Genomic DNA, 243793 nt, shown 5'->3' with positions numbered 1-243793 from the left:
ATGCGTTAGGACGGAATTGAAACTCGTAGAACGAATTTAGAATCAAGAAGCAGTGTTAGATTTTAGACAATATCTCAACAATTTGTGACTCTTTATCAAATCCAACGGTACGTATGGAAAGGTGAATAAATTTGCAAGTCATTTTTGATAAAATATTCCATGTTTTGTTTAAACTCGTTCAGAAAAGAGAGGTAAAGCGCGGGTTTTGCTTAGTAGGACGGAAATTAGATCAAAAACCCTATCGACAATAAAACAACAGTAAACACTACAAGATAACTTTTTCACTGTTTTCTCAACACGAAATATGCTCCAAATAGACGATTATCGCAACGAACTGCACTTTTCACTAACAACCGGTACAATTTTGCTAGCCTACAGAACGAGAAAAACGAAGAACGATAGCCTGTGTGATAAAAAAAAAAAAAACATTAATTTAACAGCGCAAAATCACAACGATGTGAATAAGAACAATAATTCTTTATGCCAATTTATAATTTGGAATTATTCGACTTGGATCTATTTATATCCGTGGCCCAATAAACGCTCTCTAACAGAAGGCAAAATGCTGGGTTGAATGGGTCATTAAACTGAATTCGCATTACAGTTTTTTTTTTTCAATCATAGCACAGAGAACAGACGTTGAGATTAGAACAAAATTTCTCTAAAAACTTGTGTAAAGATTCCTATTTGACTTAAGCGCCACTAACGGCGACTTCCCCACTTAAAAACCCTCTTTTACAACATGATGGCGCTGGCGTTGCAAAACATACACTAGACACTAAGTGCGGGTTGCGCCATGTGGCAATTAATCATGTTTTGTTGTTTTTGACATCATCCACATCCAGAGGGCCAGTCACTTCGAATGTATGGGAATGGTATTAGGAAACCATTTGGAAATGCATGAAAATTTTCAGTTTTTATTCATTATCGTCTTTATGGGCAGTTTTAGGTGCACAATGTACACGAGTACATTACTATGGTAATAAGGTAAACACTCGTTTATTTGTTTCCTTCTGTGAAAGCATTTTTAGTCACAAATCGTGGATTTTCTGATATTCTCCATACTGCAAAAATGATTTTCCTACCACTGAAGGGGCGACATCTCTCGGATCTTCAGTATAGCTACTACTCAAATCATATAATTAATTTTCAACTGATAATTTATCGATATTCGCCTTTAAAATATTCCGCTTGAGTAAAAATGGTCTCAATAGCCATGGAATATTCATGTATCCTCCGGTTGAAAATATAAATATTTTCATTTAAATCGGAATTATTTGAGTCCGATTTTAGCTTTTTCAAGAAGATATTGCATGAAACTGCTGTATAATGTCTTTGGTAAAACAAATTTGCAGTGATAAAGAATATAAATATTTTTAATTACGCCCTTTTGCAAAATTCACAGACCATGTGCGCCACCTGTATGTGAAATTATGCGACATAACAAATTTTAGCCATCCCTCTCATAAATTTACCACTAGTCTTTGACGCTACTATTCTCCATCAGTGAACTGTCAACGAAGTTACCGACCAAAACACTTTCTGATTTTTTACGCAAAACGTTTCGGTGGTAGTGTTTTGTAATGAAAATTGTATAAAAACTGTGGAAAAACTAGTGTAAAAAGCAATAAAAGCACACCAAAATGCTACGGCTCGTAGCAAACAACAGTGAATCACTGATTCGCGGATTCTCCTCTCTCCATATTACGAGAACATTGTCCAAATCAACAACCACACCGAGCGCATGTTTTGCGAGCAACCATCAACCGGGCGAATCGTCATCGTCTAGTCGCAAGCTGCTTCAACCCACTCTTCCGACATTATATAACTCCAGGGGGACCAGTTTCTTCAACAAATGTAAGTTTTATCGTTGTAAAACGAGTAGTCACGCATTTACGAGTTATTCCTATTTCAGTGCCCGCGCAGCAAATTTGGAAGGGTATCATTTCGGTTAGTAATGCCGGCAAAAAGCGAGGACGAGGCAAGGGTTCCGGACGTATAACTCCTAAGGATTTGAACAAAGGACAGGTGATTGGTTTCGGTAAGGCCAACATTGTATGGCCAGGATTGTCAGCGCCGATTATTCGAGGTCGAGAGCTTGTCCAACAGCAGCAGCTTCCGGAAGATAAGGAGCGGGAAGCCAAGCTCAAGAAGATTCGCGATGAGATGGTGAACTTCAAACGGATGAAGCTCAGTCCCCTTGAGCGAGGGTGGTCTGGATCTAAAATGCCTGGTCGTAGTATCGGACCGCCGGATGCAATTGGAGAGGACGAGTTTGAAGGATTCGACACCAAATGTTTGGAACTGAAGACCGTTGTCAATATGAAGGGCAATCTTGGTCGGAAGAGACGCGTTTCAGCAATGACAGTGACGGGAAACGGCAACGGTTTGGCAGGATTCGGATTCGGCAAGGCCATCGATATTAAGGCAGCGTTACGACAGGCAAAAAATCGTGCCGGTCAGAAATTGATGTATTTCGAGCTGTGCAATGGTCACACTGTTTTCCACGACTTCTATTGTGCTTTTGGTGCGACAAAGATTTTCGTCGAGCGTAAACCGGAAGGCTACGGCTTGAAATGTCATCGAGCCATCAAGGCCGTTTGCGAAGTGATAGGAATCAAGGATCTTCGGGCAAAATGCGAGGGCTCAACTAATGTCCAACATGTGGTCAAGGCATTCTTCATTGGTTTGCTGCAACAGAGGAATCATCAGCAAATTGCAGAATCCAAGGGATTGCACGTCGTTGAGTTTCGTCCGGAGAATGGTAATTTTCCGAAAGTGGTCGCAAGTCCAACCGCTTGCCGAACGGAAGATGAATTGGAAAGCAATGAAATCCTTGACTATACGCAATTCTGCATGGATGGCAAGATTCAACTGAAAAAGAAGAAGTTCCCTCCGTTCTACACTAAGTACCGGTCCTACGAAATTTATCTGAAAAAGCGGGAGTATATGCGGAATCAAGATAAGGTGCGACTGAGAATGCTCGCTGAGACGGGAGAGATCCGCAGTTTCTTAACCGACAAGTACCCGGAGTGCAAGATGGGACCGGCACCGAAGGAAGAATAGAAATTATTGTTGTAACTAGAAGCACATGTGAATAAATGAGTGTTGGAGCCACTTTTACAATATTGGAAAAATCGTAAAAACTGGGGTTACTTAGTAACTGACTATTAGCGTGTATCAAACTTACAGCAGAATATAGAATTATTTGTCTATCGTTTTAGCATATTTCCAGCTCAGAATCATAAGAGTCTAAGATCGGTTCTCCTCTTCGTTGCTGTTTTGTTAATTATTAATCGTCTAGATTAAGATTTCCCTGCATCTGAAGTTCCTTTTGCTAGCTATTAATATCACTAACAGAAATGAGAGAATTTCCCTTGCCCGATGATGTTGTTGGTTGCGTAGACGTATTTCGGTTGGCGAGTAAAGGGCCTTACAACTTTTGTTTGCAAAAGCTGTTGTGCCTTTTCAATACAGTCCCGTTGGGCTTCAATGTCATTTATATAAAGTCCTGGCCAACAGGCTTCTATGGTGGTAAACTCCAACCGGTATTATCCAAGGATTAAATCCCGATCAAAAATCAAGCTCAACATATCCGCAGATCATCCAAACTGATCTGCTTCCTTCCACTGCTGGTGGTGGTCCGTCACCTTCGAAATTCGTCACAAGAATGCCTCAACGAGTAGTATTAAGTAGTAACATTATATTTATTTCTGTTGATTATGGTAGTACATTGATTCAACATTTTAATTGATTAGCCTATTTGGCTCTTCATCTTTGATTAATTTGATTTTCTAATTTAATATTTGCGTTTTTCAACTAGTTAACAGAATACCCCTTTGGAGGGTGTGTTTTGTTTGAATTGAAAAAAGTGAAAACCTACCTAACTACGAACATAACTTAACTTAACGTGCTAGATCACGTATGATCTGATGATTTGATCTCAGACATGTGTCTCTGAACCTTTCCAGGATGAAAAAATACTCTCCGTTCTTCTAATGTCTGAATTCCAGCTAGGAGGTGGATCTAAGAATTTCTAGTCCGCAGGGGACTGTTTAGGACCATCCTAAGGACCTTGTTCTGGATCCTTTGGAGTTTAAGATGATGGCATTTGGCGCAACTCTCCCAGATTGGCATCGCGTATTCTATTAAGGGAAGGATGATTTGTTTGTAGACAGCAAGCTTATTTTTCAGGGATAGAGTAGACCTCCTGTTGATAAGTGGATGCAGTGATCTTATCAAGATATTACACTTGGTTTTGTTTTTGTCCACGTGCTCCCTGAAAATCAGCTTGCTGTCTAGTGTTAAGCCGAGGTAGACTACCTTCTTTGACCATTCCACCACTGTGCCGTTCAGGCAGATCTCCATCACCAACGGAACAAGTCTGGGAGATTAAGAGTGTGGAAATATGATGACCTGGGTCTTTGCCGCGTTGATACTGATCTTCTAGCTGCTGAAATATTCAGACAGGACGTCCAGGCCTCTCTGAAGTTTGGCTCCGATGACCATACCTTTGTAGACGATGGATGTGTCATCTGTGAGTAGAGACAACGATCCACCATCAGGGAGAGCCGGCATATCGGAGGTGAACAGATTGAGTATAATAGGGCCAAGGATGCTTCCTTGTGGAACCCCGGCACCGATGTAGAAAGCATCCGATGTGATGCCATTCAGAGAAACTCAGAATCTCGCTCGGAATGTCCTGTTCGAAGGGTAGTTGTTAATTATCTTCACTAGGAAGATTGGAAGACCGTAATGCTGCAATTTGAACACCAAGCCATCATGCCAGACATTGTCAACGTCCAACAACGCCATGGCAGATGTTTTCGAAACAGACTTGTTCCGTCTGAGAATGTTTGTTACTCGAGTCAGCTGGTGGATGGTCGAACGACCTTTCCGAAAACCAAACTGTACCTCGAGTAACAAGGTGTTTTCTTCGGCAGATGTTAGCAGCCGGTGTTAGACTGCTCTTTCGAAAAATTTTGATAATCCTGAGAGAAGGCTAATTGGTCGATAACTTGAAGGAGAGGACGGTCCTTCCCAGGTTTCCAGATGGGTATGACTTTAGCCGACTTCCAGCACGACCAGCACGAGGGGAAGTAGCCAAGTCGGAGGCTCAGATTAAAAATCAGTGCCAGATGGTTGTAGAATGTGGATCTCAAGTGTTTGAGTTCCAGATTCAGGATGCTGTCGAAACCTGGGGCCTTCATGTTTTTAAATGATTTGATATAGGCCAACAGTTCGTCAGCCCTGTCCAAGGATGAGGGGCTTGATGATGATTTGTCAAGTGTCGCTATGATTTTTTTTTTTGCAATTTGATAAAATTATAGTTTTTCTCCAGTTCATTGATTTGAAAGGTTCATGCGAGTTAATTTCACGGAGCCGTAAATTGTAGTTTTATCATAATTTTAATATTTTGTAATGCTAAGGTAAATAGTTTGCTTTGAGTGTAAAATTAATTTATAAGAAAGTTCTAACAGTTTTTTTTTTGCACTTCGAAACTTGACGGGTCACACCTCTAACATAGTAGCAGTGACAGTGTCGCATTTCCTAACAACAACTGCCTGCGACTAGTGTTCGAGGGGCCGACAGGGCTGAATACGGGTCAATACTAACAAAACTCTAACACTAACATGACCCCGAAACTAACGTTCATCCATTGCACTAATAGTTATAATGTAGTTGTACTTTCCTAATAACCCATCTATCACAGACAAACAGACATAACACTCGGTTGGACAGGTTGTTCATCGAATACGCATTTGACGACGGTCAATTCGGGTGTTTTTGGTTGGTGGTGCCGCCACCTGTGGCGCACACGGTCGGTTCCCTTGCGTTTGACGTTTGCACACTAGCGCCATCTGTTCAGCGTACTATCCATCACATGATACTCAACAGATGGCGCTAGCGTTTTAGTGACTATGTTTTGTGGAGAAAAATATTAAATGTGTTATTTCTGTTTGTCTGTGCATCTATGTTTCTTTTTCGTTGTGTGTGTGTGTGGGGGGGGAGGGTGGTGAATGTAACCAATACTAATACCTTTCTTTCTGTTCTTTTATTCGTTTTCTATATCCCTTCATCATCACCCCATATCCCATCATTTTGACGAGAGATGACTTACTTGCATGGTGCATGCCCAAGTCGTACTACAGGATAATATGCTGAGCGTGGTTCTATCACAAATCGATAGAACTGAGGAATAATTAGGTAAATTATACACAGTATTTTAAAGGAGCCAACTCTAAGCAGGTAATAATAGCAATTAATAATCAAACAACCATAAAAAGGTAAGAATGAATTTATTTATTTTAAATATTTTCACCAACCTCGATCATTATTAACAGGTAAATATTCATTTTATTAAATTACTATATTATACTGTCATTACTGTTAACACTATCATTGCAACTAATTCAATTAGGCATATTCAATTGACCTGCATCGGGTTATTATTTTGCATGTAATGATATGGGAAAAGGGGGGACTCACGATTCAGCATGGAGAGTGTATGGGAGCCGTTCTAGGGGTTGGTTGGGGCATGTGGTTCATTTTAGACATTATAGTCTGACGTGAGAACCATGTTCCACTCAAGTTCTGGAATCTGGCCTTGAGACTTGAGATCTGGCCTTCATAAGACCCCCTTCTGTCTCGCAAAATCAAAATCAAAAATCAAATATAGGCCAACAGTTCGTCAGCCGTAATCTCGGATTCGGATTCCTCGTAAAAAATATTGGGAATCTGATGAAGGTTGGTTGCGTTTTCAGCAACCTCTTTCGACCATTCCACCACTGTGCCGTTCAGGCAGATCTTATTATTCACCGACGGAACAAGTCTGTTGTAGCTCTTTACTCCTATGAGAAAATCCATAAGCAAACGTCAGACTGTGCGTGAAACATGGCGGACTTTGTACTATCAACAATCAATACGAAACTAACGATTTTAAATTGGCTCACCACTTTAGTAGCCTATTGGTCCCAAGCAAACGATTAACGTACCCTATTCTAGTTGAAATTCTATTACTACACTATGTTTGTTTTGATTCGCTATGAAAGTTTGACAGATAACATCAGGGGTGTGTGGATTCATGCAGAACATGCAGGGGTGAGTGAAATAGCTTGGGACTGCTTGGGACCGTTGTTCTGGTACTGAGTGAGCCAAAAATAATAATGATTTTCTTCGGGACCCAGTGGTCTTAGAGTTACCTCTATGGTACTATCCTTTCACTCCACCGAAAATTCCCATAAGAAACTGTCTATATTTGGTGCAAGAGCAAATTTTTCGACGGTGCCGTCAACGCCCATTTTGATAAACCTGAGAGAAGGCTAGTTGGTCGATAACTTGAAGGAGAGGACGGTCCTTCCCAAGTTTCCGGATGGGTATGACTTCCAGGCTTCCAGCACGAGGGGAAGTAGCCAAGTCGGAGGCTCAGATTAAAAATCAGTGCCAGATGGTTGTAGAATGTGGATCTCAAGCGTTTGAGTTCCAGATTCAGGATGCTGTCGAAACCTGGGGCCTTCATGTTTTTAAATGATTTGATATAGGCCAACAGTTCGTCAGCCGTAATCTCGGATTCCTCGAAAAAAAAAATATTGAGAATCTGATGGAGGTTGGTTGCGTTTTCAGCAACCTCAGCTTCGTGAGAGCTGACGATGTTTTGTCCGAGGTTATAAGAGCTGACGAAGTGTTGACCTATCGCGGCAGCCTTCTCTTCAGGAGTTATCAGATGAACCACTGGGTCGCCGGGACTATCCAGTGGGGTCAGTGGTGGAATGGGTCTTGGCTTATTTTTAAGAATTTTGATAAGTTTCCAAAAAGGCTTTGCACAATCTGGGAGAGAGCGGATCCTGTAAGCAAAGTCCTGATTTCTGAGGTCCACCATCCTGGCTTGGATGGTTTTTGGGCGATTACAGTGGGTTTTAAGGACAGGTAGACCAGAGCGTTGGTACTGCCTTCGGATGGTGTTACGGAGTCTTATAAGGTCTTTGGTAGATCTGTCAAGGTTCAGAGTATTGCTCACCTGTCTGGATACTGGCACGTGTTGTACCCTGGCCCGGGATATCGCCTCCTCTATGGAATGCAGACACCGGTCAACGTCTACGGGCGTCTCCGGAAGGACAGTGACGCGATGGTAGTTCCGTCGGGAAGCTTGGAATCGGTTGACGGATGAGCCCACATCGGCCACCACCGGATAGTGGTCCGAACTTAGCTCCTGGTGGGTCACAGGTTGCGAGATGTTGTCTCCCATGTTACTGACGACGATGTCAATGGTCGAGTGAACGCCAGACCGGCTCAAGCGGGTGGGAGAGTCCGGCGCCATTATCTTGTAGTGAGTCGTTCACGATTGGTTGCTTCAACGAGCTCAGCTAGCCCGTATTTATACCCTACTTAATTTCCCCTTCTTTACCCAGTGTCACTAGCTGTGTCGGGATTTCCCCTCATGAAGTAATGGGATTTTCTTCTCATGCTCTTTTTTCTACTATTATTGTTTGTATCGTTGTTTGAGCAGACTAGAAGATCCCGAGAAGAAGGTCTAGAAGACTAGAAGGTCCCGAAATAACGTTCTCAACTTTTTGGCTCAGCTCTGGTACTCTCTTCGGTCCCAAAACCGTTTATTATCGTGTTTGTCATATTAGAAGCTAGATAATAGCTTATTCCATCGATCTATGGTGAAAATAGCTGGGAATGTTTTAACCGAGGTTTTAACATGGCCGTGAGGATGCAATAGGCTCTTTTTATGCACCATCAATGTAGAGTGCGCTAGCCGATTTTGAGAGGAAATATCATTCAGTCCATTTGTTTACATCATACACGGATGCGAATTTTGTTCATTTATATCAAAAATATAAATGTTTATACACGGAGAACAAATTATAGCAGACGTAATTATTTTTCCGGTCAAAATAACTATATTGTTCAATTGATTTAGAGATAACCCGAAACTATAGTTGATTTGACTATATATAGAGGGCAACAACTATAGTCCATAGTTGGCTCCTCGGTTGGCTCAACTATATTTTTAAGTAGCTGAACAAACGTTAAACTTCAAAATACAACTATGTTTTAGTTGATTCAAGAAAACTGTTGTTAGAAAAGCAAAATTTTACAATGTTTATTGAACGAACTGCTCTTCATTATCGACATATTAAGGAAGTTTGTTTTTCTTCTTTATCGATCTCAAAAACACAACTGCAAAATCATAAAAAAGTGTACAAGAATATTCAACTTAGATTCGAAGCGTGTTGATCTGCGTGAGAGCCAGCTATCTTATCGCCTGCTCTACGCATGACAAGCTAAAAGTGTGTGGATTTATGATGATCACTTGAAACCAAAAATATATAAATAAATTACATTTGACGGTTGTTATAATTGATCATAGCTATTGTTGAATTGAGTATAAGATGAACAGTTGAATCTATTAGGTAGATATGATTGAGTTGCCGTTAAAATTAATGTTGGAATAACTATAGGTTTCTTTCAAGCAAAAATATTTTTCCATGTGAAAGTAACTATTAGGATTGTTATCTTAACTTAACTAATTTGATCTCCGTGTACTCTAAACATATTGATTATTCAAAGTTAATTGAAAACATGTTTAAAACGAAAATATTTATGTTTGAATTAAATTCAAAGGCATGTTTATTTCAACAATATCAAAATCCATTGTATTTGACAGCTTTTGTCACCATGTCTGTGTTTGACTGACGATGATCGGTTTCTGTACGTGACGAATAAGAATGGAATCATTCTCATTCTGGTTGGCGGAGACAATAAAGGCGCAGAAGATGGCATTTCGCACGATCTGAAGTTTTTGGTAGTGACCGGATTATATCAAGAGCTGGACGAAGCGACAATGGAGCTGGTGAGACTCTGATTGGAAGAATTCCTATCAGTTATATTCCTGTACGAAAGATAGAACTGGCTCCTGGATGAGATGTTCTACGTGGAGACATTATACAGTCATCAAACGCCGGGTACCAGCATTGATGCCATGTCTCGAAAACGTTGCATTGTGGAAGAATTTTTGGTTTACAACTGTCTTCCCAGCTTGAGTGTGTCAGGTTGATCGGAATCGAACGTTTTATTTTATCGCGCATTGATAATTTATAATAATAAATAAATATATATTTTTTCTTAACATTAAATACGTTTAATACCCCGTTCACATTACAGCGTATATCACGTAATATAGGCTGTCTTGCAATGAGCACTCATACATAGGATTTCCAGTGAAAACTAGATGTATGAGTGCTCATTGCAAGACAGCGTATATTACGTGATATACGCTGTAATGTGAACGGGGTATAAGATAAACTCTAAAATCATGTTTAAAATAAAAATATTTATTTTTGTTTACAAAGCTGTCAAATCAAACAAAAATATTCACGTTTATTTTCAACTCGAATATTTTTAAAATAAACGTATATTTTACGATTTTTATTTTAAACATTGATATCACATGACTTTAAACATAACGTACGTTTGAATCAACCTATTTTATTTTTGTGGCCAGAACAAACTGAGTTTACGTTTATTTTTACCTCAAATATTTTTATTTCGATGATACTTTTTTCTGCGTGTAATTATGACTTTCAAAACTCAAAATAATGTACATTTTATCACCGACAAACCGACATGAATGACCATAGCAAAAACAATGAAATTCCGACCAAAGCACACTAATGCCATCTGGCTCCGGGTTCGCTGGAAATATTTAGCTAAGCCATGAACCTGCATGCAAAATTTATTAATTGGTTCGTGTCTGATCTATTCTGGACAAATTATTTTTGTCTAGATCAAAAAATTCTGTGCTTTTGCTAGAGTCGGTGTATAATGAGTCACGCCAAGAGAAAAACAGTTGAACTCGCATCACGGTTCTCGAAAGATTCCTTTTCTTTTAACTTGGCAACAGAGGACTTCTGCATCAACTTCAAATGACTTCTAGCGAGGAAAAAAATTAACGGCTGTAGTAAATCATTATATCAGTGATTTTGTCGAATTATCTTAAGGAAAAATAGTAGAAATTGTCATTACTGATCATTACAAAACGTATCGCATGACAAATGTAATGCTCACTGTGTGTATATGATCATTTCTTCGGTTATATTTAATTGCAATACCTTCCGTGGACCTTTCATAGCATCGTAATGCTTGTTTACTTTGCACGATAGGTAGCCGGTTTGACAGTTCAATAGGTAGACTTGGCTTCACTCTTGGCGTGACTCATTATACACCGACTCTAGCTTTTGCCAGTTCGGATCACTGCACATTTAAATCAACCGTTTACGATTTTCGGGCATAAGTCAGAATTAAGTGTCATGTCGGTTTGTCGGTGATTTTATTGCACAACTTGCCAATTTCCATCGGGAGTGGTCTTATTTTTCGATTAACTACAGATCTGAACTGATTTACAGCTGAAATAACCACACATTAAAAAACCGGAAGATCATTACCGCTGGGACAATTTTATAAATCTAAATTTTTCTCATCAAAAATATATGGAAGCATTAGCCGGATCACTGCAAACCCAAGAAAACAAAATATTCCACGTGGATGATGATTCAAGCACCTGCGGTGGATAAATAAATCAGGAAAGGTGAACATTGTTGTCCTCTTCCTACACGGCGAATGAGAACGACCCAAATTTGAGTTTAGTTTACTCATAATCGCCAAAAGTGCAGGAACTCAGCGATGAGTAAAATTTGTCTCATGTTTTCCCAGGTTTTTACAGGGAAAAATTCTCGAATTTGAGAAAAGTAAAGATTGGTACTACTCCGAGACTGAATAAAATTTTCGTCAATTTCCTCATTTTCCGGCAGATTTTTTTAGGTTTTCCACAGGAAATTATGAGACAAATTTACTCATTGCTGAGTTCCTGTACTTTTGGCGATTATGAGTGAACTAAACTCAAATTTGGGTCGTTCTCATTCGCCGTGCATGCTTCACGGTGAAAATTTCCACCCTCATCCCTCTTTTGAGGGTTCCCCTGTTAACCGCCAGAGGCTGAAACGATCGCTCAGTTTCTTTTGGATTCGCCTATGAGAATGTCGACGAAGAGAATCTCCCGCATAAAAAATGCAAACCATTACTTGACCTTACCCAGACCCCCTTCACTCTTTGGAATTTATAGATACAGATAACAGCGCCAATAGGTCTTTGGCGATACAACGTTGAACTGCAGCGTTGGAAGAAAACACGCACACCATCATCTATACATGTACGAACCCACACCACTGAGCGGAGGGTACAGCTACCGAAAATGGTTAAAAATTGTTTATAATTCCTGCTAAACTTTCACTGCAATGGTTAATGAACTTTACATGAACGTTTGTGTGATAAAGTTTTAACCTTATGTATTATGGTTCTTTGGAAGTGAACCTTACAAATAATGGGTTGTTAAGAACCATTACCATTCCAAATTTTGTTTTCTCCATACATATTCGGAGAGAGGACTATTTTAGAACCTTTTTACTTATGGTTTGAGAACATTAATGATAATGGTTATGGTAGCCAGTAAGGTCCATTAATGGTTTTGTATTATTGGTCAACATCACGTGAAATATATCGCGAATTGGTAATCTGTAATTTACAGGCAACCAATTCGCGATATATTCCACATAAAGTTGATCGATGTTACAAAACCATCTATGAAATTTACCGACTACTATAACCATTACTATTAAAGTTCTCAAATCGTAAATAAAATGGTTCCAACTAAGGGTTCCAATATAATTCCATTACCAAAAATGTATGGAGAAAACAAGAATTTGGAATGGAAATGGCAACAAAACATTATTTGTAAAATTCACTTCCAAAAATCCATAATCACACTTAGAAATTATCGCCGACTTCGGTAATTTTTACTGAAATCTGAACAGCTGAACTGTACGGTAAAATTTATGCAATTAAATTCAATTGCTTTTCAGCTACTTTGAAACTAAATCTCCACGAAAATGACAAGATTTGATCATTTAAGCAAGGTTAAACATGTTTTGAAATTATTTTCAAGTTCAATAGCCTTTAAAATGAAGGTCAAAGTTTTACCGAACGGTCAACTGTTCTGATTTCGGTAAAATTTACCGAACACGAAAACAAAATCTTAGTGTGATACATAAGGTGAAAACCGAGGGGCAGTCAACTTGAGTATTTTCGATTCATCTACCCGATTTGATAAGGTGTATTTTGTATTTTTAAGTTTTGTGTATTTTTGTATTAAAGTGTATTAAATTCATTATGAAATGTATTTTTCGTGATCAAAGTATTTTTGTGGTATTTTTGAGTATTAGGGTTCTGGTATTTTAGTTTCAGCGCGTACGCATTTACGTATTCTTTTTGTGTATTTTCCGAAGTGTGTATTTACAATTCAGCTGATATAATTATGAAGTTGATCGCCCTCGGTTAAAACTTTATCACACAAAAGTTCATGCGAGCGTTCATGTAAAGTTCCATAACCATTTCAGTCAAAGTTTAGCAAGGATTATACAATTTTTAACCATTCTCGGTAAGGTCAAGTAATGGTTCACATTTATGTGGGCTGTCAATGTGCATTGTTCAGCTTGAAATGTTCACAGTTCATACAAATTTTCAAAAAATATGTATGGTGATTGTCTACGAAAGGGGAGGGGGAGGTCTTAAACCTTTCAAAAACTAGTCGCGTGGTATATGGACGGCCCCTCTCGGTTTCGTCGGTTTGATGGTAAACAAAAAGAAAACACTCCACCGCGCCTCTTTCCCTTCTCGATTAGCTATCGAAAATCGACACACTCACACACCTGTGCAGCTCGAACAAAGCAAAAGATGGTCGTGGTACGGAACGGGTCGCGAATAAATCCGATACAATCCTTCTAAAAGTGGTCATTCCATACGTGAAATTGTGCGTGAAAGTTTACTGAAGATTGAAAGTACCAAGTGAATGTGAATTTTGGTGGTTTTTCGAAGTGATAAGTAGGTAAAATGGATTGTGCATTGTGTCATGTATTTACTGCGAAGCAAAAAAATGAAGCAAGCTGTCGGGGATTGAAAAAAGAAAAAACGATTAGCACTGTCAAATCCGACCGCGGCGTGGCGCTAGCTTTGGATCAAATTGTGTTTGTTTTTGTTTACTTGATATCGCGCAGCTGGGCGTGGTGGCTCTGTGTTGGTTCCACTGCTGGTTAAGACGGTGTGGCGAGCCGAGATTTTGTGCGATTTTCCTTAGCTGAATTCCGGTCGTGTGACCATTATTTACAAATCTTGTGCTTGAGCTTTCGAACCAGGGAAGCCAGGTATATCTAGAAAACCTATTAATCCACCTAAGGGGAGGTTTCATGTGTACCTGGAAGATGGTTCGAGGCGTTTTTATTAAATTTAGTTTTGCTTTTATTGGTGGTAAAAGATTGATTCACAACAACCCGAGCTATGGGACGCCGCGCAAAGCTTTGCTTGTAAACTGGCCCTCTCAGAGCTCGACTATGGCACTATGAGAAATGTGCATACAAGGAGGTAGGCAAAATGATTTTCTTGCCTATTCTGCATTATTTGACTAGTTTTGTATTAGTATATACCTACATTAATAATTAAACATGATTTTTAGATCCAGAAGCCGTCTAAGTTTTCCAAAATGTTCATCCTAACTTTCTAAAGTTTCATGATTATAAGCGAATCATAGAATGTTGAATTGTAGCACTGCAATCTTGTTCGCCAAGACGGTGATGATGGAATTTTTTACTTTGATTTAATATTAGTAGTTAACAGTTTCTTTTGAGTCTACAAAGGATTGAGCCTCGCAAGCGTATTATGGATTTAGAAAACTGAATTCAAAATTTGATAGAAAAAAATGAACTTTGAAGCTTATTTTGGAAGATGCCTTGAATTAGTAAAGGGTGTACCATTTAAAATCTGCACACATAAAATTAATTCTCAAAATTCGAGTTTTTATCCAATTATCACCAAATTTTCAGGGTTTTTACTAACTTTTTACAATTAAAGTTAGTTTTTGTATCGTTCATTTAATCTATTTCGCATTTATATCTGAATGCGCGAACCTTGGCCATAAGGTTTTGCACGACCTCATAATCGACAGTTTTTTGCATATTAACCCATGTTTTCTTCTACATTCTTCACCACTTTGGGTCGTTTTAGAAGGTGCTCCTTCATAATGGCCCAGTATTTTTCTATTGGGCACAGTTCCAGAGTGGGGGGTTCAGATCTTAATGCACGAAATCGACATCATTCGCCTTATACCACTCTAGTACGTCCCTCGTGTAGCATGATGCCAAATCCGGCCAGAAGATCGTCGGACCGTCGTGAGCCTTCAGGAGAGGGAGAAGCCGCTTTTGAAGACACTCTTCCAAATACACCTGTCCATTCATGGTGCTTGCGGTAACGAAAGGTGTACTCCGCATTCCGCAAGTACAAATCACTTGCCAAATTAAGAACTTCTTGGCGTACTTCGGCATCTTCTGTGTCCCGAGGTTCTCGGAAACATCACACTTATCCTTGGCAGTCACATACAGGTTTCCTGGAATCTGGTTGAAGTCCGCCTTCACATATGTCGCGTCATCCAGTGTGGTTTTGTTAACTTCTGGTCGTACAACTGTTATTATTCTGTTTCTCGTCACGGTTCGGGGACTTCTGAACCTTAAACGTACGTAGTTCAGCTCAAGTTTTGGTATTCTGCACGAAAGTCTTGCTCACATGCAACTTTTTAGCCACATCTCGAACTGAGGCATTCGGTTTCCGTTTAAAGGCCCCAACCACGCGTTTGTGATCGTCAGAGCTTAAAATTATTGACTGCCTAGGCTGAGTGTGAAAGCACTGCATTATTTAATCCATTGCTCTGTGCAGACCGTTTGTACCAAACGGTAAAGGACGAGGCAATGAAAGAGCCAACAAAAACATTCAGTCACTCACGAGCAGGCGACGCACACCGCTTGCATTCACTCACACAGCATGTAATTGAGTCATTTTTCCATAGAAAATGCACGCTCAGTCATTCAAAACAAGTATTGGGTACCATCACGGCAGAATAAACGTGTTGACTGAGCTACTGACAGGGTGCTCGGCTGCCAGTGACTCGTTTACCTCTGAATCATTCAGACTCTCACGAGGCAGTGAATGATGATGCAGATGGCAGTTCATATTCATATCAAAATGACTCAATGAACCTGACTGTTTTGCGCACTGGTGATCGTTCTCATTGACCTGACGGCTTTTTTTCAGGATCTTCGCTTCCGATCAACAGTCAGACGTTTTTCGAACCGTTTTATGATACCTGTTACGATACCACAGGGCAGGCTCATTGGTAGCGAGGTGAGTTCCGTACCACCCAAGATCTGGCAACCAGCAAACGTCAAACAGAGCATAGCCGGTGACGTGTCACTCAAACGTCACTTACAGCAAAAACAACAATGTGATCGTGAAAGTGGAGTAAATTCGAGAGTAAACTAAAAGTCAATAAAATCGAATATAATAATAAGTAAATCCTACCTAAAGCTTGTAAATCTAGACTTGGTGAGCTATTGTCAAGTGAATTTAATGAAATTATCAACCTAGGTAAAATTATATACATTTATTGCCTATTTACGCGCAAAGAAAATCCTAACCCTAAATTTATTATAGATAACTAGTTCTACTATTAGTACGGCTGGATTTATACCAATTGCTTAAAATTACAAACCTAAGAGTAAGTACTTAATTAAACTTATCCTAACATGCGAAATTTGTAAAACCTAATCAATATTTATAAAACCTAGGGCAATTTGTTGCTAGCGATAATTCACGTTCACATAGAGTTTCGGGTTTGAACAGGAAGAACAACACGAAAATGTAAGTGAAAACATTTTTTATTTAAAATCCATTAAAACTAAAACAAATATACAATTACAGCTTTGAAGCTGCTTATGCTGCTATCAAAACGTGTTTACGTCTGCCCGAAAATCTATCCGAACAATACCAGACACCGTGGAATTCGCGATTTCCATCTTTTTTTTCCGATGGCACGATGCGACAGATCCTTATTCTCAAAGTACTCGTGCAAAACTTTTTCGCGCACGCACTTTTCTTTCGTCGCCATTTTGAAAACTTTTGCGCACCTGATAAAATCAACTCACAGAGTGTAAACAATACACATTAAACTATGTCTACGCAAAAGGCCGTTGTTCAAGACTACATTGATCCTGTAGATCTGCATAATCTTAACTCCAAAATAGTTTGGAGAGCATTGAATATCTTATTGTTCTCATTCTATGATGCGCTTATAATCATGAAACTTTAGAAAGCTCGGATGATGTGTTGAATACGTCAAGATCGTGCGTATCAAGCCACATTGAGCCTTTAGAACATCAAGATCTTAACGACAGGATATTTTGGAAAACTTAGACGACTTCTGGATCTCAAAATCATGTTTCATGATCAATGTAGGTTACATTGTACATGCTAATGTAAAACTTGTCACATAATGCCGAATATGTAAGCAAATCGTTTTACCTACCTTTTCGTATGGAGATTCACATAGTGCCATGGTCAAGCACTGAGGGCCACTTTACAAGTAATGTTTTGCGTAGCGTTCCATAAGTGAATCGATTTGAAATCTTGTTCCACCAATAGAAGCGGAACTAAATTTACTAAACATGAACTATGTACATGCACGCGTGATACTCAAAAAAAATCCTCCTAATTTCCACTTTTCACTAAAGTTGCTTTAGCTCAGGCTGTGGTTAACCAATTCTGGAGTTTGTACCGCCATTCGACGTGGAATAACCCCTAGCCAAATGATCCGAAAAACCATATGCCGTATAGTGCAATAAGCGAGTCACCACGTCAAATTTTCGATAGGTGTGTAAGAAGCCAGCGCAGGTGAGCTGAAAAACATGACATGGAACATTATTTTTCACATAAGACCCATGTACTACGATTAGCGACCTATACCACAAGAAAAGGGCACAACTACCAGAGCTTAAAACCTGATAAAGGACATATCAAACTCACCTCGCCTCGCCTTGCCGATCACCTTTTCAAGATATCACAACCTTACCATAGTTGAGAGTGATGATAGGGGTACATTACTGTGTTAACATAATTGCAACTGAATGAACAGGGTAGCAACAGTTTATAAAGAATCATTTCGGGACTAGTTACATCATTGGTTGTTGGCTGTATCAATTCCTGGACTGATAACAATAAAAAAAAGTTGATGGGCTACGAGATTATTTTTGCTACTCCATCCAAACATATACTATTAACAAATTAAATAGTTTAGAGATTTAACTACAAATTGAACAATTGCTTATTCATTTTTTTTAATTGGGCAATTGTTGAATAAATCCTAAAATTATGATTAAATTTATGAAATTAAAAATTCAGTTTCTTCATCCAATTTTCGGAAGCTTACTAATGTTAGTCATGGCAAGACAACTTTAGAAATCAAAATACACCTGACATCAAAATCCTGAAAAATTGTTGCAAAACTGTGATAGACAAGTGGCTTTCAACTAAAACATATTTAAGTAACCTTAAATTCAGTTTATCTTGCTCAATTTAAAATCAATAAAATAGCTAACGTTTTAATTGAATAAATGGAATGGAACCTTTTGAAAATTTGGTTTCAAAAAACTTGCATTTCTGTGTTCAGTTTCAATTTTATGAATCTTTTCATTTCCATTGGAATGAATCGAGTGTGTTTCATTAATTCTATCAAATCAAGACCAACAATTGAAATGGCCTTAATTCCATTTTATAAACAAACCTTGTAAGGCCATTTTCTCGCGAACCGAAGTCCGCAAAGGCAAACCAACATAATGAAAAGGTAGGGGAAATTCTTCTCTACCCGATTGTGGTTAAGGTTTGATGATGAAGGTTTTGGTTCGCGAGAAAATGGCCTTACAAGGTTTGTTTACAAAATTGAGTTAGGGCCATTTCAATTGTTGGTCTTGAAATGTTCGATTCGTGAAATCGTCGATGATGCGAATTCTGGAACTTAGCTGAAGACATAATGACTGCGTTGAAACCGCAGATGAAGCAAGCTGGGACCAATTGTTCGATTGAAACAGAGTGCAGCCGGAACCCAAAAGCTGGACAAGCTATTCGATGATGGTGACAGCGATGATACCGTAGACGGTGCGAGCTCTAGAAACGTTAATTAACTTCATTAGGGGCGCAATATCTCTGGCTTCGGCCAGACTTATACCAGTATTTCTAGCGTTCAGAATCACTAGGCCTAACTAAGTTGATCGATACTCTTCATCGATTTTCTCTTCGCATTACTACAGTTAAGTGAACCAATTTTCCGAAATTGTTCCAGTACAGTGTACTAAAAGAATGTACTAGCTAGCAAATGCAACATCAAACGCACCGAAAAATGTTAAACCTACCGAGTTATTAAAAAAAGAGATAATCGATCATCGCAGTTACCTTACCTTTCCTTACCAATCAGGCTAAGGCCTTGTTTTCCTCTGCTGTCCGAAGAAGTCGTCTCCACTCTACTCGATCCATGGCCACACTTCGCCAGTCTCGTAGTCTGCGAAGGGTCCGCAGGGCCCTGGGTCGTCGTGCGGCATTCTTGCGACGTACCCAGCCCACTGTAGTCACCTAATTTTTGCAATATGGACAATGGATGGTTCTCCCAGCAGCTGGTGCAATTCGTGGTCCATTCGTCTTCTCCACGTTCCGTCCTCCATCTGCACTTCACCGTAGATGGTACGCAACACCTTCCGTTCGAAAACACCAAGGGCGCGTTGGTCCTCCACGAGCATAGTTCAAATCTGGTGGCCGTCGAGGGGGGCGACACATCTAATTCTCAATTCTAGATGCTCAACAAATCTCACACTAGCGAATCAATCTTCGAAAAATCATCTTTCATTTCTCGCAGCTTCTTGCATCGCATATCATCTTTTAACAGGAAATCTTCAGAATCGCCATCAATCTTCTTTCTATCTACTCAGCGTGCTCGTAGCTAACCACAGCAAAACACGATTTTTCCTGCATTGTAGATAGAGTCGCCCCCCTCGGTGGCCGTAGAGTACCACCGGTCTAATCAGCGTCTTGTAGATTTAGATAGTCTACTTCGTGCGGCGGCGAATTTTATCCGACCGGAGCGTCCTCTGGAGCCCAAAGTAGGCACGATTCCCTGCCATAATGCGTCGTTGAATTTCTCTGCTGGCGGTCACCAGTGAGCCCAAATACACAAACTTGTCGGCCGCCTCGATTTCGTCACCGTCCATCTGAACTCGGGGTAGGAGGCTAACATAATTTTCCCTAGAACCTTTTCTTCTCATGCATTTCGTCTTCGATGCATTGATGGCAAGTCCAATCCGCCTAGCTTCAGTCTTCAGTCTGATGTACGTTTCCGCCATCGTCTCAAAGTTCCGTGTCATGTTGTCGATGTCATCGGCGGATCCAAGATGCTGGATGGACTACCTGAAGATCGTAACACTCGTGTCTATCCCAGCTCTTCTGATCACACCTTCCAACGCGATGTTGAATAGCAGACACGAAAGTTCATCACCTCGAGATTCAAAGGGACTCGAGAGTGTCCCCGATACTCGAACAACGCACATCACTCGATCCATCGTCGTCTTGACCAATCGCGTCAGTTTATCCGGAAATCCGTACTCTTGCATAATCTGCCATAGCTGATCTCGATCGATTGTGTCGTATGTGGATTTGAAATCGATGAACAAATGATGTGTGGGCACGTTGTATTCGTGGCATTTCTGCAGAACCTGCCAAATTTCGGAAATTTTATCCGTGGTAGCGCGGGCACCCATGAATCCCGCCTGGTATTGCCCCACGAACTCTATTGCAAATGGTGACAGATGGCAGCATAGAATTTGGGAGAGTACCTTGTAGGCGGCGCTCAGCAGTGTGATCGCGCGGTAGTTGCTGCAATCCAACCTGTCGCCTTTTCTGTAGATTGGGCATACGACACCTTCCATCCACTCATCCGGTAATATCTTCTCCTCCCAAATCTTGCCAATAACCCAGTGCAGCGCTCTAGCCAGTGTTTCAGCACCGTATTTTAATAGCTCACTTGGTAGTTGATCTACACTAGTTGCTTTGTTGTTCTTCAGCCGACCGATGTCCTCCTCAACTTCTTGAAGATCAGGGGCTGGTAGCCTGTCGTCTTCTGCGCGTGCTCCAAGATCTGTTGCCGTGCCACCTTCGTTTTCTGCTGCATCACTGTTAAGATGCTCGTCATAGTACTGCTTCCACCTCTCAATCACCTCACACTCGTTCGTGAGATGGTTACCGTCCAAGTCCTTGTACATATCGGCTTGCGGCATGTAGCCTTTGCGCGAACTATTTAATTTCCGTGTGTCGTTTACGCGGTACAGATTTTCCATCGCCCCGTGATCTCGGTCTTCCTGCTGACACTTCTTCCTTCGGAAAACCAAGTTTTGTCTGTTCCGCGCTTGTCTGTATCGCTCCACATTCAATCTCGTGCGGTGTTGCAGCATTCTCGCCCGTGCTGCATTCTTCTCCTCTACTAACAGTTTGCATTCGCCGTCAAACCAGTCATTTCTTCGGTCCGGGATCGCAGTACCTAGTGCCGCTGCAGCAGTACTACCTATGGCGGAATGGATGTCCCTCCAACCATCTTAAAGAGTAGCTGCGCCAAAATGCTCTTCCGGGGTAGTGCAACTTCCAGCTTCTACGCGTAATCCTGTGCAACTTCGGCGTCCCGTAATTGCTCAATGTTGGGTCGTGGCGTTCGACTTCGATGGGTGTTATGCACCGTCGAAAGTTTTGAGCGCATGCATACTGCCACTAGGTAGTGGTTCGAATCTATGTTCGCACTGTGGTACGTGCGGACGTTGATAATGTCGGTAGAAGAATTTCCCGTCGATTATAACGTGATCGATTTGGTTTTCTGTGTGTTGGTCAGGTGGATATCCTGGCGGGGCGAAAGGGTACTTCGGACTACCATACCACGGGAGGCTGTAAAGTTCACGCATCGTTGGCCGTTGTCGTTCGATACGGCATGTAGACTGTTTGGTCCGATTGCCGGTCTGTACATTGCCTGCCGTCCTACCTGAGCGTTCATGTCGCCCGTAGTGAACAGCCGTCGTACATCTACTCCAGCTGCGCATAAAACGCTTCTTTCTCGTCGTCGGGTCTCCCTTTGTGTGGGCAGTGCACGTTGATGATGCTGTAGTTGATGAAACGGCCCTTAATCCTCAGCTTGCACATCCTCGCGTTGATTGGCTGCCAACCAATCACGCGTTGGCGCATCTTACCCAGCACTACAAAGCCGGTTCCCAGCTCGTTGGTGGTGCTACAGCTCTGGTAGAAAGTAGCCGCTCGATGCCCGCTTTTCCATACATTTTGTCCCGTCCAGCAAAGTTCCTGCAGTGCTACGACTTCGAAGTTGCGTGGTTGAAGTTTGTCATAGATTAACCTATCGCAACCCTATGTATCGTCGGGGGATCATGATGCACAGCTCTGTTTAGAGTCCCACGCTGGCACTAGGACGGTGACCAGCCGCTCTTAACATGGAGAACAGACGCCGTTTTGAGCCGCACTTTGCTATTGCCCAGGCTACGCCACTCAGCTGTGTCCATGTTTCAGCTGGTAGTCTTTTGTTATCATATGACATGGGGAAGCGTGAGGTAGGAACTTGTGAGGACCAGAGCTAGGTATTCCTCTCCTTCCAGGTTGTTGGCCCACTGCCAACATTGATGGAGACGAATGGCCACCAACACGTTAGCCCACTGCTAACCACTGCCTTTTCACAACTTTCACAATATGTTAGCTCATTGACAACATTAGTATCGATGGATGGCCAACCACATATCAGCCCACTGCTGGTCCGTGACGTGGCGATTGTGTTCACACACTGTCAACCACACGTGAAAATCACGAGGATTTTATTGGCTCACTGTCGACGTCGATGATGATGGTGCTGTGATGACTCACTGCCACCGCACGCACACTAACACTGATGTCGACAAGGCAATCAGCCTGCTGCCGACGCTGGATGGTCGAAACGAATTGGCGATAAAGCTGGGTTTAGACAGGGCAAGTCAATTGATCAAGTCAATTGAATTCAACTGACTTGAACGCGAATTGAACGTGTAAACCATGCCATTCAACTGGCTTGATCAACTCACTTGAATTGAAAAAAGTTGGACCTGGCTCAACTTTTCAAGCCAATTGAATTCAACTGAGTTGATCATTTGACTTGCCTAATCTAAACCCAGCTTAATGGTACACTACCACTACACGCCCGCTAACGAACGATTGCGATGATGCGACTCAGCAAAGCTAGCTTCCAATTCACCCAGCGAAAGCTTCGTCTGCCAAAAATTCTTGCTAATGAGCTCTGAAAAGAACTCAACTCTTTTGTAGGATATAGCGAGCTATTTACACCGAGTGAAAAGAAACCACGCTGTTTCCGAAGGTCGGAAACAAACACACAAAAGGACCGCGAGTGTTGTAAACGCTTCTTGCCGGAGAGTGGCGCGTTGACACGGCTGACGGTGGTGAACGTTAGGAAGTTTCGCTATTGCGAACACAGGTTGTCAAATCACTATTTTGTAGCCCATTGCCGTTAGGCCCTTATAATTCTGAACACTAGATTTGTTACCTGAACAAATAACTGGCATTTCTATCAAATAATCAGGCATTTCATTTGTTTTTTTCAGTCAACTGTAGAAATTCCAAGGGGTAGGTCACTACGCACACCAATCTTGGATCATCTTTTTTATCAGTGTGCCGCAGCTGTGCCGATTCTGCCGGTCACAGAACAAGCTGCGATTGTTTGAAAAATACCCATCCCGGCAACCCGATATTTCTGACACCTTTAATGTTTTGGTTTGAAATCGCAAGGATAAATCGGATTGAGGATGACGCGGAAAGTGGCTGGTGTTGGTGTTTTATGTTCATAGGATGATAAAAGTCCTGTGTTTTAGTCTTCTATAATGCCCTCAAAGGCAGACCAGAAACCTAGCCTTTAGTGATGTGAAAAGCATCGGTCTATCAGCGGCCGAAAAGATGGACTTCTTTAGTTTGTTTTGTGTGATTTGCAGCATTTTTTGAATTAAGGGTACAGATAGGGTCTGATTAACTGCCTCTTTCTCTTGAGCCCACTCTAGAACCTAGATTTCGTATTTAGATATTTTTTATAAGTGAACTGTGAATTTCCTCTGGTATATTCAATTTGAGAATGTTCCTGAATATACAGTCAAATTCCAGTAGTGCTCCCATTTTAATTACAACAATCCAATGCCTACGAGATTGTGTCGAAGGTGTACCCAAGGTATGCCGAAGGTGCGCCGATGGATGTGCCCAAGCTGTGTCGAATCTAATTTCGGCACAATGTGCTGAGTGACTTACCCCTTGAAAAATTCTCCTTGCTTTTCAATAGTATAGGGGCAGGAGGAGTATAGTGAAGCAAATTATGCATCCTGTACGTTAGCCCTAATTTTCTAATTGTTCAAATCAAATTCATTGGTAGATGGTTCAGTATCATGTTGTTATTTATTTGTTTTGAACAAATATACATTTTAGGCTTAAGAACAGGATGCTCATTAAGCCCAATCAGTTCACTATGCCCCTCCTTTCTCTACTATTATCACATTGTTCACCCCCGTCGAAGGGCAACTTGCATGACTCGTTGCAATATCGACATTCCAACCACATTGAAGGTAAGGCATTTAATGAAATATTCAAAACTTTAAATGCAACAATCCTTCTTTGTAAGCATAATTTCTTGCAAGCTTCTAGTTTTTCTGAAAATAAATACTAGCTTATACGCATGGATGCATTATTTTATTCTGTGTGGTTTTATCAAACCTCCGCATATCATTCTGCTTTTATATTGTTCTCTAAATTATATGGAGGAAACTAATGTCACGACATTTTTCCCCACAACATTTTCATGACATTTACCACCTCTGAGCTGGGAGCTAAAATGTAATTCTGAAAAAATCCAACACTGGAACCGTCGTCGTACCAAAACAAAGCAATCACAAAAAAATACACTGCTCTACCTTTGCCTGGTGCCGTGTGTGTGTGTCGCGTTGTGTTGTTATTATTATTGTATAAATACAATCTACATGCTTGCTAGCGGATGGTACACAAACAGGCGCAACGAAACGAGAAGAGCTGCTACTTGGATGGAACAAAGAAAGACTCGCTTCCTTCAGTCGTCCGTCGGCCAGCAAAGGTGGAAGTAGCTAGAAACTAGAAAATAAAAAGCCATACACCGTCCAGCAGCAGGAGGAGCAGAACCCTACTGGAGCCCCAAGACATTTGGATTTAAAATTTGAGTTTTCCATCCCCAGTTAGAGTGTGCTTCGACTGGGAGAACTTTTCTTTTCGATTTGTGCAGAATATACCTAGTGTGAGCAGTCATTTTCGGATCCGAGGGAAATGAGGAATTACACTCGAGTCAGTCACCACGAAGTAAACGCGTAGAAAGTGTTTGTGTGTTTTGATTGCGAAACAGTCTATGGTGCGTGATTTTCCGAGCTGAACGCTGAAAGGGGAAACCTCTGAAAATAGGCAAAGTGAGTGCGAGATTTTCCTGTTTGTTAGAAAAGGTTTCCAGCTAAGGGCGACCTAGGGGAAACCGAGTACGGATTGAGGGTAAAGCGCAGTGATCCGATTAATTTTTTTTGTAAAATATTATTCTAAAGTTATTTTTAAGTTTCTGTAAGTGATTCACTACTCGTCAGGAGGGAAAAGAAGTGATTTTCCTCGACGAAAGGGAGCCAATCATCGGTTGATGGTGTAAAATAAGAAAAGAATAGTAGAATCAAGTGCACAGTGTGTTGATCGTTTCTACGAACACAATCACACAGCCCAGACAATCAGTGTTGGGTTGGTGTTATTTTGCTTTACATTCATGCACACCGACCCGTGGAAAGAGCAAAGCGTGGAAAGTTTCTTCAATAAATAAATAAAAAAAACAAAACAAGTGAGCTAACGTGAAACAAAACCAGAGGCAGCTGAGTCGGGTTGGCCAGCAAAAAATCGAACAGCTGAGAAACCTTGAAATTAAATTCGTCGGTGTGTCCGGGTGGGTGAAGCACACAGAAGAAGAATCAGCGAAAAACAGACGGAAGAAGCGTGACAGAGAAGAAGAAAAAGAAGAAGACCCAACTGGACGAACGGGGTACCAGCAGCGATCAGATTAGCCGCAGCCATGCCGTGGTACGCTCCGTGGTCAAATGTGATCAAGAAGAAAGTGTGTCGCTTCCTGCTGCAGCGATACCTCGGCCAGTTCATCGAGGAAAAGCTCAGCTTGGACCAGCTGAATGTGGACTTCTACAATGGCACCGGGACGGTGTACGACGTGACGCTGTACTGCCAGGTGAGTGACAGTTTCTAGTTGTTTCGCCGATTATTTCATGACTGAGCTAGGGAGGAATCGGTGTTTCCCCTTGCTTCGGGAGTAAATCCATTTTATCATGGAAACCATGACCTGGGGTGCGTTGGACATTGTTGTACGTTATTTAAATGTTTTGTACAGAAATTATGTATGGTTAGTATGCTTAGTCTGTATATATATGGTCATGTCCAATTAAGATATGCTTTGAGAAACCAAATTAATGTTTTGTGTCAATGATTTCCAATGGGAACAGGTAGAAACAAAAAAAAATAGAGACATGTTTTAGGGGCACAAGAGTGATCTTGTCGTAAGACTATGAGAATTTCTTTCGCGCACTATAGAGACTTAGGCCGTGCATATCTTAAGTTCGATTTGTGGGTTGGTTTTGGTATCTGGAATTGTTATCCGCGTTAGAGTTATTGCTTCGACGAGAGAGCAGAGTTCCTACATATGCAATTGTTCAAACGTTAGGGTTAGTATCTCGGTATATGTAATTGATGCCTATGCAGATCCGCACGTGAGTTAGCAGAGTTACCAAAACTACAGATAAATCTGTAGTTCTACAGATTTTTCAGAGTTTTTAAAACCAGGATTCTGTATTTACAGATTACAGATTTCTAGGATTTTAACAGATTTCACAGATTTTTAAAAATATGATCAAAAATTTAATAAATTAAACTTGAGATGTTTAATAACAACACATTATTTTCACTTCAGTGTAATTTTATCGTCACAAACTTTTATATCTATGCATGCTTTTTTGCGGAATGAAAAAGGAGAAAGAGAACTGTCAGAGGTATTCCTTTTTTGCCAATTTATGATACATATATTTTTATCTATTTTTTGTCTTTGTCAGAAAAAATGCTCAATCACTTTTCAAATTACATTTTTTAAGGATTCAAATAATAAATTATCAACACAGATATCAGCACAGATTTTCTGGACAAAAGCTAAGATGAAAAGATTTTTTTGGACAAAAACACAGATTTCCTTTTGCAACCCTGTAGGTGAACTCAATTAATGAGATTTGAGAATGGTTTTCCGAACACTGGCCATCACTTTCAAAGTCGGGAAGAAAATCATATCATAATTAGGATCCCGGACCTTCTTCTAATTGCATGACGGATGTCTACTACATGAAAATACCTGGATAACCGGAAATCCTCAGGGAATTTAATTTTTCTTGAAAAAACCTGAAATTCTCAGGGAATTTCATCATTACTCAGCGAATTTTCTGATTTTCATGCTATGAAGATTTTTAATGAAATGATTGCATTCTATAATCTATAATGAACAATTTAATTTTTACAGATTTTGTACTTGATTTTTTTTATATTCTGGAGCCATGCTTGGAGAAATTTTCAGGAATATGTAACGATGATGTCAGACATTGAACGTTTTTCAAGTAGATAGATTTAAAAATAAAATCGACATTAAGCGGAAGCATACCGCACCGAAAAAAAAAAATGAGTTTCGATTTTTCTAAAATTATTGGAAAAAGATATAAAAAATCTAAAAATAATCACATATTTTTGTATTTTTTAAAGAAAATTCACGTGCAAAAATATTTTTTGTAATTTATCATGGCATAAAGTTTGACTTCATTGGAGAATACCATGTAAGATCTGAGTAAAATTCTGAGTAGAAAAAACGCTGAATAGGATATCAGGATATTAGATAAAATTTTAATGATAATTCATAAGAATTGTTGAGGTTAATTGCTAAGGAATTCTGAGCAAACTTGGAAGAGAATTCTGACGAGGACTCCAAGGCGATTCAAAGGAGAAATCCAAGGAAACTTGAAGGATAATTTCAAGAATTTTCTTGGAGTAATATAGTCCGCAGCATAGTTCCATGGGAATTTTCGGTGAAATCAATTAAATCTGAGAATAATTCATGGAGAACTTGAAAGGAATTCGAAGAAGAATTTCAAGAGAATTCTGACTTCAATGCCAAATATTTGTGAGGAGAACTGCAAGTAAATTTTTAGGAGAATTTCAAAGTTGTGACTAGAATTCCAAGGGAAGGAGCACAATTCTGAGAATAGTTCCAAAGATTTTCATATAAGTATTATAAATATTTCAAGAAGTTTCCAATGAGTATTCCGAGGATATTCCGGTGATAATGTTTAGAGAATTATAAGGAGAGTTCCACAGAAATTCTGAGGCGCATTTCAAAGAAGTTGAACAGAATTCAAAGGGATATTCCATGAAAATTTCGCGAGAACACTAAGTGAATGTTGCGGTGAACTCCAAGTGAATTTTCAGAAGAATTATTTGGGAAATTCTTAGGTAGAACTGCAAGAATTATAAAACACATTGAAGAGCATTGCAGAGTGTTGTGTTGTGTTGTGCTGAATATGGAGCAAATTTTAAGAGAATAGGATAGAGCGCTACTTTATCGTAGTCGCCCATTTCCGTTCTATCGAACAGAAAACTTCAATAATATCAATGATTCCACCGTGCAAAAATAATACGTTTGTTTCGATGCTATAGTTAACAAGTTACAACACAAAGCCTATTAGAGCGCATTGTATGAATATTTACACTCATTGTTCTCAAAACAAAAGAAGTGCTCCTAGCGAATCCACTTTTTCTACTTTCATTCGTAGGATGAAGACAATCTAATTGCGTTTCAATGCATTAGGAACTGCGAAATTGAAACTCGACACGAATTTGGAATCGAGATGCAGTGTTAGATATTTAACAATATCTCAATGCATAGTTGAAGATGCTAATTTCAAATAACAGACTAAAGTGGTAATTTTTATACGATAGATAAGGAGATGAAAGTATAGAGTTGATAGTTCTGTTAGAGTACGGCAGTGTGAAAATTGTATATAGAGAGTAGAAAGCGAGCAAGCACAGCAAGACAAGGATAGGAGCACATTCTGTGGTAGAGGTAACAATAGCTGCAATTTCCAAACCTACGACTGGATGCCTTCCTTCAGATCAGTGCTGAGATTTGTCATTGTCATTGACAGACTTTTGCGCGATATTGACAAAATTGTTCGTCACATAGTCACTGACAGACTTGATCCTCAAAAAAACCTTCGTCAAAATCTCATTAATTTTTTCGTCAATGACAAAGATTCCCCTGGTAACAAAAAGTGTAGTTTCGTACATTCTGTGTCACATTATTGTTATCCAAGTAGTTCAGGACGTAGATGCTTGTTCACATTAACGGCTCCATGTAATTATGTTGCTCAAGTTATTTTATTTCGTTACAAATTTAGTTGATATAAAAATCTAAACATGTTCGTCACTGACAGCATTGTCGTTGACAATTGACATGGTTTGCCTCAGTGGCGTCGCCCTAACCTCATTCTACCTGTTCAACAACTCTCAAAACGTAAACAAACAAAACAATATTGGTTCAAATGGATACAAATCAGTCAAACTAGAGGACCCTGTGTCCTTTGAAATTGATTTGAATGTAAACATGACCCTAAATAACGTTTTCAAAGTTGTTGAACAGGTAAAAAGTGAGGCTACGCGACGCCACTGGTTTGCCTTGACTATGACTGTTAGCTAATATGAGTGACCAAAGCAGAATTGTCAATATCATCGTGTATTGTCGAGATTTTGCAGCACTGCTTCAGATAACAACTTGAGTGCGGTAAAAATCGATAGAACTGTTTCAAACACATCGTCGGTACATGAGTGAGTCGGCGATCATCTCTTCTTGCCAGTGGTGGCGGGGGGAATACCCCTCACCATCCCTCTCCAACTGGGGAGTTTGGTAAAGAGAGATGATCTAACCGATTTGTACCTTCATTCATAAAAGTTGTCCTTGCTCGCTTTCTACTCTCTATATAAACAATTTCACACTGCCGTACCTTTCATCTCCTCATCTATCGTATAAAAAATACCACTTTAGTGTTTTATTGTTATTAGCATCTTCAACTATGTAAATCGTTGACTTCACGCAGAAGTAATACAAAACATATAGTCAAAGTAATATCTCAATAATTTGTGACCTCGTCGTAACGTGAATAAATTTAAAAGTCAATTTTAATTGAAACATTAATGAAAAGCGCGGTTTTTGCTTAGTACGACGGAAATTTGATCAAATCCCTACCAGAAAGAGGTCTAAGATGAACTCGGAGGATATCCTATGATCACAGACAAACGGACATAACACATTGAATATTTATCACAGTAAAACATCGTCGGTAAAACATTACTGCCATCTTTTGAGTACACTGTGGTTTGCACTACGCTGAACAGATGGCGGTAGTGTGTAAATGTCAAACGCAAGGGAATTGATTATGCGCGCCACAGGTGTTGGTTCTACCAACTACTATACTTTTAAATTGACCGTTAAATGCTTGTTCGATGAACAACTTGCGAGTGGCATGTCTGTTTGTCTGTCAATGGTTTCAAGATGAATCAAACATAGAAACATTTATGAGATCCTGGACACAAAAAATAAATCAAGATTCGGCCTTTAAAAAAAAAAATATGCGGCTTAGATTTTATTTTTTGAGATTTTATGCAAAATTGGAGGAATTTTACTATCAATTCAATATTTCGGAGACGAACCAGCCCAGGGCTGAAATTCACCTTAATAAAGATTTATATATAAAAAAAAAAAAAACGATATCCAGGGCATGGAAAAATTTCCTAAATTCTTGAACAATTGAAATGCCAAACTTCGATCATTAGAGCTTTGAAATGTTTTTAAGGTTGCGAACTTAAATTTATTGAATTATTTGTAAATGAGTCCCATACAAATTGGAATTCCACAGGACACAGATTGAAGGTCCTTGATCCAAAATGTTTGTGGTCGATCAAGTCCATAAGAGGCTCGTGATTATATCTCTGAAGATTATCTACGATGTTTTCGAATTCATGCCGTAGGCTATCTGAAGTAGATCGATAAGGCTTCTAGATTTAACTACATACTGACCTGCATAAACTTTTGTTTTGCTCCAAAAGATGTGTGATGCTCACTCTTAAGACCATTGAAGTTGAATATTAGTTCGCAAGGTAATCAAGTGCTTAAACAATTAACTATAAAGACATCTATACAAAGTCCGTATAGATGATGAATTGTTCATACTGATATAGAAGCCTGGCTGGCCAAATGTCATTTTCAATGAAAGATTTCACGCGATATTTACTGAGATACTTCTGTCATTATCATTGGATGAGAAAACGATGATAGAGATTTTCTTCAAAATCTCATCGATTTTTTTGTCATGACAGAACGTGACAGTGTTGTGATCATCGTAATTACTAGCTCATTTAATGCTATTAATGTTACTTGTACGGAGGAATTCTTAATAATGTATTCACTCTACCGATTACATACGGTTGTTTGCTTAAATTCATCTAAATCAGTTAGAAATTGATGTCAAAACCACATAAGAATTATTCTCATGAGTGCTTGATCATTGAAAAATGACAAGAAAGCTAATGATAGGTAGTTTAGTCTCGTGATAGTGAGAGGACCTGTTTTCTCATCGAATATAGCCCTGGTGTTTCCATTCCTCATATCTCAGAGATTCCCATTAGGGTTCACGTAATACCAAGTAATCTACAGCAACATTTGAGTTGTTCCCCTCGCATAAACGCTGGATTAAGTGGCAGTTACAAAAAAACAACACAACAACGGAGAGAATCTGACAATGTTGCTTAGGACCTAATGCAATATTCAGCTTGAATTCTCATTTATATCACAAGGCTAACTCTTTCGACTAAAGTGTAATGAAGAATATCCGTCAAACACTTCCGAAAACGTCTTTTGATATAAAACAGTGTCAAAATCTAGAGAAAATTCATGAAGTCCCCTTGGTAGCAAACTTGAATTAATCAACTTTTTATTCATCAGAACAACAATATCAGAATGAACCAGGGGAAGCTCATAAGTTTTGACAGGCGCACCGGCGCAACTATCGGTAATTGAGAGATTCACAACTGACAAGAGAGTGAGGGCAAGCTTTTGCGCCCTCTTTCTCCATTACTCTCTTTGTCTGCCATAAGATATCCAAGTGCACAGCGAGAAATGCACGCTTTAGGCACCCATACATCACAAATGTCTTCTAATTTAAACTCACAAATTCAAACCGGTCTGGGAGTATGATAACGTCCAAAGCGTACCAGACTGCTGTTTCCGTGTTGCTCCCGTTTGACGCGTGACTGCTGAAAGCTTCAATTACAACTAATGGTGCAAACCAGAGTTGCGACCTATCACAATCACCATCATCAAACAACTGATGGTTGTAACGCTTTGTACATTCCAATCAATGTGCTCGTCGAAGCTCTCTCCATGACCATCCATCAAGTTGACGAAAGAAGTAAAAAGCAATTGGCGAATCTCGTCTCCTGTTGTGAGTGATCCATCACCGATCTGGTCATTCCTGACAATCACGACACTCATCTGTGCTCGTTTTGAAGCAGTTGCTGCTTTGCTTGCTTATGTGAGTGTGTTGGTGAGTGAGCCCAACAGCTTCTGTTTAATGTTGCCTGCTTTGTTTGTAACTCACACACTCGCGCCTGCCGAGACGAACTTGGAATGCGAAGGCATTGTTTTCATTTTCTTCTGTCGTTTCGCTTTTTCTCATGATCGTACTGCAGAAGTCTTCACTGTTTTCGTTGTGCTTTTCATTATCAGCAGCGAGTGTAACGATTTGCTTGTGAGCAGCGACCATTACTGGTGATTGTTGTTTGCCATGGCTCTACCTCTCACTGCGTGACAAAACGATCTGTAAGCGATAGTCGGTTGATGCGAAGACGGGTGTCACGTGAGTGTCATGATATTTTGCATCACTGGTGCAAACCGCCATGTATTGTGGAAAATTGTGATATATGTTTCAAGAGGTGATAGAAGATCTGCTTGGCTTACATCAGGCATTTTACCTTTCAAAAACTTGCCACCCACCACCCAAAAAAGCTTGCTTTTAGGTGCACTATTTAACGAGTTTTGACATGGTAGTGTTATCGATATGCTTAGAAATCAATGCATTAGGGATTAGGCAGATCATCCGAACTGAATTTTAACCTTTTTGAAGCAAACCTAGGTCGAAGATTTAATTGAACCACACTATAAAATAGTGTATTCATGGTCACTTGTTGTCTGGAGTAAAGAAGTATAGCTATGGTGTTACCTTAAAATCTATGAAAATCTGAACGCATTTTTTTTTATTATTTACATCTGTGTCGTGCACAGGTTGCACATATGAACGCGACGCCACTGACGCTTACCACTACACCACCGGCGCCGTTTGCGTTTGTATTAGATTAGATTAGAATAGATTAGATAAGGCCTCTAGACACAATGCGTCAGGTCTCTGTAGTAACCCATAAAATCAAAATGTCAAGAGTACTGGCAGTCCTCTGTTCAAGTTAGGGTTTTAAAGGCTTGCCAGGGAAGTTTATCTTTGATTCTTTAGGTACTTTTGTTTTCTCTGATTCATCAGTTGATGGCCTTTAACCATAATGCCACTATTAGTTGCCAATTCCTTAAATAATATTGAAATCTATTGAGCTTTACATGGGAGTTTTCCTGGTTCTCTGGAGTCTTCCTTAACCAAAAAAGATCCTCGGCTGAAACCGGAGTTTAATTCGCCACTAGGGGCTGTTCATAAACTACGTAGACAATTTTTTGAGATGTTTAACCCCCCTCCCCTCCCCCTGCGTAGAAAATTGTCCATACAAAATTTTTTAAATTTGTATGGACCGTGGATAATTGTCAACCCCCCCCCCCTCTTTAAACTGTCTACGTAGTTTATGAACAGCCCCCTACCAGTATAACAGTATGCTAGTAGTATAACTTAATAACTACATCTTTCCTGAATCTACCAACAAAAGCTCAAAATTTTCAGTGTATATAATTGTAGTATTCAGTGTATATAATTGTAGTACTTTAATTCAAATATGGTGACGGACTCGGCGTAGTGTTTAGCATCCATGCCTCTCACGCTAAACGTTATGAATTCAAATCTCATCTCCGGAAAAGTCACAAATGACCTGAAATGTGTTATTGTGACTACGAAAAAAAATCAAATATAATTCATAATCATATAAGCAGTAAACAAAAGTAATATGTTTTCATCTAGCTAATTGATGGCCATTATCCTACTCAGATGCGTCACGAACGAATCTCGCGCAGTCCTGACCTGGACCAGCAGTTAATAAGTATGTTTACATTTAAACCCGGCCAAAACAGCACAAGGAAGCGTAGCGTAATTTTCTCTGACAATGAAAACAAACACGCGGTCAGTACCCATAGAGCAGTATTCTGCTCTAGTCTATACCATACTGTGGAATGCGTGTATTTATACTATCCGAAATAGGATTAACGAACCAGAACGTTAGCTTCGCTTCGTTTTATGGGGCGCGGGTAATTCGTTCTCGGTTGACCCAAGTGATTCCATTCCACGAACTAAAGGTCTATTTTTAACTCAATTTTCATCGACATTTCGCGGCCCATCTTGTACAGAGAGGTACAAGAAAGAATGAAGGTGAGGGTGGGTAAAGCGTCTTACTGACGGTATTAGCACAGGATGCTGCGCAGATTCTTTTCCGCAGCACGATCCTACGTCGAGTAAACATAAGTGTAATTGGTTTGCCCGTCCAGGTTGTATGTGTCATGATGTGCGAGTTTCAAATTCGGCGCCGTATTGTAACGAATAGTTATCTCACTTGATCGGTTGCCAAGTTCTGTTCCTAATTGAACCCCACCTAACTTCATGTGAACGATGAATGAAATTGTACATATACATTTAAACGGTAATAACCCCGTGGACTTTCTTAGACTGTCTTAAAGCTTTTGTCTAGGACGATCAGAGGAACTGAGATCAAAACAAACACATACTTCTAGCTTTGATTGATGTTTTGCAAATGGATGCCATGCACGTTGCACATGCTGTGGCCGTTCGGCATTTGTTTGGTAATTACAGGTACAAATCTAGATCAACATTTGAAATAGACGGAACAACCAAACGTAAACAAATTCTCGAGAATAAAAAAACATCCACGCAATCTAACACCAGATAGAGCAAACTCCCTTTATCAAATAACATTGTTAATTTGCGTGGGTGTGTTTTGATTCTCGAAAAATTTGCGTTTAAAGCCATTGTTTACGTTTGGTTGTTCCGTCTATTGCAGCTGTTGGTCTAGAAATCATCCGAGTGACTGCAGACTTTGTTTACGGTATATATTGCAAAGTGTACACTCTTGTTGATAAGTGTAATAATGATGCCCCACTGCACAGTGGTCCAGAATGTAGATTTAGGTGGAATTATATATTTTGAGCCTGACATTGAAACTTTAGAATAAAAGTCTCTTCTACAAAGTTGTTCCTTATAGTTAGGCCCTCATTTGTATGACAATGGATTCTAGGGTGGTTCTTATTATCATTAAAATCAAAAATCTAATATGTTTGTTTGAATAAATTAAGGTATACATTTTCGACAAAGTTATAGCTGAGCTAATTTCAAGCAACTTTCTATAATTTTTTTTATATATCTCTTAAATTGACCGATTTAGAGCTATTTTCTTGAATTGAGTTAGAGGTCTCTAAAAAACAGTTGTTTTGCTCTAGTTTTCTTATTTCAAATTTCTCAGCAAAGGTGTCTTCAAATAACTTTTAGATCTTTAGAAGGCGCAAATTTTTCCTGCACAAAGCTTGTCAATATCTTTCGCCGATCAAGAGTTATTGACGTTTTTCTACTAAAAATATGCCCTTTTCAAATGTTAATATCTCTGATTAGGGCAAACAAAAAAAAAGTTTTTTTAGGCATTCGAAAGAGCGTATATTATTCTCAAAAATATAAAAAAATGAAAGTATGTTATTTTTAAATTCGTATAAAATCAATTTGAATTTATTCATATTTTTTACTATATTTGGGTATATTTTTATTAGAAGAGATACAGACAACACATTTCGTTATAAAACATTCGTCTTAATAGTTTTAAAAGTCTCTAAAAGATGATTTTCATGAGAAATTTGAAATAAAAAAGTTAGTGCTAAAAACTATTTTTTATCCAGGAACACCCTAAGTCAACTCCGAATATGTTTTGTTCAATGATCTCTCATTTTACGTTCAATTTTTGATCTCTAAAGGTTATTTGAATGGTATGAATGGTATAGCATAAGTGTTCTACTACTACTTTTATTTCAAAATTTGGCCAACCCAATTCTGAGAAATCAGTCACGATTCTTCAGAGTAAATTTGGAAAAATATTGCAACTTTGGGTGAACTTTTAGCACACAAAATTTGAAAATTATATTGAACAATTTGCCTACGAGGAAAGTTCCATTCAATACCTTTCAAATGATCTAAAGAGAACGAAAATTGGACGTAACATGACAGAGATATGAACATAACAAATTTGTCATGTTTTTTTGGTGGTGTCCTTAAACTTATGATCGGGAGTGTATAAAAAAATACAAAGTTGCTTGAAATTAGCTTAACTATAACTTTGCCGAAGAATGTATATCTTAATTTATTCAAACAAAAAAGAAAGATTTTTGATTTTAAAGATAATAAGAACCACCCTAGAATTCATGTGATGTGATGTGATGTGATGTGATGTGAATAGAACCCACCATCAGTGCAAGGATTACCTATGACTGCAAATACTTCACTGGTTGTAAAGTTCTGCCTGATGGTTTGTTGCAGCAGGGTGAATCAACTATATTGAAGACCTTTGGAAGACAAACGACAAGATGTACGTCTATCAACACGTGACAAGGGACTGGCAAACCCACGAACCCTTGTCCAGTCTACAAATCCTTTGAAACCCTTAGGCTGCCCCCCCCCCCCCCCCCCAAACCCAGCATATAATAATGTTTGATTAATGAAATGTATTCACAAAAGGGTTATTTAGAGAGAACAATCTTCAACTGGAACGTACTCACCAAACCAATATATCCGGTAGCGAATCCAACCACACAATAACTGAAGAACCACCCTAGAATTCATTGTCATAAAAATGAGGGCCTAACTATAAGGAAAAACTTTGTAGAAGAGACTTTTAGTCTAAAGTTTCAATTTCAGGCTCAAAATATATAATTCCACCTAAATCTACATTCTGGACCACTGTGCTTTGACTGCGGGAAGTATTTTCGCTTATAGTACGAACAACATTTCACGCATCACTTTTCAAATAGATCAATCTACATTGATCGATTCTCTTCATCGACTCTCTTCCACTTGGCTGCATTCATTTTTCGTGCCAATTTTTCTACATAGTATGTTAAAAGAAAGCATTATTATGAGTATTGGACGATAAGAACAGCTGAACATGTTTTTGGTGCCAAACTATGAACGAAAGAAAATCGATCAATTTAGAATGGTCTATTTGAAAAGTGATGCGAGATTTGTTTACATTGTCGTTGTATAAAAAATTTCGGAAAGTTAAAAATTTTATCAATCGGAAGATATCACAGGGTCAAACATGTTTTGTCAGGGTCACAAATAATTCTTAATGTTGTGCAGATTTGCATATTTAAAAAATTAATTTTTTCTCAAAATCGTCAGAAAACAATTAATTTTTCTTACGATTTTGACTCCTTTGCACCAATAGTTGCGTTAGTGTTCCTATAATAGTAGCACCCATAAGAAGCTATGCGTTCCACTATTATAGGAATCCAAAGTTAGCAACTATCACTACTACTGAAACAGTGTTCCTATTAATAGAGGACGAGTTTTCGGAAAATGTATTCAATTTGATTACGATGTAATATTTTTCTAGCAAAATAGAGATTGAAAGCTATAGATTGAAATCTAAAAATTGTATGTATATCGTTTATTTATTTTTTTTAATAAATAACTTGTCTTAGTTCCTCCACTACTGGCTCACCCACCCTAATGGGTTCTGACTCGCGCCAAAATATTCAGATAATCCTTAGCAACTTGATTCTTAAAAGGATTAGTAAGACCCAAACTGAAATTATTGGAATTCTCGAATTTCTTAGCAAGTTTCTGGACTTTTTTTTTCCGAATTTGTGATCAAAATTTTACCACCTTCTGTAAGTCCTGAAATAGGCTATTGAGTGTGGAACTCGGGTCTGACGCTCGGGTCGGGTCGAAACATTATTTTCAAAAGTTTTGCTCCTCAGGGCAGAGAATCGCCTTTTAATTCGTTTTTGCAAATCCCGCCACATTACTTTCATGGCAGGATCGCGTGTTTTTTTGATATTGTCTCCTACGGACATTTTTAAGACGGATCAAGAGCTAAAGATCGTCGTCTATTATAATTGAATCGAATTTAACCTCACATTTTGGTACTGAGGCAGCTCTTGCTTCAACTATAGAAGTAGTCAGAGATTCAAGAGCATAATTAATTTCAACTTTGGTTTGCAAAGGAATGTTTGGATCGAAGTTATATTCCATAAATGTTGGATATTGCTCCCAATCAGCTCTATGGTAATTGAAAGTAGAGCTGTTGGGATTAGAAATTATTTCTTGGGATATTTCAGTAGTTACTGGAAGGTGATCAGAACCGAAGTCAGCATGGGTAACCAATTGGCTACAAAGTTGACATGAATCAGTTAAGACCAAATCAATAGTTGAGGGATTTCTTACAGAAGAAAAGCATGTTGGGGTGTTTGGATATTGAATAGTATAATAACCTGCAGAACAATCATCAAACAGAATAATACCATTGGAATTGCTTTGAGTATTATTCCATGAGCGGTGTTTTGCAATAAAATCACCAATAATGAAGAATTTAGACATTTGACGGGTAAGTTTCTGAAGGTCACCCTTGAGGAAATTCTTTTGCAAGCCTACGCATTGAAATGGCAAATAGGCAGCTGTAAACGTAAGTTGTCCAAATTTTGTTTCGACGGAAACTCCGAATGTTTCAAAAACTTTGGTTTCTAACGAAGAAAAAATTTGATGTTTGATACGTCTATGAACAATGATGGCAACGCCACCACAGGCTCCATCAAGACGATCATTTCGAGAAATAAAACAATGTGCGTCCCTTTAACCTTAAGCTGGTTTTAGACAGGGCAAGTCAATTGAACAAGTCAGTTGAATTTAACCGACTTGAACGCGAATTGCACGTGTTAATCGTGCCATTTAACTGACTTGATCAACTCACTTCAACTCAATTCAACTGAGTTGATCATTTGACTTGCCTAGTCTAACCCCAGCTTAATTCACATCGTTAATAAAACCTACACACGATCATTGAACTTGAGACACCTTCGTCTCAGCAGAGTGATGAATTTAGTGACGAGGGAGACAATCAACACAGTCCAAACCTTCCACAACAGACACCAACTACTTCCTCGATCACGCAATCGAGGTAGCAAAAAAATTACTTCATGGCAACCAGCGCTCTTTATTACAAATAACGCTATAACTAGTAGGCCATCTACTACGTCGCAACTTATTGAATATGTAAATGTGCTCGAACCCTAATGGAGAGTGTGTGTGTTCATTTTTTTTTACATTTAAATTCCGATTTGAGACTACCAACGCCAGATTGACGACAAACAGGAGATGTCAGGAGAAAAAAAAATGAGTTTCAGCAGAATTTCTAAACTTGCTTTTCTGATATCATTGTGCTTATCTTGCATTACCATCGAAATCTTTTACTTTTGTTGTAATTCGATCCTCGTCGATTCTCGAATGTGCGGAACGGTTAGCCACTGAAAGAGCGTTCAATTCACGTTATTAATCATCATAAAGACATAGGGTGCAGTATCAATTAGTCCTATAGGAAGGTTTTTTTTTCAACTCATCAAATCCTTATCTTATTAATAATCGGCGTGTTTTCAGCAGCACAATTCCTAAACATCCTAGATTTTTTAACGTCTGACGATAAATGGCGCTGATTAAGCCCAAGAAGCACATTACCCTTCATTCCACTCGTCCGTTCCAAAGAGCCCCTTTTATTGGGATCATATGGTGGAGCATGAAGCACAACCCGTTACCCATATACAGTAATGACCCGATTTTGTCAACCCCTCCGCGCATCTCACTTTTTCCTTTCAAGATTTTCACACACCCGTAATTCCAAATCTTTCTCATTCATCTTAAGATGGATGTTTAAGGTGCATGGGTTTCGTAGGACATTGGAAAACGATTTTCAAACGGGGGGCTTAACAAATCGGGTCAATACTGTATTTGTGATGATGATTCCTATATTCGCCTGCGTATGCGTGAGGGATACATGTTGGTTGGTTGGCTATGTTCGTTCCCCCAAAGGTGATCACCGAGAACAAAGACCAATAAAATCATCCAACTGGACGAACGGATGACCAAACCAGATCGTGCTTGGACAGGCTTGAACAGGATTGATTTTCAGTTTCACAGCCGTCCATAATGATCGAACAAAAAGACTGGATGTCAATCCAAGTACACTCCAAGTGTGTATGTACCGACTTAGCGAAACAAAATCCGCTCATACCAACAACATCCGTCGCCGGTTGTAACGTAAACAATAATAACGTTGATTAAACTCTCACTTGGAACAGCTGGAAATCGCGATACGATGTTTAAATAAATACCGCGTGCTTGGATCACAGCTCGAGCACGTGCCGCGTAATGAATTGAAAACGAACCGGGGAGTTTTGATTTCGGTTTACAAACTAAACTTTTCTGCGCTGTAGAACGAATACAGCAGTCGTAGTCGATGTTGTTGTGGGTGTCACTTTAACACCAGAGGAGCACGGAGGTTGTTTGAACAGCAAAGTAAATCATAGGAGATAGAAAAAAAGCACAAAAACTCTACTGTCTATTACAGGAATCACACTAATCAGTACTTAAAATTGATTGTTTGATTGATTGAACATCCTGGTGTCTTAGGGGAAATTATTGATTTTAGATATTGCGGATTTTCTTTCCATAAACTTCTGTAGATGTGTTCAGAATACTGACCCGGAGACCGTGAGGTAAGGTAAACGCTGAGTCTCCATGCACAACTATAGGAACCTAACGCTTCTAACGCACCGCAACTATAGGAGCGTTTCCCCTACGAATAAAAAAAAATAGTTTTACTCGAAAAATAAGAACGGAATCTGGGATTTTGATTTGAATTCACAACATGGAATGGTTCTTCGGAATATCCGAATCAAGTCTAATAGTGGTCAATTCTTGAAACTGACCCTAGAGCTAAGTGATTTATTTTAAAATACATCGTCTCCAGAATTATCTTCTTCTTCTAGACTTTTTACGCTTATTTTGCGCGTTTTCAACTTATAGCTAATTTGTTTACTATCCAGGTTGGAACCAGTTCTAACCTGTACGAACCCGAGCTTATTTGTCAGTGCGAACCTTAATCCGAGAAAGAATACAAAAACAAACGTTTACACTGACGTTTGACAGATAACAAGCCGATCCAATCTTGATCAGGGCTGGCAAATGTCATTTTCAATGAAAGAACTCTATATGAACATTTCAAATGGTCCTATCTGCTTTGATCGATTCTCTTCATCGACTTTCTCTTTTCATAACCACTGCTATGCAAACAGATTTCACGCTAATTCTACCACATCTATAATAATGAATTTCTGTCTGTCTGTCTGTCTGTCTGACCCTTATAGACTCGGAAACCACTGAACCGATTGGCGTGAAAATTTGTATACAGGGGTTTTTGGGGCCGTGGAAGGTTCTTATGATGGTTCGAGACCCCCCCCCCCTTCTGTAAGGGGGGGCTCCCATACAAATGAAAACAGAAATTTCTGCATAACTCGAGAACTAATCAAGCAAATGGAACCAAATTAGGCATGTGGGGGAGAGTGGGGGGGTATAAGGAGATAATCATAGGGGGTAGCCCCTTAGATAATAGGAGGGGGAGGCTACGTACAATATAGCATGCTTTTTTTTTAAATCGGCGCATAAACTCAAGCTAATATTGAATCCCGAGCAAGACCGGGCACACTCAGCTAGTAGTTTGATAAAGGAGGTTCTTATCTAGCATCCAAAACGTCAAATACAACAGGGAAAGGTTTTGCAGCTGAGTTATTGACGAAAGAGAAAGTCGAGGAAGAGAATCGATCAATGCAGATAGGACCTTTTGAAATGTTTATCTAGAACTCACGCGATATTTACAGAAATACTGCTGTCACTATCATTGGATGAGAAAACGATGATAGAGATTTTCTTCAAAATCTCATCGGTTTTTTTTGTCATGACAGAACGTGACAGTGTTGTGATCATCGTAATTACTAGCTCATTTAATGCTATTAATGTTACTTGTACCGAGGAATTCTTAATAATGTATTCATTCTACCGATTACATACGGTTGTTTGCTTAAATTCATCTAAATCAGTTAGAAATGTTGATGTCAAAACCGAAGAAGAATTATTCTCATGAGTGCTTGATCATTGAAAAATAACAAGAAAGCTAATGATAGGTAGTTTCGTCTCGTGATAGTGAGAGGTCCTGTTTTCTCATCGTCACATGACGACCGTGATATTTACCAGCTCTGATCTTGATACCCCATCCAGTTTGGAACTGAATCAATAACAAATTCGCTTTTAGTGTGCTAGATGTCACAATTCCACCGATATTAATTGAGAGCTTTCTATGCCAACAAATGCATTGCATTGTTCGTTTGTGGTAAGTACAGTGATGCCAAGGGGAATAAAAAAAAAAGAATTACCAACTCGAAAGATTTCCTCGACCGGATCGGGAATGAACCCGCCGCCTCCGACTTTTACTAACTAGACAATCTGAGGCCCAACAATTATGGAACAGCAAAAGAACAATTATGGACCTGTCAGTTTAGCGTGCTAATAAAATGTTCCATAATTGTTGAGTCAATCGAGCTTCTACGGTCGAAACAGCCTAACAATATAAAAAGGCCTAAACTATGCACATCCCCTATACTGTTGCGACGAAAATTCCAGGGCTGGTAGCGAGTCACTTTCAAGTCAATCACTAAAAATTCTCTTTTTTAAGGCCAAGTCACTTAAGTCACTTTTTCTTGTAATAAGTCACTATTTTCAACTTTTTTTAGCGTGAATTTATTTCAAGATTGTTTATTCTTTGCGTTGCAAAGTTTAATCGTCTTTCTCTATATACAGGATGTCTACTCATTTTTCTGGAAAAAAAAAATACCTGAGTTTTCCTAGTAAGTAAGTCCAAGATATAAAAATATTCAATGTTTTGAAGTTTCGTATTCCATGTACAAGTTCAAGATATTGAAAACATTCAAAGTGCCACAATTAAGTAAAAAAATAAATGATTTATTTCAAGTTCGTAATTAACTTTATGAAAGATTAGAGATCTTCAATGCAGTCCCATTAACTTTACAACAATTGTAGGAACTTCGGAGATGTTCTGAAGAATGAATGGAAATGCTGAGAATATCAGTGAAGCTCTATAAAGAAACTGGAAGTTAACACGCTGAAAATATGGGAAATCTACTGGAAGCTGTAAGAACCTCGAAGCGGTTCTTTCAGCATCCGGGACTTTTCATGAGCTTTTATGAAGTTCCTAGAATTCACAGATGTCAAGCGAACTTGAGAAATTTAGAAATTTTAAGGGGTATTGTGCAAATTTTTAAGAAGTTCTAAGAACCTCAGAAAAGCTAGATTGATTAAAATTCTATCATCGTAAATTTAGATACGTTCATGATAGTTGCATGATGTGCTGAAAAACAAATCGAGGACCCTTAAGATGTTCCGCGAATTTCAGGAAAGTACAGAGACCTTCAGAGAATTTATGAAAACTTCAGAAATATTTCAGACACTTTACAAAAGTCCAGAGAATTTCAGGGAAATTTAAAGGTATTTACGGGAATTCTATTTATTTCCGAGCAAAACCGAGATCTTCAATAGAACTAAGAGCTTTATGGAAGGTTCGAGAACATCAAGACAGGTCAGAAAATCAAAGGGCAGTTGAAATAATTTCCAGGAAATATTATAAACCTTAAAGAAGTTTCCGAGAGAATTCCTGGAAATTTTATGAACATCCGGAAAACGTGAGAATATTTTAAGGATGTTATATCATGAAGATTTCAAGAACTTAAAAAAATGCAAAAAATTAGCTAAGTTGATTAGAGAACATCAATGAAGTTCCATTAATAAAAAAAGCGAGAACTTTTAGCAAGCAGCAATGTCTTAAATTTAGATATTTTTAGATAGTTTAATGATATTCAGCGAAGTTCCGAGTGCTACGAGGACGATCAGATAGCTTCAGAATAATCCTTAAGCAACTTTGCAGCGACTTGCAAGGAGTTCCGTATTTCAAGAATTCTATGATTGATCCAAAAACGTCAGAAGCGTCAGGGAATTTTTAGTATTATATCAGAAAATTTGCTGGATTAATAAACAAATTTAGAGAACTTCAGGTAAACATAGATAAGTTCAGGGAAAAGCGAGGGTTAATATAATGGTTATAATACTTAAGGAACATTTTCGAAACTTCAAAATAAATTAATTAATTACAGTAAAGTTGCTGGTTCTAAAAAATACTGATCAATTCAGGGCAGTCTAGAGAACTTTAAAGAAATTCAATAATCGTTTAGGCACCAGGAAAGTCTAGACTATTGAAGAAGTTTTAAATTAGTGTCAATAATTTAAGGGAAGTTTTATGAACTTCAGAAAAACCTTGAGAACTTCAGTGAAAATCATAGAATTATAATAATTATTTCGCTCTAATTCCATGAAAATTGAGGGAGCACAAAAGTTCCATAAATTTAGAAAAAAAACTTCGGAAACTTCACAAAAGAATAGTAGTCTCCAGAAACAAAAAAAAAAATATTTTTTTAAATTTATTTCTTACTGAAGATTAATCCACTGTGAATCTTCAAAGTTCAAAATATGAATGAAAATAACGAGAAAAATTAAATGGTTGTATTTTAAAATTCATTATTTTCTTTAAAATATCCTTAGTAAGAACATTTTTAAATTCTTTAAGACTTCTAGGTATTTTAAGGAAACAAAAAATTTCTTGAGGATACCCGGTTTTCCAGATTTTTGAAGTTAGTAGACATCGTGACTAATACCGTGGGTTTGATTATAAACTTTCTATTGAATAAGTCTAAAACATCAAATATTTATTTGATGCGCCTTCTCTTAGGTCACTTTTTTTACAATTATAAGTCACTATTTGGTCACGTATTTATTCATCATGGTCAGTAAAATCATTATTTCTAACAGCAGTGATCGCTACCAGCCCTGCAATTCATCTCGTCGTGTTGTTCTTCAGACGAAGGACAGAAACAAGTTCTCATAGTGTTGCTTCCATCCACCCACTAAAAAAAGTAAATGGCTCTAATGTTGGCCTATGGATCTAAGATTAGGCCCATCGCTAAAAATCTGCTATTTATCAATTTTATCTACATGAACACGTTATTGGGACGATACTAATGGATAGTTTTGGTGACTAATTTAGTCGATTGTTGAATTTATGAATGGGCCCAAATTTGGGGCATTTAGGCCGACATTACATCCATTTCCCCTTAGTAAAATAAATCCATAGAGTCGTCAAAGTAAACATGCATCTAAGTCCTTAACTGCTTTTATAACAAACAATGCACAAAATTACACTTCTTGTTAACGGGTCACTTTGTCGCTGATAAAATATAAATGAGATTTGACAAAGGTCTAGGTGAGAGTTAATTCTTCCAGTGACAACGTCAAAAATAATTTTGTAAATATTGCGTGAAATCTGTCAGTGACAATGACCAAACTCAGCACTGGTTGTTGATTTGCATAGGTGATCATCGGTTTGCGCGAAAAGGAAATTATAAGTTTTGTTTACAAAAGCTGATAGGCCCTTCTCAATTGTTGATCAAGATTTAGTGTTTTCTCAAAAAATTCGTCCATGACTCGCCCCCATTTCATTGAGTCATTGTTCTACGCAGTAACATAAAAACATCCATCATCAATCACAAACAGTTCAATCAAGTAAAGTTTAGCAAGATTATTCCACCAATACCACCGAAGCGACAAGGATTATGACATTAATCTGCCGTCTGGTATGCCGTCTGGATAGGGAAAAGTCTCTGAACTCTAAATCCACCGTACTCCTGTAGTTTTAAGGTGTAGTCAGACCTGAGCGTGCATGAGTGGAGCAAGATTTGGATTGGTATGAGAGAGTCAACTAGTACTTTTCTCTTTCTCTTACCAACACAAATCCTGCCCGCGCGTGCAAAACTTGCTTAGGTCTGAAAACAGCTTTAATGTGTCTTCACACATGAGCGGAACGGGGTTTGTGTTGGTATGAGAAAGACAACTAGTACTTGTGCAGTTCCACGGCAAATGACGAATCGATCAGGCTCGACCTGCTCCGCTTTGCATGAAACTTTGCATAATTGGCTGCTAAATCATTCACATTTGTGCTTAAATTCGGCCATTTTGTATATGCAATTTTTTTTTCAAAATGACGCATTTGACATTTTTCAATAAATCGTAGCTCGAACACGTTAGTTCTATTACGGCTTTTTATTAGAAACTTAGCGATCAATTCAACCTCTGGTAGCAAATAGGAGAACGTCAAAACGAGTGTTGTAAGGAGAATTTTTTACCGTGAAAAACTTGTCGAGATTCAGCTAACAAACGGGAATTTTGCCGAGATCTCAGCTAACAAACATATTTTTTGCTGAATTTCCAGCAAAATAAAATGCCGAGCTGCTCGGTGGTGCCCATCTCGGCAAAAAATCTAAGTGTGTATGTTTGACACATAAAATCTGTCAATATTGCTTTCAGTGCGTCACTATCAGCGATTTTACGACTCGTGAGCGCTCACTCTGAGTGAAGGCTCAGGAATCATAAGATCGCTGATTGTGACGTTCTGAAAGCGAAATTGACAGGTTTTATGAGTCAAACACATACTTTACACCCTCTTCTTGTTACTTACTAGTACAACATATCATTATAACATCTAATAATTGCATAATTCCGAAAAATATTTTTTTTATAGCAAGTGAGTGGAAGCAACCCTGGATGATCTTTCGGTACTTCGTGGTACTTTTCTTGTGCGTGAATAGTTAAATTACAAATCAGTTCAGATCTGTAGAAACTTGTAAAATAAGACAATTATCGATGGAAATTAGCAAGATGTTCAATGAAAAATGCTTTAATTTGCGTTGTGAAAAATCCTTATTCTGGTTAACGTTTCCGCTCGAACTTGCCTGGCGCACTCTACATTGGTGGTGCATTGAAATAGTCTTTCGAAATGACACCAGAAACAAAGTTATAGAAAAAGTACTTTCTAAGAAAAATATACACGGTTATTTATTTTAAGTAATTTTACCCAAAATTTTTGAAAGTTTTAAATACTTTTTTGTAATAAAAATATCTTAAATCAATATTTATAATTTATTTTACATTGTATTAGTTAGGTAAAAAGTCTGCGTTTGACTAGTACTATTCAATTTTTATACTGCTGTACAGTACCGAAACTGTCTACCAACCCTCTTCAGACCTTTCTCTAGCTTATAAATTATCACACTAGATAGCATTTCTAACCAACTCTGAAAATCGTAAACTTCACGTATGACAAAAACACTTTGAATGCAACAAAAACGTCGCAAATCCCGCTCATGCCCGCTCCTGTCTGAGTTCATCCTTAGTTTCATGCTGTTTTTTTTTTGTGTCTAGTAAAATTCCAAAACAAACGGTGTTGAACAACAAACCCATCCCGAACCGAAGTCGGGTTTCTTCCACCGCTCTGCTGCCAGGATGTGTTGCAAAGAGAAAAGCCACGACGTCATTATCTGTAGAAGAGCCAAAGTTCATACGATGAGTTTCCTTTCTTCGCTCCTGCGTGTCTTCCAGGGTCGAGGTTGTGTTGTGTGCAGAAAATAGAAATGGGAAACCGGGAATAGTTAGGTATGGGGGATTTGGTTCTACTATACAAGCAAAAAAGCGACAGCCTAGCATGGAATAGTATGAAAGGACCGGAGACAGAAGACTGGCTACTGGGAGGAACAATCCCACACCACACTACAGCAGTGTCAAGGGTCGCTACGCTACAGAGCGAGGAAGGTGATTGAACGAATAAATGGTATTTTTGGTGTCATCATCGTTATCGTTTACGCCGGCGATGCTAAGAGTTACTTTGATAGAAAAAATAGATAGAAAGCACACTTATTACACATGAAATTACAATATAATGTACACACTAAGAAATAACTAATTTTACACGTGACGTAAACAAACATGTCATGTAATATTTAGTGCTCCGAAAATGAAAAGTTCGTTGCTCGACGAAAAGTACGTTTGATTGAGCTATATTTCGCGTCTGCTATGACTCAAATTTATGTCAAAAATTGACGCTCGAATACGTAAATTTGCATGTTTTTTTCTAAGTGTGTATGCCAACACCTTCAAATGATTCAAATGAGGGCAGAAGCAGAAGGCTGTGGTTAAAGAATAGTAAACTGAAGTAGTTCTACAAGCAGGTCTAAACAAAGGCTAGGGTAGGTACGTTCCTATTATGGTGTGTTCCAATTATGGTCTATCGAATTCCATAAGTCATAATTGGAACTCATTATAATGGGAACGCATAGTCATAACTGGCGCACCTATCCTATATTTTTCAAACTTCTTCTCTCAAGGACAAAAAAGACATTCGTCATGAACAGTGGTTGAAAATATCCTTTTCGTGAATATCTCAATCTACCTGTTAAACAACAACTGTTGAACAGGTAAAAGTGACGTTATGCGTCGCCACTGATTGCAGCGTTCAATTCTCTTTATAATTAGATAAGATTCAGATTAAGTTCTTAGTTTTACGATGTCAGTTGTTATAAAGATACGCAGATTCAGCAAACCTGTTTGAAATACTGAACTGCTAAGGCAAGACCAATATAATCACACTTTGATAAAGTTACAGGGCTGGTAGTGAGTCACTTTTTTCAAAACCAGTCACTAAAAAGGCCAAGTTCAAGCGGCGCCGGTGGTGTAGTGGTAAGCGTGATTGCCACTCACCCCAGCAGACCTGGGTTCAATCCCAGTCGGCGCCACCAGGATATTCTGAGGCATAACATCCCTGATCACACCTTCCTTCGGAAGAAAAGTTAAGCCGTTGGTCCCCGGTTCATGAGTTGATGAGTCGATAGGTAGGGTCCAGGTGTGGGAGCTGCCTCCTTGGCGTCGGTAGCATTGGTGCTCAGCACGGAACACAAGATAACCTCAAAGAAGTTCCTGAAATTCATCAAAGGTATCAAGAGAAAATATAGAGAACTTGAAGAAAATTGTGGAAACTTTTAACAAGTTTTAAGTATCTCAGAAAAGCTAGATCTAGGGATCTTTGGGGAATTTCAGATATCTTTAGGGCAGCTCCCGTAACTTTAGCCCGGGCTTTTGGAGCAGTTGAATGATCTATTAGTGTGAGTTAAGAAGAATTTAGGATAGTTCCATCACGTTCTGAAAGACTAATCGAAAACCCATTAGATGTTCCGAGAATTTTAGAGAAGTACAGACATTTTTTAAATTCTTCAGAAATATTTCAGGAATTTCACAGAAGTCCAGAGAATTTCAGGGAAGCTTAAAGATGTTTAAGAGATTTCCATTTATATCAGAGCAGTACCGATATCTTCAATATAATTTAGAGGTTCAGGGAAGCTCCTAGAACATCATGAAATATCAGGAAATCAATTAATTTTCGATATTGGTACCACGAAAGAGAAAAGTGGTTACACTACTCTAAACTCTTCTTCAGGCCGGTTAGCTAATCAAAATCTAGACGGCGTACTAGCAACCGATGGCCGGGAATGAAGTGAAGTGAAGTTCATGGAAAATAATAACTCAATCTCGGAACGTCAGTGTAAAAATTGTATTTTCTACTTAACGGTACAAAATGTATCTTATCCCTATTGCTACATACATACATTAATCTCGTCTCACAGGATATTTCCTTCATTACGCATGTCGCTGGAGGCCCCGTGATGCTGCTTCATCTGCATGCTGATGGCTCCGTTTCGTACGATCAGATCGTTTCCCTTCGTTGCACCGCAGAGCTACTGCATCATTGTTGCACTGATGCATTGTGACGAGTCACAGTTTTGTTGCACGGCGCACACGGTCGTCACACGCTACACTGGTTTATGTCGCACTACTGCACTGATGTCTGTCGTACAGACAACTTGCCGCACCTACGATGTCGCGCCACACCGTACTGTAGCACCGTCTGTGCCCGTCGAACCGTTGCACTTGACAGCCTTGACGACTTGCAATTCGATCACTCCTGGCGACCGAGGGGATGCGATGAGACGACGAGTCGTATTGGTCTTCAGGGATTGAGCCTGTAAATAAAGGCCCTCTGCAGAGGTGGCATAACGTTTGCCGGTCACTGATCGATTCTGTTGATGATTTATTCTACCCGTTGAAGGTCTTTGTATCCTGAGTTGATACTAGTTCAATCTTCGGTCTACGGATGACGTAGAGGATTAGCATTGCAAAATTTAGAAATTGCAAGGAATCCACGTGAACTAAGGTTACCTAATTTGAGACGCTGTTGTCGCCAATTGTTACTCGGCGATGGCTTTAATGTTATGTGACTCGGATCCAAAGTGCACGCATGAAACTGCAAATGAATTCGTCTGATTGTTGCACAGCATGTAAAAGTCGTTCGTTACCTGTTTGTCGGACTTTATGTGAACCTGGCATGCGCGTACTACACGGAAGATAGTGTATTTCCGTCTGATTCGTGTTGATCGATAGGACGAATCTATCATGCGACTATATCCACTATCACCAATTTTTAAAACTTTTATCCATTCCACAAATGTCTGTCACGGAAGCCACAGAACTACATTTCGACGCCAACCACACGCCAGCTATCCAATGGTTATCCTTCTCTTGTCTCCTCTTGGGCTATTTGGTCTGTTGATGCGACGGTGCGAGAGTGAGATGAATCCATTCCTTTGAATACATACCAGTGGTGTCGCCCTAACCTCAATCTACCTGTTCAGGAACTCTCAAAACGTAAACAAATAAAAAAATATTGGTTTCAATTAATACAAATCAGTGAAACTAGAAAATCCGGTGCCTTTTGAAACTGATTTGAATGTAAACATTACCAACGTCGTGTGGGAGAAAGGGTTAATGGTGCTGTGTTGTTGGCATTTATTTCGTTTATGGATTAACAAGGTAGCTTCGAGAATTCATGGTGCATAACTTCAAAAGTGTAACCATTTCCGGCATCTTCAGCAAAGCTCCAATAGAATTTCTGGAACGCAATAAAAATTATATGAACATCCGGAAACTGTGAGGGTATTTTAGAGGTATTAGTTATTTTTTTTTTTTTTGTAATTACTTTATTTGTACAGGCTCAATCGAATAAACTTTACAGAGCCGAGTTATCCTTTGCGTTATACATTGTTACTGTCTTATATTTAAAGTAAAAGGAACTGGACCGAGTACTCGCGGTCGTCTCGAGGTTAGTGGAGATTTACAATTTTTTGGATGGGAAAAGGGAAGAAGGAGGTTTTAAATGTGGTTTACGATATAACTATTTAATTAATCCTAAAGCATGAAATTATTTCTATTCATCTTGAAAACAAACATTGAAAAAAAAACCCCCAGACGTACAAAACACAAACTAAACACAGGTTAATCAAACTTACAATCTAAGGTTAATATCCTTAAAGTAAACATATATGAGTTTCATAAACTCCAGATCGCGTCTAGCCAAAATATCCCGAACTGGAACATTAGGTTGTCTACCTCGAGCCCGAAGGGAAAGGTATTAGTTATATCATGGTAATTTCAAGATCTTCCAAAAATTGAGCTAAATTGATTAGAGCACTTCAATGAACTTCCATTATTAAAAAATGCGAGAACTTTAAGCAAACACTGATATTTTCAAGAAATTCCAGAGAACTTCTAAGTAATTTAGATATTTTTTGACAATTTCATGATATTCAGCGAAGTTCCGAGACAATCCCATTAATTTAAGGGGGTATTCCCGATCTTTTTTTTCAAAAAATCAATTTTTTTTTTCACGTTTTTTTGTACTTTAGACTATATACTTTCATCCCCCCAAGCCGTTTTCCGATCAGCGAATTCGGTGTCCAGGCATAGCTGACTAATGGTAAGAACCCCCAAATGGTTTTAACTAAAGTCAAAACTTTAAACGCGTTTTTCTCGAAACCACATTTTTTTTATCGGGCGAAGATTTTTCTCCGAAACTATAAGAGATATTGACTTGAATCTTTGCGCATTTTGTTCCTTATTAAATTCTTTGGAGCTTCTCCCACTTTCAGCCAAAAATATTAACATTTAACATTGTTTGAAGCACCTTAAAGCTGCAAAAAAGCGGGCTAAAAATCGCCTGTTTTTTCATATGGCCGCCATTTTGTTAATTTGCAAGATTTTTTGCTGCCAACGGGAGAAGCTCCAGAGAATCTTATGCATATTATTAATTTCATCACGAAATCTGTTTCAGATGAAGCCGTTCCAGAGAAAAGTCTTCGCCCGTCCAGGCGCACACTGGGGCAGATCAGTGATTTTCTCGGAAAAAAATAATAACTTTTGAACAAAGCATCCAATCAGAATACTGTCTTCGGTAAAATTGTTTATATTAGTTAAGCGCTTCTTTTGAATAAATTAATTAGTTCGCAACTTGGTCGTAGAGATGGCGCGCGAATCTAACTTTTGAATAAAGCATCCTAGACGTATGGTGTTTTCAACAAAGTTTTTTATCTATTAAAATGAAGGAAAGTTGCAGAAGACATAAAACTTCCATAACCTTTAGTTTCGGAGATATAGGGTGTATTGAAAAATATGATGCCAAAATTCTTATTTCTAATTTTTTTTGTATATTTTCATATGTTTGCCCTGGTTTCTGCATTTATTCCAACGAAAACAAACTAGGTGCGTATTTTCGTTGAACTGTTTGTGGAATTTATAGTGGTTTTAGTGAAATATTCTCGAAAAACATGATATTTTGCCTCTATTTTAGGTGGGTGGGATTCTCGAAAGGGCAGCTAAGGGCAGCTGGACTTTCTCTCTTTAGCTAGCTCATGTCATTGTCTAACATATACCAGAAAACTGAAGACATGATATTCGATGATTTTTTTAAATTTCACTTTATATACACCGATAAAAACATCCTTTACATTGAAATGAACTGTTTCACATAATGAAAAACTTTATATAAATTTTTGACATGTCACCATTTGTAAATACTGTACTGAATTTTGAGATTGTTTACTTATTATGAGCTGCCAGCGAACCAGGGGCCTGGCTGGCGGCCATGTTTTTGGTGCTATCATCTGCTTTTGACTCTCTGCTTACTACACGATTATCCGTCCCTTTCCACCATGTATATGTAATCAGCTGCATTACCCAGGTAAAGTTGTATATGTGACATCATCGTACAAGCTGTGTGCTGCCGTGCCAACGTGATCGTGTACAACGTACAATTATCGATTACTTTTTCGAAGAGACGTATCAGCTTTTGTAAACAATGCATTTGATCGTCGGTTTGGTGTAACTGGTAGCTCATTCACGCATACTAACACCACTATCATGCAGGAGAAACTTTCCCCTATCTGATGGTAGTGTTAGTATACGTGAGCGAGCTACCAGTTACGCCAAACCGACGATCAAATGCATTGTTTACAAAGCTGATACATCTCTTCGAAAAAGTAATCGAGAATTATTAATGTGCGTCAATGTTTCAGTAGTTGGTATCCATAAGAGTGAATTTTTTTCTCGTCTCAGTTCAGTGATCAATTTCCGGTGTTGAGCAATAATCCACAAAGTTGCTATAATGGATTTACCTTCAATGTAAATTTTCAACAGTTGTTTATTCTATGCCATATGCTCAACATGCATTTCGTTTAGTGGTGTCGCAAAATTAATTTTAGTAAAGATAATAGATCACACAAGCACATCAAACTATTTTTACAACCAGATCCATTAATTACAAGTCTGCGAAAAAGAACGAAGAAAAATTCAGCCCAATCAATAAAAAAAAATAGCGAGGTATTGGCATTATTACAACCACCGGATTCATTTAACAAATAGTGACAATTAAGGACAACTGATTTCTAAATACTTCAACTAAAGTGATAGTTTAATCTCTAAACCATTACTGCTTCTGCAATTTAAAAAGTTTAACGAATAAAAATTATACATAACTGACAGGTTTCCTTATTAGTAGAGATACTTGTAACGGTTTACAAAAGGTGAAATTAAAAAAAATCATCGAATATCATGTCTTCAGTTTTCTGGTATATGTTAGACAATGACATGAGCTAGCAAAAGAGACAATGTCCAGCTGCCCTTAGCTGCCCCTACGAGAATCCCACTTACCTAAAATAGAGGCAAAATATCATGTTTTTCGAGAATATTTCACTAAAACCACTATAAATTCCACAAATAGTGCAATGAACATTTGCACCTAGTTTGTTTTCGTTGGAATAAATGCAGAAACCAGAGCAAACATATGAAAATATACAAAAAATTACAAATAAGAATTTTGGCATCATATTTTTCAATACACCCTATATCTCCGAAACTAAAGGTTATGGAAGTTTTATGTCTTCTGCAACTTTCCTTCATTTTAATAGATAAAAAACTTTGTTGAAAACACCATTCTTCTAGGATGCTTTATTCAAAAGTTAGATTCGCGCGCCATCTCTACGACCAAGTTGCGAACTAATTAATTTATTCAGAAGAAGCGCTTAACTAATACAAACAACTTTACCGAAGACAGTATTCTGATTGGATGCTTTGTTCAAAAGTTATTAATTTTTTCCGAGAAAATCACTGATCTGCCCCAGTGTGAGGCGTTTGCGGCGAACAGGGGTCTGTTTGCCGCCATTTTGTGACGTCAATAATGTCTTTTTTTTATGTCGAAAAAAATTTATTTGTAAACTTTAATGTTCAATAAACAAGAATCCCAAAGAGTTAGACGCATTACTATTCATTTTCCTTGAAAAAAAAAAATAATTGAAAAACAGGCCGAAAAAAGGCAAAAGATTGGGAATACCCCCTTAAGGAAACTTGCAGTGACTTACAAATAGTTCCGTGGAATTATGGGATATTATGATAAATCTATGATTGATCCGAAAACTTCAGAATCGTCGGGTGATTATGAATATATGTCAAAAAATTTGCCGGAACATTAAACAAGTTTATAGAACTTCAGGTAAGCATAGATAACTTCAGCGATGTCCTGATAAGTTCAGGAAAAATTAGTGATTTAAGGGAAAGTTCCATGAGCGGATATAATGTTTATAAAACTTAAGAAAAATTGTGGAAACTGCAAGGATATAATAGTTAATTCAAATAAATCAGTAAAATGTGTATTCCTTATAAAAATACTGAGAAATTCTGAATTCAGGGCAGTGATCTTTAAGCAGGTCCAGAAATATTTTGAGCAGTTTTAATAATATCAGGAAAGACTAGACTACTAAAGAAGAAATGGATTGAGAAAATTGCGGTAGCTTATGAAAGTTCCAGAAATTTCAGAAAAACCTCGAAAACTTCCCAGAAGTCCAGACATTTTCAAAAACATTTCGATAACTTCATTGAAGTCTATGGAACTTAAGGAAATATCCAAGAACTTCATAAACTTTTATGAACATTAGTGAAATGCGGGAACATTTCAAATGAGTTTAGTAAGCTCCAAAAACAGGGTGCATTTCAGAGGGAATTCAGTTCCATTAGTTTCAGAATATTAGTGGGAAATTTTCAGAAGTTCGTAGATTTTCAGAGAACTTCAGAGATTTTAAGAACATGATTGATTGAGGTCTTTATTATTATGATCAATTTTACCTGGTGTCTCACTTTCCGGCAGAAGCTGCTACCAAGCCCTTGCACATCAAGCTATCAGCCCTGGGTTGGCAAGTTAGTGTACTAGCAGAAGCACCTAGGCTAAAACATGAATGTACATTGATTTGAATTGGGAACAAATAAAGAGCATAATAACCACCCAAGCAGCCTACCTCTAGGGTTAGGAAACAAATAGCGCGGACTCTGAACTCATTAAAATTTATAGGTAACTTTCGATTGCTTCGGAGCGCCGATTGGTACCAGCCCCTCGCTAGCCGCACGTACCGACAACCGCCTTCAATTGGGTGCCGTATGCCCTCCTGACGTGGTTGGTGACCATAAACCCCGGAGCGTGATGACGATATCATGTGAGTGCGCGCGATTGATTGCCGTAAGAATTTGCCACCACAAATGCGCACGTAGCTAGCTATTTTGTTTGTATTCTTCTGCAGTTGATGATATGGTCAGTGGGTATCGTACACCAACTGGAAACCTATAGCAACAATGCGCGAAGTGGGGGCTTTGTGATGTAGAAGTTATTGTTGGTAAAGCGCCGTCGTCGTCGTCGTCGGTCTGACGGAACGATGATGTATAATGAAGAATTTCAATGCAGATCGATGCGCTCCTCAACACAAGAAGGAAGAACTGGATTTTTTTGCTGGCGGTAGTGCATTTACTTGCACTGACAGGGTATTTTTTTGCATGTGCAGTCGTTCTTTGTTAGAGAAACATTATTGACTGCTTCCTACATATCATGAGTCAACAGTCAACTACTTTGTATTTTGTATAGTATTTCGTTCATGCCATACCATTTTTTTAAAATAAGTATCCGGCATGATACATTGCCAAAAAATACATCTTAGTATTGTTATTTAAAAATTAAACTGAACTCAAAAGTGCGGCAACGCTAATAAAAGTGTAAATTGACATTATATAAACCAAGGAATAGCTGCGCCGAATACATCGAAACAATTTAGCTGATTAGGCGCACTTTTATTAGCCCTTCCGTAGTTGTAATCGCAATGTCATAAAAGTTCATCCTACGACTTCATGAGTTATAAGATATCTCTGCGGAAAGCTAATCCTTATTCTCTTGATTTCTTGCTTTGAGTCTGAAATTACCTTTTTTCTGTTCCTAGAACCGAACGATATGTCTTTAGTATATCCGAGGTACGTCGTAGCATGACCGATTTTTTCGCAACATTTAAAACTATGTTTCAGTTGATACATGATAATCAACTACTTTTATAAGTGTCCAAACATTGGACAGACATTCAATCCACCCAGCATTAAAAAAACAAGTCTTTATAATTCATTGTTTAGGTCCTGGAACCGTTGTGTTTCAGAAGGTAACCTAGCAAAGCCCCAATTCAGTGGCGCAGCCATGATTTTTGCCTGAGAAGTTTTTTTTTTGTAAAAATTACATAAATTAAACAATCTATTTTTTCATTGAAATACCATTGGCATCCTGGGGATTAATTTCCGCTAATTTCACTAAGCTTCCCAATTCTAGAGAAGCTAGTTCGATGTCCTGGGAAACAGCTAAAAAAAAAGGCATGTATTTTTTTTAAGATTTCGCACCGACAAGGAAACCATTTCCGAGAAATTTACTCTGAGTAGAATTATCAATAAAATAAGATAAATTAGCAGTGGAAACCTGTACAGAGATTGGGAAGAACTTCCACATAAGTCATTAAAAACTCCGGAAGAAAGTTTGAAAAAGCTTTCAGAAGACCGACTCTATCGGGAGATAAACATCCAGGAAAAGTCGGAAAAGCTATCAGAGAAAGTTTATTGAAACTTCCAGAGGAAGTCGGCATACAATACCGGGGCAAGTCCATAGGACTTCCAGGGGAATTCAGAAGAAGCATGCAGGAGAAATCGTAAGAATTTAAACTTTCAAAAATAAGTCTGGATAAAACTCCCAGATGATGTCGTTAAAAACTGCAGGAGGAAACCTGAAGCATTTGGGAAAACCGGAATAAACTTTCAGCAGAAGTTGCAGGAATCTTCCGACACCCAGGTTTAGACAAACTTCTTATCCAGAAAGTCATTTCTTGAAATTAAAAAAAAATAACATGATTCAAATGGCAGAAATCTATTCTCCATTCAGGGGCTAAGGTTACATGCAACATACATTTACCTTATTTTTTATTAGAATATGAAATTTGTATACAAATTTGAATCTTCGTTTAAAAAAATCTTAGAAATCGGTAATTAAACTACTTATCTAAACAGTTCTGCAAAATTTAGAACACTCCTTATGGCAGAAGTCCATATGGTAAAGATAAATTTAACGTCCATTTTATGAAATGTTGATTATGCCAAACTTCCATAATGTGAAACACCTTTTAACGAAATGTCCGCCACCAGCATAACTATATCAGGGCTGGTTGCGAGTCACTTTTTAGTGACTTGGTCACTTTTTTCAAGCAAGTTACTAAAAAGTCTCTTTTTTAAGGGTAAAATCACTAAAGTCACTTTTTCTTGTAATCAGTCACTATTTTAAACTTTTTTTAACGTGAATTTATTTCAAGATTGATCATTCTCTTGCAGTGTGTAGGACAGGCCTACATTTAGTTCTAATTTTTTAACAATTCGAAGTTGACTACTTTGTGTAGAGTTTTTTGATGTTTAATCGTCTTTCTCTATCTACAGGGTGTCCACTCATTTGGCTTAATAAAGTTCCATGTTTTTCCATAACTTTGGCGGATAATTTCCAGGTTTATAAGCTATTTATGAAATGCTTTAAAAATGTGATTTAATCACAACATCACAGAAATCCAGAGAATTCCAGGGAAGTTTAAAGGTGTTCACAAGAATTCCATTTATTTTAAAGCAGAACTGAGATCTGCATTAGAATTGAGAGTTTGAGGAAAGCTCCGAGAATATCAACACAGATCATAGAATTAAAGAGTAGCTTAAAAAAATTTCAAGGAAATTGCCGAAACCTTAAAAAAGTTTCAAGAAAATTTAAAGGAATTTTCGGAAACTTCGGTTTATGCAGAGAAAATTTCTGGAACGCAATAAAAATTATATGAACATCCGGATAATGTGAGAGTATTTCAAGGGTGTTATATCATGGAAATTTCAGATCTAAAAAAAAATCGGAAATTTAGCTAAGTTAATTAGAGAACATCAACAAACTTTCATTAATTAAAAAAAAATGCTAGAACTTTTAGCAAGCACCTGAATTTTCAAGAAATTCCAGAGAACTTCTAAGAAATTTAGATATTTTTAGATTGTTTCGTTATTCTCAGTGAAGTTCCAAGTACTTCGAGGTCGATCAGATAACATCACAAAAATCCCATTAATTTAAGGAAATTTGCAGTGACTTACAAAGAGTTCATTGAACTTATGGGATATTCCGAGAATTCTATGGTTGATCTGAAAAGTTTAGAAAATTCAGGGAATTATAAATATCTATCAGAAAATTTACCGGAACATTTGATCAATTACGAGAAATTATGGTAAGCATAGAAAACTTCAGGGCTGGACTTTCCAGGGAAAATTAGTGATTTAAGGCAAAGTTCCGTGAGCGTTTATTAACTTTATAAAACTCAAGGCAAATTGTATAACTTAAAGACAATTCAATCAATTCCAGTAAAATTGTGGCTTCTTTTAAAAAAATACTAAGATATTCAGGGCACTCTAGAAAATTTTATGGAAATTGAGAAATATTTTGAGCAGTTTTAAAATCATTAGAAAACTCTAGACTATTGAAGAAGCTATGCATTAGTTTTGAAAATTGACAAATCTTGAGAACTTCAGTGAAAATCATAGAACTATATTAATTATTTCGTTGCGGGAGCTTAAAGAAGTTCCTGAAATTTCAGAACAACTTCGAAAACTTTACAGAAGTACAGAGATCTTCAGAAACATTTCGAGAACTTCATAAAAGTCTATGGAGCTTAAGGGAAGATCCGAAAACTTCAGGAACTTATATAGACATTTTAGGAGCATTTCAAATAAATTTAGTAAAGCTAAAAACACAAGGGAAATTAGCGGAAAATTTCGAGAAGTTAAGAGATTTTCAGAAAACTTAAGAGATGTTAAGAAAATTATTTAGGTTTTGATATAATCCAGAAGTTCAGGGAAGCTTAATTTTTTTTTAGAAAAGTTCAATTAAATTCAAGGTAGTACAATAAGCTCATGAGAACTGCAAACACTTTAGAGAAGTTTCGATAACTCTAAGAAAGATATTGATCTCGCTAAAAATCTCAACAACAAAACTTCAAGAAAGAACAAATATCCTCAGAGCAGAGATATTCCAAAGCAGCGACATTACATAAATTTTATAAAAGTTTCGAGAAATTCAGTAAGTTTTTAAAGCTTTAGAGAAGATTCATGATCGTTAGGAAAATTTTGGAAACTTTAGGAAGTCCGAAAAAGTTAAGAGAACTTAAAAACAATGATGAGAAGTATTGCGAGCATCAGGCTAGTTTCTCAAACTACAAAAGAACTTCAAGGCAGTTTCATTAACTTCAGGAATATTTTGCGAACTTTCAAGTTGTTCTAAAGACCTCGGAGTAGTCCATTACATGTTCAACAGAGTTTGCTCATGTAAATTCGCTTGGAGTTTTCCTCATCATTCGCTCGTATTTTACCGAAACTCTCATGGAATTATTTCAGAAATTCACTTGGAACGCTTCTCTGAATTCTCTAAAAAATATCACAAGAATATAGTTAGAATACTTCTCGCAACTATCCTCTGAATCCAATTTTCGTTTAATTTTCCTAGGGATTGCCTTGAAATTCTCTTCAGTAAGAAATCCTATGGAAAGATTCTGAGAATTTTCATTGAATTCATTTCAGGTTTCCTTTTTTAATCTAACTCCTTTCCTTGGAATTCTACTCACATTGAAAGCCTCCTAAGAATTCATTTTCATTTCTCCTCACAAATTCCTTAGATTTCTCCCCTTAATTTGTTTGCCAATCTCTCCTGGAATTAGTGGAATTATTTTACAAATTTTTTTGAAGATCCCCTGGAGTTATTCTCAGATTTAACTGTAATCCTCCTTTGAGCATCCCCATTCACCCCCTAAGTATTCACCATAAAATTACGAGGACTTATGCTCCGATTTCAAATGTGTGAATGAAAATAACTAGGAATACTGAATGTTTTTATTTTAAAATGCATTCTTTTCTTTGGAATATCCTTAGTAAAAAAATATTTGATTTCCTGTGTACTGACGAGATTCCCTGAGACTTCCAGGTATTTTCAGGAGAAATCAAATTCCCCGAGAATTCCCGTTTTTTCAGGTTTTTCCAAGTAGTGGACACTTGGAGGTTTAGTCATACACTTTCTTTTGAATCTTTCGCTCTAAAGGTTCCTGTCGTGTACATTTAAGTGTTTATGAGATTCTAATTGTATAAATCTAAAACATCAGACATTTATTTGGTATGCCATCATAACGACTTATTTTCTTCCCTTAGGTCACTTTTTAGTCACTTTTTGCAACTATAAGTCACTATTTGGTCACTTATTTCTTCAACATGGTCATTAAAATCACTATTTTTGACAGCATTGATCGCTACCAGTCCTGCTATATTCTACACATTAACTCAGAGGATCACAAGAAAGTCAAATATGATCAAATTATTCTGTCCTAAACAGTCGTTTTTCACAGTGTATAACTGTATGTAGTCCGGCTATGCTGGTGTTAGATTAGATCAAATATCTCAATGCCTGAAATTTAGCTGTAGCTAGATAATCTAAGTAATACCAGTAAGTGCATATCGATGTAAGCTTTCCAAGCATAGGCATATCGTTGTAACTGTCACATGATTATCAACATAAATTATAGTTTGGATAGTAGCTCTTTCTGTCAAAAATATAATTATTTGTTAAACAAGGTTTTGGTAACCTAAAATGTTTATTGGAACGTCGTTAATCAATACGGACGAGCGTTAAGCAACACTAACAAAAGGCATAATTTTCATTAACAGAAACTCGTTCATTCACCTTTGAGCAATTTTAATGATTGTTAATAGCCTTTATTTGATTGTGCCAAGCGTAATATTATCGGCACTTAGTGACGCACATACGCCACGTTTATAATTTTCGAATCTATATTTCGTTTTTCTTTTCTTCCCGTATCAGCTTTATAATTACGTTATCCAAACCAAGTATTTCATCATCACAACAAAAGCAGAATCGCTTGTTTTTGTTTTGATCTGTTTTTTTAACTGCGACGCAGATAATTTCACCATCATTGCTTCTCTATCGCGTGAGTTATCGAGTTATGGATAAATATGTGCAAAAAATTCGAAAGCAAAATAAACGAATACTCATCTAATATTTCTCATGTGCGTAGTGTGTTGAATGAACGGTTGGAATAGCGGTATGACGTTGACATTGGCGAAAAACAACAACAACAACAACAACAACACGTCATTACGACATCTGACATTTGAAACCGTTTTGCGTGATAAGCGGGAGCAAAGCAGTCTGGCAGCTGAACAATGTCAACCGGTCCTGAACCCAACTCATACTCAGCTTACACAAGTAGCAGCACACACACAAAACTTGTTAAGCTCACGACAAGCAAGCAAACAGGATATGTTGTCTGCTTTGGCTTTTGGCTTACGGAGATTAATTGTAATTGTCGGAATGATTTGGCCTTGAGCGTTGAGGAAAAGTTTTGCAATTAACTTTGATTGTGCGGAGAAAATTGTCAGCAAGGTACATGGGTACAAAGCGTTATCAAACTGTAAATAAATGCAGCACACTCAATATTAGCATATTTACAGCTGTACGATTTGATCAATTTCCCCATGATCCTTTCCCTGATCGAGATGCAAAAGTGAATATGAAGAGAGCATGAATCAGCTGTTATTGTTAAAACCCGTTGTCATCGATTGAAACTAGCAGCTGATCGAAAGAAGTAATGGCGGCAACTTTCTTCCCCAGCACCTACATGCCTATATCCTCAAGCTTTCGGTTCGTTCCACAGCACAACCTACTAGTTTGGCTACTCACTAGACGAAAAAAAGGTAGATTGGAACCTATTAACTACCCAGCGAGAGTGTACAGCTCGCTTCCAAGTGACCTATTCTCCATCTCGCACTTTGAATGGAGCTTTGAAACACACGCCAACAACCTAATGGACAGTTATCAGCAGATTTGTTATGCTTGGAACCTTCTTGGCTTTTTTGCTTTGCCTTGGTTCGAATCGAACCAGTTTACTGTACTCGAGAGAGTTCGGTTGTAGTAGGAACCGGTTTCTTTATTCAATCCAGCCCGGAGGAGCAAGATGAGATCACGTCAGTTTACTTGAGGTAGGCAGAGTTATACGCCAGCGATCATCGTTGCCGGATTTGCTGATTTTTTTTCCTGCTTAGATAGGAGAAAGTGGGTAATAGTAAGCGATGGCTGGTTTTGCCAGGCGACTTGGTTTTAATTTTGATGTATTCGTAGAATATGATTAAATGGTTCTAACTGACTGAATTTCGATTTCTAAAGCAGAAATTAACAACACCCTTGTATTCGATTCCCATATGTCTAATGTACTGCTGACTTGCGCTGGAATGTACTTATTCACATGAAATCGACGACTGAAGTTTTCATAAAGCATACGCGTTGATTACTGCCTTAAATACGATAGCACAATCGAATTGTCTTCAAGCTCGAGCCTTCAAAATCACAGGGTTTTATACTCATCCTCCCCAATTATCTTTGAATATACACTAATTTTGGGTTTTCTTTTTCTTTTCTTCCAGGTATACACTTTTCGGTTAAGTATGTGATTTACTGAATCAAATACGGACTTTTGGCAAATTTATCTCTAGACAATCGTCATTTGTGGTAGGTTACTATTATTTTGTTTTGATTGTATACAATTACAGGCACTGAATTAACAACTATGGCAGTGCTCGAAGAACAATAAGTTGAGAGCAAAATTCAATCACCAGTTGGGTCGTAATAGTCATGAAGAAGAAACAGATATGAAAGTAAGAAGAGAATTGTTACGTTACCATTAATAGGGGAAATGGCACTAATGTTGGTCTATGGATCTAAAGATTGGGCCCATCGATAAACATCTCCTGTTCTTCAATCTGGACAATACATTCTGAATATTTTTGGTTGCCAGTCAAAATTTGTCGAAACATTTTTTCCTAAGAAATTTATGTCTAGGCCCAATTTAAACACATAGACCGACATTAGGGACATTAACCCTACATCGTTTGAAAAGAACATGTAAATTTCTGCGATATATAGCGCACACGTAATTAACGCTAGATATGGCGTAAATTTACACGTAATTACGTGATGGTTAAAATTCTGATTTTTTTTCTGTGCTCTGAGTACCGCGCATACAATGTAGTGAGTTATGTACGGATTTTGGTGCTGAAGACAGCATTTTTTGATCAAAATGCAATCTGGGTGATTTAAATAGTGTCGTTCAACTGGGAATTCTATCCCATATCTACGAAATTTTGCGAGGCTGGATTTTTGTTATGTTCAGTTAGATAAAACGTACACAGGTAGTTTCATATCCAGATGTATGCAGTTCCAATTCTACATCACACATAGTTCAGTTAAATAACCCAGTGAGTGCTTGAGTTGATTGAAACCAGTTCCCTGCCCTACAAACTCTCATTTTTGTGCCCCTGCTCTTTCATTTTTTCGATGCCCTTATCACATTCCGTAAGGGTAGCGGAAAAGAGAAAGATATATCGCCAAAAAATATCTCAATCATACCTGTTTTCGCCGAAATGGTATGGGAGTTGTTCCATCGACGATCTGCCAAGACAGTTCTTCAAACTTCCCTTCTTCAAAGTTCGCAATCTTCACAGCTGACTCCCACATACCGCCGACGTGTGGAGCTTTTGGTGGAGTGAGGTGCCAAGTGATTAATTCGGATGCACAAAAGGAATATATCTTCTCAAGTTTCTGCTCATTGGACAGCATCGAAAACAATTCAACGAGTTCGTTTTTCGCTCCTTCAAAGTTTTTTTTTCGTTGTCCGGATGGATGTAACTTGAACGACCACGACGGGAAAGAAATCGTCTAATTTTTGCCCTTGCGCGATCATCATGTTCACAGTACTTTCCTAATGTTATTAAATTTTTCTTAAAGTTTGCAGAACGTTCCTTACTTTTGAAAAACTTTTCTAATTTGGGTAGAACTGTCCTGGAGTTTGCACTGCTATATTGAAGTTTATATAGGGCAGTTCCACTACCCCAAATTATGAATCTTTCTGTCGTGATCTTCAAAAGTTCCAGGTGATTTAAGCGTATTTTTTCTAACATTGTCGAAATAGGAAGCTCGTGCCATTCTAGTGTTTTTTAATCTAGGCGGAGCATTTTGGAACTTTCGTCGCGTCGAAAATCTCAACTGGAATTGACTGGAACAAACTCCGTTGAGAATGCAGAAATATTAAACGGAACTTGGCAGCATCAGAAATCTCCCCCGAAATCGACAGGAAGCGCATCCGTCGACACTGTTAGAAAAATTCACCAAAATCGAGTGGAACCAGCCTCCTACATCCACAACGTCATAAAAATCCACCGGAACATTCAAAAATCAAAAATCTCCACTGGAATCGACTGGAACATCCTCCGTCGAGAATGCAGAAAAACCCAACAGATCTTCGTTGGTACCATCTAAAATCTCCACCGGAATTGACTGGAACCTGCTCGACCTAGAATTCAGAAAAATCCACCGGAACTTTCGTTGATAGCATCGATAACCTCCAGCTGAATCAACTGAAAACCTGCTGAAATCATTTTCGGACTTCGAAATACTATAAAACAATAATTTTAGATTTTTTTTATTTTGACACCACACCGTAAAAAATTCATCTAAATTTCTGCGAGATATAGCGCACATAAAATTAACGCTAGATTTGCCGTAAGCTTACACGATGTTTCGTGTAAATTTAAGCGCAATATCGCTTAAATTAGCAATATTGTATGCAAGCTTGTAAACGATTTCGTTGTTTATGCCAACTGTAGCTCAAAATTAAACGACGGGAGATTTTACGCGATAGTGAAAATTCATATTTTTTCTGTTCACGAGAAAAGAAGCCAAAAGTGGTGAATAAAATAGTAATTTATTGGTTCAGCAAGTCACGCTAAAGCTAAAACTGATTGACGTAGAAAAAATCCACCGGAACTTTCGTTGGCAGCATCGAAAATCTCCACCGAACTTGTTTCGTCGACAACTTCTGAAAATTCCACCGGAATCTACCGGCTCTTTCGCCAGCAGCATCCGAAATCGACTGGAAGCCCCTACGTTGAGAACGTGAGAAAAATTCACTGGAACTCCTGGAACACTTAAATCTCTACCAAAATTAATGGAACCTCCTTCGTCGACGTCAGAAAACTCCACTGAAATTCATCAGATCTTTCGTTGGCAGCATCCGAAATCTCTACCGGAATCGACTGAAACCTCCTCCGTTGAGAATTAATAATTTTGTCAAGATTCTGTATTCATGTTTCATCAGATGTCACTGCTGCTGTTTGCGGTGACATCTATTGGAAACTACACACAACTTGTTTTTCCTATAATTGTTTACAGAGGACACTGCAGTGCAAAACATGTCTGGTACCTCTATATATGCATTTAGATTATTATTCGAAGTCCCTCCTTTTTTACACATTCTGCATACAAAATAGCTCACCCCTCATAGAATTTCCCGCCGATTTTTTTAATGAATGGGGGGGGGGGGGGGCATAAAGTACCTGTTGCACAGAATATTAAAAAAAGGAGGAACTTCAAATGCTAAAGTAAATGCATTTATAGAGGTACCAGCCATGTTTTAACAGGTACTCTATTTTGTAATCTGTGAAAGGGAAATCACAAATCGAGTGTCATCATAATACATGGCATGTTGTGAGATTGAGGTCGTGAGAGCAAATTTTCTCTTTCAAACTTGAATTTTATTGGCTTTCTGGGGACTGGCAGTAAAGCAGGTAATACTGTATGGGGAAAAACAATTTTTAGTTAATTTTTGCTTGTTTAACAATAATTTCCGGGAAAAAACTAAACGACAAAGTCCCTGACTTATTTATTTAGGTTTGGAGGCGAACCAGCCCAAGGCTGAAAGCCTCCCTAATAAAGATAAATAATAATAATTTATTTAGGTTGTCGTTCACGTTTTTTGACCGGAATATGCATCGAAAGCGAATTATTCCCACTTCTTTAAAATTCTGTATGGGGATATTTATCACTTCCTACCAGCGGAACAGCGCCATCTCTGCGCGTTTCGCGCGCGGATATACCTTTTTGACGTTTAATCGTCTTTATCTATCTAGCACACAGGGATGAATGGACGGTTTGCTTTCCCACTAATTTGTTTCCCTTATGCTCACACTTCTTCAATCTATATGGTGCATTACTGTGGCCAATTAAACGTCAAAAAGCTCTGTTGAGTTTGACAGAATAGAACACTGAACATAGCAGAAACAACCCAGAAACCGAATCAGTAATAAGCTGTATTATTTTTTATAAACAACAGCAAGTATTATTTTTATAAAATTTTTAATGAAAATATTCTAAAAAATATTGAAAGCCATTCTGTTTTTTTTTTTTTTTTTTTTTTTTTTTTTTTTTTTTTTTTTTTTTTAACGCTGTTTTACCCAAAGTTACATTTTGGGTATTTTTAAAGTGTCTGTTTTTACTGAATATTGAATATATTTTTTAAATATTTTATCTTACCACTTCGTCTCAGACGTCCTTTGGGGCTGTTCATAAACTACGTAGACAGCTTAGGGGGGGTTGGCAATCATCCACGGCCCATACAAATTTAAATTTTTTCGTTTGGTCAATTGTCTACGCAGGGGGAGGGGGGTCAAAAATCCAGCCCCTTTCGGTTGAAAGTTACATTTTCGAGTTATTATTTCTTGAAAAATGTTGCACACGCCATTTTAATTTTTTTTTTGCGGGATTCAAAATGGTTGAATTTTAGCTCAAAAGTGAATGATTGATCATAACAAACAATTATGCAAAAATGCTATACAATGTTGCTTGAATTTACAGAACTTTAAGGACCCAAAAAGCATTGAAAGCTGAATCAGAGCTTATTCAGGCAATAATCTGCTAAAACATCGTTTATTTAGCATTTAATCAGCTCAAATTGTTTGTTGGAGAGGTCATTGAACTTCCCTGAAGTTTGCAAAACGTTCCTGAAATTCGCAGAATTTTACTGAAGTTCCTCTCTGAAGGTCTTAATATTTTTTCTGAAGTTTGCAGTACTTTTCCTAAAGTTTATTTATCTGTAATTCGAAGCGCGTCTTGAAGCTTGTAGAATTGATTGAGTTTGCAAGAATTTCCTGCGGTTCGCAGAACTTTTTTGAAGTTCATAACATTCTCCTTGGTTTCGGAGATCTTCGTTAATGATCGTAGAACTTACGTGTGTTTGCATCAGCTTTCTGAAATTTTCAGAATTTTATTGAAGTTTGCAGAACGCCTCTAAAATTTGCAGATCTTTACTGAAGTTCAGAGTTTCGCAGCACTTGCCAAAAAAAAAATGCAGAACACCTCCAAAGTTTGAAGCAATTCTCTAGAATTCTCAGATCCTCTTCAAGTCCACTAGAGTTTGCAATACTTCATTGAAGTTTGTAGAGTTTCCCTGAAGCTCGTAAAAAATTTCGGATGTTTACAAAATTTCCCTGAAGCTCGTAGATTTTACCTGAAATTCGCAATATTGCCTTAAATTCGAAAATCTTCACTGATGTTCACAAAATTGCACTGAAGTTTGCAGAACGTCTTTAATGTGTGCAGAACTTTCCTAAAGTTTCCTGAAGATTACTAAACTTCTCTATAGTTCGCAGAACTTTCCTGAAAACTTTTTTAGAAAAAAATACTGCATTGAAGCTCTGGCAACTCTGTAGTCACTCAAGGTGAGGGCTACCTTAACTCACTTGGCAAGAGTATTTGTTAAGCTCATGTGAGTTTGAGGAGTTGCATTAAGTCTGTGCTCCTGTATTATGTCGATTCGTCGGTAGTAATTCAGCTTCTTAGTGACAGTTCGAAAATCAAACTCGAACGAAGTTGCGACCATGCTAAATCACTGGGCGTTGCCATTATAATTTCCGCGTACAGAGAGATTAGTTGATTATACAAATAAACCTAGAAGGTGAGGACCTTTTTTTTCTTCCTTTGGTTTGTTTTCCGTCGATCTTGTTTTCCGTGCTAAGCACCAATGCTACCGACGCCAGGAAGGCAGCTCTAACACCTGGACCCTATATATCGACCTAACAACTCATGAACCGGGGACCAACGGCTTTACTTCCGCCTAGGAAGGCGTGATCAGAGATGTTATGCCTCAGAACATCCCGGTGGCGCCGACTGGGATTGAACCCAGGCCTGCTGGGGTGAGAGGTAATCACGCTTACCACTACACCACCGGCGCCGCTAAGGTGAGGACCTGTCCAACTAAATATTTTCAAATTTCGTCTCTACCTGTTCATTACTCGTTCCTAATCCCTTATTAATTTGGTGGAGTTTCTTCGGTGGTTGTTACAACCAAAACTACTGACGAATTGTTCAAATACATTTGGCAGTGGTATCGCTTTAACCTCAATCTACCTGTGCACCAACTCTCGAAACATAAACAATTATCGAAATATTGCTTGACATGAATAGTTATCAAGCAAACTAGAAGATTATGTGCGTTTTAAAACCGATTCAAGTAATAATTTAGCATTAAATCTGATTTTGAATGTTGGTTCACTGGTAAAAAGTAATGTTACGCGAAGCCACTAGCTTTATGATCAATTCGTTGAACAATGGATACTAGCGACGCTACTTTGAAGGTTCCAAGCTTATCAACAAATGAAGCAGATTTGATCAGCTATATTTACATTTAAGGACTAATTGAACGGGTCCGTATTTGGTGGCGTCATCGCTCAATGATTCCTTGACTCTTCGTGGATATTATTTTTCGTTCATCGAAGAAACTCAGGGACACAGCAAGGACAACGTTGCTGACTTTGTGATCCACTTGGAAAGCTTCCTGAGCAACAATCGAGGAATTTAACGATAAACAAGCCAAGGATACGCGTAAGAGAAACTTGATGTGAAATGGACTGAATTCGAGGAACTACAGAACGACATTTAGGGCATGGAGGAAAACGAGGAGAACATTAAGGAACACCAGCAGCTGAAGTCAGAATTCGAGGACCAGTACTTTGACGTAAGGGTAGGGTTGGCGAGTAAATTACCACAACAGCATGGAACACAAAACAGTTGTAAACTTCCGTGCGACTATCAATCTACCTGAGATCGATGGCAACTTTCAAAACTGGCTTCCATTCCACGACACGTTTTTCGCTTTGGTTGATCTCTCAACAGAGTTGAACAACATACAGAAGTTCCACTACCTGTGCGCATCTCTCAAGGATGCTCTGAAGCTCAATAATGAAGAAGGAACCAGTTGCTCATCGATTGTTTCGAACGGAACATGTCAATTCTGGACCATCTAGGACAGAAGTCAAACGATTGGAGAGCGATGCTAGTTCACCTAATGGTCTCGAAGCTCGACGAGGTGACTCGGAAGCAGTGGGAGGAGAATGTTACGGCTGAGGAGAAGCAATCATTTCCGTTGATGGTCCTGTTTCTCAAAAAGCAACTCGGCAACTTATCTTTGCTCCCATTGGTTCATCGTCCAACATTGGTCTCATATCTCGTCCTTCGAAGGTTTCGGTCAACTCGGCTACCGAAAGAGTTCCATCGGATTGCTTCGCATGCAGCGATAAACATTGGATCACTCAGTGTACAATTTTCGCGAAACTTTTGATAAAAGGCTGGAGCTTACCAACTCCAAGCGTCTCTGCAGTAACTGTCTAGTAAGAAATCATTTGGCTCGAAGAAACATCATTCACTGCTCCAGTCTGGTTTTCCTGGTTCTGGTTCTACTAATTCCCCAGCAGTGAATGGCAACGAGGATTCAACTGTTTCATCAACATCCGGTGGTGTTTTGAGCTCTGGCAGTTTGGTGACTAGTTCGGCGGCGTCACTTACATCTAATCTCGCCCGTGTTGGCCATAGTTTCCTATTTTGGCCATACTTAAGCAAAACGATTGAATCTCAATCTTCGTGCGTTTTTTGGGCGATATGTACATTTATGTCGAAAAATAAGAATTGAATCAACAATCTTAACATAACTTAAGATCTCAAACTTGTAAAAACGTGAAATATCTTCAAATCATGGCCAAAATAGGTGCGTTTCCCCAATATATTTTTTCTAGAAAAACTACCCTGATGTGAATATCGACAACTAAACCCATAATACGAGTTCGAGCAATTTTGCCTGATGAACTTTTTTTTTTCAGGATTCTTAGCCTGTATCGCCATTCCCATCATCATCCCATTTTGCAATCATGACCAACAGGCTGTGTGTTTTTGGTTTGATGGAGTACATTCTAGCTTACTGAGATATTAAAAAGAGATTTTTGAAACGTATTTCGGCCTACATGAACACAAAATGACTCAGTTTACGAGTTCAGCAACACCTCCACAGTTCTACGACCCACCTCAACCAACCACTCCCGCCTTTTAAATATTGTTGCTTCTCATTGTTGTTTGTTTACAAATCACGATGACTTCTTCATCGGACATCTAGCAGTACGACAGGTCGTTCTATCACCACCACGCAAATTTATGCCCCCGTCATTGAGGCTATGCAAATAGCAGTTGGTTTTAAATAATTTATAAACACGCGGGCCAACCTGCGAACTGTTCGACATACCTATTAGCTAACTAACACTGTATGTGTTGGGAGAAGAGGAAATCGCGCGATTAGAATACAAAAATTGGTACTCGTACGTTCGTTCGTCCATCTAGCAATGACCGGGCGCGCGGTGCTCGATCGTGCCCAGCCACAAGAATGACAAATTTTGCCGACAGCCTTCCTGTTTTGAGTCAGACCGCTTCTTGTTCCAATAGCAGCGCAGTGCTGATATGGATAACCGACTGTCCGTGCTAAACGGCGAGTCAAATTACTGCAAGGTTAATGTGTGTGAATATGCGGAATTGGTTCGCTGCCTGGTTTTAGAAAATAGCGCCGCGGTCAGTGTGTGGCTTGCCACCATACTTTTTTTTTAAAGGTGCGAACGTTCAAGGACAGATACGTGATTAGTCACAGCTCAATAGTTGGTTGGTTCACATGGAAGGCATGGTGAAACTGGTTGTTTACTTACAGTAGTCGCAGAAGTGGCGTAACCGAAATTTAATATTAATTAATTGAAAATCAAAAGAATTCAAGATGAGAGGCAACTATTGCCTGTGACAGGTTATGCTATTTGTTATACATCAAAATAGCTTCCCTACGCACGCCAGATAAATATAGCAAAACAATAATACGCAGTGACAATCAACCATCTAAATGGCACTCAATGATCAGCAGAGTAGTGTGGATCAAGCAAGTCGACGCTTAACTGTTTAATTAATTTATACACGCTCTGTCGCACTAGCACCCGGCTTGTTTCTAGTCTAGTCTAGTCTAGTCTACACATACACAGCCAGTACTTGAAAGAATCCTGGAAAATGATACATCTATCATTTTTCTTGTCATTATTAATGCCTGCTGCACATCAAGGATGTGAAACAAACAATAAAGCGGCCAGGCCTACTGTGTAGCGTTTAGTTAATTTTTGTGGAAGTGAATGTTTACCATGTCTACTTAATAAGTATAGACAGTGGTTAACATTTAATCCACAGGTAATCAAAGAGCGGGGACATACCGTACCAACCGCTCCGTATGCAGGATTTGAAAATAGGCTATATAAGTCGTTGGGAGTGACAGAGCTAAGAAAGTTAATGTACACTCCTTGGTTGTCCGATCTCCTGGGATGGAACACAGGTATTTACCCCTTGTGTTCGAGCGTACAGTCCTCCCTCCGTACAAGCGTGGACGGCACCGCCCACCCACTGCCATCCCTCAATCGATCCAGCCGACCTGAGTCGAAGGACAACAGAGAGCGGTGTGCGGACGTAACCTATACGGAGGGAATGCTGTATTCGCCTAGGTTATAGCGCCCTTGCTCGCTATTCGTTATTCGCTGTCTACAATGAGAAGAAACAATGCATGAAATTTATAGTGAGTAATTTTATAGAATATATATATATATATTTGACTTAAATTGATATATATATTAGTCGTCACGATTGAATGCGCATGTTTAAACAACGTTGATCCAGGTACCTATCATATAAATTTGCCTATAATCTAGTTATGATTATTGTCAATAATACTTACATTTCGATAAAGATGATGCTGCCTACTTTACCTGTTATGTGATATTTATCATCACAGAGTCCAACCTTGAATCGCAGACCAGGTCCACTAACAAAACAAGGGGTTTATGGTCTTCTTCTTCTTCTTCTTCAGGTTCGCTCACCACCCGGAATGAAGGCACGGTGCGGTTAGTAATATCAAACAGTGTTACATGCAAACGAAAAAACGAAAAAGAGATACAACCAGGATTAGTTTTTTAAAGTAATAGTTTCATCTGAATACCCGACTAACCATATCTCAGTGACATTGTACCACTCTGAACCCACACCTAAAGCTATTTTGTGATTATATGGTTACTTTGGTATTCACATGAAATGTTGTGCAAGTACCAGAGGTTCAACAACGCCCAACTATGGACAGCTCAATGTTAATACCATTTACTCTTTGAATCAGCTTACACCAACATGATAATCTACTAAGAAACATCTAAGAATGTATAGAGATAAAGTTCAAAAATACAGTTTTAACTGATGGTACTTTATAAACGTCAAACTGTTCAATATTGGACCCTGCCAACACACGGCGCCTGCACGGCAATGTGGGCCGTCAGAATGGTTCATCGGTTGCGAAGTGAAGTGCTTCTTAAACTGAAGCGATACATTTCTCAATATTTCAACGTTATCCTAACGTAAACGTAATATTATCACCCATATGCCTGTCCACGCCCAAAACCCATCCACCACACAAAATCAAATAAAAATGTTTCTGTATGGCAAACACGTCCAGACATAAACGAGAATATGGGTGTATATCTTCACTGTAACAACTACGGGTAATCATCGAAAATACTTGCATTTTACTCAGGCACTTTTGAGCAAACTGCAATCACTCTCTCATACTCGTAATGTGCCACGACCAAATTGGCACAACGACGCCCTATACGCTCTCTGACCAAAGCGCAGGGGCACTAGCACCCGGCTTGTTTCAAGACAAAAGTCGTCTTTCTACTGTAATAAACTGTTATAGAAGAAAAAGGCAAATCAGGCAAATAGAGTTCCACGCAGCAAACAGATGATTGTCATGACCAAGGGAATGGACTAGGTAGCCGCACACCCAGTGACATACAGAGATACTCTGAAGCGATATGTGCGGAGTATAAATACTAGTATGAACACAGGGCTAAAGCAGCACGCGTGTGCAATAAAGCGTCAAACGCGATCGTACCTAAATGGTTCAACAATTTATAGTCTCCGCAAGCAAGCGAGATGTGTATATTGAAGTTGAAATAGCTTCGACCCAAATGAGAGAGGCTTATTATGATATTATTAAATATGAAAGTACTGTAAATTTATTGTTCATGTCGTTATTTAAAAGCATAGCATCATGTGTTTCTTCTTCCATTATATCGCTGATGGAAAGAATGCTTAATGCTGAAAGAACGCTGATGGAAATAATTATTGTAACGATTTAGCTCAGCGGTTGCGAAGTGGAATGTTAATCAATGATTAATAAATCTGTCCCACGTAAACCAATGTACCAAACATTTCTAGTCCCACAATCTTGAACAGTTTTCTAAAACCTGAATTTTGATATTTTTTTCCTTGATTTGTTTTCCGTCGATCTTGTTTTCTGTGCTGAGCACCAATGCTACCGGCGCCAGGGAGGCAGCTCCCACACCTGGACCCTACATTCCGACCCATCAACTCATGAACCGGGGACCAACGGCTTTACTTCCCTTTCCATGGAAGGCGTGATCAGAGATGTTATGCCTCAGAACATCCCGGCGGCGCCGACTGGGATAGAACTCAGGCCTGCCGGCGTGAGAGATAATCACGCTTACCACTACACCACCGGTGCTGCTGGATAAATATTAAACAGGGTATTTTGACGTAGACTACATCTTACGGGAAAGTACTGGGGGTAAATCGAAAATCTAAAATTGCAACCGTCACAAAAAGGTGTAATGTTTTGAACGCTTATAACTTTGTCATTTATAGAGGAAATTAAAATCCAAATACACCAATCGATAGGAAATAACTCTCATAATCTGCTACAATAAACGCTTTTTCAATTTTCCTTAAAAAAACTATTGAAAATTTTCAAATAAAAAGTGATAATTTTATCACTGTTTTCATGCAATAAACGTTCTCCCCAAACACAGTCGTCATAATAGAGTACCATTTGATTGCACATCGTGCTGCTTGAATCTGAAAAGTTATAAAACAGCGCTGCTTTTGTGCCTCAACTCAGGTTTTCCTTCGAACGGCGGGTAAGCAGGTAGCAGCAGCAGCAGTAGGAATGCAGCGGTTCCTGTCAAGCGCACAACGTTCGCGTTTTGCACCTCGAACCTTGCGCGTCGTTCCCGTCGAGATCACTGGCTGCTGGTAGCACCGTCGCCTCGATGGCGCAAGCGCTCCGAAGTGGATCAACCTCCTTGCCTGAATGATAACGATCCCGCGTTCTTCAAATCTCGATTACTTTTTCGAAAGGACATATCAGTTTTGTAAACAACGCATTTTATCGTCGGTTTGGCGTAACTGATAGCTCGCCCACGCATACTAACACCACTGTATCAGGTAGGGGAAAATTTCCCCTATCTGATGGTTTGCATGTGTGGGTGAGCTACCAGTTACGCTAAATCGACGATCAAATGCGTTGTTTACAAAAGCTGATACGTCCCTTTGAAAAAGTAATCGAGAAATACTTTTTGGGCTGTGTCCCAATTCGTGGTTAAACGTGACATTTCGAAAGTTATTTTCAATGTTTGAAAATCCCGGACATTGATCGGTTTTCAAACAGAACTCAGCAACGGTTGCCAAAATTTGACTTCTAGTTGGTTCTGAAATCACCACGCTCGGAGAGCAGGGTTATTCGATAACTCATCTGTCACTTTTAACCCCGAGTTAAAATTAACTCGCCCACTGGGACACAACCCTAGAAGTAAAATTAGGGACCATCCATAAATGACGTAGAATTTGTTTGACCAATTAACCCCCTTCCTTCTCGTAGCTTGTTTTGCTTTACATAATACATGGCCGGTCACAATTTCTGAAACCCCTCTTCCCCCTCAACTACTACGTTATTTATGAAAGTTCCCTAAGCATTGGGCAACAGTGAAAATCAGCAGCACACACACAAAATGGGTTGGACATCTATGCGAAATTTCGGTTATTGATCGTGAATATCTCGCGATCAGAACTTTTCAGCTTGAAATCTCTCTATTCAATTCTCGGTGCATCTTTTATCTATTGATTAAATTTAAAAAATACAAAATATTGATTTTTTAAGCTTTCGTGTGTTTTGTGAACGCAAATCCATTGTTTTGCATAAGAAAACGGGGTGTTTCTGTGGTGGTAAAAAAAGGATTTCCCTACACAGATTACAGATTTCTGTACCAAGCACTGAAATTATCATTTCTAAAAAGCTGGAATTAGGGCGTAACAGCTTTTGTAAACAATGACTTCTCTCGCTGATTTCTAGAAACTCAAGGCTCGCCCAAGCAAATCAATATCACATCAGATAGGGGAAGTATTCCCCTTTTCCGATGTTTATGTTGGTTTGCGTGGGCGCACCTCGAATTTCTATATATCATCGAAAGAAGTCATTGTTTACAAAAGCTGTTAGGCCCTAATTCCAGTTCTATCTAGATTTATGCTTTTAGGTAAACTATGAAAGTTCATCTTACTTGGAAAATTATGCTATAGAACGGTTTATAAAATCCCAGATTTTTTGCTGATGGGGCCGAGGCATAGCAAGCCGTTTGGTTCCATAATTCTCCAAGTAGGAGGGACTTTCAATGCTTATCTCTTAGCATAAATAGAGGTACAGTCGAGTTTTTTTCAGTGCTAGGTACTGAAATTCGAAAGTGAGCGTTCAAAGGGCCTACTTGCAATGATCGATTCTCTTCATCTCTTAACATTGCTACAGCTAAGCGAAATAATTCATGCTGAACATTGCATTAGGTCCTAAGTAACAAGATTCTATTAGTTGACTTTCTCCTTGTATACCCTCGGCCATGTTCCCAGATCTTCCCAGGTTTTTTTTTCAGCATACAGAGCGATAAAAGAAGCATCTAATATGACAAACATAACAAGAAACGGTTATGTGCTCAAGTTATTAACGAAAGAGAAAGTCGATGAAGTGAATCAATCAATGTTGCTTAGGACCTAATTCAATGTTCAGCTTGAATATTATCTGATATAATTTCAATGAAGTGCTGTAGCAGGTTGTATTGGATATCATAAGCAACAGCAAACGCACCGAGAAATGTTAATTCAAGCGAGTTCTTAAAAAAAGAGAAAATCGATCATCGCGCTAACGTCCTTATATATGCTCACTAAACTGATGCAAAATTTGAAATTTTCGCTCCATAGTGCTCAAACGGTTCCAAATTGGGCCCTGATTAGCCTCCCAAAATTTGAACTCATTTAGTGAGAAACTGACTTGGCACAAACCATTTGAAGTTCATGTGGGAATTACTATGGAGAAACCATAATTTTGGTTCATATCGATCTCAAAATTCACCAGTTCATTCTACTTTGGAAAATTGTTAGCTACAACTTTGTTGAAGACCACTTTTCAATCAAATGTAAGGAACAAAAATTATTAATGATTCAAGTCACTAATGTCTTATGATTATGCTCAATCAACTGTTCAGCAGGCAACATTGGTGTTTATAGCACGTAGAATAGAGGACAAAAATCATGGCTACTATGTCACACTGCAGAATACAGTGTTGCCCACAAAACAGTTGCTTGATCATGCCATAAGATTATCAATCTCTTAAACAATTAATAACTATTTAATTTGATGTTTGGCTGAAAAACAATATTCCGCAAAGTTGTAGCTGATAAAAATTCCCATAAGAATAGCACAGTAGAACAGTACAATATGTAAAAAGGCTAGAAGACAATGAACAAAAAGTTTTGTTTTCCCATAGTAATTTCCATATAAACTTCAAATAGTTTGTGCCAAGTCAGTTTCTTATCAAATGAGTGTAAACTTTTGGAGGCTAATCAGGACCCGATTTGAAACTTTTTGAGCACTGTGGAGCGAAAATTTCAAATTTTGCATCAGTCTAATGCTCACTGTCGAATTTGTAGTCTGTTATAGATATGGAAGTCACTTTTTACCACCACAGAAACGCCCAGTGTTCTTATGCCAAATGATGAATGTGCGTCTACAAAACGCGAACGAAATCTTAAAAAAAACATCAATATTTATGAAGAGCTTTGAGTGGGTCGGTTTATTTCCTTTTAATTCCGTTATAATTGCTTATCTTTTGACAGATACGCGTATTTCGTCTACTACTTGTAGACTTCATCAGTGCCAAGTACTCAATATTTAGTAATTTTGTTTTGCTCAATCGGTAGATAACAGATGTACCGAGAACTTATTGGAGGGATCTATGGCTAATTGAGATATTCACGATCAACTACGAAATGTTGCATAACATGGTGCAAAATTGTACCCTCCGTTTTTGTGTGTGCATTTATTTTTAGCGTTTGAAGTAGAATCGATATGGAAACCTTATTTCTGATCAATCTCATTACCACATAAAAATTTCATGTTGGATTTTGAATTCGGACCTCCTTACAGAGTTCAGTTGTGCCGTATATCTTAAAGCTAAATTGTATTTTATTAATAAAGAGTGTATAAATTGAATTCATTCTCCTCACAATTTGGTCACCCTTCTACTGCTACATAAAATCCAACAAAATTCAATATCGCTCCGGTAGAAACACAACTAATGGTTTAATCGCCGGAAATAAACGGCCGATCCCTTCGCGGGTGAGATTATCAATTTAAAATAAATTTTACACTAATCAACTACAATTTTACTGCAAATTCACGTTTATAAGGGGTTTCTCTACTCTTTGGCAGATACTATGACTTTCGATTTTGCTCTTTTGACATTCGGCCGCTTGACATTGATGTTCGCGTGGACGTTTGCTGATCGCGGACACAGGCGGACTCCGATGTGGGGATACAGTTAGAGGTCTTCTCCGCAGTGCTGCCAGAGTTGGCAACATTTCAAGAGCACAAATATCAGCTCTCACAAAACTTATAACAAAGAAACTGGAACTACACGTTTGCTGCAGTACTGTACACAAGGAATTTCAATTTCATGAGTAATGTCACTACCGTCCAAGATTTGTGCCCTAGAAATCTTGAAGTGATAGGGAATATCAGCCATCATACGGTCGTTATTGGGCGCTTCAATGAATCATCTGAAGAAAACCTTACTCTGATTGTAATTTAGGAACCAAATGTAATAGAATATGTACACTGGAGTCGCTTTTTACGCGGGTGATACGTCCCGCGTAAAAAAAAACCGCGTAAAAAAAAACCGCGTAAATTCCGGAATCCGCGTAAAAAAAAACGCGTAAATTCCGAAATCCGCGTAAAAAAAAACCGAGTAAAAAAAGACCGTGTAAGAAAAAACGCGTAAAAAGCGATATACCGCGTAAATTCTGAAATCCGCGTAAAAAAAAACCAAAATCCGCGTAAAAAAAAACCGCGTAAATTCCGGAATCCGCGTAAAAAAAAACCGCGTAAATTCCGAAATCCGCGTAAAAAAAAACCGCGTAAAAAAAAACCATGTAAAAAAAAACCGCGTAAAAAGCGACTCCAGTGTATTTACATTTTTATGAGGTCCTAAATTTAACCAATTTTTACTAAGTAGGAAACCCAAAATATGTACATAGGACCGAAATCATAGGTTACTTCTACTGTATTTTAAATCAATATCTAGAAAATTCAACTACACAGCTTAACGTAGTCTACGTCAACAATTCGGTCGTGTCTTATACACAACACCACAATTTTTTTTTATTTAAGTTTCAAACATTGTCATTAAAATAATAGATTTAGATATACATAATAAATATGAGTAATATTTATATATGTTGGAGCCAGATGTATGTGAAAAGAAACTCAAATAACCCTATTAAGTGTGTGAATTGTAAACATTTTTCAATATTTTTGGTGCCTGTTTGTTGCAAGTGATTGTGTCATTAGTTTTCAATTTTAAATTTTGCAACTTTCATCCTCTGACTAGGGCGCTCATTTAGATTTACATTGCTGATCGGTAGGTAGTTGTAGTATTTTTCCAATCTGGATTTGAAAGACATTGCAGATTTAATTCATGCTTTCTTAGGGACTGTCCATATACTACGATATTTCAAATCCCACAACCCCCTCGACCTACTGCGTATACAGTCGTCAATGATAGGCCCTTATTACTGACTTACAAAATGAACAACATAATCTTCTAGTTTCACTAATATGTTATCCATTGCCAGTAATATTTTGAAATGTATGAACGTTTTGAGAGCTGGTGCTCCGGTAGATTGAGGTTAGGGCGACGCTACTGAACCAATTACTAATTTATCGTGACAAAAATATCCAATTTCTCAAACTAGAACCGAGTGCTGCGCAATCCCAAAAGCATGTGTCTCGACCTTTGATCTCCGCACCCCACGTAATACGCTTGTCTAAATCAATCTCTTGAAATACACCACCAAATACACCAACACATCACAACGTAGTATTTTTTACCTCATAACATATATTTATTTTTCGTAGTTTTCTCTAATAGCGCCTTCGCTTGCCATTGACAAAAATATCCGCATTTCGTCAACATAGCCCGCCGCGCTTTCAATCCTGCTTCTCCGCCTCCTTCAAACCCACCCCGAAGATGCGTCATTCGGTGCTAGGGGCCACCGCCGGTCACGGTAGGAGAGCTCCGCATGGCGTTCTGTCGTCGTCGTAAAACCATGTCTAACTGCGTTGTATTTTTACTACAAAGTGATTCTTTTTTGCTTACATTCTACCTAAATCTATTGAACACAACCGCGCGTTGATCTGACTGAAACATCGCCATGTCACGTGTTTTGGTTTTTTTTCTCTGTGTCCGTTACTTAGAACTACGACTGAGTGTGCTGTAGTAGTAGTTTTGATCAGTCAATAGACTTACCGCTCCCAGAACAAACACACCAGTCTCTACATCGCGGCAATAGTCGTAAGTGAGAGGGCAGTAGGAAATCGCGTAAAATTAGCGAGCATGAATGAAACAAAGAGTCTCACTACCATATACGTACTTCGCACCGCTTCTGCTTAACAAAAAAAAAAACCCGATCACAAGTTATTTACCTTTTTGAGAAGCTGGTGTTGCCTTCTTTGGTCGACTATGAGGAACAGCTGTGTAGAACTTCCCCGTGTGTGTGCCCGTCTGGTCGTTGAAGTGCGGTGCATGCTGAACTTCAGAGACCCCTAGCGGTAACAACATACGTTCCTATGGTGCATGCATTTATCTACCCTTGTTCCGTTCGATGGGCAAGGGACGACGTGATGATAGGCTTCACATGCACCGAGCAAAACTAACAAAAAAAAAATGGTTCGCAATTCTACTGTACGAGCATATGTATTCATACTTATCGCTATGCATCGGACCCGGCACTTGCGCGTTGCACTCGGCATATGTAATTGCTTCAAAGTTACCGTATTCGGGTTTCTCACATACCGTTGCTTCAGCAGTACTTATCTACCTTTGTTGACCTAGCAGAAGGATAGTTGCACACCGAGGGCACTCGAGTTGACACACACGTTGTTGGATTGGATTTTGAGCGAGGTGCTATCAATCCATTTCCGATATGTTGGAACCAGATCGGTAATCTCAATTCCAAAGTTACTAAGCATCAAATGCCAATTGTTTTTATTTTTATTGGACACTAGTCAGTTTTGTGTAAATCACGGCTGAAAGGCCTTCGGATTTTTTCGCCTTGATCTTTAAAAAAATTAAGATGGGATTTTTAAAAGATTATTTTGACTTGACTGTGTTGACACTTTTGAACAGTGAATGTCTTTCCTCTACGCCCCAGCTGTGTTCCACTCTGATTTTTTTTTATTCCTCAAGCACGTGTCACATTATCAAAACATGGACTTTCTAAGATGCAAATGGTTTATTTGGTCTCAACAAGTCCTAACTGTTTATTATTTTCAAGCATGTTTGAAACAGAAACTTACTTTAGCTTTGTTTAAACCATTTCATGGTGAAAATGTTTTTTTATTTTACTGTTTAAGTAATTACTCACTCTGCGTGATCGCTCATGAATCATAAAATCACAGATTGTGTCGCTTTGAATGCGAAATTGACAGGTCTAATAATTCCGGAAAACATTTTTTTATAGTAAGTGAGTGGAAGAGACCTTAATTCCAACTAATCTGATTCAAATTGTACTTTACAAATAATATTCTCTTTCCGATTAGCTTGGAAATAACCTTCAATTCTCCTTCAAATTTTGTCGAAAAAATTAAAATTATCTTGACATTCTTGTCGTGTTCTCCTTGAATTCTCTTCACAATTTCTTTAAATTTTTCAACTTCTTCAGAATCACCCTAAAAACGTATGGCATCCTCATCAAAATTATCTTGATTTTAATTGTCAGAATCCAAGAATTTTGTCCAAATCTAAGAACTAACATGACCTGTTATAAGACCTGTATCACATAACATATGTGGAACTTCATCACAGAACAGAAGGGGAAGTGCAAACAAATCGGTGAATCAAAAGGTGGTTCGGTTTTCTGCTCAACAAGCGACGTATTGTGGTAGCGTTCCACACGGTCTTTCTATGTGCACTCACACTACCATAGAATGCTGCCTATCTTAACTGCAGGCAGAAGATGCCTTCTACCGCTAGATGCGCTAGTGTTCGCAAATGACAAGTGGAGCCACTTTCTGATCCAAAGTTCCACTCCTGTGACTTCATGCAAAATAACTGATTAAAAGTTGACCCCTTTTTTGTGTTGCCTCAGTGGTACAAAAATTCAGATGGTACAACTGGCCATCGATCTGTCAAAACAAAATTTTTATGATATCGACACTGAGCGTTCACAAAGACCAAAGTCGAAAACTTAAACTATGGCTTCTTCCGTAAATTTCTCGTCGCTCAAAGTCAATCCATGTAAGCCACCAACTCTATCACTAAATAGTCAGTTTTTTCACCTAAAAGTCACTATAGTCACTATTTCTTAAAATTTAGTCACTAATGTCAGTTTTTTACGACTAATAATGTCAAGAGTAAATAATTTTCCTTTAAAAAATCACATCAAGTAACAGCTTGATTTGGTAACAAGTTTTTGTTAAAAAAGTTTCATTAAAAATCAGCATGTAAAGTTCGACAAAGAAGAGTTGTGAACAGTCCAGAACGTCCAATTGGTGCTGATGGAATCACTAATATTTTTATTTTTTTCATCTCCGTGATTTAGACATTCAGGTCCGTTATCTTCGGTTTTTTTTCAGACCAAATTATAAAATTTCTAACTTCTGCCTTGTGATTTCTAAATAGTAAAAAAAAATAATCGCAGATTTTCTGAGGTTTCGATATAAACAAAACTGATTCCAACATCCTGGCTTCTTTACTTCGTGATCTTGGAAGTTTTCCAAGTCTTAGATATTTCAAAAAATGGTCTAGGAAAATTTACTAATTTAAATTTTTCAAGGACTGTGAACTTACATTCCCTATATTCAAAATATGAAAAGTACAAGTACAAAGTACAAAATTGTCAACATTTGCCTTGTTATTATTATTTGATTACCTAATAAGATATAAGAATGATGCAAATAATATTTTAATTTTATGTTCGACATCACTCAAATAGGACGAGGAGGGGCAAACATTTAATAAAAAACAACAAATAAATTTACGTATAAGTAACTCATTTAATGATAAATTCATAAATCAATAATAAGATAATTGTGTACTTTGAGGATAAAGCGTAGAGTAGAAAATAATTTTAAAAAGAGCTAAATTTTCAAATTTTGGGTGACATAAAACAAAAATCAAATTAGCATTAGTCATAATCATGGTGACCAGCAAATCCCAATTTGTAATTTCCCAGGGTTTTCCCAAAATTTTGGTGAGTTTCCCGGTTGATTTGAGCCAGGGAAATTTCTGATTATTAAATTATAACCCATTTAGCTTAGTGATCTATTCGGCTCAATCGCATATATGCTTAATTTAAGTGTATTTTTCACAACAGGGAAATACCAAATTCTTTTTGTTTTTGAAAAAATCGTTAGCTTATTATCAAGAATTCATTAAGATTTTTCAATGTTTTAACTATATTGAAAAAAGTTCGCTCAAAACTCTTTACATGATTTTTATGAAATGATCTCAAATTTCCTTCAGAACCATTTCCTATCACAGAGTTATTTTCAGAGTTTCTCTAAAATTAATTTGAGATTCTCTCCGAGAGACATTTCAGAAAAAAAAAATCAATGAATGCATCCTAATATTCGCTTCGAAAAAACTTACTGAAACTTACTTACATACTCCTTACATTCTATTTAGAATTAAACTGAATATTCCTTATAATTTACATGCAATTATACTCAGAATTGTCAGACAATTTTGCTCATAACTACCTTGGAGCTCTCCACTAAATTCTTCTGAAAATTTACGTGGGATTCTCCTTCTGAAATTCTTCTCAGATGCTCTTGGAATTAAACTCGGAATTCTCATAAAACTCATATCAGAATTCCTTTGGAATTGTTCCCTCAAAATTCGACTTCCTTGGTTTTTATTCTGAGATCCATGAAACTCTCTTCAGAATTCGCTTGATATTATTCTAAAATTTTCTAAGATTTTCCTTTGAATTTCCTTCATCTAAGAACTTATTTTGAATAGTGATTTGAAATGGACCAGGAATCCGCTTCACAATCGTCATGAATTTTCCAAAAGAACTGCCTAAAGATTCTACTCTGAACGTCTGAAGTCCGAAGACAAATGACTTGGAGTTCTAGTGAAATCTCTCTTAGAGTCACATTGTTGTTATCTGCTAAATTCATCCTAAAATCTTTTCAAAATCTCATAATATTTAGTTCATCGATGATTTCGAATTCACGCCTTTTTCCCGGTTTTCCTGAATTCCTGGTTCACTGTATAATAAATAAATAATTATTTTTCGAGGCAAATTTATGGGATCGATAAACTATTATTTGTTTTATTTTAAACGAGCATGAAAAATGTTCAGGATGGGTTGTGATTGTGAGTTTATAAATTTTCTCGAAGTGGGTCGCAGTCAACGAAATATTGTAACCATTTTTTTTCCGATTAATAAATGTCACTATTAGTCACTTTTTTATTGGTTTGAAGTCACTATTTTCATCATTTTAGTCACTAAAGTCACTACTATTATGTTACATATCCACTATCAGCCCTGTCGTGGTGGTTTACTTGAGTGGTATTCCATTCTCGAGAAATTCGCGGAAAAAGTCATTGTTTACGTTTGCAACATTGACTCTTATGAAATGCTATGGTTGCGACTCTGCAACTCTTTACTCCTATTGTAAAATCCCAAAAGCATTTGACAATCTGTGCATGATATCTAGCGAACTTTGTCTTGTCTCTTCACTCCACCATGATATCAGTGAGGCACCGTCTCTTCACACAAAGCTTGACAGGATCTTATGAAATTTCCATAGGAGTGAAAGGATAAGGAAATTTTCACATGTTTCATGCACAGACAGACGTTTGCTGAGGGGGATTTACTATTTGCAAGTTTTAAGGTAATGCGGCTATTATTTTTTCGGCTTGCTCTACAAGGGGCTTATCAAAGGATTTTTAACTAGTATTTTCAAATCTGTCAGAAGCCAATCAAGAGCGTAATATTGTTCACTGTGCTTTTAGTAAGTCCACTTTTGAATGTTATGATTTCAGCACTAACTATTCTGTTGATGGATATTAACGTTTACCTTTAATTAAAACTTGATTTTTTTTCTAAAAAAGCTAGGAATAAAACTAGGGTAAGTATGCCAGTTTTAGGCCCCATTGGTCCTCGAATTGGCCCTATCTTAAATTGCCCCTTTTTACATTATTTCAGGCGTAATTATTCATTCGATGCATCTCATTTTGTAAACAATCACTTTAATCGACGATTTGTGGCAACTGCTAGCTCACTCACAGTAGGGGAAAGATTCCCCTACCTGATGATGGGATTTGTTTGCGTGGGTGAGTTAGCAGTTAAGACAAACCGTCGATTGAAGTGATTCTTTACAAAAGCAGATACGTCGATTTGAATAGTTACGCTTAATTTTCAATTTGTTTCGATACAATGTTCAAACATATCTTTTGCCATAAATCTACGCAAATAAAACCATGAAATTTTGGGGGCGACCCCGGCGTAGAGGTTAGCATCCATATCTCCTCATCAAAGTCACGAGTTCAAATCTCACCCCCGGACAAGTCACGAATGACCCAAAGGTGTTAAAGTGACAATAATAATAATAAAAAAAAACATGAAATTTTATTTCAAATCTGATTTAAGCCCTTGGGTCAAAGACTGTACCACTAGTGGCAAAACTGGTACACTTACCCTAAGTAAAATAGATCTAATCAATTACTTTCGTTTGTAAATAGTGCTTACGTTGAAAAAATAGCTGTTCCTGGTAACTTTGAGTCAGCTAGCTAGGAGTCCCAGCCTGGGACCTTAGCCATAGTGGTCGAAAAAAGTTTGTTAGGATCATGTTTAGCCCCTCCTTTGCCCTTTAGATCAATCTTTCTACGTTTTTGAGTACAAAGTAATTGGAGTAGATCTTTGTGTTGGGATTTGAGCAAAAAAAAAATACAATTTTCCGCAGTTGAGAAACATATGGAGGGTTGAATCATTGGGTATTACAGGTATTGAAGCGTTTGATTTGATTTATCGTCCTGCTTGCGAAATTCTTGCGAATGAAACGATGGTCACCTAAGAAACTGCATATTTTCCGCCTAAATTGGACCACTTGTTGCAAAATTTTGCTGCTTCGCTGTGGACTTCAAAATGTGTGTTGTAAACTCCTAATTTGCGCGGTCGTATTTTTCCTCCTATGAATCCAAATGAAATCAAAAGTTGATGCAATTGGTTCCAAACAATTTGAAAAAGTTTAGCGAAAAAATGGTACATACATTCTTCGTCTAAGTTTACAGAAATAAAATTGATAAACATACCTGCTCAAATTTATAATTAGAAAAATTAAACAAGTATTCGCGAGGGTTTCCCCACTTTTCTGCCATAACTACAGAAAATCAATACGTATCACTTTCAAAATTGAACTGTGAACAGTTATGCAAGCTTACAATGACATTTTAGGATTAACGTTGGTGGAAGGTCATTGCATGAAATATCGGCGAAAAATGTCTGCTTATTTAAATGCAAACATTAATATATTTTTGTTGTTTTGTGAGGCAAGGTAATGAATTTGTTAAATCCAGCTATATAGTTAAATAAAGGACGTAAATAACAAAGACAAAGACATAAGTTCAGAAGTGCTAAGAAGTCATAGAATTATAAACCACTCTATTATTATTTTAATAGAATTGACTACCCCCTTGATTCCCTTTCTCATTTTACAGCTGGTATAATCAATTTGACAGATCGATGCCTTTCTATACCACTTGAAATCACTGAAATGGGGTCGATTTTGGATGATCGATGTTATGTGCCTGTATATATGCTAAGATCTTTCTTAGAAAGTTCCAGGATTTTGTGGGTCACAGAAATGTTTGGGTTAATGAATCGCTTCGACTACCTAGCAATGGAAGTGTTCTTCCAGTTTTCTTTTAAAGATTCTCACGCTTTTAGCTCCATTCTAAGAGATGCAGCCGATAAGCCACAAAAGGGCTCTGGTCATATGAACTTTGAGAAGATCCGAGTATTGCTAGTGCATCAGTTCTTTCATTTCCGTCAGTCCCGCAATGACCAGGAACCCAATATAAGTTGACTTGATTATGACAAGACAATTTTTGAAGTGATTGAACACACTCCCAGACAAGCTTTGATGTACGTGTCGTCGATTTTAAAACATTTAGAGTAGCTTGACTGTTGGACATTATGTATATATTTGAACTCTTATAATTTCTACGCAAACATATAATAGAACACTCTAAAATTGCTTGGATTTCAGCTTGGAACATAGTTGGCCATCTGCCCTGTCCATAGGAACCGATGTGTCTATCCCTGGGCCAGATACTCCTGCTCCCACTTGATTGTTCAATCTTGAACCATCTGTGTCAAAAAAACAATCGGTCATAGACGAAGAATCGGACCACCAAATTGCCATGAATTACGCCCAGGGTCAAATACTTGAAAAAGTCGATTGAAATTGTATCTTTTCTCCATCCAGTCTTCGTTGTTCCTTTTTAGAGAGTTGATACTAACAGTTTTTAGAATCCTAAGATGCCCTCTAAGGTCTCCTTCAAAGAGTTTCACTGACCTTGTAATCCTTAATGCACACTTGTCGGCTTCTAATCGTACAAATTGATGCAATGGTAGCATATAAAGTAAAGCATCCAATGCCTTCGATGGTCTACTTCTCATTGCCCCTATTATTGAGAGAGTTGCTAACCTTTGGAGTTTTTCTAACTTTCTCTGGGCAACACTGAGATACCCCCTTAGCTCAGTCGGTTACGGCGCAGCTACAAAGCAAGCCCATGCTGGAGGTGGTTAGGATCGATTCCCGTCCGGCCTATTAATTTTTAGGGATGGAAAATTTCTCGACTTCCCTCGGCATAGGATGGTAGAGGCATAGAAAGCTCGCAAGTAAAATGTGGAAGTGCTTCAAAGAACTCAAAGTTGAGAACTCGCAAAAAGCTAAAGTGCCATGTAGTAGTAATACAATTGGTATTTTTAAGCAATGAATACAGTTTTTATTTGTCGTGGATTAGTATTTGAAGTCGCAGATTTCTTTTGAGATATCGTGGATTTCACGGATCAAATTTTGAAAACCTTGTATCAGCCCTCCAATTGAATAATCTATGTTTTTATAATAAATTGGCAAAATCTCAGCTCATTTGACTCTTTGTTCTTAAAAATAATCAGTTTAAAAAGAAGAGATTTTCTAAAATAGCTCAACCTTCCGATAGACTTTATCAATCAATCTTGAAGAGTGCAAAACCATACAGATAAACCTTGAATATGTGATCAATCAGCTATCACCATTTCAACAATTTTGATTCACACTCAGAAAAATCAGACCTCTTTGAATTTTTTTCTTACAAAATCTTAGAGTTATTGTTTTCAAAAATAAAATTGTATTGGTTCATTACACCATGTGAACTTTATATTTAATTGTAGTGCAAGTTAATTCCATGCTTGTTTTTGGTTGCCTTTATGAAAGGTTAAATTAACAACATTAGTAGTATGTACATAATTTATTATAAAGCATGATTCATATGTATACAATCTGGGAAGTAGGAAGTAATTATTGAGTGCTCTTATCAGTGGCGTTGCCCTAACCTCAATCGAACTGTTCAACAACTCTCAAAACTTAAAAAAAAATACATTGTTCCCATTGGATACAAATCAGTGAAACTAGTAGAACCTGTGCCATTTGAAACTGATTTGAATGATAACTCTAAAAAGTTGTGAACAGGTAAAAAGTGAGGTTATGCGACGCCACTGGCTCTTATAAAACGTGGGCTGTTTTTGTTTCACCATCATATAACAAGCTTTTCTTGGTCTCATTAAATCAGTTCATCTTCGCTTATGGCCACTACTTCAAGCCTTTCTACGTCAGGTGATCTTTCGCTGCCTGATAGTTCACCGTTCTCTCGTTCGGATCCTGGACAAGTTACTATTGACACGGCTTGCACCGAACCCTCTAGCGGTTTACGAGTCTATTATCAGAACACCAGGGGGCTCATGACTAAATTGGACGATGTTTATCTGGCTGCGCTTGACGGGGAATATGACGTTTATGTATTCACCGAAACTTGGCTCGATGGGAGGATCAATTCAGTGCAACTGTTTGGTGACTCTTTTACTGTCTACAGATTAGACCGTAATTCATCCAACAGCATTCGTACTCGCGGTGGTGGTATCCTCATCGCTGTTTCCAACGCATTCGCCTCCTGCGTAATCGCCAACGAACTATTTACTACAATTGAAGCGGTTTGGGTTAAGGTCAGCCTCACTTCGCGGAACATCCTCATTGGAGCGGTGTATATTCCCCCTGAACTTCGACATGACTGCAGCACAATGCAGCTTCATATGGATGCTACTGAATTTGCATCGTCAATGGCTGATATAACGGATGTGCTTCTTCTGCTTGGTGATTTTAATCAGCTTGGGCTTAGCTGGTCACCCTCAGGTCAGGGTTATGCGTTTCCAGATCCGATTGCATCTTCAACTACTCCTGCCAGCCGCTTGCTTGGACTGACCCAGATAAACCTTGTTCCCAATTTCCAGTCTCGTTTTCTTGACTTGGGTTTTGTTAGCGAAAGTGCACTTCTGGACTGTTTCGTCGCTGAAGCGCCTGACGTCATCGTTCCTCTTGAAATTTCAACCCTGCTTTGGATATATCTATCGCGAACGGATCTCAAATTCGTTTTGATGAAACCATGACTGCCACTCGGCTCAATTTCCGGAAGACCGATTTCCGTTTGCTGAGGCGTTCCTTGTCCCGGATCAACTGGAACGTGTTGAATGACCTTGATATCGATACAGCAGCCGCTCGCTATAATAGCCTTTTGCGCGACTGTGTTTGTGCTTCAGTACCGAAGTGCCTACCTCCAAGAAAACCGCCGCAGCCTGAAACGAGTGCGATCTAGAGCTCTCCGTGCTCTCACTCATCGACGATGTACCCTTACTAAGCGAAATTTTTCAATTGCCAGCAACGATTATCGCCACTAAAACAAGCTTCTTTAGAAGAGGTATGTAATTCGTACTCAACATAATCTGCAATGCCACCCCAAGGGATTCTGGTCGTTTATGAATACGAAGAGGAAGGAAACTGGGCTGCCGTCAAAAATGTTTCTCGGCAATGACGTAGCATTGACAACTGAGGACAAATGCAGCCTATTTGCTAGACACTTCTTAAGCGTCTTCTCGAATGACTCCCCATCGCAAGCAGAAATTGAGCGAGCCGTCCGTGATGTGCCAACCGACGTCGTAAACATGGATGTTTTTGCCGAAGATGTACAAATGGTTCTCTCTGTGATGAGTAAAACCAAATCATCATTTTCACCAGGTCCGAGTGTTATTCCATCTGCAGTCCTAAAAAATTGCTCTTCAACCTGTCACTTCGTCAACAGAAATTTTCCGCACTATGGAAACGCTCTACTATGTTCCCTGTTTTCAAGAAAAGAGACAAACGCAATGTGGAAAACTACCGTGGGATTACCTCGCTTGGGGTTGAATCTAAGGTGTTTGAGTCGCTGATAAATGCGAAATTGTTTGCTTCCTGCAAGCATTACATAAGTACATGTCAACATGGTTTCTTTCCTGGCCGCTCCGTGGAAACTAATCTCGTCAGCTTTACGTCGTTCTGTATGGAAAATGTATGCAAGAAACTTCAAGTGGATGCCATCTACACTGATCTTAAAGCTGCGTTTGATAGAGTTGTGCACGACGTTCTGCAAGGAATGCTTGAAAAAATTGGATGTTCTGTTTCCTTCTGCAGCTGGCTTAGATCGTACCTCGTGCAACGTGAAGTTACTGTATGCATTGGAAACTACTCATTGTACTGTTTCTCGAACAGCTCAGGTAGCCCTTTGGGACCACTGCTCTTCTATTTATTTGTGAACTATGTAACGTCTATTTTACTACGTCGAGGTAAATTGTTTTTTGCCGATGACTTGAAGATTTATCTAGTCGTTCGAGGCTATGCCGACTGTTTAGAACTACAAAACCTTCTTGAAATCTTTAATGATTGGTGTGAACGTAATTTTATGTTCCTGTGCGTCTCCAAGTGCTGCGTAATTAGTTTCCGTCGAACTAGGACTGCCGTTTTGTTTGATTATAACGTTGCTGGGACTGCACTTCAACGTGTCGATCACGTTCAAGAACTCGGTGTCATGTTGGATGAAAAGCTCACATACACTCGCCACTTCTCAACCACGATCGACAAAGCTAATCGTCAGCTTGGATTCATGTTCAAGATATCTAAGGAATTTCGTGATCCTCTGTGTTTCAAAGCCCTTTACTGTTCATTGGTACGCTCACTACTGGAATTCGCGTGTGTTGTCTGGAATCCCTATCAAGCAGTATGGAGTGGACGATTCGAAGCTGTTCAACGCAAATTCGTCAGATACGCACTCTCGCTATCTTCCATGGAGTGACCCGCTGAATTTACCACCGTATGCTGACCGCTGTCGTTTACTGGGTTTGGATACTCTTGCTAAGCGACGAAACTTATCGCAGGTCGTCTTCGTTGCTAAAGTTTTACTCGCAGAATATGATGTTCCTGAGCTACTGGCCAAAATTAATCTGTATGCTCCTGCCCAAACACTCCGTCCGAGAATCTTGCATGAAGTAGTACATGCAACCAACTATGCTGCAAACAGTTCCTTTGTCGCCACGATTCATCAATTCAACGAAGCCTCTGACCTATTTGACTTTGACATCAATGCCTCCAGGTTTCGTCATCGTTTGCTGTCGGCCAATTTTTAATTTTTAATGAGTGACTACATTTAGATTTAAGTGTTTAATTGAGACTATCAAGTCAGATGGACTATAATAATAATAAATAAATAAAACAATGTTTTGTGTGTTTCTTGGACACCACAATCATGTTGGGGAAACTTTACTCTACCACCCAAGTAACCAGAGGCACGTTATGTCGGCTTTTTGGTTATACCAGTGTTTGTATGTTCTGATGAGGTGGTGCTAATTTCTGCGAGCGAGTTAAGAGTTTCCGACAATTGACGTATGAATCTGTATTTACAAAAGTAGATACGTCCATTTGAAAATTCATTCTTGAATTATCATCACATACTAAAAAAAAATACTGAATTTAAACTTCTTCACTCAATTCGGTTCATGTGAAGAGATATCAAAAAACATACTAATATGCAAATATAATAATAATGATAAAAAATAGTCGAACTATTTCCCTTTAACCTTCAATTCAAAAAACACGTGTGAGCAGATAAACAAACATCGCGCCATGTCTCTCAATTTGCAATTTACTCGCTGTGTAGCTTCTTCGTAGTCGTTGTTAATATTAATTGCGTAAATTTTCCATACGCACACGCACTGTACCAAGGTGTGCGTATCACTAATATAAACGGTTTTTTTCCCGAATCATTTCCTGGCGAAGTTTTTTGAAAACTTATCACCTTGAACCATACCTATATAAATTAGCTTTTTAGTTAGCAACAGTACACCTACATCAATACAATTAGTAATGGTTGTTCTTTCGGTAGAGATAAGGAAGGACGGCTAGACGAGGGTAATCGGCTTTCAAGGTTGTTCCTCCGACACGAGCCGCGAACTATTGGCGCCAATGGGCGCCGAGTTCGTCATTCTTGGTACTGATGGTGGTTGAATCGGATTCTCCAGCTTGGCTTTGTAAAAGCATTGCCTTACTGTATCTGCTTCTTATACTCTCATCTTCGATGACGGCACGAAGAGTTATAATTGTGCTCAATTGATTCAATTATCACTAGACTGGTAATGTTTTTAACCTTTGGCGCATGGGGAATAATTGATACGGGAGCTATTGTTGCCATGTGCAAAATTAGTGAAATCGATTCATTGACTACTTATTCTAAATATCATCACGGCGGGATTCATCAATGTTTCTATTATTTGTCTTCCATTGCAGGCACTAAATGATATCTGTGAAGGACAAGGTTGGGGAATAGAGGTAATCTGCGGGCACATCGGTGCGGTAAGTGTCAACATTCCCTACGAAGCTCCGCTAGCCAAGGACAGCTCAATAGAGGTAACCAACTTGTCAATCAGCCTCCGGCCGATAGCCCGAGTTACCGATGGCACATCTATGTTCGAGTCAATGTGGTCCTCGATGTCCAGCTCGATGCAGCTGGCCCAGGAATGCCTGGAACGGGAAGGCGGCTGCGCTGAGTCTCCCACTGCCGCCCCCACCAACACAATCGAAGGACTGGAGAAGTTTGCACAAATCATCGACAACGGTAAGCACAAATATGCAATACATTGTTGCATATTATTGTTTTTGAAACGTTCTGAAAACGAAACGCGCAATAATACCTTGGAGCAATCGAAGCCGCCCAGTTGTAAACAAGCGAATGTCGCAGAATAGCTTGCAGACTTTGACTGACCGTCTACGGGTGACGTACAAACACATTCCCGTTGACCTAATTTCTTGTGACTAGCCGTAATCAGCAGAAGTGTAGGCGGGTAGCTAGGAACGTTTGTGTTTTTTCGACAAAACAATTTATTATTATTCAGATACCCATTCGTTAACCATGGGGAGAAAACAACGTTTCAAAGAAGAGAGAGAGCGTTTGTTTACCTGTTATGTTGCTTTCATTTTTTCTGGTGGATGGCAAGTGGTTTTTGTAATGATAACAAAATACACACATGGTTTAGCAGGGCTGGCAGCAGGCTACTTTTTAGTAACTTGGTCACTTTTTCCTAGCCGGTCCCTTTTTTTTAATAATTCGTTTATTTTTCCAGGCTCATTTGCTGTAGCTTTGCGGAGCCGATATTTATTGTTTGGATATCAAAATTACTTTAAACTAACGTTAGTAAAGCGGGGGCCGATTACTCGCGGCTATCTCGAGGTTAGGGGTAACAAATTGTAACAAATGGATGGCAGGGTAGGGATTGAGAATACAAGTTTTGGAGAGCAATGTGCTCTTGATCTCAAACTAAGCAACATAATGATGAAAAAGACAAACATGGGGGTACACCGATGGGAAGCTAACAACTTGGGCGAGATGACACTAACAGGGCTGGTAGCGAGTTACTTTTCAGTGACTTGGTCACTTTTTTCAAGCAAGTCACTAAAAAGTCTCCTTTTTTAAGGCCAAGTCACTAAAGTCACTTTTTCTTGTAATCAGTCACTATTTTAAACTTTTTTTTAGCGTGAATTTATTTCAAGATTGATCATTCTTCTTGCAGTGTGTAGAAAAGACCTACATTTGGTTCTAATTTTTGAACAGTTCGAAGTTGACGACCTTGTATAGAGTTTTTGACGTTTAATCGTTTTACTCTATCTACACTCATTTGGCTAAATAAAATTCCTTGAGTTTTCCAGGTTTTTCCATAACTTTGACGGATAATTACCAGGTTTATCATAAGAAAGCTATTTATCAAATGCGTTAAAAATATGATTTTTTTATTGTAAAACAACAACAACAACAATTAACGCAAACGTTTTTAAGACATCAGTTTAAAAAAACAGCTTTACTTCATTTTAGTAAGTCTAAGATCAAAACATTTGCAATGTCTTGAAGTTTCGTACATACTAGCAAAATTGTGGAAACTTTTGAAACGTTCTATTTATCTCAGAAAAAAATCTAGATCTAGAGATCTTTGGGAATTCCAGAGATCATGAGCGGAAGTCCCCGAAATTTTAGCCCAGTCTATTGGATTGGTTTAAAAATCTATAAGCGTGAGGTTAGACAAATTCAGGTTAATTCCATGATGTGCTGAAATAAAATCGAAAACCCTTAAGATGTTCCGAGAGATTCAGTACAGAGACCTTCAGAATATTTATGAAAACTTCAGAAATATTTCAGGAACTTCACCAGGTGTTCACCAGAATTCCATTTATTTTAAAACAGAACCGAGATCTTCATTATAATTGAAAGCTTTAGGGAAGATCCGAAAACATAAAGACAGATCATAGAATTAAAGGGCAGTTAAAAATTGTTCAAGGAAATTGCAGAAACCTTAAAGAAGTTTCAAGAAAATTTCCGGGAATTTCCGGAAACTTCGGTTTGCTCACAGAAAATTTCTGGAACACAATAAAAATTATATGAACATCCGGAAAATGTGAGAGTATTTCAAAGGTGTTATATCATGGAAATTTCAAAAACTTAAAAATTTCGAAAATTTAGCTAGGCTGATTAGAGAACATCAATTAATTTTCATTCCATTAATTTAAAAAAAAAATGCTTGAACTTTTTGCAAGCACCGATATTTTCAAGAAATTCCAGAGAACTTCAAAGAAATTTAGATATTTTTAGATTGTTTTGTTATATTCAGTAAAATTTCAGGTACTTCGAGGACGATCAGATAACATCAGAAAAATCCCATTATCTTAAGGAAATTTCTAGCGACTTACAAGGAGTTCCTTGGAATTATGGGATATTCCAAGAATTCTATGATTGATATGAAAACATTAGAAGATTCAGGGAATTATAGATGTATCAGAAAATTCACCGGAAGATTTGATCAGTTAAGAGAATTTCAGGTTAACATAAAAAAAAACTTCAGGACTGGACTTTCCAGGGAAAATTAGTAATTTAAGGCAAAGTTCCGTGAGCGTTTATAAACTTTATAAAACTTTAAAAAAATTGTATAACTTAAAGACAATTCACTCAATGCCAGTTAAATTGTGGGTTCTTTTAAAAAATACTAAGATATTCAGAAGCAGTCTAGAGAATTTTAAGGAAATTGAGAAATATTTTGGGCAGTTTTAAAAACTTCAGGAAGCTCATAGCTTTGAATTAGTTTCGAAAATCGACAAATCTTGAGAACTTCAGTGAAAATCATAGAACTTTATTAATCTTTTCGTTGCGGGAGCTAAAGAAGTTCCTGTATTTCAGAACAACTTCGAAAACTTCACAGAAGTACAGAGATCTTCTGAAACTTTTCGAGAACTTCATAAAAGTCTATGGACATTTCGGGAGAATTCAAATAAGTTTAGAAAACAAGGGGATTTTCAGGGGAGTTCAGTTCCATTAGTTTCACTCAATTAGCGGAAAATTTCAAGAAGTTCCCAGATTTTCAGAGGACTTTAGAGATTTTAAGAAAATTATTGAGGTTTTCACATAAGTCCAGAAGTACACGGAAGCTTTAACATTTTAAGAACAGTTCAATTAAATTCAGAGTAGTGCAACAAGCTTCATGAGAACTGCAAACACTTTAGAGAAGTTTCGAGAACTTCAGGAAGGATATTGATCTCGCTAGAAAGCTCAACAACAAAAACTCTAAGAAAGAACAGATATCCTCAGAGCAGAGATATTCCATATCAGAAAAATTACATAAATATTAAAAAAGTTTAGAAAAATTCATTGAATTGTTAAAACTCTAGAGAAGATTCATGATCGTTAGGAAAATTATGGAAACTTTAGGAAGTCCTGTGAACCATGTAGTGAAAAGCGGTCATTTTGTGTTGATGGAAATGGGATGGGAATGGAGAGTAATACCAAGCACTTCAAACCATTCCCATCAACACAAAATGGCCGCTTTTCACCCCATGGTTCACAGAATGCAAACTCTTCCTCTTAGCGATACAGGCAAATCAAAGGAAATAACTCACATTCTTGAAATCGCTAAACTTAATGGGTATCAAGAAAAAAAAAACAATTCAAGCAGTAATCGATAAAAGAACAAGGGATGATTTTAGGCGTATTTCGACAACTCTTACACCAGTAACTGTAATGTCATATTCATACTCGAATCGGTTGAAAAATACACTTCTAGTTAACTTGATATCTAACCATTGCAAGCAATATTTTGATAATTGTTTATGTTTTGAGAGTTGATGCACAGGTAGATTGAGATTAAGGCGACGCCACTGATAATGATGAAAAGTTTTGCAAGTATCAGGCTAGTTTCATTAACTTCAGGAATATTTTGGGAACTTTCAAGTTGTCCTGAAGACCTTAGAATAGTACAATAGTACATACAGATTCCTCATGAAAATTCGCTTGGAGTTCTTCTCATCATTCGCTCGTATTCTACCGAAATTCTCATGGAATTATTTCAGAAATTCACTTGGAACGCTTTTCTGAATTCTCTAATCAATATCACAAGAATATAGTTAGATTACTTCTCGCAACTATCCTCCGAATCCAATTTTCTTTTAATTTTCCTAGGAATTGCCTTGAAATTCTCTTCGGTAAGAATTCAGATTTCTTTTTAATCTCACTCTTTCCTTTGAAATTCTACTCACATTGAAAACCTCCTAAGAATTGATTTCATTTCCCAAAAAATTTCTTAGATTTCTCCCCTTGATTTGTTTGGCAATCTCTCCTGGACTTATTTTCCGAATTTCTTTGAAGATCTCCTGGAGTTTTTCTCATATGTAACTATCCTCCTTTCAGCATCCCCTTCACCTCTTAAGTATTCACCATAACATTACGAGGATTGATGCTCCGATTTCAAATGTGTGGATGAAAATATTGAATGTTTTTATTTTAAAATGCATTCTTTTCTTTGGAATATCCTTATTTCCTGAGTACTGATGAGATTCCCTGAGACTTGCAGGTATTTTAAGGAAAAATAAAATTCCTTGGGAATTCCCGTTTTTCAGGTTTTTTTCAGGCAGTAGACACTTGGAGGTTTTGTCATAAACTTTCTATTGAATCTTTCGCTCTAAAGGTTCCTCAAACATACTTAAGTGTTTATGAGATTATAATTAAATAAGTCTAAAACATCAAACATTTATTTGATGTGCCTTCTCTTAGGTCACTTTTTAGTCACTATTTTTACAATTATAAGTCACTATTTGGTTACTTTTTCATTCAACATGGTCAATTTTTCATTCAACATGGTCACTAAAATCACTATTTCTGACAGCAGTGATCGCTACCAGCCCTGTTATGGGAAAACCAAAATTTTGGTTCATATCATCTCAAAATTCACCAGTTTCCTCTGTTTAAGAAAATGATAGCTGCGCTTGATGAAAATTTTCTCAGCTACAACTTTGTTTAGGACCACTTTTCGATTAAATGTAAGGAACATAAGTTATTAATGATTCCAATCACTGATGTCTTATGATTATGCTCAATTAACTGTTCAGCAGGCAACATAGGTCACAATGATAGGTTACAAAAATCATGGCTACTATGTCACACATTGCAGAATACAGTGTTGCCCACAATACAGCTGCTTAATCATGTCATAAGATTATCAATCTCTTCATCAATTAAATCAGTGTTCACTCGGTTGTCGACAGAAGCAGACCACTCTCAATGTGTGTCACGCGATCGTCTGTTTACTCAGCAGCAACCATTGTGTGGTCCTCCTCATTGTTCTTCATCAGCAGTTCTTTCAGTCGATGCGTCGTCGACTTTGCAAAGCAACCGTTTCGTTATGAATGTGTGAGTGCTGACCACGTTTTGCGTCCATTGCTACAATGGAAGCGCTCTGACCCTCGTTGGCGAATCTGCCATACAAGTAAACCACTGCAAGCGGTTCCCGTTCTGGTAGAGGAGGCTTATTGGATAGAAAAAGACTAGAAGACAGTGAACAAAAAGTTTAAGTTTCCCATAGTAATTTCCATATAAACTTCAAATGGTTTGTGCCAAGTCAGTTTCTTACCAAATGAGTTTAAATTTTAAGAGGCTAATCAGGACCCGATTTGGAACCGTTTGAGCACTGTGGAGTGAACATTTCAAATTTTGCACGATGTATAACTTTTTCCTAATACATTAGGAAGGATAATCACAAGCAGCATCTCGCACTAACAATTGATTTCATTGGAGAAAATGAAGTTCACTGAAGCAAATTCAATTTTTGAAGACAAATAAAGTTTCCGTGAAATTGGGGATTCTCAGGAACTAAAATTGTGTTCCCGGGAATCCCGAGAATCGAAATACTAATTCAGAGACTTTCTAAAGCTGTCAGTGATCCTGAGGTTTTAAATTTTGGAGAGTGCTCAGCTTGAAATTTTCTTGGAAGTGCATAAGCTTAAATAATTAAGATTTAATACAAAAATGCAAAAAGACGTGATTAGGCTGTATTAATCCCTGAATGTCTGATGTCATTGAACCAAATACGTTGAAAACGAATGGTTACTTTTAATAATGACGCAATAATCGATTCATTGTAAAATTGTTCTAATTCTTACAAATCAAGCAGTAGACACCAGACATGTGTACTTTAATTATAAGCTAATTTAAAGTTTGTTACACTCGCTAATTGATTCCTCTTTCTTTCAGTGTTGAACCGAATAAAGGCCCGACTGGTCAATACGGAAATACGCCTGGAATACCTGCCACCAGACAGTGACTGCGGGGTCGCTCTTATAGTCAAAATCAAGAGGTAAGAAACATCGCCATCACGACATGGCTTCAAAATCCCCCTCAATAACGTGACGATTTGCGATAAGGAATCCGGGAGCACAAAATATGCCTCGAGGCCAAACGATAATCGAAAACATACGCTACAAATTGCGAACTGACCTATTTTCACAAACACTCTTTCGCCTTCCGGGTGTTTGTTTAATGCGAATTTTGTTTTCGCTTTCAATTTTGGTCCGCGTGACCAGAAGGCACACGAAATTGGCGGGATATCGCTAAAACAGATGTTCTGTATTGGCAGTGGCGCGCATTACTTTAACTTCAACAATAATAAAGACGACGGTGGGAACCTAATCCACACACACAACACCAAACCTGATGCTGACATTAGCCGGCGATAATGTCTGGTTGCAGCTTATGCATCTGTAATGTGTGAAAGGCGCTAAGTAATTTTGCAGTATAATTACAGGCTGAAGCCGGTTTAGGTTTTCCCTTGCTAAATGCGCTTTGAACAGTGGAACTCTTTAGGCCAATAGATGGGCTGTGCAATTTAAAATATTTATTGTATTGCCGGAAGAGTGGAAAAGATGCTTATTTCATTCCCATTATATTATCAAATCAAAGGTAAATGTAGTAGTCATTTGCACATTTTGCAAACACATCGTCAGACATTGACCGTTTCCTACTGGTAATTTGCTAATGTTCAAATCTTCGATTTGGCTCAACTGTATGCTTGCCGAATTAGCCTTTGAGCACTCGCGCTGTTGTGCTTTGCACAACACATGTGGATTTTCCGTTACCATTTTATTGCAAAATCACCTATCGATCCAACGTTGTGCATTAATTTATTTGATAAGGCTCAACCGAATTAACTTTACAGAGCCGAGGATTCTTGTTCGCTATACAATACATCTTAAAACTATAGTCAAAAGGTATGTGTGTGTGTGTGTGTGTGTGTATTCCCTCTAACCCCCCTGGCCAGCAGTGTTATTATGGAAGAACTCTCTCTACAATGTCGCATTTATGGTCATTGTAGACAACTTTAGTCCGGGAGTTAGACGGTGATAGCTCTATTGCAGATCCAGCAACCAATTTCAGAATGTCTGGAGAGTCACGCCCATTCCGAGGTTACTTTCACTTACAATAAGCCCCGCATGTATGTATTACCTCTATCAATTGGATATTCGTATTAAACACACACTTCCAGCTTCAAAATGTTCTTTTGAATCCTGGCACGTATTTAGTTTATGTTTTTTTTTTACTGTGAAAAGTATTTGGACTGGTCTCACCATATTAATTTGATCCCCCAATCCATGGGTTACGTAGTTCCGAACACAAATTTTCTTGCACTGCCATGCCTGGGAGGATGTTCGCATCTAGTGCTTTCCCTAGGAACCGTTCGCGGCCATCAGTTACACCCCGTCAATTCTTGAGCGAGGCATTTTTCAAATTAGTCGCAATCTCCGACACCGTCAAGAGACCAGCAGCCGAACACTTTTGCAAGCGGAAAACTTGCTGATTCACGACACATTATCAGCACTTTCCCGGGCTAATTCACCAATCGGACCGGATAAAAAATCTCGTCCACGGTGACGAATCTCTCAATAGAACTACGCGCCGAAAGTGTGGCATCCGAACTCGGAGAACCGGGCTCCCGGGAGGCAATTAAACTGACACCAAACAATTGAACTGAAGCTGCGACGTAGATTTTGGAGGTTAAATTCAAGGTCAACCGAAGCACTCAAGGCGGACCTTTTTTTCTTGCTTCTTTCTTTTGTCACTGTATGTTTCTATTTTTCACTTGCTACATTCTTCTCTTTTTTAATCCAATTTGGCTTCAAAACTGGACGCCTCAACACAGGAAAAAAAAAAACACGAAATATCACTAAATGATAACTTTATGATTAAATTTCAGCACACAAATTAACAAATTCAAGGCAAAAAAGCTTAATTCGCTGACGAAAAATACGCAGCAAAAGAAAAACACGTCAGCTTTCATGCGCGGCCTACTAAGATTTAAAACTATAGTCAAAAGATATAACACAATAAACATTTTATCTTCCGCTATCCAATAAGCCACCAGAAACGGGAGTCGCTTCCAGTGGTTTCATTGTATGGCAGAATCGCCAACGGGGGTCAGAGTGCTTCCATTGCAGCAATGGACGCAAAACGTGGTCAGCATTCACACATTAAACACGAAACGGTTGCTTTGCAAAGTCGACGACGCATCGACTGAAAGTACTGCTGATAAAGAACAATGATGAGGACCACACAATGGTTGTTGCCGAGTAAACAGAAGTTGGGTCACACACATTGAGAGTGGTCTGCTTCTGTCGACAGCCGAGTGAACACTGATCGATCCAACGTGTATTCCCGAAGAAACTTGTTTTGAATACCTTAGCATAATTTTTGTTTACAGTAATACCCTAAATAGCGCGGTAAAATCGAATGCGCGTAAATGGAACGCGTAGTATGCGAAATTTGACATAATTGGTTCCACGATGGAATATCTCCTGATCCTGTCCTGACCATATAGAAGGTTTCTGTTTTCAACAAACCTATTCAGTGAGTCAAGGAATTTTGGTTGGTTTACAGATGTTCAGAATTTTCTCACTACACGGCGCTAGTGTGCAAGTGAATTTCCTGAATATGGGATCCTGTCCATATAGAAGGTTTCAGCGAGAGGCGCACACTTCGTTGAGCGGCATTGAAATTCCTTGTTGGGATGAAAAGTAACCTCCTTGACCGCCAAAATGCGCTGGTACTGGTAGATTGTAGTCCGTTCATAAATAGGCAGACATGCCAAATTCCAGTGCGATACTGTCTTTAGTTTTGTTTTGACAGCTGATTGTTGAAAAAAAAAGAAAACTTGGATAAATATTATGGGGCTAATGCTCCATTAGATTACACCGTCAAATATTGGTTTCGAGAGCTTCGTGGTGGCCGCAACTCCACTACCGATCAAGTCCGCAGCGGCAGGCTTTCCGATGCGGTTACTGAGGAGCTAGCAGATACCGCAAAGATTAGTACTGAGCCCACACGCCATATTTTGGGCAAGATTCTGCATATGAAAAAGTTATCCTGCCGCTGGGTACCGCGCAAGCTCACTCCTGACCAAAAACACGAACGCGAGAGCACTTCGAAAGAGTGTTTGGATTTGCTGATGCGGAATCGGGCGGCCTTTGGCGTCGATTGGTAACTGTTGATGAAACCTCGAGTATTGCACCCCAGAGAACAGAATGAGTGGCCGGCAATGGACTGAAGCCGGCACGAGTGCTCCGAAGCGGCCGAGGGAAGGTTATGGCGTCGGTTTTCTGGGATTGTCATGGCATACTCTTCGTGGACTACCTCGAAAAAGGAAAAACCATCAACAGCGAGTATTACTGTGCATTATTGGAGCGATTGAAGGCCGAAGTCGCTGCAAAACGGCCTCATATGAAGCGAAAAAAAAATTGTTTTTGCAAGACAATGCGCCGGCGCACAAGAGCATCGCAACTATGGCTAAAATCGATGACTTACGGCTCCAATTACTTCCGCATCCACCGTATTCGCCTGATTTGGCTCCCTCAGACTAGTATCTCTTCCTAAACCTTAAAAGATGGCACATCAATAAAAAAAATCAGCTCACGTGAGGAAATCATTTTGCAGACCTTCCGCGGAGGAGTATTTTGCAGACCTTCCGAAAAATTACTTTTCGGACTGGATTCCTGTTGCTAAATTGTCTTTAGAAACCCTTTTTAATTTTCCGTTGGAAGTATCCTCAGAAGCCGATTATATTGCGAAGCTTCTCAGATGTCCCTTGGAATTCTTTTCGAAATGTATTTTAAATGCTCTCAGAAATCTCTTGGAATTCTCCTCGGAATTCCTTTGGAAGTATTCTCAGAGTTCGATTCCCTTGGATTACTTATTAATTGTTTTGATGTTTCTGTATATATCTCTATATTTCGCATGCAATTCTCTTCGGAATTTCATTGAATTATATATAATGTATAAATTCACCTAAGGAGAGATCTGACCATTCTTACTAAATGAAATTCGCCACTGGAGATATCCGGAACATATCCGGATGTTGCCAGTGTGGTCCTGAGCAATCCAAATTACTTCAATGGAACAGGTTTCTGAATTCTCATATGATGTGTCACATAATAGGTTTTATTCGTTTCAGGTCAGATTTAATCTAATGTCCGTACAATCAGGAACTTGTTCTGGTAATATCTCCGGAACCAGTTGACTGATTCCAAAACCAACCAATACCGTTCCATGGGAGGTAGGTTCAGAATTTGATCACTACGTTGCGCTAGTGTACAAGTGAATTGTCTGAATATGCTATATCTTAGAAGCATTCTGTCTTCGTCAAATTTGTTCAGTAGTTCAAGGACTTTTCTGTTCAGTAGGTCAACATTTTCTCACTACGCGTCACTAGTGTGCATGTGAATTTCTTGAGTATGCTATTACTTGGGATTCGGGTCATAGTGGAAATGGATGTAATGTCGGCCTAAATGGCCCTAATTTGTGCCTATACATAAATTCAGCAATCGACTAAATTTTCAATAGTGACCAAAAATATCCATTAGTACCGTCCCAATGACGCGTTCATCTAGATAAAATTTATAAATAGCAGATTTTTAGCGATGGGCCCAATCTTAGATCCATAGATTTTTTGTCTTTATTATAGAGATTTTTAGCCATATGGCTATCTCTTAAGATAGTGTAAAAAAAGGAGAAAAAATTGGGTTCTCAGAAGGACATGCCCAATCTTGGCTGTGGTACATTTATCTTGCTAGAATGAGAAGGTTTAGAAAACTGCCAAAAGGGTCAAACAAACTGGAAATACAAACAAGGAACACTCAGATATTGTGGTAAAGGTTCGCCTCCTTTAGGAAGGTGACTCGTCGCCCAACAGGTTCCGAATGCTGATTGGCTCCAAGCCGAAGGTCCTCCAGCTCCACGGTGGTTGGCACTCCGCAGGTTTTGCAGGTCCTCCGGAACGGTGTTCCTCCAAAGGTGTGAGAGACTCTGCTGTGCCCGGTGTGCAGTTTTGACATCACTCGTTGTTCTCTTAGGCTTGGTCGATCCTTCCAGGTTCCGGTGGTCGCCTTGATCTTCCGAAGGTGGTGTGTACTGTTGTTCCTCCACTCGGTGTCCCAGGCTCTCCGAACCGTCCGCTTGATACACTTTTTGACATCTTAGAGCGGTACATGTCGGCTGACCTGGGCCCAGTGTGGCCTGAGCCGGCGAGGTGGTCGGCTATTACGTTCCCTTGGATCCCGCAGTGACCGGGTACCCACATGAATATAGTGTTGGGTGGCGCGTGCTTTACCGTCCCTTGGATCCACGGATACTTCGGTGTTTCTGTTGTTAGGGCCAATATCACGCTGTGTGAGTCAGTTACGACTAATATCGGCCGGTTGGCCGGTAACTTAACCGCGTGGAGAATGGCCGCTGCCTCAGCTGAGAACACCGAGCATTGTGTCGGGAGCGATCTGCTCACAAGCAGACCATCTCCGGAGACCCCTATCCCCACTCCGCTCCTGTAGAGCGAGCCGTCGGTGTACCTAACATCATAACCTTGGTAGTGCGCCCCGAGAGTTTCGACAACTGTCCGGCGTAAAGTCAGCGAGTTGTCTCCTGCCCTCAAGCAGTCCTTAATTCGTCTGTCAATTTTGTTCTTGTGCGATTGCCAACTTTTGTCTCCGTGCCAGTGGATCCTGGCCACTCGAGGGAGATCTACGTCGGCGGCCGTGCGGAGGAGTCGGTTCGCCTCGTCGAGGAGAACGATCCTGTTGTTTCCCGACGTTTTAGCGAGAAAAGCAGCGGCTTTGGTAGCAGTAGCTGCGGAGAAAACGAGCCGAAAAGGTAGGATACCGGCTTCAACGCATGCAGCGTCGGCCGGGGTAGAGGGCAGGAGACCGGAGACTGTTTGAACGTAGCCGTTGTACACCGGTTCCAGAATCTGGACGGCTTTCTCGGCGGCAAGGCATGTAATCTCTACACCGTACAGTAGGCGACTGTCGATGATTTCGCGATTGTTGGATCGGTGGGGGCGGGAGATGGTCTTAATCAGGTTGGATCGACTGCGACAGTCCTTCTTTACTTGTTGGAAGTGCGGCTCAAAGGATAAATTTCGATCGAGGAGCACTCCCAAGACCCTCACGGTCTTTTTGGTCGGTATTGCTTGTTGTTTAATCATGATGGGCTGTCCGTTGTTGCGATGCCTGGTGGTTCATATATGGCAGCGCACGCTCTTGCCGGCGGAAAGCTGGAAACCAACAGAGTCAGCCCATTTGACCACCGAGGAGACTGCCGCTTGCGCTTTCAGTTTCGTCCGCTGCAGGGTGGGACCCACCGTTACAATGCCGTCTCGAATGAACTAAATTCTCCTCTTGTAGGGGAACAGTTTAAAGAGACGTTAATAGACGTATCCACAGCTACGTATCCACCGTTACAATGAGGACGTCATCCGCGTAGACGAAGATATAAACGTTCTTGGGTAGTTTGTCAAAGACCCCATTCATGGCCACCAGGAAGAGGGTGACCGCGATCACCAAACCCTGTGGCACTCCGGTTTCCTCACTAAAACTTCCGGATTGCACGTTTCCGACCGAAACCCGAAAAGATCGTTCGGTCAGAAACTTCCGGACGAAGTGAAGGATGTGTCCTTTCAGGCCCCAATCAGCAAGCTTCTTCAATACAGCTGGTGTCCATGTTCAGTTGAACGCTTTGGAGATGTCCAGCGAGACGATGACCTTGGTCCTTTGCCTCCTTCAGGACTTCCCCAAGAGTGGCGAAGTAGGTGAAGGTGCCATACCCTTGTCTGAAGGCGTGCTGCCGATGGTCAAGCAGCCTCTTGGCCTCAAGATATTGCTTCAGCCTCCTGTTGACCATCCGTTCCAGGACTTTGGCCATGCAGCAGGTCAGTGCAATGGGACGGAACCCAGTGATGTCCTTGGTCCCGACATTGGTTGTCGATAACGGTATAACAAAGCTTTCTCTCCAGTTTTCCGGGTATTCTTCAGCGGTCCAGAGTTGGTTGTAAAGGTCGAGAAGTTTTGTTTTGCCTTCGGGTGGAGGTGCTTTACCAGCGGGTAGCCGATTTCGGCCAAAATTATAGCCATATCCCCTATATACTGTTTCTGTCTTCGCAAAGTTGTTCAGTGAATCAAGGACTTTTGGCTGGTAGACAGAAGTTCTGAATTCTCAGTATTCAAGTGAAAGGGCAAATCTATTTAGTAATTCAAAGACTTCCGGTTGGTGGACGGGAGTTCAGAAGGTTCTCACTACGCGGCGCTAATGTGCAAGTGAATTTCCTGAATATGCTATATCTTGGGATCCTGGCCATATAAAAGGTTTCCGTATTCGGCAAAGTTGTTCAGTTAGTCAAGGACTTTTGGTTGGTGGACAGAAGTTTAGAATTTTCTCACAACGTGTGGTAGTGTGTAAGTGAATTTCCTGAATATGCTTTATCTTGCGATCCAGGTCATATTTAAGGCTACAATCTTCGGCAAATTTATTTAGTAGGTCAAGGACTTTCTGTGAACAAAAGTTTAGAATTTTCTCACTACGTTCCTGAATAAGCTATGTGTTTGGAAATTTGCAATATAGAAGGTTCTTGACTTACTGGTCAAATTTGCCCAAAACAAGGATCCCATGATGTAGCATATTCAGGAAATTCAATTCCACACTTGTGTCGCATAGTAGTTAAATTCTTAACTTCTGTCCACCAATCAAAAGGCTTTGACCTACCGAACAACTTTGTCAAAGAGCTGTAACCTTCTATATGACCTGGGTCCAAGATGTAGCATATTCAGTAAATTCACTTGCATACTTGCGCCAAGTAGTGAGAAAATTCTGAACATCTGTCCAGCAATCAAAAGTCATAGGTTACCGAACAACTTTGTCGAAGACCTGTAACCTTCTATATGACCTGGGTCCCAAGATGTAGCATATTCAGTGAATTCACTTGCATACTTGCGCCAAGTAGTGAGAAAATTCTGAACTTCTCTTCAGCAATAACAAGTCCTTTACCTACTGATTAAATTTTCCGGAGACTGTAGCCTTCTATATTGCAAAGATACCAAGATATAGAATATTCAGGAAATTCAAACTTCGGCTCATAGTGAGAAAATTCAGAACTGCTCTCCAACAACCTTGGTTAAGGTGATACTATCCAGAAGCCCGGGGTCTGATGCCACTTCGCATTTTCCAGCTGAAATCGTAGTAGTGTCCGAGATTGACTCCCTAGAAAACTCGAAGTGGCAGTGCAAGTGTCTATGATTTGTCAGAGATTTAGATTACTATTAGAAAATGTAAATGCATCTGATCAAGTTGTCTGAATTTCTGCGACCCACCTACGGACAGCCGTCGACCCACCAATGGGTTACGAACCATAGATTGAGAAACCCTGTAAGTCTTATGGAATAAAAGAACTTTAGAAGAAGTCAAAGCTTCAATTCTTATGATGGAAACTTCCAATTAATTCATGATATCAGGGAAACGCCCGTAACTTACCCAGCATGATCGAATTTCTCGCGAATCAAAGAACACCCGCAGAAACAAACAAGACCACCTCGTACGGGAGGTATTCTTTAAACATGTTGATGGAATTGATCTTATAAAAATGTACCACCCTCCTTGCTGTCGTATAAAACTCCAATTAAAGATAAATTTCCCATCTTCTTTCCAGCATCGATTACCAGAACGAAGCCGGCAACGATCCACCCGACCGCCAGTCGGATACCGGCAGCGAAGACGGTAGCCAGCCTGAGCAAAGGCCGAAACAGAAATCTTTCCTCATTTCCACACATGCCACACATCACATCAGCATGGAAGGTATCACATTCTACACGGAGGAATTCCGGATACACAATCCACGGCAACAGCAGCAGCGACGACGACAGCAACAACAACGACCGGACTCCTCCACCGATAATCGGGACAGCATAATTGCCGGCGAGCAGTTTCTTAGCACGATATCGGATTTTCCGGATCCGGCGGCGACGGTGGCAGGCGGTGGCAATGAGTTCTTTAGTTATACAAGCGCTTGTGATAGTAGTAGTAGTCATAGTTATAAACGTACTGACAGTAGAGGAAGTACCGGCGGAGCACCCTCCGAGGGAGAAGAAGACGACGGGGACGGCGATTACGGGGAATGTATCCGTTCGGGGGAGATCCTGGCAGGGAAGGTTACATCGAAGCAGGAAATTCGGATAAAGATGAAACAAGCGGACAATTTGAGTGGACCGAATGTGGAGCTGGAAATGTCTTTAGGTTGCTTTCAGCTATTCTTATCTCCCCGACAGTTGCACTCGATTGTCCTACTGAGTGATACAATGCTCGGATTGAATGAGATACCAGGTCCGGCCAAGTGTTCTCGGCCCGATTTGACACCCAAAGAGCAACGATACGAAGAAACGGAGTTCGATTTGAAGCACAATATGAACCGGATGAGCGGTGGCATCGGCCTGAACCAGGGATGGTCTTTGGCAGATCCGATGCAAGACATGATTAAGGAGCAAGCCGAATTCTTGGACAGTGATTTCCGAGACGATGGTGGCGTTTCGGAAATGATAGAATCGTCAAACAGTTCCATGACAAGCTCGTTTACATCATCCAGTATGGCTTCCAGGACAACGTCCGCCAGCAGAAGAAGAATGATCGATCCGGATGCGGATGCAGATATTTCCAAGTTTAACGTGAGGGTTGCAGCAATAGCTTTGGTGCTCTTGCACGAAGATCTACTTGTGGAGAGCAGTCAATCCAGTGCCAACGAATCGCCTCTGAGTGAAGCAAGCGTTCAGAAACTCCAAGCTAAGTCGGAGCAATTCTTCCGCTCGGTGGGAAACCTAGGGCTTGGCCTAGGTGCTAACGATATTCTAAATGCGGGGCTCATCATGGATTCGGGTTGTGATAATAGTCATTTGCGATTGCTTCTAGCGCCAATCATCATAGAAGGAGACGAACAACGAAATCGACTTGGATCTTTGTTACGATTTTCCATATCCATCGCCCGTGCCGATCTCCGAGAGGTCCTGACAGACGTTTCAGTTCCCCTTCTAGAGTTCTATCGAGAAAAAAGTTCTAGTGCACTGCCAAAGCGTCCCGAAATATCTGTGCGTTTCAAGCAGACTTGCAACGCCTTTAAGGGCTCTAGTGGGAAGCGATTCACTCCTCCCAGAACGGAAATCCGATTCTCGCTTGCGCCGTTCCTGACTGAATTCGACATCACTATTCTGGACCGTTTGAGTTCCTTAATCTACCAGTTCCCATTCGCTTCCTACTACAATCAGACCACTCCAGTGAATTCTCCTGCATCGCCAACGTACGCGAGAAACAGCCGGAAGATGGAACTCAAAACTGAACTGTATCTTGACTCACCTGCCATTGATTTTCGGTTACGATTTCCGATTCCAGATCTTAGGCCCATCCATGATCCGCAACGTGTTCCCTGGTGGCGCCGCAATATCCGGCCTGACTTTATACTGGTAAAGTTGCAACAGGCCCGCGTCACCATAGCCTTGAACCCGCATCCTCTCTATGACATCTCGGCTAACGAGATTCAGCTCTTCTATCACGAGAGTGAACTGAAAAGCGATAGTGTACATATAGGCAAAGCTGTGATGACAGATAATATAGGTAGTAAGTATAGCCCTAGCCATGGTGGCCGGAAGTCTGAGGCATCGCAACCGGCAGGTGTTGAATATCCGAGGATAAAGATTGAGATTCCTAGTGAAGCGGCGATCCAAAAGCTCCAGGAGTCGAACACGCAACCAAAATCGAGCCAACACAGTCGGACCATGAACTGCGAAGAAAGTGACAGTGATCCGACATCTGGCGAGAGCTTCGGTGTCAAAACGGGACGGAGCAAAGAGGACACGCCATTTAGTGCGAAGCGTGTATGTCGGGAAAGTGATACTCCGCACATGAAAGCCTCGGCTGATGATCCAGAAACGCTTACACTGCCTGGCGATTCGGAGGAGCTAGATACTTTCTGTTCAACGGCGATGAAGTTGAGCAAGCTGCAGATTCGGATCGACCTGCCGGTTGTTAGTTTGCAGCTGAGGTAAGTTATGTTTTAATGTTCATGAAATTTACGTTGCTCACGTTCGGCTTCATCGAATTACAGATCTAAGCATCTCTACGAGGTAATCTACAATCGTATCAGTACGGATCTGCTGCTGTGGGTACCGAGTGCTCCGGCGGCAACGGCTGCTGCGGAAACTAGTGCCAATTTGAGTGCCTCTAGGGTGGCATTCCAGGAGCCGCAGATCAACCTGGCCAACATGGGAATGATGGATAGCATCTATGCTCCGTTCACGATGTGTCAAAGCGCTATCCAACTTGGTTAGTTTAGTACATATGGCTTATATGATCTCCGAGGGTACTGATTGTCTTATATTCCGTAATAGATTCTAGCTCATCGGCAACCAATTCAGAATCGGAATCGGACTCGGACGGAATATTCTACTCGGTGTACGATAGGAGTTGTAGGCGTCTTCCTGGTGATGGCAGCGCAAGTGGGGCTGGCAATGATCAGCGGAAGTCACACCACTCGACGCAGCAGCACGGCGGTAGTCGTCGCCATCAGCAGCAGCATCGGAAAGCGTCGTTTGTCGACAGGAGTAATGCCGTATCGTTTCAACTGAACATTGGACAAGGCATGCTGACGATGTTTGCTCCCGTGCGGGTGAGTTGATCGGTTGATTACAGTTCAAATAGCCCAATTACTTACGATTCCTTATCCGCCTTTCCACATAGGACGCCCAAAATCACGTCATACCGGGCCAGCTTGGCGAATTTATCATGAAAATCCAATCGACGTATGTATTTTCGGTGAGTGGCTTCCACGGGAACACCAACCTTGGGTATCTTTGCATTCAGGGCAAAGCAGCTGACGTCTATCATTGTGGTATGTGAGATATTTTCTGAGTTTGAAAGTCGGAATTCACAGGTATATTTCTATTTACAGGCCTCATCCCAACCCCGGCAAATAATCCTCCGTTGCGATTGGTGAACAGTGTACTTCCGGCGTACATCCTCAGCACGCTCTATCCTACGCCGAAGAATCTAACCGTGAACGAGCAGCGTGGTTGTCCCAATCGGGAAATGCTTTCGCTAGCAATTCAGATAAAAGCCATCCCTGAGCAGAGCATCAAGCGGATCCGTATGGCAGCGGGAGTTCAACTGACGACTCTACGGCACCATTCTACTCTTCCGCAGCACTCGTGGCTAACGCAACTGTTGGATATGTTCGACGTGGTGGACTATCCGGTACAGGGCTATACTCCGCTGGGTGTGATAACCGAGATGCATCTGCACCTGTGGGACTGTGCGATCGACTATCGTCCGCTGTATTTCCCTTACCGAGCGGTGATCACGGTTGGATCATTCATGATTAGCAGTAATATAACTACGGAGAGCTCGGGGTTGACGTTGAGGTTTATCGCCGAAGATGCTACACTGTGTCTGGCGCCGCAAACTGTCTCGCTTCCCAACATCGGTGGTGAGAAGGAGCCACAAAGGAAAAGCAGCAGTGCGAGTGCTAGAGAGGACAATAGGGTGACGGTATTGCCTTCCAATGAACTGGTTTGCCTTGTTGAACTTGGATTATTTGAGATTTCCTTGCGTTTGAATGAGAAAGCCACTGGTTCTTTTCCCAAATTTGACCTGAGGACTGCCATAAACGATGTTCATGTGCGAACTTGCGCCGATTCAGGCCGAGCACTGGCTCAGATGATTGGATACCTTGCGGCGGAAGGTGACCTGTTGCCGCAGGACGATGGAGCGAGTGATGTTGGGGACAACGAAAGCGTGTGTGGCTTACCAATGGGCAATGAATTGGAAGGTGATTTGGTTCCGGTGAAACCTGCCCAAGCACCGGAAGTGACGCCTAAACAGCAACAACGAGTAAATTCATTGATGGCCGAAGCGATGGAGGAAAGTTTGTCACTGCAGAGCACTAACAGCGACTTATCGCGGGATGATCAGCTACTGGCCGACGGAGAAGGGGTGGAGGTATTTTTCTTCCCGGACGAAGATCAAACTCGAGCGGCTGCGCGGAAAAAGTTAATCAACAATCTTGTTTCGGACAACAGCAATAAACGGCGATTTGCTTCGGATGATGATTCCTTGAGCATAGAAGAAGGCTCAAGCATACCTTCTTCGTATCAGGACGATGATCACTATCTGAAACAGAGACCGTTCGACGAACAGTCAGAAGATACGGCAAGCGTTAACACGGAAATGCGAGAGTTGCTTAACTTCGAATGTTCCGTTATGGGATTGCAGAAGGAACATGACGACGATGATGAAGTGGTTGAAGCTCTTCCCCAGGTAACGATGGATCTAGGTGATGTCAATAAATTTGGAGGATCTTCGACGAAGCTTGAATCGACAATAGAAAACAGTCCTCATCGGAAGGTCAGTTCCGACACAGATGATGATTTCTGCTTTATTGCTGATGAAGAAAAACCACACTGTGGTAATCAGGAAGTACCCGTCCTAGAGGATCCTATTCGCATAATCGATAATCACTTCAGTGTTCCTATGGGCAAACCTGATCTACTGTTAGCACCCAAAGGCTTCCCCATGGCAGTTACGCGGTACACCATATGCGAAATGTCGGTCACATGGCATCTTTATGGAGGCCATGATTTTCTAACGGAGGAAGACAAAAGAAAACCTAAAGCAAAACAATCACATTCGGAACATAGCTTCGCACATTTACCGATGTCCGAAGCGTACAAAAGTGGTGTAAGTTATTCGAAAGGATCTCCCTCGGTAACCTTCGGTCCGACATCAGCTCAGAAACTTACCTGGAAAAGCCGCGGTGGGCCCGAACGGAGGCACGATGTCATGATGGAAGTACAGATAAACAAAGTAAAGTTTTCGCACGAGGTGTACCCACCAAACACGGAGCAGGCCTCCCGGCAGGTACTTCTCATAACGGAGCTGGAAATTTGGGATCGGCTAGCGATATCGGACATTAAGAAATTCCTATATCAAACCAGCATTCATCGACCACACAAAGGCAATAATCACATGATAGTCATCAAAGCTCTCCACCTTCGCCCGAATCCCGTTCTTCCTGCGCAGGAATGTTGTCTGAGGATTTCTATCCTTCCTATCCGACTGAACATCGATCAGGATTCGCTTCTCTTCATGGTAAACTTCTTCAACCAACTTGGCGGCGGAGACGATCTGATCGATCCGGCAATGCAGTATCAACACAACACTGCTACTCGAGCAAGTCAATCAACGCCCTCACATCAACCTCCGGTGATGATGGTGGAGCTTCCGGAAGCAGCCCAGGAACTACAAGCCCGAAAAATGGTATCCGAAAACCTGATGCTGCTGATAGAGGAAGAGGAGAAGAACAAGGAACACCAGGAAACAACCAGCGAGGTGGGTGACGAATCGCCTCCCATATATTTCCGAAACGTTATTTTTGGGCCAGATGTTCCGATTCGTATTGATTATCATGGCAAACGTGTAGAACTGTCGCGTGGACCGCTGGCCGGACTGCTGATGGGACTCGGACAGCTGCAGTGTTCGGAGATTCGACTGAAGAAAATTTCCTACCGCCATGGACTGTTGGGCGTGGATCGTCTGATTTCGTTCCTACTGCAGGAGTGGCTGCAGGACATCAAGAAGAAACAGCTACCAAAAATCCTTGGGGGCGTTGGACCGATGTATTCGCTTGTTCAGCTATGTATGTGGATAACTCCATTCAGACAAAGAAGTTTTAATTAACAATACATTATTGTTTGTTTGCTTGCAGTCCAAGGCATTTGGGATCTGTTCTGGTTGCCGATCGAGCAGTATCAGAAGGACGGGCGCATTGTACGTGGTCTCCAGAGAGGAGCTCAGAGTTTTACTGCACGGACAGCGCTAGCGGCGTTGGAAATTACCACTAGAATAATTCATTTACTTCAGGTTAGGTTCACTTACATATATGCACGTTGTTTCAAGAGAATTAATATTGAATCGTTTGTTCGATTGTAGATAACGGCTGAAACGGCATACGATATGGTTTCGCCCGGACCGTCGGTGCGTCGTGGGCGTGGAAATAAGAAAGGAAAGCGGAAACGACTACACCCGCCACAGGACATTCGCGAGGGGATGACCAATGCCATACAGATTGTGAGAGACGTAAGTTCATTGCTTGTTTTTTATTCAGCCTATAGAATTTCGAATCGCATTTGAAGATTTTACAAAAATCGAAAGATTTTGTAAAACCTGTATTTTTGTAACCTAAACCTAGTACAACTTGTTAGATTCACTCCTCTAAGAAAAATCACTTGGAATATCGGTCATCGAACGATAAATTCTAGACCAACAATTGAAATAGAGAACCAAAGCACATCCTCGAGAATCAAAGCACATCCAAGAAATCTAACATCATCAACTGATAGAACAAACTTCCTTTATCGAATGGCATTGTTAGTTTGTGTCGGAGTATTTTGATTCTCGAAGAATTTGCGTTTATTACGAATGGTTGTTCCGGCTATTTCAATTGTTGGTCTAGAATTTATTGTGTTATCTTAATTTGTGTATACCCCCGAAATGCAGGGGAAAATCAAGGCCTACTTTGATCAAATTTACGAAGCATTACATGTTACGGATGTTCCAGATCTTCCGGTAAACCATCTGGTGATTGTATAGGTTTAAACGGTTTCCGTTTGGCCTCATAACTGTACCAGAAATATTTTAAAAGGTGGTTGATGAGATCCTGTATGGATGCGACGGAACGCATTGGTATCTAGACGACATTTTTGTAGTAGGCAGAAACCTTGAGGAGCATGACACTAGACTTAAACAAGTTATGGATAGGCTGGAGCATAGAGGGGTTCAGCTTAACTGGGACAAGTGTTTGTTTAGAGCTGAGGAAGTTGAGTTTCTCGGGCATAAAATCACAAAATCTGGTATAGCACCATCTGAAATAAAAGTAGCAGCATTCTTAGCTTTCCGTCGACCTACTAGCGATAGCGAGGTCCGCAGCTTCTTAGGGCTGGCGAACTATCTTAATAAGTATATTCCTGATCTTGCAACCAGAGATCAACCACTAAGAGAGCTCACCAGAAAATGAGTAAAGTTTTCTTGGGAATCACACAACGAAGAAGTTTTTCAGACGATTAAGCGAGCAATGGCAGATGTGCAGAAGCTAGGATAACGGCAGTGGTTGCAGATGCCATTCCAACGGGACTCGGGGCAATTCTAGTGCAGACGGATAACTTTGGGGTGGAAGGGTCATCAGCTTCGCCTCCAAGTCTTTAACGGAGACTGAAAAGCGCTACTGTCAGACCGAGAAAGAAGCTTTGGCTTTGGTGTGAGCCGTGAAAAATCTCAATTTTACCTTCTTGGGAAGAAGTTTAACCTTGTCACAGATTGCAAGGCTCTGTTATACTTGTTTACGCCTCGGTCACGCCCATGTCCCAGCATAGAAAGGTGGGTTCTAAGGTTACAGTGCTTTGACTATGAAGTTTTTCACATTCGCGGTGACCAAAATGCTACTGATGCTCTTTCACGACTTTCAAGCACAGTCCCTGAACCATTTGATTCAGCGGAAGAAATTATCGTCAAACATATCTCTTCTCTTAATGCCTCTGCTGTTGCAGTTTCGTGGTCGGAACTGGTCGATGCTTCACGAGATGATGCAGATATTACAACTGTTTTCAACTGTTTGCATAACGATTATTTAGACTTACTGCCTATTGCATATCGTATTGTTTCTGTAGAGCTTTGCAACGTGGGAGGAGTGCTGTTGCTGTTGCGTGAACATGATGAAGTTGAATCTTCGTACATCTGTGTGGTGGCCGAAGCTTGACGCTGATGTGGAGTCTTTCGTAACAGGCTGCAGAGGATGTATTTTTGTATCGGCTATCGATTACCTTGGACCACTTCCAGAGGGACAGCATCTACTCGTTATAGTAGATTGCTATAGTCGATACTTGGAAGAGCACGATTAACAGTCTAATGAAGGTATTCAATCGTTTTGGAATTCCTGCATTGATCAAGGCTTATAATGGTCCTCAATTTGCCAGTCAAGAGTTTAGGGTTTTCTGTGAGACATACGCGATACGTTTAGTTAACATCATTCCGTATTGGCCGCAAATGAATGGCCAGGTGGAGCGACAAAATCGCTCTATCCTGAAACGATTGAGGATTGCTCAAGAACTCGGCAAAGATTGGAGGGAGGAGCTTCATAAGTACTTGTTGGTCTACCATGCAACGAATCATTCAATCACAGGACAGCCACCATCTACGTTCATGTTTGGAAGGCGAATTAAGAGTAAACTGCCCCGTGTTCCAGGTCATGCAGATGACGAGGCGGTGAGAGATTCCGACAAGCTACAGAAGCAGAAAGGGAAGAAGTATACGGACTAGAAACGCTGAGCTCAACATAGCGATATTCGTGAAAGGATGAGAAAGGAGCATAAGCTGCAAGCCGATTATTCACCCGAAGAATTTCTGGTAGTAAAGAAAGTGGGATCTGATGTAACTGACCGTTCAACAAAATCAGGTATAGAATTCCGACGCAACGTCACGCATCTGAAGAAGATTCCGGGTCATACCGATGCACCCAGACCCGAGCCGAGAAAATTACCAAATCAGACGTCTGGTGATTTGGATCATGATCAGACTTTGCCTACTAATCGAGATATTACGGACACTCCAAAGGGTGAAGTAGGACCGACGCGTTCTAAGCGTCAACTATCTGAACCAGCTAAGTTTCAGGATTATGTGCCTTATTAACATCAAGAAATGCCCCGTAACGTGGGTAGATCCCCTTTTCGTGGTACGTTACGGGATGTAAGATCTACCACCGATTCCTAGTCTTGACTACTTCAAACTAGGAAAACAGGATTTTTCAGTTATCAAGAAACACATCTTAGTCCTTGTTACTTTTTATGCCTTGTTGATAGTGATAAGTCCTCGGGTTGCCTGGACCGAGGATGATCTTGAAACAAGGAAAAAATGAGTTAGTTAGTCTTCATCTATGTGATTCCTAATCTTCTTTTCGTTGTTCCCTAGTTTGAAGTGGTTAAGACTAGGTCACTATCGGTGTCATTCTTTAATTTTTTTTGCTAAGGAATCCAATTTTGACTGACAAAGGGGCGCACCTTTGGAGGGTGTTTCAACACTCCGAAGGGTATAAGTAGCGGGACCTTTCAATTAGAATCGATTCCTTGTGATGAAGGCAAGAATTACAACTGTATCAAAACCGAATACTTCATCATTTCTCAATAGTGATGAAGTAATACGACATGCACTAAACTAAAGGGTGTCCACGATGAAATTGCCACACTATGAAATTGCTCTAACTTTTTAACCGTTGGGTAGAATTTAATGAAAATTTGGGTGGATTTAGTTCATAGTGCATTATTTACATCCTGTAAGTTTTAAAGTCCTGTGATCAAAACTCGCGGAAATGGAGTCGAAAGAACAGCTCGTGCGTGATAAAATCTTGCGCATTCATCACGAGAACAAGGATCTCTCGCATCGTTCCATCGCTAAAACGTTGGGAATCGCGAATTCCACGGTGTCGCGAGTGATTAAGCGGTTCGAGGAACGGTTGACCACCGATCGGAAGCCCAGAAGTGAAGGAAAAAGTATTCCGTACAACACCAAAAATCACAACCGCGTAGTTGGGGCCTTCAACCGAAATCCGAACGCCTCCGTTAGGGATGTGGCTAAGAAGCTGCACCTAAGCCTGGCTAAGAAGCTGCACTTCGTCCAGAAGGCCAAAACTAAGGCTGGGCTTCGAACGTTCAAGGTACAAAAGGCCCCTAATCGCGACGAGAAGCAGAACAAGTCCGCCAAAACCCGTGCCAGGAAGTTGTACCTCAACATGCTGACGAAAGTTGAATGCTGCATCATGGACGACGAAACATATGTGAAGGCCGACTTCAAACAGATCCCCGGCAACCTGTTTTTCACGGCCAAGGATAAGTTCAGCGTTCCGGAGCATGTCCGCACTCAGAAGATGTCCAAATTTGCGAAGAAATTCCTGGTTTGGCAAGCCATCTGCACGTGCGGGAAGCGGAGTGCACCTTTCGTGACCCAGGACACGATAAACGGACAGGTGTACATAAAAGAGTGCCTCCAGAAGCGGCTGCTTCCTCTCCTGAAGGCCCACAACGTCCCAACAATCTTCTGGCCGGATTTGGCCTCATGCCACTACTCCAAGGACGTGCTGAAGTGGTATGCGGACAATAAGGTCAATTTCGTGCCGAAAATGTTCAACCCTCCCAACACTCCGGAGCTCCGCCCCATCGAGAAGTACTGGGCGATTATGAAGCAGCACCTTCTTAAACGACCTAAGGTAGTGAAGACAGTCGAGGAACTGAAGAAAGTATGGGTTTACATGCAAAAAACGGTTGATTCACAGGTTGTGCAGAATCTTATGGCCGGGGTTAAGGCCAAGGTGCGGGCATTTGCGTATGGACTGTAAATAAAATACGAGTAAAATGGTAAAATGAAGTTTAATAGTTATTTCTCAATCCCTGAAAATTTGATGGCAATCGGATGAAAACTCGAATTTTGCGAATCAATTTTGTGTGTGGCAATTTCATCGTGGACACCCTTTAAGGACACGGGATATACTACAATGGATCAAATTACTGGTCGCAGTAGCTTTACCGTATGCAAGATAATGTTTGCACCATCGTTCACATAAGGTTCCCGTTTCACCTGTGCTTACAATGCCTTGGTTTACTTGGTCTACGAGTCGAACGATGCAAGAAAATTTTGAACTTCCTTAACCTAAAAAATTCGGTAATCCTGTTCACCGACGAGAGCATATTTACCGTCGATCCCGTATCAAATTCTAGAACCGATCGGTATATTAGTTCTCTTCCGGTAAAAGACGTGGCCGACGAGCACAAGAACGTGTATCTGACCAAGCATCCTGCTAGCGTTATGGTGTTTGGATTGGTGGCTTCCGATGGCAAAAAAATGGACCCGGTGTTCATTCCAGAAAGCGACAAGGTCAACACGGTGGTCTACATCCGGATTTTAAGTAAGTATGTTCTTCCGTGCATCAAAGAACAGTACGGTCCGAAGCCAAATGTTGTATTTCAACAATATGGGGCTCCGTGCCACACCTCGAACCGCTCTCAGAAGTGGTTGCAGGAACATCTTCCGTTCTGGGCGAAGGATATGTGGCAGCCATCCAGCCCTGATCTTAATCCGCTTGATTACTCAATATGGTAATCCATGATTACAGATAATTTATGTATGTGCACTTTCTTCGATTATCAGTAATTCTTACCGATATCTACACGGAGATGACAACGGCGCCGGTGGTGTAGTGGTAAGCGTGATTACCTCTCACCCCAGCAGGCCTGGGTTCAATCCCAGTCGGAGCCGCCGGGATGTTCTGAGGCATAACATCTCTGATCACGCCTTCCTTCGGATGGGAAGTAAAGCCGTTGGTCCCCGGTTCATGAGTTGATGGGTCGATAGGTAGGGTCCAGGTGTGGGAGCTGCCTTCCTGGCACGTCGGTAGCATTGGTGCTCAGCACAGAAAACAAGATCGACGGAAAAAAAAACAAACCATAAGAAAAAAAAAAAAATACACGGAGATGAAAAACTATCCAAAATTAAGTACTTTTCCCTCAATTCCGGGGTTCAGCCCAATAATCCAAATTTGAGTAAATCGCATATAGTAGTTTCCATTTAACACCAGCAGGGCGTCACAATATCAGCTTCAATCGACCAAATCGATACGACGAAGAGACTGCTGGCTTTCTTTTTCTGTTAAAGTCGAACAGCTTCGCAGCATTCTAGAACCTCAGTCGGCGTGCACAAACAAATGTTCAATCGCTTGTCTCTCTTTCTCCCGTCGCTCCATTGGTCTTCCTTTCAAGCTTCGTCGAAACGGATGAGCGAAAGAGCGCTCGACTTTGATAGTTTTCACTTTCATGAAACACATCAACAGAGGTTTCATGACGTATATGACGGAAAATGAAATAACACATTTAAAGCATTTCTCACGTCAAAACACTTGAAGATTACACGTCATATTTCTAATTTATCTTCCATCCATATATTTATCTAAAAAAATGATCGAAAACGGGACATAACGCATTTTAAACAAATTGAAAGAGCGGTGATAGAGTGTTCGTGAAGGGGGATTGAAAGCCATAATGAGCATCGTTTAACTAGAAAATCGACGTTAGTTACATTGAAAGCGATGAGCAAAGCAACGACGAGAAATTCCACAGCCAGCCTTTCCTTCTAAGCGTCCTGCTTTTTTATTTTCGTTTCTTGCTGATAGTCTAGCTAGGCGTTATAGAAATGAAGTGTCGAACACGTATGTATGAGAGAAACAAAACACGAGTTCATTTTAGAGCTTCGAAATTGTAGAGCCCTGAACACCAGCAAAAAAATACCTACTCTTAAGTATATTCTACACAAAATTAAGTTTAATTCACGTAAATTTGAGAATATGCAATTTACTCAAAAGTAACTTATTGGGCTGAACTAAAGGGCGAACACGAAATTATTGCGACACATTCAACAGGGCATAACTTTTTTACCATTGGGTAAAAATCAACCAAATTTTGCACACTTTCTCATTGATGTGTATTGTGTACATGCTGTCAAACTCGAAGTCGTGTTTTTCGATTCAACGAAAATGGAGGTGAACCAACGCGAGTTGAGAGAACAAATTCTTTCCAAACACCTGGAATTTCCTGACCTGTCGCACCGGCAGTTGGGAAAAATGTTGAACATTCACCATTCAACCGTCTCCAGAGTGTTGAAGCGGTTCCAGGAGCGGTTGACGTTGGACCACGGCAAAGGAGCTGGAAGAAAACCTGGGACCGGAGAACAAAAAGACGGAGGGAAAGGTGAAGCGGATGATTAAAGCAAATCCCAACGTCTCAAGCCGTGATTTGGCTAAAAAGATCGGCATGTCGCAGAGCTACGTCCAGAATGCAAAGAAGAGAGCTGGACTACATACATACAAGGTACAGAACTTCCCAAACCGCGATGAGCGGCAACAATCGACGGCTAAAACTCGGGCACGGAAGCTCTACGAGAAAATGCTGACAAAATATGGCTGCTGTGTGATGGACGACGAAACGTATATATAAGAGGATTTTAAGCAAATTCCGGGCTTGGAGTTTTTCACCGGCAAGAGCAAGTTCGATGTGGACGACAAATTTAAGAAGAAGAAAATGTCGAAGTTCGCCTCCAAATATCTCATTTGGCAGGCCATCTGCTCTTGCGGACTGAGGAGTGAGCCTTTTGTGACAAAGGGCACAGTAAATGGCGAGATCTACAAATCTGAGTGCCTCGAGAAGCGCCTTTTGCCGTTCTTGCAGCAGCACGACGAAGCTCCGCTATTTTGGCCAGATTTGACATCATGCCACTATTCTAAAAGTGTCCTGGAGTGGTATGAGACCAATTCTGTCCATTTTGTTCCAAAGGACATGAATCCGCCAAACTGTCCGGAGCTGCGCCCGGAATAATGAAGCGGGAACTTCGGAAGAGCAAGAAGACAGTCAAAGACGAGAAGGACATGTTAAGAAAATGGAAAAAAAAACTGAGAAACTGGTACCGGATGACACTGTAAAGACTTTGATGGAGGGCATCAAGCGAAAATGCGTTCAATTTTACACTCAAGGCTCCATCGATTAACTTTTCTTTTGATTTTTGAAGTAAATATATGTATAAAACTACCCTAAAATTTTGGTTTGATTCTAAACATTATAAGAAAATTGGCATGACATTTTCGGTGTCGCAATAATTTCGTGTTCGCCCTTTATATCGTTGGGTCGAATCTCTCGTTCCTTTTTTGACAACAATAACGAGTGCAAGTTAAAGGCTGAAGTCGATATTAAGTAAAAAGAACTCAAATTATGGGTTGTATTTTTCTCCGTGTAGGTATTCTTTACCGACTTTAAGGCCTAGTGCACTGAACCAAAACATCCGCAATACTTCGAATGATTATTGCATTGCTCGAGCCCTTTAACGATATGCATTAGAATTTCGGATGATTTTCTTATGGTTGAATTCGTCGTCAGATGATGAGCATCCATATGACTGTCATCCAAATACATAATGATTTTCGTTTGAAAATTAGCTATAAAACATACGGCACTCAGAGGACAAACAATTAAGAATAGTGTGACATGCAAGTGCTTTTAAACAGATTTATAATTTGATTATCAACATTTCGATACTGAATAGCCATAATCTAATAAGCCATTCCATAATGAATACACAATTTTTTCGTGGTGGAGGAAACATTGGTTTTCGTCCTTTACCTATGTTCGACACAGCTCTGATAGCGATGCATATGCTTCCACCTCGTTTGTCAGCTCAGATCAGCAAATGACATTCGATAGAATTATTTACATCATCGTTTTGAATGATTTGCGTTATGGGGCTAAACCAATACCATATACATTTCCATTTAGTATGACATTCATTCTGCAGAGAGCATTACGCATTTCAACTGAAGGCCCTATCCCTTCTCATAACAATTTTCATCCTGTTTTCTAGAGGAAAATCATCTGATTTCAAAACAACCGTCATCCGTTGCAGGTATCATTCGAAAAAGCGATTTCGATGATTTGTTTTGAATGGTTTGAGGTTTCATTCGATCAGAGGATGATGTTTGTGTACAGTGTGCATCTTAGCGTGTACGCTAAAAATATCTATAATAAAGTTTAAAAAAAGCCTACTCTGTCAAAACCGTCCATCATGTCAATATTTTTCTCCGTACCACGCACAGTAAGGGTCAGACCAGCATTATAAAAGCTTTCTCCTCCGAGGTGTTCTTAACAGACAGGAACAATCATGGAATTTTTAAATAGAAATTCAGTTTGACACCCTGATAGGGTTAACTACCCCATTTCCGGCCTATTAAGCACAACCCGCACTTAGTCTTTCTTAATCTATAGCAGTTAAGCACCGAACGGAATGTTTTTATTACTGATGGCTTCCAAATTTATTTACTTTTCCGTACGTACCGTAAGATTTGATAAAGAGAAACCAATGGTTGAGATATTGCCAAAAGTCTAACACTGCTTCTTGACGCCAAACTCGGCCTACGGATTCTAAACTCGGCCTGACGCATTGAAACACCATTGAAACGCCAATGAATTCACTTCGACCTGTCGGATGAAGATAAAACATGATTCGGTCGGAGCGCTTGTTTTGTTTTTGGGAAAAATGGGTGCAAACATTCATATCACGCGTTCTCATTGACTTCGTTCGGTAGCTTATTAACTAAAGTATCGTACCAAACGCATAATAGACTTGTTAACTCTGAAATCATGGATTTATTTGAAGTTTTCTGATCGATAGGCCCAAAATGGGCGGTTAGGCCGAAGTAGTTTTCTACCCTACTTTTATTATTTTGAGATTAGAGCCCCCATTTTGTTATAATAATTAAAGCACAACATCAAGATAGCGCTAGTCTGAACAAGGATCTTCTGGGCTCTTCAACCGTAGATAATCAAATGATCTTCCTTGGAACATCCACACCTAATATCTTAATTTTCTTTCCATTTCCGATTTCCAGGGCATCAGCGAAACGGCACACAATTTGGTCGAGCTGACGGCACTCGAGCATGACCAGAAGGGCTACACCGGTGCCGTTGGAGCGGTAATGCGTCAAATTCCGCCTATGGTTATGCAACCGATTGTGCTGGCCACCCAAGCCACCAGCAACGTGCTCGGCGGTGTGAAGAACCAACTTGTGCCAGATGCCCGTGCCGAAGCCCGTGAAAAATACAAGGATGATGTAGAATAGAGAAGAACGGTGGCCATTTGTATCGTATGACTTCATCTTCTTCTTCTTCTTGATCCATCAGTTGATGCTTTATTTTACGCAACTTTGACACTAATGTTAGTCTTTTGTGATCTAATCAAAACCCACTGTTTAGAAATAGGTTCAATGTTTATGACTATTCATATTTTAAGGTGAATTGATTCTACACGATTAGGAGCAACTTATCCGATTTTTAGCAAAACGAAGAAAATCATGTGATAAACAGTAATGTAAACAATATGCTAGAGCAGCTATATACTGTGACCGTGTGCCGTTAGGTACGCAATAAACGAACCGCATTGAATTCAATAGCAACCCTTTTTCGGAAGCAGTTTTACGACAGATTGAGGAAGGTTTTTCATCGAACGTTAAAAAAAAAAGTCGCACGAATTAGTAATTCGGTATGATATGATAGATGGTTAATCTCTCTAAAAGCTAATAGTTGAATAAGAATCGTTCATTCTGCTACTAAAGAGTTCCATCTTTCGTCTCTAGTTTTATTGTATTGAACAAAAATTAAGAATATCCATATTTCTATGAAACTAAGATTAAAATATATCCTCTCAACAATGCTAATCGGACCGTATCGAAAATGATAGAAAGTGGGCAGTTTTCGTGTGTGACGGTATGATAGGAAAATTTGGAATGTTTCTTCTGTCAGTCATTTATTGAAGAACATTTTTAAGATGAGCGAAACCACGTGCTAGGCATAATTTAACACTAGAGAGCAATGATTGTGAGTGAACGCGGACGAAATGATTCGTATCATATAAAACTAAATTCAACATCAGTTGAGAAACGGTCGAAGCAACATAAATACACCACCAGAGTGTGATTAGTACTTCGGATTCCTGTTGTCCTTTTCATTTAACATTGTGAAATCCTTCAATATGGTGAGTTGCAGCAACAATTCACTATCAGCTGATGCTCGTAGCATGAATTTGCGTAAAGGAAACTGCAATCCTCCTGGTAGCCGCAGCCCCCGTAGCCGATACCTGTAAGTCATTTGTGTGTGTGTCAGTTCATGCTCTTATGTATTTATAGAACCTACATACCGTTGGAAAGTCCCCCTCCAAATCCTTGACCGTAACCGCTGTTCGTGGTTCCGCAACAGCATCCATCGTGGTAAACCTTGTAGTCACAGTAGCTGTACACGGAAGCATCGCACAGTGGACATCCGGGAAGGGCTCGCCTTTGCGGAACCAGTATAATCTGCTGGGCAGGAAGGGGCGATCGTAGCGTATCTAGAACGCGCGTTACTAACTTCAAGGTAGGAGCTTCGTCATTCTGCGCCGGAGACTCGTCCTGCGGCATATCGTTGACCGTGCTTGTTTCATGATTTGCAGCTGCTGCTACCGTCGGATCGGCAGCTACCAAGGGTTGAGGTAGTATGATTTGATGGAATGTGGGTGATTGGAGAATTTCGACTGCAGAGTGGCAAAAATAGTTATTATTTAATTTTATTTTGTTTGAACTGTAGTATTCGATTATCTGAAAGTAACAGAAAAGGCTTCGTAGGCCTTGATCCACAGATCAAGCATTAACCATTTAATTTAAGCAATATTTATTGCAGAATCTTCTTCGTTCAGCATTAACCATAAAAGGCGAGTTTCTGGAAAAGCTTCAGTAATTTAGATATTGTAATTGTTTATTTGTTTATTTGTTTGTTTATTTGTTTATTTAATAATTCAACTGGCAATTAATGTCTTAATGAATAAAACTTAATCTAAATAGTTATGGTCAACGAAACGAAAACAGTCAAGTAACCGGTGACGAAACACATTTGCTGATACGTTAAAGTCAAATTCGCAATAAAAGTAGTTAAATTGTCGGCTGATTGCACGAATTGGCTCATTCTGCGTATAATTTCTGCCTCGTGGCTCCAAAAACAGAAATTCGCGTTGACGAAGAGGTCTCTCAGGAGCATACATATTTAGCTGGGCCAGCAACGTTGGACAGTCGATGTCACCCGTGAGAAGCTCTCCAGCAAACATAGCTTGAGCGACCGTCCGTCGCACCACTAGCGGTTCGATGCCCAGAAGACGGCAACGCTCCTCGTACGGTGGCAGGTTCGATGAGTCACGTCAGTTCAAGAAACGAAGAGCATATCTCACAAACTTTCGTTGAACAAATTCGATTCTAGCGATCCAAGTGGCTTGGAAAGGGCACCATACAACTGCACTTGATTCTAATATAGACCGCACAAGTGAGCAGTAAAGTGATCTGAGGCATAACGGGTCCCGGAACTCATCGGCAATTTTGAAAATAAAACCCAGTTGGCGATTGGCTCGGGAAATGATGTCGTTAAAATGGATTTAGAAGATGAGCCCGCAGTCCAGAGTAACACCGAGATCCTTTATTTGTTCTACACGGGCAATGCAACGTCCAAAGAGCACATAGTCAAACATAATTGGTTCGTTTTTACGGTGATAGGAGATGACGTTGCATTTTTCGATGCTCAGGCCCATCAAATTTCTCGTGCATTAATCAGCGAAAATACATCGCATATGCTGGAGATCCCAACAGTCCGAGAGGCTTTTGATAATTTTGTAGATTTTGGCGTCATCTGCGTAGAAAAGACGACATCCAGATGGTAAAAACAGAGCGATGTCGTTTAAAAAGATCGAAAACAGCAGAGGTCCCAGGTTGCTGCCTTGCGGGACTCCCGAGTTGTTTGAGAAAACATTTGATTCCGTCGCGCCAATCTTGACTCGTACAGAGCGATTCACTAAGTACGATCTGAACCATTTTACAGCCGTAGACGAAACACTTAGTATCTCCAACTTAACAAGCAGGATTTCATGATCCACCCTGTCAAAAGCGGCTTTTAAGTCCATGTATGCAGCATCAACTTGCCATCCAGCATCCAAGCTTCGCAGACAGTCAGAGGTAAACTGCACCAGGTTCGTGGAAACCGATCGCTTGGGGTAAAAACCCTGTTGGTCCGTATCGATATAATTTTTACAGCACATAAACAGAGCATCATTTACAATAATCTCGAAAAGTTTAGAGCAGGTGCACATGGAGGAAATCCCACGATAATTAGTGACCTTCCGTTTGTCTCCTTTTTTGTGAATTGGAAACAGATAGGAAAGCTTCCAGCGGGAGGGGAATTCACATTGCTGTGCCGAGAAATTAAAAAGTCGCGCAAGTGGAAGGCAGAGGTGACTGCACATTGTTTTAAAACTGACGAGGGAATTCCGTCAGGACCAGCGGCGAATGAGATCTTCATTTTGCGTGTTGCGGCTATCACCATGTCTTCAGTGATGTGAGGTATGTCAAAACTAAAAACATCACGTGGCATCCCGGAGGTTGCGACCAACACCTGTGTCGGTGAAGCGGAAAAATCGTGGAAGACTTGTTTGAATTGACGAGCAAACAAGCTGCATTTTTCACTTTCGCTGCAGGCCGTATGATCTCCGAGGAACATGGAACAAGGCAGCCCGGATTCTTTCCGTTTTGAATTTACAAACGACCAAAAACCTTTCGGGTTCGACCGAAGGTTCGCTTCCGTGCGTCTCACGTGCCGATTATAGAGGAAGTGGTTGTAGTTTCGATAGCGACGACTTGCGAAATTAAACTGTTGCTTGTAGAACGGTGAGCGAGAGCTGCAGTACCTTCGGAGTGCGGCGGAGCGCTGACGTTTTAGTTTACGTAGGCGTGGGTTCGACCATGGAGGCTTCTGCGGGGGACGTCTTGCTGGGACAGTGCGGAAAATAACTTCTTCCAGCGCAGAGCTGAAACAATGCACAGCATCATTGACACTAGCGGCCGTTTCGATACAGTGCCAATCTATTTCCGCAAGCGCATTGTTCAATGCAGTGTAATCGGCCCGGCGAAAGTCCAGAAAGCAGCACTCGGAAAACGGTATATATTCAATTGGAGTGGATAAACTTAGTGACACGACGAGAGCGGGATGGTCGGCATCTAGATCGATCAGTGGCTCGACCGGTAGAGAAACAGAAGTGTCTGGTAATGCTGAATCATTTGCCAGAACAAGATCTAACAAACGTCCATTACGGTTGGGAAAAATGTTCGCCTGAGTGAACCCATGAATGTTAAATCCGTCCAAAAGTTCACAGCAAGCAACCGGCATATGCGATAGCAGAGGATCAATGAATGGTGTGCCACTGTCAGAGAAACGCCACTGTAAACCAGCTTGGTTGTAGTCGCCAAATAGGAGAGCGGGAGAATTGGGGCACAATTAAGACGAAATCGAGCCCAACGAATTAACGTGCTCATGGATGATCGTGCAGTCGTTTTTTCGGTCAGGGGTAGGTAGACTGCGCCTACACTGAGCTTGGTTCTTGGCAGATCCACAACAATCCAGATTTGCTCTAGCAGACTTGAAATGGGCGAGGTACTTACATAGCTGGTCAGTTTCGTTGTGACGGCGATCAGAACCCCACCACCACGCAATTTTTGACTATTTAGGGGAGAGCGGTCGGTTCTGAAGACGGAATAATGCGATCCAAACAGCTGCGGTGAGTAAATCCAATCATCCAGCCACGTTTCTGTCAGAACAATCAAATCGTACTCAGCCTCCGAGACAGCCAGGAAAAACGGGTCGATTTTAGTCCGCAGCCCACGCACATTTTGGTAGTAAATCCGGAGACCACTCAAGATGCCACTACGCGAACTGGAAGTTGAAGGGAAATCAGGTACCGAAAGTTCGAAATCGCAATTATACTCGCCTGGAGTTGCAGGCCGGAAGCCCCCGATACCACCATTGCATAGCCCGTGCCTTCCGCTAAATTGGCGTATCTACACTATAAAAAATCTTCACGTCCGATTTACGTGAAATATCACGTAGCTGATTTGTATTTAGAAAATCTGAAATGTTACGTGACGTTTGTAACTTTGACCTGCATTACACGTCATGTCCACTAAAAATGTTGGTGAAATTTACCGTATATTCACGTAAACAGATATAGTGTATTTGTGTTTGTGTGTTTGTGGACGACACAGACGTTTATGGTGGAAGTACTCCTCACAGATTCAAAATTCCTCAGCGCTTGCTGCAAATGTTGGACGGTAATTAGATTCGTTTACATTAATTTATTTATTATTATATGTAGCCTTTTTCATGTTTTATAATTTCAGACGGTGACATCAGCATTTTGAGTCTGCAAACAGTTGTTAATATTTTGTCAGAAAAAAAAACTCATACACGTTTCTACCTTATAATAATCAATTAGTCGATATTTTACAATTTTATGAATGATATAAGTATTAATTTAAACACGTTTTTGTGCAAATTTAGTCTTAATTTCGTTAATTCTGGAATCTATTTTGGGAATGCCTGCCTCTTCGTGTAAATTGGTTATTCTAGCGTCGAAAGGACGATCAAGAATCATCCTCAGCACTCTATTCTAAGCGACCTGAATTTCGTTCCTGTGAGTTTGTTCACATGTTTCCCACACCGGAGCTGCGTAGAGGATCGCAGGTGCTATGATTTGTTTGTAGACAGCCAGTTTGTTCACCCTTGAGAGGCGGGATCTGCGGCAAATCAGCGGATACAGACACCTAACCAAAACGGAACACTTGACTACAGTTTGCTCTACATGCGAACGGAAGAGGAGCTTTTCGTCGAACAACATCCCGAGATAGGTTACTTCGGCGGACCACTCAACCCTTGTGCCATACATGATTACAGTACAAGATGGAGCCGGTTTCAGTTTCGGCAATTGCCGATGGAGGAACATGATTGTTTGTGTTTTGGAGGAATTGATTTTAATTTTTCACGTGGTGGCATAATCAGCAAAGGCGTTAAGGCATCGTTGAAGTTTGTTCGTTATTTCGTGAGACATCCTTCCTTTGACGACTATTGCTGTATCATCTGCGAACAGGAAGAACACGCAACCGTCTCTAAGGGGAGGAATGTCGGCAGTGTAAATGCTGTAAAGCAAGGGGCTCAGCAGACTGCCTTGCGGGACTCCTGCTGGGATGGAAACCGTGTCTGAAAGACAACCATTCAACGATACCTTAAACGACCTTTGCTGGAGGTAGTTACGGGTGATTTTAACAAGATGTAAAGGAAAGATGAAGTTACAAAGCTTGTATACAAGCCCATCGTGCCATACATTGTCAAACGCTTTCTCAACGTCTAACAATGCCATGGCTGTGGACTTGGATACAGCTTTATTACTTCGGATGTTATTCATCACCCGTACTAGCTGGTGATTGGTGGAGTGCTCCTTTCTAAATCCAAACTGTTCCGAAAGGAGAATGTTATTTTCCTCGACAAACTTGAGCAAACGATTGAGAATGAGTTTCTCGAACAATTTGCTCAGCGCTGAAAGGAGGCTGATTGGTCTGTAGCTTGAAGGCAATGTTGGATCCTTTCCGGGCTTGCGGATTGGTATGATTTTTGCTCCCTTCAGATGCTTGGAAAGTAGTGCAGTTCCAAGCATCTGTTGAAGATAGCGGTTAGAAGAGACTGCACTTTCATGCTGAGTCTCTTCAAGATCAAGTTGAATATACCGTCAAACCCGGGAGCCTTCATGTTCTTGTGCTGTAATCATATCCACCGTAGCCATTTAGGTTTTGAACGCATTGCGCAACCTGATCATCGAGCGGACTATGCGACATGCTCGCCGATAGCATTTGCTTTCGCCTGTGGGGTGATTAAAAGCCGATCGTCATCATTTTCGACTCTGAGAGATGGAACGGATTTGAGATGAGTTTTCAGGACCTTGACTATCTTCCAGAATGGTCTGGAGCGGTCGTCCAGATTCTGGACAACACGCCCGAAACTTTCATTTCGGAGTGAGTTCATTCTGGAAGCAATCTGCCTGTTCAGAACGGTCATTTCACGTTGTTTGCCCAGATCTCCAGTCCTCTGAAACTGGCGTCTACGAACATTTCTCAACCGAATCAGTAATTGGGTGTGGGAATCAATAGCAACAAACTTACCTTGGCGAGTGGTGTATTTTCTTCGATGTTGCTGTCCACTATTCGTCCCTACTGCACCCAGTTGACATGGTGGTAGTCTTTACGCAGGCAGCTTCTAGCAGGAACCACGTTGACACCGACCTCAGTCACCACCGGTTGGTGGTCGGAGCTGAGATCGTTGTGCACCTCCGGCTAGGATAGTCCGATGTTTGACAGGAAAAAGTCCAGGGTGGAGGGATTTCGCGCCGGAGAGATAAACGTTGGTTCGTCCGGAAACTGCACAGTATACAGTCCATGTTGTACGTGGTCGAACAATAGACATCCGTTCCGATTCCGCTGGTAGTTCCACCAAGCTGGGCAGTAAACAGCAACAAACCGGACGTTTCCAGTTGGTGATTCCACCTCCACACTAACGGCCTCGATGATAGAAGTGCGGATGTGGGGCAGAGTGCAGAACTTGATTCCCTTTTTGACGATGACCGCTACACCCCCCCCCCTAGAGCTGGTGCGATCAAGCTGGATAATGTTGTGGTCAGGCAACCAGAAGTTGTCGCCCGACTTCAGATTGGTCTCGGTTAGAAGCCTTTTACAGTTTTTACAGAGCAAGCGGTCCAGGTAGCGATGGTTAGCGGTTTAGAGACACCATACTGGATGATGAACTTACCGAGCACTTCGATCTGTTCGGGATTATTGCGGCACTTACGTAGAGCACCGGTCATGTTGATGAAAATCTCCATCAGTTCATCCGCTGAGAACAGATCGGGATTATTTGTTTGAGCTGTTGGTTGTCTCCAGAATCCAGGGGGGGGGGATGGGGAACTTTGTCCTGCCGATCGTTTCTTGAGGTGGGGGGGGGGCTTATCCTTCCTTCGTCCCGGTTGATTGTTGGTGGACGCCTGTTTTCGGATGCGCTTAAAATCCTCGCGTTTAGGGCACTGCTTGTCAGATCCTTGGTGAGCACCACCACAGTTGGCGCATTTGGACGCAATTGCCGCAGCGTGGCTTAATGTTGCAGTTGCAGGTGCCGTGACCGAAGTTCAGACACCGTTGGCATTGATTCACATCGCGATGGCTGCCACGGTATGGCTCCCAGCGGAGGATGATGGAATTGATGGAGCGGATGGCTTTCAACGCGTTGTGCGTCATCGTTCCCTTCTCGAAGTGTACCAGGAAAAGACATTCCAGATACGCCTTCACATTTTCGTCTCTTCTTGAGACGTCTCTTCTTCTCAGCGAGAATGTCGTGTGTGAAGAATTCCAACTTGTAAGACCTCAGATGGGTGACGACCAAGTCATACCAACAATCAATACGAAACTAACGATTTTAAATTGGCTCACCACTTGACTAGCCTATTGGTCCCAAGCAAACGATTAACGTACCCTATTCTAGTCGAAATTCTAGTACTACGCAATGTTTGTTTTGATTTGCTATGAAAGTTTGACAGATAAAATGAGGGGTTATTGGTTTTCCCTATGTTTCGAGGGGTGAATCGATTAGCTTGGGACCGAAGAGAGTACCAGAGCTGAGCCAAAAAGTTGAGCACGTTATTTCGGGACCTTCTAGTCTTAGAGTTACCTCTATGGTCATACTCCGCTTTGGTACGAAGCACCACATTGCTGTACTTCAACGGAACACAGCTGAAGAATAGCTCATGTTCAAAAGAATGGAAAATACCCACTGATCTTCAACTGAGCTTTTTGAAATATCATTCAACCATCATCATTAGTATACCCATCAGGCCTGAACATTGAAACGTCATTTCAAATATAAGGACCGTACATAAATAATGATACAATTTGAAAGACGCTAATCACAAATTATGTCCCCACGGTAACGGTAAATGTACCATAGAGGTAACTCTAAGACCAGAAGGTCCCGAAGAAACGTGATCAACTTTTTGGCTCAGCTCTGGTACTCTCTTCGGTCCCAAGCTAATCGATGCACCCCTCGAAACATAGGAAAATCCACAAACCCCTCATTTTATCTGTCAAACTTTCATATAGAATCAAAATAAACATAGTGTAGTACTAGAATTTCGATTGTTATATTGATATTGATTGTTGAATGTACTGCCTCTAGCAATGAATGTAAGTTTATTAAACTAGATTAACCTAGATGTGTAGATGTATTTAATGGTGAATAAATATCAGAAGCTGAATAAATAAAACCAAAATGACCATTTTAGGCATTTTACTGGTCAAGAAGGCACAGAATATATTGTATTAAACACTAACAGGAAAGATGGCAGCAGTGCACGTAACCTCTAGCGTAACCTGTCATTCGCTTTCCTTCTCAAAGCGGTAAGCTCCAACTCGGATCAACGGCCCTTATTGAAGGATCTGACAAATGTTTGTTAAGGATGATTTGTATGAGAATTTCGTTTCAAACGAAATACAGAATATGAGTGCATAACAGGCAGACATCCGTGATCTGGATTTAATCCGATGATAATACCAGTTGGAGCTTAGGGATGTAAACACAATTTCATACAGCGAGGTCTGCCAATGTGATTTTTTTTATCTACAACATCCTTATGCACTAGGTAGAGTGACGTCACATTTGCTGTTGTAGTGAAATAAAGGAAGAAAAGAGATTTTTTAACCAAAGAGGTAACTCTAAGACCAGAAGGTACCGAAGAAACGTGCTCAACTTTCTTCTACTTTCGTCAACTATCTTCGGTCCCAACGAAGATTACAAATCAAGAAGACTGGCAACCCTGCCAAAAATCAGAAGACAGTAACGGCAACGCCTCTTCTGAGCAAAAGTGGAACCCGTGTATGATGGTATGTGTTAGTGCACGAGTTGTGACGCTCGGCAACTTGACACAGTACTCGCTGACCATTTGACAACATCTAAAATAGAAATATCGACAGTGAGCATGCATAAGGGCCTATACGCGATGATCGATTCTCTTCGTCGATTTTCTCTTTTGTTAATAACTCGCTAGATTTAACGTTTCTCGGTGCGTTTGCTGTTGCTTTTGATAGCCAATACAACCTGTTAATACTCTGCATTGAACAAATTCTAGAAAATTGTTTCGCCTAGCTGTAGCAATGCAAAGAGAAAATCGATGAAGAGAATCGATCATCGCGTATTCGCCCTTATGAATGCTCACTGTCGATATATTCTTTATCAATACGTACCGTTTGGGATTGTAGCCCTTCAACCTTTCATTTTCATTTTCTCCAACATTAGATCCTACTACGCCTTCCGCTGGATCGTGATGTAGGTACCGGATCTTTCTTCTTTTTGAGTCAGCTTCCAATTCCTTATAATTGATTGCTTACAACAGGCAAAACAAACAAAATTTCGATTCCTCGTTCACAAGCAAAAGTTACTTTCACTAGGTATCGATCCGAGTTTCAATCCTCTACTTGATCCACCATGACAAGTTTTTCGGTTTGGAGTTGGAAAACCACTGACTTGCTGGGATTAGGATATAAATTGCCGTGAAATTTTGTAGAGCAAAACAAAAACAACAACGAAGCCTTGTTATGATTATTCGTTTCTGTGACATTAGGTCACACACACAGTCACTGTGTATGAGCAATCTCACAGCAAATCAAAACAGCGAAGGGCCTTTCAACTTCTATTCAATTTTCATACTGCCGTACTCTAACGGAACTATCCACCTACCCTCTTCTAAAGATCATTCTCTAGCTAATAAATTATCACACTAAAGCTTCATGTTAGCATTTCCAACCAACTCTGAAAATTGCTAACTTCGCGTATGAAGTAACATAAAAACAATGTGAAAGTAAATAAATTGTTTACCCTTTGTGGAACTTTAAGGCTCAAGACACCGTCAGTCAGTTTGTATTATTTTGCGGCCCTTATTACGAGTGTCACTTTACGGTGAAAACGAAGTGAAAAGACCACTTGTCACTGACGGTGAAGTGTTTGCCGTGTAAATCAAATGGGAATCACTTCACCGTGAGTGATAAGATGTCACTTCACCGTGAAGTGACATCGGTAATAAGGGCTTTCCTTTTGAAATATTTTTCAATCATCATCATTACTATACACATACATTCACATACTAATCTTCCGAAAATTTAAAGGAAGTAGGGGAAATGCAGGTAATGTCGGCCTAAGTGTCCCTAATTTGGGCCTATACATAAATTCAGCAATCAACTAAATTTTCAAAAGCAACCAAAATATCCATTAGTAACGTCCCAATAACGCGTTCATCTAGAAAAATTGATAAATAGCGATGGGCCCAAATTAGGGACATGTACATTTACCTTATTTCCTGATTTTAATAAAAAAAATTAATCAATTCACACGCATTCTTGTTTAACCAAATTTTGATCGTAACACCCTTTAATATTTAAAAATGGTCCAAAATGTAGAAAATTCCGAGGGGGGCGACACATCTAAATCTTAATTCTAGATGCTCAAAAAATCTCACACTAGCGAATAAATCTTTGAAAAATCTTCTTTCATTTCTCGCAGCTACTTGCATCGCGCATCATCTTTTTGCAGGAAATCTTCAAAATCATGATAAATCTTCTTTCTATCTACTCAGCGTACGCGCAACTAGCCACAGCAAAACACAATATTTCCTGCATCGTAGGTAGAGTCGTCCCCCTCGGAAAATTCATAATTTTTATATTTTTAATTTGTATTAACTTGAGAACGGCTGGACTTGGGAAAAAAGTTATCTGTCCAAATACATAAATTAATATTTTACTAAGAAATATGCAATTTCGTTGTATTTTAAAAATCAATAGGGTATAGCGCTACTTCTTCGTAATCGCCCATTTCCGTTCTATCGATCAGCAAAGATCAATAATATCAACGATTTCATCGTGCACAAATCTATAATACGATTGTTCCGATGCGTTAGTTCATTAGCTACAACCGAGAGGGACGACTCTATCTAAGATGCAGGATTTTTTTTGCTTTGCTGTTGTGAGATGCACTCGCGCTTAATAGATAGAAACACGATTGATTATGATATTGAAGATTTCCTGCAAAAAGGTGGAGAGCGATGCGAGTAGATGGGTTTAGATGCAAGAGATGAATTTTTTTTTTTTCGTAGATTGATTCGCTAGTGTGAGATTTTTCGATCATTTAAAATCGAGATTTAGATGTGTTGCACCCCTCGGCTACAACCGAAGACACCAAATCAAGAAGACTGGCAACTCTTGCATTTTCTCATACGAACGCTATGAGATAGGTACAATCGCGTCAGCTGCCGATCAAAGATAAATGCTTCGAAGGAATTTGATAGCAAAGATTACATCCTCAGAAGAAACGTTTGTGTATTTGCTAATTTTTCTATGCGTTGCTTCCACCTTCGCTCAACCGCAGCGCTATTGATGAATTTACGCGAAACTACACCAGTGCATGCGACGCCTAGGTTTGAAATTCAAAACCACAAAAGTGATGATGTACTAAAAAATAGCCCATACGATTTGACAGGAAGCAAAACGTCATTATCATTTTCACATCATTTCTATCTGCTGGTCGACCGTAACGTAAATTCATCAATTGTATCTGTCGCTTGGATTCTGGCAAAGTTGCCAGTCTTCTTGATTTGATGAATTCACTACAACATAAATCCTATTTGAGTGCATTGTATGAATATTTACGCTCATTTTTCTCAAACCAAAAGAAGCGCTCCTAGCGAATCCCCTTTTTCTACGTTTATCCGTAGGACGAAAAAAATCTAATGGCGTAGGACGAATTTAGAATCAAGAAGCAGTATTAGATTTTAAACAATATCTCAACAATGTGTAACTCTTTATCAAATCCAACAGTACGTATTGAAAGGTGAATACATTTAAAAGTCATCTTGAACAGAAATATTCAATTTTTTTATCAAACCCGTTCAAAAAAGAGAGGTAAAGCGCGGGTTGTGCTTAGTAGGACGGAAATTAGATCAAAAACCCTAAAAACTAAAATAATGTATAGATTTTTTTTTGAAGCAAGTTACCGGCTTACACTCTTCTTCAAATCTGAGGGCATTACTTAAGCTTTTAGGGTGTTTTGAGAAAATCGACGTTTTATGTTTTGTACTATGAGGTTTTTCTGTCAGTGTTTTTTCTCAAAGAACATTTAATTACCTACATTTTTTTCTCAGATGTCATTTTGTTCAGATCAGTCATTTGCATGTGTCAGGTGTCAGGGATGAATGACTGCACAAGCAGTTAAACTCCCTTAGAAAAAAATTCTATTTTATATTATTTTGAAAAAAATATAATCAATTGTTTGAATACGCGTTTTTCAAAAGTTGCTTAAGAAAAAAACATATTTAGATAAAAAATGCAACCATTATACCAACCGGTGGAAACTAACGATTCTAAATTGACTCCCTACTTGACTAGCCTATTGGTCCCAAATACATCTATAAGCGTGCCCCATTCTAGTCGAAATGTTAGTACTACACAATGTTTGTTTTGATTCGCTATGAAAGTTTGACAGATAAAATGACGAGTTCGTGGATTTTTCGAGGGGTGCATCGATTAGCTTGGGATCGAAGATAGTACCAGAGTTGAGCCAAAAAATTGACCACATTTCTTCGGAACTATCTGGTCGTAGAGTTACCTCTATGATTATACTGAGAATGGGTTTTCCTGATTTATTTTGCGATTTTCCTCCACCGTGAAAATTTTCGTCGAAAACATTAGTCAGATTATATATTGTATGGATTGTTGAGATAATTTCACTATACAACGTTCTTTCTACAATACTTGGTTCATGAGTTACGAATATTCAAAGTACGTGATGTTCGGGAAAATCCGAAAACTTTGCCCGAAAAAATATCAACGCGAATTTTTTGATTTTTATTTTCGTTCATACAATCATAAACTCTACTTGTGGGAAACATTTCATAAAATTCTGAGACCTTTTGGCCCATTTTGTTCGATAGTAACGCCCCTATTTTAATGACATCACATTTCTTTTGATTGATTACAATACAGTTCAGTTCAGTGAACTGTAGCGTCAAACTTCATCAGCCATATATAGCACAGAAAGGCATTAACATAGCCGCGATAACCAAATTTGATCACCTCCATGGTCAAAATGCAGCCTGGGCAGTTCGTTAGCGGTCGCATGTGGGTGTCAGTTATAATGTTTGATAGTTTTCCGATTCGTTTGGATCGTTTAGTTCAGTGACCACCAAAATATGGAGAAAGGCAGAAACTATATGGGCTCAATCCGAATGACGTCTGCAGTCGAATAACATACATAAACGTACGTCACATTGAGGTCACTATTCCTTGGCTAATCTCAGACCAGTGATAAGGCCTATACCAACAGCAGCGTTTGACAGTAGGCAGCATGTCCCGGGCTTAAATCGTTTATCGTTTTTTATTTGGGCCCGCTGTCACGGTATAACATGTTGCCTACGCGCCTGCCACTGGGCTGACTAATCTTGAGCATTCGATGGCCTGATTGCGCGAAAGAACATTTGAACATGTGACCGCTTTTAAATTACGTAGGTTCGTTGCAGTGCAGTTGGTTGTCTCTGGATCAATGGTGCCAATGGATTACTTGTAGGAGCTTACGTACCGATATTATCAATCGTTGGTATGGTGGCGTCTATCAGGTGCGCAGTGATAAGTAGGAGAAATACGTAACACAGTTGTTGTTTTATCATTTTCGGAGTCATCGGGCACCTTGTGCGATACGTGTATCACAAATTTAGGGTTGGTTTGGATCTTTCCAGATAGCTGGACTTTGTGATGACGATGTTTTCTAGGAAGTAGTGCTGAAAGCAAAGGAAAAAATGTATTTTAATGAAAATTTAAATCACATATAGGGTAAATTATGGCTTCGGCACCCATTGACTGTTTTCGGCAACCAAAATTGAAATGTTTATTTCACTGTATTTTCCCATCAAAACTCTTCGCTGAATGTATTAAGCCGATTCCTTACCTTTTCAGCTTCAATCTGATTACATTTTTACGACTGTGAATTCCTGTTATACCATATTTTTCTTTAAATGAAATATACATACTACAAAACACGGCTGATTTCGAGTTGCCGATAATAGAACAGCTGGTTAACACGCATTTCAAATGGAAAGGGTGCCGAAGAAAAAGAGACTGCCGACAATAGTCACTCTCACTTGAGAAGTTTGGAGCGTTGTAAAAACATGTTCAACCCGTTTTGATCAATTCTGTCGATTGGAATTGGTAGAACAGCAAGCAGCAGATAAATGTCAACAAACAAACCTGTCATGTATGTGTGTGACGCTGAGAAATCGCTAATAGAAGTTCGGACGCTGCTTATAGCAAATTCGTTTATTATCGGGGTTGGAACCAGTTCCAACCCAGTGCGAAACCGAACTTTTTGTCAGTGCGAACCTCAACCTGAGCTAGGTTTTAAAAACAAACGATCAAACTGACGTTTGTCAGAAAACAAGCAGACCCAATCTTGATACCCGATCCAGGTTGGAACTGAATAATAAACGAATTCGCTATTAGATTGACGAGAATACGTAAATTCCCCTATCTTCTCCTTATTGTTAAAGGACTGTTCAAGTTATTAAACGGACAATAAAAATTATGTGTACGATTATTATGTTGAATTCGATGTGATTTGAGGTATCGGACGATGCATTTTGGCGCATGTCAGAATCTGAGTGGTGCGAAGACGGACCTCAAAATCGAGCCACTTTCGAGCTGTCAAATCGAACCACTTTTTTATCATTGTGGTTCGTTGAAATAGATAGAAGTATTGTTATCGTCCAAAATAAAAAATAAATATTTTTCAGTAATGTTTTTGATCTTTTTAAAAACGTGATTCGAAACGACTCAAACAATTAAAAATAACAGTATTATTGCGTATTTTGGACCAAAGTAGACTCCTGCGCTGAAAAAAACCCCTCCGATTTTTTTCGCTCAGGAACGACTGTGACTTCGGAGAACGTTCTAAGGAGATTTGTGATGATAGTACAAAAGTTCCAGGAAATTTCAACAGATTTTTCCCGCGACAGAAGAGGTTTCAGTGGATATTTTAGTTGCTGCCAGCGAGGTTCTACGGGGGTTCTACAGAGTTTTCATGTTCGAGTTTCACACGATTTGGAGGGAAGTCAAATCGTTGCCATTGGAGGTCCCAGGGAATTTCGACAGCACTTCCATAGATATCGTCGGCCACATTAAATTTGCATCTGATTTGCAACAATTTATACAAATAAAAATTACTGTGTTTGATTGCAAGTAAGGTAGAGGATGTGTCAGGGTTTTATTCTGTTATTATTCTGTTATTATTTTATTAACTGAGCCACTCATTTCGTACTGATGAATCCTTGGGAAACCTGAATAGGCTTCGCTTTTCGTCGTGTCCATCTTTATAATTGCAAAAGTAAGCAAAACACTTCATTCTGAATTTTATTCTACTCCGTAAAAACTCCAGCTATGAACAATGTCAACAAACAATCACAAAGTCACGAATCGGCTCTGCACAAAAAGCCGTTTGACACTTCTCTCTACCAACCGACGGTGATGAAACGTTTATTTCAACACTACCAACATGAAGAAAATTTCACTTCGCACCACTCAGGTCAGAATCTGTCCACTCTGAAAGAGGCCATTGTGATCATTGGGTCTGAATATATCCACCATTGATCTTATGCTATCTAGGCGATACGATCGATTCCCGGTTAACGTTTTGTGAACACATAAGCATAATAACTGCCAAAGAATACACTGTTCTTGGTTTCATTAATCGTCATGCTTCTGGTTTCACCGATGTGTATTGCCTCAAGACACTATTCTGCTTGCTGGTTGGCAGTATCTTAGAATATGCTCCCCCAGTGTGGTCTCCATTTTACACCACGCATACTCTTACGATTAAAGGGATTCAGAAAAGTTTCTGAGGTTTGCTTTACATCAGCTTCCAATAATTCTTTCTGCCTATCCAGACCGATGCATGCTGATTGATTTGGAATCTCTCTCAGCAAGGCGTGTCAAATTGCAACGACTGTTCATATTCGATCTAATTACCAGCAATGTGGACTGTCCCGAACATGGAACATTCCTCTTCGCAGATTTCGTAACTCCCCGTTACTGTCGATTCCATTCCACAGAACTAACTTTGGATGCAATAACTGTTTTAATTCCTGTTTGCCTTCCTTTAATGATGTTTGCAAGGAATTAGGTTTTACTATGTCCAAATATGTGTTCAGTAATATAATAAGAGGATTAGATTAAACAATTTTTCGTTTTAAGTAGTCAGTCTGTACGACGTAGTCGAAGACGGTGTGCAATAAATAAATGTAAACAATCGAATCATAGTAAAATTCTAATGTGATTTGAGGTGTCGCATGATGAGTTTTTGATATATCAATCTTTTGCGTATTCCCCAGTGGAATCTGGAATTTACTTTTTTGTTGATATCTTCGGAACCATCAATCCGATCAGGAAAAAAAATCAATAGCAATCTATGGGGATCCGAAACACATCTTCTGGAACTTGTTCCACTCAAATTGGTCCAGCCATCTCTACGAAAATTGAGTGAGTTACACTCATACGAACTTGCACACATACATGCATTCATACATATATACACACACATAAATAAACAATTTCCGTTCCCGTTGAGATTAGTCTATTGGTATATGCCGTTCGACTCTCCGGGTCTTGGAGCGAAATGGTGTTTTTCAAATGATGTCATAGCCTTTCGGTACACCTTGGTGTACTTACTTACTTAAGGGTCCTCTGCACCACCAGCGGTGCAAAGGGCCAACGTGAAAGACTTCCATCCTGGGCGGCTGCTCGCTTTTGCCTTGACCTGGGCCCAGGTCAGATTTCTATCGACTTGCTTAATTTCCTTATTGAGGCTCCGCTGCCATGAGCCCCTGGGTCTGCCTCTGCTGTGATGTCCTGCCGGATTCCAATCCAGCGCTTGCTTGCAGATTTCGTTTCCACCCCATCACCCCAGTGTGTGGCCGACCCACCTCCACTTTCGCTCTCGAATTTCTATTGCTATCGGCTTCTGATGACATCGACGATGGAGCTCGGCATTCGAGATCCAGTTGTGAGGCCACCAGGCACGAATTATATACCGCAGGCATCGGTTGATGAAGACCTGCAGCTTTTGAGTGTTCTCCGCTGATACACACCACGTCTCGCTGGCGTATAACAACACAGATTTCACGTTCGAGTTGAAAATTCGGATTTTGGTGCGTTGACTTATCTGGTTGGATCTCCATACGTTTCGTAAACTCGCAAAGGCAGCCCTAGCCTTCTTGATTCGTGCACCTATGTCGCTCTTGGTCCCGCCGTCCGACGCTATTTGGCTGCCAAGATATTGGAAACTTTCGACCTTCTCCTCTGCTTGCCCCGCTACCGTAAAGTTGGAAGGGTTGCCCGTGTTGATATCCAACGATTTGGTCTTGTTGACGTTGATGGTGAGACCCGCCGCAGAGGAGCGTTCGGCTAGGTCATTGAGCTTACTCTGCAAATCAGAGCGCCGTTGTGCTAGTAGAACAACATCATCAGCCAAATCGAAGTCGTTGAGATGCTCCATGGTGATAGGCTGCCAAAGCAGCCCACGGTTCGGTACACGGTCAATTGCACCTACCATGATCTCGTCGATTACGATGAGAAACAGTAGCGGTGATAGTATACATCCTTGTCTCACACCAGCGACTACCCGGATAGGGTCGGACAAGGCTCCGTTATGCAGAACTCTGCACGTGAAAGCCTCATACTGCTCTTCGATGAGGTTGACGATTTTATCCGGGACTCCCTTGCGTCTCAGGGCGCCCCACAGATTCTCGTGATTGAGACGGTCGAAAGCTTTTTCGTAGTCAATGAATACCAAATAAAGGGACTCTTGGAATTCATTGACCTGCTCCAGGATGATGCGGAGCGTGGCAATATGGTCCACACAAGATCTTCCGGCACGGAATCCTGCCTGCTGCCGTCGGAGAGTCGCGTCGATCTTCTCCTGTATCCGATTCAGAATAACTTTGCACAGAACTTTGAGAACAATACACAGTAACATGATGCCTCGCCAATTGTCGCACACAGTCAGATCACCCTTCTTTGGGACCTTCACTAAGATGCCCTGCATCCAGTCGGCCGGAAAAGTCGCGGTGTCCCAGATATTACAGAATAGTTGATGCAACATTTGTGCGGATAGCATGGGGTCAGCTTTGAGCATCTCTGCTGATATGCGATCGACCCCTGGAGCCTTGTTGGATTTCATGCTTCGGATAGCTGCTTCAATCTCCTGCAGTGATGGAATCTCGGAATTGACGCGAGTGATGCGCCGCACCCTAGGCGAATCATGCCGAGATGTTGATGGCTGGTTGGCTGTCGAAACTTGAAGAAGTTGTTCGAAGTGCTCAGCTGGTCAGTGGGGTCGGTAAGCAATTGTCCTGTCGTGTCCTTCACTGGCATCCTCGGGTTCATCCTTGCTCCACTCAGGCGTCGTGAGATATCGTAGAGGAGGCGTATATCGCCAGTGTTTGCGGCTTTCTCCCCTTCGTCGGCCAGGGAGTTCACCCACGCTCGCTTGTCCCGTCTGCAAGAGCGATTGACTTCCTTCTCTAGAGCCGAGTACCGTTGACGGGCTTCGTTCTTGGCTCCTCTGGTTCTCGCCCGCTCTATCGCGGCTTTTGCTTCTCTACGCTCCTCAATCTTCCGCCAGGTTTCATCTGTGATCCACTCTTTCCTCTGGGTGCGCAGCTCACCCAAGTTGTTCTCGCTTGTTTCTATAAAAGCATTTTTGATGGCCGTCCATTGTTCTTCTACGCTGCCACCTTCTGGAACGTCCGCAGCTCGAGTCTCAAGTTCATGAACAAAAGACCTTTTTACCGCTGGATCTTCAAGTCGGCATGTGTTGAACCACCGCCCGAGTCTCTCCTCCCGTCGCTGAATTCGCGCCATGCGTAGGCGGATTTCACCGATTAGAAGGTGATGGTCAGACGCGATGTCGGCGCTGCGTTTATTCCGGACATCAAGAAGGCTCCGTCTCAATTTTTGGCTGATGCAGATGTGGTCGATCTGATTTTCGGTATGTCCATCACGGGAAACCCACGTGACTTTGTGCACTGGCCGATGGGGAAAGAGCGAGCCCCCGATCACCATGTCGTTATTGCCACAAAATTCTGCAAACAGCTCACCGTTCTCGCTCATTTCGCCGAGACCATGGCGTCCCATGACACTCTCATAGTCCGTGTTGTCGGAGCCGATCTTCGCATTGAAGTCGCCAGTGTAGATCTTGATGTCACCCTTTGGAACCTTATCCACGACGGCATTCAGTTGACTGTAAAAATTCTCCTTGTCCTGTAGCTCGGCAGCATCGGTTGGCGCATAACATTGGATTATGGTAAGGTTACGAACACGTGTTCTAAATCTGGCAACGATTATCCTCTCATTAACAGGCTCCCACTTGATGAGCGCAGCACTTGCCTGGAAGCTAAGTAGCAGACCAACTCCACGATGGCGGGGAGCGTTTTCACCTCGAATACCAGAGTATAGTAGTACCTGTCCCGACGGCAGTTTGTGTTCTCCAAAGTTTGGCCAACGAACTTCACTCAGTCCCAGGATTTCTAGCTTCATGCGTCGCGCCTCGTTGATGAGTTGTGCCAGTTTACCCTGCTGGGCTAACGTCAATACATTCCATGATCCAATTCGTGTCCGTTGTTTTGCGCTAAAAGTCGTTGCTGTTGAATCAGCTCGATGTCATTCTCTGTTGGTTTCTGTAACAATTGTAAAGGTTTCAGAGACAGTAGGTGGTTGGCCTAAGGTCTCCTATCCGCCGTGATGGGGCTGCCATCTTAGGTGTAGCTTCCGGGGAAGAGCATTTCTTATTCAGCCGCTCGATGCCAGTCAGACGCTGTTTGAGCCGCACCTCCATGGTGAACAGACGCTCGGGTTGGCGAAGCATTTCCTCTATCACCGTGCTATGGTTACCGCGCCAGTGTTCGCGTCGCACCTCCTCATTCTGCTATTGTCGGATTGACAACATTGCCCAGGCTACGCCAAGCAGTCTTTTGTGATCATATGACTCGTGGAGGCGTGAGGTAGGAACTTGTGAGGACCAGAGCTAGGTATATCGCTCCTTCCAGATTGTCACTCACCATTTTGTAGTCAAGTAGTGAGCCAATTTAAAATCGTGAGTTTCGTTTTGATTGTTGGTAAAACTACCGGAGTTCTGGAAAAATGCCCCGGCTATGTAGTTTGCGCAAGCGGAAGTGCAGTTCCACCTTGCAAAAATCGTCAGTGACGAAACCGTAAAACCAACCGGTGCACACTGGGCCAGAATTGCAATCTAGCGGAGTAAAATTAATAACTCCGAAACGAAGCATTTCCGTGACTTGGTGTCTTGGGTAAAGTTTCTTATCATAATAAGGATCATCTGTTGACATAAACAAATAGTTCAAAACTCTTTCGCAAAGATGGTGCCACAATCTGACACGAGATTTGATGTTTTCGGCAAAGTTGTTTATCTTGACAAAATAAACAACTCTTTTGAAGACGTAGAATTTCCACAACCTACTGGTTCCGAGTTATATGGAGTTAAAGAAAAAAAATGTCGAAAATATGATTTTTTCTTTCTGTTTCGGTTTTTTGCTAACAACCGTATAATGTTATATATATAACTTTTGTGAAGAAACATAATGGTTTAAGCTTCAAATTTTTAAGATATTGTTGAAAAACCGAAAAAACAACAATTTTTGAACTTTAATATCTCCCAAAGCGTAAGTAATTGCAACCTGACATTTTCAGCAAAAATTAAGCAGTACTCGATAAACAAAATATTAAAATTCGAGAGAGGTATATTTTGGTGTTTTTAAGATTTCATCATTTTAGTGGAGCATGTATTTTTTTTTATAACTTTTTTTTATGCATAGAAATTGCGTTTTAAAGACTTGACGACTCAGGCAAAATTGTTTATCTTGAAAAAATAAACAACTCTTCTGAAGAAGTCAAAACTCCGCAGCCCACTGTTTTCGAGTTATATGGAATTACAGAAAAAATGTGAAAATAAGTGTTTTAATTTTAAATACATTGTTTAAATGTACATGACAGTAGGCTGTGAAGTTTTGACTTCTTAAGAAGAGTTGTTTATTTTATCAAGATACACAACTTTGCCTAAGTCGTCAAGTCTTAAAAACGCAATTTCAATGCATTAAAAAAAGTTATAAAAAAATACATGCTCCACTAAAATGATGAGAAAGAAGTTAGATTGTAGCGCCATCTTTGCGGAAGAGTTTTGAACTATTTGTTTATGTCAACAGATGGTCCTTATTACGAAGAGAAACTTTACCCAAGACACTAAGTCGCGGAAATGCTTCATTTCGGAGTTATTAATTTTGATCAGTTAGATTGCAATTCTGGCCCAGTGTGCGGTGGAAACTAACGATTTAAAATTGGCTCACTACTTGACTAGCCTATTGGCACCAATCAATACGAAACTAACGGTTTTAAATTGGCTCACTACTTGACTAGCCTATTGGTCTCAAGCAAATCGATTAACGTATCCCATTCTAGTATAAATTCCAGTACTACACTATGGCTCTGAACCATCTGGCGATTTTTTTTTAACTTTTGGTTAAAATTTGACAGATGGAAAGTTATCGATGAACCCTATGCTATCCGAGCATGGTTATTTCTGACAGACAAGAAGTTAAATTTTGACAACCGTGGGTCGAAAACCGGTCGATCGACAGCACGGGGATTTTCGAACATAGAAAAACACTTTCGAAATGTCACTTTTAACCACGAGTTAAATTTAACTCGGTAAATGGTTCACAGCCTATGTTTGTTTTGATTAGCTATGAAAGTTTGACAGATAAAATGAGGGGTTAGTGGATTTTTCTATGTTTCGAGGGGTGAATCGATTATCTTGGGACCGAAGAAAGTACCAGAGCTGAGCCAAAAAGTTGAGCACGTTTCTTCGGGACCTGCGGGTCTTAAAGATACCTCTATGGTAAAACATCGTTTCAAAAGTGGATCAATCGATTGTATGTCGCATAACCAATTTGGTAGCACGAACGAGATGTAGAACGAGCAGTACGAGTAACCGGTTAGCACTTGGGTTTTTTTTTTATTACCATGGGGACGTAATTTTCCGGTCCCTTTCACATTGGCTCATTATTTATGAACGGCCCTCACATTTGAAATGACGTTTCACATTATTTATTATGGCAATGGAATAATCGTTTAATCGATTAGCGAACCGAAAAGTAAAATATTTGAAATCGGTTAAATCATGTCGATATAAGAATTAACTTCTCTCCAGAGGATCATCAACCACCGGTTTAAACATGCTCTGCACTCTCATTGGTGGAAAAATGAAATCACACCGAACAAAAACTAATCGATTAGTTGTTAATCGAGTAATTAAAAAATGGGACATCACTAATTTTGGTGTGATGGTTTTGATAAAAATGAGCGCTAAATTTCATCTTTAACGAGGGGGCAGCAAAACCACAAAATTACCTTGAATACGGGGTATTCATTGGATGAAAGGGATCGTGAAGGAGGATACTAAAACAGAAACTTTTTCTTCAGAATGTTTCATCTTAGTATTCTTCTTTGGTACGAGTGACGTTCACTAAGCATCGCATCGTCGAAAGAGTCACCGTAACGAAGGAGGAAGAGGCATCACTGACATCCAAGTGTTATGTGTTTCCCAGATTCAGCAGTTGTGGAAAGTCAGAACCGTCTCGAAGTCTACCGTGCTGTTTGTGAGGCAGACCACGGGTTCACCGCCCTGCATCTGGCGCAGGAAGTCTACCAACTGAATTGCGACCTAAAATCTGTCCAAAATAAAGTCGCATCGTGGAAGCTGTTGTAACAAGCAAGTTGTAACAAGCGCATGTCGACAAAGTGGTGTCGAATAAGTGGCTGGTGCGAGGTGAACTCTTCTTAGAGGTTGAAGGTTTCATGGTAGCCATCCAGGATCGGGTTATTGCGACGAAGAACTACCGTACATGGTAGCCGAAAAATACCCAATAATGACTACATAGTAAGCATTTTCAAGGGAGACTGGGACTACCCATTAAATGAGTAAAAATATTACCCATTTATGAGTATTTGATATTCACATAAATGGGTAAAATTTTACTCATTTTATGGGTAGTCCCAGTTTCCCTCGAAAATGCTTACTATGTAGTAATTATTGGGTATTTTGCGGTTACCGTGTAGGTACTTATTGCACGAAGAAGCAGAAGACCGGTGTAGAAAGTGCAATCATAGAGGTAACTCTAAGACTAGTAGGTCCCGCAGAAACGAGCTCAACTTTTTGGCTCAGCTCTGGTACTATATTCGGTCCCAAGCTAATCGATTCACCCCTCGGAAGATAGGAAAATCAACTAACCCCTCATTTTATCTGTCAAACTTTCATAGCGAATCAAAACAAACATAGTGTAGTACTGGAATTTATACTATAATGGGGTACGCTACTCGATTTGCTTGGGACCAATAGGCTAGTCAAGTAGTGAGCCAATTTGATATCGTTAGTTTCGTATTGATTGTTGGTGCAATGCAGTAGGAGAGACGATCGAACATGTTGTTGCTGGTTATCAAGCGTTGGCAGAAGTAGCGTATCTCGGTCGTCACGTCGATGTCGCTAAGATTGTGCACCAACATCTTGCACTGAACCAGTACGTACCCCACTACAAGTACCTGCCAGACCCGGTACTGGAAAATAGTTGCATAAAGCTGTACTGGGATCGCGAGATCATTACGGATGTCCCCATTCGTGCCAATCGCCCTGACATTGTGCTCTACGACAAAAGGATGTAGTGGGTAACCCTCATCGATATCGCTGTACCGTAAGATCGCAATGTTTGTTCAGTCAACGTTCTCGACCAAGATATTGAAGTACCACAATTTGACGGAGGAGTTGAAGCAGATGTGGCACCTGGAGGATGTGCTTATAGTTCCGGTAGTAATCTCGGCGACCGGAATTGTTCCCCGTACCCTTATACTTTCCCTTGAAAAGTTGGAACTACGAAGTGAACTGAACAGTATTCAGAAAGTAGTGATTCTTGGAACCTGAACCTGAACCTGAAACTGATCCGACTGAAGCAAACACATTAGGATGTAAGTCAACTGACGAATGAGATCCACAGAGCCTAACCCCCTTGGCATAGAGACAGCCCGGGGTAGGTGAAATTGTCCAGCATTTTTGTTGAGAAGTTCCAAAACTCTATAATAATAATAATAATAATACTAATAACTACATATAATAACCTCTATCAGGATGGCAAGTGAACCAGAAAAACCAAGAAAACCGGGTAAAAGTCGGGAATTTATTTTCACCAGGAAAAACCGGGAAAAACCAGGAATTTCATAAGTCCACCAGGAAAATAATCTTGTTTGTATAATTTAAATAGGTTTTAAATTTAATGTATGTCAAAGTTTCTTTTTATAATCAGGTCCAAACTAACCATTTTGTTCAAGCTAAATCTTTCACACAACTTAACATTGATGAACAAAATGTACCCTGAGAATTTAGTAAATATATTTTGTATTAATTTTAATTTAATTTTTTCTCGAATAAATTGCATGTACGATTTGTGCTTAATTGATAGCAGACTTAAGCAGTGCCGACGCGTAACTACTTTGAAGTACCTGTTCAACATGTTTAATAAAAAAGTTCTATTTCTAAAAACTTCAGATAAGGCCTTCGAACTTCATGCAAGTTCTACAAAATTCGGGAAAGTCTAAACAAGTTTCTAGAAAATCCTGTGAACTACTGTGATGACCTACGCCGGTCAGGAAATCTCTACGAACCTTCAGAGAAGTTCTACAAATTCCAGAGAAGTCTTACGAACTTCAGGGAAGTCCTTTAATCTTTGGGGAATAACTACGAATTTTACAGAATTTTCTACAGATTTAATGTAACTTCTACGACATTTAGGCATTGCTTAAAACTTAACGATAATCCTATGACACTTATGAATTTTTTCCGAGCTTCAGAGAAGACTTCAATACTCTTGGGAAGTCCTCTGAACTTAACATAGTTCTCCAAGCTCAAAAAAGTTCCTAGAACTTCCGAGAAGTCGATTGAACTACAGGTAGTCCTACGAAACTCATGGGAGTTCTCCAAACTTCAGGGAATTTCCACAAACTTTTGGAAAACCCTTCGATATTTAAAGCCTTATGAACTTCAGGGAAGCTCTTCTAAATTTAGGGTTCTCGTATATTCAGTTGTAGGGTACTTCTACGATATTTAAGAAATTCCTATGAATTTCAAAAAACTCCGAACTTCAGGGAAGTCCTAAGATCTTAAAAATAGTCCTTCGAACTTCGGGGAAGCCCCATGAAATTCAGGCAATACAAACTTCAATGAACCCTTCAGGAAAGACCTTAACGCTTCAGGGAAGTTCTACGAACATTAGGGAGTTTCTATGAACTTCAGCAGTCAGTCTTTTTAATAATAAGAGTTATTAGACCAGCGTTGTTTATGAAATCTTTTAATCATATGATTTTGAAATCATGTTGTAATCAAAATTCCGCTAAATAAGATCCTTAATCGTTGACAATTTGCGGAAAATTTAAACAAACTGGAAATCCGTAAAATTGTTAGAAGCAAAGGTTTGTTTAAAGAGTCCTCATTCATATCACACTTCGCAATTTCACCTTGAGATAAACTACCCGCATGAACAAAAACCATGCTTATAATGGTTTCAACCATTTTTGAACTTTACATTATATACTTACCATAGTTTTTAAAGTTATGAAATGTTTCCAATTTTGATTTTCATTTTGAAGAACCATTATTTACAATTGCAGAACTTTAATTTTTGATATAACTATTGTAATTGAGGTTTTGCTATGCTTTCTTTCAAACCATACGACATAAACTTACAGTTTTAAGAATGGTTAGGCTATATTCGGCTATGATTCGATTTTTTAGTGATGGAAAGGAAAAACAATATAAGTTTAACAATATTTATTACAAAACATCATAGAAAATACATTAACATCTAATCTGTTTGCAATGAATACTTAAGCTTACAAAAGTAAATTTCATTATTACAGTGGATTTGAATGTATTTATGAATTAGTTCGTCAAGTTTTATCATATACATAATATCATTTGAGCATGATTTTTCAAAAATGTCTTCTTCAATAGATACAGCGTCGATACCTTTAAACAAAAAGTAGTAATCACACTCATATGCTAGAATTTTGTGGATCTCGCCAAGGTGATATTGATTATCGGAATCAAAAGCAAAAAAAGAGTCATTGTTTGGCTTTTCAATGTTTTTAAATTGTTTGACTTTTGGTTTGAAGAGGAAACCATTGTGATTTAAAAATGATATTTCTTCAAAAACAAGTTTATCGTTATATTTATTCACGATACTGTTAGGAAGTGTGAATTTTAAGTTTTTTGATGGGATAACCGTTTTTCCCGTGAAAGTGTTTTCACAAAAATCACGTACCTTAGACTGTATATTCCAGTATTTTTCTAAATGAAACCTCGTGTGTGCCATAGTGCAACGGTTTGCAATCTGTATAAGTGGTTCATTTGGTCCTTTAACGAATTTTTTTAGCATACCATTGATGTCTTCATAGAAAAATAAGGAAAACGCCCATAGAGGCCCAAAGTCTCTACAGCACTCGACTATGTGCATGAGCAAATGGACATTATAGTTCATTTCATCTAAACTGTACAAAACCTCAAAGTCTTTAACGAATTTGTGTAATTTCAGCTCACAAGAATCCAATGTTTCATTGTTTATATTGTTTTGTAATAACTCTGTTATGGAAGTGACCAAAATTCTATAATGTTCATAATATTTAATTGGCAAAAGATGTTTTAAACAAACAGAGCTATAATGCAAAAAACCATTATAGCCATTCATTTGCTTTCCACGAGCACCGTTCAGATATTTTCCGCGCTGATCTGGACGCTTCAGTAAAAGGACTTATAGTGATTAAAGCTTCATCAATGAGCTTTATTTTAGTCTTAATATAGTACGGTGTGTTTGGCTTCTCAAACCAAATTTTGCACAGCTGCTTTACTACGCCTAACAAAACGCCATGCATAAAATCAACAGGACATTGTTTTACAACGTCGAAAGACGGAATTAGTATCAAGGGAGATACACCTTTGACTCCACTTATCGGAATTCCCCTTGAACTGCTGACTGCCATCGCTTTTAGGGTGTCCGTATAGTTACGTAGTTTTACGCCTTCCAGGAACCCATATTTGACTTGACTACCGGAAGCATGATGGCCTGGGTGCAAACAATAGCTACACGCATTATACCCATTGAACTGTTTGAAATTTTGAAGCTTACTTCGTGCTAAGGTATCTACGCAACAAGCAACAGTCCTCACAGATGAAATAAACGTAGTTCCAATATGCAAACCTTCCAGAAACATTGTTTTCAGGGTCAAAAGAAATGGTTTCAAAAACACATCCATATCTGGTTCACTGTAATGCATCCACAATCCTCCGATTAGAGCGTTTTTACGTAGAAAGCGCAAGTGAGGTGGAAGCTCGTTGATTACAGCTATAATAGGCCACAATGAACGCTTGTTGTTGGAATTGAACACTTTTACACCATCGGTATTAAAATTTAGTGAAACGCTGTTCAATGACAATTCCCTTTTTGAAACTGCCGCGTTAACTATATCCGTTATGACTGTCTTTTGTTGAGCTTCTTGGACATATTGTTGAATTTTTAGCCAATTTTTTTTCAGTATATCACGCAAATTCGATTTGCAGTCAAACATAATAAAATAGAAGTTCCTCCTACTTTTACAGTTAGTACATGCCATGTATTCAACACCAATGTAAAGTCCACAGTCTTCACATACAAAATGTTTTTCGTATTGATTTGCGGAAAAGAAATCATGGAATTTTCTGTACGTTTCCGGTAGAGTTTTGAACCCAATTATTAGATTCAACATTTTGAGGAGATCCACGAGAGCAGCATTCGTAAAGTTATGTCTCATGAATAAATTCATAAGCATAACCATGATCTCAAGTCTGGTAATAGCCAAATTAGGATGTACAGGTGATTGCATATATTCGTTCTCCTTTAATAAGAAAAAAATATGTAATCAATTATCCCAAGTTTCAGTTCAATCTGTCGAACCATCGAAAAATCCTCCTCAACGTCATAATAGCTTGTATTATCACATTCATCGTCGTTAATCTGGTCAGAATCATTTATGGCTTCGTCGTTATCTTGGTCGTTATTTTCTTCCATTCCTTCATCCAGACTTACACTTTTAACTTGGCTTTGTGTATTGTCGTTTTTTATCATTTCACTTGATAATGTTTTTTCCATTGCTACTAGTTCGTCATGAGCGGCTATGTTTCCAAATGTCTCCTCGTTGGATGCATGATGTTCTACGGCGTCCTAAATACATATATATGTTTGTATTTGATAATATCAAGTTATGTGTCGTTTGACTTAGAATTACCGATTTCACAAAATTTGAACACAATACAATATCATCTGTAGCAGGAACTTCATCACAGACAATTGATGCGGGAAGTTGGAGAATATCTGGGGAATCTTTAGAGGATGTCAAGTTCTTCTGCAATCCAAAATTTTCTTTACGTAAGTTGAAAACCAACATGATGTATCATACAATTACCTTTTTTGATCTTTTTGCAACCGGAGCACTTTTATTCAAACCAAAAAGTTTACTCATTCGAGGAGCACGGGAACGCTTCATTTTTTCGATTTAATTTCGACTTTAACCAAATCAAAACAAAGCCCGAGTTTTCGTTGCTACAAAATAATATTGGTAAACGTTCAAACCATTTACCTTTCTATATAATAAAATTCGAAAACATTGGTCATATATTTTCTCTAACGATACAAAATTTTACACTAACTTTATCGTGAACAGTTACACACGAGGTTACACACTCACAGAAATCAGCCTCGTGATTAGTAAATATTCATACCGTCAAACTTTAAATGAAAGATATTAAATGTGGTTTAACCATACAAACAATACTTTGGATATCCTCGCAGAGCTACCTATTTTACTCAATTTATAGGTAGCCCAGTATTAGCGTGTATTGGCTTGAAACATCTTTGCTTTTGCGACGCCATTCCCCATTTTTTGTTCCAGAAGCTCACCGAAAGAGGAAGACTCGCTGCAAGATGCCGCCGAAACCTGCGCCGAAAAAGAAATGTGATCGCGTTAAAAAGCTGAATCAGCGTAAGTATAATTTAATTTCTATTCATTCTACCGGTAACAACACAAGTACTGGACCAAGTATTGAACGAAGACGACCACTTTTTTCTTTTCTCTTACATCGTGAATCGCGTCCAAATTCATCAGAAAATGTGGATCCAAATGCTCATTCAGCGCATTCGCTGAATTCGGTAATGATACAGGAAGAGGTGAGTTGTGAAGATTGTTTACAATGAATATTGATTCTGCAGACACTTTCGAAGCAATCGCGGACCTCTAGATTGTGATTCATTAATTCTCGCTTAAAAATTGAAATGGGCCAATAATTTTTTTAAGCAAACATTTGTAGGCCAGTTACTCGCTGACTGAAGTACGCCACGCAAACCAACAACATTATCGGGAGGGGTAGAGTTTCTCCTAGGAGCTGTTCACATATTACTTAACACTCTAAGGGGGGAGGGTCTGCCAAACTGTTACGGTCCATACAAGCATTTTAGAGTTCCCATACAAAATTTGTTACGTATGGGGAGAGGGGTCGAAATTTGTTAGCGTTAAGTAATATTTGAACGAGCCCCTACCCGATGATGTCGTTGGTTTGCATGGGCGTACTTCGGTTGGCAAGTGAAGGGCCTACAAATGTTTTTTTACAAAAAAAAGTTGGCCCTTTTCAATTGTTAAGCGAGAGTTGACCTATCCGGATTAGACAAGATTTAATGGTGTTAAACATTTAGTAATACTAATCTGTTTTCTTTCTTTTCAGCTGAAAAAGCTTCTCGCTAGTCAAGGAGAGCATCTTACCCAGGCGGGATACACTTTTGTTTCGGCAAATGATCCCCAAATCAACGATTCCCCAGATCCAGAATCGCAAGATCCGCTTGCTTCATCTACGATGGCGTTTGAGGATGAGCAGCAGTTGGATGACATTCACGAAGAAGACGATAACCATGTTAATCTGAAGGACGATACGCAAAAACAAATCCCGGATGTCACAATGCAAGATTCAGCTTTAAATCTGTCCATGCATGCATCGCCAAAAGTAAGCACCAATGCAACGCCGGCGCCTGAAGTCGCTTGCAGAGTGAGCGACCAGGAAGAAATGGAGGTGTTGCTTTTGCAACCTACGCATGACGGTGCAAGTGTTCCTCCACTTGTGGCAGATGCCTTGGCAGGCCCTTCTAGAGCTGTTGTTCCATGTTCTACAAATACCGAAAGATCCCAAATCATATTGGTGAACATTGTGGAACATGATCCTGTCCCGGATGGTGAAGTTTTGACAAACAAATTGTGCGCCACATGCTTGCCACTAGCTGACCAAATGATTCAAGAGGCTAACAAGAAGGTTAAGGACACAGCCAAAGAAGTCAAAAGGCTTCGCAAAAGGGCAGAAGAGGCTGAGCGAGCTAAAGTTCAGTCCGACGATCTGGCTCTATCTCTGTCATGAGAGTTACAGGATCTTAAGGAACAACAGAAGATTCCATCAGTAAGTATCGAAATGTAAAAAAATATATCATTATTAAAACTTTTATCCTAAAACATAATTATTATTTATTCCAGATGAGATTCACAACGGAACCGGAAATAGAAATATCTTATGAGAAGATTGTGGAGATCAATGATGAATCGTCAACCGACAGTCTGTTTGTAGCCAATTTGGCTATATTTTTCTTCGGAACCGAAAGGCTGAAACGTATGAGCTGTACCGGCAAACCGACACCACGTTTCATAAATCTACAGAACCCTGATGGTTCGTTGATGTACCCCGCCAGGGAGCAAATCGACCCAAAGATTTTTAAGTTTATTCACGGTAACTTTTGTTTATTATCAATTGTACTTATTGTTTATTATCGATGAAAAACAAATATTTTTTTTATTTTCAGAAAAGCTGACCGAACGCGTAGCTCTTCGACTTGGAGTCCATAAGGTGAAGGAAGTATCGTTTGTGGCAAATGAGCATTTCGTTCGAAAATTCATCGCCCAAAAAATAAGCAACATGAATAAGGCCGATGCAAAACGCGTCCAAGATAAACCACAAGAAACTCTTCAATAGAAGCAGCAACTCTCGACTACACCATTGTTATGACCTTACATACTATTCTTTTCACTGCATTACTTTGTTAAAAGCGAAGTAGGGTACAGAAACCCTGATTATTGTTAAGATTCATACTTTTTGCATTTCATACTTTATGCTACTTTAAACTTACGAAAACAAATCTAAAAAGTGCAAAATATTTTGTTCAAACGAGGTTAAGGGTACTGAAACCCACATTACTGTTAAGTTTCGTTCTGTTTTGTTAAATAAAACATCAATTTTTAAAATTATATATATTTTTTTTATTATCCAGAGCTGAGAGAATAAAAAAAACTTAATAGAACATTACAATGTATGGTTAGACCATTTTATAAAACCATTCATTTACTCTATTATCAGTCTTCTCGATATAATTGTTCAACCTCAAAAATAAATTAAAATTAATGGTTCAAAGTTCCTTTTAAAATCACATACGAACATTACACACAATGGTTATAAGCAGCTCTTTTCAGAATATTGAATGAATGGTTCAAGAAAGGTTCGCTGAAAAAATATGTGTGAAAATTCTTCATTTTCAGTATGGTAATTATACTTAACAGCCTATTGATTTTATGGTTCACTCTCTTAAAACGATTTATGATATGGTTAAAATCATATTATCTATGGTTGAGCTATAGTTTGTAAACCATTGATGATATGGTAAGCTGGTGGAAGATAAACCATTCGTAGTATTGTTCAAGTATGTTTAGATTCTATGCGGGTATCCCGTTGGCTAAAAATCTCAATAATAAAATTAATAAAGTTTCAAAAACAGAAAGCTCAAGATTTAGGCAAAGAAGAATACTAAGATGAAACAATCAGAAGAAAAACTTTTTATTTTAGTGTCCTCTTTCACGGTCCCTTTCATCCAATGAATACCCCCCGTATGCAAGGTAATTTTTTTAGTTTTGCTGCCCCCTCGGCAGAAATGAAATTTTGCGCTCCTTTTCATCAAAACAATCACACCAAAATCAGAGATGTCCCATTTTTTTAAATTATTCGATTAACATCTAATCGATTTTTTTTGTTCACTGTGCTGTCATTTTTTCACCAATGAGAGTGCAGCATATGTTTGAAACGATGGGTGGTGATCCTCTGGAGAAGTTAATGCTTATATCAGCATGATATAACCGATTACAAATATTTTACTTTTCGGTTCGCTAATCGATTAATCGATTATTTGAATGAAAATCGGCCATCACTAGATGAATGTGAAACGTCATTTCAAATATAAGGACCATACATAAATAATGATACAATTTGCAAGGGACCGGGACTAATCACAAATTACGTCCAACGGTAACTGAAATAAACACGAGTGCTCTCCAGTTGCACCAACTGCTCAGTTGTTAATAACTTTTCACTCAGTTGTTGAAATTTGTTTTTCTTTAAAATGATTGATAGATTAGGATCATAGATTACTATAGATATGTAAAATCTTACCATTTGAATCAACACTAATGAATTTTTACTCAAGAGAAATATTTTCACCGCTAGAAGCAATGTTTGAAGAGAAATTGACGATGTAGTGAAAATCTCCATACCACAAAACTACACGAAAAGAAAATTAATTATTTGATTCATGTGTTTCACTTATATAATTTTTTTCGACAACATCAGCCTTAAGATAAACCACATAGGTCCTAGAAGAAAGCATAAACGGTATGTTTGAACATTAAAAGATTTCATTTGACACATGATCTTTATTAACTTTTCTGCACGGCGGCTGCTTGTTAGTTGACTTATACATTTTATGAATAATCAGCATTAGAAATTTGCCAAAAGGTTATAGGGGATTTCTATCCGCGTAGTTTATCCACAAGGCGGGGCGACATCTGTCGAATTTGAGTGTGCAAAGTAAAAGTCAATTCAAAGCGAAACATTCTGCGAAACACCTTTTGTATATGAATGCTTCTTACCAAAAGCCTGTTCGCTAATAAAATTTAAAAAATTCTTACCGAAGGCAAATTATCTCAATACTATTACAAATACTGCATCAAAATACACAAAGCACACTGTAGCACTGAAAAAAAAAATCAAACACTGTGACCGTTCGCGACGAGACTTCCGAGTGAACTAAAAATTTTGTTTCGTGAAACTAAGAAATAACGAGATTTGGACTTCCATAAAGGTGAGAAGCGTAAAGCCAAAGACGAAAGAATACCGGGATGCTGTGTATCAGGTCTTCTCGTCCGCTCGGGTCAGCAGGACTGGGACAGCAAACAGGTGCTCAGAGCAAAAAAAAAAAAGAGCTACACTCACGCAAGACAACTTCAGCTATAGCGGTACTCTGAAGATTTGTTTTTTTTTGCCGCTCTGATGCTGGCTATTACCGCCGCACCAAAGAAGGTGGCATAAAAGCCACCGCGTGTCTTCCCTTCCGCTTTATTTTGGAGAAGATCATTTACGGGGCAGTTATCTCACGGAATAAGCTAAGCAAGGGTTATGTTGGTAATCTTCTCCGGTGAAAATCGTTGCCCAGGTGGAAAGAAGTCATCCAAAGCATATATCTTGGCTACCTTATTTGAGAGAAAATAAGAAACTCGCGTGTCATGATCCGAATGGGAGGCTGGCCCTGTTAAGAACATGAATCGTACGATACTAATGCCGAAGAATATATAGCAAATAGAGATTTGCAAAGTGTGATGGAGTACAATTTAAAGATTTCTTCAGAAATCGATCCATGCCTCAATTTAGTTTACTTTGATATCAATTGAACAATTTGACTTCTAAGTGTTCTAGAACCTGACATGAACCAATACTTTAGTTATCTTAGTCACTGCATTATTCACCCAACGTATCTATGTGAATAACTTTTGTTTCATTCGCGATACGTTCAACGCACGTTTTCAGCTAACAAATCTTACGATTATTTCGCTGCTGTTGGTTAAAATCATTAACCGACGCGGTAGATAACAAACATTACTAATCCGTAGCTTCGAAAGTGCAGTTTCATCGATTAGTATAAAATTGTACTCCAGTTGCATTGTCTTCACCAGTTATTCACAGTTCCTTCAACCAGCGAAGATCCTCCAGACAACAATCAATCAATCATGAAGTGCGACGCCGTTATTGAGAAAGTCAAGGCCCGTGTTGCTGGAATCGACGCCAATGGCCCACGTAAAGTGCTTGGAGTATTCCAACTGAACATCGAAGCAGCTGATGGTGTACATGAGTTGGGTAAGTAACCAGCCTCTCTACAATCCATAAAATTAATACCGGGTGATAATTGTACTATTCTTATTATTCGCAGTTGTTGATCTGAAGGGCCTGAAGGTATACGAGGGTAAAGCCTCGGGAGCCGATGTGGTGATCAACATGAAGGACGAAGACTTCATTTCCGTTGGAACCAAGGCTGTCTCAGTGCATGATGCCGTTGAACAGGGAAAGATCAAGATGACCGGCGACGAGGCTCTCTTCCAGGCTCTGGTTGATGCTATCTAAGTTAAACGGAATCGGCCTATCGAATAATAATGTAACAATATAAGTTAAGCTATTATGAAAAAAAAGCTATCTTATACATTAATTGAAAGAAACTCTTTGAAAAGTTTTGGAAAATGTTATCAACAAAGTTTGCCCGATATGACGGGAAGGGATATAAGGGATAGACGAATCCAAAACCGCTGGACCAGATCTTCACTCTCCACTCTTTATCGAGAACTGTGTCGTTTCGCCTACCGTACCCGCCACTATTTTCGTCAATCGTCCCATGGTGGAAGGCATTCTCCTGAGTGCTTGGAAAACCCCTGCCATTACTCCCATACATTAGTATTGACAACATAGAGAACTATTGCGGCATTTAAGTTTTTGAGTTGCTTGCCTAAGGTTTATGAAAGCCTCGTACTCGATTAGCATTATCTACTGGGACCATGCACTTATTACGTGAGATTTTTGTAGGGATTTTTCTATCCCAGCTCCTTGTTTGTAGTCGCACCACATACTAACTCAATTAAAGGAGTGCCCGAAGTTAACCTACCCAAAATATTCTGATCCACATTTTTCACGACATCCTTCGAAGTCTTGCGGTTTTTTCCCCTCTGTTCGGGACCTAACACTACTGCGACCACCTGATCTACTGTAGTATATCCCGTGTCCTTATGTGTCGTATTATTCCATCACTATTGTTGGATCGTTGAGTTTCGTTCGGATCCTCCTCAGAAAAATACGTTGTTTAGCCTTTTTAAGCTGCAAAGCATATTTATTGAAATATATTTTTTTCATTAGTATTGTAGTTACTTACGTTAAAGTATCCAAAGTATTATTGGTACTATCCAACAAAAAACAAATTAAATAAATGTGGTTTAATTTACTTGAAAGTATTATACGATTTACTTGGAAACGGGACCTTGTTCTGACGTTTGCTCCCAAGTTGGCTGCCAACGTGTTGACGTAAGCTGTCAGGCAGAGGTGAGATCTTCCAATGCCGAGGGAACCAACTGCGACCGAGGAGTAGATGTGGCAGTACTGCCAGTGCCCGCAACATTCCCCGACTCGTAAAGCTGCAGGTCCGCTTCCGGCTCAGCTTTACTCTTTGGTTGCATATCCAGCACAGCAATCTTACACACAGGACGGCTTGTCGTACGCGGCCATCACGTCCTGTTACCACCGAGATGATGCGACCTCGGGTCCACTTCCGGAGCCTTCGCCTCTTCAAACCATTTTGTCCGCCTCGAGATGCTTGGCAAGTATTCTTGTGTCCACCTCTTCCAGGACTGGTCAACCATTTGTGTTGCCATATCCCAGTTGGTACGGCAAACTCCTTGAGATTGCACCAGTGGTTTCCTTGCTCGGACAACCCCATCAGAACTCAGGTGAATAAAATGGTTCGGCGTCAGAGCCTCTTGTTCCGCTGATTCTAGAGGAATAAACGTCAGTGGCCGTGAGTTGATAATGGCACTGACTTCAGCAATAATCATGCGTAGGGTTTCGTCGTCCGGGTTCCCCAAGCTTGACAGCGACGCAAGAGCAACCTCAACGGAACGTACAAGTCGCTCCGACACTCCCCCAAAGCGTGGAGCGGAGGGCGGGTTTAAGACCCACTTCATATTGGCGTCGGTGAAAGTGTCAGCTAGACCGTTGTTGATGGCTTGGATTTCCTGCAGCAGCTCGCGACTAGCACCCTGGAAGTTCGTCCCATTGTCTGTATAGATCTCACTGGGCGCACCTCGATAGGCTACGAAGCGACGGATGGCCATTTTGCAGGATTCGGTTGTGAGAGAATGTACGATCTCTAGGTGGATGGCTCTGACGTAAAGGCAAGTGAACAAGGCCATCCATCTTTTCACATTGCTGCGACCGCTCTTGACCGATATTGGCCCAAAGTAATCGATGCCTACCCTAATAAAAATTGTATGGTTAATTTGCTTAACGACGTGTTCTGGGTATCATCCAAACCATTTGTAGAATAGTTCAATGATTTGGGTTATCGTTCGTTTATGGTTATTTTTTATAAGGGTACGTAGGTAAACGGTCGACCACACTGGTTCAAGCGCGCTGCAGGCAAAGGACCCATCTTCGGTGTTACGGGCGACGCCTTCCGGACCTTACAGGTCTGGCAATTCCTAGAGACCTGGCGTACCACCGTGCGGAGGTTCGGTATCTGGAAACGCTGCCGGATCTCGTTAACGATTGTCTCGTTGTTAGCGTGCAGAAACTTCCGGTGATACCAGTCAACTAGGAGTTCGCTAATCCGGTGGTAACGTGAGAGAATGATGGGAAACTTGAAATCATACGACACACCTGATGCCGCTCCCATTCGGCCATCCCATTGGTAAACGGTGACAGCTTGTAGATCTTGCTTGATTATCAAAATTTTTGGTATCCGAGTTCTTGCTGAGCAGTACGGTGACTTCATCCGGGTAGGCTTCGGTTTGTACTAGACGCCAAAGAGCTGCTTCTGACCGTTGGATTTCGTCTTGCCACAAGCTTCCAGTTTTCTTGGGTTGCCCCAATCTGCGACGACGGGCATTGTCCAGGACTCGAATGACGTATGCCACGGTTCTTAATAGACGTTTCTACTTGGAGAAGCGACTGAAATCCATCAACATCCATCTCGATGAACAAAGCAAGCACGTAACTCTTCAGTGGTTTTCGACGGTTCTGCTGCATTCTTCTTCGGCCACTCTGCTTCCGGATGACGTAGAAACTCGGGACCTTGGACCCACCTGGCTTCGGAACTGAGACAGGGACCCTTTCCCCCACTTAGTCGCTTCATCGGCCTCGTTTTGTTTCGAGGGGATCCAGCGCCAGTCTTCACCGTCCGTTTTGTCCAAAATCTCCCCCACTCGGCAAGCGACGAACTGCCGATAACGTCTATGGTCGTATCTTATCCAGGTGAGCACAGTTTCCGGCGAACAATTGGTAGTGAATGAGCTTCGGTAATGGTCCTCGCCATCCTGGCACCCAAGAGAGCACCTTGAAGTTCGAGGCGGGGAATGGACAAAGCCTTGAGTGGCGCCACCTTCGCTTTTGCCATCACGAGGGCGCAGTGAACTCTCCCCTTAATCTCTGCCCGTAGATATGCTACGCAGGCGTATGCATCCTCACTCGCATCCGTGAATATATGAAGCTGTAGCGGACCAACCTCGATCGAAGCAAAACCAGGAAAATACGAGCGGCTGATACGTATCTTTAATAGCTCTCCAAACTCAGCAATCCATCGATGCCATTTTTCCTGGATTTCTCCCGAAACTTCTTCATCCCAGCCTGCCTGTGATCTCCAAATATTTTGTATAATTATCCGTCCGTGGACTAGAAAATGTGACAGCAGTCCCAGTGGGTCAAAAACGCTCATGACACACCGTAGCAAGTTGCGTTTTGTCGGAGTCACTTCGTCTACGTTAAGATCCACCTCGTACGTGAACTGATCATCGATTGGGACCCAGGAAATTCCCAGAACTCGCTTAATTGCTCTCTCTTTGCTGGTTTCGATAGACTTTGTATCTTGAGATCCCAGATCCCCGACTCGTCAAAGAACTTCCGCAGAATTAGAAAGTCAGTTCCTTATGGTGAATCCTCCGTTAGCGTGCACCTGCTTTACCTCTAAAGCCACTTCGATGGCTTTGTTCTCACTGTCGAAACTGTCCAAATAGTCATCAACGTAGTGTTTGGATACTATTGCTGCGGCCGCTCTGGGGAAGGTTTCCTCGAGGGTTTCCTTGTGTTCCTCGGCATTCATGTTTTTAATGAACTGGGCCTGGCTCGGTGAACAGATAGATCTAAAAGTCCCTACATCCATTATGTACACTTGGATTGGATGCGAGGGATCCTTCCGGAACAGGAACCTCTGTGAGTGGATATCGCCAAGCAAAATGCGAAATTGGTAAAACATTTGCCTCGGATCACCACAAACCGCAACCTTTCGCTCACGGAACCCGAATAGGACTGTCAACAACGGTTTTAGGAGATCGGGACCTTTTAGAAGCATACTGTTGAAGAAGATAACTCCTGCCTTTGCCGCAGCGTCCCTGTTTTTTTCGGGTTTCGAACTGCTCCTAATGGTATATACCAAACTCTATCGGAATTCGCAGACTTCAACTCTTCCGGGTCGTCAGGTGTATATAGCCGCTCTGCAAATATTCGTCGATCTGTCGATGAACGCTTTCACGAAGTTCTGGATCAGCTTTCATCCGCCTCTCAAAGCATTCCAAGCGCCGCTTCGACATACCGAAGCTATCGGGAAATTTGAAGTGATCGTAACGCCATAGAAGGCCTGTTTCGTATTGGTTATCGACTCACCTGGTTGTCCGCTCCAAAATAGAACGAGCAGACTTGTCGTCATTGGACTCTGGACCTTTGTCAGCCGCAACTCCTACGCTATCCACAGAGAAGAATTCTTTCACCATATCGTGTAGCTCGTCTTCTTGCGAAAGCGCACAGATGTGAAGGCTCACCTTGACCGAGCTGTCGCCTTCCTCTGCCATCCCTGACAGCGTCCAACCCAGCCGAGTTTTGCTGGCGATAGGGTCGCCCAGTTGACCCTCTTTTACTTTCAGAGCCGCTATCAAACTGGCATTTTTGGAACCGATTAGTATTCCAGGGGAAACTGATTCGTAGCTACTACGAGGCAATCCCTTCAAGTGTGAGTGTTGTTGAACCAACTTCTCGTAGTTCAGCGACTGCCGAGGTAGACTGAGATTTTTCACCGTGCGGGTGTCATTTAGCATGAACTTCCCAGACTGTGAGACACCACTTATCTCGACCGAAACTCGTTGAGATTTTGGTTCGTAGCGAGTGACGTTGCTTGTCCAGCTCATACACAGCGGTAGATCTTCACCATCATCGATTCCCAAACGTTTTGCTACCCAGTCCTCTACCAGAGTCATGTTCGAACCATCGTCCAAAAACGCGAACGTTTCCACCGACTTTCCCTTCCAGAACAACCGCACGGGAAGAAATTTGAACAGAACGGATTGCTTTGGGTTGTGAGTGCATTCACCCGCTCACTGGTTTCACCTGCAGTGCCTGTTGATTTCGGTTCTTCTTCAGTGATATTGTTGTGCTTATGAAGAATTGCATGAAGCAGCTGATGATGACGCATCTGGCATCCCTCCGTTCCACAGATTGTTTGCGTTTTACACGGTCTACGAACATGCTTACCAAGGCACGTGCGGCAGAGGTGATTATCCAGTACGAGCTTCCAGTGACGTTCCGCATCCATCTTCTTGTAGATCGTACAATCCTTTACCTGTGGTTCCTCACACGCTAAACACAAGACCGGCGAATGTAACTCCTGCTTCGACGATTGATGTTTCTTCGTTAAATCTTCCGCCGAATGAGCGTTTAGGTAGTTCAATTCCCGCGACTTATCACTCTTGTTCGACTTTGCTGACTTGGTATCAGCAATAACGGTGTCGTCAGATGCTGCAACGACGACCAACTCTTGCAATAACACTGGGTTGCACATATGTGCCACTTGGCCCGCCACTTCGAGATGGTCGCAGAGATTCTGTACAGCAATCCCGAACGTAATCAATGTTTCTTCTGGCTTTGGAGCCGGCACCTCTCGCACTTTATTTAGCAAATTGTGAATAATAAGCTCAGGGCGTCCAAATAGCATATACAAAGTGGACAATACCTGAGGAACGCATGCCGGTAGAAGCATCCGACTCTTGACTGCTTCATACGCCTTACCTTGCAAAGCACGCTGGATTCTCGCAAGATTCTCCACATCGGTATAGCCACACGCCGTGGAGTTGAGGTACGCACTGTAGAATAGAGGCCAGTCCTCAGGGTCCCCTCTAAACGGTGGCAAATCCTTCGGCATTACTTGTCTCGCCAACAACTGCTGCTGCGTTGGTGTCACTGGTGCATACCGGTACGGGTACGCGTACGCGTGCTGACCCGAGAATGATGGCTGACTTTGTAAAGATGGATAACCTGCGATTTGTGGTTGATAAACCGACGAAAGTGATGGCATCGTAGCACTAGTCGACACTGCATTCATCGTTACACCGGGAAACATCCGTGGCTGAGTCATAGCTGGTACCGTATTACAAGCTTGGAGTGCAGGTGCTGGAGGTATGTTGGCTGGCATCAAGAGTGACGTCATTGCTGGGATCATATTGCACGCTTGGAATGCTGGAACTGAAGGCATACTCATTACTGCCATCGACCGCGACGTCATAACTCTACTTTTTAGAATCGCTCCTAGACTCCTATAATGCTCGATTTCTTGTGCTGAGACCGGAACGGATGGCGCGGAACTGTAGGGCACAACTGCTGGAGGCCCCAAGGATGGGATAGACATTACCGTCGAAATCTGTAGAGCGCTGATGTTAGCCCCAGTGGCGGGAATAAACGATTGATGATATGAAGCGCTCGCAGTCATTCCGGTGCATGATTTTTCCTCTCGCGTTCGAAATCGCCCACGCCAAGCGCTGCTTTTTCCTCTCCAATTCCAGATTGTGCTGTATTTCCATCTCTCTTTCAAGACTTGCCTGATGCTCTTGCAGCTGACGAAGGGTAGCTTTCGTTTTCTCCGAAAATTAAGTAGAGCTGCTGCTGATGGGGCTGATTACATTATCACCGACCATACCAGCAACAGCGCCTAGAGATATTGCTTGACTAGTCACAGCAACCGAGATAGTCACATTTGGCAGTGACGTAGTTGGTGGAATTACACTTGCTGTCGTCACGGGAAAGGCTAGTGGTGAAGGGGGTTTGGAAATCGATGCGATGCATGCTTCGCATTTCCAAGCTCTCACCTTCCGAACGCTGCCATCCACTCCCACACATCCATAATGTATCCACTCTTCACACATCGAGTAATAGACCATATTATCCAAGCTGTTGGAAAGTTTTGCAAATCTTGCAATCATTGCGCTCCGTCTCCGGCATGAGGAAAAGTTAATCAGAACGTGGATTTAAACTTAAATTTGTTGGATCGTTGAGTTTCGTTCGGATCCTCCTCAGAAAAAGACGTTGTTTAGCCTTTTTAAGTTGCAAAGCATATTTATTGAAATTCATTTTTTTAATTAGTATTGTACACGGTAAGAAAAAAGTACCCAAAATTGAGTTCCTTTCACTCATCACGTGGCTTCCGTGGGGCTAGGTAAAATTAAGTTAAATAAGAAAACTCAATTTTGAGTAATCCTGAAGTTGACAAAAAAATAATAAAACGGAGCAGGCTGGAACCGAACCATGGACGTTGAGATTACGGGGCACGTGTGTTGACCACTCGTCTATCAACGCTTGTGAAAATGAAATGGTTAAAGTCGCATAAGAGCAACCTCAATTAAAATAAACTTATATTTGAGTTTATTTATTATTACTCAATAGTTGAGTAAATTTTAACCAACGCCGCTTTTCTGATTTACTCAACGGCGGACCACAAATGATAGAACCCAACGTTGAGTTTTTTTTAACTTAATTTTGAGTATTTTTTTCTTGCCGTGTAGTTACTTACGTTAAAGCACAGACAATCAGACGTAACTCTTCATTGTGTATCTTCGTTCATGCATTTAACGGTTGATTTGAATATTATCAGTTTCGCGAAATACTCGCCACAGCGCTGGCATCGGATCACTTTGACTTTTCTATATATTCTATAGAACTTTTATGCAATATTGTTTACGAGTTAGCAAGCAAGCTTGTTTTCCGCGAGAAGCCAGAGAGATGTCGTTACTGAGGTTATATGTTTTGAGATACTCACCCCTATTCTGTATTTCGTTTCGAACGAAATTCTCATCAAAAAAATAATTTTTTTGTATGAGAATTTCGTTTGAAACGAAATGCAGAATAGGGGTGACTATGTTTTCAAGAAGAAGTTTTTCAAAGAGTTACGTTTGTTTGTCTGTTTTTAAAGTATCCAAAGTATTATTGGTATTATCCAACAAAAAACAAATTAAATAAATGTGGTTTAATTTACTTGAAAGTATTATACGTTTTACTTGGAAACGGGACCTTGTTCTGACGTTTGCTTCCAAGTTGGCTGCCAACGTGTTGACGTAAGCTTATACCCTTCGGAGTTTGGAAACACCCACCAAAGGCGCGCCCTTTTGTCAGTCAACATTGGATTCCTTAACAGCAAAATTAAGGAATGACACCGATAATGACCATGCATCAGAACCCTAGGCTTAACCACTTCAAACTAGGGAACAACGAATAGAACATTAGGAATCACATAGATGAAGACTAACTAGGGGAAACAGTCCTATTATTGCGGTACGTTAGAAGTTCTAACGTCTCCGTACACAACAATAGGCTCCTAACGCTTCTAACGTACCGCAATAATAGGACTGTTTCCCTATCTCATTTTTTCCTTGTTTCAAGATCATCCTCGGTGGACAAAACCGAGTCCTGACACTATCAACAAGTCATAAAAAGTAACAAGGACTAAGATGTGTTCCTTTGATTACTGAAAAATCCTGTTCCCCTACTTTGAAGTATTCAGGACTAGGAATCGGTGGTAGATCTCACATCCTGTAACGTACCACGAAAAGGTAATCTACCCACGTTACGGGGCAACCAACGGCAGTGGAGAGAAATAGAACAAGAATAAATTATAAATTAAAGTACATTTAAATGACTGCCGATTTCATCTGATATTCGGGCGTCCTTCACTATCAGAACCGATCCGCATCTAAAATTGAAGACCGTAACCTACGACATCGCTTCAGCCCCGTATCTAGCCACTCGAGTACTGAAGAAGCGAACGGAGAATGAGAAGGAGAGCTATACCCTCGCAGCGAAGGCAACCTGTTAGGATTTTTATGTCGACGATTTATTTTCGAGCGCACAGACTGTCGCCGAAGCAATCGAACTACGGGAGCAAATGGATGCCATGTTCAACTCAGCTGGAAAGTGGGCGAGCAACTACCGTGCAGTTCTAGAAGGAGTTCCGGAAAACAACCGTGTCTTGCATCCTTCGATGGATTTCAACAAGGGTCAGGCCATCAAGACACTGGGTCTACACTGGGATCCCTGTTTTGACCAGTTGAAATACGTCGTTCCTGAAGCGACAACCAAGTCTTCAACAGTCGTCACGAAACAAAGCGCACTTTCCTGCATCGCCAAACTGTTTGCCCCACTTGGTTTGGTGGGTCCGGTCGTAGTCATCGCGAAGACATTCATGCAAGTATTGTGGGGATTGAAAGATGACAGCGGAAAGCAGTACGAGTGGGACAAGGAACTACCGGAGCAGATGAAGAAACGCTGGGTCGAATACTACACCGAACTTCCCCGCATGAACGCTCTGCGGATTGATCGATTCGTCATACTCCAAAATGCTACCTGGATCCTGGACGGCAGAAACATCACTCGCCGCATTGTTCACGGCTGCGTCACCTGTTTTCGAGCCAAACCGAAGGAAGTCGAGCAATTCATGGCTGAACTTCCAACTCAGCGTGTTATTTAGTTATCTTAGTCACTGCATTATTCACCCAACGTATCTATGTGAATAACTTTTGTTTCATTCGCGATACGCTCAACGCACGTTTGCAGCTAACAAATCTTTGGTTGGATTATTTCGGTGTTGTTGGTTAAAATCATTAACCGACGCGGTAGATAACAAACGGAACTAATCCGGACCACCTGCTATTTCGGAAATGCACTTTCATCGAGTCGTATAAAATTGGACTCCGGTTCCATTGTCTACATCAGTTATTCACAGTTCCTTCGACCAGTGAAGATCCTCCAGACAACAATCAATCAATCATGAAGTGCGACGCCGTTATTGAGAAAGTCAAGGCCCGTGTTGCTGGAATCGACGCCAATGGCCCACGTAAAGTGCTTGGAGTGTTCCAACTGAACATCGAAGCAGCTGATGGTGTACATGAGTTGGGTAAGTAACCAGCCTCTCTACAATCCATCAAATTAATACCGGGTGATAATTGTGCTATTCTAATTATTCGCAGTTGTTGATCTGAAGGGTCTGAAGGTATACGAGGGTAAAGCTTCGGGAGCCGATGTTGTGATCAACATGAAGGACGAAGACTTTATTTCCGTTGGAACCAAGGCTGTCTCGGTGCATGATGCCGTTGAGCAGGGAAAGATCAAGATGACCGGTGACGAGGCTCTCTTCCAGGCTCTGGTTGATGCTATCTAAGTTAAACGGATGCGGCCTATCGAATAATAATCTAACAATATAAGTTAAGCTATTATGAAAAAAAAGCTATCTTATACATTAATTGAAAGAAACTCTTTGAAAAGTTTTGGAAAATGTGATCAACAAAGTTTGCCCGATATGACGGGAAGGGATATAAGGGCATGAAGGCAGTCGAGCAATTCATGGCTGAACTTCCAACTCAGCGTGTTACCGCTCTCCTTCGTCGGTGTTGATTTCTGGGGAACGATCTACCTCAAGCCTCGTCACCGCAGAGATGCATCTCCGAAAGCTTACGACGCAGTATCTGTGTGCTTCAGCACATAGGCTGTACACCTGGAGCTCGTCGTAGACCTAACTATAGTCAAATTTCTCCAGGCTTCGTATATCGTCGGGGTTTGTGTTCAGACGTCTACAGTGACAACGGTAAAAACTTCGTTGGGGCAGCGAATGAAATCCGGAAACTACTACATGACAACGACTTTCAGCACACTTTCGCCAGTGAATGTGCTACCAACGAGATTCGTTGGTACTTCAATTTGCCCCGTGGTTCGCATTTCGGACGATTATGGGAAGCTGCAATCAACTCTGCACAGAAGCACTACGTCCGTGTACTTGGAGATCGTAAGCTAGCCTTCGACGACATGGAGATACTCCTCGTGCAGATTGAAGCCTGTCTCAATTCACGGCCGCTCACCAAACTATCCGAGGATCCGTCAGACTTCCAAACCCTCACACCGAGACACTTTCTGATCGGTTCGTCCTTGCAGTCCGTTCAAGACGTCGACTATGAATCGATTCCAGCAAACCTTCTCCACCAATGGCAGCTCATCCAGAAACTGCTCCAGGATATCTGGAAACGCTGGCACTTAGAATACCTCGCTTCACTACAACCATAGAGGTAACTCTAAGACTAATAGGTCCCGAAGAAACGTGCTCAACTTTTTGGCTCAGCTCTGGTACTATCTTCGGTTCCAAGCTAATTGAATCACCCCTCAAAACATAGGAAAATCCACTAACCCCTTATTTTATCTGTCAAAATTTCATAGCGAATCAAAACAAACATTCTGTAGTACTAGATTCGACTAGAATGGGTTGGGCTAATCGATTCGCTTGGGACCAATAGACTAGTCAAGTAGTGAGCCAATTTAAAATCGTTAGCTTCCACTGGTTGCTACAACCACGTAGTAAGTGGTGTAAACCGCCTGTAGAACTGCACAAAAACCAGCTCGTAGTCATCATAGACAAGAACCAGCCACCGGTGCGCTGGGGCACTGCACGAATCCACGATCCACACGCAGGAAAGGATGGCGTAGTACGAGTAGTCACTCTGCAAACTGCAACCGGATTCCTCACTCGTCCTACGGCAAAAATCTGCATACTTCCAATACCACCATTTGTCGACGATCAGCTATCAACGTCAGCCTGGCCAACAGCATGGTTTCTGCAGAAGCAGATCAAACGAGCTCTTCAAAATTGCTGGGAACGAAATGAATTCAAGGCCCTTAATACGAAGGGTCCAGGTGAGGACCTTTCCAATAACACATACCTTCTCGAAATTGGCTACCGGGTCTTATTCACATTACATGTACCTACGAGCGTTTCCCATTACACTCCACGAGGATCGGATCAACTGCTGGTGCTTCTAAATGGAATCGTACCATCAACTCCACAACGAAAGCGATAAATAGCGAGTACGTCACGTCAGCCGGGTCGGAACTCATCGTAGATTATCCAGCATACAAGGCCCTCGAACAGTAGGGTCGAGGTAAGGACCTGTCCAACACTTTTAATTTTTTGGAAAATCCTACCGGGTCTTCTTTATCTGTTCCATGTTACCGAGCTCTTCCACGAATCCAGCACTGAGAATCTCCAGAAATGGTCATTTCTGCCAGGGGCAGGATGTTCGGCAACGCTATCTAGGTGTCATTATGAGGAAGTAGTTGCCTATTCCAGGCCATCGGTCACTCACCGTTGACCATTACCAACGGTCGTCATCTTCGGCTACCTATACACGCACTCCATGGGCGAACTGGTGATGCTGGTGACTTTCCCGTCGATGATAAGCCAGTGCATGCAAGACCACACGACGGATATCATCCACCGTTCGACCGGTCACATAACTGTGAAAGTGCATTTAGAATATTAAGTTGAGAGCACGCGATAAGCTAATATGCGCTAAGTAATAAGCTTGAAATGCGAACAAGAAGAAGAAATTAAACGAAAATCTAGGAATGTTTTCATCCAATTTCCTAATATTGTACTCCTACTGACCTACTACTGTTGAACCAAAGACTATTCTAAGACTTTTCTGGGCTATTTCCAACTAGTTCACAATCTTTTCAGACCCATTATGATCACAAAAAAAGGAACTTCAACTAAAAAAACATCACTGAAGACGTCAAACGTCTAAACCCAGAATCAAAAGCACTATTGGCAAATCAAAGTTGGCACTCGTGGAGAATAGATGAACTATGAAAGTGATGATGGTTTCAAAATTTTACACGGTGAGGTATACGAGTTCAATCTTAAAATGCCTTTATTTTGCAAATGGAGCATTTTATTTAAATCTGGTTAATGCTACGTTAGGAGAAAACTTAAGGACTACTCAATATATATATAATATAGAAAAAATAATTTCTTTTCAGATTTTTAGGTGTATGCATAGATTTCAGCTTTTCTACAACTGTAGCAACAACCAGATTTAAATACAATGCTCCATTTTTAAAATAAAAGCATTTTAAGATTGCACTCGTATAGCTCTCCGTGGAAAATTTTTAAAACCATCATCACTTTTATAGTTCGTCTATTCTCCACGAGTGCCAACTTTGATTTGCCAATAGCACTTGGCCATACCCACCCGTTCCCACCCTTTGAAAAAAGCGCGCTCGACAATTTTTCAATAACGAACAGCACGAAAGTGTATCTTCGAAATGATGCCTAAAACAAAGTTTCAGAAAACTGGGAGGGTTAACTACCCCATTTCCGGCCTATTAAGCACAACCAGCACTGAGTCTTTCTTATCTAGCGCAGTTTAGCACCAAACGGAATGTTATTATTACTGATGACTTCCAAATTTATTTACACTTCCGTATGTACCGTTATACCCCGTACAGACTATGGCTTATATCATCTAATATAGGCTGTCTTGCAATGAGCACTCATACATCTAGTTTTCACTGGAAAACCTATGTATGAGTGCTCATTGCAAGACAGCCTATATTACATGATATAAGCTATAGTCTATCCAGGGTATTAGATTTGATAAAGAGAAACCAATCGTTGAGATATTGCCTAAAGTCTAACACTACTTCTTGACGCCAAAATCGGTCTACGGATTCTAAACTCGGCCTAACGCATTGAAACGCCAATGAATGCACTTCGGCCTATCGGATGAAGATAAAAATTGCTTCGGTCGGAGCGCTTCTTTTGTTTTTGTGAATTATGGGTGCAAAGCTTCAAATCACGCGTTCTCATTGACTTAGTTCCGTAGTTTATTAACTAAAGTATCGTACCAAACGCTTGTTAACTCTGAAATCATGGATTTATTTGAAGTTTTCTGCTCTATAGGCCCAAAATGGGCGATTAGGCCGAAGTAGTTATCTACCCTACCAAAACCTCAAACTATAACCTACATCGGATGGCAGTTCAGTGGTACTGTTTACTTTTCAGACTGCAGTGAGATGTAAATCACACTTTTGCGATATCCGCGAGCAACATCCTTTCACCGCGAATTTCCTCGGTAATTTTCAAATTAAATTTCGGAATTTTTAAACACTGAGTTAATAAACAGGAATGAACTCACAAAATGAACGATGGTTTGCCCGGGAAGCAAACACTTGAAAGACTGTTGTATCTCCTTATTCTAGCTCAACATTCCACTACATTCGATCGGATCTTCAAAGAAAATCTTGCATAATACGCCTAAAATCATAATCATTGGGTCAACCTGCCAATCGCCTAATGCTGCAGGTCTTCATCAACCGATGCCTGCGGTATATAATTCGTGCCTGGTGGCCTCACAACTGGATCTCGAATGCCGAGCTCCATCGTCGATGTCATCAGAAGCCGATAGCAACAGAAATTCGAGAGCGAAAGTGGAGGTGGGTCGGCCACACACTTCGACGGGGCGGAAACGAAATCTGCAAGCAAGCGCTGTATTGGAATCCAGCAGGACATCGCAGCAGAGGCAGACCCAGGGGCTCATGGCGGCGGAGCCTCAATAAGGAAATTAAGCAAGTCGATAGGAATCTGACCTGGGCCCAGGTCAAGGCAAAAGCGCGCAGGATGGAAGTCTTTCACGTTTGCCCTTTGCACCGGTGGTGGTGCACAGAACTAAGTAAGTAAGTAAATCATTTCAGGCATAAAATTTGATAACGACACAAAAGCATTTGTAAACCAACTTTCTAAGGCCCTTTACACGCGAACCAACGTACGTCCACACAAACCAATACCACTTTCGGAAAGGTGATAGTTACCCCTATCCGATAATGTTGTTGGTTTGCGTGGGCGTACTTTGGTTTGCGTGTAAAGGGCCTTAGAAAGTTTATTTACAAAAGCTTATGTGCCGTTATCAAATGTTATGCCTGATTTGTTTTCCTTCGAACCTCCCGACATTTCGATTGGTACTTACGGCTTCACTCTTGGCGGTACTCTTATTATAACATTGACTCTGATTAGAATGTGTCCCGATTAATGTGGACACTGACCTGAATGCCCAAGAACCAGTTTCCATCAATAACTTCGTTGGTACGAAGATTGATTTTTCCCCTTGATTTGTTTTTCATCGATCTTGTTTTCCATACTGAGTACCAATGCTACCGACGCCAGGGAGGCAGCTCAAACACTTGGACCCTACCTATCGACCTAACAACTCATAGACCGGGGACCAACGACTTTACTTCCGCGATCAGAGATTTTATGTATGTATGTGTGTAAGGTAGCCACCATCCCTTCAAGATTTGTCTTGTATGCAGCTCCACTTAATAGCAAGATCAGTTTGAGCTACCGATCTGAATTCACAATATCGCTGTATGAAGGGCCAAAAACGGAAGGGCGGACCCGTAAGCAGAGACACTTACGTGAAATCCACGGGAATTTAAAAATCTCCTTCCAACAATACGCTCCAACAAATCGAATAACGAGAAATGAATCACACAAAAAATCCCGGCGGCGCCGACTGGGATTGAACCCAGGTTTTTTGCGGTGAGAGGCAATCACGCTTACCACTACACCACCGGCGCCGCTAATTCCATGAAAATGAAAATGAAAATTTTACGTTCGTACAGAAGCAGCTCTTCGAAGTTCTTTCAATTCTTTCAATTGTGTAAACAGCAAATTACTTTCTCTCAATATTGCTTAATGTATATTTTAGATCATTATTCGATAGTTCAATTCCGTTTAACTTAGATAGCATCAACCAGAGCCTGGAAGAGAGCCTCGTCGCCGGTCATCTTGATCTTTCCCTGTTCAACGGCATCATGCACTGAGACAGCCTTGGTTCCAACGGAAATGAAGTCTTCGTCCTTCATGTTGATCACAACATCTGCACCAGCAGTTTTGCCATCGTACACCTTCAGATCCTTAAGATCAACAACTGCGAATAATAAGAATAGCACAATTATCACCCGGTATTAATTTGATGGATTATAGAGAGGCTGGTTCCTTACCCAACTCATGCAAACCATCAGCTGCTTCGATGTTCAGCTGGAACACTCCAAGCACCTTACGTGGGCCATTGGCGTCGATTCCAGCAACACGGGCCTTGACTTTCTCAATAACAGCGTCGCACTTCATGATTGATTGATTGTTGTCTGGAGGATCTTCACTGGTCGAAGGAACTGTGAATAACTGATGAAGACAATGGAACCGGAGTCCAATTTTATACTACTCGATGAAAGTGCATTTCCGAAATAGCAGGTGTTCCGGATTAGTTCCGTTTGTTATCTACCGCGTCGGTTAATGATTTTAACCAACAACACTGCTTTAATCTAGTGGCGTAACAAACTCCACGTGTCGTCTTGGACGTCAATGCATGTTGTTGACTTGCTATAGACTTTGTTTCTTCCGATGGATAATCCTCAATAAACTCGCCTGGATCAGATAACGATTCTTCGTGCAAACGTGGATCGGACGTTAGATTAGACATCGGACGATTTTGAACAGTGGCATGAATCGTGTGAAAGTGAATTTCTTTAATTAAGAATTTGTATAAATACTTTCACGCAAGCTTGCTTTGGAAGTCATTTGTCCATCAGTTTTCTTCAGTATTTCTTCAGTTGCCTAACGGTGTATATTCGTGTTCAAAATGAAGTGCGATGCTGTCGTTGAGAAAATCAAGGCCCGTGTTGCCGGAATCGACGCTAACGGTCCCCGTAAGGTGCTAGGAGTCTTCCAGTTAAATATTGAAGCTGCCGATGGTTTGCACGAACTTGGTATGTTCTCGTTAGTCATTTCTGTTTAATTGAAGCAATATATTATTGACCCATTTACAGTTGTTGATCTGAAGGGCCTGAAGGTATACGAGGGTAAAGCTTCGGGAGCCGATGTGGTGATCAACATGAAGGACGATGACTTCATTTCCGTCGGAACCAAGACTGTCTCGGTGCATGATGCCGTTGAGCAGGGAAAGATCAAGATGACTGGCGACGAGGCTCTCTTCCAGGCTCTAGTAGATGCGATCTAAACCGGGCACAATCAGTTCAGAAACTTTTTTGTCAATAATGATCTGAATGGTAAAGGGAATGTAATGGTTAATAAATTTAGGGCAATTGAAATGAAATTTGTTTTAATTATTTTATTGTAGATCATTGATTTCTTTTAATCACATTTTTTTCCATTTTGTACCTTTCCTAGGGGTGATTCATTAACTATGTAACGCTCTAACGGGGAATATGGGTCTTAAGTTCACTCAAATCGGCACTATAGTGCAGAAACCCAAAAGTACACAGATAAAAATGATGAATTTTAATTGCGATGTAACCATTCATTCACGTAAACTTGTATTTCATTTCATGCAATCGAGCAACTTGTAAACAATGTTGTTTACAAAGATGGGCTTTTGTATACAATATTTGCTACATGGCATGAAATGTCTCAGAACTTTACATGATTTATAATGTAAACTTATATGATATGTGACGCTCCATTTATGTGCATCATATTGAACAGAAATTTACACTACTTTTTCGAACCGTGAACATTAGAAGGAGAAAAGGAGACAAACTAGTCCAAAGTAGTTAAAAGTGTACTTTTTTCTTATCGTGTAGATAACAAATGTCTATGGTTTTGACAGATGGGATCGCTGCACATTTGAATCCGCCGCTATGGATTCTCGATCAAGAGTTTATGTTTCATGCGAGGTTTCATGTCGGTTTGTCGGTGTTCTAATCAGAGTCAATGTTATACACTCAAAAAATTCCACACGTCATCATCATGTGTCTCACACTTAATTTTGCGCATATTGTGAAACACATCCACACGGTTCGAAAAAGTAGTGTAAATTTCTGTTCAATATGATGCACATAAATGGAGCGTCACATATCATATAAGTTTACATTATAAATCATGTAAAGTTCTGAGACATTTCATGCCATGTAGCAAATATTGTATACAAAAGCCCATCTTTGTAAACAACATTGTTTACAAGTTGCTCGATTGCATGAAATGAAATACAAGTTTACGTGAATGAATGGTTACATCGCAATTAAAATTCATCATTTTTATCTGTGCATTTCATGTGTGAATCTTATGCTATGAGCCATGCCTGAACACTATGGATTTGAATTGTGACACACTTGGATTCTATGTGCCTCATATGGTGATATCAATAGCTTTGCACACCATAGTTCAATATTCTACAATATTCTACTTTATCGAATTCTACTTTACCAACTCTAAAAATGAATCGACAAATATATAAACAAAACTGCCAGAGGCCAGAGCTTTCACATATATTTTTAATGGGTCTCATTTGGGATTCGATCATGAACTGTTGGGGTATGCTGCTGCCGGAGTCTTCGTCCGATCTCACTGTGCCACGGTTGTTCTCATATATGAGGCAGGTTGAAATTTTTTGAGTTTAATAAGAGTCCCGCCAAGAGTGAAGCCAGAAGTACCAATCGAACTGTCAAGCGGGGTACCAAACAAGCAAACATTATTGTTCCCGCAGCCAGTGAATATTTGTGGTGGACAAAAGAGCGAAAAAAGAGGTGAACGCCAAAGCTTTTTCACATTCATATCGCCGTGAAGCAACTGAAAAGAGTTGAGGGCATTTATATCTGTAACTGTAATCAGTTCGTTTTGTTTGCTAATCTGGTTAAGATGTCATACTTTTTTTCCTTGTTTTTTTTTTTCTCCGTCGATCTTGTTTTCCGTGCTGAGAACCAATGCTACCGACGCCAGGGAAGCAGCTCCCACACCTGGACCAAAGATACTTTATTAACAAGATATCCCACTAATCAATTATTCGAACAAGGCAATTGATACACAACCCTTATGTGATCACAGTGCCATCTGGTGAGTGCACATTGTAACTGTTGGAAGTCCCCCACCAACTTCACCACCAGGGCTCAATAACTGACAGGTGTCAGCATGACATGTGCCGGCGCGGACGTTGATGATCAGCCGAAGAAAACGAAGAGGACGATATCATCCTCGATGTCGTCATCATTATATTGCGATAGCAAGGCTCTCACTTTCTTGTGAAAACAATCACACATCCAAGCTCGCATCATGATGGGCTTGTAATATGTTTTGCTTTGGAGTGAAAGAGTTTCCAATATCATGACCGGTAAGAAGCAAATATCTAACAGTAATTGATTATTTGCGACGCTGTTACACAATATAATCTTTATAAGCATAGAAATAGACATGGAAAAACATTTACTCTCCATGAAGAATTACACACACCAGCCATTGGAAATGCCATCTTCCTTAGTCAACGCAGCACGCATTCTATTCAATAATTCAGTGCCAACTTTTCAAAGGGGCGTAATTGTATTTGTAAACAATGGCTTTAGCCGTCGATTTCTCGCGACTCATGAAAAATAATGACACCAGCAGGTAGATAAATGTTTCCTTTACCAGCTAGCATTGTTATTTTGGAGAGGTAAGATTTCATTCGCGAGAAATTTACGGGTAAAGTCATTGTTTACAAAAGCAATTACGCCCCTTTGAAATGTTGGCACTGAATTATGTTGGATAATGATTACTTTCCTAACGTAGGAAGGTATTTGTCAACGACTGCGAATACAAACGCAATCGGAAGCTGCCGAAGCTGAATGATGAAGATAAGTGATGACACCGCTTCGTGTTTTGATTTGCGCTGTACCGTCCGCGCAGTGGTGTGGGTTCGTAAATGCATAGATGTTGGTGTGCGTGTTTGCTTCCAATGAATGCTGCAGTTCATTGTGGTCTCGTCACAATCCTTTTGGCGCTGTTATCTGTCTCTATAAATTCCAAAGAGTGAAGAAGGTCTGCCTGGATCCTATCTATCGACCCATCAACTCATGAACCGGGGTCAACGGGTTTACTTCCCTTCCGAAGGAAGGCGTGATCAGAGATTTTATGCCTCAGAACATCCCAGCAGCGCCGACTGGGATTGAACCCAGGCCTCCTGGGGTGAGAGGTAATCACGCTTGCCACTATACCACCGGCACCGCTAAGATGTCATACGTAATTATCATAAAGATAAATAGTTCAGCTCAGACCTTTGTAGGAGGGGTAAGAGGTGGGAACATCATCATCATTATCCACTGCTGCACTTCTTTTATCTGATCTTCTAGATTTCTTAACGACTATTGGACTTTGAAACTAGTTGGCGCGACTTAAGATCACTTAAGGCAGTTCCTGACTTTACACACTCAATTATTTTCGTATATTTTTTATCAACACCAATGTCAATAGGTACTGATAACCCATGCTCTCTATGGTCGACATTTTTACAGGCTCATTGTAAACATCTGGCTTAAATCGAGATACGACCGAAAATGCATGATTGTTCAACGACTAGGAATCGGGCCACACTTAAAAAGACTAATCAATACAGAAATGCATCAAGATGCACTAATTCGCGGTAGGTTTGAACTTTGTATCTCTGTCACTTATTCCACAACTAAGAGTTCTCGAATTGTCTCCACTAAGTACACGAAGACCAATCCGAGCACATTTGTACACTTGTATTTAAGATAAGATTCGAATCGCTATCGCAAGTTTGATTCGCTCAACAGCCCAATTGCATAATCTTGTATTGGCCGTTATAAATAAGATTGATGGGATGCTCAGCGACATCAGTTTAATTGTTTCTCCCGTCGACGATCACTGTGCGAAAAAAAAACCCACATAATGTCTCTGGATATTGTCATTGAAAGAATTAAGGCACGTGTGGCCGCCGTTGATCCAAATGGACCCCGCAAGGTTCTGGGAGTGTTCCAGTTGAACGTCAAGACTGGAAGTGGCGTTGAGAAGTGGAGTGAGTTTCGGATTAACTAGATGAACCAGACCGTGAATTGAGTGTGTTTATTTGAATTGATTTGCTGTGTATTTCCAGTTGTCGACCTGAAGCAATTGAAGGTGGAGCAGGGAGCATCGGCCAGCCCTGATGTAACCGTTACCGTGACTCTTGAGGATCTGGTTGCCATCAGTGGCAAGACGCTGACCGTTGGCGATGCCCTGAAGCAGGGTAAGATCGAACTTACCGGAGATGCCGGTCTGGCTTCCAAGTTGGCCGAAGTGATCTAATTTATGCAATGTGGCTGATTGGGTGTGATGAGTTTGGATTCTGTGTTGACAATAAAGTGCATGGGATGAGTGTTATTTTCTAGAAATACGTGAGTTTCAATTATTTTATTGGCTTGCCATCTTTGAAACGGATATTATGCAACCAGTGATTGCTCATAGGGTGATTTGAGTTCACAGATTTATGATTAATTCATCGAACAGAGGCACCTAGTGATTGATAAGTATTTCAGAATGATGTGGATATCACTTCTTTCTGAATTTCTCGTCTAGGGTCATGAATGCTTGCTTATTTCCAGTTATATCCACTTTGCCCTGAAAGAAAGTTAAATTACTCCCAGTTAAATCATTCCACAGTTCAAAGTCTATAAACCGATGGCTCACACCTCAGTCTAATCTAGGTGCATTTATTATCTATAGGCTAAGTCAGTCGGTTATCACTTGCTGTTGATAGCATGAGACACCGAAAAAAACATATTGCCGCCATATAATATTGCTCACCTGTTCGATAAGGGCAGCAAAGGAAGTTTCCTTCGTTGCCACCAAGTAGAAGTCGTTGTCATCAATCGTGATGGATGCATCGATGCGTTCAGCTGGATAGTCAGCCGTACTGACAACGCCCAGCTCAATTTCCGTGATTTTCAAGTCGTCGAAATCCAGTACTTGAAATACAAAATACCTACTTATGAAAAAAATATTATAGACTGATGTTTATCGATTGCTTACCGACACTTCTGACCACTTTTCCATCCAGTCGAAGATGAACAAAGAAGATCGCTGTAAAGGAGCGTTTTTTGCGATCGATCTGAGCAAGGCGCTCGTTTAATTTGTCCCATATAAGGTCGGATTTTAAAGCCATCTAATGAATGAATGTTTTGTGATTAACAGTTATGGTTAGGAGTTAACTGAAATTGAGGCATATGGATAAAGCTACAGGATATTGGAATAAAGTATGGTGTCGAACGTTTTTTTCAGACGGGTAAACCCTATTATTCCAAGCAGGATTTGCTCCCTCCCTACTTAAGACGTTTCACTTAAATGTGTTTACAAATTTACAAATATTGGCCATACATTTTTTAATCTATACATTAGTTTAACAGTGCATACATTTTTCACACAATTTGTTTTTCACTTCGCATGTTCTTGGGCACATGCCTGGCGAACTACTAGACGTACAAAGTTTAAAATGTATTTAAATATTTGCTGCAGGGAGGCAAGCGTTGACCTCAATTTTAAATTCTGCACGACTTCTGCATGTTGAGATTAGTGCCCCTGAAACGCGAAGTGAACGGATTCCACCAATCTTGTCCTTAAGTCTTGACCAGTGGTTCACAATCTTTTGTTAATTGCGATTTTCTTCGAGAAATTCTATAATATGGTAATTTTTCATGCAATCTTTAATCACAGACAAACAGACGTCGGTCTTTTTCCACAATCGTCGTACACGAATTTAACGTTCAATTTACATATGATTAAATTCGCGAATACCTCAGTACAGAGCTCGGATCTCTTCGACGTTTCTATACATTCTATCGAACTTGTATGCAACATTATTGGAGACTTGACAAGTAATTTTTTTTTTCGCGACTAGCTCGTTAGATGTCGTTTGTGAGGGTTTTTTTTTAAAGGAAAAGTTATTTAAAGAATTACGTTTGTTTGTCTGTTATATAGCTAAGGTTCCTTTATGAAATGTAGGATCAAGTATTTCTATACACGACTATGTTCAGAGCAGTGTTGGGAAAATATCAAAAAATCAAATCTCACCAACGCCCAAGATCACGCTTGATTTTCGTAGACAAAAATCAACAAGCTGTGATATCGCAGCTCGGAATATCAAGCTAACAAAACTCACCAACTGCAAATCTCACCAAACTGTGGTAAGATTGAGTTTAATGATTTTTGCTTTACACCCGAATGCAATCGAAACGTCCATAACGGCTTGCAGCAGACCCTTTGCGTCTGCCATCGGTGAAGATTAAAAAGAGATAGCAAACTATGCTTTCTCTTTCTAAAAAAAAATGTGCAATGGAATCATTTTTGTGTCGAGTCAACTCTCAGCTTGATTTTTGCACGTTGTGAATAGTCTCGCAATATCAAAGGAGCTTGTAAAATCAATATCAAGCATGATATTTTGTTCCAATATCACGCGTGATATTGCGAGCGCATGAGAGCGGAAAAACATCAATTGATATCTGATTTTGCCAACACTGGTTCAGAGTAACAAATGGGTTTCTTAATATTGTTGAGAAGCAGGGGAGAACTGTTCTGATGTGACCGTGAGTTTTGTAAACTCAATGTGACCATCGTTATAATGTTAACAATGATAAAATTTTGCTTGTGAAGTACCAAGTACCTGAACAGATGCCTGCGGTATATCATTCTTGATTGGTGACCAAGTATCTAAATATCTGAGGCCAAATAAGGCTCGAGCAAATCATAGATTTTGATTTTGTCACCTCGAGCCCACCGGTGGCTCTTCCCGATGTGCCATCTTCGTATTTGTTGGATGGAACGCCTCCACTTATCCTTGGCGGAGCTCTGACGGACACGGTATCGGCCGACAAAATCGACGCTACCAGTCGTATGAACGTATCTAGCATCTACGAAACCGTAGATGGAATGCCTACACCTCTCCTCAACGGGGCTAGGCCCTACTCGACATGCCGTGAGTCTACCATCTCGTACCCCACGCCTGCCCTGCCCAAGCCGGTGAACGTTGTTCTCCTGTGGAATACAAACGAATTCCTTGGCTGCCTAGGGGAATTGGAGCTCCTTTTCCAAAGCGATGCCCTCTACAAGAGGACAATAAAGTTACAACCGACCAACTCAATCGTTCACTGGGGGGAAATACGATTGGAGCTACAAGCGCTGCACCAACTTCAGGCACTCCGTAGCCATCGGGGTGCTTAGGAGTATTCCACACCAAGTTCTTGACCTCCACACCGACCTACCAATCGTTGGTGTTCACCTCACAAACGCCGCTAACTTAGCTATCGGCTGTGCGTACCCGCCCTGCGGACGAATAGCCAATTTGGATGGAGACTTAAGTGCAGCTATTTTTAAGCTTCTGGAACCGCGGCACATCGTCGGCGACTTCAATGGGCACCATCCGGACTGGGGCAGCCCTCGCCCAGACCCCAGAGGTTATACCCTGGCGAACATCTTCGAGAGTGAGGACCTGGTGATGCTGAACGATGGCGCTCCCACCTTTTTTAATGGACGGCACACCATCGCGATCGACATTGACACTGCCAGTCGATCTATCGCAAACAGGACACAGTGGAATATCAGCAACGACCAGCATGGTAGTGACCATTACCCGATCCGCGTACAGCTTTCCGTAGGCGCGGCCCCTCCAACGATTCGGAGACCCAGATGGCGCTACGAGGAAGCCAACTGGGACGCCTTCAGGGAGAAATCCGACGCTCTCCTTCAGCAACGCGATCCAAACGATATCTCCAGCTTTACAGAAGTACTCTACAAAGCTGCAACAGTATCTATCCCAAGGACGGGTAGCGTACCTGGGCGAAAAGCCTTACGTTGGTGGAATGAGGATACCAAAGCTTTACGCTGACTTGAACGTCTCGCCTTAGACGACCCTGGTAGGAAGGAAGCGCTGAAGTTTTACCGAGAACACCATTTCTTGTGCAGACAGCTAGAGACGCAAAGCGATCTAGCTGGATGGATTTCCTGGATTCAATCGACGAATCCCAATCGTCGGGTGAATTGTGGAATCGTGTCAACGCTCTGAGTGGCAAGCGGCGGTCTACTCTACCTACTATCCAAGCTCATGGCATCTCGATCTCAGAACCGAAGGAAATCACCGACGAATTAGGAAAATATTTTGCCGGCCTGTCCGCTGTCAGTGGCTACGACAGCGATTTCGTCCAGCGCGTCAAACCTTCCACAAGCAGCTTTCGCGACTGTGTTCCTGCTCTACAGATCAACGAAGCTCTTACCTTCCGGGAGCTTCAGTTTGCCCTCGGCAGCAGTAGTGGTAAATCTACCGTCCGAAAACAATTGTTCTTGCATTGCCATGATCACCTGGGAGGAGGTTTGCGTCTAGTGCTTTCCCCAGGTTTCGTTCACGGCCACCAGCTAGCGCCCGTCCAGTCTTGGGCGTATCCAGCGAGGCATCCTGCAATCAGTTTTACGGATGTTCCAGATCTTCCGGCGGGTTATCTGATGACCACTGAGATCCAATGACCACCAAATATATAAATAATCACAATTTAACTACATTTAATGCAGTTGCACAAATTAAGGCATACTTTGATTAAATTTACACAGCAATCAATTTTACAGATGGGGGCGACCCCGGCATATTGGTTAGAATCCATACCTCTCACGCCAAAGTCACGAGTTCAAATCTCACCCCCAGACAAGTCACAAATGACCCAGTAGATCTTCGGTTGTGGTGACCATTCGGATCCAATTTTTAGCATCGAACAAGTTGCACAGTATCGTACACGCTTAAACAGAGACCCTGAGTTCGGTAAAAAAAAAATTACCGTCTTAGATCGGTAATGCTTAAAATTACAGATGTTTCGGTATTTTCTCGCTATATTGCTGAAAACTGTAAATGAATTGACCGAATTTCGGTAATTTCATTTTAATTTAACGAAACCGGTAAACATGTTTACCGGCACGTCTGTAAATCAGCTTCATCACTGACTTCGGTTAAATATTTTACTGAAATTTCGGTAAACAAAGCGTTAAGGCCCAAGCGCAATGACAGCGGAAGCGGAACGGCAGCGGCAGCGGAAAAGCCCGATCTTAGTAATCCTACTTGTCGGATTGAAAACTAGTTAGAACCAAATCGACATCGGTTAGGCTTCTTGATGTCATTTGTGACAACTGTCAAACTTTCCGTTAACGTTCCGCTTCCGTCCACATTGCGTTTGGGCCTTTACATTACTGAGTTCGGTAACGTCAAATCCACCATATTGTGATTTTTGATATACTTTGAAAACGTTCGTGTTTGTGAACAATAAAAAGGTGAAATTATGGAGGCTGTCGGTCCAAGTTCCATTCCCGTTGGCGACTATCTGAAAACAGCATTTGGAATCTTCATCCAATGCTTCCCCGAATCCTTCCGGGAAAAACTTGTTTTTGTTCAATGGTGGAGCAATTTGCAACACTAACACATTGATCACGACTGCAAACAATATTAAAGCAAAATACAGTTGAGTCGGTTATCTTTTTAAAAAAAATACAGATCTCTCGGTAATTTTCGATTTGCAAATCGTCCTCAAAATTACAGTTTTCTGGTTGAGAATTCGGTAAATCAATATTTTTTCTAAGTGTGTTTACTTAAGAGAGATGCAGAGAAATCTACGACCGCTCATAAATGTCTCGGGAACAGATAGGGTAGAGCGCTACTTCGTCGTAATCGCCCATTTCCGTTCTATCGATTAGAAAAGATCAATAATATCAATGATTTCACCATGCACAAATGTTTCTTCCTACACACTAATCGAGTCAGTACGGTTTTACCGAGTATTTGAATTGCGGAACTGTTCGGTAAAAGTTTAAAAATCTGTGGAAAATTTATTAATGAGAATATTTGTTCTAAACTTGTACATACTTAGTTCTGTTAACCCCATTTAATGGTAGAAAATAAAATTGGTCGATTTCATTTATTCCTTACCCAAGCAACACCATTTGTTTCTCAGCGAGTAACAACAACCTTAGTGTGACTAATAGACGGTCTAAATTAGGGACAACGCACCGCATATAAAACTTCATTGTACCTTAAAAAGCGCAGAAGGTGGAGTCTCTTTGCAACTTATGTTTGTGGCATAAGGTGTTGCAAATAAGGTGCATGTAACATGATATTTGAATGACACAAGTTGTAAATGAGGTTTCAACTGACTTAACTGCAATGTTTCACTGAAATATTTAAAACTGTACTGTGATGTTTTCGAATACATGTAAATGACCATCAAGTTAACCACATAAATGTATTGGATATTTTTGTGAGGTGATACGGAAAAGCATACTGATGTTTTTATTCAGACTGCAAAATCAGAGATGACAATCGTAGAAAAAGTCATTGAATAAAAGTATGATATTAATTACTTTAAAATATTGATAACTAGTCTTTTTTTCAAACGCATCTAGTTTTATGGTGAAATTAAACATTTTGCTTCGATTAAATATATACGCCTTCAAAAACTTATAAATTGATGCCACAAATTTGCAGCTTGAAAATATGTCGGAATAAAAATTGATCTGTAAAATAAAATATTTATATTCAAACTATTGGAAAACATTACAGCTGTAATAAGTATTTCATTTTTTTATGTTAATAGGGTGTGAAACATGAATAAATTGAAAAATAAGCTTATTATGTTTATTTCTGGTGGATTACATATGGCTGCCAGTCTTACCAACAGCATTCTAATTGTGTACATTGCGGGTCAACATGTTCAGTACAACCATATTTATTTGTATGTGCGGTTGTGTTTGCGAATGTGATTAATTTTTGTTTTCATTCTAACCGAATTAAATTAGCATGATGATGAGTTCTTAAAACTCAAAATCATGTTTAATAAAAGCAATAATCAATTATATGGTCAGTGGTCACTCTACATAATGTACCCAGGGACTTTTTCGGCTCTGTAAGGCAAGGCAGCGCTCTGTTGGGAGCCGATCACCGACAAGATATTTTGACAAGCTGGTAGATGCCACACCCCGTCACATTAGTGGGCAACTAAAACACATTTACCAGACCCCTAGCATAGTTAATTTAAAATAAATACTTTACAAGTAACAATCAATCAAGGTCTATTAAGTGATCAGCTTTTTTAAACCAAATAAGCGTTTTTTATGCAGTACCGATAGATCCTATTATTTTTAATTTTTTATTGAACGCAAAAATGCTTAAAAACTAATTTGAAGAAGTATTTAATGCATATATTTAAACTTAAACATATTTTTTAAATAAAATAAATGGTATTAATTTGTATCAATTTTAAAAATCAAACAATCAAGTAAATAAGTACATAAAATAAAAACAAATTAAAATAGCCGCAAACCCCTACTGTCTGATACTAAAAAATGATAAAACTTTCATAATTTCGTCATTTTTTAACAGAATATTTCTATCTATCCATTGCAATAGAACCGCAAACGTCTCAAGTTTTGTTGAGCATTGCAGTATTAAAAAAAAAAATATTTTGATTCTGAAAATATTATGAACTGAAATAGCGTAAATTTTTGATTTTGGGGGTTTGAAAATCAATCGAAAGTTTACCGGTTCCATTTTTTTCAGTGCGTTTTGATTTTTCTAATAGGAAACCATCCACAAATTATGTAAGGGTTTTTTTGAATGATCATTAAATCCCCCTCCCGTCCTTGTTAGACTCTGTTAAATTTGCAGTTCGCAACCCTTCCCCCGAAAGTCTTTCTAAGATTTTAAAATGTTCAGAAGATCGTTAGATATCGATTTGGGTAAATTTTTACATGCATTTGCGCATTTAATGTATTTGGAGGTGTTTTGGCATTAAATCACTTAAGATAAAATTAGGTTTTACACCTACAAAATTTTATGAATGAAAATGTCAACCCTCCTCTCCGCCCATTCTATTACTAAATTTGTAGATGATCCCAAATGTTGGAAAAAATATGAATAATCCAAGAAAATCATTTTTTCCAAAGATTTCATAGAAAATTAGCATGTAACAATACGCTTTCAATATCGTCAAAGAAAGTTGGACTCCCAACAAAAACCGAAAGGTTGATTTTCTGCGGCTTTGAGTCCATCTTTGTGCGATGATGTCTGAAAAAAAAATGTAGTTACCCGCCAATATTCCTTAAAAAAAAAAATTAAAAAACTTGAGCGGTTACAGATTCCAAAGACGGTCGTTGGAGATCAGTTGTGGGACTCGTATGACTCCCGGAAACAAGAAACAAAAATTCAACTCCAAATAAATATACCAGCTAGCTGCTGCGTATCATCAATTTCTGGTCAGTACATAAATCCTTGCTTTTTTACCTCTTGGTCGATCATAATATTACTATCAAATAATTAGTAAATGGGATCGATATTTCAACGCTTAGAGTTCATACTTCAAACCCTAAGAATTTAAACTCCCAGTTTATTGGGCGAGAATTAAAGCGATTTCACTACGTCGATTACGCAAAACCGTTAGACTTCTTTTCATAATCATCCAGTCATCATTCACTGATTTAAAAAAAAAATAGCTTATAATTATAAAGCAAAGATTTCTATCGAAATTTTGACAAAATACAAATCAAAGCCTTCATCTGAACAACATTACACCATAAGAAAATAGAATCACCCAAAACGGAGAACTTAATATAGTTCTTTAATGTCCTGCACCGATCACAAATCAAAACGCCCTCTCATAACCATTAACAAGTGTAAAATTCTGAATTGATTTAATTTTTTAATGTTTGGAATATTTGTTAACATTTTCCATTATAGCTACATAATTTTGGCCGGTAGTGTACGGTTCGTCCAGATATAATCCAGCTCACTGAACTGTTGCAAACATGTTAAATAGTACGTTACAATAACGTAGCTATTTTTCAAGACATCATGAAAAGTTTACAACAAGTATTTTTTACGTTGCAGATGAGTGGATATTAAAATTAATGATTCATATTGAACTGCAACAACACCGCAACGATTTGTCAACATAACTGCACCATTACGTATTATCGATGGTATCCATGTTCCAGTTATGTTGAAATTAAGTAGCAAATGCGTAGTTTGAACAATCATAGAATTTTTTGAGTATGTGCGTGCTTTAAACATCACTTGTCAGTAGCAATGTGACATCGAGTGGTAGCGGCATCGGTGCAGCTCCTCCGCCAGCAGTCATCAGGGTTCAGCATTATAAGCCACTAGTTCTGGCGATCCACCCGCTATTTGATGTTGTTTCCAGTTCGCCAGCAGTTCCAGCAAATACGAGCTCCGTCTCTAACGGATCCTCAACGGCCACATCTCCGTTCGGCGGTATCAATATATTTGCTGCCCCCAGCTCATTCAACAATCAATCTATCGTCACCTCAGGCTTCTCACCGTTCTATTTAGCCCTTTGGAACACCCACTTGGTTGAGAGACTACGGCCACGCCAGCCGCTGTTGTCATCGTCTTTAGTCACCATCGTAACGGGGGGCCATCCGTAATCCTATCGTCCTCGTCGTGGTCTTCCATTTCTTATGCAGATGTTAGCATTACGATTTCTCCGCTTTTGCCAATGTTGTCCAAAAATATTTTACAACATCAAAGTGACAAGACATATTTGAGCCATGGTAGATACTAGATGGTCACAACAAACCTTTACAGTGACAACTTGATTCAGTTGGTTGCAAAACGAAGTTTGAAAACTTATAGATTCATACGCTTAATTGGAACAAGATTGCAAATAGGTTCTTCAACACATCTTGGTTCGTCAACTTTTTAGTAACATTTCGAAACAGTTGCTCAATAGGTACAAAAACATATAGTTCCACTCTGTTGCACCAAAGTTTTAAGAAACATAATGTTTTATGGAACTCCCATTCAACAAACACAACACAAGTTAGATTTGTTGCTCAAGTGTTTCATACAATATCACGTAGCATATAACTTCATACCAATTTGAGTGTAACATGTTTGCTCCTCCCATTTGAGGCATGATTTGACAGGTCATCCAAGCAGTACATTGAAACAGTTGAGTTTCATTATTGTGACCTAAAGTAAATGAAGCAACAAAGTTGAAACTTTGTCGTATCAAGATGTATTCCCTGTACCATTTAAGGGATTTCTGGGCAACTTAAAAAGAAAAATAAAAGAATTCAGAAGTTTTCTGTGTTGCTTGGGTACGGATAACGGTCATTTGAATTTTTACCGACTTTTTCAGTAATTCAAAAACCCAGTAAAAAAATACTGACTCCTGTAAAAAAATCTTAGTGTGTATGCGTTAGTTCATTAGCTACAACATAAACCCGGCATTGTATGAATATTTACGCTCATTGTTCTCAAAACAAAAGAAGCGCTCCCTGCGAATCCCCTTTTTCTACGTTTATCCGTAGGACGAAGAAAATGTAATGGCGTTTCAATGCGTTAGGACGGAATTGAAACTCGTAGAACGAATTTAGAATCAAGAAGCAGTGTTAGATTTTAGACAATATCTCATCAATTTGTGACTCTTTATCAAATCCAACGGTACGGCTGGAAAGGTGAATTAATTTAGAAGTAATCTTTGACAGAAAAATTCCATTTTTAGTTTAAACTCGTTCAGGAAAGAGAGGTAAAGTGCGCGTTGTGCTAAGTAGGACGGAAATTAGATCAAAAACCCTATGGGAATTGCCGCGTTTGTCATTGACGCACGACAAGATACATTAAAAAATGGTCATCCTGGAAAATTCTCGTCAAACAACAATTTCTTGTCGCACGACAAGATCACCACGACGAAATCAAGAATCCATCCAGTCGCGACTATCTATTCTAGTCATATGTCACTCATTCTGTTCCCTGAGACAAAAGTCTATAGGTTGTTTAAAAAGGAGGATCACGACAAGAAACCATCCATTCTAAAACGGAGATTATACCCCGTTCACATTACAGCGTATATCACGTGATATACGCTGTCTTGCAATGAACACTCATACATCTAGTTTTCACTGGAAATCCTGTGTATGAGTGCTCATTGCAAGACAGCCTATATTACGTGATATAGGCTGTAATGTGAACGGGGTATTAGATTTAAAAAAAAAGCCGGAAATAATGTTAATTTCCTTCAACATTGGTATTTCCTATTTCAGAAAAAAGTGGGAAATACTGCCAAATACACTTCAATATGTATATTTTTGGAATCGGGATGACGTCTCAAGACCGAAAATCGATATCTAGCGCCATCTTGAAATCCAAGATGGCGGCTTCCAATTTCAGAAAAAGTGGGAAATACTGCCAAATACACTTGAATACGTATATTTTCGGAATCGAGATGACGTCTAGAAACCAAAAATCGATATCCAGCGCCATCTTGAAATCCAATATGGCGGCTGCCAATATCAGAAAAAGTGGGAAATACTGCCAAATACCCTTCAATATGTATACTTTCGGAATCGGGATGACGTCTCAAGACCAAAAATCGATATCGAGCGCCATCTTGAAATCCAAGATGGCGGCTTCCAATTTTATTAAAAGTGGGAAATACTGCCAAATACACTTTAATATGTATATTTTCGGAATCGGGATGACGTCTAGAAACCAAAAATCGATATCCAGTGCCATCTTGAAATTCAATATGGCGGCTGCCAATATCAGAAAAAGTTGGAAATACTGCCAAATACACTTCAATATGTATATGTTCGGAATCGAGATGACGTCTCGAGACCAAAAATCGATATCCAGCGCCATCTTGAAATCCAAGATGGCGGCTTCCAATTTCAAAAAAAGTGGGAAATACTGCCAAATACACTTCAATATGTATATTTTTGGAATCGGGCTCGAGACCGAAAATCGATATCCAGCGCCATCTTGAAATCCAAGATGGCGGCTTCAAATTTCAGAAAAAGTAGGAAATGCTGCCAAATACCCTTCAATATGTATATTTTCGGAATCGGGATGACGTCTCGAGACCAAAAATCGATATCGAGCGCCATCTTGAAATCCAAGATGGCGGCTTCCAATTTCAGAAAAAGTGGGAAATACTGCTAAATACCCTTCAATATGGGTATTTCCGGAATCGGGATGACGTCTTGAGACCGAAAATCGATGTCCGACGCCATTGTTTAATCCAACATGGTGGCTCTCAGATTCTGAAAAATTTCATATACTCTACAATATGTATGAGTATTTAGGGTTCGACGAAAATATATGTCTGACACTATTTTGTAATCCAATATGGCGGCTCTCAGATTCAGAAAAACTATCAAATTTGGGTATTTTCAGAACAAGTACTACGCGTACATCCCGAAAATCGAAGTCTGACGCCAGTTTTGAATCCAAGATGGTGACAAGTGACTTCAGAAAAAAAAACTGTCAAATACCTGTCAAAAAAGTCGGGAATTTAGGAATTATGTTAGTAAGGAAGGTAAGCCATACGATGTACCCAGTCAGTGTTGCTGGCAAATGTAGATTTTTTTTTATAAATGTTGAAATTGCTGTCCAGAGCGTCTGCTGGAAGATAAGGTTGCTGAAATGCCATTCGGATCCAATGACCAGCTAATAATCAGAAATAACCATTTTCCCACATCGCATATAAATGCAGAAATTAATCAAAGCCTACTTTCATCAAATCTACTTAGTAATCAATTTTACGGATGTTCCGGATATTCCGGTGGGCCATCTGATGACGACTTATGTAGATCCAATGATCAGATAATATATCAAAATGCACCATTTTACTACATTTCATATGGTTGCAGATGAAAATCATGGCCTTCTTTCATCAAATTTACGAAGCAATAAATTTTACGGATGTTCCGGATCTTCCGTTCGACCATCTCGTAAACATTTGGAGCCAGCTAATATATCAAAAATCACCATTTAACCACATTTCTTATAGTTTCAAAGAATAATCAAGGCCTACTTTGATCAAAAATACACAATAATCAAGATTAAGGTTGTTAATGGCTAGCCAGATGGGCTAGTTAAAAGGGATTCCCCTAACCTCTGGTCTAGCCACGGAGATCGTCTGGGGTGGGCTACACTCGCCTCTTTTGTTGGCTAGCTCGAGCTTGAAACCCTGGAGCTTCAAGGTCGGCTCCTGGCTTGTCGACACTGATCAAAAGTTCAAAACACCTCTTTATCACTTTTCACTCGTTTATTACTTACGATTTCGGTGTCTGTAGTGTGTATGTGTGTGTAGGGCTGGCCAGCGATGACGGGATTCTGCAGCGGGTGGGGTTTTTCGGCGGCGGATGAACGGACTGCTCACGGTGGATGCCAGTACTCGACGGTTATCACCGTGTGGCACAACGGATGTTGTACGGGGACTCGATCGGGTGATCGACGGTGGTCTCCCAGTGGTCGTCGGTATATAACCGATGGACGCTTGCTACACGGGTGTTGGCGTATTAACGGACGCCCTCGTGGTTTTAGCCCGTAATTAATGGGTCCTAAAGGGAATATGAGAGGTGGTCTTAGGGCTGGGAATTCCGCTACCGGGTTATTGATGGGGTCCTACCTGACTCCGTATTCGGTGGTATTAGCCGGTATTTGTTGGTAACTCTTCACTATTTTTTTTTTCACAACTTAAAGCAAACTTGGCAGATCGAACTATCTCGCGCAATGGCTGAAGTGAAAGAGAACCTTCTCTTCAGTTTAACCCAGTAGCTTCCCCCTTGACCTAAGCCCATTTCCACCTCCCTCCCACTTTTCCACCACCCCTTGTCCATATCCTTCTCCTGTTTCCAACGTCCACTTTCATCCTTACTCCTTCCCGTTATGTGTTATGTGTTATGTGTTGTTGGTGTGACTGGGTTACAATTTTTAATTGGACCGTTGGTTTGGGAGTACATATTTACTTACATTCAAAACAAGACAATATTGCATACAAGAAACTGACATACATATTGAATTCACAATGAACACACATATACCCTATTCCTCGCTCTCGCTATCTCCTGATTTTTCTCGCTCGAAGTGAACCAATAGGGTACAGGAACCAAAACGGTAACAAGGTTGATTCGGGTCAGTATTTAGAACCAGATTTTGTTAAAATATTAATCAGCACTACCCATAGATGCCTTTTGCTGCGGTTTTCCAGCATCACCTTGTTCTAGACTACTGGTATCTTTTCTACCCACCTCCCCCGAGGTGGCCTCTCGTAAACCCGGAATAAAACCGGAACCACTTGGCCAATCGCTTTCAATATTCAGTAGACTATAATTTCGAACATTTTTCTACTTACTGTGAACATTTCAGCCAATTTCATGATGAAACAACAAAGTTAAACCAGTGCAAACATTGCTATTCGTATGCCTGGCCGTAAAAATAAAAACCCACCAAGTGCGTTAGACCCTCCCCAAAAGCAGGTGGCGTTCATTTGAAACGCTTACAACTTTTCGGGGTTAACTCGGATTCACATCCGGTCTTGAGCCAAGATGTTCCCAATGCTCCAAATGTTCTACATTATGTACACGAAGAAAATCGGCTCACTACAGTGCCACCTAGAACCGCGAATATGAAAGTGGTTCGTTTTCCCATACATTTTGTCGATTTTCCCCATACAAACTTCGAGCCCTTTGAGCGAGGGGTTTAGTGAAACAAATAACTTCAAATTTTAGCAGGATGTTTCTGACCGCCCAAACTACCATTCCTGTGGGTAGCGTTTGAAATTCCAGACTTTGATTTCTTTTTCATATAACGCTATCATAAATCATAACAACTGCTATAGAAAAATAATCCTAAGTTTTACCATTGCAGTTTCTGCAGCTAAGTTTCATTTAATTACGTAATCTACAACTTAAGCAGCATGATATAAATATATTTGATACATTAAGGTGCACCTTAAATGCAACTTTCATCAAAATAAAAGCCTTATTATAAGCAACAACTACACAGAGCACGCTATCCTGGTGAACTTGTAATTTCTGGTCAATGGAAACGTAAATAGCAGGCGCTAAGTTAAATTTCAGAACCAAGACTGTGTTATCAGTTACAGGCAATTAGCTTCAAGTTTCGATTGTATTGGTTTATATAGAATATTTAAAGATTTTCTATCATGCAATATTTGCTCCACTACCATACTTACGATTTGCGCTGATTTAGAAGTAAAAAAAATACACTTTCGAAATTAAAGTCCAGTTGCAAAAACAGTACTCTCTGCTCAAGTTCACAAACTATACTGTGGGATACTAATGCAATGAGATCACACTACATCTCGTTGCTGGACAGTATGGTACATCTCAGTTCGCACTAGGGGAGTGTGCTTTGCTGTTCAGTTTTAATTAATCGATTTATAAATAGCACGGGGTAGTCCCCGCAGCATTATGGATTACCGTTTACGGTGTGTTTGTTAGAACAGATAAATCGCCACTCCAGAAACATTTAACAATCCAAAGATAGGCCTTTTTCCGTCTTTTTGAGACTTCTAATGAAATATTTCACTTTTGTCATACAGAATTTGGGTTTCAATTCTATGCATCCACTTTTCTTATATGGAAAATATTGAGATTTTTGTTTTGTTTTACATCTTCCGATGAAAATTTTAGTAATAGGGACAAATTGACGGGAAAAGTCTCCTTTTTAGAGTGGTAAGAGGATTCGGGAATGCTGAATATTTTGTTTTAGAGTAGTAAGTAAAGTATGAAACTCTCGCAGTTTAGAATAAATCACCACACATACAGATATTTTTTTTTTATCAATCAATAATTAATAATACCTATTTTAGTGAACTTAGTTGATTTCCAACAATGTTTTGGGACCTACAAAATTTTTTGTACTGGTTTAGTACAGAAATATTTATTCTGTAATATGCCACTTGTTTGCTACAGTCTGCTGTACTATTTACCATTTACATTACACGTGATAAACATGTATACACTGCGCACAAATTACTTATGAATTTTTAGGTTAACAAATTAATTGCTTTAAGTTGTGGCGTTAATCATTGGTATTACTATTAATTTTGCATCAGTTGATGGAAAAGTAACATAACATGCATAAGCATGCTGTCAATTGACGTTTGAGCAAATTTTATGAGTTGATGAAGCTGGAATATTTTTTAGCGATGTGAGTATGAGTTCGTGAAAATGTATGAGAATTTGACAACCATGTCATATTGTTTAAGCAGCAGTTTGGAAGATGGTTTCCATTTTAAATTCATTATAAACGACAAAGCCGTGGTCCCTCGACATACGGTCTAAAGTTTTTCAATGGTCTCTAAAGCGGCTACACCTTCTTTCTCTGCAGCCTTCCATGATCGCTGAGACATCGTCAGCTGTGTGAGAACTCCTGCAATTGCTGTAACGCTTACATCGGACTAGATGGTAAACGGCTTCCAAAATCTGAACAGGCCAGAATCGGCGCTGTAATCAGTTTTTCTTTAAGAACAACGAAGGAATCCTCAGCATCGTCACTCCAATGAACAGTTTTGGGTTATCCTTTTAGAAGATTTGTAAAGGGAGCCTGCGATAGTACGAATCCTAAATACGAAAGCGGCTTATATATGTTATATGTCTTCTAGCCAATTCTCTTAGACTCCGGAGATGTTCCTCAAACGTGTTGCCGATATCGTCAAGGTAAACAAAGACGATTTTTGAAAAATTTCTGACACCTAAAAACCCTCCAAATCTCGATTAGAGTCGTATTAAAGATTTTCATACCCGCCAGCCTGAAATTAATGGGTTGAGACATTTTTTTGTTGGGAAAAAAATCTGATACCTAAATACTGTCAAAATCTCGATTAGAGCCGTATTAACGGAGATAAATTGATTTAAAGATTTTCTTACTCGCCAGCCTGAAAATAATGGGTTGGGACATTTTTTTTTTGGAAAAATTGCTGGCACCTAAAAGCCGTCCAAATCTCGATTAGAGCCGTATTAACGGAGATAAATCGATTTAAAGATTTTCATACCCGCCAGCCTGAAAATAATGGATTGGAACATTCTTGTTTGATAATCTAATAAGTTTAATCTAATCTAATACAAACGCAGCCAGTACGAGAAAGCATCCATTGAAAATGATTAGGTTAGATGAGGTCTAATCATTTTTCTTGTCTAATTGATGTTTACAGCATATCTGAGATATGATATAAACAACAATACGGCCAGGCCTACTGCGTTGTATTTGCCGCAAAGATGATTCTTGGAAATTAATGGGAACATTTCTTGAATCTAGAGGGGTGGAAAGATGCGTGGACATACCGTCCCAAACGCTCCGAGTGACTATGTGTAGTTGTGTGTAATGTGTAAATATTTGTACAATATTGTAGAAACATAAAATAATGCAATGGAAGGATCTTACCGAATTTTTTCCTATGTTGGCAATGATTCTTTTGCGCTTAAAAGTTTCGTTGGATGTATCCGCTCCTTGTTTATCATGGGGCTTGGGATGCAGTTCCTCGTCATTGCTCGTGGTTATGTTTAGTGATGTGATGGAGATTATTTCTTTCACTAGAAACTACTACTCCTGGCTGATCCGCCAGCCTTGCATCGAGCTGGAACCACAAGCAAGCAAATCAATTGCCTCCTCGCTCGAATCCTTCGTTGTGAGTGGTTCCGATAGATACGCGCCCATTTTGGCTTGCAGGCAGCAGCACTTTTCAGGAGAAAATTTGCACGATCTTTTTGATCCTACTTCCACTGGATATCACCGTTACCTCTTGAACTTATTTTGTAACTTCCGGCTTCCGGATCGTTATGCACTTATAACTAAACCCAAACGGACACGATAAAACAGCGTACATTAGAAAATTCAGCAGAGATATGCTTTTTCGCAACGTTTCACGGCGGCGGCGAAGGAAGAAAAAACCCGGTTTGTTCACTCAATAAAATCCTATTTATTACTGTATTTTAATCCTATTTTTTTTTAAATAACACATCTCGAAAACTAAAGTAGCAGCAAATTCAAAACACGTCAGTTTCAATGCACGGCCTACCTCGATCGGATAGGGACATTTTTTTTGGGGAAAAAATATCTGACACCTAGATACCCTCCAAATCTCGATTAGAGCCGTATTAACCCGCCAGCCTGAAAATTATAGGTTAGGAAATTTTTTCTGGGTAAACAATTTTGACACCTAAATACCGTCTAAATCTCGATTAGAGCCGTATTAACGGAGATAAATTGATTTAAAGATTTTCATTCCCACCAGCCTGAAAATAATGGGTTGGGACATTTTTTTTTGGGAAAAAATTTCTGACACCTAAATACCGTCCAAATCTCGATTAGAGCCGTATTAACGGAGATAAATCGATTTAAAGATTTTCATACCCACCAGCCTGAAAATAATGGGTTGGGACATTTTTTTTTGGGCAAAAATTTCTGACACCTAAATAACGTCCAAATCTCGATTAGAGCCGTATTAACGGAGATAAATCGATTTAAAGATTTTCATGCCCACCAGCCTGAAAATAATGGGTTGGGACATTTTTTTTTGGGAAAATTTGTTGACATCTAAATACCGTCCAAATCCCGATTAGAGCCGTATTAACGGAGATAAATCAATTTAAAGGTTTTTATTACCGCCAGCCTGAAAATAATGGGTTGGGACATTTTTTTTGGGAAAAAATTTCTTACACCTAAATACCGTCCAAATCTCGATTAGAGCCGTATTAACGGAGATAAATCGATTTAAAGATTTTTATACCCACCAGCCTGAAAATAATGGGTTGGGACATTATTTTTTGGGAAAAAATTTCTTACACCTAAATACCGTCCAAATCTCGATTAGAGCCGTATTAACGGAGATAAATCGATTTAAAGATTTTCATACCCACCAGTCTGAAAATAATGGGTTGGGACATTTTATTTTGGGAAAAAATTTCTGACACCTAAATAACGTCCAAATCTCGATTAGAGCCGTATTAACGGAGATAAATCGATTTAAAGATTTTCATACCCACCAGTCTGAAAATAATGGGTTGGGACATTTTATTTTGGGAAAAAATTTCTGACACCTAAATACCGTCCAAATCTCGATTAGAGCCGTATTAATGGAGATAAATCGATTTAAAGATTTTCATACCCACCAGCCTGAAAATAATGGGTTGGGACATTTTTTTTGGGAAAAAATTTCTGACACCTAAATAACGTCCAAATCTCGATTAGAGCCGTATTAACGGAGATAAATCGATTTAAAGATTTTCATACCCACCAGCCTGAAAATAATGGGTTGGGACATTTTTTTTTGGGAAAAAATTTCTGACACCTAAATAACGTCCAAATCTCGATTAGAGCCGTATTAACGGAGATAAATCGATTTAAAGATTTTCATACCCACCAGTCTGAAAATAATGGGTTGGGACATTTTATTTTGGGAAAAAATTTCTGACACCTAAATACCGTCCAAATCTCGATTAGAGCCGTATTAATGGAGATAAATCGATTTAAAGATTTTCATACCCACCAGCCTGAAAATAATGGGTTGGGACATTTTTTTTGGGAAAAAATTTCTTACACCTAAATACCGTCCAAATCTCGATTAGAGCCGTATTAACGGAGATAAATCGATTTAAAGATTTTCATACCCACCAGTCTGAAAATAATGGGTTGGGACATTTTTTTTTGGGAAAAAATTTCTGACACCTAAATAACGTCCAAATCTCGATCAGAGCCGTATTAACGGAGATAAATCGATTTAAAGATTTTCATACCCACCAGCCTGAAAATAATGGGTTGGGACATTTTTTTTTTGGGCAAAAATTTCTGACACCTAAATAACGTCCAAATCTCGATTAGAGCCGTATTAACGGAGATAAATCGATTTAAAGATTTTCATACCCACCAGCCTGAAAATAATGGGTTGGGACATTTTTTTTGGGAAAAAATTTCTTACACCTAAATAACGTCCAAATCTCGATTAGAGCCGTATTAATGGAGATAAATCGATTTAAAGATTTTCATGCCCACCAGCCTGAAAATAATGGGTTGGGACATTTTTTTTTGGGAAAATTTGTTGACATCTAAATACCGTCCAAATCCCGATTAGAGCCGTATTAACGGAGATAAATCAATTTAAAGGTTTTTATTACCGCCAGCCTGAAAATAATGGGTTGGGACATTTTTTTTGGGAAAAAATTTCTTACACCTAAATACCGTCCAAATCTCGATTAGAGCCGTATTAACGGAGATAAACCGATTTAAAGATTTTTATACCCACCAGCCTGAAAATAATGGGTTGGGACATTTTTTTTTGGGAAAAAATTTCTGACACCTAAATAACGTCCAAATCTCGATTAGAGCCGTATTAACGGAGATAAATCGATTTAAAGATTTTCATACCCACCAGCCTGAAAATAATGGGTAAGGACATTTTTATTGGGAAAAAAATTCTGACACCTAAATACCGTCCAAATCTCGATTAGAGCCGTATTAACGGAGATAAATCGATTTAAAGATTTTCATACCCACCAGCCTGAAAATAATGGGTTGGGACATTTTTTTTTGGGCAAAAATTTCTGACACCTAAATAACGTCCAAATCTCGATTAGAGCCGTATTAACGGAGATAAATCGATTTAAAGATTTTCATACCCACCAGCCTGAAAATAATGGGTTGGGACATTTTTTTTTTGGGCAAAAATTTCTGACACCTAAATAACGTCCAAATCTCGATTAGAGCCGTATTAACGGAGATAAATCGATTTAAAGATTTTCATACCCACCAGCCTGAAAATAATGGGTTGGGACATTTTTTTTTTGGGCAAAAATTTCTGACACCTTAATAACGTCCAAATCTCGATTAGAGCCGTATTAACGGAGATAAATCGATTTAAAGATTTTCATACCCACCAGCCTGAAAATAATGGGTTGGGACATTTTTTTTTGGGCAAAAATTTCTGACACCTAAATAACGTCCAAATCTCGATTAGAGCCGTATTAACGGAGATAAATCGATTTAAAGATTTTCATACCCACCAGCCTGAAAATAATGGGTTGGGACATTTTTTTTGGGAAAAAATTTCTGACACCTAAATACCGTCCAAATCTCGATTAGAGCCGTATTAACGGAGATAAATCGATTTAAAGATTTTCATACCCACCAGTCTGAAAATAATGGTTTGGTACATTTTATTTAGAGAAAAAAATTCTGACACCTAAATACCGTCCAAATCTCGATTAGAGCCGTATTAACGGAGATAAATCGATTTAAATATTTTCATACCCACCAGCCTGAAAATAATGGGTTGGGACATTTTTTTGGGAAAAAATTTCTGACATCTAAATAACGTCCAAATCTCGATTAGAGCCGTATTAACGGAGATAAGTCGATTTAAAGATTTTCATACCCACCAGCCTGAAAATAATGGGTTGGGACATTTTTTTTGGGAAAAAATTTCTTACACCTAAATACCGTCCAAATCTCGATTAGAGCCGTATTAACGGAGATAAATCGATTTAAAAAATTTCAAACCCACCAGCCTGAAAATAATGGGTTGGGACATTTTTTTTGGGAAAAAATTTCTGACACCTAAATAACGCCCAAATCTCGATTAGAGCCGTATTAACGGAGATAAATCGATTTAAAGATTTTCATACCCACCAGCCTGAAAATAATGGGTTGGGAAATTTTTTTGGGAAAAAATTTCTGACACCTAAATAACGTCCAAATCTCGATCAGAGCCGTATTAACGGAGATAAATCGATTTAAAGATTTTCATACCCACCAGCCTGAAAATAATGGGTTGGGAAATATTTTTTTTCGAAAAAAATTCTGACACCTAAATACCGTCCAAATCTCGATTAGAGCCGTATTAACGGAGATAAATCGATTTAAAGATTTTCATACCCACCGGCCTGAAAATAATGGGTTGGGAAATATTTTTTTTCGAAAAAATTTCTGACACCTAAATAACGTCCAAATCTCGATTAGAGCCGTATTAACGGAGATAAATCGATTTACAGATTTTCATACCCACCAGCCTGAAAATAATGGGTTGGGACATTTTTTTTGGGAAAAAAATTCTGACACCTAAATAACGTCCAAATCTCGATTAGAGCCGTATTAACGGAGATAAATCGATTTAAAGATTTTCATACCCACCAGCCTGAAAATAATGGGTTGGGACATTTTTTTGGGAAAAAATTTCTGACACCTAAATACCGTCCAAATCTCGATTAGAGCCGTATTAACGGAGATAAATCGATTTAAAGATTTTCATGCCCACCAGTCTGAAAATAATGGGTTGGGACATTTTATTTTGGGATAAAATTTCTGACACCTAAATAACGTCCAAATCTCGATTAGAGCCGTATTAACGGAGATAAATCGATTTAAAGATTTTCATACCCACCAGCCTGAAAATAATGGGTTGGGACATTTTTTTTGGGAAAAAATTTCATACACCTAAGTACCGTCCAAATCTCGATTAGAGCCGTATTAACGGAGATAAATCGATTTAAAGATTTTCATACCCACCAGTCTGAAAATAATGGTTTGGGACATTTTATTTTGGGAAAAAATTCTGACACCTAAATACCGTCCAAATCTCGATTAGAGCCGTATTAACGGAGATAAATCGATTTAAAGATTTTCATACCCACCAGCCTGAAAATAATGGGTTGGGACATTTTTTTTTGGGAAAAAATTTCTGACACCTAAATAACGTCCAAATCTCGATTAGAGCCGTATTAACGGAGATAAATCGATTTAAAGATTTTCATACCCACCAGCCTGAAAATAATGGGTTGGGACATTTTTTTTTGGGAAAAAATTTCTGACACCTAAATAACGTCCAAATCTCGATTAGAGCCGTATTAACGGAGATAAATCGATTTAAAGATTTTCATACCCACCAGCCTGAAAATAATGGGTTGGGACATATTTTTTGGGAAAAAATTTCATACACCTAAATACCGTCCAAATCTCGATTAGAGCCGTATTAACGGAGATAAATCGATTTAAAAAATTTCAAACCCACCAGCCTGAAAATAATGGGTTGGGACATTTTTTTTGGGAAAAAATTTCTGACACCTAAATAACGTCCAAATCTCGATTAGAGCCGTATTAACGGAGATAAATCGATTTAAAGATTTTCATACCCACCAGCCTGAAAATAATGGGTTGGGACATTTTTTTTTGGGAAAAAATTTCTGACACCTAAATAACGTCCAAATCTCGATTAGAGCCGTATTAACGGAGATAAATCGATTTAAAGATTTTCATACCCACCAGCCTGAAATTAATGGGTTAAGAAATTTTTTTTGGGGAAAAAATTTCTGACACCTAAATACCGTCCAAATCTCGATTAGAGCCGTATTAACGGAGATAAATCGATTTAAAGATTTTCATACCCACCGGCCTGAAAACAATGGGTTGAGACATTTTTTTTGGGAAAAAATTTCTGACACCTAAATACCGTCCAAATCTCGATTAGAGCCGTATTAACGGAGATAAATCGATTTAAAGATTTTCATACCCACCGGCCTGAAAATAATGGGTTGGGAAATATTTTTTTGCGAACAAATTTCTGACACCTAAATATCGTCCAAATCTCGATTAGAGCCGTATTATTGGAGATAAATCGATTTAAAGATTTTCATACCCACCGGCCTGAAAATAATGGGTTGGGAAATATTTTTTTTCGAAAAAATTTCTGACACCTATACCGTCCAAATCTCGATTAGAGCCGTATTAACGGAGATAAATCGATTTAAAGATTTTCATACCCACCAGCCTGAAAATAATGGGTTGGGACATTTTTTTTTGCGAAAAAATTTCTGACACCTAAATACCGTCCAAATCTCGATTAGAGCCGTATTAACGGAGATAAATCGATTTAAAGATTTTCATACCCACCGGCCTGAAAATAATGGGTTGGGAAATATTTTTTTGCGAAAAAATTTCTGACACCTAAAAACCGTCCAAATCTCGATTAGAGCCGTATTAACGGAGATAAATCGATTTAAAGATTTTCATACCCACCGGCCTGAAAATAATGGGTTGGGAAATATTTTTTTTCGAAAAAAATTCTGACACCTAAATACCGTCCAAATCTCGATTAGAGCCGTATTAACGGAGATAAATCGATTTAAAGATTTTCATACCCACCGGCCTGAAAACAATGGGTTGGGACATTTTTTTTTTGGAAGAAATTTCTGACACCTAAATACCGTCCAAATCTCGATTAGAGCCGTATTAACGGAGATAAATCGATTTAAAGATTTTCATACCCACCGGCCTGAAAATAATGGGTTGGGAAATATTTTTTTCGAAAAAATTTCTGACACCTAAATATCGTCCAAATCTCGATTAGAGCCGTATTATTGGAGATAAATCGATTTAAAGATTTTCATACCCACCGGCCTGAAAATAATGGGTTGGGAAATATTTTTTTGCGAAAAAATTTCTGACACCTATACCGTCCAAATCTCGATTAGAGCCGTATTAACGGAGATAAATCGATTTAAAGATTTTCATACCCACCAGCCTGAAAATAATGGGTTGGGACATTTTTTTTGCGAAAAAATTTCTGACACCTAAATACCGTCCAAATCTCGATTAGAGCCGTATTAACGGAGATAAATCGATTTAAAGATTTTCATACCCACCGGCCTGAAAATAATGGGTTGGGAAATATTTTTTTTCGAAAAAAATTCTGACACCTAAAAACCGTCCAAATCTCGATTAGAGCCGTATTAACGGAGATAAATCGATTTAAAGATTTTCATACCCACCGGCCTGAAAATAATGGGTTGGGAAATATTTTTTTTCGAAAAAAATTCTGACACCTAAATACCGTCCAAATCTCGATTAGAGCCGTATTAACGGAGATAAATCGATTTAAAGATTTTCATACCCACCAGCCTGAAAATAATGGGTTGGGACATTTTTTTTGCGAAAAAATTTCTGACACCTAAATACCGTCCAAATCTCGATTAGAGCCGTATTAACGGAGATAAATCGATTTAAAGATTTTCATACCCACCGGCCTGAAAATAATGGGTTGGGAAATATTTTTTTGCGAAAAAATTTCTGACACCTAAAAACCGTCCAAATCTCGATTAGAGCCGTATTAACGGAGATAAATCGATTTAAAGATTTTTATACCCACCGGCCTGAAAATAATGGGTTGGGAAATATTTTTTTGCGAAAAAATTTCTGACACCTAAAAACCGTCCAAATCTCGATTAGAGCCGTATTAACGGAGATAAATCGATTTAAAGATTTTCATACCCACCGGCCTGAAAATAATGGGTTGGGAAATATTTTTTTTCGAAAAAAATTCTGACACCTAAATACCGTCCAAATCTCGATTAGAGCCGTATTAACGGAGATAAATCGATTTAAAGATTTTCATACCCACCAGCCTGAAAATAATGGGTTGGGACATTTTTTTTGCGAAAAAATTTCTGACACCTAAATACCGTCCAAATCTCGATTAGAGCCGTATTAACGGAGATAAATCGATTTAAAGATTTTCATACCCACCGGCCTGAAAATAATGGGTTGGGAAATATTTTTTTGCGAAAAAATTTCTGACACCTAAAAACCGTCCAAATCTCGATTAGAGCCGTATTAACGGAGATAAATCGATTTAAAGATTTTCATACCCACCGGCCTGAAAATAATGGGTTGGGAAATATTTTTTTTCGAAAAAAATTCTGACACCTAAATACCGTCCAAATCTCGATTAGAGCCGTATTAACGGAGATAAATCGATTTAAAGATTTTCATACCCACCGGCCTGAAAACAATGGGTTGGGACATTTTTTTTTAGGAAGAAATTTCTGACACCTAAATACCGTCCAAATCTCGATTAGAGCCGTATTAACGGAGATAAATCGATTTAAAGATTTTCATACCCACCGGCCTGAAAACAATGGGTTGGGACATTTTTTTTTGGGAAGAAATTTCTGACACCTAAATACCGTCCAAATCTCGATTAGAGCCGTATTAACGGAGATAAATCGATTTTAAGATGTTCATACCCACCAGCCTGAAAACAATGGGTTGGGACATTTGTTTTGGGAAAAAATATCTGACACCTAAATAACGTCCAAATCTCGATTAGAGCCGTATTAACGGAGATAAATCGATTTAAAGATTTTCATACCCACCGGCCTGAAAATAATGGGTTGGGAAATATTTTTTTGCGAAAAAATTTCTGACACCTAAATATCGTCCAAATCTCGATTAGAGCCGTATTATTGGAGATAAATCGATTTAAAGATTTTCATACCCACCGGCCTGAAAATAATGGGTTGGGAAATATTTTTTTGCGAAAAAATTTCTGACACCTAAATATCGTCCAAATCTCGATTAGAGCCGTATTATTGGAGATAAATCGATTTAAAGATTTTCATACCCACCGGCCTGAAAATAATGGGTTGGGAAATATTTTTTGGCGAAAAAATTTCTGACACCTAAATATCGTCCAAATCTCGATTAGAGCCGTATTATTGGAGATAAATCGATTTAAAGATTTTCATACCCACCAGCCTGAAAACAATGGGTTGGGACATTATTTTTAGGAAGAAATTTCTGACACCTAAATACCGTCCAAATCTCGATTAGAGCCGTATTAACGGAGATAAATCGATTTAAAGATTTTCATACCCACCGGCCTGAAAACAATGGGTTGGGACATTTTTTTTTAGGAAGAAATTTCTGACACCTAAATACCGTCCAAATCTCGATTAGAGCCGTATTAACGGAGATAAATCGATTTTAAGATGTTCATACCCACCAGCCTGAAAACAATGGGTTGGGACATTTGTTTTGGGAAAAAATTTCTGACACCTAAATAACGTCCAAATCTCGATTAGAGCCGTATTAACGGAGATAAATCGATTTAAAGATTTTCATACCCACCAGCCTGAAATTAATGGGTTGGGAAATTTTTTTTTGCGAAAAAATTTCTGACACCTAAATACCGTCCAAATCTCGATTAGAGCCGTATTATTGGAGATAAATCGATTTAAAGATTTTCATACCCACCGGCCTGAAAATAATGGGTTGGGAAATATTTTTTTGCAAAAAAATTTCTGACACCTAAATATCGTCCAAATCTCGATTAGAGCCGTATTATTGGAGATAAATCGATTTAAAGATTTTCATACCCACCGGCCTGAAAATAATGGGTTGGGAAATATTTTTTGGCGAAAAAATTTCTGACACCTAAATATCCTCCAAATCTCGATTAGAGCCGTATTATTGGAGATAAATCGATTTAAAGATTTTCATACCCACCGGCCTGAAAATAATGGGTTGGGAAATATTTTTTTGCGAAAAAATTTCTGACACCTAAATATCGTCCAAATCTCGATTAGAGCCGTATTATTGGAGATAAATCGATTTAAAGATTTTCATACCCACCGGCCTGAAAATAATGGGTTGGGAAATATTTTTTGGCGAAAAAATTTCTGACACCTAAATATCGTCCAAATCTCGATTAGAGCCGTATTATTGGAGATAAATCGATTTAAAGATTTTCATACCCACCGGCCTGAAAATAATGGGTTGGGAAATATTTTTTTTCGAAAAAATTTCTGACACCTATACCGTCCAAATCTCGATTAGAGCCGTATTAACGGAGATAAATCGATTTAAAGATTTTCATACCCACCGGCCTGAAAATAATGGGTTGGGAAATATTTTTTTGCGAAAAAATTTCTGACACCTAAAAACCGTCCAAATCTCGATTAGAGCCGTATTAACGGAGATAAATCGATTTAAAGATTTTCATACCCACCGGCCTGAAAATAATGGGTTGGGAAATATTTTTTTTCGAAAAAAATTCTGACACCTAAATACCGTCCAAATCTCGATTAGAGCCGTATTAACGGAGATAAATCGATTTAAAGATTTTCATACCCACCGGCCTGAAAACAATGGGTTGGGACATTTTTTTTTGGGAAGAAATTTCTGACACCTAAATACCGTCCAAATCTCGATTAGAGCCGTATTAACGGAGATAAATCGATTTAAAGATTTTCATACCCACCGGCCTGAAAACAATGGGTTGGGACATTTTTTTTTGGGAAGAAATCTCTGACACCTAAATACCGTCCAAATCTCGATTAGAGCCGTATTAACGGAGATAAATCGATTTAAAGATTTTCATACCCACCGGCCTGAAAATAATGGGTTGGGAAATATTTTTTTGCGAAAAAATTTCTGACACCTAAATATCGTCCAAATCTCGATTAGAGCCGTATTATTGGAGATAAATCGATTTAAAGATTTTCATACCCACCGGCCTGAAAATAATGGGTTGGGAAATATTTTTTTTCGAAAAAATTTCTGACACCTATACCGTCCAAATCTCGATTAGAGCCGTATTAACGGAGATAAATCGATTTAAAGATTTTCATACCCACCAGCCTGAAAATAATGGGTTGGGACATTTTTTTTTGCGAAAAAATTTCTGACACCTAAATACCGTCCAAATCTCGATTAGAGCCGTATTAACGGAGATAAATCGATTTAAAGATTTTCATACCCACCGGCCTGAAAATAATGGGTTGGGAAATATTTTTTTCGAAAAAATTTCTGACACCTAAATACCGTCCAAATCTCGATTAGAGCCATATTAACGGAGATAAATCGATTTAAAGATTTTCATACCCACCGGCCTGAAAATAATGGGTTGGGAAATATTTTTTTGCGAAAAAATTTCTGACACCTAAAAACCGTCCAAATCTCGATTAGAGCCGTATTGACGGAGATAAATCGATTTAAAGATTTTCATACCCACCGGCCTGAAAATAATGGGTTGGGAAATATTTTTTTGCGAAAAAATTTCTGACACCTAAAACCGTCCAAATCTCGATTAGAGCCGTATTAACGGAGATAAATCGATTTAAAGATTTTCATACCCACCGGCCTGAAAACAATGGGTTGGGACATTTTCTTTTGGGAAGAAATTTCTGACACCTAAATACCGTCCAAATCTCGATTAGAGCCGTATTAACGGAGATAAATCGATTTAAAGATTTTCATACCCACCGGCCTGAAAATAATGGGTTGGGAAATATTTTGTTCGAAAAAATTTCTGACACCTAAATACCGTCCAAATCTCGATTAGAGCCGTATTAACGGAGATAAATCGATTTAAAGATTTTCATACCCACCGGCCTGAAAATAATGGGTTGGGAAATATTTTTTTCGAAAAAATTTCTGACACCTAAATACCGTCCAAATCTCGATTAGAGCCGTATTAACGGAGATAAATCGATTTAAAGATTTTCATACCCACCGGCCTGAAAATAATGGGTTGGGAAATATTTTTTTTCGAAAAAATTTCTGACACCTAAATACCGTCCAAATCTCGATTAGAGCCGTATTAACGGAGATAAATCGATTTAAAGATTTTCATACCCACCGGCCTGAAAATAATGGGTTGGGAAATATTTTTTTCGAAAAAATTTCTGACACCTAAATACCGTCCAAATCTCGATTAGAGCCGTATTATTGGAGATAAATCGATTTAAAGATTTTCATACCCACCGGCCTGAAAATAATGGGTTGGGAAATATTTTTTTCGAAAAAATTTCTGACACCTAAATACCGTCCAAATCTCGATTAGAGCCGTATTAACGGAGATAAATCGATTTAAAGATTTTCATACCCACCGGCCTGAAAATAATGGGTTGGGAAATATTTTTTTCGAAAAAATTTCTGACACCTAAATACCGTCCAAATCTCGATTAGAGCCGTATTAACGGAGATAAATCGATTTAAAGATTTTCATACCCACCGGCCTGAAAATAATGGGTTGGGAAATATTTTTTTGCGAAAAAATTTCTGACACCTAAAAACCGTCCAAATCTCGATTAGAGCCGTATTAACGGAGATAAATCGATTTAAAGATTTTCATACCCACCGGCCTGAAAATAATGGGTTGGGAAATATTTTTTTGCGAAAAAATTTCTGACACCTAAAACCGTCCAAATCTCGATTAGAGCCGTATTATTGGAGATAAATCGATTTAAAGATTTTCATACCCACCGGCCTGAAAATAATGGGTTGGGAAATATTTTTTTCGAAAAAATTTCTGACACCTAAATACCGTCCAAATCTCGATTAGAGCCGTATTAACGGAGATAAATCGATTTAAAGATTTTCATACCCACCGGCCTGAAAATAATGGGTTGGGAAATATTTTTTTGCGAAAAAATTTCTGACACCTAAAAACCGTCCAAATCTCGATTAGAGCCGTATTAACGGAGATAAATCGATTTAAAGATTTTCATACCCACCGGCCTGAAAATAATGGGTTGGGAAATATTTTTTTTCGAAAAAAATTCTGACACCTAAATACCGTCCAAATCTCGATTAGAGCCGTATTAACGGAGATAAATCGATTTAAAGATTTTCATACCCACCGGCCTGAAAACAATGGGTTGGGACATTTTTTTTTGGGAAGAAATTTCTGACACCTAAATACCGTCCAAATCTCGATTAGAGCCGTATTAACGGAGATAAATCGATTTAAAGATTTTCATACCCACCGGCCTGAAAACAATGGGTTGGGACATTTTTTTTTGGGAAGAAATCTCTGACACCTAAATACCGTCCAAATCTCGATTAGAGCCGTATTAACGGAGATAAATCGATTTAAAGATTTTCATACCCACCGGCCTGAAAATAATGGGTTGGGAAATATTTTTTTGCGAAAAAATTTCTGACACCTAAATATCGTCCAAATCTCGATTAGAGCCGTATTATTGGAGATAAATCGATTTAAAGATTTTCATACCCACCGGCCTGAAAATAATGGGTTGGGAAATATTTTTTTTCGAAAAAATTTCTGACACCTATACCGTCCAAATCTCGATTAGAGCCGTATTAACGGAGATAAATCGATTTAAAGATTTTCATACCCACCAGCCTGAAAATAATGGGTTGGGACATTTTTTTTTGCGAAAAAATTTCTGACACCTAAATACCGTCCAAATCTCGATTAGAGCCGTATTAACGGAGATAAATCGATTTAAAGATTTTCATACCCACCGGCCTGAAAATAATGGGTTGGGAAATATTTTTTTCGAAAAAATTTCTGACACCTAAATACCGTCCAAATCTCGATTAGAGCCATATTAACGGAGATAAATCGATTTAAAGATTTTCATACCCACCGGCCTGAAAATAATGGGTTGGGAAATATTTTTTTGCGAAAAAATTTCTGACACCTAAAAACCGTCCAAATCTCGATTAGAGCCGTATTAACGGAGATAAATCGATTTAAAGATTTTCATACCCACCGGCCTGAAAATAATGGGTTGGGAAATATTTTTTTGCGAAAAAATTTCTGACACCTAAAACCGTCCAAATCTCGATTAGAGCCGTATTAACGGAGATAAATCGATTTAAAGATTTTCATACCCACCGGCCTGAAAACAATGGGTTGGGACATTTTCTTTTGGGAAGAAATTTCTGACACATAAATACCGTCCAAATCTCGATTAGAGCCGTATTAACGGAGATAAATCGATTTAAAGATTTTCATACCCACCGGCCTGAAAATAATGGGTTGGGAAATATTTTGTTCGAAAAAATTTCTGACACCTAAATACCGTCCAAATCTCGATTAGAGCCGTATTAACGGAGATAAATCGATTTAAAGATTTTCATACCCACCGGCCTGAAAATAATGGGTTGGGAAATATTTTTTTCGAAAAAATTTCTGACACCTAAATACCGTCCAAATCTCGATTAGAGCCGTATTAACGGAGATAAATCGATTTAAAGATTTTCATACCCACCGGCCTGAAAATAATGGGTTGGGAAATATTTTTTTTCGAAAAAATTTCTGACACCTAAATACCGTCCAAATCTCGATTAGAGCCGTATTAACGGAGATAAATCGATTTAAAGATTTTCATACCCACCGGCCTGAAAATAATGGGTTGGGAAATATTTTTTTCGAAAAAATTTCTGACACCTAAATACCGTCCAAATCTCGATTAGAGCCGTATTATTGGAGATAAATCGATTTAAAGATTTTCATACCCACCGGCCTGAAAATAATGGGTTGGGAAATATTTTTTTCGAAAAAATTTCTGACACCTAAATACCGTCCAAATCTCGATTAGAGCCGTATTAACGGAGATAAATCGATTTAAAGATTTTCATACCCACCGGCCTGAAAATAATGGGTTGGGAAATATTTTTTTCGAAAAAATTTCTGACACCTAAATACCGTCCAAATCTCGATTAGAGCCGTATTAACGGAGATAAATCGATTTAAAGATTTTCATACCCACCGGCCTGAAAATAATGGGTTGGGAAATATTTTTTTGCGAAAAAATTTCTGACACCTAAAAACCGTCCAAATCTCGATTAGAGCCGTATTAACGGAGATAAATCGATTTAAAGATTTTCATACCCACCGGCCTGAAAATAATGGGTTGGGAAATATTTTTTTGCGAAAAAATTTCTGACACCTAAAACCGTCCAAATCTCGATTAGAGCCGTATTAACGGAGATAAATCGATTTAAAGATTTTCATACCCACCGGCCTGAAAACAATGGGTTGGGACATTTTCTTTTGGGAAGAAATTTCTGACACCTAAATACCGTCCAAATCTCGATTAGAGCCGTATTAACGGAGATAAATCGATTTAAAGATTTTCATACCCACCGGCCTGAAAATAATGGGTTGGGAAATATTTTGTTCGAAAAAATTTCTGACACCTAAATACCGTCCAAATCTCGATTAGAGCCGTATTATTGGAGATAAATCGATTTAAAGATTTTCATACCCACCGGCCTGAAAATAATGGGTTGGGAAATATTTTTTTTCGAAAAAATTTCTGACACCTAAATACCGTCCAAATCTCGATTAGAGCCGTATTAACGGAGATAAATCGATTTAAAGATTTTCATACCCACCGGCCTGAAAATAATGGGTTGGGAAATATTTTTTTCGAAAAAATTTCTGACACCTAAATACCGTCCAAATCTCGATTAGAGCCGTATTAACGGAGATAAATCGATTTAAAGATTTTCATACCCACCGGCCTGAAAATAATGGGTTGGGAAATATTTTTTTCGAAAAAATTTCTGACACCTAAATACCGTCCAAATCTCGATTAGAGCCGTATTAACGGAGATAAATCGATTTAAAGATTTTCATACCCACCGGCCTGAAAATAATGGGTTGGGAAATATTTTTTTGCGAAAAAATTTCTGACACCTAAATACCGTCCAAATCTCGATTAGAGCCGTATTAACGGAGATAAATCGATTTAAAGATTTTCATACCCACCAGCCTGAAAACAATGGGTTGGGACATTTGTTTTGGGAAAAAATTTCTGACACCTAAATAACGTCCAAATCTCGATTAGAGCCGTATTAACGGAGATAAATCGATTTAAAGATTTTCATACCCACCAGCCTGAAATTAATGGGTTGGGAAATTTTTTTTTGCGAAAAAATTTCTGACACCTAAATACCGTCCAAATCTCGATTAGAGCCGTATTAACGGAGATAAATCGATTTAAAGATTTTCATACCCACCGGCCTGAAAACAATGGGTTGAGACGTTTTTTTGGGAAAAAATTTCTGACACCTAAATACCGTCCAAATCTCGATTAGAGCCGTATTAACGGAGATAAATCGATTTAAAGATTTTCATACCCACCGGCCTGAAAATAATGGGTTGGGAAATATTTTTTTGCGAAAAAATTTCTGACACCTAAATATCGTCCAAATCTCGATTAGAGCCGTATTATTGGAGATAAATCGATTTAAAGATTTTCATACCCACTGGCCTGAAAATAATGGGTTGGGAAATATTTTTTTGCGAAAAAATTTCTGACACCTAAATATCGTCCAAATCTCGATTAGAGCCGTATTATTGGAGATAAATCGATTTAAAGATTTTCATACCCACCGGCCTGAAAATAATGGGTTGGGAAATATTTTTTTGCGAAAAAATTTCTGACACCTAAAAACCGTCCAAATCTCGATTAGAGCCGTATTAACGGAGATAAATCGATTTAAAGATTTTCATACCCACCGGCCTGAAAATAATGGGTTGGGAAATATTTTTTTTCGAAAAAATTTCTGACACCTAAAACCGTCCAAATCTCGATTAGAGCCGTATTAACGGAGATAAATCGATTTAAAGATTTTCATACCCACCGGAGATAAATCGATTTAAAGATTTTCATACCCACCGGCCTGAAAATAATGGGTTGGGAAATATTTTTTTCGAAAAAATTTCTGACACCTAAATACCGTCCAAATCTCGATTAGAGCCGTATTAACGGAGATAAATCGATTTAAAGATTTTCATACCCACCGGCCTGAAAATAATGGGTTGGGAAATATTTTTTTCGAAAAAATTTCTGACACCTAAATACTGTCCAAATCTCGATTAGAGCCGTATTAACGGAGATAAATCGATTTAAAGATTTTCATACCCACCGGCCTGAAAATAATGGGTTGGGAAATATTTTTTTTCGAAAAAATTTCTGACACCTAAATACCGTCCAAATCTCGATTAGAGCCGTATTAACGGAGATAAATCGATTTTAAGATGTTCATACCCACCAGCCTGAAAATAATTGGTTGGGAAATATTTTTTTTGGAAAAAAATTTCTGACACCTAAATATCGTCCAAATCTCGATTAGAGCCGTATTAACGGAGATAAATCGATTTAAAGATTTTCATACCCACCGGCCTGAAAATAATGGGTTGGGAAATATTTTTTTGCGAAAAAATTTCTGACACCTAAAAACCGTCCAAATCTCGATTAGAGCCGTATTAACGGAGATAAATCGATTTAAAGATTTTCATACCCACCGGCCTGAAAATAATGGGTTGGGAAATATTTTTTTGCGAAAAAATTTCTGACACCTAAAACCGTCCAAATCTCGATTAGAGCCGTATTAACGGAGATAAATCGATTTAAAGATTTTCATACCCACCGGCCTGAAAATAATGGGTTGGGAAATATTTTTTGGCGAAAAAATTTCTGACACCTAAATATCGTCCAAATCTCGATTAGAGCCGTATTATTGGAGATAAATCGATTTAAAGATTTTCATACCCACCGGCCTGAAAACAATGGGTTGGGACATTTTCTTTTGGGAAGAAATTTCTGACACCTAAATACCGTCCAAATCTCGATTAGAGCCGTATTAACGGAGATAAATCGATTTAAAGATTTTCATACCCACCGGCCTGAAAATAATGGGTTGGGAAATATTTTTTTGCGAAAAAATTTCTGACACCTAAAAACCGTCCAAATCTCGATTAGAGCCGTATTAACGGAGATAAATCGATTTAAAGATTTTCATACCCACCGGCCTGAAAATAATGGGTTGGGAAATATTTTTTGGCGAAAAAATTTCTGACACCTAAATATCGTCCAAATCTCGATTAGAGCCGTATTATTGGAGATAAATCGATTTAAAGATTTTCATACCCACCGGCCTGAAAATAATGGGTTGGGAAATATTTTTTTTCGAAAAAATTTCTGACACCTATACCGTCCAAATCTCGATTAGAGCCGTATTAACGGAGATAAATCGATTTAAAGATTTTCATACCCACCGGCCTGAAAATAATGGGTTGGGAAATATTTTTTTGCGAAAAAATTTCTGACACCTAAAAACCGTCCAAATCTCGATTAGAGCCGTATTAACGGAGATAAATCGATTTAAAGATTTTCATACCCACCGGCCTGAAAATAATGGGTTGGGAAATATTTTTTTGCGAAAAAATTTCTGACACCTAAAACCGTCCAAATCTCGATTAGAGCCGTATTAACGGAGATAAATCGATTTAAAGATTTTCATACCCACCGGCCTGAAAACAATGGGTTGGGACATTTTCTTTTGGGAAGAAATTTCTGACACCTAAATACCGTCCAAATCTCGATTAGAGCCGTATTAACGGAGATAAATCGATTTAAAGATTTTCATACCCACCGGCCTGAAAATAATGGGTTGGGAAATATTTTTTTCGAAAAAATTTCTGACACCTAAATACCGTCCAAATCTCGATTAGAGCCGTATTAACGGAGATAAATCGATTTAAAGATTTTCATACCCACCGGCCTGAAAATAATGGGTTGGGAAATATTTTTTTCGAAAAAATTTCTGACACCTAATACCGTCCAAATCTCGATTAGAGCCGTATTAACGGAGATAAATCGATTTAAAGATTTTCATACCCACCGGCCTGAAAATAATGGGTTGGGAAATATTTTTTTTCGAAAAAATTTCTGACACCTAAATACCGTCCAAATCTCGATTAGAGCCGTATTAACGGAGATAAATCGATTTTAAGATGTTCATACCCACCAGCCTGAAAATAATTGGTTGGGAAATATTTTTTTTTCTGACACCTAAATATCGTCCAAATCTCGATTAGAGCCGTATTAACGGAGATAAATCGATTTAAAGATTTTCATACCCACCGGCCTGAAAATAATGGGTTGGGAAATATTTTTTTCGAAAAAAATTCTGACACCTAAATACCGTCCAAATCTCGATTAGAGCCGTATTAACGGAGATAAATCGATTTAAAGATTTTCATACCCACCGGCCTGAAAATAATGGGTTGGGAAATATTTTTTTCGAAAAAATTTCTGACACCTAAATACCGTCCAAATCTCGATTAGAGCCGTATTAACGGAGATAAATCGATTTAAAGATTTTCATACCCACCGGCCTGAAAATAATGGGTTGGGAAATATTTTTTTGCGAAAAAATTTCTGACACCTAAAAACCGTCCAAATCTCGATTAGAGCCGTATTAACGGAGATAAATCGATTTAAAGATTTTCATACCCACCGGCCTGAAAATAATGGGTTGGGAAATATTTTTTTGCGAAAATATTTCTGACACCTATATACCGTCCAAATCTCGATTAGAGCCGTATTAACGGAGATAAATCGATTTAAAGATTTTCATACCCACCAGCCTGAAAATGATGGGTTGGGAAATATTTTTTTGCGAAAAAATTTCTGACACCTAAATACTGTCCAAATCTCGATTAGAGCCGTATTAACGGAGATAAATCGATTTAAAGATTTTCATACCCACCGGCCTGAAAATAATGGGTTGGGAAATATTTTTTTGCGAAAACATTTCTGACACCTTAAAACCGTCCAAATCTCGATTAGAGCCGTATTAACGGAGATAAATCGATTTAAAGATTTTCATACCCACCGGCCTGAAAATTATGGGTTGGGAAATATTTTTTTGGGAAAAAAATTCTGACACCTAAATACTGTCCAAATCTCGATTAGAGCCGTATTAACGGAGATAAATCGATTTAAAGATTTTCATACCCACCAGCCTGAAAATAATGGGTTGGGAAATATTTTTTTGCGAAAAAATTTCTGACACCTAAATACCGTCCAAATCTCGATTAGAGCCGTATTAACGGAGATAAATCGATTTAAAGATTTTCATACCCACCAGCCTGAAAATAATGGGTTGGGACATATTTTTTTGGGAAAAAATTTCTGACACCTAAATACCGTCCAAATCTCGATTAGAGCCGTATTAACGGAGATAAATCGATTTAAAGATTTTCATACCCACCAGCCTGAAAATAATGGGTTGGGACATATTTTTTTGGGAAAAATTTCTGACACCTAAAAACCGTCCAAATCTCGATTAGAGCCGTATTAACGGAGATAAATCGATTTAAAGATTTTCATACCCACCAGCCTGAAAATGATGGGTTGGGACATTTTTTATTGGGAAGAAATTTCTGACACCTAAATACCGTCCAAATCTCGATTAGAGCCGTATTAACGGAGATAAATCGATTTAAAGATTTTCATACCCACCGGCCTGAAAATAATGGGTAGGGAAATATTTTTTTGGGAAAAAATTTCTGACACCTAAATACCGTCTAAATCTCGATTAGAGCCGTATTAACGGAGATGAATCGATTTAAAGATTTTCGTACCCACCAGCCTGAAAATAATGGGTTGGGACATTTTTTTTTGGGAAGAAATTTCTGACACCTTAATACCGTCCAAATCTCGATTAGAGCCGTATTAACGGAGATAAATCGATTTAAAGATTTTCATACCCACTAGCCTGAAAATAATGGGTTGGGAAATATTTTTTTGCGAAAAAATTTCTGGCACCTAAATACCGTCCAAATCTCGACTAGAGCCGTATTAACGGAGATAAATCGATTTAAAGATTTTCATACCCACCAGCCTGAAAATAATGGGTTGGGAAATATTTTTTTGCGAAAAAATTTCTGACACCTAAATACCGTCAAAATCTCGATTAGAGCCGTATTAACGGAGATAAATCGATTTAAAGATTTTCATACCCACCAGCCTGAAAATAATGGGTTGGGACATTTTTTTTTGCGAAAAAATTTCTGACACCTAAATACCGTCCAAATCTCGATTAGAGCCGTATTAACGGAGATAAATCGATTTAAAGATTTTCATACCCACCGGCCTGAAAATAATGGGTTGGGAAATATTTTTTTGCGAAAACATTTCTGACACCTTAAAACCGTCCAAATCTCGATTAGAGCCGTATTAACGGAGATAAATCGATTTAAAGATTTTCATACCCACCGGCCTGAAAATTATGGGTTGGGAAATATTTTTTTGGGAAAAAAATTCTGACACCTAAATACTGTCCAAATCTCGATTAGAGCCGTATTAACGGAGATAAATCGATTTAAAGATTTTCATACCCACCAGCCTGAAAATAATGGGTTGGGAAATATTTTTTTGCGAAAAAATTTCTGACACCTAAATACCGTCAAAATCTCGATTAGAGCCGTATTAACGGAGATAAATCGATTTAAAGATTTTCATACCCACCAGCCTGAAAATAATGGGTTGGGACATTTTTTTTTGCGAAAAAATTTCTGACACCTAAATACCGTCCAAATCTCGATTAGAGCCGTATTAACGGAGATAAATCGATTTAAAGATTTTCATACCCACCGGCCTGAAAATAATGGGTTGGGAAATATTTTTTTGCGAAAACATTTCTGACACCTTAAAACCGTCCAAATCTCGATTAGAGCCGTATTAACGGAGATAAATCGATTTAAAGATTTTCATACCCACCGGCCTGAAAATTATGGGTTGGGAAATATTTTTTTGGGAAAAAAATTCTGACACCTAAATACTGTCCAAATCTCGATTAGAGCCGTATTAACGGAGATAAATCGATTTAAAGATTTTCATACCCACCAGCCTGAAAATAATGGGTTGGGAAATATTTTTTTGCGAAAAAATTTCTGACACCTAAATACCGTCAAAATCTCGATTAGAGCCGTATTAACGGAGATAAATCGATTTAAAGATTTTCATACCCACCAGCCTGAAAATAATGGGTTGGGACATTTTTTTTTGCGAAAAAATTTCTGACACCTAAAAACCGTCCAAATCTCGATTAGAGCCGTATTAACGGAGATAAATCGATTTAAAGATTTTCATACCCACTAGCCTGAAAATAATGGGTTGGGAAATATTTTTTTGCGAAAAAATTTCTGGCACCTAAATACCGTCCAAATCTCGACTAGAGCCGTATTAACGGAGATAAATCGATTTAAAGATTTTCATACCCACCAGCCTGAAAATAATGGGTTGGGAAATATTTTTTTGCGAAAAAATTTCTGACACCTAAATACCGTCAAAATCTCGATTAGAGCCGTATTAACGGAGATAAATCGATTTAAAGATTTTCATACCCACCAGCCTGAAAATAATGGGTTGGGACATTTTTTTTTGCGAAAAAATTTCTGACACCTAAATACCGTCCAAATCTCGATTAGAGCCGTATTAACGGAGATAAATCGATTTAAAGATTTTCATACCCACCGGCCTGAAAATAATGGGTTGGGAAATATTTTTTTGCGAAAACATTTCTGACACCTTAAAACCGTCCAAATCTCGATTAGAGCCGTATTAACGGAGATAAATCGATTTAAAGATTTTCATACCCACCGGCCTGAAAATTATGGGTTGGGAAATATTTTTTTGGGAAAAAAATTCTGACACCTAAATACTGTCCAAATCTCGATTAGAGCCGTATTAACGGAGATAAATCGATTTAAAGATTTTCATACCCACCAGCCTGAAAATAATGGGTTGGGAAATATTTTTTTGCGAAAAAATTTCTGACACCTAAATACCGTCCAAATCTCGATTAGAGCCGTATTAACGGAGATAAATCGATTTAAAGATTTTCATACCCACCAGCCTGAAAATAATGGGTTGGGACATATTTTTTTGGGAAAAAATTTCTGACACCTAAATACCGTCCAAATCTCGATTAGAGCCGTATTAACGGAGATAAATCGATTTAAAGATTTTCATACCCACCGGCCTGAAAATTATGGGTTGGGACATATTTTTTTGGGAAAAATTTCTGACACCTAAAAACCGTCCAAATCTCGATTAGAGCCGTATTAACGGAGATAAATCGATTTAAAGATTTTCATACCCACCAGCCTGAAAATGATGGGTTGGGAAATATTTTTTTGCGAAAAAATTTCTGACACCTAAATACTGTCCAAATCTCGATTAGAGCCGTATTAACGGAGATAAATCGATTTAAAGATTTTCATACCCACCAGCCTGAAATTAATGGGTTGGGAAATTTTTTTTTGCGAAAAAATTTCTGACACCTAAATACCGTCCAAATCTCGATTAGAGCCGTATTAACGGAGATAAATCGATTTAAAGATTTTCATACCCACCGGCCTGAAAACAATGGGTTGAGACATTTTTTTGGGAAAAAATTTCTGACACCTAAATACCGTCCAAATCTCGATTAGAGCCGTATTAACGGAGATAAATCGATTTAAAGATTTTCATACCCACCGGCCTGAAAATTATGGGTTGGGAAATATTTTTTTGGGAAAAAAATTCTGACACCTAAATACTGTCCAAATCTCGATTAGAGCCGTATTAACGGAGATAAATCGATTTAAAGATTTTCATACCCACCAGCCTGAAAATAATGGGTTGGGAAATATTTTTTTGCGAAAAAATTTCTGACACCTAAATACTGTCCAAATCTCGATTAGAGCCGTATTAACGGAGATAAATCGATTTAAAGATTTTCATACCCACCGGCCTGAAAATAATGGGTTGGGAAATATTTTTTTGCGAAAACATTTCTGACACCTTAAAACCGTCCAAATCTCGATTAGAGCCGTATTAACGGAGATAAATCGATTTAAAGATTTTCATACCCACCGGCCTGAAAATAATGGGTTGGGAAATATTTTTTTGCGAAAAAATTTCTGACACCTAAATACCGTCAAAATCTCGATTAGAGCCGTATTAACGGAGATAAATCGATTTAAAGATTTTCATACCCACCAGCCTGAAAATAATGGGTTGGGACATTTTTTTTTGCGAAAAAATTTCTGACACCTAAATACCGTCCAAATCTCGATTAGAGCCGTATTAACGGAGATAAATCGATTTAAAGATTTTCATACCCACCGGCCTGAAAATAATGGGTTGGGAAATATTTTTTTGCGAAAAAATTTCTGACACCTAAAAACCGTCCAAATCTCGATTAGAGCCGTATTAACGGAGATAAATCGATTTAAAGATTTTCATACCCACTAGCCTGAAAATAATGGGTTGGGAAATATTTTTTTGCGAAAAAATTTCTGGCACCTAAATACCGTCCAAATCTCGACTAGAGCCGTATTAACGGAGATAAATCGATTTAAAGATTTTCATACCCACCAGCCTGAAAATAATGGGTTGGGAAATATTTTTTTGCGAAAAAATTTCTGACACCTAAATACCGTCAAAATCTCGATTAGAGCCGTATTAACGGAGATAAATCGATTTAAAGATTTTCATACCCACCAGCCTGAAAATAATGGGTTGGGACATATTTTTTTGGGAAAAATTTCTGACACCTAAATACCGTCAAAATCTCGATTAGAGCCGTATTAACGGAGATAAATCGATTTAAAGATTTTCATACCCACCGGCCTGAAAATAATGGGTTGGGAAAAATTTTTTTGCGAAAAAATTTCTGACACCTAAAAACCGTCCAAATCTCGATTAGAGCCGTATTAACGGAGATAAATCGATTTAAAGATTTTCATACCCACCAGCCTGAAAATAATGGGTTGGGACATATTTTTTTGGGAAAAATTTCTGACACCTAAAAACCGTCCAAATCTCGATTAGAGCCGTATTAACGGAGATAAATCGATTTAAAGATTTTCATACCCACTAGCCTGAAAATAATGGGTTGGGAAATATTTTTTTGCGAAAAAATTTCTGGCACCTAAATACCGTCCAAATCTCGACTAGAGCCGTATTAACGGAGATAAATCGATTTAAAGATTTTCATACCCACCGGCCTGAAAATAATGGGTTGGGAAAAATTTTTTTGCGAAAAAATTTCTGACACCTAAAAACCGTCCAAATCTCGATTAGAGCCGTATTAACGGAGATAAATCGATTTAAAGATTTTCATACCCACCAGCCTGAAAATAATGGGTTGGGACATATTTTTTTGCGAAAAAATTTCTGACACCTAAAAACCGTCCAAATCTCGATTAGAGCCGTATTAACGGAGATAAATCGATTTAAAGATTTTCATACCCACCAGCCTGAAAATAATGGGTTGGGAAAAATTTTTTTGCGAAAAAATTTCTGACACCTAAAAACCGTCCAAATCTCGATTAGAGCCGTATTAACGGAGATAAATCGATTTAAAGATTTTCATACCCACCGGCCTGAAAATAATGGGTTGGGAAAAATTTTTTTGCGAAAAAATTTCTGACACCTAAAAACCGTCCAAATCTCGATTAGAGCCGTATTAACGGAGATAAATCGATTTAAAGATTTTCATACCCACCAGCCTGAAAATAATGGGTTGGGACATATTTTTTTGGGAAAAATTTCTGACACCTAAAAACCGTCCAAATCTCGATTAGAGCCGTATTAACGGAGATAAATCGATTTAAAGATTTTCATACCCACCAGCCTGAAAATAATGGGTTGGGACATTTTTTTTTGCGAAAAAATTTCTGACACCTAAATACCGTCCAAATCTCGATTAGAGCCGTATTAACGGAGATAAATCGATTTAAAGATTTTCATACCCACCAGCCTGAAAATAATGGGTTGGGACATATTTTTTTGGGAAAAATTTCTGACACCTAAATACCGTCAAAATCTCGATTAGAGCCGTATTAACGGAGATAAATCGATTTAAAGATTTTCATACCCACCAGCCTGAAAATAATGGGTAGGGAAATATTTTTTTGCGAAAAAAATTCTGACACCTAAATACCGTCAAAATCTCGATTAGAGCCGTATTAACGGAGATAAATCGATTTAAAGATTTTCATACCCACCAGCCTGAAAATAATGGGTTGGGACATTTTATTTTGCGAAAAAATTTCTGACACCTAAATACCGTCCAAATCTCGATTAGAGCCGTATTAACGGAGATAAATCGATTTAAAGATTTTCATACCCACCAGCCTGAAAATAATGGGTTGGGACATTTTATTTTGGGAAAAAATTTCTGACACCTAAATAACGTCCAAATCTCGATTATAGCCGTATTAACGGAGATAAATCGATTTAAAGATTTTCATACCCACCAGCCTGAAAATAATGGGTAGGGAAATATTTTTTTGCGAAAAAAATTCTGACACCTAAATACCGTCAAAATCTCGATTAGAGCCGTATTAACGGAGATAAATCGATTTAAAGATTTTCATACCCACCAGCCTGAAAATAATGGGTTGGGACATTTTATTTTGCGAAAAAATTTCTGACACCTAAATACCGTCCAAATCTCGATTAGAGCCGTATTAACGGAGATAAATCGATTTAAAGATTTTCATACCCACCAGCCTGAAAATAATGGGTTGGGACATTTTATTTTGGGAAAAAATTTCTGACACCTAAATAACGTCCAAATCTCGATTATAGCCGTTTTAACGGAGATAAATCGATTTAAAGATTTTCATACCCACCAGCCTGAAAATAATGGGTTGGGGCATTTTTTTTTGGAAAAAATTTCTGGCACCTAAATACCGTCCAAATCTCGATTAGAGCCGTATTAACGGAGATAAATCGATTTAAAGATTTTCATACCCACCGGCCTGAAAATAATGGGTTGGGAAAAATTTTTTTGCGAAAAAATTTCTGACACCTAAAAACCGTCCAAATCTCGATTAGAGCCGTATTAACGGAGATAAATCGATTTAAAGATTTTCATACCCACTAGCCTGAAAATAATGGGTTGGGAAATATTTTTTTGCGAAAAAATTTCTGACACCTAAATAACGTCCAAATCTCGATTAGAGCCGTATTAACGGAGATAAATCGATTTACAGATTTTCATACCCACCAGCCTGAAAATAATGGGTTGGGACATTTTTTTTGGGAAAAAAATTCTGACACCTAAATAACGTCCAAATCTCGATTAGAGCCGTATTAACGGAGATAAATCGATTTAAAGATTTTCATACCCACCAGCCTGAAAATAATGGGTTGGGACATTTTTTTGGGAAAAAATTTCTGACACCTAAATACCGTCCAAATCTCGATTAGAGCCGTATTAACGGAGATAAATCGATTTAAAGATTTTCATACCCACCAGTCTGAAAATAATGGGTTGGGACATTTTATTTTGGGAAAAAATTTCTGACACCTAAATAACGTCCAAATCTCGATTAGAGCCGTATTAACGGAGATAAATCGATTTAAAGATTTTCATACCCACCAGCCTGAAAATAATGGGTTGGGACATTTTTTTTTGGGAAAAAATTTCTGACACGTCCAAATCTCGATTAGAGCCGTTTTAACGGAGATAAATCGATTTAAAGATTTTCATACCCACCAGCCTGAAAATAATGGGTTGGGGCATTTTTTTTTGGAAAAAATTTCTTACACCTAAATACCGTCCAAATCTCGATTAGAGCCGTATTAACGGAGATAAATCGATTTAAAGATTTTTATACCCACCAGCCTGAAAATAATGGGTTGGGACATTTTTTTGGGAAAAAATTTCTGACACCTAAATACCGTCCAAATCTCGATTAGAGCCGTATTAACGGAGATAAATCGATTTAAAGATTTTCATACCCACCAGTCTGAAAATAATGGGTTGGGACATTTTATTTTGGGAAAAAATTTCTGACACCTAAATACCGTCCAAATCTCGATTAGAGCCGTATTAACGGAGATAAATCGATTTAAATATTTTCATACCCACCAGCCTGAAAATAATGGGTTGGGACATTTTTTTTGCGAAAAAATTTCTGACACGTCCAAATCTCGATTAGAGCCGTTTTAACGGAGATAAATCGATTTAAAGATTTTCATACCCACCAGCCTGAAAATAATGGGTTGGGGCATTTTTTTTTGGAAAAAAATTCTGACACCTAAATACCGTCCAAATCTCGATTAGAGCCGTATTAACGGAGATAAATCGATTTAAAGATTTTTATACCCACCAGCCTGAAAATAATGGGTTGGGACATTTTTTTGGGAAAAAATTTCTGACAGCTAAATAACGTCCAAATCTCGATTAGAGCCGTATTAACGGAGATAAATCGATTTAAAGATTTTCATACCCACCAGCCTGAAAATAATGGGTTGGGACATTTTTTTTTGGGAATAAATTTCTGACACCTAAATACCGTCTAAATCTCGATTAGAGCCGTATTAACGGAGATAAATCGATTTAAAGATTTTCATACCCACCAGCCTGAAAATAATGGGTTGGGACATTTTTTTTTGGGAAAAAATTTCTGACACCTAAATACCGTCCAAATCTTGATAAGAGCCGTATTAACAGAGATAAATCGATTTAAAAAATTTCAAACCCACCAGCCTGAAAATAATGGGTTGGGACATTTTTTTTGGGAAAAAATTTCTGACACCTAAATAACGTCCAAATCTCGATTAGAGCCGTATTAACGGAGATAAATCGATTTAAAGATTTTCATACCCACCAGCCTGAAAATAATGGGTTGGGAAATTTTTTTTTTGCGAAAAAATTTCTGACACCTAAATACCGTCCAAATCTCGATTAGAGCCGTATTAACGGAGATAAATCGATTTAAAGATTTTCATACCCACCGGCCTGAAAACAATGGGTTGAGACATTTTTTTGGGAAAAAATTTCTGACACCTAAATACCGTCCAAATCTCGATTAGAGCCGTATTAACGGAGATAAATCGATTTAAAGATTTTCATACCCACCAGCCTGAAATTAATGGGTTGGGAAATTTTTTTTTGCGAAAAAATTTCTGACACCTAAATACCGTCCAAATCTCGATTAGAGCCGTATTAACGGAGATAAATCGATTTAAAGATTTTCATACCCACCGGCCTGAAAACAATGGGTTGAGACATTTTTTTGGGAAAAAATTTCTGACACCTAAATACCGTCCAAATCTCGATTAGAGCCGTATTAACGGAGATAAATCGATTTAAAGATTTTCATACCCACCGGCCTGAAAATTATGGGTTGGGAAATATTTTTTTGGGAAAAAAATTCTGACACCTAAATACTGTCCAAATCTCGATTAGAGCCGTATTAACGGAGATAAATCGATTTAAAGATTTTCATACCCACCAGCCTGAAAATAATGGGTTGGGAAATATTTTTTTGCGAAAAAATTTCTGACACCTAAATACTGTCCAAATCTCGATTAGAGCCGTATTAACGGAGATAAATCGATTTAAAGATTTTCATACCCACCGGCCTGAAAATAATGGGTTGGGAAATATTTTTTTGCGAAAACATTTCTGACACCTTAAAACCGTCCAAATCTCGATTAGAGCCGTATTAACGGAGATAAATCGATTTAAAGATTTTCATACCCACCGGCCTGAAAATAATGGGTTGGGAAATATTTTTTTGCGAAAACATTTCTGACACCTAAATACCGTCCAAATCTCGATTAGAGCCGTATTAACGGAGATAAATCGATTTAAAGATTTTCATACCCACCAGCCTGAAAATAATGGGTTGGGACATATTTTTTTGGGAAAAATTTCTGACACCTAAAAACCGTCCAAATCTCGATTAGAGCCGTATTAACGGAGATAAATCGATTTAAAGATTTTCATACCCACCAGCCTGAAAATGATGGGTTGGGACATTTTTTATTGGGAAGAAATTTCTGACACCTAAATACCGTCCAAATCTCGATTAGAGCCGTATTAACGGAGATAAATCGATTTAAAGATTTTCATACCCACCGGCCTGAAAATAATGGGTAGGGAAATATTTTTTTGGGAAAAAATTTCTGACACCTAAATACCGTCTAAATCTCGATTAGAGCCGTATTAACGGAGATGAATCGATTTAAAGATTTTCGTACCCACCAGCCTGAAAATAATGGGTTGGGACATTTTTTTTTGGGAAGAAATTTCTGACACCTTAATACCGTCCAAATCTCGATTAGAGCCGTATTAACGGAGATAAATCGATTTAAAGATTTTCATACCCACCGGCCTGAAAATAATGGGTTGGGAAATATTTTTTTGCGAAAAAATTTCTGACACCTAAAAACCGTCCAAATCTCGATTAGAGCCGTATTAACGGAGATAAATCGATTTAAAGATTTTCATACCCACTAGCCTGAAAATAATGGGTTGGGAAATATTTTTTTGCGAAAAAATTTCTGGCACCTAAATACCGTCCAAATCTCGACTAGAGCCGTATTAACGGAGATAAATCGATTTAAAGATTTTCATACCCACCAGCCTGAAAATAATGGGTTGGGAAATATTTTTTTGCGAAAAAATTTCTGACACCTAAATACCGTCAAAATCTCGATTAGAGCCGTATTAACGGAGATAAATCGATTTAAAGATTTTCATACCCACCAGCCTGAAAATAATGGGTTGGGACATTTTTTTTTGCGAAAAAATTTCTGACACCTAAATACCGTCCAAATCTCGATTAGAGCCGTATTAACGGAGATAAATCGATTTAAAGATTTTCATACCCACCGGCCTGAAAATAATGGGTTGGGAAATATTTTTTTGCGAAAACATTTCTGACACCTTAAAACCGTCCAAATCTCGATTAGAGCCGTATTAACGGAGATAAATCGATTTAAAGATTTTCATACCCACCGGCCTGAAAATTATGGGTTGGGAAATATTTTTTTGGGAAAAAAATTCTGACACCTAAATACTGTCCAAATCTCGATTAGAGCCGTATTAACGGAGATAAATCGATTTAAAGATTTTCATACCCACCAGCCTGAAAATAATGGGTTGGGAAATATTTTTTTGCGAAAAAATTTCTGACACCTAAATACCGTCCAAATCTCGATTAGAGCCGTATTAACGGAGATAAATCGATTTAAAGATTTTCATACCCACCAGCCTGAAAATAATGGGTTGGGACATATTTTTTTGGGAAAAAATTTCTGACACCTAAATACCGTCCAAATCTCGATTAGAGCCGTATTAACGGAGATAAATCGATTTAAAGATTTTCATACCCACCGGCCTGAAAATTATGGGTTGGGACATATTTTTTTGGGAAAAATTTCTGACACCTAAAAACCGTCCAAATCTCGATTAGAGCCGTATTAACGGAGATAAATCGATTTAAAGATTTTCATACCCACCAGCCTGAAAATGATGGGTTGGGAAATATTTTTTTGCGAAAAAATTTCTGACACCTAAATACTGTCCAAATCTCGATTAGAGCCGTATTAACGGAGATAAATCGATTTAAAGATTTTCATACCCACCAGCCTGAAATTAATGGGTTGGGAAATTTTTTTTTGCGAAAAAATTTCTGACACCTAAATACCGTCCAAATCTCGATTAGAGCCGTATTAACGGAGATAAATCGATTTAAAGATTTTCATACCCACCGGCCTGAAAACAATGGGTTGAGACATTTTTTTGGGAAAAAATTTCTGACACCTAAATACCGTCCAAATCTCGATTAGAGCCGTATTAACGGAGATAAATCGATTTAAAGATTTTCATACCCACCGGCCTGAAAATTATGGGTTGGGAAATATTTTTTTGGGAAAAAAATTCTGACACCTAAATACTGTCCAAATCTCGATTAGAGCCGTATTAACGGAGATAAATCGATTTAAAGATTTTCATACCCACCAGCCTGAAAATAATGGGTTGGGAAATATTTTTTTGCGAAAAAATTTCTGACACCTAAATACTGTCCAAATCTCGATTAGAGCCGTATTAACGGAGATAAATCGATTTAAAGATTTTCATACCCACCGGCCTGAAAATAATGGGTTGGGAAATATTTTTTTGCGAAAACATTTCTGACACCTTAAAACCGTCCAAATCTCGATTAGAGCCGTATTAACGGAGATAAATCGATTTAAAGATTTTCATACCCACCGGCCTGAAAATAATGGGTTGGGAAATATTTTTTTGCGAAAAAATTTCTGACACCTAAATACCGTCAAAATCTCGATTAGAGCCGTATTAACGGAGATAAATCGATTTAAAGATTTTCATACCCACCAGCCTGAAAATAATGGGTTGGGACATTTTTTTTTGCGAAAAAATTTCTGACACCTAAATACCGTCCAAATCTCGATTAGAGCCGTATTAACGGAGATAAATCGATTTAAAGATTTTCATACCCACCGGCCTGAAAATAATGGGTTGGGAAATATTTTTTTGCGAAAAAATTTCTGACACCTAAAAACCGTCCAAATCTCGATTAGAGCCGTATTAACGGAGATAAATCGATTTAAAGATTTTCATACCCACTAGCCTGAAAATAATGGGTTGGGAAATATTTTTTTGCGAAAAAATTTCTGGCACCTAAATACCGTCCAAATCTCGACTAGAGCCGTATTAACGGAGATAAATCGATTTAAAGATTTTCATACCCACCAGCCTGAAAATAATGGGTTGGGAAATATTTTTTTGCGAAAAAATTTCTGACACCTAAATACCGTCAAAATCTCGATTAGAGCCGTATTAACGGAGATAAATCGATTTAAAGATTTTCATACCCACCAGCCTGAAAATAATGGGTTGGGACATATTTTTTTGGGAAAAATTTCTGACACCTAAATACCGTCAAAATCTCGATTAGAGCCGTATTAACGGAGATAAATCGATTTAAAGATTTTCATACCCACCGGCCTGAAAATAATGGGTTGGGAAAAATTTTTTTGCGAAAAAATTTCTGACACCTAAAAACCGTCCAAATCTCGATTAGAGCCGTATTAACGGAGATAAATCGATTTAAAGATTTTCATACCCACCAGCCTGAAAATAATGGGTTGGGACATATTTTTTTGGGAAAAATTTCTGACACCTAAAAACCGTCCAAATCTCGATTAGAGCCGTATTAACGGAGATAAATCGATTTAAAGATTTTCATACCCACTAGCCTGAAAATAATGGGTTGGGAAATATTTTTTTGCGAAAAAATTTCTGGCACCTAAATACCGTCCAAATCTCGACTAGAGCCGTATTAACGGAGATAAATCGATTTAAAGATTTTCATACCCACCGGCCTGAAAATAATGGGTTGGGAAAAATTTTTTTGCGAAAAAATTTCTGACACCTAAAAACCGTCCAAATCTCGATTAGAGCCGTATTAACGGAGATAAATCGATTTAAAGATTTTCATACCCACCAGCCTGAAAATAATGGGTTGGGACATATTTTTTTGCGAAAAAATTTCTGACACCTAAAAACCGTCCAAATCTCGATTAGAGCCGTATTAACGGAGATAAATCGATTTAAAGATTTTCATACCCACCAGCCTGAAAATAATGGGTTGGGAAAAATTTTTTTGCGAAAAAATTTCTGACACCTAAAAACCGTCCAAATCTCGATTAGAGCCGTATTAACGGAGATAAATCGATTTAAAGATTTTCATACCCACCGGCCTGAAAATAATGGGTTGGGAAAAATTTTTTTGCGAAAAAATTTCTGACACCTAAAAACCGTCCAAATCTCGATTAGAGCCGTATTAACGGAGATAAATCGATTTAAAGATTTTCATACCCACCAGCCTGAAAATAATGGGTTGGGACATATTTTTTTGGGAAAAATTTCTGACACCTAAAAACCGTCCAAATCTCGATTAGAGCCGTATTAACGGAGATAAATCGATTTAAAGATTTTCATACCCACCAGCCTGAAAATAATGGGTTGGGAAATATTTTTTTGCGAAAAAATTTCTGACACCTTAATACCGTCAAAATCTCGATTAGAGCCGTATTAACGGAGATAAATCGATTTAAAGATTTTCATACCCACCAGCCTGAAAATAATGGGTTGGGACATTTTTTTTTGCGAAAAAATTTCTGACACCTAAATACCGTCCAAATCTCGATTAGAGCCGTATTAACGGAGATAAATCGATTTAAAGATTTTCATACCCACCAGCCTGAAAATAATGGGTTGGGACATATTTTTTTGGGAAAAATTTCTGACACCTAAATACCGTCAAAATCTCGATTAGAGCCGTATTAACGGAGATAAATCGATTTAAAGATTTTCATACCCACCAGCCTGAAAATAATGGGTAGGGAAATATTTTTTTGCGAAAAAAATTCTGACACCTAAATACCGTCAAAATCTCGATTAGAGCCGTATTAACGGAGATAAATCGATTTAAAGATTTTCATACCCACCAGCCTGAAAATAATGGGTTGGGACATTTTATTTTGCGAAAAAATTTCTGACACCTAAATACCGTCCAAATCTCGATTAGAGCCGTATTAACGGAGATAAATCGATTTAAAGATTTTCATACCCACCAGCCTGAAAATAATGGGTTGGGACATTTTTTTTTGGGAAAAAATTTCTGACACCTAAAAACCGTCCAAATCTCGATTAGAGCCGTATTAACGGAGATAAATCGATTTAAAGATTTTCATACCCACCAGCCTGAAAATAATGGGTTGGGAAATATTTTTTTGCGAAAAAATTTCTGACACCTAAATACCGTCAAAATCTCGATTAGAGCCGTATTAACGGAGATAAATCGATTTAAAGATTTTCATACCCACCAGCCTGAAAATAATGGGTTGGGACATTTTTTTTTGCGAAAAAATTTCTGACACCTAAATACCGTCCAAATCTCGATTAGAGCCGTATTAACGGAGATAAATCGATTTAAAGATTTTCATACCCACCAGCCTGAAAATAATGGGTTGGGACATATTTTTTTGGGAAAAATTTCTGACACCTAAATACCGTCAAAATCTCGATTAGAGCCGTATTAACGGAGATAAATCGATTTAAAGATTTTCATACCCACCAGCCTGAAAATAATGGGTAGGGAAATATTTTTTTGCGAAAAAAATTCTGACACCTAAATACCGTCAAAATCTCGATTAGAGCCGTATTAACGGAGATAAATCGATTTAAAGATTTTCATACCCACCAGCCTGAAAATAATGGGTTGGGACATTTTATTTTGCGAAAAAATTTCTGACACCTAAATACCGTCCAAATCTCGATTAGAGCCGTATTAACGGAGATAAATCGATTTAAAGATTTTCATACCCACCAGCCTGAAAATAATGGGTTGGGACATTTTATTTTGGGAAAAAATTTCTGACACCTAAATAACGTCCAAATCTCGATTATAGCCGTTTTAACGGAGATAAATCGATTTAAAGATTTTCATACCCACCAGCCTGAAAATAATGGGTTGGGGCATTTTTTTTTGGAAAAAATTTCTGGCACCTAAATACCGTCCAAATCTCGATTAGAGCCGTATTAACGGAGATAAATCGATTTAAAGATTTTCATACCCACCGGCCTGAAAATAATGGGTTGGGAAAAATTTTTTTGCGAAAAAATTTCTGACACCTAAAAACCGTCCAAATCTCGATTAGAGCCGTATTAACGGAGATAAATCGATTTAAAGATTTTCATACCCACTAGCCTGAAAATAATGGGTTGGGAAATATTTTTTTGCGAAAAAATTTCTGACACCTAAATAACGTCCAAATCTCGATTAGAGCCGTATTAACGGAGATAAATCGATTTACAGATTTTCATACCCACCAGCCTGAAAATAATGGGTTGGGACATTTTTTTTGGGAAAAAAATTCTGACACCTAAATAACGTCCAAATCTCGATTAGAGCCGTATTAACGGAGATAAATCGATTTAAAGATTTTCATACCCACCAGCCTGAAAATAATGGGTTGGGACATTTTTTTGGGAAAAAATTTCTGACACCTAAATACCGTCCAAATCTCGATTAGAGCCGTATTAACGGAGATAAATCGATTTAAAGATTTTCATACCCACCAGTCTGAAAATAATGGGTTGGGACATTTTATTTTGGGAAAAAATTTCTGACACCTAAATAACGTCCAAATCTCGATTAGAGCCGTATTAACGGAGATAAATCGATTTAAAGATTTTCATACCCACCAGCCTGAAAATAATGGGTTGGGACATTTTTTTTTGGGAAAAAATTTCTGACACGTCCAAATCTCGATTAGAGCCGTTTTAACGGAGATAAATCGATTTAAAGATTTTCATACCCACCAGCCTGAAAATAATGGGTTGGGGCATTTTTTTTTGGAAAAAATTTCTTACACCTAAATACCGTCCAAATCTCGATTAGAGCCGTATTAACGGAGATAAATCGATTTAAAGATTTTTATACCCACCAGCCTGAAAATAATGGGTTGGGACATTTTTTTGGGAAAAAATTTCTGACACCTAAATACCGTCCAAATCTCGATTAGAGCCGTATTAACGGAGATAAATCGATTTAAAGATTTTCATACCCACCAGTCTGAAAATAATGGGTTGGGACATTTTATTTTGGGAAAAAATTTCTGACACCTAAATACCGTCCAAATCTCGATTAGAGCCGTATTAACGGAGATAAATCGATTTAAATATTTTCATACCCACCAGCCTGAAAATAATGGGTTGGGACATTTTTTTTGCGAAAAAATTTCTGACACGTCCAAATCTCGATTAGAGCCGTTTTAACGGAGATAAATCGATTTAAAGATTTTCATACCCACCAGCCTGAAAATAATGGGTTGGGGCATTTTTTTTTGGAAAAAAATTCTGACACCTAAATACCGTCCAAATCTCGATTAGAGCCGTATTAACGGAGATAAATCGATTTAAAGATTTTTATACCCACCAGCCTGAAAATAATGGGTTGGGACATTTTTTTGGGAAAAAATTTCTGACAGCTAAATAACGTCCAAATCTCGATTAGAGCCGTATTAACGGAGATAAATCGATTTAAAGATTTTCATACCCACCAGCCTGAAAATAATGGGTTGGGACATTTTTTTTTGGGAATAAATTTCTGACACCTAAATACCGTCTAAATCTCGATTAGAGCCGTATTAACGGAGATAAATCGATTTAAAGATTTTCATACCCACCAGCCTGAAAATAATGGGTTGGGACATTTTTTTTTGGGAAAAAATTTCTGACACCTAAATACCGTCCAAATCTTGATAAGAGCCGTATTAACAGAGATAAATCGATTTAAAAAATTTCAAACCCACCAGCCTGAAAATAATGGGTTGGGACATTTTTTTTGGGAAAAAATTTCTGACACCTAAATAACGTCCAAATCTCGATTAGAGCCGTATTAACGGAGATAAATCGATTTAAAGATTTTCATACCCACCAGCCTGAAAATAATGGGTTGGGAAATTTTTTTTTTGCGAAAAAATTTCTGACACCTAAATACCGTCCAAATCTCGATTAGAGCCGTATTAACGGAGATAAATCGATTTAAAGATTTTCATACCCACCGGCCTGAAAACAATGGGTTGAGACATTTTTTTGGGAAAAAATTTCTGACACCTAAATACCGTCCAAATCTCGATTAGAGCCGTATTAACGGAGATAAATCGATTTAAAGATTTTCATACCCACCAGCCTGAAATTAATGGGTTGGGAAATTTTTTTTTGCGAAAAAATTTCTGACACCTAAATACCGTCCAAATCTCGATTAGAGCCGTATTAACGGAGATAAATCGATTTAAAGATTTTCATACCCACCGGCCTGAAAACAATGGGTTGAGACATTTTTTTGGGAAAAAATTTCTGACACCTAAATACCGTCCAAATCTCGATTAGAGCCGTATTAACGGAGATAAATCGATTTAAAGATTTTCATACCCACCGGCCTGAAAATTATGGGTTGGGAAATATTTTTTTGGGAAAAAAATTCTGACACCTAAATACTGTCCAAATCTCGATTAGAGCCGTATTAACGGAGATAAATCGATTTAAAGATTTTCATACCCACCAGCCTGAAAATAATGGGTTGGGAAATATTTTTTTGCGAAAAAATTTCTGACACCTAAATACTGTCCAAATCTCGATTAGAGCCGTATTAACGGAGATAAATCGATTTAAAGATTTTCATACCCACCGGCCTGAAAATAATGGGTTGGGAAATATTTTTTTGCGAAAACATTTCTGACACCTTAAAACCGTCCAAATCTCGATTAGAGCCGTATTAACGGAGATAAATCGATTTAAAGATTTTCATACCCACCGGCCTGAAAATAATGGGTTGGGAAATATTTTTTTGCGAAAAAATTTCTGACACCTAAAACCGTCCAAATCTCGATTAGAGCCGTATTAACGGAGATAAATCGATTTAAAGATTTTCATACCCACCGGCCTGAAAATAATGGGTTGGGAAATATTTTTTTTGGAAAAAAAATTCTGACACCTAAATATCGTCCAAATCTCGATTAGAGCCGTATTAACGGAGATAAATCGATTTAAAGATTTTCATACCCACCGGCCTGAAAATAATGGGTTGGGAAATATTTTTTTCGAAAAAAATTCTGACACCTAAATACCGTCCAAATCTCGATTAGAGCCGTATTAACGGAGATAAATCGATTTAAAGATTTTCATACCCACCGGCCTGAAAATAATGGGTTGGGAAATATTTTTTTCGAAAAAATTTCTGACACCTAAATACCGTCCAAATCTCGATTAGAGCCGTATTAACGGAGATAAATCGATTTAAAGATTTTCATACCCACCGGCCTGAAAATAATGGGTTGGGAAATATTTTTTTGCGAAAAAATTTCTGACACCTAAAAACCGTCCAAATCTCGATTAGTGCCGTATTAACGGAGATAAATCGATTTAAAGATTTTCATACCCACCGGCCTGAAAATAATGGGTTGGGAAATATTTTTTTGCGAAAACATTTCTGACACCTTAAAACCGTCCAAATCTCGATTAGAGCCGTATTAACGGAGATAAATCGATTTAAAGATTTTCATACCCACCGGCCTGAAAATTATGGGTTGGGAAATATTTTTTTGGGAAAAAAATTCTGACACCTAAATACTGTCCAAATCTCGATTAGAGCCGTATTAACGGAGATAAATCGATTTAAAGATTTTCATACCCACCAGCCTGAAAATAATGGGTTGGGAAATATTTTTTTGCGAAAAAATTTCTGACACCTAAATACCGTCCAAATCTCGATTAGAGCCGTATTAACGGAGATAAATCGATTTAAAGATTTTCATACCCACCAGCCTGAAAATAATGGGTTGGGACATATTTTTTTGGGAAAAAATTTCTGACACCTAAATACCGTCAAAATCTCGATTTGAGCCGTATTAACGGAGATAAATCGATTTAAAGATTTTCATACCCACCGGCCTGAAAATAATGGGTTGGGACATTTTTTTTTTGCGAAAAAATTTCTGACACCTAAAAACCGTCCAAATCTCGATTAGAGCCGTATTAACGGAGATAAATCGATTTAAAGATTTTCATACCCACCAGCCTGAAAATGATGGGTTGGGACATTTTTTATTGGGAAGAAATTTCTGACACCTAAATACCGTCCAAATCTCGATTAGAGCCGTATTAACGGAGATAAATCGATTTAAAGATTTTCATACCCACCGGCCTGAAAATAATGGGTAGGGAAATATTTTTTTGGGAAAAAATTTCTGACACCTAAATACCGTCTAAATCTCGATTAGAGCCGTATTAACGGAGATGAATCGATTTAAAGATTTTCGTACCCACCAGCCTGAAAATAATGGGTTGGGAAATATTTTTTTGCGAAAAAATTTCTGACACCTAAATACTGTCCAAATCTCGATTAGAGCCGTATTAACGGAGATAAATCGATTTAAAGATTTTCATACCCACCGGCCTGAAAATAATGGGTTGGGAAATATTTTTTTGCGAAAACATTTCTGACACCTTAAAACCGTCCAAATCTCGATTAGAGCCGTATTAACGGAGATAAATCGATTTAAAGATTTTCATACCCACCGGCCTGAAAATTATGGGTTGGGAAATATTTTTTTGGGAAAAAAATTCTGACACCTAAATACTGTCCAAATCTCGATTAGAGCCGTATTAACGGAGATAAATCGATTTAAAGATTTTCATACCCACCAGCCTGAAAATAATGGGTTGGGAAATATTTTTTTGCGAAAAAATTTCTGACACCTAAATACCGTCCAAATCTCGATTAGAGCCGTATTAACGGAGATAAATCGATTTAAAGATTTTCATACCCACCAGCCTGAAAATAATGGGTTGGGACATATTTTTTTGGGAAAAAATTTCTGACACCTAAATACCGTCAAAATCTCGATTTGAGCCGTATTAACGGAGATAAATCGATTTAAAGATTTTCATACCCACCGGCCTGAAAATAATGGGTTGGGACATTTTTTTTTTGCGAAAAAATTTCTGACACCTAAAAACCGTCCAAATCTCGATTAGAGCCGTATTAACGGAGATAAATCGATTTAAAGATTTTCATACCCACCAGCCTGAAAATGATGGGTTGGGACATTTTTTATTGGGAAGAAATTTCTGACACCTAAATACCGTCCAAATCTCGATTAGAGCCGTATTAACGGAGATAAATCGATTTAAAGATTTTCATACCCACCGGCCTGAAAATAATGGGTAGGGAAATATTTTTTTGGGAAAAAATTTCTGACACCTAAATACCGTCTAAATCTCGATTAGAGCCGTATTAACGGAGATGAATCGATTTAAAGATTTTCGTACCCACCAGCCTGAAAATAATGGGTTGGGACATTTTTTTTTGGGAAGAAATTTCTGACACCTTAATACCGTCCAAATCTCGATTAGAGCCGTATTAACGGAGATAAATCGATTTAAAGATTTTCATACCCACCGGCCTGAAAATAATGGGTTGGGAAATATTTTTTTGCGAAAAAATTTCTGACACCTAAAAACCGTCCAAATCTCGATTAGAGCCGTATTAACGGAGATAAATCGATTTAAAGATTTTCATACCCACTAGCCTGAAAATAATGGGTTGGGAAATATTTTTTTGCGAAAAAATTTCTGGCACCTAAATACCGTCCAAATCTCGACTAGAGCCGTATTAACGGAGATAAATCGATTTAAAGATTTTCATACCCACCAGCCTGAAAATAATGGGTTGGGAAATATTTTTTTGCGAAAAAATTTCTGACACCTAAATACCGTCAAAATCTCGATTAGAGCCGTATTAACGGAGATAAATCGATTTAAAGATTTTCATACCCACCAGCCTGAAAATAATGGGTTGGGACATTTTTTTTTGCGAAAAAATTTCTGACACCTAAATACCGTCCAAATCTCGATTAGAGCCGTATTAACGGAGATAAATCGATTTAAAGATTTTCATACCCACCGGCCTGAAAATAATGGGTTGGGAAATATTTTTTTGCGAAAAAATTTCTGACACCTAAAAACCGTCCAAATCTCGATTAGAGCCGTATTAACGGAGATAAATCGATTTAAAGATTTTCATACCCACCAGCCTGAAAATAATGGGTTGGGAAATATTTTTTTGCGAAAAAAATTCTGGCACCTAAATACCGTCCAAATCTCGACTAGAGCCGTATTAACGGAGATAAATCGATTTAAAGATTTTCATACCCACCAGCCTGAAAATAATGGGTTGGGAAATATTTTTTTGCGAAAAAATTTCTGACACCTAAATTCCGTCAAAATCTCGATTAGAGCCGTATTAACGGAGATAAATCGATTTAAAGATTTTCATACCCACCAGCCTGAAAATAATGGGTTGGGACATATTTTTTTGGGAAAAATTTCTGACACCTAAATACCGTCAAAATCTCGATTAGAGCCGTATTAACGGAGATAAATCGATTTAAAGATTTTCATACCCACCGGCCTGAAAATAATGGGTTGGGAAAAATTTTTTTGCGAAAAAATTTCTGACACCTAAAAACCGTCCAAATCTCGATTAGAGCCGTATTAACGGAGATAAATCGATTTAAAGATTTTCATACCCACCAGCCTGAAAATAATGGGTTGGGACATATTTTTTTGGGAAAAAATTTCTGACACCTAAATACCGTCAAAATCTCGATTAGAGCCGTATTAACGGAGATAAATCGATTTAAAGATTTTCATACCCACCAGCCTGAAAATAATGGGTTGGGACATTTTTTTTTGCGAAAAAATTTCTGACACCTAAATACCGTCCAAATCTCGATTAGAGCCGTATTAACGGAGATAAATCGATTTAAAGATTTTCATACCCACCGGCCTGAAAATAATGGGTTGGGAAATATTTTTTTGCGAAAAAATTTCTGACACCTAAAAACCGTCCAAATCTCGATTAGAGCCGTATTAACGGAGATAAATCGATTTAAAGATTTTCATACCCACCAGCCTGAAAATAATGGGTTGGGAAATATTTTTTTGCGAAAAAAATTCTGGCACCTAAATACCGTCCAAATCTCGACTAGAGCCGTATTAACGGAGATAAATCGATTTAAAGATTTTCATACCCACCAGCCTGAAAATAATGGGTTGGGACATATTTTTTTGGGAAAAATTTCTGACACCTAAATACCGTCAAAATCTCGATTAGAGCCGTATTAACGGAGATAAATCGATTTAAAGATTTTCATACCCACCGGCCTGAAAATAATGGGTTGGGAAAAATTTTTTTGCGAAAAAATTTCTGACACCTAAAAACCGTCCAAATCTCGATTAGAGCCGTATTAACGGAGATAAATCGATTTAAAGATTTTCATACCCACCAGCCTGAAAATAATGGGTTGGGACATATTTTTTTGGGAAAAATTTCTGACACCTAAAAACCGTCCAAATCTCGATTAGAGCCGTATTAACGGAGATAAATCGATTTAAAGATTTTCATACCCACTAGCCTGAAAATAATGGGTTGGGAAATATTTTTTTGCGAAAAAATTTCTGGCACCTAAATACCGTCCAAATCTCGACTAGAGCCGTATTAACGGAGATAAATCGATTTAAAGATTTTCATACCCACTAGCCTGAAAATAATGGGTTGGGAAATATTTTTTTGCGAAAAAATTTCTGACACCTAAATACCGTCAAAATCTCGATTAGAGCCGTATTAACGGAGATAAATCGATTTAAAGATTTTCATACCCACCAGCCTGAAAATAATGGGTTGGGACATTTTTTTTTGCGAAAAAATTTCTGACACCTAAATACCGTCCAAATCTCGATTAGAGCCGTATTAACGGAGATAAATCGATTTAAAGATTTTCATACCCACCAGCCTGAAAATAATGGGTTGGGACATATTTTTTTGGGAAAAATTTCTGACACCTAAATACCGTCAAAATCTCGATTAGAGCCGTATTAACGGAGATAAATCGATTTAAAGATTTTCATACCCACCAGCCTGAAAATAATGGGTAGGGAAATATTTTTTTGCGAAAAAAATTCTGACACCTAAATACCGTCAAAATCTCGATTAGAGCCGTATTAACGGAGATAAATCGATTTAAAGATTTTCATACCCACCAGCCTGAAAATAATGGGTTGGGACATTTTTTTTTGCGAAAAAATTTCTGACACCTAAATACCGTCCAAATCTCGATTAGAGCCGTATTAACGGAGATAAATCGATTTAAAGATTTTCATACCCACCAGCCTGAAAATAATGGGTTGGGACATATTTTTTTGGGAAAAATTTCTGACACCTAAATACCGTCAAAATCTCGATTAGAGCCGTATTAACGGAGATAAATCGATTTAAAGATTTTCATACCCACCGGCCTGAAAATAATGGGTTGGGAAAAAATTTTTTGCGAAAAAATTTCTGACACCTAAAAACCGTCCAAATCTCGATTAGAGCCGTATTAACGGAGATAAATCGATTTAAAGATTTTCATACCCACCAGCCTGAAAATAATGGGTTGGGACATTTTATTTTGGGAAAAAATTTCTGACACCTAAATAACGTCCAAATCTCGATTATAGCCGTATTAACGGAGATAAATCGATTTAAAGATTTTCATACCCACTAGCCTGAAAATAATGGGTTGGGAAATATTTTTTTGCGAAAAAATTTCTGACACCTAAATACCGTCCAAATCTCGATTAGAGCCGTATTAACGGAGATAAATCGATTTAAAGATTTTCATACCCACTAGCCTGAAAATAATGGGTTGGGAAATATTTTTTTGCGAAAAAATTTCTGACACCTAAATAACGTCCAAATCTCGATTAGAGCCGTATTAACGGAGATAAATCGATTTACAGATTTTCATACCCACCAGCCTGAAAATAATGGGTTGGGACATTTGTTTTGGGAAAAAAATTCTGACACCTAAATAACGTCCAAATCTCGATTAGAGCCGTATTAACGGAGATAAATCGATTTAAAGATTTTCATACCCACCAGCCTGAAAATAATGGGTTGGGAAATATTTTTTTGCGAAAAAATTTCTGACACCTAAATACTGTCCAAATCTCGATTAGAGCCGTATTAACGGAGATAAATCGATTTAAAGATTTTCATACCCACCGGCCTGAAAATAATGGGTTGGGAAATATTTTGTTGCGAAAACATTTCTGACACCTTAAAACCGTCCAAATATCGATTAGAGCCGTATTAACGGAGATAAATCGATTTAAAGATTTTCATACCCACCGGCCTGAAAATTATGGGTTGGGAAATATTTTTTTGGGAAAAAAATTCTGACACCTAAATACTGTCCAAATCTCGATTAGAGCCGTATTAACGGAGATAAATCGATTTAAAGATTTTCATACCCACCAGCCTGAAAATAATGGGTTGGGAAATATTTTTTTGCGAAAAAATTTCTGACACCTAAATACCGTCCAAATCTCGATTAGAGCCGTATTAACGGAGATAAATCGATTTAAAGATTTTCATACCAACCGGCCTGAAAATAATGGGTAGGGAAATATTTTTTTGGGAAGAAATTTCTGACACCTTAATACCGTCCAAATCTCGATTAGAGCCGTATTAACGGAGATAAATCGATTTAAAGATTTTCATACCCACCGGCCTGAAAATTATGGGTTGGGAAATATTTTTTTGGGAAAAAAATTCTGACACCTAAATACTGTCCAAATCTCGATTAGAGCCGTATTAACGGAGATAAATCGATTTAAAGATTTTCATACCAACCAGCCTGAAAATAATGGGTTGGGAAATATTTTTTTGCGAAAAAATTTCTGACACCTAAATACCGTCCAAATCTCGATTAGAGCCGTATTAACGGAGATAAATCGATTTAAAGATTTTCATACCCACCAGCCTGAAAATAATGGGTTGGGACATATTTTTTTGGGAAAAAATTTCTGACACCTAAATACCGTCAAAATCTCGATTTGAGCCGTATTAACGGAGATAAATCGATTTAAAGATTTTCATACCCACCAGCCTGAAAATGATGGGTTGGGACATTTTTTTTTGGGAAGAAATTTCTGACACCTTAATACCGTCCAAATCTCGATTAGAGCCGTATTAACGGAGATAAATCGATTTAAAGATTTTCATACCCACCGGCCTGAAAACAATGGGTTTGGACATTTTTTTTGGGAAGAAATTTCTGACACCTAAATACCGTCCAAATCTCGATTAGAGCCGTATTAACGGAGATAAATCGATTTAAAGATTTTCATACCCACCGGCCTGAAAATAATGGGTTGGGAAATATTTTTTTGCGAAAAAATTTCTGACACCTAAAAACCGTCCAAATCTCGATTAGAGCCGTAT

General features: G+C 39.2%; 8 protein-coding genes across 10 annotated transcripts; 6 read left to right on the top strand and 2 right to left on the bottom strand.

Annotated features, from left to right (window-relative positions):
* Positions 1 to 1554: 1554 nt before the first annotated feature.
* LOC135706941 (small ribosomal subunit protein uS5m) lies at positions 1555 to 46741 on the top strand. 2 transcript variants are annotated; one of them, XM_065228631.1, is made up of 3 exons: positions 1555 to 1857; positions 1916 to 3074; positions 46732 to 46741. In XM_065228631.1, exons 1-2 carry the CDS (start codon positions 1644 to 1646, stop codon positions 3064 to 3066), a joined length of 1365 nt encoding a protein of 454 aa, XP_065084703.1. In that variant the 5' UTR covers positions 1555 to 1643; the 3' UTR covers positions 3067 to 3074; positions 46732 to 46741. The 2 variants fall into 2 exon arrangements, with proteins under 2 accessions (XP_065084703.1, XP_065084702.1); XM_065228630.1 differs by lacking the exon at positions 46732 to 46741 and having other exon boundaries at positions 1916 to 3139.
* On the top strand, positions 13806 to 125743 carry LOC135706937 (autophagy-related protein 2 homolog A-like). Of its 2 annotated transcripts, XM_065228621.1 has the most exons (12): positions 13806 to 13941; positions 25260 to 26290; positions 93734 to 94061; positions 100008 to 100110; positions 108772 to 111147; positions 111211 to 111428; positions 111494 to 111771; positions 111843 to 111993; positions 112054 to 114795; positions 114865 to 115019; positions 115089 to 115235; positions 124624 to 125743. In XM_065228621.1, the coding sequence occupies exons 2-12, from the start codon at positions 26123 to 26125 to the stop codon at positions 124852 to 124854; spliced, it is 6897 nt and encodes a 2298-aa protein (XP_065084693.1). In that variant the 5' UTR covers positions 13806 to 13941; positions 25260 to 26122; the 3' UTR covers positions 124855 to 125743. The 2 variants fall into 2 exon arrangements, with proteins under 2 accessions (XP_065084693.1, XP_065084692.1); XM_065228620.1 differs by lacking the exon at positions 13806 to 13941 and having other exon boundaries at positions 25083 to 26290.
* On the bottom strand, positions 125521 to 139459 carry LOC135706943 (uncharacterized). The gene is made up of 3 exons (XM_065228632.1): positions 139289 to 139459; positions 125928 to 126299; positions 125521 to 125867 (listed from the first exon to the last, which is right to left on the bottom strand). Exons 1-3 carry the CDS (start codon positions 139386 to 139388, stop codon positions 125758 to 125760), a joined length of 582 nt encoding a protein of 193 aa, XP_065084704.1. The 5' UTR covers positions 139389 to 139459; the 3' UTR covers positions 125521 to 125757.
* A 20468-nt stretch (positions 139460 to 159927) lies between these two features.
* On the top strand, positions 159928 to 160402 carry LOC135706946 (non-specific lipid-transfer protein-like 1). Its single transcript, XM_065228636.1, has 2 exons — positions 159928 to 160108; positions 160182 to 160402. Exons 1-2 carry the CDS (start codon positions 159982 to 159984, stop codon positions 160370 to 160372), a joined length of 318 nt encoding a protein of 105 aa, XP_065084708.1. The 5' UTR covers positions 159928 to 159981; the 3' UTR covers positions 160373 to 160402.
* A 9609-nt stretch (positions 160403 to 170011) lies between these two features.
* On the top strand, positions 170012 to 170533 carry LOC135706953 (non-specific lipid-transfer protein-like 1). Its single transcript, XM_065228642.1, has 2 exons — positions 170012 to 170210; positions 170284 to 170533. The coding sequence occupies exons 1-2, from the start codon at positions 170084 to 170086 to the stop codon at positions 170472 to 170474; spliced, it is 318 nt and encodes a 105-aa protein (XP_065084714.1). The 5' UTR covers positions 170012 to 170083; the 3' UTR covers positions 170475 to 170533.
* Positions 170534 to 175813: 5280 nt separating this feature from the next.
* LOC135706951 (non-specific lipid-transfer protein-like 1) lies at positions 175814 to 176342 on the bottom strand. The gene is made up of 2 exons (XM_065228641.1): positions 176141 to 176342; positions 175814 to 176067 (listed from the first exon to the last, which is right to left on the bottom strand). The coding sequence occupies exons 1-2, from the start codon at positions 176265 to 176267 to the stop codon at positions 175877 to 175879; spliced, it is 318 nt and encodes a 105-aa protein (XP_065084713.1). The 5' UTR covers positions 176268 to 176342; the 3' UTR covers positions 175814 to 175876.
* A 352-nt stretch (positions 176343 to 176694) lies between these two features.
* LOC135706950 (non-specific lipid-transfer protein-like 1) lies at positions 176695 to 177200 on the top strand. The gene is made up of 2 exons (XM_065228640.1): positions 176695 to 176905; positions 176966 to 177200. Exons 1-2 carry the CDS (start codon positions 176779 to 176781, stop codon positions 177154 to 177156), a joined length of 318 nt encoding a protein of 105 aa, XP_065084712.1. The 5' UTR covers positions 176695 to 176778; the 3' UTR covers positions 177157 to 177200.
* A 3553-nt stretch (positions 177201 to 180753) lies between these two features.
* On the top strand, positions 180754 to 181662 carry LOC135706945 (peroxisomal multifunctional enzyme A-like). The gene is made up of 2 exons (XM_065228634.1): positions 180754 to 180942; positions 181021 to 181662. Exons 1-2 carry the CDS (start codon positions 180816 to 180818, stop codon positions 181209 to 181211), a joined length of 318 nt encoding a protein of 105 aa, XP_065084706.1. The 5' UTR covers positions 180754 to 180815; the 3' UTR covers positions 181212 to 181662.
* Positions 181663 to 243793: the final 62131 nt, after the last annotated feature.

This window comes from Ochlerotatus camptorhynchus, unplaced genomic scaffold (genome assembly GCF_037179485.1).
Source record: "Ochlerotatus camptorhynchus isolate MF236.1 unplaced genomic scaffold, CSIRO-AGI_Acam_v1.1 ptg000298l, whole genome shotgun sequence".
NCBI lineage: Eukaryota > Metazoa > Arthropoda > Insecta > Diptera > Culicidae > Ochlerotatus > Ochlerotatus camptorhynchus.
This window is presented reverse-complemented; position numbering and strand designations above follow the sequence as displayed.

Excerpts from the sequence above, each read along its gene's own strand:
- LOC135706941 (XM_065228631.1), top strand. The coding sequence starts at position 1,644 with ATGCTACGGCTCGTAGCAAACAACAGTGAATCACTGATTCGCGGATTC. Across the intron at positions 1,858-1,915 it reads GACCAGTTTCTTCAACAAAT|TGCCCGCGCAGCAAATTTGG; the intron begins GTAAGTTTTATC and ends TTCCTATTTCAG.
- LOC135706937 (XM_065228621.1), top strand. The coding sequence starts at position 26,123 with ATGCCGTGGTACGCTCCGTGGTCAAATGTGATCAAGAAGAAAGTGTGT. Across the intron at positions 111,429-111,493 it reads TCAAAGCGCTATCCAACTTG|ATTCTAGCTCATCGGCAACC; the intron begins GTTAGTTTAGTA and ends ATTCCGTAATAG. Across the intron at positions 111,994-112,053 it reads AGCTGACGTCTATCATTGTG|GCCTCATCCCAACCCCGGCA; the intron begins GTATGTGAGATA and ends TTCTATTTACAG.
- LOC135706943 (XM_065228632.1), bottom strand. The coding sequence starts at position 139,388 with ATGACTCCGAAAATGATAAAACAACAACTGTGTTACGTATTTCTCCTA. Across the intron at positions 126,300-139,288 it reads ACCAACGATTGATAATATCG|TCGAAATTCTCCAATCACCC; the intron begins GTACGTAAGCTC and ends GCCACTCTGCAG. Across the intron at positions 125,868-125,927 it reads TGGAGGGGGACTTTCCAACG|GTATCGGCTACGGGGGCTGC; the intron begins GTATGTAGGTTC and ends AATGACTTACAG.
- LOC135706946 (XM_065228636.1), top strand. The coding sequence starts at position 159,982 with ATGAAGTGCGACGCCGTTATTGAGAAAGTCAAGGCCCGTGTTGCTGGA. Across the intron at positions 160,109-160,181 it reads TGATGGTGTACATGAGTTGG|TTGTTGATCTGAAGGGCCTG; the intron begins GTAAGTAACCAG and ends TATTATTCGCAG.
- LOC135706953 (XM_065228642.1), top strand. The coding sequence starts at position 170,084 with ATGAAGTGCGACGCCGTTATTGAGAAAGTCAAGGCCCGTGTTGCTGGA. Across the intron at positions 170,211-170,283 it reads TGATGGTGTACATGAGTTGG|TTGTTGATCTGAAGGGTCTG; the intron begins GTAAGTAACCAG and ends AATTATTCGCAG.
- LOC135706951 (XM_065228641.1), bottom strand. The coding sequence starts at position 176,267 with ATGAAGTGCGACGCTGTTATTGAGAAAGTCAAGGCCCGTGTTGCTGGA. Across the intron at positions 176,068-176,140 it reads TGATGGTTTGCATGAGTTGG|TTGTTGATCTTAAGGATCTG; the intron begins GTAAGGAACCAG and ends TATTATTCGCAG.
- LOC135706950 (XM_065228640.1), top strand. The coding sequence starts at position 176,779 with ATGAAGTGCGATGCTGTCGTTGAGAAAATCAAGGCCCGTGTTGCCGGA. Across the intron at positions 176,906-176,965 it reads CGATGGTTTGCACGAACTTG|TTGTTGATCTGAAGGGCCTG; the intron begins GTATGTTCTCGT and ends ACCCATTTACAG.
- LOC135706945 (XM_065228634.1), top strand. The coding sequence starts at position 180,816 with ATGTCTCTGGATATTGTCATTGAAAGAATTAAGGCACGTGTGGCCGCC. Across the intron at positions 180,943-181,020 it reads AAGTGGCGTTGAGAAGTGGA|TTGTCGACCTGAAGCAATTG; the intron begins GTGAGTTTCGGA and ends GTGTATTTCCAG.